The following is a 288,358-nucleotide window of genomic DNA, read 5'->3' as shown; positions in this document are numbered from 1 at the left end:
CTAGAATGTGTTTAGCTCTGTATTTAGCTGCATCTCATTTTTATGCAGCATTTCTTTTTGCCTAAAACCTATATTAATTTTTATCAGCACCCTGCAAATATGGTGCACAAAATTAGTCATGGTCACAGAGTCCAGGCTTAGAAACATTTTGAAATAAAATCCATGCTGCTAAGTATAAATACTAGTAATAAAAGCTTCCGGGCAGAAGATACCATAGTGCTGCTATCATGACAAAGCAATGATTAAATGATTATTTTATAGCTGATCGAAGTACCGGTCATGCTGAAGAAGTTCCTGATTAAACAGAAAGTTGGCACACCCTCACCCCCATATCCTACTGTGTTGTCAAGTTTGTATCGCCATAAATAACACTCTTGGCAAACCATTTCATATTAATATTACTTTGTGCTTACACCAAGTATGGGAATGAAAGCAATGAATTAGGGGTACCTTTATTAATCAGTGCCAGAGGAATGCCTGACCACTTAGTGGTGAAGTACAGAATAATCAAGAAAAGAATCAAGAGAGAAGGAAAAAAAAATCTACAAACAAAGCTGAGAGGATACCTCAGCAGGAGAAAACATGCAGCAAACACAAAATTATTTATATGGATGAATCAGCAAGTTGTAAGCCAGAAAAAAACCTGCCCAACAGGCTTGACAAAAGAACTCATTGACCCAATGTCATTGCAAGGCCACTCTCAATAATCCTGAAAAGGTCATGAGAACTGGGAGAGGTTTCTGAGGACTGGAAGAAAGCAAGTCTTCATTTTTGAATGAAGTTGGGCAAGTTGGAGGATCCATGGAGCTACAGGTAAGTCAGCCTCCCTTTGATCCCTAGGAAGGTGATAGAGCAAATAATCCTGGAAAGCATTTCCAAACACATGAAGGATAAGAAGGTTATTGGGAGTAGTCATCAGAGTTTTATGGAGAGGAATTTATGCTTAACTGACCTGAGAGCCTTCCATGATGAGATGACTGGCTTGGTGGATGAGGGGAGCAGTGGATGTGGTTTGTCTTGGCTTTAGTAAGGCTTTTGATGTTGTCTCCCATAACCTGTAGGTAAGCTGATCAAGTGTGGGCTAGCTAAATGGAACAGGGAGGTGGATTGAAAACTAGCTGAATTGCTGCTCTGAATTGCTGTGGTCTGTTGAATGAAGTCCATCTCGAGGCCAATCATAAGTGTGTGGTGTACCCCAGGGTTCACCACTGGGGCCACTGCTGTTCATTAATGACCTGTATGACTGAACAGCAAGTTGGCAGATGATACAAAACCGAGGGGAGTGGCTGATACACCAGGGGCAACTTGACAAGCTGGAGAACTGGGACAAAACCTCACGAAGTTCAGCAAAGCAAAATGCAAAGTACTGTCCCTGGGAAAGAACAATCCATGCACTAGGACCTGCTGGGGGCGGACTGCCTGAAAAGCAACTTATCAGAGAAGGGCCTGGGCATGCTGGTGGACAAATTGACCATGAGCCAGCAAAGCAATCCTGCAGCAAAGGTGGTCAGCAGCATCCTGGGATGCATGAAGAGAAGCATTGTCAGCAGGTCAAGAGGGCTGATTGCTCTCTACTGAACACCGATGAGAACACATCTGGAGCGCTGTGTGCTGTCCCAGGCACCCCAGTACAGAGAGACAGGGACATACAGGAGTGAGTGCAGTGAAGGGCTACAAAGATGATTAAGGGACTGGAGCATCCAACATTGGAGGGGCTGAGACAGCTGGGACTGTTTAGCCTGGACAGAAGAAGGCTCAGGGGGATCATATCCATGTCTATAAATACCTGATGAGTGGGACTAAAGAATATGGAGCCAGAGTCTTCTCAGTGGTGCCTAGTGAAAGGACAAGAGGCAATGGGACAAGAGGAAATACAGGAAACTCCACTTGAACATAAGAAAATCTTTACTGTGAGGGTAGTTGAACCATGGAAGAGGTTTTTCAGGGTGGTTGTTGAGTGTTGTATTTCAGGATACTCAGAAGCCAACTGGACACAGTTCTGAATAAACTGGTTTAGTTGCCCCTGCTGGGGCGGGGGGGGGGGGGGGGGGGGGGGGGGCGGCAGGGGCACTGGATGAGGTGAGGTCCTTTCCCACCTCAGCTGTTCTGAGGTTCTGTGACTCAGCAACACCATGCAGTTTCTAAAGATCTCCAACGGTGAATTAATGCAATGGGCAGAGTATTCCCAACACTAAAACCGATATTCGAACTGGAGAAATAAACCAAAATAATTCAAGCAAAGAACTCATGAGTAATAGTATAGATGAAGGCATAAAAGGTGCTTGAAAGAAATAGTCTGGAAGACACTATAAGCTTTAAAAGGACTCTGAGGCCACGCCAAAGTTACCAAATAACTTGTAGCCCTAATGACAGAGTCTGAAAAGGGTTTTGATGGACATAAATTATCCTAAAAGACAGATTTAAGGAACACAGGGTTAACTGTATTCTCCTGCTAAAAGATTCTCACATGTTGAATAATAATAAGAACCACCATGCATCCTGTCTGTGAAATGCAACTCACTTTACGTATGTGGGGTTTGTATGCCTGTTTGGAAGGACAATGTAAGAGAAGAAGCTGTAGGGAATAAAGAACTGTAAATCAAAGAAAAAGTCCTAGGGAAATAAATAACTGTGACATGAAGCCCACAATAAACACAAATGGAGAACATACAAAATGGGTGCTTGTTGAAAATTTGATGCAATTGTAAATATTAAGTCAGAATATGTTAAAACACGACATAATATCTTCACACTGAGTTAATGTTCGGCCTGTTGAGTAGGCAATTCGTAGATACTCTTCATACTAAGGTTCTTAACAGAAACAGTTGAGGACTCTTATTTTGTACAAGAAGTATAAGCTGGAAATGAATAAAATGTAATTGCTATTGGCATGTTTGATGCAATTACAGGGGAAAACATGATTAATAGCGATGAAGCATATATGGTTTGATTAAAAATAAAATATAAAGCATAGAGAGGGACCACAGATGATACCAAATGCATTAATATGAAAATAGACATATGAAAGTAATCTGTAGCAGTGGAGAGCCCAAATATAGTTCCTTTTAATTGTGGAGTGATAAATATTATCTCTAAAATTGTGGGGAAAGAAAATCTTGTTTAAAAGAGAAAGAACATTTGTTGAATGCACAAAAGGAAAAATTGCTGTTAGAAATCTGTTTGTTTTACTACTGACTTAAAGAGTCATGTTCCTAGTGTACACACAAGAAGCATTTCAAGCAAATTGAGAGCCAGACATTGAATGTGGACTCAAGGCGAACTTCATGTAACTTTGCACTGTGTTCCTTGTATTGCCACCCAGCAGCTGGCCACCGCAACGGACTTTCTGAACACTTTGATTTGATGGAGCCAGAAGAGTGGGCTGCTACAGACTGCCCTGCGTCTTAAAGAATGGAGCTGTCATTTTCTTTTTGTACGTGCAAAGGAGCTTAGGGAGTCAAAACCATCACTGTCTTTAGACACCAGTGGAGGGAGAGTGTGAGATTTGCAAATTAGTTGTATTTACTTACAGAAAATCTGGGAATTCCTTACATCATTCAAGAGAGAAAAGGTATGAAGTATATATTTAAGCTGCATAATGAAACACGTAAGGGTCTTCTTCAAGCAACCTGTGAACCTGAAGTGCATGAAACAGACTTGATGATGGAGATAGTAAGTAAATGTAGATTGAGTATAGGCAATGGATTAAAATAATGCCCATAAATGCTGTGTGCAATTTAGTATGCCATAAATGCACATACACAACATCTGAACCTGGCTAAACAGAGTAAAGTAAAGGCAAGTCAGAAGTGTGGCCTGAGGCAAGCTGCTTGCTTTCATCTGCATTAGGAATGTCCCACCAAAGGAGACTATAGAAAGAGAGCTATAGCAACCAGGACACTAAAACTTTCCCTTGTTTACATCAGTTTATGTATCATTGCTACAGTTTTAAAAAAATAGTAATTCCTGATTTTGTTACCACTCCTGTGAACTTTTTTTTCCCTAAACAGATGAGGAACACTGTATCAAGGGTAAAACTAAACACTACATACACATCGCTGTAATGAAGCAATACAGGGCAAAGAGGAAAATGGAAGGAAGTTCAGCGTATCTTATATTCAGACCTCGTATAACAAGTGTAACTTCTTTGAAAAGACTGGAATTCTGTCAGAGCTAAGTTCAGTCCTCCAAGGTTACATGAAGACAAACATCTTGGTAGATTGTTTCTAGGATGAACCAAATATTATTTCCCCTGTTCAGGAAACATACACACAGATGGGAATTCACAAATACTTAATTTATAACCACCATTCCAGCTTACACAAATGAATACTTAATTACTTGTTTATGTATTTTGCATATCGCCACTCAATAATGTTTTATGCTCTTCTTTCAAACCAAATACCCAAGCAGAATGTAAATAAGTGGGGGGTGGGGGAGTGCTGTGGTTCAGATAGATAATATATACGCCATACACACCTCTAAATCCCATCGCGTTGTAATGAAGGAAATCAAAAGATGCTCTTTTCTTCTTGTTTGTTCTTTTCATTTTCTTTCATTGCACCTTTGTTAATGCTTAGTCAAAACCTTCTCGTATGGCATCTTTGGTACTTCCCTACAGATACATTTCAGTAAGTGTTATGGGCTTTAGGCTGAAGTTTGATTCCTTTCCCTTTTGTTGTTCATAACAGTTGATATCAAACTGAAAGATGGAAGAAGTTGTAGAAAAGGTTGTTTTCCCAATGTAAAACACATCAGTGTTTTACATTTTATATATGAATACAATTATTGTTCATCTCTTACTTGCACGTTACATCCTACATCTGGATTTTGGCAGGTAAAGTTATGTTACGGGGTGGCTAATGCTTTCTCCCACACCAAGCAGCACTGTAATCTCTGTTATTGTCCACTAGACACTTCCCCTCCCCCATATGCTACTTAAATCCTTTTTAAGATCAGTTTTCTGGAGTCCATCTGGCATTTTCAGACCGCTATTACAACCACGTTTTGCCGCTGCTCTGCTGGGATGTGCTGTAGCCTGTGCGAAGCCATAGCGCTTTGTTACATACATACAGCAACAGAAGTGCTTTGTGTTTATACTACTCCGCATGTTATCTATAATCTACTTTCAAGCATGTTAATGCTAAAATAAGACTTCCAACTACTGCTTCTATTTATATACTTAAAGCTTCCTCAATCCTAGCTTTATTGGCTAAAGAAGTTTATAAATGACATACCCTAGGCTAAGTTCTCTAATGCTTCATTTAAGAAACATTAGTAACTGTGATCCATGGAAATTAACTGAGATAAATCGTTGCTTTTTTAATATAGCTTCTTTGTATCCAATTTAGGTATCAAAGATTGAAACACTAGTAATATGTCTGAAGCACTTGAAGATGAAATATGAAACAACTGTTAAAAATGAGATTGAGTTTACATCATTTTAAGCCTGATCTATCCAGACTAATACATTAGACCCTAAGTTTTTGATACAAATACACAAGGATGGGGAAGCCAGTGCCATTGGTCACTTCATCTAACTCAGTTCCCCTCCATTTCCCTTTGTATAAACAGCCAAACATTCCCTGGCCTGGATTCCAACGCTTGCATGGTCCTCCCAAGCATCACTCCTGAGGCTGCTCGAGCATGAGTCTTCCTCCACGACCCTGTAACCTACTTGCATGCCCACTCACACCGGAGCAGCTCTCATGTGCTGTTTTAAGCATATGACATACAACCCAGTCTCACATTCTGGATGAAGGCCCTGAGCTGCTGGTCAGAAGTGGACAGTTTCTGCTCTGACAGTTTAATGAACCTGGTAATTTATTTTGTTGGTGAACTGAAAAACAGTTCCCAGCAAATCCTACTAGCAGTCAAAATGTACAACAGAATCACAGTCATTAGCACTGTCTTTAATGAAGGACAGGAGTTCAACCATAGCATCTGTGGCATCCAAAGAAAGGTAAAGTGTTAGATTTACTGAATCCTATCTTGGAAACCACTTTTGTAAATCTGGTCGTATATTTCATATACAGTTTGGAATTAGTAATTGTCATCTTCTCTGGCCTAGGGAATATAGCATTCTGGACAGTTTGCTCATCATCAGTTTAACAAGCTTTCCATGAGACCTAGGACAAACTAAATAGTTCGGCCTAATCCTCAGTTCTCTATTAATAAAAAATAATAGTGTTTATGGCAGGTGGTTTTAGTGATGATGAAGTATTCTGATTCTGTGTATCTAGTTTGAGTAGTGTCCTTTTGCTAAGCAGTAGCAAAATTCAGAGGTTTGAAGTTTTTTCATATGAAACAGAAATTAGTGACAAGTCAGTTATTTAACTAATGCAATGTGTGCTTTGAACAATAATGCAGAAGTTCTTTTTCTTTAAATAGAAGTAGGAACAAAGAGCAGAAGGGTAATTTCATTAGACACTTCTGTCCTGAAACCAACCATCACTCAAATAACGTTAAATTTTCCACAGCCTCTTTTCCTGTTCTTGAGACAAAGATGAGTGATGCCATGCCAAATTCAAAAATATCTATTGTGATTGGAAATGTTTGTGTCTCACCATCTTTCTGTTGAGGGTTACTTCCTCCTCAGCTGAGACAGATGAATCAGGTCGGGTAAATCACTACCTTGAACATTTCTGGATAAAACCAGCTGGGCTGTCCTAAATCCCAGCTGATGATAGTTCATGGCATCCAGGTGAACAGAATGGGAGGTGGCAAAAATTGTTTCACTAAATCAGCTGTATGGCCAATATTTTCCTATTGAAGAGCCATTAAAATATTCAAGGATAGAGGAAGAGGAGTGGGTGCTGTAGTTATTTCTGCAATTGCTTTTTTTCACAACTGGGGAACTCCTAACCAAAGGCTACACGTTGCTTGTCTAGAAAAAGCAGGTAAAACTGAACATCCATCTTCCTTTCTGTGTTTCCTTTCTCTTCACTGTGCTTTCTGCTGGACTTGTGTCATATAAGGGAACTTTAAGGCTTCAGATGCCACCCAGAAAGAAAAATGTAATTTTCTGGTCATAGCTAATTATTGACTGGCATAATACTCTTCAAAGGGTTATCCTGCTTGTTTACACATCTTTAACCTCCAGTGTACCTGAAACTCTTCTCTATAATAGCTTTAACTTCAGATTAGCATTCCTGCTTTTTTAGTTCAGAATAACTATTTTCATATATTTTTAATGACTATGCCAATATATCACATTGCATAATTAGTGCAAAAAAGTTAATTACACAATACACAGCATCTGTTTTGCTGTGTAAGTTCTTTTGTAGAATCAGATTACTGACCTTTTCCTCATTTCATACTGTTTTCAGTGCCTTCTTACAGTATTTGACAGTGGAACTTAGGAACTTTCTGAGAGCCTTATCGATTGTTTTCTTGTTCTTTTTCACCCAAAGTTCTTACCTTTGGGAAACAAAATCCAATGAAATCAAAATGATCTGAAACAAAAATCAAAAGTGACTGGGTTTATAGGCCCATTTTCCCACATTACTTCAGATGTTATCTGTTATGTTCATACCACAAATAATCAGGAGGAAAACACTTGGAGGGTCACGTAGGTCAATAAACATCTGGCTTATGAAGTGTTGCCCTGCTGCCTGTATTCTGTTGATAAAATTACTTTAGTCAGGAGGAAGAAATATAAAGTACAAAATGTAAGTGGTAAATTTTCCCATCTTGACATATGGAGGGTTTGGATGTGTAATTTACAGCAGCATAAATCTCAGTTTATCAAAATGAAATTTTGTCCAAAATTCAGAAAGAGAAAGAAACACAGTGTGTGTTTTTCGGTAGAGTATCTCCATCCCACTGTGGGTATAGAGTCCTTTGTGCATTGAGATGAGACCGTTCAAGAGTGCTTTATACTTCTTCGATCAAAACATATGAAGGCACTGGTTTTTTCCTGCTACAGAAACAATTTTAAGCTGCTCTAAATGCAAGTCAGCAGTGGAACTCCACAGCTATATGTATTCTTATAGTCATGGTCTTCCCAAATTCTTTGTGTTTATCTCTTGAGCTTTTGCAAATATTTGAAATTCCTGGAGAAAGCCGTCTTCACCTGCACCCACTAGCATATCCACTGAAAGAATATTTAATGAGAAAGTACTGTGTTGTGTATGTTGTCAGGAGCGGCATGCTTAGCTTCCTTTAATTCATGTGGCAGATAACTGCCTTTGTGATAAGTCAGTTTTCTTATTTTTACAGTTGTTTTTTTGCACAGCTTTTATGTTCTCTTGTGATGTTATTAAACATTGCGTTTGGATAAAGACTGAGCTGCTCGTTGGATTTTTGGAAACTTTCTGTATTAAAAAAAAAAATTGCTTTGGGCTAGATTTTTTTTTTTCTTTGAAGGAAAATTCCTATTGACTTCAAATAAAGGTTGCAGGGGTTAGCTGTCCAAAAAAAATGAATGTATGATCACAGGAAGAGATTTCTGACACTTTTCTTGGCTACGGGCATTCATTACATATTTGAATGGTGTGCTGCCTAGAATGGATCCAGGAAAATAGGTGTTAGTTTATGAACTCCAGTTATTGTGCAACCAAAGTGCAATAATGTTGTTCAGTACATTTAGGTGGCGATCTTTTGTCCATAGAAAAGAAAACAGAAATTAGTAGATGTGATGCAAACAAAAAGGATAGTTCTGCGTTTACTGGAGTGATTTGGTTGCAGTCACAAAATTAATCACAAGGCCTCTGCCACAGACATCTAATTCTAGTGGTTTGCTCCAAGAATATTTTTTTGTACACCTCGCAGGTTGGATCATTTTTCAAACAACTTTAATGGTCAACCTGAAATGAATCTTTCTAGAGCCTTGGTACTCACAGTGTAGGTAATGAAATATCCCCAGCAAGGCATTATATTCTGTGGCCATGCCATGTATCCTCCCAAACAGAAAAAAAACATCCACTGATCATTTAGTGTAGGCCTTGTGCAATTAGGCAGTGGATATTTATCATAAGAGGCAATAATATCCTGAAGAAGTAATCATATGGTGTTTGTTAGGTAGGTTAGCTTCCAGTGTAGCCAGTTGTGTCTGATCTGACCACTTCTCATCCTACATTCCAAATAAGTCACTTCATCCGTATTTATCTGGCCACTTTCTCGGTTTTCACAGAGTCAGCCACGCTCATAAAACTGTCCTAAACACCTCTTTCACATCCTCCAACTATTCCAAACAGGTGTGGTGATATATCAGAATTTCATCACTGTTGGCCATGGTGGATTTGCTCTGTGCTTCTTAAAGTACTTTTTTTTTTTTTTCCCTTTTCCCTTTTCCCTTTTCCCTTTTCCCTCTCCCAGTGATTCCCTAAAATGCTGCAGGTGTGTGCTATGTGCTAGCAGGGGCTCTCTCTATCTCTGGAGAAGAAAGGCCAAAACAGCTTTCTACTCTCATCTACTTTGAAATGTCAGAACCACCAAGGGTCAGGTCAGGTGGGTCCCGGTTGCTGCTCCACATGAAACAGTGACAGGCAAGTTTGGCATTTTTAATCTGCCCTTCAGGACGCAGGCATGGCTATGTGTGTTGGTTGAATCAGCTGATACAATACCTCCCAACGGTTCTCAGTGCCGTTATTTGCACTCTGCAAGTGACTGGTCTTAGTGATGAGTTCTGTGTGGTACGTGTGGTAAAATTAAGTTGTCCTCTTCAGTATCCCCTCCTCTTACATTAATGTTCACAGTGACAAACACTCAGCCTTATGCTTTTTTTCTTTTACTTTGTGCGTGTTAAAAGCTGTGATCAGACTTGAAAAGATGGAAGCTTTGAGGCTTCAGTAGAGACATCCATTTTCTACATGTTTGGAGGCCTCTTTTGTTCCCATTACAGTCATTGCAGCTATGTTTGCATGTCGTTATAGACTTAGCAAACCCTGTGAGTCCCAAAGGTGATTCTACAAACTGTGCCAACTGTCCACGATGCATACATCAACCACCCCAGCATCACTGGCCCACTGATAAGCCAGCATTCCTGGAACCAGCTGGAACTAATTTAAGTCTTATTTCTGACCCCTGTGTTTCTGAAGAGCTGTGCCTGCCTTAATGCTTTCAAAAAGGTATTTTATGAAGAATGGATGGCATGGACAGAATTACTCCGGGACACTGTCATCCTGGCTGATGTTATTATACATGATCTGCTTCAGAGTAATTTTTTACAATGGCTATGAAGATCAGAAGGCCTTAGGTTTATTTCCAAGCTTAGATCTTGTACAATATGTGAAAGTTGTACTGTATAAATTGAAAATTAAAACATAAACATATGTATCACTATTCCAAGTTAAGACTCTTTAATCTACCTTTAGGCACTGAAATAAATGGTCAGGTTTTTAGGTAATTAAGCACTTGCAGCTCCCATCCGGTTCAATAGAAAAGATGTAGCAAGGAACAGGCAACAGCTGCAAGATAGAAAATACAAAGAAAAACTTTTAACCAGTTGTAGCAACCTAAGGCATATCCAGAATGAAGATGTAGAAAATATACTCTTAACATGGATTCTGCTAATTGAGGGGCTGGCTGTTCATCTGTCCACTAGTTGGCAGGCATAGCAACGCAAGCAGATATCCTGTGAATGCATCCCTGGCTGCTACAGAATCTCCACTACAACTAAGATGTTCTAGCAACTGTGTGCCAGCACTGCGCTGTGCAAAAGCATAAGCATGAATAGGATCAATCAAACCTGCAGGGGAGTGTTCCAGCGGCTGGTGCATAAAGCATTTCACTGGAAGACAGTGAAACACCTGGTAAACTGGGAAACCAAGGTTAAGTATGAAGGTATTTGCAGGATAGTGGTTCTTTAAAAAAAAAAAAAAAAAAAAAAAAAAGGAACTAGAAATCACATTCTTGAATGCATAGCATAGAGATTTTCCCCTTTCCTTAACGACCCTGTTCCTGAAGATTATGCAACTGTACAATTGCCTGCAGCAGATGCTCAGAATATTCTTACTCCTCTGATGGATTAAATGGGTCACTTCAAATTTAGGGACAGTAAGGCCTTACAGATCAGGTTCACAGTATATTTAGTATTCCTGTTTTGATGGTGGCCAGTCCAAAATGTCAGCAAGAGTTGAACTAGCTGTAATGTAGAAGTGCACACTTCTTCCCCTCCCCCCGCTCCGCCCAGCCCCCTGCCCTGACACTGTGTTTTCAAAAAAATACCATTGTATATCAGCAATTTCAGTTGACTTAAAAGATAAGATTTATTTCTTCAATTTTTCATTTTGCTTTCTGCCTTTGCATCACCCATGTAACAAGCCCATAACATTTATTTTGGAGCAAACTTGTTGTTCAGTCTGCAAACCAAGAAATGAGTCACTCAGCTCCCATAAACCTTTAAGTCCATGTATATAGATTCATAATTTCATTTTCTGTCCTGTGTGCATTACTTGATACATTAACATGCTTTCCTAGTCTTCTCCTGCTCTTTCACTTTTCTGTAGCTGCTGGAGAGACTTTTGTTGGAGCTTTTTTTGTACTGAAGCAAAACCCTGTCAACAGAGCGCAAAAGCATGTTTAATGGTCTCTAGCTGGCTTCAGATACCCACATTTCTGAATAGTACTCAACATCAGAAAACTGAACGTACTATTAATTAAAGCTTTCTTTTCAAATGATGCCAAAATAGAATATTTTCTAGAAAGACTGTGCTTTTCCTCCAACATGAAGTAAGATGAAAGACATTTACTCTGTGATTTCATTTGCATTTGCTGAAGTGACTCTGTGAAATGTCCTTTGGTAATAAAGAAAGTACTTGTTGCTGAAAACCTAAAACAAAGTATTACTTGTCAGTGTCTATACAGTGTATCTGCAAATGTGAGTCTCGCATGTGAAAAATTAGTGGCAGTATAAAATAGGACATGTAAGGTCACACACTTACTAGTTAGAAGATCGTGAAAGGGAAATTTTTTCCAACCACATTAAATCATCCACACCAAATACCTATTTTAAGGTTATTATACAGTAATAGGTTAAGATTTATATTTGGCATGTGAAAGAGGTGTAGACAGTACTGAATAGAGTTACAGTGACTGGATTTTTTTTTCAGAGTTTAAAAAAAACTTTTTTGAGTTTTACAATGTGGCACTGAGTTTTACAGTACTTCATTTTGTACCCCTGCATCCCTGTAATGCTGCATGAAGATTACTCTCACATTTTCATTTCCTTTTATACGTATGTATGTACTTCAATGAGAAGAGGAAAAGAGTGTTTAAATAATGTAAATGACTAGTGAAATGTATTGGCATTGTTTATTGTCAGGGTAAGCAAATATATGCTTAGAGTTACGCAAGTGACATCTAAGCTGTGAGGAAAGCATGCTTGTCCCAGTTTGGCAAACTGGGAAGCAAGCTGGTAAGTGCCTTTCCCCTCACTTCCAGGCCATATAGCAGGCTTTCATTTCCACAAACAGCGCTGAAAGGAGAATAGGCAATGTGGTCTCAGCCTACACAGAGTTAGTATGTGACTGCAGCATAAGCTTGGACTCGCCAGCCAGGGAGACCACACAACATACATGCAGCGCTTAGGACTCCAGAAGCAGTTCAGGGCAAGAAGAAACATACTGTTGTGCTCCACTGGGAAAGCCCCTTCCAACTCCCGTGCAGTTCAGAAAAAGGGTAAACACCACTGTGCAGAAACTCAAAGATACGTTGGCTGGCATTCTGGCAAAGCTTTCTCCAGCCTTAATCTCTATCTGCCTGCTCTTGCCTGCCTGCATGAGGAGAATACATAATGAGTCAGTGGGATCCGCTTCTCCTCTCGTGCTGTGTTGTGAAGAGTACTGAGGAACATATGGGTACCTGGTACCTCTCTGTCCTCATTAAGTTACTATGTATTAGGACTTCCAGGGTACTAAGGGAATACTTTTCTGCCCAATATTCTGTCATATGTCTTATTTTAAATTATTAAGTCCTGTTGTTCTTGCTCAAGGACTTTTATAAGCTATAGGAAAATGCATAAAATCTTTCAACAAACCAAGTTTTTCTGGGACCATTCAAATTAATGAAGCTTGATTTGTGAAGAGTTGTGCAACTGCATCTTCAGGGATCTGACAGACTCTAAGCTTCTTCTATGGTAGCATTATTGATAATAGAACTCCCCCATTTCAATTTTTAATGCTTAAAAAGCTCATATCTATCCTTTGCCTTACTGGAAAAATATTTCCACAGGGACGATGGTGAAACACTGGAACAGGTTGCCCAGAGAAGCTGTGGCGTGTCAGTCCACAGAGATATTGTACTCTTGACTGGAAAAATTCCTGAGGAAACCTAGCTGGCTCATTTTGAGAAAGGAGTTTGACCAGGTGTTCTCCAGGGAGTCTAACACAAATTACTGCATGTTTCTGTATAAACAATGGAGACTTGTTTATACATTCCCATCTATTTTTGTGGCACTACTATGCTGCACCTACATGCCACTGAATTGGGTTGAAATTGGCAAAAGGACACCAAAAGTTACAAGAAGATGATATACATCATAATCACCTTATTTCCTTGCAAAGCTAGGCTGCACATGAAAAGAAAGAAAAGTGGTTTTGTCTGAATAACAGGTTCAAAAATCGCTGAGGTACAAAATGTTGTAACCTACAGATGCATTGCTAAAAAAAATTATTAGTATCAGTCTTTGAATGAAATTTGGTTTCTATACAGTTTTTTAATTACTAGATTAATTAATCTAGCATCTATATTAAGATATTAGCCCATATAAATTATTAGAGTGACAAAAAAATCAAATTCTCAGGCAAATTCTGACCTCTGCAACGCTGAAGTAAATTGCTGAAAATATTAAACTAAAGAGAGTAGGATTTATCCCACTGATTCAGAGGTTATTCTGAATGTTACCATACTTGACTGTTTCTATACAGTTTTATAAGAAAATTATTATCTTAAGAAATAAACTGTATCCATGCAGTGAAGAGGGAGGACTGCGCCTAAGAAGCCAGGAGAGAAACCAACCACAGCAGGTTTTTTTTTCATGTAGCCAAATAATGATGTGTGATATTTAGTAGACACTGCAACTGTATTCTGTTACTTTCTAGTTACTCTAATTTCATTCATGAGATACAGGATACACAAGATTAGAGAAGACTCTGGGGCACACAAAGGCTTATTCATTTGCTGAACATCATTGATGTCATGAACCACAGGAGTGAAGACTGAGGAAACTTGCGACATAAAATGTGATCATCCTGCGCAGGACAAAAAGATCTCAGGTGGAGATTTGTTTATAAAATCTAAAAAACCTACAAAATTGCATGAGGGTTTAGGTCTTCTAAATCACTGAGATCAGTAATAATGCAGAAATGAGAACACACATCCTTAATCTAACTCCAGAAATTAACTTAGTTGTAAAACAACACTTCTTTTGGAAAGATCTCAGTTCTTTCTAGAATAGCAACAACAGAACAACCCAGTCTCTGCTAGCATAGTGTGTGCTGCATTGGTGTCATCTGGTGGATGTTTGACATGGTATCCATGCTAAATAAAGCAGAAACCAGACAAAAATCATATTTTGGGGAGAGAAACATTACACCCTTTTCTTTACCTTTTCCTCCATCCTTGCAAAGGAAACACTGGAAATAAAGTTTTTCTAAATAAATCACCAAAGATCCCTTTCCTTGCTATTCTAAAGATTCTAATCTGTGATTCTGCTGAGACTTATTGAAATGTCACTCTTTCCAGATGAACTAAGCAAAACCACTTATTGTTTTTATAACTTTATACACACATTAGAGAAAAGCAAAGATTTTGGAAAAGCTCTTCAACTAGTGTAAACTGGTTTGCATCCCTTGGTTTCTGCATTTACACCCAGTGAAATTGTACACGAATTTGCTGCTATCAAGTAGCCCCACTGGCAGCAGCAGGATTACTATATAATACAGCACTGTGGCACACTCTGAAGGTGTCAGTGTCTGGCCTAAGCATCTATAGTTATGACAAAATAAACATGACTTCTGGGCCTGAAACATGGACCTAGCTTGTCTGTGCTTGCTGCAGCTCCCTATCAATAGAAGTAGATTTACGTTCTTTTGTAAAAACCTAGCTTTGGGAAAAGTTGGTAGGCTTGGTTCTTGTGACTGCTCTACTTTGAGCTGTTAACAGCACCCAACAAGATACTTGTCTCCCTGCCAGCAGTTGCAAGGCAGATGGTAAGGATGCAAAGAAACTGTCATTTGGCTAGTTACGCACCTTGAACGTTGTTTTTGCTCTGCTTCTGGCACAGAGTTTCTGAGCTGATGGCCAGGCTCCAAATCCTCAGACTTCAAGCCTATATGAAGTATACTGCAAGCAGAAATATTTATGTAGTGTCTTCCAGCATTGCTCAAGGTCACTCAGATTACCGTAAGGAGACTATTGTTGCTCATTTGCAGTGTTTCTATGCCTGTGCTAGGTGACAGCCCTCCTGCTATTTTGGCAATCTGCACGATTTTCATGTTCAAATGCCAGCCTCATATACATAATATGTAATAACCTGTTTCCACTAAAACAAGCAGTATTTGTCCAGCATTTATGGTGGTAGGTAGGTGTTGGGTTTTATATCTGGCTTTGCCTCTGTGTTTGGGAAAACCAAGTCACTGCTATACAGCAGGATGTATTAAACTCTTAAATGTGTCTAAATTTCTGGAGTGTCTCCCAACTACCACAAACTAGGGAGGAAGGATGGGAAAGAAAAGTCCTCAGGCACAACTGACTGAGTTGTTTGGCGAAAATAGTAATTTTTTTAATAAGAGAGATTCATTGGCATGAGACTATGGCTGAAGGACATGCCCTTTAAAAGGGTTCCTTGTTACACCAAAATTGCTGCAAAACTTGCTTGTTGGTCACGCATTCAACACAGGAACGCAGTGTCCTTCACCTCCAGGTGCAGCTGGTTAGAGGGTCGCTGGCTAACTGCTTGTGACGGATGAAATCCCAGAGTAGACGTGTGGGAGGCAAGAGGCTGGTGAGCATGTCCCATACCCAAAGCTTAAGTCTTCCTATTTCCACAGGCCAAACGGTAGTGTTGTGGAGCAATTCCCTTTAATAATTGTAGCGGTTCCACCCATATGGATGAGGAATGCAACTCTGTCTTCTGTCTTTAGCCAGAGAGGGAGTTTTATAGCTCTGTGAAAATCCCTGTTGTTGTAGCTACGCTAACTGCCTGCAGCTGCTTTGGGTGGTTGGAAAAAAACAGGTAACTCTACTTTGTACTGTACAGAGCAAGCTACCCTAAGTCTTATCTTTTGTAAAGAGTAAATAATAACATTCCCATTCCTTTGAAGCAAGTTTAAAATCTATAGGAAAAAAATAATAGAAATTAGTACTTTGGGGGTTGCATAATGCCTAGATGGTCCATGACTAAGGCACTCTATGACGAGACAAACAATTATGGTAATTCTGTTTTCTTCTTTACTTAAGGATTTACTCATAGGTATTACGAATCACCAAAATATATGATGGGTAATAAAGGAAATGTGTTGCCTGGCAGCCTTAGGATAAATTCACTGGCAAATAAGCATGCTATAAGTAAACATGTAGTCTGAAAAGCAAGATTCTGCTCCACTTACCTCCCTCCATGCTTGAAAACCTTATCCTTGATCTACTGCTCTTCCCTGGATCAAAAAACATAAAACAAAGCAAAATTCAGTGTCACAGAACAAAAAAAACGTTAGTTAAAGAAGTTGAAAATGGAAGTCAAAAGTAGGCCAACTTTAACCAACTGACTCAACTTCTAAGGTCAGGGAAAGCTTCAGTCATACTTTTTGTTCCTTTTCTAGGGAAATTATTACACAGTAATGTCTTGGGGCTGTGCGTTTGCTGGTGCTGCCAAGACAAGTCATTTCTGTGACTGCTGTGAGCAGCATTCCTTCTCTGTCATATGACTACGAGATGGACATAATGCATCGCATTTAACAGCACTGACTCACCCTGTAGTTTACGCCAACACTTAATGTCATTCATGCTTAATAAAACTGTAGGCTTCTGCTTTTCCACCCACTTTTTGAAAGCTACGACAGCACAAGAAGTTATGGCAGCTTGATATAAAATGCCTATTTTAAATTCTCCATTCATTTTTTTTTTTGATACATCGACAGTATACCTGAGGAAAGTTCCCTGAACAGCCACATGTAGGTGGCCAGCATATAGCTGAATGACTGCGGCATGCTTTTCAGAGAAATAAGTATCATTCGGTATTCTGACTGCCTTGTCTTTTTGTCTGATGCAAAGTTCATTTGTAAATCACGGATTCCTGCAAGCCAAAACCCCCCACAAAAATCCTCCTGTTCAGGTCAGCAAACTGACCCACTTCTGATCTCCTCAGCTTAGACCCACCTTTAATTTTTATACACTAGATGCACTGCTCCCTCTGAATGACTGGTATGAAGAGAATCTGTTAAATATTGCAGGTACCAACCTTATTAAAAAAATATTAAACCAAGCATGTTTTCCTGCAGCACTGTAAGCTCAAACACAACAGCAGCAGAATGGTAGCTAATGAGAAACTCAGAGTTGATGCCTCTCAATTCCAGCTCTGAGATGTGTGGGAAGAAGGAAATGCCACCTCTTAACGCCACATTAGACCTTGCCCTACAGACGTTTCCAGAAGGATTTCACTCAGTTGCCATTTTAAGCAACGAGCAGCTATAATTCCAGCTCTCTCCCTTCTAAGTAAAAACAAGGAGGAAAAGTGCTGGGCCTGAGGATGGCACAGCTCACAGGATGGTGAGGCTGGGAGGGGCTGTGGTGGCTTTCTGCATGCTGTGCTGCCAACACACCTGAACATCCATGGGAAGCCCAATGGTAAAACCCTGAAAATTGGAGCAGAGTGTGCAGTTCTCATGAACTACGTTAATCATGTGAGAATACAGTATCTAGTGAAATTAGAGGTGGTGTTCTGTGTTTGGGCTTTGTTGCAGGAGTGGAGTCAAAAAAATGGATTTTGCTCCTGTGTTCGGTTCCTGCCGTCTCCTGTCCCAGCAAGGATATTGGAAATACCTGAAATTTGGTGCTCTCTGCTTTCTCCCAAATGGAACAAAATTATCATTCAGAAATACCTGTAGCAATTCCAGGAATAAATTGTCTCTCTTATTGATTTAGCAATACCAAGGCAGTAGAAAATTCTCAGTTTATATATAGAAGGAATTGTCCCAGTTTTCATTGTAGCAATGGAACAACTGAAACACGCAGTTCCAGTAAAGTGTTACACTACTAAAAATGCTTTAATTGTACTTTAACTGTATCTGTGTTCTGTTCCTTCTCTTTTTCCCAGCCAAAAAAGTCCTATTTTTCAGTGATATTGTTATTCCAGTAAAATTAATAAACTGAGTTCTCTGTGTAGTATCAGTCTGATTAGCAGCTACCATACTCAAATGCATGACCTTCTCCTTGCTCAAGGAGCCGTTTAGGGACAGTATGAAGTGTGAATACAGATGTGACAGCAAGCGGGTGAGTCACACACTTTTGTGGCTGGTGTAACCTCAATAATATTCTTTTTCTTTTTTCATTTTTCCAATAAAAACCCTGAAAAACTTTAAACGACTAAGGATTTTTCATTGCTGGCTTTTAAGATATATAGAGGGTTCTGCCAGTATATATGATTGTTACAGAATATTCCCACAAGAAACAGGACAATGTTGCTCTAAAGCCTTCTATGTTTAATGTGTTTGGTTTGGGCTCTCCTGTGAAATCTATCAGAAGAAAAAGAAGAGACAGCATGTGTGTAATATATAGTTTGATCAGTCAAACACAGTGAGAAATATCTCTCTATGGATAGAAATGCGTTTTCAGCTAAAACAAACCTGTCTTCTGTTTTTTGTTTGATACAGAGAGGAGGAGTGCTGTTCTGATTAGGATAGAGTGCTAGAAATCAGGAAAGAGACTCTTCATGTCTCTGACAAGCATTTCTCTGCCTGAACAGGTCACTCAACCTTTATGTGCTTCAGTTTTATTACCTGTAAAACAATTCTTATTTCAGAAGGATACACTGAGACTAAATAAACTAGTTTTTTAAAAAGAACATTTAGATCCCCAGTAAAAATATTGTAAATATAGGAACACATTGTCTGTTTAGAAAAATAAGTTCAAATAAAAAGAAAGGAGGAAAAGTTTTTAATGGTATTGAATGTTAAATGTTTGCAAGATCTTTCTACTTATTCCTGGCTTAATTTTAACAGTAAATTCTGGTAATAAAAACCAAAGCAAAGTGATGCAGTAGGAAGGAATGACATGGGTTGTTTCCTCCCGCTCCTCACCCCCACCCCCACATCCCTCCTTACAGCTGGCATTGCTGACAGGTACCTTGGGGTTTTGGGACAGAAATTACCCAGAAATTCCAATATTGCACTAGGATTGCACTTGGCATTTGCTGTTCAGCTGTTCCCATGCAACAAGATGCTCTTCCAATGCCGTTTGAAGACCCACTGTCAACAACAGGGTCTGCAGTCCCTGTTTGGATTAAGTCCTGTCATTGGTCTTTGCTAACAAGGACAGAGGGGACAGCAGAAGAGAGAAGTCCTTGAGCTGCTCCACAAGGAATCAGGTGCCTTGGGTGGTGAGTGCTGTTGTATGTCTGAGACACAAACTGTCCTGGAGAGATTTAAAGCCCACGGTTTTGATTCAGATGGCCTACAGTGTAGGCTGTTTGGCTTCCCCTGACTAAATGGTATCTGAGCTAAATCATTTAGTTCTTTGCCTTAGGCTTCATGTCCTGACTATTACCATGAGCATTGTTGGGACCAGACTAGGATTACCCAGGCGAGTATCTACTTGCCCATGTGAGCTAAAGTATCATGTCTCCCTAAAATACTACTAATTTTTCTAGACTTGTTTTTGGCTCATAAAAACAAATAAACTGTTACCTTAAAGCAGGGAAAAAAAGAAAAAAGAAAAAAAAAAAACAAACCAAAAAACAAACCAGCACCACAATACCACACATTTTTGTATTAGCTTTAGATATTGTTTGTTCTAGTTATTATTAGGAGTCCATATTAGTATTTTAGGGAAAAGCTACATTGCGGCTACTGACTTCATACCTGAACTAGCTATATTGTGAATGGTGAGAAATTCCCGAGTGACCTGACCCAGCTTTTGTAACTGTGGCTGAGATCATCGATAGGACTGACAGCTAGATGAACCCACCAACAGCTGAAGCTCTCCTCACCTAGCCAGTAATTGCAACTGCTGTCTGAATAACCTCTTTTATTCTTTACTTGTATGTTAATCCCAGTCTGTATTCTTAATGAGTCATCTTGACTCCTCACAACATTGGGGTCTTACACAGATGACTTAGTAAAGAAAGGGGCAAAGAAATAGGCAGAGCTGAAAACCATGCCAAGCTCTTTGCTGTCATGTCAGACCAACTGATGTTATCGCAGACTTAACATATATCTAGCTGATTCCTATTTGCCACTGTAGGATTAGCAGAATATAGAGTTGCAATATGAGCAACATCAGTGTATTTGCAGATAATCTGAGACACTTGATGATACTGAATATCTCCTACATATTTATACACTGTCTAAAATAATAGATATCGCTACTTATATTGTTCAGTATATCTGCATACCTAAAATTATATAGGTGTACACACAGTGTTGTTCCACTGTGAAGTGAGAAGGAGCAGTTCATCATTCCTCCTGGGATCTGCTGAGCAGTTAATATGTTGTGGTAACATTCTGCATAGCAGAGGCCAAAGTACTTCATACAATACGCACCAAATACGTAATGTCTGTCTGAGTCGGCATGGGTTTTCGAGGAAGACCCAGTTCTGACTTTAGCCCTCTGTATACCAGTCATTTTAGCAATTAATTAACTTCAGCAGTCATAATTTTTGTTGTGTTTCTGGTGAGCATATATTTAGTGTCTGTTTACATGAACTGGAACTGATTTGCTGTTTCCTTGGTGGTTTTTTTTTCCTAAATTAGAAATTACCTTCAATCAAAAGATCCTTTACAGCACAGGAGCTGTTAAAAGTGTGTGCAATTCACCCCACAACCTTCTTCATGGCATTTGCTACAAAAGCAGGAAGAATTGTGGGTTGCTTTCTCTGTGCGGACCTAAGGGAAAGCTGACAGAGCTGGGGTGTGCAGGGCTGCCCTTAGCTGAAGCAGTGGGGACCGGCTGCCCGGAAAGACCCTAGTGATGCCACTTACCAAATACCTGGGGCTCCCCCCAACCCAGAAACATGAGTTTTGCACCAAAAAACAAGACAGGAGGGTCTGAGGCATGCATAGGTCTCACCACAGTATGGGGTCCATACTGTGTCAGGAGGCATACCTGGACCTAGAAGCTCAGAAACGGTAGAGCAGTTTAGACATACTCTTGGCTACTCATACACGTATTTCTAGGGAAGAGATATTGCCCTGCGTTGTACTGGTTTCACTCAGCTGGTCCTCAGGGGAGCACAAACAGCCATACTACATCTTCCTCCACAAGTCATGCAGTAGGACAAGGAGTTATCTTTTCCCTTTGACAAAAGATGAACAGAAGTGTGGAAACAAACAATTTTTATATATTCTTAATGTTGCTAAATACCTTCTCACCTACTGTGTATGTGTTCTGTTTACATATAAATAGATTAATTGTGATAGCAGGGTACAATCCCAGGTTTATTTGAGGGCAAGGTTTAGGAAAGCATGCCTCTTTTTCCCCTGGGTAAGGAGGAGCACTGTAACAGTCAAAAATTACCAGAGATAAAGCATCTTATCTCGTTTATCTAGAGCCTAATTCACCTGTACTTTTAAAGTCTAGGACACAAAGCACATACATTGTGGGCAAATTCCATAGCTTGGCTGTCATATGTGTTTCCTACATTTTGTGTAGCTCAAATGTATTTTTCAAAGAAAAAATGCCTTACGAAAAATGCCTTTCTGTATCTCTAGGTGAATTGTGTGGAATTCTTTAAGCTAAATTGCCCTCTAGATAGTTTTGACAATGGGAAAGAGTATACCTGCACTATTTACAGAAGTTGGGTCTGTGATTAAAGAACAAAAAGTGCACTATAATTAGACAGGTATTAAGCCACACTGCAATAGATGAAGAGTTCTGACAATAAGGTAGAGGTATCCCTATCCCTATTTTTATTCACTGACAGGTATTACGTAGGTGTGGAAACCAGGTATACATATCAGAAAACTGTTAGCCAAATCTTGTTATCCGTTGTACCATTGCAATTTCATGCTTCAAAGACTTTGGTTGGGCTGCTTGTAAATGTTTCTCCTGAACTTATTCTGCACTACACTCCTCTGAACAGTATTAATGATCCATTTTCAAGTCAAGTGAAACATCCCTCAGCTTACAAGACCTTTTCCTTCTTGAGAAAAGAATTTAGTCATGAAGAAAAAAGATAACTTTCCGAGGCTTGGTTTGTTTGTTATCTTTCTCAGTCTGGAAAAGCCAATCAAATAGGAAAAGAACTGTGGGAACTTAAGGATGTTATACAAAAAAGAATTTAGTACTTTATTACATATTTAGAGTCATCCATGTGTTGGTATCATGACAAATTTGATTTAATCTTTCTGAAGCTATCCCTGATAAGAAGACATCTGCTTCTTTTCACCACTCTGACATTTTGTCTTGAATATATCCATTCATGGTAGACATTTATGGTTTCACATCCCAGTAACGGTCACTAGAAATTCAAAGGAATGTCCTTGCTTGCCCAAAAGGCTGGATTTTGTAAAGAGCTACGAGGTGGATTAGAATTAACCACTCATTTTAGCCCTTTGACCTCAGTGGGCTGAGTCTGAAGCAAAGGCTATGCAGATTGATCTTCTTAACTCCTTTCTATTCATGGTTTTGTCAAAACTCCATTTTTTTTAAACCATGTAGAAACAAAAACAGAGGACTTAGTATAGAGATGCAGATGTAGAGGGAAGAAGTGAGCTCAAGTGTGGCAGAAGAGTAACAACCCTCAGAAAGGTGTACCTCAAGGAAGGTATCTCTCCCCTGACCAGGGAGGTGACATCTCAGAAAACACGTCTAGGAGATGAGGACCCTTAAGAAAGAGAGGTAGCTTAGCATTAGCCGCAAAATGTAAGTTGTCAAAAAATTTACTGGAGCTTACAGGAATCAGCATTTACCTCAAATAATTAAAACAGATGAGGTAAATCTTTAAAAAATAGACTCGGAGAAGAGGCCTTAGAAGGTAAGAAGAAGACGATCCCAGCATTATATGAAAGGTTCAGGACATTGAGTTACTGGCCTTTTTACCACATTGAGATAGAAAAAGCATTCTTCCCATACCCTGATTTTATCATCTTACTCATAAAATAATTTGAAAAATAACTCAGTAACTTGAATGGCCTGCCATTGAATACATTGGTATACAGTGAACTTAAAAGATAACTTTTCTTCAATTAAAAAATGAATATGTGATCATTGGTGGTCCTCCACCCCACACCTTGTTGTACATAATAACCAGTAGCCATGATTCCCAATTGCTGTTCTTCCAATAGGAAAACCCTGATATTGGAAATCACTACCAACATGAAAAAATAGATTGCACTGGGCTACCTTCAGTTCTGAGAAGTAACAACATCTGTCACTGCTTTTTACTTTTACAGCATCCAAATCTCCGCTTGAAACTCACTGAAAGGACTTTAAGAAAGGAGGTATGAAATAAAAAAATCTCATCCTGACCAAAAATTCTATTAAACAGCATTTTGAGCTCAGGGCTCAAGCTGCAGGTGGGGGACACATCATTTCCTTTGCTATAAATGAAAGCAGCTAGAGTCCAATCTTGCTTCCACTGAAGTCACAGACTTCATCATACAAAACAAGGAGAGAGAAATTCACTTTGTTTAATAGTTGTCATTTCAGTTCTTTCTGTTTCCTTAGAGACTTGTGAGCTTGTAGATAGGCATACGTTTTCTGATAAACACTCCTCATTGTACTTTATTTGCTTCTACAGGTTGAAGTTTAAAATGTGTTTATGCCTTCTTTCATCTTCTGTTTTCTCATATGTGCTAATAGAAACAGCAGGGTTGCTGCAATATCATATACAGGATAAAAATAATCAAACTCTGACTTGGGCCGTTCCTCACTAGTTATCTTGCCTAAATAAATGGATTGACTATGATTATAACAGATCAAAACAATTGTATCAGGAAACAAAATAAATTGTGTATGCTCAGCCTCTCCCAAAGACTGATCTTGTTGTCACAAGTATTACGGCACCGTGTTCTTTTCCTCTAGTCCCATATCCATGACAATTCATATCCAACAGACATTGCTAAACAAACATGGTATCTCTTCTATTTATGTGCTATGGTAAGATAACAAAGCTGATATCCTTGATCTGGTAGGTTGTGTTGAAAACCTGCAAGATCTATGTTTCTAGCATGTCTATATGAACCTATTATTGGATCATATAAAAATCTTCAATGAATTTAACCTCAAACAACCTCTGTGAAATAGGAAACTCTTATAATGACTGTGTTCTGTATTTGGGAAGCGAGCATCACAAAGAATAAGACCGAGATTATTAAAGCTATGTCCCTGCACTCATGAGCAAATAAGATGTCACTAGTTCAGCTGCTTAAGACTTCCTGGCGTTGCAGACCCCAATAACTACAGCACTGGTCTGATTCAACACAAAGTCTGGGCCACCAGCAAACCTAGGAATGATTCATAGTCACCAAACTATTGAATCCCAAGTCCGTCCTTCTGTGTCTGGTTACAATTGGAAAATATAAGAGTCTGTTCAAGGAAGGAAACGTTGCCATCCTTCTGGGAAATGCTGTTGATCTGATGAATCTGTTTTCTTTTTCATTGTTGAAACCAGTTTTGTCTAATAATTCCCAATGAGCTCTTGCTCTACAGCACATCAGCTACATTACTACAGGATAACAGGAACTGGCACCTGCTCAGAAAGCTGAATTGTTCTGAAGCAGATCTTTCTTTAGGTCTCTCTTTCATTAATGAACGTCAGAAGATCACATTATGGAAGTTCACTCTGACATCCTTTTTACATTTGGTAGCAACCTCAGACTAAAGTGATTTGTTAAAAAGTGTGCAGAATAGGAAAATAAATCAGCATTGGTGTCAGTTTGTTTTATTTCAATAATGGTCTCCATGGAAACATAGTCACTGACCTATTTCATTTCATACATATAAGTAAACACCAGGGTTTCCAGTTTTCATATCTACCATTTTTTGTACCAACCATTTACTTTACAGAATATCCATAATGTACTACTTACACTTTTTCCTTAAAGGACTATTTTTTAATTCTTTTTTTTGCCAATTTGCTTCACCATGGAGACAGTGACAACTCAGTACTGTCTTTATGATACCAGACCACTTCTATCTTCACTACACCTACCCTTGCACATAGATGCGGTGACTGTAAACGACAATCTAATAGCAGTATGATTAGATGTGCTTCAACTGCTGCTTCTAACTCGTCAGATTAATTTCAGATTACTTCATTCTGCATATTTTTAAAATATTGGTCAGTGTTACTATACCAAAAGAACATTTTCCTAATGACAAGCTAGCTGCTGTTGAGTGGACACCTCCTGCTTCCAGTGGAGGTGGCCTTTCTCCTCCCCAACATGGCACTCTAAACAATTTATGTCTGACCTCACTTGTGTCATGCTGTTTAGAACCTATGGATACATTCTTTGCTTGTTATATTTGCATTATTCACATTGATTCATATGCAGTTGGGTAAGCTGTGTCTTGAACCCATAGATAGTTTTAACCCGCTGACACCCAAAGTGAGTGTGAACATAAGCACAACATGTGCATACTCGCACAAAGAAGATAACAGACTTTGCAAGGAATACAGCAAAAGCAAGTTGGAGTGCCATTTCTCCTTTTAATATTGAGCACACAATACACCCTCTCCTTAACACTTTTATGGATTGACTATGTATGTCATGTACGTACAATATACTGTGGCCTCAAGGATAACCACCCACATGTGTGGGAAGAGAGACAAATCATATATGGAAATGTTTAAAAGTAAAAGAATATAGTATTTGCTATATTATGGCTTCTGAGATTATGCCCTGTGCTTGTCTCATCTCAGTAACAGTTAAATAATCTAGCATATTAGCTGCACATTCTAGGCCAAATGCACTGCTAGAGTAACTCTAGTGATGTAATACACATATTTTCCTCTCCTTTAAGCAATGTAAATCCATATAATACCATTGAATTTGATGGCATTTCTCCAAAACTAAAAAGATACTATGAACAGAATTATCTGACTGAACCAAGCTGTTCAGAAAGAAATCAAAGACTTGCCAGAAAATGCCTTTTATTTTACTGCTCTGTGGCAAGCCTGACTGCTCTGTCTTTCACAGGCATTTTAGGTTTAAGCTAAAGGCATATGAAAATAGTTGTTTTGAGTCAAGTTCATTTACATCACTGTTCATAGCAGTCAATATATGAATTTTAACTGATTTGGGAATGGAGTGTTGTCTAGGTAATTTCATACAAAGATTTGTTGGATTTTTTTTTTTTTCCCAGAAAGGATTATGCCTAAACTTTTGCTGCTATTATTTCTGCAATCTACTAGACAAATGTGGTTACAATTTCCTAACTCCCATTGCCCGAATTTACTTAAACTGCTTCATAAACAGAATTTAAACATGCTTTAGCTAGTGCTCGTGATAGATTAAACTTTTCCTCTAATACGCTTCCAAAACCTCTGTTCCAACTGAGGGCAGTGACCTTCCAAATAAATAAAACATGTTTTGTTTCCATGCTCTGTATCTGTCTCAATGGCCTGCAACCTTTCAAACTTTCCTTCCCCCTCCTTCTCTTGGGTTCTGCTGCCGTTTCCCACTGACGATATGGATATGCAACCTTCCTTATTGGGTAACGCTGGGCAAGTTTAACTGCTGCTGTCTGCCGAAGGAAGGTTTCTGTAACGACATCTGCCAGTTTTTACAACAGCAGCCTGGGGAGCCTGAACTCAGCAGTCAACAGCTTGTGGGATTAAACAGGAAGAGGAAAAATAATAATAAAAAAACCACCACCACCAACTGCTTCAGTCTTAATACACTCTGATGATTTTTCTTGCTTCCAGTCACTGGGATATAAAGTCAGAGGGCTCTCACCTCATTTTCTACCTTCTAATATTCCAGTGTTCAGTTCAGAGCTGCTGTCACTGTGATTTTATTTTTCAACATTATAATATTTTTTAAGGTTATTTGATATTTGTATCTTTCGATTAGTCAGGGATACAGTATGGGAGAATTGGTGTGGGGACATAAATGATGGTGACTCTTCAGTGCCAAGCAGAGCTCACCTGTAGGGTGTTGGCTGCGTAATGTCCCTGCATAGAGTAAAAATCCATCAAGAATACTGACTGTAAAAACAGTACTGTTTTACTTCGTGTCATCAATTCTTAATGTATTTAGGGTTATCTTTGTTTATTTCAATAACAAAAATTAATATATACTACATCAGGTTTGCATACTCCACTAATAGTCCTAGATCGATGGGACTATTAGTGATAGTTGCATAATAAGTGTTCTAAAGTAGAACCACCCTAAAAAGTGCATTGTGTTCCAGGCAACTGCGTGGAAGACCCAGAGTATTCTACACTCTCCCTCAGAACAAAGAGCTTAGCCAAATTTTAACTGTAGGAATTAGCTTCAGAAAGCATTTTTATTTCTTTGTCAAGCGGAGCATGCAAATGGATGTTAAACTAAATTAAAACAGGATAAAATAAAATACTCTTTCTTTAATCACTATGCTAAATTTGATACATCAACCACCCACATAAACACAGAATCTTAGTTTTAAAGAGTTAGAATTCTAAATATAGGCGCTGTTGAGAGAAGCCATTTCAAGAGAGAATGAAAGAAAAGTCCAGGTCAGAGACAGAGTATGTGTAGCAGTAATGTCTCTTTAGAAATATACTCTCCCTGTGGTTTTGGCCACCCTCCAAAGTTCTACTTCTGAGACATCCCAGGCAATGGAGATGTTATAACAAGAGCCCATGGAACAGTGTCCTGCGTCATGCTGATGGTTTGGAAAAGTGGTTTGTCTCAGCTAACCGTTCCACGTACATAAAATCAATGGTCTCGAAAGACAAGTAAATGCTTACTGCACATAACAAACACATTACACCTTGCCAGAATAAGCAGGCAGCCAGCAGGGTACTCCTGTGTGTAAGCTCAGACCTTGAAAGTCTTGATTCCTACAGGCAGATTCCTCACATCATACTTAAGGTGCTTAAATGAAAATGATCAGATTTTCAAAACTGTGAGAAATGCACAGTTGCCATGCACATTGAGGAGATCTGCAGCTTCTAGGCAAGCCAGGTACCTCCTCTTTGGGCACCTAACTATGATGGTGTAGCTCTGGCTGCTCAAACTTAAAAATCTTGGTGTAAGTCTGGATCTACAGGATTTTGTACTGCTTAGTTTTTTGATGTGATTAGTGATTTTTCTGTTAAAATTATTGAGATGATGTATGCCCAAACTTAGAAAATTGCCTGTTCATGCAAAAACTTCTTACCCTCTTGCTCTCTGAAAGCTTAAGCCATGCTAGTGTGAGTACTTTATACCTCCGCACTGGTAAATGGGCCAAAGGGTTTGCACTGAGCTGGGGGTTAAGTGGTAGAAGCTTGTGTTGGTGACTGGGGGGTGACGTGGGGAGTTGAGCAGCCCCAGCTCAGCTGCAAGGGGCACAGGTGATCTGAAGTTCTGCCTCCACTTCCCGGGGTGGCAACTTTTGTGAAGGCTGTGAAATAACTGTATTTTATTTGTGGTTTGGAGCTTTAGAACTTACTTTATTGATCAATCAGATGGACATAAATTAAAGAGCATGGTCTATTAAAACCTCTGTGTAGGTGAATGTTGATGCACCCCTCATCCCCCCTCCCCCGCAGGTGAGGACAGCCCAAGTGGCAGCTGGAGGCACCTGGCAGATCTCAGGAAGAGGGAGAAGAAGACAAAGTACGAAGCAAAATTCCTATGAAGCTGGGAATTTGGCAGTGAGAACTGGAGTATCCTGTCTTGACTTCAGGGCATTAAGAGATGACCTCTGCTGAAGCTCAGCCACTAGTCGATGTGCATGTCTGACACGGTCATCTCTTGTTCCTGAGTCATTGCTGGTTTCTGTTTTCTAGTCTGTCAGTTCAAATCGAAGACCATGTTTCATGAGTGTTTGCTTTCCTTAGCAGAGGATATGTATAGAAAGGTGCATGTGCATTACTAAATCAACCAAAACACATTGCACGCCTGTGACGGTGCGTCACAGAATGAGAGTGACCTCTCGTACCAGTGATTCACACATCAGTTTTGTCAAACCTAATCTCCCACTGAAACTTGGTGTATCTCAGGAAACTGAAAGGATGAACAATGGCTTTAGTTTATAAATCACGTCATGCTATATCTTGTTTGAAGACTGTTTACTTACTTTTTGATCCCATTATATAAAGTTGCTGGTATTTTCAGATGACATTTTTTGCAGGAAGAGATCCCACTTTGGTTCTTGTCCAAAGTTCCTCAGGTCTCTGGAAGAAATAGAAAGTGATAAAAAAAATTAAGATGATTAAGTGAGAAAAAATTAAGATGATTAAATCTAGTGTTTACCAGATGAAAGCAAATTGAATGTGCATAGAGTGTGTCATCCCTAATTATTTAAAACTAGATATTGTTCTACCTTTATGAAACAAAAGTTTTATGATTTTTGCAGGTATATTTGCTAGACATTTTATGACTGAACCCATGTTTACTCATGTTAGCTCACACGAAATAACTAGCTTGTTTTAAGGGCCAGTTCAAAGACAAAGGATTCATGCACCTATACAACTATTAATTCAAAATGCAAAAATATATTTATTTGTATCCATGGATTTTATTCCCTGTAATGCCTTTTGACAGGGGAAAGCTTAATGGTATGTTAGTAACAAGTAAAAAGCCTAAAGGTGATAAGAAGATGAGTCTGTTGTTTGACACATGCAAGCTGCAGTTTATAAGTTAAGGGAAAACATATCTTCCCTAGTACGTTAAAGAATTATATGGTGCTTTATGAAGGAAATGTCTGATGTTTTTCTTCTGCCTCTTGCACTTGTCCTATAGGACAAAATCGATACATGAGAGCAATGCCCTGGGCTGCGCTTAAGCACTCGTACCTTTGCATTAAAAGGTCACATCAGTGTATGCTAAGTTCCACCACTACTTTGTAACTGAGTAACATCATGTATTGATGGATCTTATGTTGTCATATTATTTGGCATGCATCCAAATCTTCCGATACACGAAGTGAACGATGATATTTTCAATGTAATTCGAGTTTTTCTGGCGTAAATTGTGGACACTTCAACAAATGTAGAAGCGGAGGGCAGTCCAAGCTACGCAGACCTTATCGTGGTGGTTATATAATGCCCTCCAAGAAGAGGCGAATAGAACGTTCAGGGGGTTTCAATACGAGGGGCTTGCAGTTTCTACTGTTCCCAGGAGATGGCATACATCTTTTGGAAAAAATGTCTGCTCGCTTCCTAAAGGGGCAGTGAGGTGTAGGAGGAAATACTTCAATGCACCATTCAGTCCCGCGATTTCCACTTGAAAAATTGAAAGTCAGTTGGCAAACCCCTTGGGATTTAGGAGAGATGGAATGGGGATTGCCATCCACCGAGGAGAGTTTGTATGAATAGCTCAGCAGGAGGAGGGTGAAGAATCCCCACCCAGCAACCGCATTTTCTTTGTGGCATAATATATGTAAGACTATAATACAATGCCCTCCTACTTTCATCTTTCTATATTGCCACTCATCAGCATTACAAAGAATGTAGCTATTAAAAGAACTGCCTCTTGGCACCCAAAAGCCATAGCACTGTATTTTCTACAACAAAAAACTCGAGCCTCTATTATTTGTTTTGCTACATTTGCAGCAGTCTCCCCATTAAGCTTGCTTCTCACAGCTCCCTGATCTCATTCCCTGTTGGATCTAGATCAGACACACAAGAGGTCAGGCTGACTTTCAAACCTGCTTGCGGGCTGGCAGGCATAGAAAAGTGTAACAGTAATAAGGATTAAAAAGTTCTCAGATGGGCCTACCAATGTGGAAAGCCCCTCCCTTCCCCAGACTTGCCACCCTCTGAAACCCTTGGCATAAACACCGGAGCCAGATTTATCTGGAGAGTGTCTATTAACCCCTGGTTATTCCAGCCAGGCCTTGCACACATGGGGACCTGTCCTGAAGCTCCTACAAAGATGCTGTTAAGCACTTCAGTGAGGTTTTCAAAGGTCCTGTAACTCCTGCTAATGGAGGAGAACTGCGACCAATTTCTTGAAGCAATCCCAAATTTTGGAAGTGCAATCTGAGGCAGCGAAGGGTCACTGGCCACTACGCTTGTTTCTGGCACACCAGTGTGTAGGTGTTTGTGGTAAATGGGAACTGGAATGTCGTGATTTGTGACACACTGCCTGCATGTTCAGATTTATACTGGGGGGGGGGGAGCAGGGGGGAAGATTAAAAAACTCTTGCTGAAAGTGAAGCTATGTGACCAGCAGCAACGGCTACAAGAACCAAAATCTAATCTATCAGCAGTCACCTTCCCACCTGCTAACAGCCAAGACTGAGGAGGCTGCAGTGGAGAAAGCAGTTCATTGTGTCAGTCACCGAAGGAAAACCAGAAATATTTAAGAATTGATTGCCCAGCTACTACAGCAACCAGAATCCTCACCACACATCGCTGTCAAGGGATTAGCTTGACTGCAAGCAGGTCAGGTCTAAATTTCATCAGGGGATGTGTGGGGTTCCATGCCTGCGTGTTTCAGAGCAACATGCTGGGTACAAGACTCCTGATTCATCAGGTCCAGACCGTTACATTGCAGGCAAGTTAGGCTCTAATTTGTGGGAGTATAGGGAGGGAGATGCATATTAAACAGGGCTATAAGCCTCAACAGTTGCTGCCAAGGATTGCATGTGCTCTTCATTATGGGATGGGTTGCATGGTTGTACCTCCGCATTGCTCCCATGAACACCAGAGCTGGAGCCATTCCCACAGCCATTATATAAAAGCCCCTAAAAAGGATGCTTAGCTCCAGATCTCGCTAGTTTGTTATTGCTGCCATTTACAGGGACCAACTTTTAGCTAAGGCCTTGCTGTTCAGAACAAGGCTCGCTTGTGTCACTGCTTGGATTGCCCGCCTCTTCCAGGTCTTCCTTCAGCTGTGAGCAGTGACTTTGGAGCCTGAACTTAAATGCACTAAGACTGCTACAGGCAACCTGTCTCAATTCCCCAAGGCAGTGAAACCCATAACTGGAGCTGCCAGTGCCTGTGACAGTGTGCTATTTGATCACCAATTTTGTATACGTAACTTGCCTGGAGAATGGCCCTTAGTGTGCATCATGGTCTCCCACCAGGTGTGTTGTGTGTTTGGCGTGTTTGGTGTACTCGGGTGCCCGGCCACCAGTTGTCAGAGATAACGTGGCTCCTCAAAGACACACAGGGAAATCTTAAAGCAACTTGACAGCAGGCTCCTTGCAGCCTGCCTTTTTCCACCGTGTTCACCACAACAGAGGTGGAGCTGGTTTCAGACTTGGGCGGGTCACAAAGGATTGAGACAAGCCTATGCCAGCTCCACTAAAATAAAAGTAAGCAAAACAGCTGGTAGCAGGTAAATGGGGTATGTTTGAAGTTCCTGGGGGATGTTTGAAATGCACTTATCTTAATGTTAGGAGATAGTTTTAAAAGAGCTCCCTGGATATGCTGTAGTCAGCTGTTTGCTTATTCTACCAAACAAATACAAGACAGTGCTCTTCAAGAAATGAGAGGTTAAATTTGGATGCTATCCACAGGAAATGGGAGTGTAAGGGTGAGTGTGTGTTTTGAAATACGGATGTTACAATTCCCATTCTAGCTTGCAAAACGGACCCCAAGCCTGTACCATGTCACTTTAATGATTTATAAGTACATCTTTAAGAAAATCACTTGTTCAGTTCCTCTTGGTGGCTCTCTGGTACATGTGAGGCTCAGCAGCCTGCTTTGTTTCTTATGCTGCAGAGATTATTGCTTTTACTGATGGCCAGGCTGTGGCTGCCCAGGAGCAGGTGTGTGTGTGTGAGGGGAGATGAGGAAGCTTTGTCTCCTTGGGCAGGTATTCAACAAGCAGCAATCACAGTCTTGCCAGTCACCAGTTCAAAAAACACAAATGAGCCACATCACCAGTTGTACCTGCATGGTTCAAATGGATTAAATGCATTTCCCTCTGACGTTGCCCACTGGGCTGGTTTGGAGATGTTTGTGCTGCATCTTGAGATGTGTTGGTGAGCTGCCCCAAGTGCTGGAGTAGTGTTCAGCAAAGAAAATCAGATGGCTCCTTGGACTTTCTGACCATCCTCCTTTATTCACAGGAAAGGGAATTCTGCATTTCAGCTAATCTGAAAGGGCTGGGTCTTTCAAGAGTTTGCAGTCTGTCCCATTGCTGAGGCCCTCTGGATCTTGATTTCAGAAGGGCTGGACACTGAGGACTGCACAGGGGCTACCAGGTCTTTGCTGCTCAGAAAACCAGGAAAGTGCACCTACAGGAATTTTGCCATCTAGTTAGGGAGAACAGGAACAGATCTACATACAGACAGACAGGCACATGCAGAAGCACGAGTGGAAGAAAAAGTGAAAACGAGATCAAGGACATACAGACATGGAATTATTAAAGCATTGATAAAACATTTAGGATTTACTCTGAACCTTACCAAAATGGAACAAACCAAAAGGAAGGTGTTTCTCAGTTTTGTTTGACTAACATAAAATCTGAACCATACTTAATATATCATTAGGTTTCTAATTATATACTTAACTGACAGCATACTGTCTATTTTTCCTGTGAGATTTATGGCTTTTCCGAGCTGAAAAGTGCAAAAGGGGACCTTTAGCTATTTATGATAAATGGTTTATTTCTGTTGACTTCACTGAAGCTATAGTATATTGGTCTGGTTTTCGACTATCAGACCTAAAAGACTAGAAAACCTTTGAGGAGACCGGCACTAAAACCTGCTTCTAAATGCAGGTACTGCAACAGTTTTTCTAAGACCTAAGAAATATTCAAGGCTGTAACTATGAAGTTTGCAAAATTATGATTTTTTGGATATTATGGATATTTCCAAAGACAGAATACACCATGGTTTTGCCTCTCAGACTGAAACTCTTCTCATTGAAATGCATGTATAGTTTTCATTAATTATGGCGATTCTTTTTTTTAAGGGAAAAGTTGCTCAGCTTATATGTTAAATGCTGATCTTTCCCTTTAACATTCTGTGTGGAATCATGTTACAGAGAATTAGAAACTTCCAGGCATGGAAAGGGCCTCAGCCCTCTCAGGACTGAATTGACAATGATTAACATCATCATTTCAATGATTGCCGCTTTACCCATCTCACAGATACCCTAAAGGTTTTCTTCCATCTCATAACCACAGCTGAACACTAAAAATGTTTTCCACTGTAGGAACAGCTATCTGAAGATCATTTTCATTTCTCCTTTTCACGTGCAACTGTTTACTCCATTCTCAGGGTAATGCTAAAAAAAAAAGGGTGGTAAAAGCAGAAATGAAAGCTGTTGCAAAAAAAAAAAAAAAAGCCATCTCAATTTGGTTAAAATTGAGCCTTTCAGGGTTAACTGGCTATGGAAAGCAGCAACAGTCAGTCTCAGGGGTAAAAAAGTGAACAAGAAGATGCACTGTGCTTGTCACCAGGAGAGTTACTGGCACTCAGAGGGAACATCTGCCAATACTTGAGCTGATCAGGATAGAGTTAGCCTGATAAAAAACCAATTCAATTCATCAGTTGTTAGGACCAGGCAGGGAAAAGTTACAATTTGGTCTCGCAACAGTCACTGCACCATAAAACTTCCTTGAGAATTGTTTTCTATTTCTTTCGCAGTCTAAATGTTTTGATTACCAAGGCAGTGTTTTCCCATGAGGCATATCTTAAAGAGATGTGGTGCCAGGACCAAGTGGGATGAGATTATAAAATATAAGAAGCTGGAACATGAGAAGTTTGAAACTCAGCTGTGAAAATGTTTATTGGATAAATGTTTACTCTACTGTGTGCTTGTATTTATTTTTCTTTCGAACCTTTGAGTCTCCTTACTGCTTCACTGAGACAATTAATTCTCTTTGGAAAACATGACATGGTTAATTAAACAGGTGAGAGAAACTAGTTTCTCAACTGTCTGGAGATTCAAAGATCCAATTGCAATTTACAAAGAATATATTACAGTTGTCAACATTATGTGAATCCTGGATTGTCTGAGAGTGATAAATACATGAATGCTTAGAAAATACCCTTTAGAAACCTGAGCTCTTACTCATCAGGGCCAGTCCTCTGCTGTTCCAGGTGGTCGCAGCAGCACACTGTGCTTTTCATGAATGGATTGTGCTTTGTCTTACAAATACCTAAGGTTTGTGCCCCATTTTTGCTTTCTAAAGGATGGATGCTTCAAAACCTCGCTATGCTGATGGTTGAGAAACTTATTCTATATCCCCTGGCTATTTCATAGCCATTTCTTCTTGTGCCAAAATTGTTCTTAGCTTTAGCATCCTGTCTTTGTCCCTGATGTTAGTCTTCATGATGTATTTATGAAGATATATTTATGTTCTCTTAAGTCTGCCTTGCTAGCCTGAGCAATGCAAATTTGGGGGGCACATCTTTGTGTAGAGGGCTGTGTGGTGGCTTTACACGTGTGAGCCAGCCCTGCTTGGCCCACGTGGCACTGCCACTGCATCTTCTCACTGGAGCCCACCCCAGCTCTGGTCCCACTCACTCACAGTTCCTACCCACCAGCAGGTACTAACAGGGGCTTGAAGATGTGCTGAAGGTGGTAGCTAAACCCAAGACCTCATAAAAATATTGCAAAAATAGCACTTTGACAATGAAATTGGGCCTGCATTATATAGAAGATAAATCTAGGAAATGGTACAGAAATTGCCCGAGGGGGCCATATAAATGAGTCTAAACTCTTTGAGGCAGAGACTGTTACTTCCCCTATTTTTGCCTTAAACCTAGAATGATGTGGCCTGGGTCAGAGGCTTCTCAGTGCTACTGTGATCTAAGCATTAATAGCTTCAAACAGTGGGGAGTTTTTACGCACACTATACTGTCTGTTGTACTAAGGAAGTCCTATGCAGTTAGCTCTATTTACGCCAGGAGGGACTTGATAAAAAAGGCGCTGGTCTGGGTGGGGAATGAGATGAGGATGCTCTGGCAGTGAACTTTCTCTTTACTACACCAAGTGGTAAGATGTTCTCTTCCCCTCTCATTAGTTACTGCAGACTTTTTTGATGATTTTCCACACAGAGAGATCGGGCAACTATGTGTAAATTCTTTACATTTGACTATTGTTTAATGCATGTTTTATTTTACTGGTTTTAATGTATTAGCTGTAAACAAGCACTAGTGTTTGGCCAACTGTTACATTTTGTTTAAGGTTACTTAAGTCTCAGTTATTTGTGGAATGCTCCTGTATCCATTTGGGCAGTTAGTGCATAACTCACAATTATCTGATTTATTGGAGGAAAAAATGTCTCAGATCACTTTTATGCATCTTTTACATAGCTCTTAAATATTATCAGACATACATATTCGCTTCAGCCCCATCACATCTGCAATTGTGGTTGAAAGTAAGAGGTTCTCTTTAAAGCAACCAGCACACATTCAGATTTTTTGTTTTAAAATACCAAGAGCCAGATTTTGCTCTCAGATCCTCAATAGTTTTGTTTCTTCTGGTTTGGTTTTTTTTTTTTCTTGAGAGTGAATAAAGTCCCAATATTTTTCCACTACATGTGTCTCAAGATCAATCTTATTTCTGCAACTTTCTGAACAAGTTTGCTGATTTTCCCCTCAATCCAAAATGTATTAATGGATCTTTAGAAAGAGATATGCTTTGAATGGATCTGGACAGAATTAATGATGATGAAATGTTTACTGCAGTAGATTCTTTCTGCAGAGCCTTTAGAACTAATTCCAAATGCATACACGACTGCAGACTTTTAATTGGATAATTCTTGCCTGTTGACTTTCAGCCAGCTTTATCCTGTAAGGCAATGTGTGTCGAGATTTCGGAGTCACTTGCATATCTGTATATCCCTATTTTTCATCCGTATGTGTAAACAACTATTTGCCCATGCAAAATGGGTCCTTAGATGTGCAAATACTTGATCTCCTTGCATAAATATTTTTTGCAAGCAGATCTGTTTACAAGGATGACTACATGAAATACAGATATGTTTGAAATGAAATTAAATACAATGAAATACAGATCTGTTTACATTAATGACTACATACACAAAAAGAGGGCCTTCAACTCTGAGATTGGGGACTTCTGTCTCCTATCACCTCTCAAGTTTATTGTATTTCTTTATGTCTGTGAAACTACCCCACTAATGAAGTAGTTTTAGCAGTGAACCTAGAAGATACACCAACAAAACATCTAAGCACATGGTTAATTTTAGTGGAGATCAAAACCCTAGTGAAAGTAAGCACATGCTTCAGTGCTTTTCTGAATTGGACCCATATTTAAATCCAGCGCTCTATGTTTTTCCAGGCTTCCCAATTTCCTACACTGCAAGAGAACCAAATTTCAATGGAAAGAGTTTATAGAGGATACAGCATTAGGTGTTGTCAGATATATTTTATAGCCAGATTCCTTTTGTAGCCAAAGTTGATCTGAGTAAGGGCTGAGAAATTCAAACACATGCTGTGCACTGTATCTAGCGTTTCCATAGTTGTTAAGGAAATGGTGGTCCGATTGATCTTCACATTACCTTGCAGTTCTCTAAAATGAAGACTGTGACATTTACTTCTCCAGAAAAATTTATGCATTGGCCTTTGAATGTTACTTGACAGCACAAATATTTATGTTTAATTAAAGGGACCAATCTATTAAGTGGAAATCACATTATTCACAAATAATCAATGTTTGACTGGTGGTCCAGGGTGCCAAGAGCTATTTCTGAAGAACATTACATTAGTCCTCATTTCAAAGTGGGACAGATAGTTATTGTAGAACAATATGACGGACAATCAGTTATGCAGTGTTGTTCTGTTAAAGGCCTAGCCCTGAGCAGGAGGCTGCAAGAAACCACATTTCCCTGGTGTTGACATGTTGGAAGGGAACTTGCACTCCTTGACAAATGGTCTTTCCTGTAGGTTATTAGTATACAAGACAATCGCTCCCTTCCAGAAATCTTTTGGGAAACAGAATGCCTGTGGTATGAGGGTGGGAGCATCCTTGAGTCCCTGTGACTGCTTCAGATGGCTCTCAGGTGTGGTATACAGAGGGGTAGGGCAAATCTCTGTCTTCTGTCATCCTCACTATGGTTTTCGAGAAAGCTTTTTGCTGCTATATCTATGCTTCCCATTCCCCACTCTCACTCATATTATCATTGCAAGATGAATGTGGAAATCCAAGACCTTGGTCCTGGGACCTGGAATTTGTTGGCTCTACAGAAGGGCTGAAGATATTTTGTAAACTTAGAAAGAACAACCAACATGTGATCAGCTTTATATTTTGTGATGGAGACTTTAATGACACTTAAAATAACAAATCAAGTCTCTTAACACTGTTATGTAAGAAACCCAGAATGCTTCTGGTTAGAAATATTTTGATTTTCCATTTACATGACAAGTTTGTAGCTATTTTTTTTACCAAGTTATTCTCCACCTTTGCTCCCCCCATCTTTTTGCTGAGTCATATGTGATTACTGCTAACTTAATACTAGAAAGATTACTTAATATGTACTGCTGATACAGTTTTCATCTACATGTTATAAATATGTACAGTAGGCTCAGCTTTTAAAAGTATAAACTTCCTTTTATAAGACTTCAATTAGATTTGGTCTTTTTTGCAAATATTTCTAATTTGTTTGAGTTTAGCTCTTACTTGGCAAAACATTTGTGCATTTGGCCCACTTTTTAAAAAATGTGCAAAATTTTTTGTGCTAAATAGTTTAATTCCCTGTACACTTCCAAAATGCCACTGAGTGAAAACTGACCACAAAGACAAACCCTGTTATTTAGCAGTCGCATTTAAGACAGCAAAGATCAGCTTCCATGCAGACGGGGCCTTCAGATCAAACAGGAGGAACGGGCTAGGAGATTGTATGACTGCGAACAGATGAAATCATGTGACGGGCTTTATTGCTGGTGAAATCTGTTTCCACTTGCTGCCACCCACTAATTTGACAATAGATTGCATCATGTGGTTGCAGCAACTGAGATGACTAGCAACCATTTTAAACTGCTTTCCTTAAAGGGGAAAACACCCTATAAAAGCACTGGAAAGAGAGACAGTGTTGTGAACATATTTTAAGTTTTAGATAAACACAGTAAGATATGCTGCAGTGTATTAACATAATCCAAGTATTCACGGAGGAGCTAAGGTATTAGCCCAAATTTGTTTGTTAAGAGATTATTCTTAGTGGACAAAGACAGCTAAGAGGTTTGTTAAGAGTAATTTACCTCATGTTAGAATTACAGTTACCACCTAAGTGCTGTATGGGAAATGCACAACATTTTTCAAAGCAGAAAAATAAATAATAATGAACCCTTAGCTTAAAAATGCAATTCTCTCCGTGTTCTTTTCTTGTAAAGAAAAATCTACATTTCAAAGGAATATTTTCTTACATATGGAAATGCTTATTTTCTAGCTACTGAAGATCTGCCAGGAAATATTAGAGAATATCATGTTCGGAGTTTTAGAAGGCAAATTGCTTCTGCATACGCTGTATCTAGCAGACAGCTTTATGGTGCTCTTTACCTGTCTGTCATAACATCATCAGTTTTTTCCAAAGTACCTGAAGCCTTTGAAAGTTAAGAATCGTAGCAGTATACCTTCACATGACACATATATTTAGCAATGCTAAGCTGATTAGCGAGTAAATATAAACAACAGATTTATGTGCTTTAAACCCAATTATTTAATGTTCCTTGATGGAGGAAAAAAACAACTTTGAAATTAAATCCTTGCATCAGCATAAGAAGATGGATTTTGAGGAGCACTTATCAAAGCACATATAACATGGCTGTGTACCTTTGAAAATGAGTTTCAGGTGGACTTTATTGTCTTAATTTATATCCCAGGGAAGCAGGGAGGGCCACCTTAGCCATGGAAGATCTGGCTTTTTAGATATAAACACTGACTTTAAAACATCTCAGCAGCATTTTCAGATTGTCAAGTGAGCAGAAACATCCATTTTGTTAGCCAGATGGGAAATTTCATATGCATTTCTTAAACCAGTTAATTTTCTTCTTCAGTGCAGAGAAGCCAAGAGCTAATGCTGAGGTCTGGGACATACTTTCAAATGCTTTTTGTGTCAAATTCCATGCACCCAGAAAGCCTTACTCATTTATTTGGTTGGTTTTATTTTAGAGAGAAAACAGTGCATTTCTGGCTGTTTATTCTTAATCTGGTTTAAACCATTCTGGTATTCTGACAGAAAAAAAAAAACATTTTTCTTTGAAACTGCCAGGATAAGTTGAAAAACTATTTCAGAAACAAAAACTAAGCTCTCCTTAGATTTCCTATTGAGACAAGCTTTAACTGGTTAGAAATGCCCCATGGCCATACCTTTGAGGAAGTTTTAAGCACCTCTGCATTTACCGCTGCTTTGGTCTCCCCCCATTTTCACATCACAAAAGAAAACGGTAGTGCGCCTGATGGCCAGCAGGGGGCGCGCCGCATCGCCGCCGGCCCGGGCACAGCTCCCGGAGCCTGGTCTCAGATCCTGGGGTCTGAAAATGACGCGCAGCGAGCTGCGTTCCGCGCAACCACGGCCATGCACTCGGTGCTCATGCCTGCACCTGTAAAGCAAGTTTTGACAAAGTTCAGAACACCGACACTTCCTCATACTTAATAGCTGTGAAAGCACATTTTTGGAAAATGACGACTGAGTTAGATTGTCGCTCGTTTGAAAATCAGAATTTTGAGAAATCCTTAAAAAACTTAAAAAAAGCTTAAGCTTTAGCTCTGAATCAATAAAACCAGAAATCCTGCCTGGATAAAGCCCACATATTTTGTATCTTAACAGACCACCCCCCACCCCCCCAAAATGCTTAAAAACCCTTTCCCAATTGCTGTTTCTACATGATCTTGTAAGGGGCTGTGAGCAGGTGAAACACAATTGGAAGTGGGTGGAAAACCAGGGTTTCCTACTCCACATGAAATTTCTTGTGTTCAAAAAGAGGAATCGTGGCCATCTTACAGAAATGTCACCACACCAAATGCCTTTAAGCACCGACTGACAGCTTGGTAGTATCTTTACCTGCGGCGTACCACATTGTGTGCTTCCACAATGCTACCAGTTTTGATGGTAATTTTTAGTACTCATATAATTCAAAGCAACACCAGTATTAACCATGCTCAGTTTGGCTATCAGACAATGCAGGAAAATAAGGTGTAATTTTCAGTTATGTGAAAAACTGGACGATAAAATGACATGCTAACTTCCCTTTAACGACTATAGTGTTCAAGTGACTAAGAAAGAAAGATTTTGCATACCCTATCATGAGATTGCTATGCACCAGGTTAAATGGCATAGTTGATCAAGAGATGACTATGACCCAGTTTTATTATGGGTAGGCTAACCTCAGAAGATTCAGCAGATCTTTTCCGTTCACAGAAGGACACAGTTACCTACATGTTTATGCAACCCTCAGTCAAGCTTCCTGCAAGCCAACAGAACTACTACTCATGCTTATAAAGCTAGCCATGTGCAGAAGGATTTTTAGGACCAGGACCAATTGTCCCAGTTCCTAAGCTGGAAATAACATGAATGCCATCCCAAGTAACTCCAGGATATAAGTGCTTTTGGGTCAAAAAAAAAAAAAACAAACATGAAAGAAAGGTGATTATGTCTTCAAATCACTACAAAAATTCTTGCAAGAGACATTTTGAAGATTCTTTTGCAGCATAAAAATTTGTTTCATTTATTCACTATCACTTGTCTTTTGTGATGAACACAGCCATGTGCACCTCATGCCTGTTTTTTTGCTTATTTTTTCATCCTTTGCAAGTCTTTATATTCCACAGTCCTAGGTAATTCAGCACTGTTGCTACAGTAGTTAAAGGATGTGTCTAGAGCTTGGAAATGTCCGCTTGGATCTCTGCTGAAATTTGTATTAGCCCTGCTGACTGTGTCTCTCTTGCAAGTTTCTTGATTTGCTAACTCTGCAGTTGTTTTGCTTGAGTTTTGCCTTTTTGGAGTGCACGTGATCCTTCTGACATGTCAGATAGGTACTCCAGCCTGCCCTCTCCCACTGTCTCTTCAGGGAGCCGTCATGAGGCTATCTCCGGGAAGTGTTGCTTTGCACTGTGAGGAAGCTTTGTTCCTCCCAAGAACTGCAGGGCCTTTCAGTCAGGTCCTACAATTCCTTTCATTCAGATTCCTAATTCAACCAGATCTTAAACACTGCCTACCATGAACTATACCACTGCTCAGCAGCTTGGATGGGAAAGGATTGGTGGAACCTTTTCAGTTTTGGAGACAAGACCCAGGTCCTGTTGCTCACATGGCTCTGACAAAAAAGAAGGTGATACAGGCAGGAACCGGCAGGCAGCAGCTACTGCAGGTATCCAGTGACCAGCACCTGTGGGAATGAGTGGCCCTTCTGGGCTGCTGAAAAGAGCCCCAAGCGGTCTGCGGTGCAGGTTTGGAGCCATCATCCAAGGGTGGGATTTTGAGCTGCGGAAAACAGCATTCCCAGGGCTGGGTCGACCCAGCCCAATGTCCTTGCCTAAAGGCAGCAGGACAAGACCCAGGTGGCATTGCAGGGGCAGTGGGGTGAGGAACGGAGGAAGGTTGCAACTCCTCTCACTTACTCTCTGCCAATCTGTTTGGTCTGAAGAGAAACTACAGAGAAAGTTGACATCACTGAGGTACCAAGACCTTTAAGACAGCTTTGCTTCAGGGAACTGAACAAACTGAAAGTCACTGACCAATTCAGTGAGCTGTCCTAAGATAAGAGTTTAGGAGATACTTTGATATTTATTTATTTATTTCACCTCCCGAGCACCTACACAGAAATGGCACTGGTGAATCATTAGGGTATGTCACTCATTAATCTGGGAAACAAAGCTGCAGGACTGAAAAGCCACAAAGAGACATTTTATCCCAGTCAGTGTATACAGATGTTTAGATGCTGTTGCAATGCTGACTGTGGTTCTTAAAAACTCAGCCTAACTTTTCAGTCCTCTGACTCATAAGGAACTGGACAGTAACAAAGAATGATTTAGCTATTCCCTGTGCCCGTGGGAGGTAGTAGGAGAAAGTATGGTGGTCAGACAAAAAAGGTGGTGGAAATTACTTATGATTAGGTTAGATGTTAGTGGGATCAAAACCTTAATCTTATGACTGCTGATTGTTGTTTAATAAAATGGTTATGAATGTTTATAAAGCAGAGAAATTCCATCAGGTAGAAGAAGATTGAGGAAATCTAAGTGCAAAGGTACTTGCCAAAACCTCTCCAGGTCCTGTGTGGCTGATGGCAGTGAGAAGAGCCGGACAGCAAGAAATGCTTTCCTAATGTGCAGTATGTGGCCCATAATAAGCGTTAAGAACTTTTATTAGTCATACTGAGGAGCTACATATTCATGGAACTGGTGCTTCTTGTTCATTTTATCTCTTACTTACTCACTATATCTCAATTTTAAGGGATAAAATTTTTGTCTACATACCACAATGAGACTCCATTCTTCAACAAACAAATGAAAAAACAAATGGCAAAATCCTGGTCGTTCTGATCATCAGCAATCATTGCAAGTACTGATAGTAATCCATATCATTCGCTAGTGATGCATGAAATGGACAGTTTCACTGTTCATGCCATCATTATCAGTAGAAAGTACAAGATACTGAAACCTGGAAGATACTAGGGACATTCTTTGCACACTTTTATTCGTATTATTTTGAAGAAGTTCAGCTTCCTATTGGAGCACATCTTATTTCACTTACTTCAAATTAATTTTATTTGCTTTTCTTCCCTTAAAATGTCATGAATTCTCTTGAAAACCCTGAGTACCTTGTGGCTTGAAAAGCACCATAATATACATTTGCAGTAGTAGTTCCACTGTCTGTTCCTCTTCTCCTTCCATATTTGCTTTGATATTTTCCAATGTATTTTTTTTAAGCATCTAGATATTGGTTTGTGTGGGTTTTATTTTACTGCTTCAGGAAAATACTCAAATTGAAGTTTCTTTGTGTGGATGACTACTCTGAACTCACAAAGTTGGAAAAAAAGCATTTCTGAACCACACTAGGGCTTTCAAAAGCCCAACTGATCATGACTGTAGTCCCAAACCTCCAAGCTGAAAAGTACAGCTAGTGAAATCCTGCAAAAGCAGTAGTGTAATTGTGGGATTGTGAATGAAAAACTGCTTGTAGAGAGACTGGTAACGTCTACACAGGAATGTCTACACAAGCCTGATAGCAGTGGACCTGTACTTTGCAGGCCTTGTGTTGCTGGAAGAACTGGTCTAACCTGACTAACAGAAGTTCAGGATTTTATCTGGCTTCTAGATTAAATGTGGATGCAGGCATGACCTATAAAATTTTGTAGTATAAACAAAAAAAATCTCGATTCTGTGTCTGCAAGATTGTGTGTTTCTAAAATAACGATGCTTACCTGTCTTGAAGATCACCACATTGGAAACAATGACTTGTTCAGAGAGCACCGTAATGCGGCGGGATAAGTACCATCCATAAACAGAGACTTACTTCTAGAAACATTTTTCTGCTGAGAAATAATGGCTGCTCAGTTTAGAGTTTCCAGCAGCTCCAAACAGCTGGCATTGCTACAATTATAGTGAGCAGCACTTCTTTCTCTTATGAGGCAAAGGAGCCACCATATTGTTCTGTAAAGAAAAAAAAAGGATGGACAGGCTATGATTATTATTATTTGCAAGATTGTGAGAGGGGCAAGTTACAAACCCTGAGATGCTACAGACCTTACTCTTACCATTTACAAGGCTGCCTGCACAAAGCCTTGCTCGAATCAATGAGATTGAAAAAGGAGTAAAATCACTGTGAGTCTGGTCACATTTTGGGCTCTGCTAATCAAACACTACATTACAGCCTCAAAGCTCAGGAGAACCACTAAGTCATCTTCCTACCTGTAGTTCCTAGGCTGCTTTGAACCCATGCATGCCCTGCTTACAATAATTAGAGTTGATAGGAATGACTGACCCAATTTATGAGGGATATGCAACCCACAACACAGAGGGTATCAAGTACTGCAACCATTCCCTCTTCTGTCCCAGTATGCCCCTTTTCCTTTCTGATGCCCTGGTCTGTTGAAACAGGAGATTCTACATCAGGTGTAAAGCCGGCTGAAAATGTGAGGTTTTGTGCAAAAGATGTGCACGTGAAGCATTTCTTTTTTTCTTCCTCTGACTGAGAGAATTGTCCCAGCTGCGATCTTCGCCTGCGAGCAACTCCTGTACTCCATTCAGGCAGCGTACAGAAGCCTTGTCTGGTCATACTATTTTGCCTATAAAATTGCATGCTTAACTATAAATAACGACAATAGGATGTCTGCATGTCATGATAACTATTGACCTACCAAAAGGAGGATTTCTTAATATTATATTGAAACCAAAACCATCATCAGGAATCAAGCTACAGTTTCATTGTGTTTACTTGAACTTTCCTTAATGTTTCATCTCAGCAGTGAGTTCTTCTGGTGAACAATAAATTAATCGCCATGTTACAAAAATAATACCATGAGAATTCCCACAGCAAGCGGAAAGCTTTCCTTGGGGAATGTTTTCCCTCTGACTCATAATAGCATTTTTTCTAATACATATCTGAAATTCAACACCTCTCGTTAAATACCTGAGAAGTGTATACCTTTTAAAGAAGATTGTCCCATTATTTACAAATTAAATGTGTATTAATTGAAAGCAGTGTCTGAGACCTAGAAATAACTTATGCACTGAAAATTTACAAGAGGTTATCTCAACACCTATTTTTCTGTTAGTAATAAAAAAAGTCTTGTTGTTACCATAGAAACTGTCATATCTCTACCTACACTTCTCAAAGACACACACCAATATACTCATTTGAGTGTGCGTGTATATCCCCCACCCAGTGCTTGAAGGTAATCCTGGATCCTGTTAACAAGTGCTGAAAAGAAATAAAGCAGCATTAAGCGACAGTTTATTGTCATTAAGCCTGAAAATCTGTAGTCAAACTAAGAGACAAACCTCACCAGTCAAAGTTGTTCTGAAGTTCAAACAAAGCTCCCTATCCTGCAAGCTACTTTGTGGTTCTCAAATCCCCCTGCACCCATGAAGCTACTTTTGGTTGGGATCAATTTATCCTTGCAATGAACATTTCAACAAGATAACTGGAAAGAAATGAAGACTTTTTTTTTTTTTTTCCCAGAAATGTTGTTTTGGAAGAAATTTATTGTTGCTATTAACAGGTGAGATCAATAATTCACATCACTGCTTTTAAATATTATGCTCAAACGTCACAGCAGTCAATTTTTCTTTATTTCCTTTCTTATATTGTTTCCACCTTCATTAGAGCAAAGCTGTCCCATCACAACCACTCTGTGCAGTGGAAGGAAATTATTTTAGCTGACACAAGTGAGACACTTAAATCAGATCCCTGTTATATTTTTATTAATTGTCTCGTTTCTTTTGTCACTTGGATACCATCTTGAAAGAAGGGGGAATGCTCAGGTTGTTGCTATGTAGAGTGTAAAGGAAGACATTTATACAGCAGAAACATCTAGTAAATAGATACAGTTACAGCCTTAAACATAAGGTTTTTTTCTTTTTGTGGCTCTTACTTTTAAAAAACACATATAGCCTCTATCTTTTCTGGCTATCCATGAATTATTTTTTATGATCCCTGGATTCTGTCCTATAAACTGCTGGATTGCTTATGTCAATTTAAACATTTTTTGAAGTGAGAAAAGGTAGAGAATTTTTATTGTGAGGACTTGCTTCTGCATATATTGAATCAGTGAGACACGATAATGGCTAGAGTTTGATTGTAGTCTAGACTCAGTAAACTTTAAGGGTTCTAAAAAGCTCTAACTTTCAAGGCTAACTAAAAATCACATACAGCATAAAAACCACTCAGCAACAAATCTAGCTGGGCATTACAAATGGATTTTTATGTATTAATGTACTTAAGCATATGAAATTCATAAATTTATCTTCCTCATTATTGTACAGAAGGATGGCACATTTTCATTTGCTAAGAAATGCAATATTGACTGTATATAAACTAAACTGCCAGAGGAGGAAAAATTATGATGTTTAAGTTATAAAGTTTGCAATTGGCATTTTGTTGGGGTGGACACCTGAAAGGAACCTTTTTCATCTCTACTCACAATAACAGAGGGAAAAAGATTTCTCTCAAACCCTGCCTGCACGACCTTGATCTGTCTATACTGAAAGCTTTCAAGGATATACAAGTAGGTGAATATCATAGAACTTTGCAACTAGGAAAATGGATTTATATGAAGTTACCAAGAAAATTCAGTGGAGTTCTGTAGCCCATATATTTTTGTTTGGTTTTCTTGCTAAGTCTTGCACTCCTTGAGAATCACGAGAAGGAGGAAAGGCTGCAATGTGGGTGAGACTACAGCTGCATGAGACTTACTAGTCTCCAAATGAGGGCTCTAGAAGACTTTTTGCTTAGAAGACAGAACAACCTGAGAGGCAAGGCCCAAACTATCAAAAGGTCCCAGTTACTTTACTACTACAGTAAGTGTTGCAGCACTTCATAGTGAGTGCTTCCCTAGGGTTCACAGCTGTGAATGAACTCCAGCTAGGGAGTGGAAAGGTTTTGCAAGGTTTTTATATTCCAGAGCTCTCTGAAATCTCAAATGCTGCCTCTTTCTTGGATTTAGGATGCAGCCTGCAGTGTGCAGCTTCACACTTCTGTACGAGTAGCAGTCAAAACTTGAACCTCTCCAAGGTTGATGGACCTGAAATCCAGAAGGAGACCATGGCAGTCTTCACTGTAAGGGACTACAGGACTTACTCAGGGAACAGGAAATTGGGTTTTAGGTTAGAAAGTGCTTGAACTCACAACTCTCTCCACAAGGAATGCCCCTTAACCATCAAACTGTAGACAACAAGATTGCTCTAGAGGGTTGGAACACCTCTCCTATGAAGACAGGCTGAAAGAGTTGGGGTTCTTCAGCCAGCAGAAGAGAAGGCTCTGGGGAGACCTTATAGCTGCCTTCCAGTACCTAAAGGGGGCCTGAAAGAAAGCTGGAGAGTGAGTCTTTGCAAGGACAAGGGAGAATGGCTTTAAACTGATAGAGGGTAGATTTAAATTAAATATTAGGAAGAAATTACTTTCTGTGAAGGTGGTGAGGCACTGGAGCAAGTTTCCAGAGGATGGATGCCCCATCCCTGGAAATGTTCAAGGCCAGACTGGATGGAGCTTTGAGCAAGCTGGTCTAGTGGAAGGTGTCCCTGCCTATGGAAGGCGGTTGGGACTAAGTGGTGTTTAAATTCCCTTTCAAAACAAACCATTCTATGATTCTATGATTGAGCTAGTTTCCATGTCACTATAATGCAAGGAATGCTAGACTCCACCCATCCAGAAAGAGTAAGCTTGACTTTTGTGCCGAGGACTCCTGGAGTTTCTTTAGGAGAGAGGATCCTGACTCCTGCCTGGACTTTGGTCAAGATAACTAGTAAGCAAACAAAGTTTAGGCCTTGTGAACTGTTTTGCTCAGTTCAAAATGTAAAAAGGCATTTGATTTCCATCCTCTCAGAAATTAATGACATTTGAGCAAGAAAATGCAAAACATTCCATTAAGAAACTGGTGAGACACTGCCTTTTACTTTTTTAATTTCTTTTAAATTAGTCAATTAAATAAAAGTGGTATGAGTATGTAAGTATTTTGATGTTACTGAGTTTGTAGCATTTTCAGAAAAGTGTTAATTACAATATTTTTTTTTCAAAGCCCTCATGCAAGTAAATGCTTTACAATTAAGCAATTTGGCTGAAATTCTGAACTCCAAAACTCTCCCAAGCTCAAACCTACACCCAGTGGAAACACTCAGGTTCCACCCTATTTCATGCTTCAACCATGCAAAACCATTAAATTTGCTATAGCATTTCAACACAAACCCATGAATCACCCTGAGAGTAGCTGAAAGGCCACAGAATTAGTGACCCTACTCTAAGTTTTGAATTCGAGGCAAAACAGCAAACCAAGTAGCTTTCATCTTAGACATATTGTGCAGGTTTCCTTAGACGCTGCCCATGGTCTTTTACTGACTCCTGGCATCTTCCAGTATTTAAGAGAAAAAGCTTTGAAAAAAAAAATGCCACAAATAGAAATTAGGCATACACTGTATGAAAAGGGCTGTTTGTAATCTGTCAGAAGGTGATTAATTTAAAAATACTTCCACATAGTACTCCCAGGCTTGCACTACAATTTATGACATCTCAGTATGAGAAACAAATGAACAACTTTGTAAAAAACGGTATTTTCTCTTTCAGAGAGCATCTGGAAAAACTGAATACAGGAGAAATAGAAACTTTCTGGAAACACCTTGGTCTGTTCCACCAGCAATGCCACAAAGCAGGCAGGACAGAGAACAGCTCACTTGGATGCAGAAGAACACACCTGTAGTCTGAGCAGCTGAAGATCTATTTCAGCATATTTGTCTCTGGGGATTGCATTTCTAGTACATTAAAATACGTTATTCTCTGTGTACGTGCAGTTTAAATATGAGTCATGTTTGTTTCAATACACGTATGCCATCTTCATGTAATGTGAGCATCAGCAAACAGGCAAAAAATGCATTTTTGAACATGCATGTGTTTGAACATTGTTTAGACACCTTCAGAAATGGAGTATAAAAGTCTCCAAAATATTCTGTTCTACCCCATGAGGAACAGATAAGAGTTGTTAACTGAATCTGCTCACAGTGAAAACACACAGCGTGGATGCCCACTTGTAAAGACAGAAAGCCTGGTTCATTCCTGTTAAAGACAGGAAGAAATCCATGTTGTTGTCCATGTGTAGACAGCAATCATTCACATGTCCTAGCCATCTTGTACTTTGACTGACAGAGATAATATATTTTAAGCACATTGTAATGGCAAGTTGTTGTGGTATAGTCAAGTCTCTAAATTTATATGCAAATTTGCTGAGCTGCAGGCAGAAGACCCTGGTTTTGCAGTATCCAAGTCAAACCAGGTAGGGAGAGATTCTTCCAGTCAAGTAGTATTTGACTTAATTAGGAAAAATTACTGTTTGTTTTATTTTGCTGTATTTAACCAAAGGCAAATTGTTGTTAACAGGTGCTGGCTGGCTGTAGGATGGCGGCTTGAGAATGTGTTAGCAAATATTCTTGACAACAAACTTTTAACATAGTCAAGAGAAGCCTTTAGTGCAGTCAAATATCTACCAAATTCACTTGATGTGCTCTGAGGTAAGTCATCATCTGTTTCTTTAAAAGCAAAGAAACCGCACAGTAAAAGAGCTAATCAAACAAAACTGCAAGAATCTTTCACAGTGTGCATTTGACTAAATAATGTGCTTTTCTTGATAAGGTTTAAGAGTGGAAAATTCTTGCATAAGGTTTCATCATTGCCATGTATTTCATACATTCAATATAGTTGCATAAGATGAAACAAACATTATCAGCGATTCCTGTTAAAATATAGTTACCAAAAATAAATGAACCTGGTATACTTTGGATGGAATACACTTGTCTTTTATATTGTACTGGTACCAGTGGCTTATCTGTGGAAATAAATTATTTGCAATTGGACACATAGTAAAAGTATCTGAATCATGTTCTACAGCCAGTATAAAACACTATGACCTTGATTTTGGGTCTGCACATCTGCTTAATCTTGGAAATAGTCCCATAGAAGCTGAAGAAAACATGAGAAAAGATAGGCAAGTCTGTACAGTGCCAATGTAAATGAAATGAATTTTTGCAGACTTGTGAGAAACTGATTTTCATAGCAATTAATTTAAACATTACCAACACTGTGCCTATGCATTTAGATATGCATTTAAAAGACTTTCTGGTAGCAGAATATTATATGTTTGCAATGTCTGTTCACTGGTGTCTTAGCTGGAGGTTTAAAACAATGCCACTGACTCTCCTTGAGACTTGCATTCCTAAATCCTTTCTGGTTTCAGGGTATAGACACTTGAAAATCGACACTGTACCTTTTAACTGAAGACAGAATTTAAAATATTCAGCTTACATACTTGATCCTAAACATGTGTCATGGAAGGTGCCTGTAACTTTTCCAAATTCAGTTGTGTAATCTAAAGTTTGTAGTCAAGTACCTTAAAAAAAAATATCTGTATCGCTAACACTTTTAGGACATGAAAACAGTGTCTGTAGTATTGTACAGAAGGCTACCTGATCAGCAGAGAGTTGAAAATATGTGCATTATGCTAAATTTCTCAGGAAGCCAATCCAAGGTAAAGGGAACAAATAGTGCAGTGTGATGACTCATTAACAAATGTTTTAGCAGAGGTGAAACTGCATTATGCCAGCACTTTGTTAGCAAGAGTGGTGCATCTTCATTTTGTGCTTATTCTGCAATGTTAGCGGAAAAATATTTCCACTACAGGGGCAGTGAGCATATGTAATGCAAACATTTTGACAGTGAATGTAAACAGCTTTCCTGCATTTTAAACCATTAAATCAAGGACACAAATTTCCATGGTTTTGCAGATTGCAATCTTCGCTGACTATAGAGAAGATGGTGTTGCATCTGTTTTGTGTTTATAATTGCATGCTATGTTGTGCCACTGCGACTGAATTTTAATAAACATGGGCTTTTTTAATTGTCATGGACGCTAGGGTCTCCCATATAACTACGGTGCAGAGATCCAATAATACATTCCAGAAAAATGTTTTTAAAGAAATAAGCAGTAATTGGGATGAGTCAAATATTGCTCTTGGTTGCTCATCTGATAGAAAAGTACAGCAGCCTGCCTCCCATTTGATTTGGGATTTCTAGCATTTCAGTTTTAGTCTGTTGGCTTAAGCTGTATATTTTTGGCTTGGTTTGTGAATGGGAGCCTCAGGGGAGTTGTCTCCATCAGACTGCTCTATCTGGTTGTCTGTCATTATTTCTGTCATTGTAGGACATGTAGGGTCTGTCCGAGAATGCTTCCCCAGCTCTCTTCTCCATCCCTCTGTCCTGTTCCAAAATAGTTTTGCAGGGAAAATGAAAGTCTTCTTGAGCAGGAACAGAAAGTGCATGTCAGGATGGGCCCCCATATGCCAGGGAATGGTGCCCCAGGGAAAGAAATAGCTGCAGCTTTGTGGGGCAGGCAGCTTTTTCATGGAGCAGGAAAAGCTAAAAAGTGAGTTACCAGCAACAGAGCAAATGATTTGTGAAAGAAGTAATATGAGTTTCTCAGCTTAAAGGAAAAGTTTTCTTTTCTAATAAATTATTTCTCCCCCTGCTTAGTAAATCATTTCCCCTTCCTAATACACTTAATTTGCTATTCCCTTTAATTATTGCTTGTCCAGGTGGATCTTAAAGGCTGCAACTTGAAAGGAATCTAACCTAAACCTGGCAAAAAGCCACGCCCTGCCACATCATTAACTGAAAGACAATCATACTCTGACTTGCCTTATAATAACACAGACAAGTGTTCAAAATGCTGCAGTAACTTTTTCTAAAGATCTTTCATTAATAGGAAGGACTATGGTATGGGTTGTATCAGGCCCATCAGACCCTTGAACGAGATGTCAATACATTAATAGGAGAGTTTGTGTCCCTTGGACAACGTAGTTTCACAGAGATGCAGGGGATTGTATTTTCTTAAGGGAAAATTGCTGTTGCATTGTCATTACCTGCCTGCAACTCTAACCCATTACAATATAGCACAGTTTATTCCCCACTTCCCATGGGAAGGAGCAACCTGGAAACAGTTTTTATGGGCAGAAAGAAGGGTGTTTTCCATCCTGTGCCTCAAAGTGCTGAGCTGTGTTTACCTTACAGCCCTGTTTCTATCTCACTACGGGGCTGGTTGACTTGTACATCGGGTTTTATTTCTAAATCAGCTACGTAGCCTGTCTACTGCATACATACACTCACAGCTGGCTTGTCCTGATATTTTAAACTCATTCCAGTAGCATACAATGTGTTCCTTGGATGTTTGCATCTTGGGGGAAGGAGCTGAGATGGGAGAGAAGGGGTGAAGGTGAAAAGGACAACCAGAGAGAAACAACTCTTACCTCTTTGTGAGATGTGGTTTGGAAATTGAGACACCCTACAGTCCCAGGGTTGCCTGATCCCTCTGCACTATGCCTTCCGCAAAAAAATCAGCTGGCTGTGTCTGCTGTTAAACACCTAATATGCCTACAGGTTTTATAACATGCTCCTCCTCAAAGCATTTAGTTTTCACAGGAAGACAGCTGTCCTGTTTCCCTTCTGTCCTGAAAATATATTTGGGGACTCCACTTTGAAAGAGCCTGGCAAGCCGATTCCAGAGACACGTAAAAGGATCAGCAGTGGACCAATGGAAGCTCCCAGCCAGGAGACTGCTCAGTACTCTAGGGCACAGACCACAACATGACTTTGCATTTTAAAAGGCCAATTATCAGTTGTCAGTAGAGGAAAAGGCATCTTGCAAGCTGCAGTCGGAGCCATTCTGCTTAGTCCAGTGCCTCAGGAGCCTGCACTGCAAACTAAAAACTTTTTAGACAGAGCAAGTAGCTGGTTAGTGTTTTGGAACAACATTGATCCACCACTAAAGAAGTGTGTGAGCAACTCAATGCCAGACTACCTCTGTGCCATGCTGGCCTTGTTGTGGCAGAGTGAGGGTGCTGCTGGGTGACATCAGTAAGGGTGAAACTCCTATTTATGCTGGATCTGTTTAGGATCAGTCTTAAGAAGTGCAAGGCTGCACTGTATCTACTACTCTATGTCCAAGCAGTCCTTAAATTTTTTGATTCTTCCAGAACTGGAAGAATATCACTAATTATTCACGATGCAAAGAATAGCTGTTTGAGCACATGCTCGAGTTAGAAAAAGAAACATGGGAAGCCTTCCTTTTATTCATGTTTATTAGGACCCTCTACTTTTCTTGCATTTAGGTACACAGTTTTGGAAGACCAGCCTTTTGGTCAATTGTTATTTTAAGGACATAATTTTGTCTGCCTATCCTTACTCATTAGGACTTCTTTGAAAAAGCCAGTTAACCAACTTGATGTTAGTCTCCTTAGTCACTACATTTAGTAATATTAAGCCTACCTTCTACCCCTTTTGTTTATTCCAGCTTTCAAATCTCTCATATGAATGAAATTTAAATTTGACTTAATGAAAAATTAATCTCTTGTGTTAACCAAATCTGTCTGAAAAATTTATAAAACGAAGTGCAATGATGCAAAGATTTCATGAAAATGGAAGTGAAAATCAATTCCTAAACATGACTAGGTTCAGTGGCAATAGTACCACTATAGATACATGTATATATAGGTACACCTATCATTACATCCACTTAATGGTCTAAGCTGAGGTGGTAAGACTATTTCCAGGTGGCTTTCATGTTCCAGCTATTAACAGCTGCAGAAATTGCTTTGGAAGGACCACTGCAGCCCGTGCAAGCAGCATTAATTGCCGACCAGTCCGGTGCCACATCAGACCCAGAGCCCAGAGCCCAGTACAGATGGCAGACACCTACCAGCCCTCACAGAAGTACAGAACTTGGGCCAAACTACTGTATTTCCACAGTTGCACTTCCAGGAAACAGGAGGGAAGACAAAAAGATAATAATGAATAATACATAATTATTTAAATAAAAATGTCCTTTACAGATTACTTACATTGGATTTAGCTAGGCTTGTTGGTCTACAGTTGGATCAGTGCATGGTTCTGCCTGTCACTGTTCACTGACTCACTGACTCCCAAAACTAAATAGACCTCCTCACTGGGACAGTGTTCACTGATTAAGAACTCATTATCAGATGCCATAAATGTGGCAGAATGCTGTCTGTCTGCAGAATATGCTTTTCCCTTCTGCTGCATAGGAGGTCCCTATTACCAAAAAATATGAGCATGTCACAATATTTAATGAATTTATCCTTAAAATGCCATGTATGAAATTAAGTCTTTCATTTTTATGTGGGAACCTGGTTCGTACTGTAAGGGGAATGTCCTGCTTGTGAGTCTTGAGATGGAAATGCCTGATCGATCCAGCACACTGCAGCCTCTTAAGGCATCTGCATAGCGTCCTAGTTGCATCCATTCTCCTTCAGATCTGCCATAAACACCACAGGCTCCTCCTGTCAAACTCCTGTCAGGACCCTTCCAGCATCTGCTCACCACAGTGCCTCTGTTTCACATGCATCCCACTTTCCTCTAGAAGGAAGTGTTACACCATTATCCACAAGGCCACAGATTAAAAGGAGAAAGAGAAAGCGATTACACAGGTCAGGGTTGGGAGTATGATCTGTTTGCCTTCTCCATTGCTCCCTCATCGGCTGATTGTGCTTGTATCTGGCAGCAGTGATAGAGCAAGACAGCAAGCATCTGGTATTGCAGGCTTGGCTATCTTGAAAGCAGAAAACCTGGCAGTCCCTGTGGGTTCTTTTTATTTCCCTGGGAAATAAACTGGAGGCCTGGACACCCTCTGGACAAAGCCTACAAGATTGGTATGGCTCACAACATCCAGGTATGGCACTACCTGTCAGGGAGAACCTTTCTGGTTTTCTCTGGTGCATGAGCAGGTGGCAGAGGTGCATCGAAGGCAGAACTTTGAGGCAGGGTCCTGCTCTCAGGGCACTTGGGCTCCTTCAGTCACCTTGAGGTGCACAGCATCAAAGGACACAGCATTAATCCCTGAGAGAACCAAACTGTCTTTGATCTCTTCACGTGGGCTGGGAAAATGGATGGGGACCACATAGACCAATGGCCCTTAGTGCGTCCGTGATCACCTGGAAGCCCTGGGAGCCCTACTGGGCAGAGAGGACTCCGCCTCCGGATCCATCTTGCTGCCAGACACCAAATACCAGGTGGGGGCCACATCGCAGGTGCCTCAAGAAAAAGCCAAAGAAGCCCCTACAGTCGTGACCCAGAGCAGAATAAGAGCATCTGGCTTCAAACAACCACCCAGAGGCCCACAGAGAAGTTCCTCACCTGTTTTCCTGCTCCCTTCCTGCAGCCTGAGCGGAGGGGAGCCTGGGGGCTCGGCGGAGTGGTGGGGAGCGGTGGGTGACCCCCAGCAAGCCGGCGGCTGGGTTCTAAGGGCCAGGGGCCAGGGAGGCAGGCGGCTCGGGGGGCAGGCCTGCCAGAGAAGGGCATGCCTCTCCCGCCCTGGCTTAGAGAAATTAACATCCAGCAGTGGGACAGCCTGGGTAAAATAACACGGACAAGCCGACCACCAAAATCAGTTTGCTTAATCCACAGCACAGCTGGGCACTGCCTTGCTCATGAGGGAGCTGCCACAGCTGCCTTTCTGAGGTGAAACGTCACAGATTTCGGCCCTTACTGAGTTCTGCCAAAATCCAGCCCTGCGCTGCCAGTCCTGTCCTTGCCTCTTACCTTTAAACTGCACCCGTACAAGGAAAAAGGGAAAAGTAAAAATACAGGCCAGCCTGCTATTAGGCTGTTTAGGGTATTTAAAGCTCACAGTTTCCTTGAGGGGAAAAATAGTTAACATGTCAAAAAATGCCAGGCCTCCTGACTTGGAGCAGGACTTACTGAGTTCACTTGCTAGCTGTTTCATGGTTTGTCTGCCAATTAAACCTCTCCTAATGAGAAATATAACATTCATTAACAGGTAAACATCTGCCTAGAATATGATGTCCTGCTTTATCCTAAAAAGCAGCATCACAGGAACAGCTATATCATTAATGCTGATGGTTTTTAGCTGCAATAAAAAGTCCTTCTTTTTACAGCATTTAGAAAGAATTGATGTTTGCATAACGAATTAAAGAACGTCGGACCGGGAATGCACACATCTGCAGGATGTCCTCGAGGCACTAACCTTACCCAAGAACACAAAGTCCTTGTTATGATATGCAAACTAATGAATCAGCTGAAGGAAGCATTTTTATTTTGACAGTGTTTTAACTTTCTGTGCCTCAAATTAGCTGTGACTGTGGCTGTGACTCTGTAAGATTCTGTGAACTTTCCAGCTAAAATTAGTCTTTCCACTGCTGGATGTTATCACAGAGAAAGTAATTTGCTGGAAAAGGAATAATTGATCTGAAACTACCCCTTGCACATTTTTATATTTGGAGAAAACAAGTTGCAGATCGTAACTGCCTTTTGCACTCTCGCCTGTGATACGTCTCGCCTGTACTGGTCTTAGCTGGTTTAAACATAAGCTAGGGTCAGGTAACAGCACCAACTGTGGATTTTTTTATATTATTCCATGAACACTTAAAAGAGCTTTAAACCTAAAAAATTCCACACACATATCTTGTTTATTACCTTTTATTAAAATAATGCACTGTTGGTTGACTTTGTTTTGTCAGAGTGAGCTTATAAGAGGCCTAAACATCAATTTATTGGCAATTTTGACTAACATTTATTAACCTCTGTCTTAGGTATTTTGTGCAGAGCTTCCTTAGCCACTAAAGTATCTTTAAATTTCCAGACTTGAAGGTCTTTCCGTCTTCTGCCTAGATAACTGCTGCAGAATTAGTTTGAAAAGCGTTTAAGTGACTATACATGACCGTCTTGGGTTTTTGTATTTTTTACATGACTTAGTCTTTGACATTGATTTGTTAAACCCAAATCTTTACTTCTGATCAGGTTGGAGGAAAGAAGTATTATGCAGTGCTCTTTGGCTTGCATCACATGGGGTTCAGACTTGAGCTCGTGCTGCAGTTGACCTGGATGTCTCCAACACGCAGAAATATTTGAGCTGCAGTATGCTGTGTGAAAACATGGCTTCAGCACATTCCCATATATAATTTTATTCCAGCTGCCTGAGATCTAAGTTTATTGCAGTATAGCATGCTTTGGTATGTATACTCTCCCTTTGGTATGTATACAATGACCCAAGAGCTGAACGTTGTACTGCAGTGAGGTAGCCTGAGTCAGTAGTGCTTGTTTGAATTGTAGCATGAGCGCAAGGGGCTTTAACACACACCATGGGATGAGGAACATGCCCTGGGCCCTTTACATGTTTTGCTATTGCAAAACTCTCATCTAGCCAACCTGGAGATATTATTTAAAAGAACAGTTTGTATTGTTATTCAAAGATTACACAAACACTGCTGACAAGCAAGGTCAGTGTCTAGAAGGATTAGCTGGCATGTAAAGGCTAACCACGTAAATAAAGATCCTCAGGAGTAGCATTAACTTGCTTAGTAGTACATATATTTATTTAGTAGCTTTCTTTATCTCTTGCTTTTAGTTTTTTCACTTTTTTCATTTTTTTTATGCTGACTCCTACTCCTTGTCTTTCTTCACCTTCCCTTTCTTTCCTTCTGTAGTGTGCTGGCAGGTCATGCTAAGGGATATTTCTTCCACCTTGTTCATATGTGCTTCTGTTACTCATTGCTTGAGCATATTGTAGAAAAAAAAATTGACCTTTTTTAAGTTTGCATATGCAATAACTGAGTTGTAGTACATTTGCAAAACACTGCCTAGAGATTAGATGATGAGCACCTTTACACACACGTGCACCCACATGCACACCCACTGTCCCTCCTTTACTTTTCTCTAATATAGTATGGAATTACTGCTGGGGATTCAAACACCTTCGATCAGGATATGACTATAATGCGAAGATATTCATCGGTCATTTCTTTGCTAAAATAGTTCAGCTCATAAAACCACAGCTCCAATCTCTGCAGTGGAATCCAATTCTCTGTGTGTGTGCATATATATCTATATATATTTATATAGATATGTATAAGTCACTTCTCATTCATGCTAAAGTTCTCTTTTCTCTGTTTTTCAACATTTTTTTTTCTAAGCTTGAGACTTTAAAAACACAGCAGCCAGACAGCTCTGTTGTTCCAGAGACAGAGATAAGAGCCTTCTCACGATTTTTCTCTGTGCACCACTTCACGCTTTCATAACTTTTCAGCTTTCTCTGTAAGTGCCAAACCATCTTTACTTAACAATTTTTTGTTTTGTCTAAGTTACCTCTGCACTTAGGGGTTTCTTCAGCTGCTGCTGCTGAGACACATCACTGTTCCCAGTTCTCCAATGCCACTGCTACTAGAAATTTCATTGCTACTAGCACTCTTTCTGCTCACTGGGGCTGGCCCCAGCTCTGGCACTGACTCCACTCCTCCAGTACTGCATTTCCTGCTGTTGCTTTGATTTGAAGTGTCCTTTGACAGTTTTCACAACCCTGAAGTGTCTTTCCTCCTCACCTGGTTGTTTCTGTTTTTCCTTCATTTGCTTCTGGGTAGCAGCCACAACTTGCTAGGTTTGTGACAAAGGGAAAGTCCCAGCCTCAGAGAACCTGGTATGTAATGTTATTCCTGTCTTCAATTCTTCTTTTATTACTCTAAATAATTGTATTCATCTCTCTTTCCAACCTCTGTTTCAATGTGTAACATACCCTGTGTCTTCTGTGGCTGTATTTGAAAGAGGATATGTCAAAAATCAATTGAACAACCCTCAGATTAATAAAACATACATTAAAAAACTATATAAAATGTCCATTCTTTCCCACCCTACTGAGTTATCCTAACTATAGCCAATATTTTCAGTTCAGTTGCCTTACATTGGTTCTTGAAACATATATTTAAGCATCTAAGTAAATAGTGTATCATGGAGTAAGCTCAATGTCTTGGGTATCTAGAACATCCACAGATCAAACCTTAGCAGTGGTACTTTTGACAAGATTTGCATGCCAGACTAGGCATTTCCAGCTCCAGCTGTCCAAAATCCATGAGTCAGCAAAATCTAGAGATTGGCTTAAGAATTTTGAGATTAAAACCAACTAGAACAAAAGCTAGTTCTGTTTTTCCATGATCTGTTTCCATGTTTTGTTTGCTGATGCTGCAGTCTTTAAAGTTCTATTTTAAGATTTTTTTCTTCACAATCAGGAGGGATAGCAATTGCTTTTATTGTCATCTGAGAGCTTGAGAGTGTCATGTGAATTCAAGAACTGTGGCTTTTATTATTTTATCATGCTTGTTTGCAATACTTAAGGCTCCTCCCAGAGCCTTGTTGGTAACAAGGGATTTAACTTTGAAAATTTTAGCATCTGTGTCTGATTACATCTTTGTAGGCCTTCTTATGGGCTTGATCTTTGAAATAGCTCCATATTAACTAGAACTATGAGTCTGCTGAAATAAGGCTTTAGGTTTAATCCTACTTGTACAACACAGGTCTTGTGTTTCACAAAAGCAGTGTCACGGAAATATGAGCTTTAAGGAGAGACTCTTGGCCCATAAATTAGGTTCTTGGCTATAGGATTTCATCTTTATCTTACTGGGTGAGAGTTATTTGGTGTCATGAAGAGTACTTTCATTAGTGCAGATTTGGTTCTTTTCTGTTTCCTGGTGGTATTATAATTTTTTACTTTATTCTCTGGTATGTGTGACGCACTGTAGCTGTGGTGCACAGTTTCAGCTGTTAAATCTGTGGAAATCAGCATGGACTAAAAGCTTGTCTTCCTCAGTACTTGAGACACGTTAGTGTTTAGTGTCATCTTCAGAGAAAGAAACTGCTGAAACTCTAAGCTGCTTTGCATTTATTTTGCATTAGGACATTACCTTATTCCTAGTCATGTAAATTCAGATGCTTTCTGAATAGCAGAAGTAGTTTAGATGCTTATGTTTCAGAAAGGATATTTCCTTTAAAGATAAACCCCAAAACTACCTCTTAGAAAATCTCAGGGTTTTGCTTCCCTCCCTGTCAGCTATTCTAGCTCCCCTGCGCCACAACTCTCCTGCCACTGTTCCCAGCAATATATTGCAAAGGTTGCAAAATGCAGGAATTCAGCCTGCACCCTCGAAATCAATATGAATTGTCATCAGTGGCTTTTATGAAGATTTATGTTTTACAAGTAATGCCAGCTTAGCCACTTTTCCCTTCCACATTGTTTGCTACAACCCAGAAAAGAAGTAATAATAAAGGTAGAAGTAGGTAAAATCTGTATACTTATTTATGATTGACTCACCTGTCATTTACTTGTATTTTATTCATCCATATTTATCTGTTTATTTACACAGATTTGTAACCTGGATCAGCTGGCTGATCTCAGTGACCACGCAGCTTGGCAAACTGAGGGGCAGCAAAGAGGCAGTAATTAACAGCTGGAAGTAGGTACTCTTTAACTTGGTACTGCTGCTGGAAGAGTAACAATGCAGCCGTGACTTCAGAGTGTGGTTCCATGTACATTTTATTTTATTGGGAAGGAGACTAAAGATGTTGCCAGTCCCAGTTTTCCCATAAGCTTCTGCTCTTGAATTGCAGTTTATCCTGTTCTGATGTGTGCCAATAAAACTGTAAGACTGCACTATAAAATGGTCAAGGAAATGAGAGAACCTGAGGTTTTTGGAGGCTAATTTTTAATGATGAGTTTACACTGCAGCCTCCCAGACAGTTGTATCAGCACAATTCAGGGTGACAGTGAACAGCTGCATGGGGGATACAAGAGTGTATGGGAGAGGATCTCGTAGGGCAGCTTTACAGCCAAAGAAAATGTACCCAGAACCACATCCTGTCTCCTGACCCAGGTGAATTTGCAGTGGTTCTCCTGGACCTTTAAAGTATGAAATTCACAGATATTAAAAAGCATCTGTTTCTGTAAAGAAGTTAATTAAACTAGTTTTATTTAACTGGTTATGTAAAATAGCTAACCCATAATTTAAACTTCTGGTCGCACATTAAAGGCACTCTTTTGTAGGAGACACATAAAATACACTTCAGTGGCACCACTCAGTATCGCTGATTTTTCACAAGCGACGGGGGGATTTTAGATGCAGAAGTCCCATTGATTTTCAATGGAACTTAGACCCCCGAGTCATGTAGACTCTTTCAAAGATTTTTACCCTTAATGATTTTCTTTGGGAAAGTTAAAAAGCCCACATACCACCAGCAGTTGTGTAAAGAGAACGCTTACTGTGTTGGGTGCTTAGTCATAAGGATTTAGCACTAGAAGTCTTCCTGTGTCTGTGTGTGTGTGTGTGGCTTTACCACACATAAATTATCCAGCTTTCCTTTTTCCTCCTACGTGCGGAAAAATATACGGACATTCAGAAGACGAGCGAATCATCTGAAACGCGAACCCATGCCTTTTATTCCCATTTTAGATTTAGGCTGGAAGATAGCTCCAGAACCAGTCCCAGTAAAAGAACTTCTTTATGCAAAGCAAAAGAAAAGCAGAGTAAAAACTATTGAGTTGTAAAAGCAGTGGAGCTGGAACTCTTTAGCATTCAAGCAACTATCTCTAGAAGGGAAGCAGATTATGCAGTATCATATTGCAAAAGGGCTGTTCAACCCTGTTGCTCTTACTCAGAGCTACATATTTACTTTTGTCACTGTATAGCAGCGATTGCATTATATCCTTCCTGCCAGGACACGAGGAGAAACAGAAGGTTGAGTGTAAATGGGGGAGGGGAAAAGGAGGGAGAAGCAGCAGGGAAAAGGCTAAAAAGGGAGAAAAGAACAGCTGAAGGGAAAAGAAAAAGTTCCTCACTGAGGCAGGAAAAGATACTAAAGAAACATGCAGAAACAGGAGATCAGGCACTGCACATATGGGATTACTAATGCAATTATATTTCATCCCTGATATGACTGAAACCAAGATTGTTTGGTCATAAGAAAATAGATGCATGTTATTAAGCGTACATAAAAGTGCACAGAGTCTGGCACCAGCATAGCCTGAAGGAATTTCCATGATTTGTGCCATGAATGCTGAATGGGAGACTTGTAAAAAGCACCTTTCTCTTACGGCTAGCTTGCTGGAATTTGTAAATATAGACAGAAAAAAAAACAACAACAAACCAACCCTGAAGTAGAGTAGTACAAAGTGATGAAAATACCAAAGGCCCATTCTCCAGATATGACAACCTGCGACCAGAGGCACTTACTTTTAGGGGGCTCAAGCAATCCAGAGGTCACATGGACTGAGATGAATCTGGAGTGATGGGTCTCAAGATGGCTGTGAATAACAGAAATGGCAAAAGGCAACAAGGTCTGGTTTCATAGCTCAGGGTTTCCTGAAATCAGGGGTTTGGGGGGGGTGGGGGGGTGGGGGATGTGTGTGTGATGGGGAACAGGCCTGACAGGAGGCATCCAAAGTGAGTCCCTTAACATCACTGACGCTTTTGCCAAGGCAGGTCATGGCAACTTCCTAGTAATTTTGGTGCCCATAGAATCAGCCACTGTTATCAGGTTTGACACCCAGACCCGTCATGTTGCATTCATTTTATGGAGAACCCGCTCATTTGGCATCTATCCTAATATCCCCTGACCATCATCCTCTTTCTGAGATGCTTTTACAGTGCTGTGGCTCAGCTTCTCCACATGTTCCAGCGAAAGTGGTTGGCCTAAATGCAGGAGAGGCTGTGGCCCTGCAGCTACTGTGGCCTCACATGTGGCAGGACCTCAGCCAGAGGTACCTGGCCCTGCTTCTATCCTCCTGTGAGGCTCAGCCACTGTCAAGCGCTCAGCCATGGCCCAGTGCACGGCCCAGCAGGCCAGAGGTACACTTCACCTCCATGCACAATCCCACAGGCCAGCCTTCTCACCTCTCCTATTGTGTGAGCCCATGCCATAGGTGTGGACAACTTAAAAACTATATTCCCTTTGCTGGAGAATGAGCTAGAAGAAATATCCAAGTCATTAACAGAGTGTCTTGGCTTTCTGTAGAAGTGGTATTTTTCTCAAAAATGTGTTAGCTCACTCACTTTAACTAGTCTATTATATATTCCACCACGGGCTGCGCAAGTAAAGTTTTAATATGTGTTAGGCAGCATACATGAGCCCTAGGAGTAAGCCAATTAAACCATATTAAAGTACAATTTCTCCTGTCAATAATGGGAGTCTAAAACCTGTTAGATATCACACGTGAGAAAAGAAAAACAAAACTCATTTTATTCCTATCCACCAGCATCCCTATCACTGAAGGAAGTTTGTGGATCTAAAGATGGTCTCAACATGAGAAACAGTGAGAGGCAGCCAAATGGGTACGTTAAGTTACAACTGTCTAAAAATACTGGTTTATAAAAGCACAGAAGCCTTGAGTCTGGCTCTGCCAAATTAGCTGTATGAAAGGATTAGGAATCTCTGCTAAGTAGATGGGACATACTTTTTAAAAAACCCTGGACTCTTGCTAGACTTTGTTGTGAAGTGTGAGTCCATAATAATTCAGAGGGTACTGAGCTGATGAGAAGGAGAGAGACAGCATGGTACTGCCTTGGCACTGTGAAAATAAGAGTAACTTCACTGAACACAGCCGGATTTAGTCTGGTGCAGCAGAGAAGAGTAGCATCCTGGAGCTGTAGCGTTATTATCCTTTGGATAATCAGATTTTCCACTGTCTCTGCAAGATAAATACTACCTGGAGAAACTCTCCCTGACTCTGTTGTGCTCTCATTTGCTGTGGGGATAGCATATTTGAGGAACCTTGCAGAGATGTAGATAGCTCTATCAGAAGCACAGCAGTCCCTGGGAATATAGTGTTACTGGCTCCAGTCCTCTGAACTGGTGTTCTTCCAAACTGAATTACTATTTTCCATCACACTGGGACAGCACCCACTATTCACCAGTGTAAACCTGGTCTATATATTTATATACCACAATAAACATGCACATCATTTTAAGCAACTAAAGGATCTTACAGCATAACTCAAGCTTAACATAGAAAAGGATCACAATAAACAATGGGAGGAAAGAGGAAGAACGAAGGGAAGAATGAGAAACCATGATGAAATATTCTATACACATCAACCTTTACTTCCTTTTATTATAAGTGCTTTATTTAAACAATAATCAAGTACTGAAGACTTAAAGTTTTATGAATGCTAACTTTGCCTATAGAACATCAGCAGACTAAGGAATTGTTCTAGGGCTGGATATGCAAAGCAACAGCAGGGTTCACTGAGAAAGCCTACCTGTTCTCTGGCTTGTAATTGTCACCTATAATAAAGTCATGTTGCTTGCCCCTCCTAAGCAGCAAACAAGCAGGGATTAAGTTCTTTGGCCTCATTCTTCATTGTTCTGCATCTCAGGTGCTTGTTTTTAAGTGGGTAAAACCCTACTAGATGCACCACATTTGTGTTGGCATAAAATGGTAGCAAATGATAGTGAGTTCCAGTAAGCAGCTGTCTTAATGCATCTTAAAGAAAGCAAATCCCTGGTCCCTTCTTTCTGCTTATGTCTGTGGCTAAAGCACAGCAAGTGAATGGAGACCTCAGGCACAAGTGAGAGAAAGGGTACAGGTAGTGCTGCTAGCAGGAGATCCCAAAAGGGAAGTTACCTAAAAAGCCAAGGAGGCATAGAAAAGATAGACATAGCACAGGGTCCAAATCTATAGCCAAGGGCAGGCACAAAGAGAAGAGGTCATGGAAAAATCAGACTAGGGAGAAAGTGTTGGAAATTGTTTATAAGGTATAGACAAAGACCCTGTTTGGAGGTTCCCAGACCCAAATCCTTTGCTTTCATGGCCAGATGCCGTGACCAGACTGACAAAAAGTGGCCCTTTAAGAATGAATGGTGTTATCAAGACCTTACACGTAATCCCAGCATTGCTAATGGGAAAGGGCGTGCAGGTCCTTTGCTGTTACTTCCTCCTCCTCCATCCCTGATTGATCAGAATTAACATACTCTGCAGTGCAGACCAGGCTGAAAAGCTCATGCAATACTATACACTAACATTTTCCCAGGAATTTATCTGAAGTGGGGAACTGTTCAGAAACTACTGCAGTACAGAACTACAACAAAGCAGAGAACAGAGGGGAGAGATGGATGACAGAGAGGAAAGTGGCAAGCATGCTGTATCAGGGGACTCCCCAGCAGCACAGCTGTAGGAAGGGGCAGGTACTCTGTTCTCATGACCTCAGCTGGATTTGCATCTGCTTTTCCTATTGACTCTGGTCCTGGAAAGCATAAATGTATTTGATTCGGTTTTTCTCATCACTCAGTATTAAGGATTGAAACCTAGTTTTCCCAGGCCATGGGATAGGGATATATGTTTAGTACTCCCTTAATGGGCAGAGGTTTGGCCCCTACAATTCCTGTTGGATATATGAAACAGTTGGCCAATAAATAGAGTGAGATTCCCTGTCTAGTCATCCCTGGCACATGTTATTGTCGTGTCCCATTGCCCAGTACTTGGTGCCGTTTAACCACTTGCGTAGTCAACAACTGCACTCATGGATCTTCCCATGCAAATGGATAATATTAGATTTATTAATTTATTATTTCTGTAGTGACTTGGTAAATGCACAGACTTCTACCAATCCCCTTGCTCCCTCGTACTCTCCAGGAAGCAGGGCTCCCGAGGAAGATTTATTCTGAAGAAATAAAGCCAAGGGTTACTGGTATCAGTGTATTGATGACTATACACAATAATGGTCACAGCAGAAATGTCCTAGGTAGCCATTGTAGTAGTGTCACCTCAGCAGTCAGCAATGTCCACTCTGGTACGCTACAACTTCCCTGGGTGCCGATATATTTACCTCCCAGTCAGCCCTCCCACCACAAGGTCCTGAGCTCACTTACCCCAAAGGATCCCAGAGAAACAGCAGGCTCAGACTGGCCCCCATCACATCTGATGTATGCTGCATATAGTGCGTGCCCAACTATCATAACAAGTGAGGCTGTTTCCATGCCTGATCTGGCTCTGGATGAACAGAAAGGCTTGGAGTTGCTTGGGTGGATAGTACTCAAGCCACAGGCAGAGTGACTCTGCAAGGACTCCTGCAGCCTCATCACCTTCACCGCTGAAGGTTGCTATACACATTAGGTCCTTCCAGAGGTAAGCAAATACCTGTGTATTGGCTTGGTTTTTTCTCTTTATCTAATTACCACCAAGCAGCTCATTCACTACAAGGAAAAAATAGTCTTATACTAATGGAGTCTTTTCTGAACAATATAAATTATCTTGCTCAGCTAGCCTTTCTTAAAATTTTGAAATGAAACCTTTTGTATAATACATTTTAATAAGTAACCCTCATTGTATTGTGTTAACAAAGCAATGACTGCTTGATAATATTTGATAAAGATATTAAAAGAAAGGAAAAAAATCTTTCTCCTGTTAAAAAATATTTTCAAATAATGTGGCCAGACTGAATGCATGTGAGGGGACAGCTGGCAATCTGTAAAAGAAGTCAGACTCAGTGATCTTCCACTACTGAAACTTCTGGCAAGTTATACAATTCTAAGTGTTTTATAAAACATTCTCTTTGTTAACTTGCTTTTGACTGTAAGCAAAATCTCTCAGTTGATTTAGCATCTAGTGTAGTAAAAATACATACTCAAACAGCGTGTCAGGTAATGCTGACTTTGGTGGACTTTAGTGCCCCTATCTAATATTGCAGAGGATACAGATCCTTAAAATCACTGTCTGTCACAAGAGAATTTGTTCTCGTGACAACTCTGTTATTATCAGCCAATACTGCATGAAAATGACCTAGATAATTACCAGGAGTCACAAACTTAGCTGTCACCAAGGTACCCTTAATGCAGCCGAGAGGGGATGGAACAGATAGCTTAAGTTCTCTTCTCCTACGCTTTGCATTCTCTGACTACTCAGGGGCTTTTTTTGTCCCTGCACAATTTAAAGCAGCCTCAGAGCATTCACATTCTTTTCCTTTGGGTCAGAAGTAAAGAGGAAATGGCTTGAAACTTCAGGAGCAAAATGTCTTTTGACCTCTGGTTGAACAGCCTTAAGGCACCTTAGTACACTGCGCCACACACTACAACACCTACAAAGGGAAACCTGGGCAATGTGTTTTACTACACACTGTCTTGTCAGGCTGGGAGAAACACAGTTATGTAGAAATGTTTTGCAGCTGCCTCATGACTATTGTAAGTAGTCATCAGTGTATACCACCTTGGCCTGAGTCATTCAAAATGCTACAAAATCCCACCTATGCCTAGGAGGGCTTATCCACTGAGCTCATCTCCAGAGGGTGGATGGGAGGATGAGGCCAGTGGCTTTCTTGCAGGTAGTGAAGCACAGCCTGTGGCTGGGGCCCTCATTCCCAGGACAGGGAGAAAATGGGAAGACCTATATGACTATCTCAGAAGACCCAGTTGTCCATTTCTCTCTGAGAGCCAGAGGATGGGTCTGGGTTGAGAGTGTGAGTGCAATGATATATGTGCTTCACAAAATGTTTTCTGTCAGTCAGAATGTGGAAAATACATAGGTTAGGACTTCAGACTAAGACTGAGAGGTGGGATCCTCTTTGGCTTCATTGCACTTCGGTCCTCAGAATGAGGCTCCAAGCCTGCCTAACAGGTACCAAGGAAATCACTTGAAGTTCGTGAAGTGTTTGGTCTGAATCATTCCTCTTTCACATGGCAAATGTAGACCTGGGGCCACCATCTTGCCATTGGCAATATTTCATTCTGAGTTCTGAATCAGCTGGATCCATATAGGTCAAACGTCAATGCATGAAACACAACTTCAAAAAACCTTGGTTTTGGAGACGCGGCACTGGCAGAAAAGTCCAAATCATTAACTTTGTCAGAGTCTGCAGCAGGGCTCCCAGGTCTCCTGACATTCAGTACTGGTTAAGCCCTCCTTCTGCAGGTCTGCAGCTTCTTCCCACGCAGGAGCTGCTGTTGTTGCTGTCATACCGTCTCTGTGAACATAGCACCCCAGAAGAATTACAGGCAATTAGGAAGTTTATCATCACATTTCCGTACAAGTGTAACTGTTTAGCTATAAAGCTTCATTATTCGAGCTGAAAGAATCAGACATAACAAAAGCGCTTTTTTCACTTTTTTTTTTTTTTTTTTTTTTTAATCCACAAAGCTTGCCTGGAAGATTGGTGGCTGTACTGGCAATTAGCACAGTTAACAGAAGTAAGTGGGAGTGATTTTTCTTCTATAATGCAGATGTATATGAGTTTTGTAGATGCTTCTTTTGCAAGTGGCATCGTCTGTTCTTGCAATATCCTCACTTAAAGAGAAAGCAACATCCTCAAGGCCACATTCAGGAAGATGTGTAGGTTGAATGTATCTTATAATAAGAAAATGACAGAATCACTTTGCTTCTAGCAAATTCTGTGGACAAAGAGACCCAAAGTCTTGCACTTTGAGGAGGGAAAATAGGTTTACAGTATTTCTACTGTCCTTGGTTTGACTAAATGCCATATGCCTCCAGTCACCGTGGGGATCATTAGAATGAGGATAAAAATCAAACCCAGAACTTAGTTGACTAAGCCACTCTCTTACTAGGAAGTTTCACTTCCAATAAAGCCTTAGGGGTTTTTTTTGTAATTCAGCATTACAGTCACAAACATTAGAAGTGGTAAACCAAGTTAAACAATTTTAACAAGAATGTTTTTTAAAAAACCCTGTGTAACTTCATATTTTTATGTTTAATCCTATTTTCCAGACACATGGGGAAGACACCAAGTAAAATCCTGGCCTTGAGTTGATTGCAAAGTTGACCTACAACTCAGCCTGAGGTTGTAATACTGGTTTATATCCTGCTTGATCCAATTCATCACCCCTTATTGTTAGAGCCAAATGATGGCCTTCTGGTTAAGGCACAGAACAGCAGCATCGAGATTTAGTTCTCTGCTTTGCCATGGTCCAGAGAAAGCCACATGGTTTGAAATCCTTTGAGGCATTTCACTCCTCTTTTGGTACACCTAACTGTCATTGATTTCTAAAATACAAGTCAGACATCTCAGAGGATTTCAATTTTGAGCTTTTAGCACCAGTTCATCCCTCTTAGAAGCAGGATTATAACTTCTCCCTCTCTCACAACAAGAAAAAGGAACACATTAATCTGTGGAACACTTAAGATTGCAGCGATGGGCTCAGGGTGATCGTTCTTCAGTTACAAAATTAGGCAGAAACTGGTACAAGTAAATAAAGTGGTTTCTTTGTGCAAAATGTTGTGGAAATATTGATTCCAAAACGGCACAGAGTAACTGCTCAGAGACTAATTTTGTCTTTAAGCAGCAAAGGTATTTATTTCGTGCAACGTTGGGGAGCTAGCCGATTCGCACCAGACAAACTAGCTCCAAAGTTTTCAGTGAAAAGTTAGGTATTTTATACAGTTTTTCATGAGAGGTTACAACATCTTTAGAACATCTTTACATACAAAATCATTTGATTTTGACACCCAATCATTCCATTCATAATAGGTGGGATCTACGTGGAATAGAGCTTTCCATTTTCTTTGTTCAACGATTTCCTGACTTGATGGTCTCCTTATCTCCTTCAGGTGCCCACCTTATCTTTTCTAATTATTCAGAGTACATTCCTTTCTCAACACAAACAGAGCATCACCCAGAGCATTGTACCAAACTCATCCTGACTAATCTTTTTTTAAGACCTTGTTCTGTTTCATTCTCCCCTTTTCTTAAGACTTACAATTTCTTTCATCAAGTTTCAAAGACAACGGGCTTTGGTAGACATGTATCATTGTCCATATTATTTGCGTTCTTTTAACTATGGCATTCAGTTTATACCACAGAATGACGTTCATGAAGAATAATAGGATCATTCCTCCCAACGTGATTAGTATGGGATGTATTAAATAGTGGAATACTTGTGTTGCTTTAGGGGAATGTCCTGCGAAGATGTCCCACCAATAATGTTCTCCTACTTGTTCTGCATTGGATAAGATAGATTTTGTATTTTCAGAGTCATGTTTTACCTGCCAAAGCATGCATTGGGCCATTCTGGTTACTTCTTGGACCAGTTTTTCTATGTCGTGGTGCCTGAGCATTGCTTTAAAGAGACTAATGTTCATGCCTATCTGTAATTTAGGTACATCGTGATACAAGGTATAATCAACTTCAATTAACTGTCTAGTAGTTACAGGAACAACATAATCAAAGTCACAGCCAACAATTCTAGTAAAATTACATACACAAAAATTGGTACCATACACTTTTTCACGACAATTATCAATAGTAATGTTAACACAAGAAGTTCTAACACATGCACATCCATTTCCTATGTAAAACACTTGTGATTTACTTCAATATGTGGAAACATTTCAGACATACCCTTTTTAATATCTAGACATAGATCTTCATTCTCTATTACTGCATTTTCACAGATGTATCCCAGTTGTTCTCTGGGGATACATGCCTCAATGCTAATACACTGACATTTGCCTTTGGTCTGATCATAACTTGCCCAGACGTTATGGTCCATGGGTCTGACAATGACTTTCTGGTGTATGGCTCCTAATGTCAATACAGGAAAGATTGTCTGTTCTTTTGCTGCACGAATTGTGAGCACATACCCTTCAATTTGTTCATGTTGTGCGTTGTAGGTGAAGTTTACTAGTTGCCACCAAGCCTGGTGATCTTTTTCAAACTGAGTGGTGAGGCTGATTTTGGCTATTATTTCCCTTATTTCTTGAGATAGTATTCCTGATGTTCCTTCCCTCAGTATTCCTGCGGCTATGGATTGTACCCACTGCTGAGTTTGGATACATTGGATGGCAAGTGCAACCTTTTGCTTCTTGGTCTATGGTATTTAACACACCCAGTCCTGTGCCAATCCATCCTTTAAGACTTTGTCATATATAGGGATGGCAATGCTTTTGTATGTGAGATGTATTTGTCTGGACATTTATCTGAACTCTTTTTAGTGAATAGGTAGGATCTAATAGTAGCTTTTGCTCATTTGATTGTCTAATTACATGATAAACGTTTCAGAAGCACCTCTGTCTTTGCTAGCCCATAAACACATAATTGAAACTGGTTGATCTAACAATAGTTTAAGGTAGCACTGGGCTTTGTTTCTTTTATCCTTTTTAACACTATCCTATAGGCAAGCAACTGGTCCTTTTTGGTTTTTTTTTCCTGGCCAAACATTATTGTCTATATCTTCCATACGATTAAATGTAAGTGACTGGTTTTTCATAGGTGTTATTAGCTTGACTTGTTTTGTCTCTTGTCCTATTATATTAACAGCTTTAATGAATTCCGAGTCTTATTCCAGTCTTGTTGCATATACGATTTGTTGTTAGATAAAACTTAAATGGCTAGACCTGGGTTAGGCTCTAGGTTCATCGAGAGCGGTGTGCCAACCCATGGAAGTGATTCGATAAATTGCGCATCAGACCATGGCCATTCTAAAATGGGAGCTTGAGATGAAGTTACACTGATCAAAAGTCCAAGAGTCAGCATTGAGAAGGCTTGAGAGCAGGTGCTCCTCCTCATTCGGAAGTCCATGGTTTCTCAGAGTTTTCTCAGGAGTTCTCTTGACTCGGGAGTAGTGAATCCAAGTGGGTTGCTCCTTTATCTGTACTGCTGTGAATGTAGTCAGTAACACCTGGAAGGGTCCGTCTCACTTTTCTTGCAGAGGGTTTCCTGAAAAATTCTTAACATATACCCAATCACAAGAACTAAATGGATGTAGTTTATAGTCAGGTTGCTTAGGCTGGTGTTCTAATGCTACTGTAGCATTTTTATTTAATTGTTTCCCTACAGTTACAACATAAATCATACACATACTGCTTACCTATTTGATCTAGAGCTTCACTATTTTATAATTTGTATCACATAGGGTCTGCCATACAAGATTTCAAATGGGCTCAGCTTCTCTTTTGGTCATGGTTTGACCCTCAGTCTGATTAGAGCAATAGGTAAAGCTTGCTACCAATATAAATTTGTTTCTTGGCATATTTTGGCAATTTAAAGTTTAATAAGATGGTTCATTTTTTCTACTTGCCCACTTGCTTGGGGTCTGTGGGGTGTATGCAGTTGCCAATTGATTTTTAATGTTTTGTTTATTGCTTGTACGACTTGTGCACAAAAGTGTGAGCCCCTGTCTGAAGAGATTACTGCTGGAACCCCAAATCTCGGTACTATTTCTTATAGTAGTACTTTGGTTACTTCGTTAGCTTTATTGGTTTGGCAAGGGAGTGCTTCAGGCCACCCTGAAAAGACATCTGTCATGACCAGCATGTATTGAAACTCCCCTTTTCTTGGGAGTTTTGAGAAATCATTTTGTCACTGTTGCCCTGGATAATTTCCTTTTCCAGCTGTCCCAGTTTGATTCATGTTCTCCTTACAGTTTTGTCAGTCTAAATATTTATACTATGAGTCAGTGCCCCAATGGGTCTTATTATGCTCTTCCTTCCTGGATGACCCTCTTATAACGGAGGGGGCCATTCCTCACATCAAGGTCTGGCATGGCATATGTGCCTACCGCTCAACGCCTACTGGGTTGCAGCCAGCAGCGGAGCTCAAGATTCTTCTTGGTGGCAAACACAGAGGCCAGCCCAGTCTTGCCCTTGATTGTGGTAGGAGGCACCTGACCAACCTTATTCCTTGTACTCTGTTGTCAATGCAGAGTTTCATCTGCACATCCCATAACAAGTCACTGTCATGGCAAAACACACAGATTAGTAGCAGAACTACTACAGAGTGTATTTTATTTCAGGTTTTGTGCCAATATCCCCCCCAGCCCTGCTGACCAAGGGATATTGTTTTATCCAAACTAGACAGGCCTCCCCCTTTTCATTTTTACTGTAACAGGCAAAGCATTTTTTGCCTTACCTGGAATTTATTCCCAGATATTCCTGGTTAAAGATTTCTTTCACTTCAGGGAGGTCCTCTTTTCCACTTTGATGAATTAAAGATAAGCTCAAGATTTCAATTCTTTTATCATTTTTAACTTTTAGTTTAATTTCTCCTTCTTTAAACATCTAGATGTTCTAATAAATCTCATCCCAACAAAGATTTTGGTGAATTTAGCATTCCTATTTGTTTTCTTAATTTGTACTTTAAAGGTTTCAGGATATTTTTTCCTGGTGGCCAGCAGCTCCCACAACTGTAACAAATTCTTTTCACTGGTTTAACACCAAATAAGTTGTTTTTGTATCCACTAAAAATTCCACCTTGATTTTCTCTAGTCCCTAGTTCACCAGAACCCCTTGCTGGTTCTTTAGCTTAGGGCAATCTCGCTTCCAGTGCCCACTTTCCCTACAATATGCACTTTGATCCGATCCCATAGTAGAGGGATTCACTCTTTCACTTCCGCCTGACATTCCTCCTCTGCCAGTTTAGCACGACACAGCTCTTCTCTATCAAGGTTCCCTGTTCCTTCTATCAACTTTTCTACATCAGGATTACCTAGTAACAATCAACTCGAACCTTTATCTAGTCCTATTTGATCATCCCGATAAGTCTTTCACAACCAACTTCCAAGCATCCAAATTTCCCCATCAGAGATTCACCTTTATTCTCCTCAGACCCGCTGCCTGCCCTAAAGGGGCCGTTACGGGTCCTGTTGTACTGCAAATGCTGCAGCAATTGGGGTGACATTGTCAGGTCCTTCTGCTCCATTGTCAGCAACAGCAACCCCCTCCTCCTCACCAGCAGAAGGATTGGAGCAGGAGAGAAGGACTGGGACAGGAGATGCTCTTCCTGCTCTGCAGGTTACACAAGCCTGCCTCTGCAACAGCACTTCTGCTTTAACTCTTACCCTGAATGCAAATCTGCTCCTTGCTGCTTTAAGTCTGTGTTCTTACGTATCATATCACGCCTTTGCAGGCAAACAGCAAACACCCTGCCATGCGTCCAGCAGGACTCAGCCGCACCTTCGGGCGGGTACGGGGGTTTGTACAAACTCACCCCAATACTCCAACACTTTCATAAGATCCTTGACTCCCCCCGCCCCGTTTCAGGTCCTACATTAGCGAAAGTTTTTATCTTACAATGTGCTTCATTCTGGTTGCTCCACAGGAGGAACCACAACCTGAGCTCTTTTTTTTTTTTTTTTTTTTTTTCCTAAATACATAGCAATCATATATTACACAAAAATTTCAACAAGAACATCTTTCTAGTTTAGGTCTCAGTTTTTCCCTATCCTTTTCTAGAGCCATAATCAAAGGATCGGGTGGTTTTAATCCTGCACTCCTTCTGCCACATAAACATATCTGCACACATTACTTCATCCCACTTTTGTTCTCTATGGAGAAACAGCATAAGCTGTAAAATTGTGTTGCAATGAAGACTTCCTTCAGGCGGCCATCTTTTTCACCATCACCTAATGTATACAGAGGACACCAGTTCTGACAATATTTTAAAAATTTCTTTTTCTTCAAATTTACACTGGGAATTCTGCCAAATTCTTTTCAATGCTTCAAAATACATCCCAGGGGTGTTTTGGTACATATTTCTTTGCTCGGTCCGCCCCCCATCTTCCTAATAAGTGTGATATATTTTGTCTACAATGTATTAGTTATTACTGGAGGCACCGTACTTATCTCAGAACATACACCACAGTTCAAGACCTCTATTTAGCCTTATTTCTTGGTCTTTTTTTTTTTTTTTTTTTTTTTTTTCGAGGAGATAATATATCTTAGACACTTGCCACCCTTTGCTCGAGTATACCAACAGCACCTACGACACTAAGGGCAGAGGCTAGTTCGTGCTTTTTCCAAATTATGTTAGTTCTAATGTTATGTCCACAGTCTCCTGCTCTAATTTCTAATAATTATGCATTCCAACATTTTATAAATTATTTTTCAATCGCTTCGTTCGTCGCTGGCCGGCCCCTCGTGGGGAGCACAGACACGCAGGTCGGGGCTCCCCACTCGCTTTGCAGTGACACCACGTCTCTCACACACATCACACTCTGCAGGCAGCCCTCAGTCACACAGTGTGTTACATGGTACCGTGCCCTTACGTACAGCTCTAGTAATGCTGACAGTTCTCGTTACCACACAAAAGTAAGCATTTCAATGTACAATTGCCAAAAACCAAATTCTAATTTTTTCTGGCCCTAAGCAGCATGTTAAGTTTTCAGCTATTTGTGTAGAATTACCAGAGTTACTTTTTTTTTTTTTTTTTTACATACGATTCATAACTATTTTTTAACATGTAACAAGACAACACATAAAAAAAGCAAGACACGGAGCGCTATTTCAGTTGTTAAATTCTAGGAATTCTCCAAATCTCAAGACACCCTAAAGGAAGTTTTCAGCTTCCCAAATCTTAAGACAATCAAATAGGGCTATTACCCTTTTCAAAAGGGCGTCCCTTCTCTCAACCCTGTGAGACCAAGACGGCATCCCGTCTTTCGTCTTATGGGGTAAAACCAAATCTTAAGACACCCTAAAGGAAGTTTTTAGCTTCCCAAATCTTAAGACAATTGAATATTCATAATGAAGAATAATTATAAATACTTTTTATGTGGTGCAGAAGTCCTTGTCCACCTGTGTGAGAAGCCGAGGGGTAGGGGGGTCTCGCAGACAGAAGATGCATTTGGGGGCCCCGAAGTTCCCCAGGACCCTGACCTCCAGCACCGGTGGAGAGTTCTCCTGCCTACCTTGCCAGATTGCTGCCAAAACGGCACAGAGTAACTGCTCAGAGACGAATTTTGTCTTTAAGCAGCAAAGGTATTTATTTCGTGCAACGTTGGGGAGCTAGCCGATTCGCACCAGACAAACTAGCTCCGAAGTTTTCAGTGAAAAGTTAGGTATTTTATACAGTTTTTCATGAGAAGTTACAACATCTTTACATACAAAATCATTTGATTTTGACACCCAATCATTCCATTCATAATAGGTGGGATCTACGTGGAATAGAGCTTTCCATTTTCTTTGTTCAACTGGCTTTGTTCCTGACTTGATGGTCTCCTTATCTCCTTCAGGTGCCCACCTTATCTTTTCTAATTATTCAGAGTACATTCCTTTCTCAACACAAACAGAGCATCACCCAGAGCATTGTACCAAACTCATCCTGACTGATCTTTTTTTTAAGACCTTGTTCTCTTTCAATATATATGAAATCTTAAAGACCTGTTCTGCATGCATTTGGAAAGACTCCATAGCAGCATTTTAGTAGTAAGTATTGCTTTAGTGCATGTGCAAAAAAATTCCCTCATCTGCAACAGCTTGTGGACATCTTAAAGGTCATTTCCAACCTAAATGATTCTATGATTCTATGATTTTTGCTTTTGTCATGTGGCTGCCCTAGAGGTAACGACATTTCAGTAGTGCTGAATGAGCAGTACAGGAGAAGCCCTCTGAGCCTGTCAGCCAACCCTTACACAATCACACAGCATCATAGCATATGAGATAGGTGTTTTCTATTTAAAACCTACAGATAATTGCCTATCCACTTACCTGGAGTCTACCAGTAGTAAGTATTTTCCATTCCTCAGGGTAAAACCATGGAGCAGGAATTCAAGCCTTAACCCAGCTCTTGTGGATAGTGCTCTAAGAATAGCAAAATGCAGGCCTCACCATGTTGCTGCTGCCAAGCAGGATCAGACATCACACAGAGTTCATTAGTCAGTTTAAAGACAAGTCTTCTAACCTGAAGTGTGGTTGAAAACTATTCCCTGGTGTTCTTGAGCTTTAGATTGAGATACTTAAAGAGTAGTAAAGACTGTACCATTTTCAAAAGAGCTTCACAGAAATATAGCATAATTGATCTGCAGGTATATATTTTCTAGTGTTTTAATGATGCATGCCTTTTAAATGCACAGAGATACAGACTCCCTCCACTAAGAAGCTATTGCATTCACTTAATGTATTTTTAGTGGTATTGGAAAATTATATTACTGCTGCTGTATAATATCATGATTAAAAAAAAAATCTCATAATAATTTCCTGATAACTAATTGCATATTGCTATCTGCTAACTGCCCTTCCACCTGTACATACATATTTGATATCACAGTAGAATATAATAATCACGTCTTTTCTGTGCTACTTTGATACAGAAAGTAGTCCTGAGCCCTGTGGGTTTCATTTTGAATAGCCATTTCAAAAAGAAAACCAATTCAGACTTCCTTTGGTGACATATTGCACAAGTTAGACATCAAGACTACAATTTTTCCCTGCCAATACATTTTCAATTTATAAAATTGATGAAGATACATAAGGGAAAGAAACAGAGAAGTAATTGCATGGTGTAACTTACTGTAAACAGTAAAATGAGCTTCTTATGTACAGCTTCCCATGGGACATAAGTATAGACAGGGAAGTCTTCTTGTTTCTAAGGAATTAAAAAAAGGAGGGATGGAGGGATTCTAATTACTAGTCTGCTGAGCAGCCATTAAGATAAAAGCAGATGGGGACCTGGCTCAGAGGACTGGCACTAGGATATGGTACCTCTTCCTTGCAGGTTACTGGCTTGAATCAAGTTCAGGCTGTTAGCTACTGAAAATCGTGGTATTACCACCCAATGTATGTTCAGTAGCATTTATAAAAAAGGGCTTTTGGTTGCAATCCAGTTTCTTGTAGTACCAGAACCAGTTAGGTGGCACCTTGGGGCTATGCAAGCAGAGACACTAAGCTTTGGGTACAAAGAACAAAATTCCCATCCAAATTAAATCCTGATCTCCCACCCACAGAAAGCTTGAGGAGGTGGGGCAGAGCTTCTACCATAGTGCTGACTTTGCTACACCTGTTTTCTGGCCAGACAGGAATTTGTTTTCAGTTACTGCCCTTCAATATCTTTTACTGACAGGTCTTCTACTGTAGCATCCTCTGATGAAAATGCATAATTTACCCCCTTCCTAATGTAAAAACTAGTTCCAGGGCATAGACATGTCCATTCCCTTTCTTCTAATTTCTTCCCAGTCTTTTACAACTTTTTCCCCATATTGCCCTGATTTATTGAGGCACTGTTTAATTAAAGATATGGATAGAGGATGAATTAACATCTCTGCTTCTGCCACTAAAACGATCTAGATTTTTTCTTGTGCACTGTGCTTTTTTGCTTCACTTCATCCTGCCATCTTTTCCCCTTTTGAACTTAGGGCTTTTAGGTTTCACCAGAAGGACTGTGGGCAGAGGTGGTGATGCTGAGGGTGCTGTGTTGTCTGCAGACCAGCAGGAGATGGGGCCTTCAATGGGGTAGGCGACCTACCAAACCCCAATGGGAGCCAGTACCTGTCTTGGGGACCATTACTGTCTAAAGTGGCATGCCTAAAACATGTGGAGGGAGAGAATTACTTTCCAGGGCTTTGGAATAAAGAAAGGGTACTCACCTCAGACCAGGCTGGGGTCTTAAGCCTGGTTAGTGACAAGTACCATAATCTCACCTCAAAGACCAGCATGCTGAGTAAGTCAAAGAAGGCACTCAAAACACTTGAGAAATAAATTGTACTTGTTGTCCTGTTCCACAAAGATGATTTTTTATTTCCTAAGTCACTCAGTCTTTTGAAGCGATATATTGTAAAAGCAGAGTAAAGGTAAAACTTTTCAGTGTCTTCTCAGTGATGAATCTGCCTGCCAAGATGCAGACTAGCTGGAAAAGCTGCAAAAACTGGATTTCTCACCACCAACAACTTTTTTATTTTTTAAAATAACTTTTCATTTTTAGGGTTGAAGAAAAAATGGTTTAATAGCCTGTTATTTCTCTCTCCCATCTCTCCTATCCAAATTTTTAAACATACTATAAAGTAATCCAAGAATCCAGTGATCTAATATCTTATGATAGCCACTAATAATTAAGAATATCCATTCTGTGTCTATTCAGGAATTTCATCTATTTATTTCAATAAGGACAGAGTGGGCAGAAGCTGAATAATACATAAAGTAAACAAAGAGTCAAGTCTGTTTAGGGAAGCAGGCATCAAGTTTCATTTTCCAAGGACATTACATTTGTAAAATTATCTCACAAATATTTTGAAATGTCTTCAAACTGGGAAACTAATATAAAAAATTACCTTTTTTTCATAATTTTTGGTAGAGTTAATACTTCTAGGAATGAATTGTTCAACATTTCTTTAATGCTTGAAAAGATAAAGAATATCCTTTTAGCTTTGCAGATATGGGACAGCAGAATATCTACTAGTATGGAAATAAAAAATGTACCTGCTTTCTTACTGTCTTCAAAATCTGTGCGATACCTGCACATCGGATAAAAATCCATTCAGATATCCATTTTAATATGCAAAGGTTGCTAATCCACTTTGTAGGAGATATTATATCATTATGCAGAATATAATAGAAAATAATAGACTTTCTACAGCATTTTACAACTAAATGGGAAATGTAATAGTGAACTTAAATAGAACTGCATATCAAATTATGTTTTTTTTTTCCAGAGATCGATTAAAATGCTAGGGAAAGGGTTTAATTTTTTATTGCTTGCTTTTGCTTTTTATAGTAATTTTCTGCTGAAGACTTGTTTACTGAGAGCTTATTTTTTAAGTTTATCTTGTGTCTTAATATTGATGCTAAATGTAAAACTAACCTAAAAACAGTTGCTTAATTTCTAATTATCATTACTTCAAACAGCGTGATGGTACAGATTTAGTACTTGTCCACTCTGGATTAAGTATGAAGACTTGGATCTCCAAGAATATGTGCAGCTGATAACATGGAATTAAGGAGGCAATATACTCTAAAGGATAATGCAAGAAACAGAAAGGGAACTGAATAATGACTGTGGTTTTACTTTGCAAAGATGTGTGCAAACAGTTGCTGTTGGCTTTTACTTTGAATACCTGTTGTGGGTGTGTTGGAAGCTCTGGACGTTTCTCTAAAAATCAAAGCAAAACAGAGTTTATATTGGTTGTAGTTGGGGTTTGGTCTCAGTTTCGTTGTGAAAAGCAAATTATCACACATTATGCATTATTTCAGTCTAGATATGTATTGGCTCAGATGAATTTGAGTGAATCTTTTTATATATCTAGTCTAAATTTCAAGGTTATAGTGAAGAAACAAACTAAGGTACTCTGGAACACTGTGACACCTCTGACCAAGGGATCTGCTTACCATTTACTCTGATGTGCCCTTATAATATATACAAGTTACGAATCTTACAAGTATGCAAATCTTTCTGAACATGTACAGTAGAGATACAGATAAATACAATACTCTCTGCTTCTTAGAGGCATGGACTTTACGTGAATGTGTATTGAGCTCTCCAGATGAAAGTCACTGAAGACACAAGGCACCAGAAGTCGTTGAACAGAGGGCAAGTAATACAGTTCTGAGCTTCTGCTGCCAGCTCAGTACCTGATCCACTTTCTGACCCCCAATTAGTCATTCTGCATCCTTAGATATTTTTATTAACTGTTAAATGAGCATTGCTCATATTTAACTACATATTTGAGGTAGCTCAATGTCACGGGACAGAAGCACTGAGTTTTATTTAAATTGCAGTTTATTAAATACCATGTATTTTCTTGACCACTAAAGTGTGCTCAGCCCTGGTACAGCAGGGCTAGCGAGCAAGTCAGGAATAGGACAACGTCAATACTAAGTAGATATTATGAGTTATGGGGAAATTTAGATTAAAACTGAGGTAGAGATGAAGGAAAACCATAGAAGAGACAGAGGAAAGGAACTGAAAAAAGGAGAAAGTGACAGGAGATAGGAATTAAGTCTGCAGAGATGGGAACACAAAATGAGAAAAATCTCATTCTTGCAAAGTGTAATCCTGTGCAGGGTAGTGTTACCAATACATAAGTTATTATCGTAGATTCACTGTTGGAAAGAAGGTAGTTCCTTATGGTAGGCACCTACCCAGAGAAAACCATGCGCACATCATCATCTTGCTGATGCTTTGCCATTAGCTTCAGCAGGTGAGACGCAGGCGAGACACTTCAGATCAGATGCTGATGGGCTTGAAGTCTTACTTGAAATAATGATGGGGCAACCAATATGAAAAACTTCACATTGGTATGACCTATTTCTGTGGATCACTAGAAGTTTGAGTTAGGAGTTTTTTAGGAATTGAATAATAAATATGGATTTCACAGTACAGTTTTGGGTAGTTTTAAACTTGCCTACTAGTTCATGCTACTGGTACAATTAGGCTCAGGTCCTTGACAATAGGTTACTATCCGTGTGAGTAAAATCAACAATAATTGATTAGAATATATATTAAAAAAATTATAAACTGAACCCAGAATTTGCTCCAGAGTGAAACAATGATGTACTTTGCTACAGTCTAAACCAGATTATTATTTCCTAATCCACAAAATTGTAAGGTTTATAGAGCTATTATTAAGATGGAGAAGTGTACATCAACATGTAAATTGCCTATCAAACACAGAATAAACCGTATTTTGCCTTCCAGTAAAAGCTTAAGCCTCAAACCATCCTATTAACACCAACAGGGAAAAATGTGAAGTTCTTGACAAGGTAGTAAAAGCATCTGGCAGAGGACAGAGATTTTTAATTTTTAATTTATAGACCAACTATCATTCTTACTAAAAATATCTTGAAACAATCAGGTGATCTTCAACACTCCAGATGGGTTAGCATTTTCCACTGAAAGCTTCTACCAGTCTGCAGTAATCTGTCATGACTCTGCTTAATATGAATAGTGTAGAAGAAAAATGTGTGCTTTATTGGTTCACATATAAAATGTGTAAATAAGGGAGCGGAGAGGAAGGTGTGCATATGTGTGTTTATGAGACTTTCCTTGTTCCATACAGAAACCTTATGGTCTCGAATAGGGCACGCAACCCTAGCAAAGTACAATAATGTCTAGGTTTCATTTCCTAGGAACCCGATGATTCACTTATTTCCTACCGTTGCCTATGTAGAGGCCAGTTCTGCCTCTTTATCAATTTAAGAAACACATTAAGAATAAGTGAATATTCAGTATTTCCAAAAATCTCAGATGAGGGAGAATGTCATTGCCTATATTGCTTTAATTGTATACAAGTCAAGATATCGTTTCATATAAATAACAGATTTTGTTATTGTTATGTAAATGTGACAGAAACAAGGCCTCAGTCATATTTTTCTCTTGGTCTCCAATTCCTTTCAATCCTCTTTTTCTATCCTGAGGTCAAATCTGTATGTCCATGAATACCTGAGAAACACTTTGGGTTTATCCTATCCATCTAGTCATAGTTTGTTTTCATAGTTTCAGACAAGTTTGAAGTCAGTGCTAGTCTCTGCATTACTTTTATTGACAAATCATTAAAATGACATGTGTTAATTGAAAAGGAATATGAACTAAGCGTATTTTAAACTTACTTTATACATCTAGAATGTGCTATACTAAGAAAGGTTTTTTTCAGATCTCAGAGAGAATTTTTAAACCTAGATTAGGTGCCAAAACCTGTATTTTGTTCCTGAAAGAAAGTGTGGAGGACCTATGTCTTCTGTGACTTCAGTTCAAGACACTGAGCTCTTCTGAGACCTAGGCTGACTATATTTGGATGTCCAGCCACTGGTGTAGGAGGTGAGCATTCAGCATCCTGGGCCAGTTGTGTTAGCAAGACCTGTAAGACAATTTAAGGAGCACTGTGGTTTCTCTTACAGCTTTAGGGGAAAGGTGGTACATCACACCCTGCAGCAGCCCATGGTGACAAGTAGACATTGCAGAACTGCACGTCAGTAGTAGAGGCTGAATTTTACCATGTCAGGGATGAAGGCAGTAAGTCTAGTGCAAATGCAAATTTTTGCTGGGTAAAAGGGATGATTTCTGCCTTAATGAGAGCACATCTTCATGATTATGAAGGGGTTATAAAGCCTTGATCCCAAGCTAACAAATCCCTTGTGAATCAGGTTTTTAGAGGAGAGAAATCTCTTCATCTGCCTAAATATTCCATTCAAAATCATGTGTTCTTAGGGGTGCTTGTTCCCTGCCCACTGCCTGCCAATTTCTTACTCTCCACAATCTATTTGAGCACAAGGTGTTTACACCACTTAGGTAGAGTAGGAGTTAAGCACTGCGGTATCTGCAAGAGCCTATCCTTCAGTCTCATGAGTTTCACAGGCGCTTGGCAAGCACTGTGCGTGTCCTTTACTGCTGCACAGGGTGCAATGCCAGGGAAGGCAGGAGGGATGCTGTGATGGTGATCTTCTCCCATGGACTTCACTGAAAGGCATCACACATCACACCGTTTCAGCAATGGGCAGGCTTTTCCTCCACATGAACCTTTGAACATCTAGTCTCCTCTTAACATTAAAGGACTAGTGCGGTTGGTTATCAAAGCACGGGGAAAGGAGTATGGCTAAGAGAAAGGTATTATTATGGCTCACTAGGATTTGAGATTTGAACTCTCTTAGGTTTATTTGAAAACCCAAGCCAAAGAGCATGGCAGAGAATGAAAGCAGGCTTGTATCTATAGCTGCTTGAAGAATGTACTAGAAAAATATCCCCCCAAAAGTCTTCCATTTCCTAGCTATGCCTTTCTGTGACCCTTACTAAGACCTGTTTGCAGTCCCCAGATCAGATCCTTTGCACTGACAGACAGACTTTGGTCGCGTACACCATGACCGACACCAGAGAGAAGAGGGAGAGAGAGACAGGAAAGCCTATAGTCACTGCCTGGATGCCCCGTCACTGCAGAAGAAATCTCCATATAAATTATGGCCATAACCTTAGGAAACTTTTGCTTTTGTTGTCCCAAAGAGTTTTGTATTCTGCTAAATAAGTACAAATTAAGCACTTGCATTTTTTAATACCCTAAGAATTCCACGCATATGCTGCAATGACATGCAAGTGGGAGTATTAAGAATTTTTATATGTTAGAATTCCACCTGTACACAGAACAATAGCAAGTCCAGATCCTCTAACATCTGCTCAGGACTTGGTGATGATGTTACGAATCATGATGAGTATCCAGTCCCTGTCTGCTGACTCACATTAAAATCCACTTCGTCCACAGTCTGAAAAGGTATGTAAAATAATGGGTTGTGTAATTTTTACTATTTCTTGCTTTCACGTGAGCTAGTATGCCTTTGGAGATCACCTTTGTTACACAATGTTCCAGTCATGATGTTGACCCTATTGTATCCTCAGCAAATATGAAATCAGAAGATATGGTTTCCTCCCTTTGAAGTTGTGTATTCAGCACTATAGCTCTTAGGGACAAGGTTTCCCTCTGTATTTTGTAAAGTGTCTTCTATAAAGAGGCTAGAGATTGCAGCTGCCAATTACAGATGCTGCCATAGTAGAAATAACTATACACAATTATTCATGAGAATTGTACTCAAAGAAGGACTGAAAATTAGTACTTTATTATCTAGACTGTGTTAATATTAAAAAGTTATGTATATTTTAGTAAACATAAATATCAGGACAATAATTTTGTCACCAGACAAAGCAATACATGTTTCTTCCTCTTTACTTTTCAGTGAATTTTTATGGAGATTATCAAGCGTGAGATCAAGTTTTGCACTCATTAAAAAAAAAGCAAAACAAAACAAGCTGCATGGGGTCAGTGAAGATTCCTCCACTTGCTCTACCCATTCTCTTCATCTTCAGTGGTATAACAGAGGGAGTCCTTTGGAATGCACTTTGTAAGTGTGATTTTTTTTCTAATAGTTAAGTTGGTGGAACTAGCTGAAAAGCATGAAATTCTACTGCATAAATTATCATTGACAGTGTGGTTTATTTTTGTTTGGCAGTTGAAATTTTAATGTAATGTTCTGCTGAAATTCTGAGATTCAGTCAAGTTTTAACAAGCTACAGCTAGAAGGAGATTGCATTATTTTTTATGTATTTGTTATTAAAATTCTTGATAAATGCTGCAAAGATTCTACCTGTGAGCTGGTTTTTACTCGCTAGCTGATATTAAATACTTGCCACCAGAGCTGCATTTTTGATGGTGATTTTTCACATGGTACTATTTCTGCTCCTACAGTGGACGAATGCAACCCTCATCAGGTTTCTTGTCTGAAGCCTCACAAGAAATACATTTCAAAATGAAAGCCTTCAGTATATATGTGCATAAAATTTTCCATAAAGATGTACTGGTACTATTTTCTTGCATGAATGTTTATGACAAGAGGACGTGAAGACTTTCAGCATGAGTGAAATGGATACATATTTTAATACCAAGCAAAATCTAATAGAAAAAGTTTGTGTTGTTCACCCAACTGTGTTTTGGTTTAGTCAGCATTTATACAGTAAGATTCCTGTGACCCACAGGGGCCTTTGGCGAAGCCGTCCAGCCTGGGAAGAGGGGAATGCTGGGTCTGTGGGTTGCTGCTTCTCAGAGCATATGAAGGTGCACTTTTAGATCTGAAGGGGAAAAAGCTGAATTTTCCTAACTTTTCTCTGATGTGCTTTCCAAAGTCTTAAGCTAATGGGATCCTAACTTCCTTGCAAGCCTGGTTATAGTTGCTCCTTAGGGGTTAAATGCACCGTGGTGAATTTCTTGCATGCAATGCTATCTGCTTTCTTTATAGCATCAAGTAGTCCTTCAAGAAGTCAGCATGTGCAGCCTGCACGTGTGCCAGCCTGGCCCCAGGCCCTCCAGCCAATTGCTATTATGGGAGATGGTCATACATTAGCAACTTTGTGCACCCAATTGTCCAAAAAGGTGGGTCAGTGATTCTGTCTGGACATGGGCCTGACCCATTTTCTCCTCTGGTTCCTGTGAGCATGATGCTTCCTCGAGCTTCTCTAGTGATTCTGTACAATCTTAGCCCACTGCTCTTAACCCTCAGCAAGGACTTGCAGGTGTGCATTGAATTGTTTGGTGGAGAAACTTGTAGGAAAGGACTGCCAAGAAAAGAAATTTCCCCAGCAGTTCTTCCCTGATCACATAAATGATCTCGCAAACTTTAACCATCCTGACAGCCTAGAGGGAATACGGTCAATGCTCTCCATGACCCCAGTCACCCTTTCACGCCATAGTTTCAATGAATAATCAACTCCTACCAAGATGGCTGTTCCCAGGATGGACTCCTGGGAGTGCAGTTCCCGTGAGTCATTTCTCCTGCCTGATCTGCCAGGTGGACCCAGGAGGTTTCTGTGTTATCCCCGGGGGGGGGGGGGGGTGGGGGGGGGTGGGGGGGGTGGCTGGCTAGGTGAGCCTGACTGACAGAGGAGGGTGGAGAAGCCTGCAGCATTCTTTCATGTGAGGATCTGCTGCTACTCTCTGACCCTTCCCTGTAAATTGTATTAATATCTGAACACAATTAAACCTTCAGCTATAGGTTTTGTCTATGTGGCAGCCATAAAAGGGTTGGATGTCAGGTTTGAGCTTGATTTGAGGGAGGAGTGGGATCTGAAAGCTATAGATGCTGGTTTAAAGCTTTTCTCCAGTAATGATGATAACGAATGACGTAAGCCATTCCTTAAGACTGATGATTAATCCTAATGAATATGTTCCATACATATGTTTCACAGCTGTCATTAAGCTTCCATTTTAACCACTCTTCCCCTTTCCCCACTCCCACCCATGCCTGCAATCTGCAAACTCTTATTCCCTGTAGGTACTTTGATAGAGAAACAGACAGGTAACGATCCCAATGTCAGACAGTAAGCCATGCAACTGTCAGTTCATATTGTGTCTGACAGTCATTGACAGCTTGCTTCTTCAATTTTACTAAGATTAATATGCTTCACATGTTTTATTTATATTTACTGATCTTGCTGCAGTGAACTTTTAAAGAGACATTTTCATCTTAAAATTCCCTGTTAAAAAAATCAAATCTGCATTTTCTTCAAAATTTAGATTTACATTTCATCAGTATTGCTTGTGGAATTTTTGCACATTGCTAATGGCCTGATCACATGCATGACCCTTTATTCATACAGTGATCAATAAGGCTTATCCTGATAAAACCCCAGGATCATCACCCTGGGAACCTCCTCATCCTTGGAAACACATCTACACATGGTTAACTTGACACAAGGCCGTAGTTTACAGAAGACTCTCAGATACATAAAGTTATTCACGTGTGCAAGCATTTAAAAGGTTCAATTTCTGTAAGAGTAATATTGTCACCAGAGTAATGCTATTGAGCTTGAAAGTATTCACATGAGTAAATGACCGCAAGATTAGACTTTGAACTCTCTGGTGAAACTCTTGTGCTGTTCCGTACACTTGGGCTGGCTCACCACTCATCATGCTTCTAGATGCTTGAATAGCAACACATCAGGATGTTGAAATTGTAAATACAAAAATTGGGGAAATTATACTTAAGCCAAAATAATTTTAAACACAAAAGATAGAAATAGCTGGAAATTTGGGAAAAAACCCTATTTTTATGACCATTTTTGTCTAAATAGCAAAAGGCTATTTAACTAATTTATATGAAAATACTGTTTGAAAAATGTAAAATTATATATCTATGCATATAAATATATATTTTTACATTATTTAAATAGAAAGACAAAAGCTCAATCTTAATTTCTGTGCTATGTCTGCTTTAAAAAGTGCTAGCCAAATCCCCCACTCCTTAGTCAAGGATTTTTATCATGTGTCCTGCCTGAGTGCAGGCTGACTTATTTGACCCAATTTAGGGAAATCCAGATCCTCATGTTGAACATCTTTGTATGTTTATGAATTGGAAATTTTCCACTTCAGGACTCCTTTTAACCTCTCTGATCTTTCAAATTGCATGTCTCTTAACATCACGGATAAATTATCCAATTCTGACCTCATCTAGCCTTGAGATGACAGTGGTGTTTTATCTCTTTTTTTCCTTCCTTCCTTTCTCTCCAAATCTGCATCATCATGTTTTTCCTATTGCCATGGCAATACAGCTAAGTACACAGAGAACTGGAACGAGCCAATTGCATGTGAAAAGTTTGTACAAAAGCAGAATTGCAAACTAAACAAGGGGCATTGCTGATACATAGCTCCTGCAGGGATATTGGGTGGGTGGGGGTGTGAATGGGTAGGTGGGGGCGTGAATGGGTGGGTGGGTGTCCCTTTTAATCTTACAGGTGAAAATGCAAACAGAGAGATGAAAGCTGACACATCAGGATTTCTAAACCAGTTATAGGAGGGGAAATCGGCATCAAGTAAGACTAGAGTAGCATGCCAGTGTGATGTTTCATTCAGATCATATGGAGCTCTGGCAGTCTCTAATGAAAATATGGGTGATTTAACACTTAGTTGAAAATAACCCTGCCCTGGACCTCAGAGAGGGGGCGTATTGTTAATGAAGAAACGGTGGTACAAACAATCAAGGACACAGAAAAACCAATGAATTGTTAAAAAGCCCCTCCATTTAGTCTAATAATACTCTCCATATTCTTAGGTGTGAAATGAATAATAATCTGCCCTTCAGTGACACTTCAAGACAGCTTCTTTTTTCCCCCCAAATAATAGTAATAAAGTAGCTAAAAGAGATCCCTCTGATTTTTCCTAAAGTAAGAGGAAACGGCAGATGAACAAGCTGTAGCTTTTTACTTTTCTGGCTTGGTTTCATTTACATTTAGTTCATTAATTATTTTTTAGGGAGAAAAGATTTGTCTTATTTTCAGTGAAAGGAATGCTGATTGTTCTGCTAGGGATATTATAAGAATGTCAAGGAAAGCCATAAATATTTTATAAAGACTGATAATAGTTTTCCATGCTAAGGAAAAGTCAATGATTTTTGAAAAAGGATATGTAATGATTTTCTGACTAACTGCAAAAATGAGACGGCAGTGATTTTAATATTAGTTAATAAATATTGACATTAGTATTTCAATGAGTGTAATCAGGCTTTGGTTGGATATTAGAAAGTCATGATTTGTTCAGCAGTATTATTATGAAAGCTTGACTATTTCCACTGAAGCTATTAAACAATCTTTGCAGGAAGCCTCAGTAACTTCTCTGAATAAATCCAGTAAGCCTATGGAAGAATTAACACGTGCTCTCTGCATCATATTGTGAGCTCATCTATTTTGCTGTCAGACTTAAAAACAACGTTGTGCAATAGGTTACGTGTTTATGACATCCTCATACAAAATCAGGCTGTATGCAAAACAATTTGGTTAAAATGACAGCATCGGGCATATAGGTAATCTGATGTCTTCAACATACTTTACCTTGTGTCTCACAGTTATTCAGAAACTTATTGGTTAGGAAAAAAAGGAGCTAGAAAATACCCAGCGGTCACCCTAAGTCTGAAATGTCAGCTGTTATTCACGGTGGTAGCCTATCATTGCAGAGACAGTCGGAGAGTCATTGTTCCATGATGACTTTCGAGTTTTCACCAGCTTTTAGCCACCAAGTTACCACCCCTCCACCAAAGCCAAAACTGGTTTCAGAACTGCTACATTTCTGGTGAAGGATACCCTTGGGATACCTGTGATTTGATGAATTAAAAATGACATCATTCTTGTTGGCTTTGGGGTTGATAATTGCTGTCTGCTGAGAACATGCAGCAGTGAATGTTGGGAGAGCAAATGGAGTGAGCTCAAACCTGGTTCTTTGGTTAGAAGGTCATTAATAGACATGTCTGCAACAAACAGACCAGATTTTAAAATTTCCTTTTTTTTCAATACAGAGCATTTTCAATATTCCTGAGCAGCAATACTGTTTCCTCACAAAACAGCCCCAGTTTCCAAGCAGTGTACTTTTTAGGGGGCAGCACACCCCTGTTCCTGGTTGCCCATTCTTGCTTCTGCTCTTCAAAAGCCTCTGCTATGCTGGCATGGATGCCCAGTGAGCTGGACTGGAGAACAGATCTGGCTGAAAAACAGCCTGTTTGAGATAATCTTTAGCTGGATTCATTTCCTGATCCAGGTGAAATTGTTCAAAATAAACCTTGAGAGTGGGAGAAACTGAAGCTGGCTAGTGTAAGAAGTGATGCTCACCGATGAGGAGCAATGACCCTTCTCAGTGACTGCTACCGGGCCAGCCTCACCTGGGACTTGGTGACGTATTCCCAGCCCCTGCCTTTTTGCTGCCCCTGGTACTCCCCTGACCTCTCTGTGACTCATTTTAAAGTCTCAAACCAGCTGAAAAGTAACCGAGGAAAAAAAAAATTAAGAAGAGGCTATTTGTTTAAATGGGCTCAATAAGGGGTCAGATAAGCAGTGGTGTTAATGCACTTCTGTGCATTAGTAGCATGTGGCGTGGCATGGCCCAGGGAACAGGGAGGACCCTCACTAGCTCTATCAGTTTAAACTGTCTTGAAACTGCTCCCCGGATGTCTTGCCAGGGGCTGCGTAAAAGAGGAGCAGTTTCCGTATTGTAGTGTTAAGTCCTCGCTAATTTTAAAACATAATGGAAAAAGGTTTCCTTTCTATAAAATTTGGGATTTGTGACCCTTTCTTTTATAAATATGTATGCACACAGAGTATAAATTCAGCTGGAAAATGTGTTGACTTATAAAGTGGAGGGGAGCAAAAGGGACAGGAAAACCAAACAATCTCTTTCAGTCTTGGTAATACCAAGAATGCCAAACCTGGCTTCCCCCTGCTTGGGGCTCGGAGGCTTTTAAGGGAGGGACTAGGACTTTATTATGAGCTTTTTCACAGTTTAGATGAACTGAAAGAGATACTAGAATCTTAAGAAAGGGGCTTTTTTTTCTCCTGTATGGTTTGCATGCTGAAGTTTAACAGCTGTTGCAAGCAAGAAGAAAAATATTTTCCCCACTACATCTTCTAATTCCACCAGACTAAATGAGTTTCTTTGGCATTACTTCTTTTTAAGAAAATACAAAAAACTAAGCAGTTAAATTTAACCCAGATATAGTTCTGCTGATTTAAAATTACATTAAAACAAAGGTTGGATTTGGCCAAACCTTTTAATTGCTCATGACCCCATTATTTTCTGCCCCCTTCCCCCCTCCCTTAACTAGTTGTCCCATTGTTTCACTAGGGATTGAAGTTAGATTTACTAGCTAGCAATTACAAGGATTGCTCTTTTGCCCTTTTCTCTGTTTTAAAAAATAACAGGCGAGGGGATGGGGAGAGAGAGAAGCCTCAGAGGAGTTTGGCTGTTTTTTTCTCAGTCTCCCTGTAGGTTGCTGGTGTTATATTGCGACTTTTTAGGAAAAGTGAGAATACAAGCCAATCAATTCCCTTCAGCTCCACAGGACTGAACTTTCCTGTGACAAGGCAAAGATCCAATTGCCCTGTGAACTGTCCCATCTGATTTGATTAGATTTGTTTTCTCCTATGCTATTGTTTATCACCACTTTTATACATATTTGCCCTTATGTTATATTTTTGCTGTCAGCTAGAGCAATAAATAAGCTTTTATTAGTCTGTGAGCCACATGCAGGGGAGCAGAAGTGGGCAGCACCTGGCATACTATCTCCCCTCCTGCATTACCAAGTCCCCCATGCCACAGTGGGATTCACTCCCTAAAAAGATAAAGGTCCCACTGGGTCCTCCTCCCCCTTCAGACGTTTCACTGGTATGTGTGCAGGCATTTGCTTTAGTTTATGGCCGTTTACAGAGACTGTGGGAGACGTGCTGGGTCAGCACGTCCTGTAACTCCTCCGGCTGGCAGAACCAATGTCGGGAGCTGCTGCCATCCCCAGGAGGTCCCCTTCTGCCACAAAGGGGATACAGTTGGTTTTGGTTGTGGTTAATTCCTCTACCAACAGATTTCCCACCTCAGAGGTCCCCTTTAGGGGTTTATATCATCATAAATTAGCACTGACTTGGATTGAATTTGACCCCATATTTATATTCAAACAGCACATAACCAGCAGTAAAACTGCAGACAAACATAAATAACACATGCTTGTACATCCTCTGCTGTGTAGTGATCCCAGTGATGCTGAAACTGGTATCTGAACACTTTGAAGCCTCTTTTTTAGAGAGTTTGAAATGCATTTATTAAATTGCAGCCTTTGCTGAACCTGCCAAGAAAGGTCTCTGCCCCAAATGGAAACTGTCCAAAAAATTATGCACAGCCATTTTAAAGTTATGCAAGGTCAGAAAATACAAACAAAACAGAACAACAAAACAAAACAAAAGCTGGGCAATAGAATGGCCGCAGGACCAAACTGAGCTAGGAGAGACCTTTCCCTTCAAGCATGCCCACTTTGCCACGTGAAATCAGGGCAGCCGTGAGTTGCACAGGGCTGGGGTGGGGGTCATCTTCCCCATGAGCCACAGAAGTTTATATTCCAGTTTTCTAAGTGTATTGAATCCTGAATTCCTTTTAGGCTAATAGCTGGGGTAAAAAAAAAAAAAAAAGCGTAATTGAATTGGGTGGGTATGTGAAACATTCCTTTATTTCCTAGTATGGCAAGAGTAAGCTCTGGGGAAAAGGGGGAGGACAGGTGGGGTTTCAAACCCATGGCTGGCTGGGATTCAGTGCTCACGTTAGTTCATGCTGCTGCCTGCGCTACCAGACAGATGTCCCAATATCAAAGGCCCATCCCTTTTTTTCCCCAAACATTAGCCACAATATGTGTGTTGAGGATGAAGTGAAACACTAAGAGTCCTCTGGTTCACAGGTGCTTTTTTTGGAGTTTGTTGCACTGATGAATGATGGGGGTGTCTGGGAAAGGGTTGTGATTCCTAGCTTTGCTGGATCTGTTTTCTGGAATACTTCAAATGGATGAGTCTCCAGAGCCATCAGCAGCTCCTTCTTCCTTGGAACCCCTCTTTCCCCACCCCAGTCCCCAAACCGGCCCTCTGACATACATTGCAGTTCCTGGCTTTCAGTGATTTTCCCCTTCATTACTTGAATTCTAAATTCAATCTCACTGGATTAGTAAAACTTTTTTGTCTTGTTGTGAGCTGCACTTTTTAAACTCCCAACAGGTAAGCTAGAAAGGAAATATTAAGGTTTACTGGCTGCTACTGTGAAACCAAATCAGCCATGAGTGACTTAATCAATGAAATTTGATAAATGCAAGGTCTAATTTTTCATTTAAGTGAATTCCAAAAGGGTTTTGCAGAAAATCTAAAAAAAAGCCATCTCTGTATATTAAAACGTAACTCCAGAGAAAATTCTCCCAAAATACAGAAAACAGTCAAATAATTTAGAACCTGTGGATTTAACTTCCACTGAGCGTGACAACCATTTTGTAAACTGAGGGCATTCTGGAGCCAGTGTAAATGAAAAACACCAGAATGCTGAAAATTAAAGATCCGAGCCAGAGTACAAACTGCCTCCCAGTGTATCTATTGCAGCACAACAATACCTTGTGTTCAGAAAACATCACCCCCCTCTGTCTGGGGAAGCCTGAGAGGCATAGCGGCAGCAAGACGTGAAAAGAGTGTAGTTTGAGACGTAGCTCTGTTGCTACCTTCCCGCCTCTCACGAAAGGCAGGTTGCTGGCCAGGATTTACAATACTCTGGTTTCTTCTGGCATAATTTGATGAACAACTTTTCAGGAAGGCTGTCAGGAACCTCCTCTTCCCCTTCCCCTGCCACTGCTTCATGCTGGCCTTGGCCTTGTACTGGTTTGTCCTGCCATGCAGTGAAATGGGTGAGGGAGCTGAATACCTTGGAAAATCACTGTTAATTTTTATATTTCATATTTATTCATCTATTTTATCCTTTCTGGGTGGTGTTTTGTTTGTTTGTTTGTTTTCCCCAGGGGATCAGGCCCACCATCCAGCCTACTGCACAACCAGGACAATACTGCAGGGGGACTTGGGAGGAATAAGTTGCTGGCAAGAACCAGTAATTGCGCAGGGCAGCTAAAGCACCCTCCGGCCCATCGAGTGCCAGATCACAGCTTTAGTTCATTTGGTGACCTTCTGCCTGCTATGGTTATTTTATATATATATATATATATATATATATATATATATTTACCAGCATGCCTGCAGCCACCAATTCTCTGCTGAACTGTCCCTAATTTACACCCAAGCAATGTGAATGCAGCAAGTCTGCAAAACCTTGCTACCTGACTGCTGTTTTTTACTTGCTTTGCACAGCTGTGAATACAAGGTAGAAGGCAATGGAAAATTAGGAACAGAATAGCTAGGGATATTATAAACAATATCTGTGAGGTTAATTTAAATGTAGCTTACATTTCTCAAGAGCATTAATGACAGATTGCTTTGCTTTCTTAGAAATGGAGGGGAGGAGAACGTCCAAGTAAATTGACACTGTTATCAAAACAACAAAATAAATCCCTGGAGGCCATTTAGGAGCTGTTGGAACCAGGTTTCCAAAATAATGTTAATTGTAATCTTCTCCATTGGTGTGTTAAAGCATGTATGCAAAGATATAAGCAATAATAAGAGAAGACACAAAGTCGGATGTATGTGAAGGGTTGCATACTCAACTTGCTCTTCCTCTTTCCTTCACTGCTTGGGGTACTCGTATCTGCCTGCTGCTCTGATGTTACTCCTTTCAAAGGAATAACTGCAGACAACAGACTTCACTCTGGTTTATTGGCAGTTTAAGGCACTCAAGCACTGCAAGGATTAAGTTTTATATCTTGAGGGACACCTTTCTGTTTCATGTTCTTGGGAAAGCTAGTGATTGTTAGAGATGTATGGGCAGGTGTGCAACTGGCTTAAATATGAAAGATTTTTCTGAATGACTCAGTGTTTATTTTATTTTTATATGTTTTTACTTTCATTTAACTTACCCTCAAATCCTTTTTCTTCCAGATAGTCTAAGAAAGGTGCAAGGTTCTCTAAATGTCACTTTAATCCAGTGTCTCCTCCCCATGCTCCACTCCTCGGACACAGTGCTGCTTATCACTGCAGAACATAATGGACAAATGCTTCTTATTATAACATAATTTAAAATGCATTTTCCAATTACACAAGGATATAACATTTTCTAAAATAGTCTAATTTTGTATATGTAGACAGCTTTTTAATAGCATGCTGCAACCGAAAATTACCATGAGATTCTTAAGGACCAGTATAGCAAACGTTATTAATCTCCAAATGAAAACATGTGAACTGCTCCATGCTTAGCTGTAAAAATCCCTTTCTTTTTTCTTTACTTTTTACTAAGTGCAGGTAGCAGATTGTTTTGGCCTATTGGAAACGATTAAATCAAAGTCTGTGGGGCTTTCTACAGCTGTATTTAATACAGAAGGGCAGACTCCTTCCTGCTGGTTAAATTGGCTGCCACGATGCACAGCTATTTTTATTTTTGTGTGAAAGTGAGGTTTTGAAACCTTAAAAATAAATTACGGACTTGGCAGAGGAAAAAATACTTGGTTATAAGTCAGCATGAATGTAGTGCCCTGTATTTACTTTGTGGTGTGTATCTAAATTTCTATTTTGATTCAGGAATTTATCCTGATAGATTAATCTATGTTTAGCGAGAGAAGCAACTCATGCTACCTGTTTCAACAGTGAATTTGCATTAAATAAGATGGGTAAGAGAAAAGCTGAATACCCCATTTGCACATTAAAAGCTGATCATTAATCCTATATTTTAACTCTACAACTGTCAGGAGCTATTATTTCCCAAAGAGCCTGACAGTTCAAGGGATAAACTGGAGTGGGTCCCATTATAAAGGTCTATGAATAGACGTCAGAATAGTTTGCGCATCAAACCCCAAAGGCTATTAAATGTGATACTTTAAGAATCAATTTGTAGCTAAATTAAAGTGAAGGGATGTGAATCCTAGGACAGATTTAAATAAAGCAGAAAATGTAACATATAGAGAGGCATTTTAAATACAATTAGACAGATGTAAAGATTTGAAAGAATATGTATTATCAAGAATAAAAAAAGCCCCATTGATTTTCAGCGTACCCTGGAAAACTGTGCCACTGTTTGCCACAGCAAAGAAATCAAACAAGGAGAGGTGCTGAAATGCTGCTTTCAAAATTATGTTTTCAAATGACTCTAGAGCAGATCAATAAGAGAGCTGATATCTTATGAACCTTTGAGAAAAGTCAACAAATGCAATGCAAGAAAAGAAGACCAAAGAGCTGTCTTTGCACAAAAAAAAAAAATTAGTTTCTAACAGGATATCCTGCTGAGTTTTATCTGAGTTCATTAGGCTTGGAGACTGAGATCTGCTAATTCCACATGAAAAGTTCCAGACATTTGCAAAACCAAATCAAACGTGATGCTGTACTTAAGCTTGTTAAGAAGTTGAAGTTAACACTAAAACCTGCTTAAATGGGCTATCAGGAAACAACACTGTACAAGTGGTACCATACTCACCCTTTCAACAAGCCAGTAAGCTCTGTGCAGTTATTGTGAGGTTTTTAAGCACCACACTAGACTGGTCCTCCAAAAAATAAATGTTGGGAAAAGAACATGATTCTCCACTACGTTACTTCTGTTTTCCCCCAAGAGGTCTCAAATGAAGTCAGGGAATCAACCCCGACATATATAATTACAAGGGCAGGAGTGCAGAAAGGCTGACAAGCTGACTGTACCAGCCACAATTTTGTTCTCTCTCATTTGTTTCTATGATTTCTCTTAAGTAGTTTATATCCTGGGTCCTTGAAACAGAGGATGTGACTTAAAAATTGTGTATCTTCCTCTGCACTCTGAAAGTTAATAGTTGTTTATTATTCAAAGTAGGCTACTGAAATTAGATCTCATAAAAATGAAATCACGGTTCATTTCCATAGCTGAAAATGGAGCTCCTTGCTTGCTGCAGCTGGAAGAGGTGAAGACAAAGAGGAGGTTATTGTAGACAGTTCGCCCTGGTTGTTCTGTTTAGAGCTAGCTGAGACATGAATGGAAACTCCAGAAAGCCCCTTGCTTTGTACTTCTCTGGTTATCACAGATTTTAATATTCGGGGGGGGGGGGGGGGGGGGGGCGGATAGCTGAAAGCTCTATGCTGTAGGTTGACCATACTGTCTAGTAAATAATTATCTCTGATAACTTGAAATTAGCTATTCCTGCCTTTTTTATATTGTCAAATGTAATTAACTATTAATCACTGCATGCTCCACCATTATTTGATTATTTCGAACTGGAGGCAAGCTCTCTTATAGGCATGTGAATGTATGAATGTATAAACACATTAAAGGCACTAGGTTCTTTACTGTGTTCTTAAGTCTTGTCTTAAGGCAAAATAATATAGAAAGTGCCAATACTGTGGGTGTCTGGTCACTCAACCCTTTGTATGTGTGCTTTATGCTATCACCTTTAGTTGCACAGCCACATACTAATTTTATTGCAAAGCATCATTTAAGTTTCAGAAATTAGCAGCAATTCCATATTTTGTTACTTTCAAAGCAGTTTGTCACCCCATGCCTTATTTACCGTATGCTATTTAAACGCTCCTCTCAAAAAGGAATAATTAAAATACTCATGAGATTTTCTGTGGTGACCAGTTCTGCAATATTTGAATGCTTCGTGATCACAAATTAATTTACCACCCTCTTAGCAGTTGCTGTTGGAACTCATCCCAACCTTACTGCTCTGAGTTCTTACTATAGTGAAATTTTGGCTTTGCCCCTGTAATCTATCTTAGAATAATATATTCGAGCATGGAATAGTGAGGACACTAGTCTATAACTGAGGATGTGGCATATGTGGTTCTGTTGGCGCTACCAGCTGTGAGAAACCTGAGCATCCTCAGTTACAGCAGAATCTTCCTAGAATTTAGCAACTCCAATAGAAGAGGTAGTGATGGAGCATGTGCAAACTGTGATTTTTCACAGACTTATAACACAGCCAAATGTATAACGAGAATAGCAAAAGGCAAAGCCCTAGTACAGGGAGCTTCTTCAGATCTTTCAGACTCTGGCTTCAAATTGTGGAGGTGCTAGAAAAATTCCCAGAGAGTATCCAGAATGTTTAATGATGGGCAAAACTGGTTTCTGTTAACCTCACATTCAGAAACAGCTAAACAGTTTTGGCTGAAGTTTTCATTAGAATTTGGGCCTGAATCAGACACCACATGCAAATTAGCAGACATAGCTAAACTCTGATAAAATGTAGCTGTCTGTGAAGACTGGTTTATGAAGGTAAAGTGTCAGGCAACTTTTTCTTTTCACACTGCACATACACACAAATGTAATAATCCCATTACACATAATGCTGTACATGTGATACAGACATGTATGTGCCATGCAGGTGCAAATGTGCTTGTGCAAATACATGCAAAGATCAAACGTCTTATCATGTTCAAGATTATCACCTATAGATAGTCACCGTGTGTAATTCGGGATGAGTTATGCAAGCCCATGAGCCTACTGCTCGTGAGCCACTGAGCAACAACGCTAACTGACTGCACTAAGAACAGGACAGTCAGGATTATAATCTTATTAAAGGAGAATAGATTCAGAAATCATGTCCTACTTTTGTTAAATGCAGCGCTGGTAGGTTACATGGATCGCTTACAGTTTGAAATGCTAGTTGTGTATCAGGTTTACAAAAATTATTTGATTAATTTGAGAAATTCTAAATATTACCATTAACAGAACTTTCTTTCTTGGGCCCATAATTCCAGGTGTATATATATGGAAAAAGGCTTGTGTTTATCATCTGTAAAGAAGTTCTTGTCCTTTATTGCAGAGAGCCAAGTGTAATCACCATGAGAGGAAACGATCCAGTTGAGCAGCAGCCTTAGCAGGAAAGCTGACTGCCAGGTGCGTGAAGTGTAAGGATATCTGTGCTAGCTATGCACACACCAGGGGTTTGATTTGCATTAAAACAGTGCTGAGATGGAGGGAAAAGAATGAGAGAGAAGATAGGTAGGCACCTACACCACCACCACGTCTCTGCCTGCTGAAAAGGTTTGGATTTCACGGTAGAAACACAAATACAGCGTGAAGCTAAATAATTAAAGCCTGGCATTACAGACCAAAGTAATTTCTTGTTATCGGGGAAGCATTTTTTTGGTGTGTGTAACAAACAAACCTTATTTTGAAAAATTTTAAATGCGTTTCTGAGAGAAAATATCTCTTCTAGCGTTTGCAAAATTTCTATTACCCCAGGAAAAAAAAATATCCGACACCACTGAGCACATGGGCTTATCTGCAACCTAATACTGTTATTGTAAGGGTTTGTATAGCTCACTTCCTGCCTTTAGGCTTACACAACAGGATATTTAAATTACAAAGACAATGAAGAAACGAGGCAAAACGCTCTTGATATTAAAAATATTCTAGTTGCTTTACTGCTCTAATTCCCCATGAAGTGACTTGCAGATTTAATGAGTAAACATAAGGTCACTCTTAGAGTCTCACTTGCTAAACAAACTACAGGCAAATTAAAGGCAGCCAGCAGGCAGGTTCGGGGGTTTATCAGTTGTCCACTATCCTGTCAAAAACGTGTTACTTACTGTTATAATGCAGCCACTACCCCTTACTGCTGTTAACAGTCTGCCACTGTTTCCATTGTTAACTTGGTCTTCGGGGTTTAATATCTCACCTGTATCAAATTGCATCAGGTCGAAACTTGGCACACAGGTGTGTCTGGATGGTACTTTTTTTTATTTTTTTTTTAAACAACAAAATTAAATTGCATCAATGGGGCTCAGGAATACTTTTTTTCTTTACTTTCAGGCACTGTTTATTCACTTCCCAAATCTGAATACAAACAAAAGTTTAACTTTTCACTGAAAAAGCCCCTAAGTGTAATTCGATTGAACCATTAAATCTTTTGGTTCTTACTCAGTTTGCATTGATGAGGCTATTTTTATCCTAGAGGTCTTTATCTCAGTGAGCACTTCTCAGCTTATGCTTTCCTGATCTGCCACCTTGGAGTACTGAAAGAAACTAAATTAACCCATATTCAATTGCGATTAGACCCTTTTTTTGACTCTGGCTTGTCTCGGGACAGACTTTCTGTTCTATTCAAAGTATATTTGTTCTTTTTTAGCTGTGTGACAGCCTCTCTCTGATTGCACAGCCAACTCAAGGAAGGTGCAAAAACACTTTGGCAGGGATTGTTGGATGGATATAACCCTTGCTATGTGCTGTGTTAGGTAAAAATGCCAAAACACAATTCCAAACACAGGTACCATTCATAACTTGTGCCATGGTTTGCTCTGCTGGGGTCAAAAAAGGTCTGAGTATTTCATTACGACAGCAGTGAGCGCAGTTTTCTAAATGTACTGGCCCATTTTGCAGCTACAAAAAAATGAGGCTCAGAGAGAAAAACTGGCTTATGCGAACGGGGGGTTCCCCTCAAACCCAGTATATACAGCTGCAACAGGGGTCAGACCCGGCACAGCGCTTAGCGAGCACTGCGAGATGCGCTATTCCCACTTCCCATGCTGCAGCAGGCTGCAGGCGGTGCCCGGGGAGAGGGAACGTGGCGCGCTGTACCGCAGGTGGGTAGGTGCAGATGCAGCTGCAGCCAGCCAGCAATCACCTTGGATCAAGATCAGCCATGTCAGCTCTGCTGGGTGGCATGGTCCTTCCTCTCTACTCAGTCATCTGCTCAGCAGCGGGCTCTTCCACCGGGCCTGCCCCTGCACCGGGGACCCAAGCTGCTCAGGGTGATAAGAGGATAAGTCTTACACACCCTTGGTAAAGATTTAGTATCCACTTGCAAGCAACCGACCAAAATTCAACCTAGATTAATAGTTGGAGTTCTAAACCCGTTTTGCATTAGCGATGAAAAAAATGCGCTAGTATGTGGATGAATGTAACTCATTCATGGGTTCATGGGCCCAAAGGTCAGGGAGAGGAGGGCTCCACAATAGCTTTGATGGTTACATTCTTCCATTATATCTCTGATTAAGTGTAAAACTCACGGAATTTCCCATTAACTGTACATCTGAAGAAGCTGCTGAACGCACTTATGCACGTCCAGAGAAGCAGAACTTTGTTTAACTTCAGCTTATACAAACTAGTCACACATCCCCTTGCTTTTGATAAAGCAGAACAAGGACAGTAGGATTGTATGTGTGCTAAATAAATGGCATTAGATGAAGTAATGCCTTTTTTGGACATTTTCCACTTTGCAGTTGGAAGTCAGCAGGATCTGGAAAACCACATTTTTTTTTAAAATATGGTGGAAAATTATTAAATAAGAATGTTGTTGTTGTCAGTCTCTTGCATGCAAATCTTTCAGGGTCTAGAAATCACCGGTGAACTTTAGAGAGGATTCTACCCTTAATATGGACTAAACACGTTTGGTAGTCAAGGAGAAAACACTTGGCTACCAACCAAGCAAATACTTCCTTTTAAAAATGTTCTAGTGAGCAAGTGAAAAATGAGGTCATTCATGCAAATATCCCATTCACCGGCACTTTTTTTATAACCAGATTATGGCTACTGTGCCTGCCCTACAGCAGCGTGGTGTGGACTCTGAGCAGAAAACTCTTGAAAGTAAGCTAAGCAATATAGTTATATACTCCTTGCAGAGGCGCTTGTCAATGAAACGAGGATTGTGCTGAGGTACTGTCAATGCTCTGCCACGTTGCCTCTCCAAGAGGCAGAGGTGGGAACAGAGCAGGCTTTAGGAGCAGATGTTGAGCTGGGCAGTGGGGCAGGGGTCTGCAAAACCAGCCAGCTTTGTTCTGGGTTCCGTGGCAGAGCAACTCCTTGTGTCATGGTCGTGGTTGAGATATCACCGGCCACCCATTGCCGGTGCTTACGGCTGAGGGCAGCGGGGGGAACATGAGCTCTTCACACCAGTTTCCAGTCACCAACCTCACAGGGACTTGGCACTGGGACCACCGTAACGGTGGTTGGGGTTACACAGCAAGACAGTGCTGCTAGAGGGCTCCTGGCCTCTCTTCAGAGCCCCTTGACCCCTTGTTCCCATTTATGCCTTATGCTGTCTCTCCTGTCTGGACTATGGAACTATAGATGCATGTTAGGTCAGTCGCCGAATGGTGAACCCAACTCTCTTTAATTCTGTCAAACAAACAAACAAACAAACAGAAACTTTAGCTTTAGTGACCAGGCAGACACACCAAATGGGGTTGCCAGTACACACTCGTATGCATCTTTCTCCTCTGGAGAGATGAAACATTGGCTTGGACAACACTGACAGCATCATTCTGCAAGCGTTTTTGGCAGTGTTGTTACCACGCTTATTTTGCAATGTATTATTTTTATTACACCAAGTCCCACCAAAATAAATAGGATCCTGGACTCCTTAGATGATAGACGGATTTGGCATGAGATGTTCTAATGTCTGGGGGAAAACATGTGGCATATTACATGGCAACATACTTCATAGCAATATAAGTGTATATATATATATAAAAGTATATACATATATCTATAAATAAAAATGACTAACGGTACATCTTGTATTATGAGAGCATTGTCATACTAGTGATGTGAAGAGCAGATCTACTGCATTTGACTTTATTAAGCGTAACCCTTTTTATATAAAGTCCCTAGGAGCAAACAGGATGCCTGCACCATTGATATTAATGGGATCCTTTGCAATAAAAACAATACTCGGGAATCTTTTGCACAGTAGAAGGAATCTAAGAGTTTCTGGCATATGTGATAACTGCTTTATTGAGTGCGTACATCTCTGCTTTTGTCAGAGAAGCAAATGAAAATGTAAATAGAAGGAAAAAAACGAGATGAGCTATTGCTCCACAAGAACATTCAAAACGAAGAAATATCTCCCAATAGCCTGTTCATCTCTTTAGGAAGCGAGATAAGTGTTTTAGAATAAATGTGCTGCTCATTCCTGAACAAGGCAGCCACGTAGGGAGCTGCTTTAGTTTGGTTATTCTGCAAACAATTCCGATAGTAAAAGCTATGCCAGCCAGCGTCATCAGAGAGGAGGGGGGAGGCGGTCTTCGCTACATTAGGAACCTTTTGTTGGTCTGATATGGCTATATTCCCCGCCACACTGGTGTTCGGCTGGGTTTCCGTGATAAAACAGAAATCCAAATACCCCTTTCTGTCTGCTTGAAAGTTTGTTCTGATTTGAACAGAATTTGTGTACTTACTGGACAATTAAATAGTGTAGTTTAACACTTGGCCTTTTCTGTGCTCGTTTTAAAACACAGAGGGGGAAAAGCAAAGGGGATTATACTGTAGGAAACAGAGAAGCAAAAGTGCATGTTCAAAGTATGCTGCATATGACTAAAATATCTTCAAATCCTTGCCACAGAAGTTTCTCAAAACCTCGCCGTCTCTAAGTAAGGCCTTTGTTGACATGAGTGCCTCACTTGTTACTGAATGCTCCGGGTTTATTAGCTTTGGAGTTTAACAGGGGAAAAAGGCAAATGCCTCACAAAGTCTGTAGTGGACCAACTTCTCTTAACTCACTTCTGTCTTTCAAACCCATTGGAAGCAACAAACTAGAAGCCTGCTGCAATTTTTTCCTAAAAGTTAGGACAATTTTATGCCAACAATTTTATGCTAATAAACCTGGGCATTTGCTTCCTCCTCTTTCTCTCAGTAGAACAAATTCACTCAGTTGATTTGTGGATCCAAATGTAGAAAAGGGAGCCATGAATTTTTTGTGATTTATGGGGAAATTAAAAAAGTAGCCAATTTGGCATAAAAATGGTCAGGGAAGAAAAATGGTCTATCAGCAATGAAAGAAATAGTGGGAAGTTTTTGGAAGAGTTCCTGTTCTCAAAATAATTTTCTCCAGAATTGTGCATCTTTATTATGACTTATAGTGTTGCAAACTGCTGCATCTTCAGACGTAATTATTGTACTTCTACTCATTTTTAATTTATGCCGTTCAGAAATACAGGCTGAAACACATAGTTTTACAAGTAAGCAGATACACAGCGACATCTTAGATACCCACCCTGATCTAGTATTTCATGATTTGACTTCAAGAGGTGGGCAGTAGTATGCTAAAAAACAGGCAAATGCCACACAGTTGTGGTTTGAAAAAAAGTTTGGGAGCTTCTAAACCCAAAGTTTTTGTCTGGCTCGCTGAAAGGTTAGACGGCACTGGCAAACTTTTTCTCCAGCCTGTGAATGGATCTGTGTGGCCGGACCTCAGTACAGGTTGTAGCATCTCTGCAGTGAGATAATAAAATCTGGGATTTAGACTCGAAAGCATCTCTATTTCTTATTTGCGAGTTCTCATGTGCTTTCAGCAAAATAAATAGCTGATGCTGTTTAAGTTTTTCTGTTTCTTCTGTTGGTCGTCGTTGCAGATCCACATCCTAGTGCTTATGGCATATTATGTTACAGCCAACCAACTAACTTCCTCTTAAACATGTTACTTCTGCTCTGTTGCTCATGATATTGATGGCTATTTTGACCTTTGCAGTTCTCTAATTACTGAAGCCTTAAAATAGTACATGTCAGGTAAAATATTCTCTTTTTGAAGTTCTTTTTTCCTCGCATGCCTGAGCTGAAAGACCATATAAACCAAGATTATTCAAACACTTACACCACTGCACAGAATGTCAAGGGAAATTTTGTTAGTGAGAACAAGTGACTGTTTTGTTCCACTTTTACTTTTGAGGTATTTTTTACTCAGCAGAAGATAGTAAGTACATCAACGCATTTGCCATGCTGGTACAGAAATTGTTTAAAGCCTTCCCCTTGCTAAAATCCAGAAATTAACATTTGTGAAACTATTTTTCCTGTTTTCCTTTATTTCAAATTTGTGAAACATCACCAAATAACACACTGTTTTAGCTAGCAACCAGTTTCCCCAGTTTTATCCAGCGGCGCATTCGCTGTATCATCGGAGGTAATTTTTAGCTGTTGTACCTCTTTGTCTGGTCCAGTTAGAAAAAGCGCACAAGCACTCCAGTACTATCAGTTATGCTTGGAGGAACATAAGAAGGGTGAGGGGGAGGGGAGGTGACACAAACTCAGAAATAGCCTGTTTCTTTGCTTCGAGAGAGCGCAGCCCGCTAACAGCCAGGTCCAGCCTGCCAGAAAATCAGCCTACTGCAGTATTATGATCGGTAGACAGCATGAAAAAAACCCAGGCCACAGAAATATGCCCTCCCCAAAATCTCTTATATATATAAAAAAAATCTTTAAAAAGTGGCATCCTTATTGAATTTGTCTTCCTTTAAATTTTAAATTCTACATTTTGGCCTACTTCTTTTTTATTTCTGAACCTATTATGGGCCACATCTGTGGAAGTCTGTATCAGCTATTCTGAAACCAGCTGCTGCTGAGATTCTTTCAGCTAAGCTGAAATTAAGAACAGGTTTGTGGGCTCCCTACCTGCTGTGAAGCCGTGATGTAGTTTATAAAATTACATATGGGTGAGAAAATCTGACTGCCAGGGCTGGAAAAGTTGGTACTATATAGAGCATTTAGCATGAACCTAAAATAACCATGTACACTGAGGCTGTACTTACTTTGCAATATTAACTTTTTCTGCTCTCTTCCTTGATGTCATTGTAAAAGTGATGTTGAATAACTTTATGTAAAAAAACATGTGGGTTTGAGAGGATCAAAGCACAAAAATCAAAATTACGGTATATGCTAGCAACTGTGTTGACGGTAGGGGCAAATATGAAAGACAGCAGAGTTAAACATGTTGATTCTTCAAGAAATGTCTCTGAATTATTTCTGCCATAAGGAAAATCTCATTACATGCCAGAAACGAGATGATGGAGACAAACACCTATCATCTTTTGTTATTAAAGCAATTCCATTAATAACAAGGGGACGACTTGTATGAGCAGAAGGCAAAGAGGATATGACCACATCCTGACACCCCATACGATTTGTCATCAGATATGCCCCAGTCGCTTATTGCAGTTACATGTTAATAGATTCATCAGATCCCAAAATATGTGCAGCTCTCTAAATGGCAAATTATTTTCAAATCCGTTCACTAGATTTACACCTGACTAAATTGACGGGGTGCAAGAGCTTGACCTCAATCCGTACAGACCCAGAATACAGTGGCATGCAAAACTTTTCTGGGTCATGGTGTGTTTTCGTAGTACAAACTTTGGAAGCAGCCGGACACCGCAGAGCTCCTGAGGCACTTTAAAGAAGACAGAAAGATTTTTGTGGTGCACATGAGCAGTAGGTGTATTTTATCTAGGAGTATATGCTTGTTATTGATTGAAACCATTTTGTTACAGAGTGAAATTTGTGCCACTCACATAAACTCTGAAAACACACCACTGTTAGAATGGCCCATTTTAACTGGCGTCAGAAATGTTAGTTTCTTATAGAACAGCATCACTGGGAACATTTCTGTGCAGTGATCTGCAGATGTACACGGGTATTAAGAGCTGCCAGTGCCTTCCAGTTCGTAACTTCTGCACGTGCTCTTTGCATTTCCAAACACACCAAGAAAAAGTCTGGTTTAGAATGCGAAGTCTAATACAGGATTATTTGTCATCAGACTTTGTGTGCTCTTTATTTCTGACCCAAGCATGCTTTGAAAGCAAAACCTCTGGTTTAGATAAAGATCGATACATATTGTTTTATTGGCAAGACTGGAGATCCAACTATAAAGCTAAGGGCCGTGTTTAGAAAGGGTCGCTGAGAGGCAATTATGACAGGAGACCCCAAGGAAAATACTAGTCGGTGTCTTGACATGGAGAGACAGATCCCTCAGAAAAACTGAGAGCCGCAAAACGTCCTGGATTAGCATTATTTAGGTACATTCTCTAAATTTCAGGTAGATTTGTAACAATGAAAAACAGTCATCGGCGCAAAACCTGAGTAAGCATACAGCGACAGCTGAAGTGACTGACTCCCCTAGATTACGTATCACTGAATATATCTGTGGATGTGACATGTATACACACACACACACACACTCTCTCTCACATATACATAAAACGTAATCCAAACTCGGCTTGTTTGCCTGCCTTGAAGCATTTATACATCCTTTCAGCTTTGCTTTTACAGAGACGGCTTTTTTTTCTTGCTATTCTACGATGGTGTTTCTCGGGAACCTTTTCTTATCTAAACTTCCACCAATCATTCCTAAGGCTAAGTTATGCAGACAAGTCACCACACAGATTTTCATCAAAATGCCATTTTCTTTAACTTGAGAAAGCCTGGTCCCAAATGCTGAACAAATAATTTATTAGACCATAGCAAAAGTAAATAAATGTTTTCCTGCTCCAAGTATTTCATTAGCCAGAATTATTATACATGTGAGTCTATAAATAGCAAAACATGTATTGAGCCATTAATATCACTGACATTCTCATACGAAATACTGTAATTTAAAGAATTTGAAATGGGAGGACATCTCCTGGAAGATTTCTGGCAAAGATGAAATGGGTAAACAGCATCTGCAAACAGATTAATCACCCACGGTAATGGTACGTTACTAACAATTTGAAAATTAAGAATATCTTTGCTATCTTTCGGACTTCAATGATATTATGCAAATGTATTTTGCATATCTTTTAAGTTTATAAATTCTTATATTGTTCTGGTTTTGCTTTCAAAACACAGAAGCGCTGGACTCAGCAGAAGAAATGTGAGAAAATCTCCTATTTAAAATTACATGGACAGAGGAACTCTGCTAGTGACTTTCCGTGAAATTAATATACCGCTTGATTGTTTTTAAAGTCTCTGCATCTTCTGAATTTTTAATTGCCTTTCCATTAAAGTGGAGTACCCCTTACTTACGAAGCTTGAGATGGGTTCTCCAGTCCTTCCACCCCCGTAGCCTCAGTATCCTATTTGGTTAATGGGAACAAGGAGTGCAAGACTGGGCCCTGTGGAAGCAAATATGGAAAATATTAAGCATTTTAAGCATTACTCTATCAAGCAATAGAGCAAGCCCTGTGTGGTGTGTGCTCACGTTTTACTGTCTAAGGAAAAGAATCTACACAGACCATGAGAGAAAAGGAGTCGGTCTTAAAAAATCGCATTTTTAGGTAGAGGAGTTGGGAAGTCACATGCACCTTTCATTGCTCTGACTTGTCAATTTTCACCATATGGAAATTATTAGCTTAATACTGTAGTTCTAAATACTGCCTAGGAATGCTGATTTATAATAGATTTCTTGCTCTTTGTGTAAAAAACTGCTAAACTACTATATAAACTGTGATTAGAGAATCTACACTCTTGTGCTGCAGGCGTGTGCCTGGGGTGAACTCTTCAAGCTCAGAGAGGTGACATCTGCTCCAGTCCACTCGCAGGTAAATCTGGCATCAGTGAACTTAGAATTCCCACAAAATGCTTCAAGTCTGGAGTCGTTGGGAACACAATTTGGCCTGTGATTGGAAAAGCGTGCAGGAAAGATGCTGATGCATAAGAAACAAAATCCAGACATTCCAGATACATTATTTACTATTGAGGCATTTAACAACACTGCCTCAATGTAATGAAGCTGCCTTTGAAGGACGGGCAAAGTGCGTTTTTTAAAGCGTGTCCTCTCCGTGTTTTGACCAGCTGCTGTGCACGTCCGATAATTTTTTTTTTCCCTGTGAATTAGAATTATATTTGATTGTCCCAAATACATCCCACTCAGGCATTCATGCTGAAAGCAGCAACAATTGTCAATGACCTTTAACACGCCTGCTATTCAAATTAGTGCAGATCATTAATCACACATAGCTTACATTTTATGATTCGTGTATCCTTCATTACCAACTTTCCCCCTCGCTCGCAGCCCCCCACCCCCGCCCCTTTCCTTTATTCCGAGGGTTCTGGTAATAAGCGCTGGAATGGGCAGGATTTAGAGCCTCCCGCCCCCCCGCCCCAATTTTGTTTTCTGCTCGTTGCCAGCGGTGCGGGAGCAGTTTGCGTCCCAAGTGCAAGGGGGAGCGGGAGGGCAGCGCGGGGGGGGGGCGGCCCCAGCGGGGGGGCTGGGAGCCGGGGGGCTCGGAGCCGGGGTGCCCGGGGGTGGGGGCGGCTCCACCGGCCCGCGGCGGCGGCGGCCCCAGGGCGCTCCGAGGCGTTGAGATAACACCGACCCTTCGTCAAAAGTCCTCCTTGTCAATTCTACGTCATCGCACATTACGAGACAAAGAAAGAAAGAGAAAAAAAAAAAAAAAAACCCGCCTCCACACCCTTGATGTCTAGTACCGAGCTTCGGCAGATTAAATTCGGCTTTCCAGCCGAGACTAAACATACTCCCCTCGCCCGTGGCACACATATTTGGCGTGATTAAACTGAGCTTCGCAAACACGCAGGAAAGCAAGGACTGAACTTTTCAGACGCAGGAGCGATGCTGCTTTTTTTGTTGTTTTTTTTTTTTTTTATTTATTATTTTTTTTATTTTAAAAGCCATATGGCACATTGATTTGTTCGGAGGTCTTTCAACTTCCCCGGCGTGGCTGTTGAACAGTATTCCTCTTTGATCTTGATTGAGGACTTTAATGTTGTTGTTTCTGTGCATTTCAATAGATCCATAAATACTTTACCAGCGGAATTTGTCACCCCCCAAAAAAAACAAAACAAAAAAAAGTTTCTAATAGAAATGCATCTGGGGCAACTCCAGCCCGCACCTTTCGCGGCGGAGGTACGTGGGAACCGGGCCGGCGGTGGGCAGGAACGCGACTCCGCGCCCGCACAACGCGGCGCCCGGCCTCCCCCCGCTCCCGCAGCGCCCGGCGGGGCCCCGGCGCCCCGCGCCCCAACTTTGCGCCGCGCAGACAATAGCGGCCGCCGTGCGGCCCCGCACCGGGCAGACCGCGGGCTGCGGCCGCCGGGGGACGCGCGGCGGCGGCGGGGCGGGCGGGGCGCGGCGGGCGCGGCGCGCGGGCGCGGCGGGCGGGGGCGGCGCGCGGGCGTGGGGCGCGGCGGGGGCCGGCGGGCCGCCCCCGCCCGCGCCAGTGGAGCCGCTCGGCGGATCATGTGCAGCGCTCCGCTCGCATGCGGCGCATGGTTTCACCTTCAGGGCGGCGGGTGGCTCGGCGCACCCTTCCCCGAGCGCGGCCGCCGGCAGCGGAGGAGGTGAGGGGCGGCGGGGCGGGGGGCTGGCCCGGCGGGCGGGGGTCCTCGGGCTGCGCCCCTGGGGGAAAAAAAACTTCGCGCCCCCCCCCCCCCCCCGCCTTCGGGAATGGGGACTGGCCCCCCCCGGTCATCGGAGCGGCCCCAAAATGGTAACTTTGCGCTGTTTCGCGAGGAGGAGGAGGAGGTCGAGGTCGGCTTTACTGCAGTGGTGGTGCCGGGGGGGCCGGCGGGCGCGGGGGGCCTTTTGGCTTTGTACGCTCCGTCAGGGGCGGGGGGGGGCGGACTGCGATATTAATCCATTAGGAAACAAAGAACAAATTGCCTCACTTTAAAGTAAAATGCTTCGGCTAATGAAGGTGGGTGCTGGGTCTTTGAGCCCCGAGTAGCCACTTAAATTATTAAGTGGGTTTTTTGCTCTCTACTCCCCCCCCCCCCCCGATAGCGTTGCTTCGGCGTCAGCGTGAAATGCGCGGTGTCCGTCCGTGTCCCCCCCCCCCCCTTGTTTTTGAGTTGCTCGCCGCTCCGCTGCTCGCCGATCGCTGCGTGATCCCCGTTACAGAAGTACACAGTTTATCAAAGGAAGTTGGGGGTGGGCGGGCAGAGAAAACAATTATGCCCATATAGACAGCGAGAAGGGCTCGAAGGACAATGTCTCCGGAGCGATTATTTCCAGAAGAGGAAAATAGCCCGTTTGATGCGGGTGGGGTGGGGAGAGAGGCAGGGAGTTTAATGTATATGTAAAAAAAAAAGGGGGGGGGGTATCGAGGGGAGGGAAGTGGAAGGAGGGAGGGGGAGAAAAGAAGAATAGAAATAATGCAGTTCCAGACATTTTGTGCTATAAAAGCTTTCCTCCTCCTCGTCCCTCCCTCCCTCCCCCCGCTACTATCTTCGGTGATAATTAGCATAGCGCCTAGTCGCGATCCTAATGCGAATTAAGTACTTGGGCAAGTTGAGGAAAGTTTGGATGGGTAAACTTTGCTATAAGGGAACAAGGTGGGGTGTTAAAATAGGCAGTACGTGTGGGGAGGCGTGCGGGGCATGACAGCCGGCCGTTGTTTTTCCCCTCAAACCAGCTAACCTCTGCAATTAACTGCTGGAGACAAACCCTGTGTTTTAAGCCGAAAAGTGTCGGTTTGGAGTCAGCACCATTTATTAGGAGCGTTAATAAGCTGCCAGCATCAGACAGGGATCTTCTGGGGAACGCGCATTGTGTGTGCCCACAGCTTATCCTTTACATTACCCCTATAGATACGGTGGCGCTCGGGCACTGGACGTGCAAATATAATTTCGCTCGGACTGCTTTCTAAACATTAATTCTGGTATTTATTTAATCCAGATGCAGGGTTCCCCTCCCCTCCCCCCCCCCCCATTTGCTGCCTTATTGTTGGTTTACATTTTCTGAAAAGGCGACTGGTGTAACCTGTGGAATTTGAAATGCAAATAAAAGCCTGTGGGAGTTGAGGCAGAACAAATCAGCATTTATAAAGTGAAAAAGATTTAATGTCTTTGAAACCATTGCGAGTTTTTTTTTTTTAAGACCTGGATCGTGACGTCAAGTCGTTTGGGAAAATTTTTAAAAAATATTATTTTTTTTAATGTCTGAAACGCGGGTATGCGAAGTGCTTACAGGAAAAACAGATTACAAGATTAACATCTGTTAACATGATCGTTTATCTCCAGCCAAAAATAGGTCAGTCCTTTCTTAAGGAAACACGATTGCTGGGCGCATGATTAAATAATGAAATTAGGCTGGTGAGTTCATAAATGAGACACTGTGCCGACGCGCGCTGGGATCCGACCTGTGACAAAAATACGTAATTCGGGGTCCGCGGGCGAGCGGTGCGAGGTCAAAGTCCCTTTCTGGGGAGAGGCGCAACTTCCCCCGCGCCCCCCCCCCGCCGGGCGTTCCTCGCCGCCCCCCGCTCGCCCCAGGCCACCGGCAGCGCCCGCCCGGCCGCGGAGCCCAACTCTTCCCCGGCGAGTGGAGAAGTTTCCGCGGCAGGGAGGGGCGCGGGGTGCCGCGGCCGGGGGGGCCGGGGCCGGCTCGGCGCGGAGCCCCCGCCCGCTGCTGGTGCGCGCCCCGCCCCGCAGGGGCGGCCCCGGCCCCGCCCCCCGCCGCCGCCCGGCCCGGCCCGGCCCCGCTCCGGGGTGTCGGGGCGCGGCGGGGTGGGACGAGGAGCTGCCGCGCCGCTGCCCGTAGCCTCTGCCCGGGGGGCGCACCCTCCGCCCCAGCCTCGCTGTTCGCATCCCCCCGCCGCTTCCCCCCGGGTGGTGGGGTTGGGTGAGTTGGGCTTTTCTTGGAAGTGGATGCAAAAGTGCTCTCACGAAAAATTTTCTCGGGATTTTCTTTTTTTTTTTTTTTTTTTTGAAGTTGGTTTGCTGATTCTGCGGGCAGGTCGCAGCTCTTCAAAACTATGGCCTGGCGGCTGTGCTCTGGCCTGGTTCCTTGGCGGCTGGGGAGAGGTCCCAGCAGCCTGCCCCGCAAAGGGCTGCTGCGCTTTGGCCCCGTGCCACGGACTTTATTTCATGCTTGCTGCACTAAATGAGTTAACAGCCAAAGGGTTTTTCATTAACTCGACTTGGCAACCGTGTATTTCGTTGGCTCCCCCCCGCACCCCCCCTCCCCCCAAAAAAGAAAAGAGGAAAGCATAATTTTAAACAGAAGTTGAACGGCATAAGGTGGATTGGTTTGGGGGTGTGTGTATGTTTCTCAGGATCTTGTCGGATTTCCTTTGTGCCCCCCTTCCCATCCGTGGCGTGTAGGTGGCGGGGTCTGCGTGCCTTGATGTGTGACCGTTGTTTTCCCACAGCGTGGTAAGGCCCTGTGCGGGAGGGGACCAAGCGGGAGGATGCTGACCCTGAGGGAGGGGCAGTGACCTGCAGCTGCTTCTCCTTTATCTGCCCCTCAGCCCTGCGGGGGTGTGTGTGTGCGCGTGTGGATGGGGCCCAAGGGTGTGTGTGGACATGCTGGGGGGCACGCTGTTGCACGTAGGGCAGGTGCATGTGGGGCTGGGAGGGGTGATGGTGGTGGTGCAAGCGGGACAGGTGTGTGTGCACGTGTGCAAGGCCAGGGATGGGGTATGTTGCATCGCTGCAGGTGAGCCAGATGTGTGTGCCTGCAGGTCCTGCTGGGTATGGCGGGGGCCAGGTACACATGTGCACGCCGGGATGGGGCTTCCCTGGCTGCAGGTGTGTATCCACTCGTACAGGAGCAGGGGGTGCTTTGTTGAGGCAGGTGCATACCTGTATTCATCAATGTGCCACATCAAGTGTGTGGTGCTGGGCCTGTGTCCCACGCATGGGTGTGGGTGGTAGTGGGCGCTGGATGCAGCTGCACGCCAGCTCCTCTGGTGTCGTCCCCCCCCCCGCCCCGCTTTTGTCCCCCAGGCTGGCTGCTGCTAGCAGGCCAAAAATAACTGTATTGCAAGAGGTGTTGGGTCTTCTGGGGGGAGAGTGGCACCTGGGAGGAGTGGTGGTGGTGATGGGAGCAAAAGTTTTACTGAGGCAGGGAGTATTTTGGGGAGGTTTGCTGCTGTAGTTTTGTCTGCGGCAGCTGGCCGGGACAAGTTGTCTCTCGGTGAGTGCTGCTGCTTGGTTTCCTGCTGGCATGTCCTTCACCTCTGTCACAGCAAACCCATGGCTGGCTGGCCTGGTCCTGTGCTGCTCTGTGCACCCACCATGGTTTTCGGAGCTTTCCCCCAGTAAAACTGGAAGCTGAAGTTGTGTCGGAGCACCTGTGGTGTGGTGGTTATTGCAGTGCAGTTACTCCAGGAGATGTCTTTAGTTTCACAGTAGAGTAGCTGCTATAGCCATTTTGAATGAGCTCTGTACAATAAAGTGATTTGTGTGGAGCTTTGTGTTACTGGTGCGGTGTGCACCTTTACTAGCTCCTGGCATAAAATATTTTTTAGATATCTCTAAAAATTCTTGCCTGGGATTTGTTTTCAGGCCTTCAGTTCCTGTAAGACTGAGTGGTGTTGAGGTGACGTGTAGTTAGTGATAAGTAACGGTGTGGTCTGTGTGGACAATAGGGCATTATAACCCCCTTCTACACTGTTAGTTTAATACACAGAGAGAATGCTTGCAAAAGAAGAAAAGAGAAAAAATTAACACCAGTGAGAATAACATTGTCTTAAGGAATGATCCAAAACATGTTTAAAGAGAGGAATGGTATTTGTTAGCGCTGCTCCTATCTGAGCTCAGCGCGACCTTCAAAATTGCTCTAGGCGACTAAAACAATATGCGTCAGGAGCTGCGTGCAGTCCACCACAACTACTCTCTGCACCATAGAAAATAAAACCGTTTACAGCACTAAGGTGAAAGTACCTATTGTTATTTGCAAGTGACCTCAGTGACGGTATGGCTGGCTGGAATGGAGCAACAGCAGTGACACTCGATTTCTGTAGATTAAAGTTTTTCCTGTGACAGTGACTAATGTCATTGCTTTAAAAATTAGGTTCATGGTATGTTTTTATAGTTGGTGATAGTACCGTGCTGTCACCAAGATTTAATAATAGCAATTCTCGGTACAGAAGTACTCAATGAAGGGGTTGAAAATGATTATGCCATCGCTCTGAATCTCTGCCTGTTGAACTGCCCATAAGTACAGCCATCCTTCATTTTATCAGAGGAAGATGTGTATGTCTTAACACTATAGATCTGCTTTGGAAGCAGGGACGTTTGCTTCAGTTGACTGACAAAAGGGTAAAATGCACCTTGCTGTGGGTGCTTGTGTAGCTGGTAGGGGAGGGGACAGGCTGGGAGTGTGTCAACCGATGAATGATGTAGTCACCAACTCTTGCAAACTTTAGGTAGTCTGTTTATTTGGGTATTTTTTTTAAGGTCTTTACATACAGGTGGCTACCAACAGAGTTATCTACAGTTATTTGTGATCTTAACTGCTGAATTTTATACTGAGGTTTTATCTAATGGAGGGCATCTGTATTCAGTGTGATCCAAAACCTGTTAACTTTGAAAGGCCTCACTTCTGTGAAGGCTTACATTCATGCCAAGTACTTCCAGGACTTCTCTAGAATTCCATAGACTATGCAAAATGAGCCAGTGCATAGGCTTTTGTGAGACCAGTGATGAAGGCTGTATGCGTGTACTCCAACTGGAAAGCTGGGTTTGACTATGTTGTTTCTTAAAGACATCAAAATAGAAAGCTGAAATACAGTGATTGTGTTTTGCAGGAAGCAACTTGTCTGAGCTTGCAGATTTTACAAGTAAAATGTGCCTGTTTTTGAGACACAAGTATGAATTTGCAGATACCCATTCAGGTTTAAAAGGTATGTATTAGCTTTCTGTGCAGAAAGGGGAAATGGACTATTACTGTTTTTCATAGCTGTGTGATGTTCCTCAGTTGGGCAAGAGCATGCACAAACATCCTATAAATTGCCTTGTTGCTTGTGAGCTCAGTGCTGTCCCCTAATAAGCACGCCTGCCACTCCCATTGACTGCTGGGAGGTACATGAGGTTGTCTCTGGGTGGAATTAAACTTTTGTAGGCGAGTCTGAAATCTTTAACAATATCGGCAGTTAATCAGCTAAAACTTATTACAGTGGTGGGTTTTTTTTTTGCTTTTTTCTGCAGCCATAGAATTATCCAGATAATTAATCACTGCATGGCCAAAAAAACCAAACACCAAACCCCCAGAAAAAAAGTCACGTTTATTTGATTAGATATCTGCAAAATAAATGTTTGAACCGTGGAGCAACATTGCTTTTTCAAAGCAGGCATCTTATGTGCTGCAGATGTTTATGCACTTCAGTGCTAGGATAAAACTGTTCTGACTCAGTCACTGAAGGTAAAATTCTATTTTTCAGTTACCCAGTGTAATTGCATAATAACTCTGGGCATCATCAGTACGATACTTGGGAGTTAGAAGGACTTAACAGCAGTATTTCTTGATTGACACGTCTGTGTTAAAAGTGAGACTTCCTTTCCTTTTCCAGCAGGAGCAGTCCTAGTAAATATTACGATAGTGAGCCCGCATCAAGACATGCTTGTGGATTATGGTCCAGGTAGTTAACATTGCCATGGCTTTCATTAGGATGATGACTTCATTGCAGATGTTTACTTTCATTACCTAACTGTTAGTCAGCAAATGCTTGGTCTCTTGATCTGCTGAACCTGCTTTGCTATTTGAAGCCAATGAGCTCTGGTTTTATGTTTTTGTTTTTTTTTTTTTTTTTTTTTTTTTTCCTGATGCGATGATTACTCAATCTTGATTATTCATTTTTTTGATGTTGTTTACATCTTGGTTATCTGTAGAGGCCCGTCAACGTTGTTACACACTTCATGTTAGCAGTTTCTCCTTGCGTTCCTGAAACTGCATTACAGCAACAGTACTTATGCAAACGGACTCGGGGCATTAAGCATATGTTCTGAGCTTAAATTAGTGTGTGGATTGACAATGCTTGCATCTCTTAAGTTGCTGCCAAACTATTTATTGCTTAATAAGTTCTAGCAGGTATTTTATAGCAGTAGCACACGGCTGCTGTAAGATAATTCGTTTGTTTACCGCTCCCAAGTTGTGAGCTAACATTGCAAATAGTGCCTGTTGCAGGGACACTGGGACGGTGGCTGTTGACGTGGTGTGTTGTTAATGAAGGCACTGGTCTAAACTGTTTAAAGTCAAATGTTGTGGAGGAAGAGAGGCTTTCTACTGTGGATTCAGAACTACTTATGTTCTGATGACTACTTAAAATCCATTTTTGCTAACCTTTCATTAAAGTGATTGCTTATGGAAAATAATTTAATTTGTATCGGCAGGATATTACGTAGCTTAACGCTTGTTCACCAAAATCCAGCTTTCCTTATGGCTGTTGCAGAAGCCATAGGCCTGGCGTTGCTGTTGTACAGTCGTGGTAAACCCAAGGTAACTTTAGCAGCGTGGCACTGTACTTACAAGGCTGTGTGTGGGGATGAATTTAGCACACAGCACTTAGCTCCTAATTAAAGCTTATAGTATTACATCCGTAATCAGGACACTCTTAGAATCTCTAAAGAAATTAGTTTTTTCTTTGTTTACTCTTCTCCCTTTTCTTTCTTGCCATCTTGCTGTATGGTGTCAGGAGCTTGCTCCTCTGTATTGCTGTCATGTTTACTCCCAAAGGAAATGTTTTCCAGCAGTGTACTCCAAATTGCAAAGTAGAATAATTTCGTGGCTCCCGAAATCTTTAAGGTCAGTTTCTGGAACCATCTAGCTTTTAATCTTCTTTTCAAAGTAAAACAGAAACTACAAAGCATATGTAATTACAATTTGTAGCTATTTTTAGATTCCTGACATGTTTCCTTTATAGTATAATGATAAAAACAAATACTCAGCACAGAGGCTAGACAGACAATTTTCAAACCAACAGCATCTGCTCCAGCTACCCTGCATGTATTTCGTACATATTTGCTTTGGTCCTTTTATTTTTTTATTGGTTTTGGTTTTTTTTGTTAGTGTACTGAAACTGTGTATTTCAGTATATGACTGGGGGTTGCAGAGAAAATGAGAGCTCTGTCTATCGGGCAGGTCCTGTTGGGAGTGTTTGCTGAAAATCGGGTCATGTATCAGTGAGTTTTAATGTATACACACGCGCATGCTTTGCCTTTCTGGCAGGTAAAATCAAGAATGGTGAGTTGGCTTGTCACTATTTTTACACTGCCTAGAAATGTTTGTATTGGCTTATTACAGGGACTTAATAGTAATTTTTCCTTGTCTTTTTAAAAAAGATAGTGAGCAGTGAAGTGGCATTAGTTTTCAGTAAAGAAAGAGAGGCTGGTGGAAATTGAGGTTTTCTGGTCACAATTGTAACCTTGTTTTAAAATAATCACATTTGTTTATGTAAAAATAGATTTGGGAAAGAAATTAGCCGTGTTCTTTGTTTTTAAAAGGGTAACGTGTGTGTACTCACCATATGGCAGCATTTAACCCATATTATATGAAATGACAACAAGTCACATTTATGCTCTGATTTATTTCAGTGATTCAGAATGTTCTTTTTCTGAAATGTACAATGAATGATGCATTTAAGGTTGTGCAATGTAACTGTGTCTTTAGCTGTTTTGCCTCATTGTTCTAATGATATTGGGTTCATGAGTAAGCAAAATTTTTTTTTTTTTCCTTCTGAAATAATTTCCTTAAGAAATAATTGGTCTCTGAATGCTGAAATAATTCGAGGGAAGAGTTACGAACAATAGCTGGTGACATGGTGCGTTGTATAAGATTGCAGGGCGAGGTGTTACGGTCTCTGCTGGCTGAAACTAGAGCTGCTCCTTTGATGGTTGAGGATGTGCTTGGGAAGACTTTCTCCCTTGCTCTTGCTCCAGTCTTTGCACAGAGGTTTCTTAGTTGTCTATTTTAATGGATGCATTCTGGCTTCCCTTGCGGTAGACTGAGAGGCACCTGTATTCATGAGCTGGTACCAGTATTGGCAGCCATAAGTATGATAAAACCATGAATCAGGCAGCTTAAGGTATTGACTTAAACTATGCAATTAGGGAAATAAGATCTCTTATTTTCTCTTCGGATTTGGAGCCCCTGGGAGTTGTATTTTTAGGCTCTCTTTCCCCTTGCCATCCTAGCCATGTGTATCTTTAGGGTTTTGGGAGGTGGGGCTCTACTCGGAACTCCCAAGGCGTGTGGTAAATAGGAGTTAGCCCCATACAGTGTGTCGCATGAGAACTTCCGAAAGTCGGTGGCACTCCTCGGGGAGGTACCAGTTGCTCACCATCTGTCTCTTAAAGTCATTTCTTTTAACCTTGGAATACAGAAATATTTCAACAAGGTTATTCACATGTCTGTGTGAAGTATCTATAAGCGTACCAGAAAACTGCTAAGCTTCTAATTTCAACGTGGTGTTTGAATACTAATGTATACCAATTAGGAATGGCTGATGTTGTAATTTGTAGAAGTTGAAAGGAGCATTAAACACCACCCTTCCAAAACTAAATACAGCTTTTCCTCCTGTGTGTAGCTGCTTACATGAAACCAAGGGTCTGTGTTCCAGATTGTTATGATGGCACGCTGATACATCCTTGAATAAACTACCAGTCTCACGTAGTATCACATCAGCCCCTTTGTAACAGCCTGTGTGTAACTGTACCTTTAGCTGATTAACACAATACTTTCTTGATACTGTTTTTATGACTCTGTGAATGCTTATTTGAAGACCATTTTTAGAGAAGGGTTTTCATCGCTACTGAGAAAAGCTGTACAAAATCTATAAATACTTTAATTAGATTTGCTCTCTTTTTTTTCTTTTCTTTCCCCCCAGATAAATTTTACTTCTGTAATTAATGCTGTGATCTTCAATGCATAATTTATATTGACATTAATAATGATACTTGGAGAATCAAGTTTGAGAAAACGTGACAATTCATGTTGATAACCCCGGTCCCATTAAATTTGAACAGATTTTAGTAGAGCGAGCCATGACTGTTAGTGGTATGATGAAATAACCTACTTCTCATTGTGGCAGGCCTATTGGAGAGTTCATCTTATTGTGAATGGTACATACCAGGTGTCAAGTGACATGCCAGACACACAGCTTTGCTTCTGAATGACTCCTTCCAATTAGAAAGTAATGGCTTTAACGGGATCAACACAGTAATCGGAGTCCCTCAGTTCTTCAGTGCCAGGCGGTGTGTATTTGCAAATGTTAGTTATTTATCTGCTTCTCATTTTGCTGCAAAATTATTGGTAACCTTGGGTAAATTGGGGGGTGGGGTGGGTGGGAATACTATGTGGAAATCGTGGGATTAATGGTTTAGCAGTCAGGATTAAAAATAGTCTCAGCAAATTACCCTGTTGATACTGGAGCCAGAATCTGTTAATGGGGTTACAAGCAGATTGGTTTATCAGTCATTTATTTTCTAGGTTGATTAGGGATTATAGGTTGCCATGTATTTGTATCACAAAAGTAAGCAGTGCAAAAAGCAAGGATTGCTAATATTTCACTTCAGTGTCATGCACTTAAAAGGAGTGTATCTGGAGCTCAGAACTATCTTCTAGGCTGTGGGCAGCCTTTTTCCTCAGATTTTGATGCTCTTGAGGTGGATGTCTAAGTAGCTTGGGTATTGTAAAGGGGTGGCTTGGCTTGTTAGAAGTCTGAAAAACAGTGAAAGCACCAAGGTAATCTGTGAAATTCATGCAGGCCACTAAGCACAAAACTTTAAATGCTTGTTACTGAACTGTCTGCTGTTTCATCTCCTATTTCAGTGCAAAAGCTACAGCATTTTTAAGTCACAATAATGTGTATGATGTGCAACCTGAGCAACAGGCTGATGACTTCTGTGTGTCCTGTTCTAACCTGCAAAGAAATTGTCTCTGTGTGTACCCCTGCATAGTGGAATCTTTCAACTGCCACCTGTATGTTGCAGGTCACACGTTTGTACCTAAGCTAGGCATAGCATTGCGAAGCAGGGTGTTCCCCTCTAGATGAGAGCCATGATGGAGATGGAGTCCTTCAGATATTACTCTTACCTTCTGCTGTCTAGCTCAGGAGACACTGTGATTTTCACACTCTTTCCTACCTTGTCCTGGTGTACAGCTTAAGATAATCTAGTGATATTTATTGGCTTTTCAGTACTTGCCAAGTGAAATGCAATGAAGTGGCAGGTGAAGATTTCTGCAACTTTTTAGCTAGATTTAGAGCACTGAAGAAGATTGATGGAGAGACTCGTAACTGTTTTTGCTTCCTTGGCTCTGACAGAAGAGAATGGGGAGAACAAGAAGTTTAAGAAGAGAAATGCCAACCTGGTTTGAGAGAGGAATGGATGGTACTAGCTAAAGAGGAACCCACTGGGGACCAGGTGGTCCCCAGTGGTATGGTAGGCAGAGGAAAGGGAAGGAAATGGGGTCCTTGAGATGTAAGTAATCAGGCTAATTCCTTACCCTTCTAAAGCCCAGGTCCTCTTCCCCCCTTTCAAAAATCTTGTCCAAGCCTCCTGCGGGCTCCAACGCTGGTGCCCAGGCATCAAGGCGTGTATCACTAGACTGAAGGGGAAGGCTGTCCTTTTAACATGGCTCTTTTGTATGTGAGTTTTGTGCTCCCAGAGCATGGGAGATGGGGGAGAGAGTGTAATGGACACGGTGAGGGATGAGCAGCCCAGGGCAGTGGCAGGATCAAGAAACTTGTCTGAGGTTTTGGTTTGAGTCCTCTCTCTTACAGGTTATTGTGCAGACCAGTGCAGGTTACTCTGCAGAGTGTAGGGACCCCTTCAACGGTCCTGCTGGCTCAGTAGGTTCGGGAACGCTGCCCTCTCAGTTGGTACTACCTCTGCACAGGGGAAAAAAAAAAAAACCAACATCACTCGGGAGAGTTTCTGTCCTCTGTTGTCCCCATGGGAGAGGACACATTCTTTCTTAAACTAAACTCTCTTCAACGTTTAAGAAAAAGGACAAGGTGATGAAAAGTGTGAGTGTGACAACTCAGATGATGCTAGATGTAAAAAAGATTTTTTCTGTTCTTACAAACCCAGTTTATTCTGCTTTGTTCAGTGTATTTTACACTTTGGAGAACAGAACAGTATTTGAAGGCCTGAAATCTCAGTTTCTCACTGTAATACAGAAAATGAAGTTTTCAGTTTGTGAATTTTTTCAGTAATTTCCTGAAAAAATGTCTGTGTAGGGGTATATGAATGTGGAAAAGATAGATGAAAAATGATTTTGCAGAGGAGCAATAAAAATGCTCTTCACACAGCTATCCCTTCTTTACTTCTGTGATGTTAAGGGTCTAGTAGATTTTGACTAGCCTAACTCATGAGTTTCCTCATGGAGTCTTACAGCAGCTCTGCCATAGTTCATTGAAGACCAGGTACCCAGAGTTACTCTGTGTAATTCTGCCCACTAGCTTACACCTTGTGTTTGGGATAGTGGAGCTGTGCAAAGACGAGCTCATTGACTTGTAAAGATCTCTCACGTTTCACAGGTGGCATCAGCGTTTACATGGGCAGAGGCAGTGAGGGAGATGGTACAGGCCGCAAAAGAGGAAGACACAGGGTATGAGGAGCTGAACACAGCCTTAAAGGAAGGGAGAATGTAACAAGACCGTGCAGAAATAAGGGAGGAGAAAATGGGTGTTTGGAGGAGCTGTGGAGGTCCATGAAGACTGTTGAAGGTGGAGAACTGGTTTCCCCTGTACCTAGGGACACTGGGTTTCGGTAGGTGAGTGTCTTTTGTTTCCTCAGGAATCTGTGGTTATCTGTGTAACTAGTAGAAGGGTTGTTGCCCCTTAGTACTATTTTTTCTTCGTGAGTGGTGAGATTGATGTGGCAGCTGGAGCTCCCCCAGTCCTTGTGTCCCTCTACAGTGTTGCTGGATGCCATTGTCTGGGATGGGTAACGTGGTCTAACTGGGATCTCATTTATTTCCCATGTCAGTGGCCTGCTGGGTGGTCTCTGCCATCCTGCAGCAGCACAAGGGGGAGACAGGAGTGTTCAGAGCTGTGTAGGAGCAAGATTTGGAGATACCTGGTGCCTAGCATGTGCAGTCCTGCTCCATCACCATGGGTACTGGGAAAAATTACAGTGCAGATAATGGTGGTGGTGGTTATGGAGACGAGATGTTAAGCAGAAGAAGAGGAGGTTGGCCAAGCACATGTGTTCGCATGTGTGTGAAGTAACTGATTTTTTTCTTTTGTGTAGTTACTTTAAGGGACTTAAGACTTGGTTCTCACTGTACAAATCACTGTTTATGGTAGCCCCTTCTTGCGCCTCTTGTCCCCCTGATCTACTTTGCTCTGCAGTCCCCGTTGCCTGGTTGTTGCACGCTTCTGAACTTGAGGTGGTGTCAACATTAAAAACCTGAAGGTGGTGGAGACCTGGGTTGGGTGGGTGGATGTGGCACGTTGAGCGTGAGAGTTTTTGAAGGAGAGATATGAAGTGAAGCAGGTTTGTGTTCAGGATGAAAATGGGAGCGATGTGAACATTGCAAAGGGCCCATGAGAAGCGTGTGGCTACGCTGAGAAACTGGGCTGTTTGCATAGGAGGGCTGGGAGGATGGCAGGCAGGATGCGGACAGCCACCTAAGGCTGATTATTTTTTAGCACTGGCAGCAACCTTCCTTAAAGAAGGAAACAAAGAAATTGCTGTGAATGAATAGAATTTGTTAGGGCCAGCTAGGTTTCTGAAAGGTGCGTCAGCAAAACCAGCCATTAAAAAAAAAAAAAAAAAAAAAAAAAAGCACTTGGGAAGTCTGTTGTTCATCCCCTGTCTTTTCTGTGGATAATCATGAATCTGTCCTGAAAGCACATTTTCAAGATGTGACTTTTACTGCTACGGCCTTCACTGATTACTTTCGCAAAGAATGTGCTGGGTATAATTTTTCTGGTCTCTTAAAAAGAAGTAATAACTTCATGTTTTAAGCATTATGAAGGAGATAAAATTAGGACATGCAGCAGTTCCTTTTTCCAAGCTTCTGTAGTTTTCATCAGTTCCTTTTGCTAACAGCCATCCTCTAAATCAAACCGCAACATGATGGTCAGGTAAGGGTATGTGGGAACACGGCAGGCATCTGTTTTTATCTGACACAAAGTCAGCGGTTTAGGTTTACAGAAGATTATGATTTATCAGGACAGTATAATTATAGCTGTTGTCATACAGTGGCACCCAGTAGTGATGATCTGTTGCTGTTGTTCTGGGATGTGTACAAAACATAGTAGGAAACAGTCCCAGGACTTGATTGTATCTTCTCTGTGTACATGTGGTTGTGTGAATCCATTAATGGGTCATTAAAATTCTTCAAAGCATATCTGCTGTCAAATTAAACGCTAATAAATGTCTGTTAATTATCATAGCCCTCTTCACAATAATAAGTTATTAGAATTTAATTTACTGTGCATTTTACTAGATTAGGGGGGAAGCCAACTTCAGCGTTTGATCCTCAGCTGGTGTTTGAATGTGTATCCACAACACAAGGCAAAAATTTGGTGACAGTCTTCCTAGTACCGAAGGCTGCCTGTGTGTTGATGCTGTGGAAGTGCTTCCTGCTATCCTTCAAACTTGTTCGATTTCTGTGCAGGGAACTGGTCCTGCCCCAGGCTTGCAGGACACTGTGGGGTTCCTCATCCTCATCATTCAGTGGGTGCCTAGAAATGTGGTCAATGCCAAGGTACGTGAGTCATCTCAGAAATTAACCTGTCAGCTGCCTGGAAAAATGAGGGTGGTTCATCTGTGTATCAGCCACCTTTGTATCTTTTACAGAGGGTTAGTAGTGAAAAGGTGACAGTGAAAAGTCACACAAGTGATGAGAGCAACCAAGGAAGAAAAAGTTTGACGTGCCGTGTAGCATGGGTGTATTCAGCTGAGTGCAGTGCTCATCTGTGGGGTAAAGTATTATTTAGGCAGTTTTTCTTCACTGCGAAGATACTCTGCTTTTGCAAACAGCAGTAACAACTTTCTTTGATTTTGGTAATTCAGCTTATTAGTAAGAGCTGTGTGGCATAGTAAATACGCACAGATACAAAGCTCACTTTTATATGTGTTTTCTGAGCAGCGCAGCTGGGAGTAAAGTGGTGCCGTATCCCGTGGACATGTAAATGGCTTTGTAATTTCTTCTAAATACTGGTCAGAAAATGATACAGATTCTGTAACTTGAGGACATACCAGCTTGACCCCAGAAACTAAGCTTTGCTCAGTTACTCTGCATTTCATTGGTGTTTCTTGACTGACTTCAGTCATATTAATTTAGGTTTACATCAGCATACATGAGACTAGAGGTTAGCGCTTGGCAAGCTGAATATGCACTGTGGCATAGAAAGTGAAGCAGGATGGCAGGGGACTGAGGGGCAGGAGAGATGCTCATGGCATGTGCCTTGTGCCTCTGCAGACTTCAGCCCTGTACTCCCCGAGTCATGTTTAGCCCTGGTGTAGGTAGGTACAGCCTATGCTGAGGATATTCCTACCTTGAGGTCATGGCATAGGGTCATTGATCTCACTTTCTGACTGCTTTTCTCTGTAACCCATACTGACTTGTATGTTGATGGTGAATTCATGGCTTTTAGGTAGTCATGTCTGCTCCTGTGCATGTGCACACACACACTCTACTACAAAATAAAACCTTCAAAGCCCTCACTGAGTAATCTTTACTGACATCAGTGAGCCCTTACTCATCAGAGGAGTCTTGCTGAGTTGAGAGGCACTTTCTTGTGAGTAAGAGTTGGCTGGTGCTAGCAATGGTTACCCAGCCTGGCCCCGTGGGGTGGTGTTATGACTCAATAATCCTAAGCTTGGCATTGTCTGGGTACACGCCCATACACACAAAGTGTCGTTATTACCAGACTGGGACTTGAAAAATGTGAAATTGTTAGTTTCACTTCTGTTGGTGGTGCTGGCCATCTGCTTAAAACCAGGCAAATAGAATACTTGCAGCCTCATAGGTTCAAGTGCCTCCTTGGCCGTGCATGGTGATGTACAACACTTTGTGTTTATGACAGCAGGCTGTGATGTGCTTCTGTCCCCTTGCCTCCTCTTTCGCATCACAGGCTGAATTTTTGACTCTTTGCCATCGCTACCCACTGACACGGAGATTTTGGGGTGCAGTCAGTCCAGGTTGGTCCTCTGTGTATACTGGGCATACACCTGCATGCTCTGTGAATTTGTTAAAAGTACAGGTCAGCTGTTAAGAGAAAACAGTACCAGACTTGTTAGGTAATGTGGAAAAAGAAGGCGGTATCATGATGATGGCTTTAGAAAACAGGGATTGTTTTCTGTAGTTCCCCAAATATGACAGAAGATGCCTAGCTAAGTATTGTTGAAAAATGTACTTGCTCACTAGAATGGCAGTAAGTGTATGATAAAGTTAATGCCAAAGGTAAGAATGCAGTTTAATGTAGTGACTTCAGAATCCTATACTCGTTCAGTATTTCTGCTTTTCTCATCTTGGTGAAGAGTGGAAGATTTCCTTTTTTTTTTCCTTCTTTTTTTTCCCCTCCCCTTCTCCTACTTCCAGTTTTGCAGAAGTAGCTGGTTTGTAGTTATCTGTAGTTTTGAGGTTATACATTAGCAAGCATTGTATTATTAACCCTTGGAAGTCAGTGTTGATTTTTTTGGTAGTATAAACGTAGTCTATGCCTATACATGTGGAAACAAGAGTCACAGATTTATTTTAAAGCTACAGAGGTGGATATGTGGTGTTGGCAAGATCCAGAGCGTACCCTAAGGCATCCTTACATTGCCAGTTAGGATGTGAGTCTTTATAAAAGTAAATTTTATTGTCTAGGTTAAAAGCCAAATTCACTGAACTAAATTAATCTCTGGTTCATTTCCAGTGTTGGCAGAGTTTAACCAGGGATGAATGTGGCTGTTTGGTTTAAACATTAAAGGATGCTACTGATGTGATATTTTTTAAACTAATACTAGAGAGAGCTCAGATAGGTTTTTGGAGTTTCTGCATGGAGTTCCTGTGCTACCAATAATAAAATGGATCTGTATTTATTTACTTATTTAATCAACATACGTGCCATGAGTACAAAGCTTGTAATTTAATACTTGGCCTTGGGCTGGCAAGCTTATCTGCGTAGGCAGATAGATACTAGTGGCCACTTGGAAACCTATTGAAGTGACTGCAAAGGTTTGCTCATGTGGGTCAGTCTGTACAGCTAGGGGTTTAGTTTCAGACACAATTAACAATTCACTGTTGCTTAATTTTAGAGCACAAATAATTGCTTTGCTTATTCAAGAGAATAAACTGCTTCGCTTTGAAACGTTCCTAACTAGGGTGTAAACCCAGGTAATTTATGTTACGTGGCAGGAGAAACAATTTGTCTACTGCATGAAACCCCTTTATATATCAGTGTAATCCATCCATTAGTTTATAGATTCAGAGTCCTCCTGGAAGTGTCACAAATCTGCAGTGCCCCTGAGCACCAGATTTAGCACTCAAATGTTCAGATGTAGTTTTCAGATCTATAAACTGTCTGGATCCTTACAGCTCCCCACTGGCTGTGTTTTTCAAGATGTTCAGGCTCAGCTGTAACTTACGCTTAATCAGAGGGGTCTCAGGCAGCCCAGACGGTAGCATTGCAGTTATCCAAAGGGACACTGTCATCTTTAAGATGACCTAAAAGCTTAGTTGGGTGTATAACATGATACCAGTGTGGAGGATAGCTCTGCAGCTGATGTCAGTTGGGGGCTTGGGTCCCGGCCGAGGCTTCCACCTGGATACCTGTAGGGTGGCAGAGCGTGTCTGCTGCAGGTGCAGGGTTGGGAAGTGAAGGAACAGCTGGGAATGTTTATTCCTGTAGGTTTTTCTGAAAGCGGTGAGGAGAAGGCAAAAGAAGGAAAGCTGAAGTGCCAGCCTGGGTAAATGAAACAGTAAGTGCGGTGCTGACATAGCATGGGGCAGATCATCTTGCCCCAGTGCTCTACGTGCCCTGTTGTGACAGTAGGAGCAGTTGAGCAGGGAAGCACATCGCTGCTCCCCTCCCTGAGTTTTCGTGCTGCAACTCCTATATGGAGTCTTTTGGCCAAAACTTCTCTCAGGCATCCCTTTAGGAAGCAGGTTTTGACACTGTCTGCTTGCATATGCACTTGGAGAGAGTCACTGCAGGTGTCACGGCAAAGATGACTCTTCTCTGGTGTGCGGTTGACTCCAAGGCAAAGAAGCCAGTGAGAATTACTTATTAAAAAAACTAACTATTCCTCCTGAAAACAGCATAAATGTTACAAAATTATGTATCAGCATTGGGTTTATCTTTGGAGGAGGTGATTAGTTTTCATAGGAAATGTTTGTTTTAGAAGGTTCTAGGTGAAGGACATCATATTGCAAGTTTAAAAGGTTTAGTGTAAACCAAAATGGTATTTTAACATTTTCAGGGAACTGCTGGCTGCAGTGTCAGGTGACCTCATTTTACCCTGGATTTGCTGCTTTTTCATAGACGAGCAGTTGTGTGGTCTCAGAAGGAAAATAACAGTGAGCAGTTACTCAGTTGTGTGGTCTCGGTAGCAATGTGCACATACTAAAGTTCATAAGCAAGACTGATGTATTCACTAAATTGTGTTGTCAGTATCTGGGGACATGTATGGACATGTAATCTTCCCCAGTGTGTGAAAGGAGAAAAACTTTCAGGCTTTGAAAGCAAAGTTCAACTCCAAGGTCATCTTCAGAGAATATAGCCTCTTGCCCAGCCAAAGGTAGAGTTGTGGGGGTGTGTTCTTTTTTTCATGCACAATGGTATATGTACTTGGGCATGGAGACGGCACTTCGCTGTGACTGCTGGTGAAGAGGTGACCTGAACAGAGGCCCTGGGCTGGGTCAGTTCCTCAGCCTGCTGTACCTCTTCTTTCAGAAAAGGATTGCTATGGACTGGCTGAGTGGATATGGAGAGGTGTGGGTGTGTTGGTTTTCTTTTTTTTTTTTTTTTTTGGTGTGTGTTTGACACTGATACATGTGAAAACCAGGTCTGCTGTGAGACATCATTAACGTGCTAGATGTCCTATGCAACTTTGCAAGGGTAAGGAGGAAGGGATTTGGCTGGGATGTAGCAGTTGGCAACTATGCTAAAACATGGTGAGGCCAAGTTGATGCAGTCACCAGGGTGCAGTCAGATTCAGTTGTCCTTAGTTACTCCTCAGTAACTAACTTCAGTGCTTAGTTACTCTTCCTGTGGTTACTGACAGGTGAGGCATCCCGTAGAGTAGCAGGCATCAGCATATTTGAGCTAGGTCATGCAGTACCTGATTTTACTGGTTTAATAATCTGGAGAAGTTTTACAACATAAAAAAAAGAGTTTGCATACTTCTTTAAATTAACAAGATCTGTCTCTTAAAGCAGGGAATTAAGATGTAATTATTCTGTATTTATGTAACAATCACTTGTAGTGGTGTGTGCTAGTATATAAACTTTTCTTTAGGATTTTTTTCTTGTGACTTCATTTTGTAAAGCTATTAGGTGAATGAGAAATAGATTTATGTTTTTAAAATAAAATTTGAAGATAAGATCAAGCTTTTTTTTTCCCCTCCCCCCTCTGCGCATAGGATGTAACCATTGCAGTAGTGCAAAATGAAGTGAAAGCATCATTTCCTTTATGGTGACCCACCAACATGGAAGTTGTGCCTCATGCTGTGTGGGTCTCTTATCCATCCTTTCAAGCCCAATGGGTCAGGCTTCTTCAGCAACCAAATCCCCTAGAAGAGCCCTTGTACCTTGTGGCATGGTGTCTTTGTTCGTTGCAGCTGTCATGCAGTGGTGGGCAGAGCCCTGGTGGAGGGGCAGAGGAGGGAGTGGTGGGAACATGAAGGTCTTCATCCTGCAGCTGTGGGAGGGCCAGGGATATGGCGTGGAGGTGGTGGCTCACCTCCACTGGAAGTGATGAGACGTTTTTGTTTGAAGTCCTCTAGTGGAAAGACTGTGTCCTCGCCCCCTGTCTTTGCTTTCAGGTGGGTAAGAGAAGTGTACGTTGAACTGTCGTGCTTTACAAGAAGAAAATGTTTCCTGTGGCAAACAGAAATTGCATACAGAAACCCGTATTTGATGTCTCAATTCTGCGTCTCTCTGTTCTTTCAGAAGAAAAGGCTTGATGCATTTCTTTTTGTTCTACTTGTTAAGTTTTAAAGGAAAATATTCAAATTGTACTATTCAAGACCATGTGAAATACTGAACTAATTATCTTGGCCAGCAGAGAAGACCCGAGGGAGTTGAGAGGTGGAAAGGAAGAGGAGGCAAAGATACCTGCCTAGTTAAAAACAGTGGTGTAGTGAAGTTAAGGACCCTTTAACATTTTTATGCTTGGACAGCAATTTCATTTCAACTGTTAATTGACACAATCATTGTCCCTGTTACAGCATGTAACTAACTATGAGGAAACACCTGAGTATCTTCTGATTGATGACATCTTGGTGACCTCATATGCAGTGATGTACCTGTTTTCTTTCATTGGGGCCTGAACTCAGCAGCTGCTTGTGCTTTCCTCCATCCACAGGTGGAGAGGAATGAGTGCTGGCTTGATCTCTGGGCTGCTGCCCATCCTCAATGAAAACTGTTACTGCCTCCTCTTGATGGATGGAAGTACATCTCTGGATGTCAAACTGTAGTGTCTTTGTCTTCAGTTAGGCATGTAGGCAGCCCTACCTACCTCGGGCTTGTAAAAATTGCTACGCCAGCAGGTTTTACTGAGTTCCCTTCTTCTGTTTCTGTTCATTCTTCAGCACTTGAAACTTGCCGCTCTTTGAATTTTCAGCGTGAAATTTCAGTTGCTAAATAAAACTTCAGTTATTCGTATAAATTACGAGGGAAGCAGTAACAGCTTCGTGTTTCTTATTGTTCTGGTTATGCCTGCTAGGAAACTTTAAGGAAATACATGGAGCTGTCAGGGATGTAAAAGCAAGAGACTCTTGTTCTTGAAGAGGAGAGACTTGGATGGCTGATGAAATCTCAGCCCTTGGGTGCTGCAGAGAAGTAAATTGAAGTCATTATGACATTATGGCAGAGAGTGCCTGATCTGCCAAACTGTCAGTGTTTGATGGACATGGTATCTACTGACATGATGTTGTGTGAGTGCCAGCCAGTTTCTCTTTCTGTCAGCGCAGTGTTGATACTGCCAAGTGCCTGTTATTCCCTCGAACTATTGCACGTGTAAAAAAAGCTGCTGATCAATACTAAAAATGGGCAATTTATGTTTGGTGATTATCAAACGTGTATTGATTTCTCCTTTGGTTATGGGTGTGTTACGTTAAGGAATCAGTGATTAAGAGGGTTGAAGTATTGGTAACAGATAATTTTTCTAAATTAAAACATAAACATTTGCAACACTTAATAACTTGCAAGAGATGAATAGTTTCCTGACAGCTTTTCAGCATCAGTTTCATGTGGGAGCTGACTCACTAGCACCCTAAAATTGAGGAGAAGAAAAATCAATGAAAGTATCATAGAATCATAGAACGATTTAGGTTGGAAAAGACCTGTGAGGTCATCAAGTCCAACTGTTAACCCAGGACTGCCAAGTCCATCACTAAACCATGTCACCAAGCACCGCATCTACACGACTCACATAAATGCCTCCAGGGGTGGTGATTCCAGCACCACCTCCCCGGGCAGCCTGTTCCAATGCTTGATCACCCTTTTGGTGAAGGAATTTTTCCTAATACCCAATCTAAACCTCCCCTGGTTTCCTCTTGTCCTGTTGCTTGTTACCTGGGAGAAGAGACTGACACCCACCCCTCTACACCCTCCTGTCAGGCAGTTGTAGAGAGCAATAAGGCCTCCCCTAAGCCTCCAGGCTGAACAACCTCGGTTCCCTCAGCTGCTCCATCTAAGACGTGTGCTCCAGACCCTTCACCAGCTTTGCTGCCCTTCTCTGGACACGCTCCGGCACCTCCATGTCCCTCCTGCAGTGAGGGACCCAGAACTGAACACGGGATTTGAGGTGGGGCCTCACCAGTGCCCAGTACAGGAGGACAATCACTGCCCTTGCCCTGCTGGCCACACTGTTTCAGATACAAGCCAGGATGCTGTTGGCCTTCTTGGCCCCCTGGGCACACTGCTGGCTCGTGTTCAGCCGGCTGTCCACCCCCACCCCAGGTCCTTTCCCCCCAGGCAGCTTTCCAGCCACCCTTCCCCAAGCCTGTAGCGTTGCGTGGGGTTGTTGTGACCCAGGTGCAGGACCCGGCACTTCTCCTTGTTGAACCTCACACAACTGGCCTTTGCCCATCGGTCCAGCCTGTCCAGATCCCTCTGCAGACCCTTCTGCCCTCCAGCAGATCAACAGTCTCTCCCTGAGTTGGTGTCATCTGCAAAGTGCGTTCAATCCTGATGTCCAGATCATCAATAAAGATATTGTACAGAACTGGCCCCAGTACTGCACCCTGGGGAACACCACTTGTGACTGGCCACCAGCTGGATGTAACTCCATTCACCACCACTCTTTGGGCTCGGCCAGCCAGTCAGATGTTTTACTCAGTGAGCAGCAGGACAGTTGTCCAAGCCATGAGCAGCCAGTTTCTCCAGGAGAATGCTGTGGGAAACAGCGTCACAAGCTTTACTAAAGATTAGGTAGACAACCTTTCCACTGCCTTTCCCTCATCCACTAGGTGGGTCACCTGGTTGTAGAAGGAAGTCAGGTTAGTCAAGCAGGACCTGCCTTTCATAACTCCATGCTGGCTGAGCCTGATTGCCTGGTTGTCCTGTACGTGCCTTAAGATGATCCATAACCTTCCCCAGCACCGCAGCCAGGATGTAGTTCCCCAGATCCTCCTTTTGGCCCATCTTGTAGATGGGTGTCACATTTGCTATCTTTCCCACTTAGCCAGGACTGTTGTAAAATGGCTCAGTGAGCGCTTCCCTCAGTGCCCTTGGGTGGATCTCGTGTGGCCCCATAGACCTATGTGTCTCTGTGTGGTGTAGCAGGTTGCTGATCATTTCTCCTTGGATTATGGGGGCTTTGTTCTGCAGCCTGTCCCTGTTGTCCAGTTCAGGAATGACTTTTTTATTTTTCGATGTTTGATGTGCTTTTTTTGTTTGTTTAACCCAGCACAAAGTGAGCATCCCAAAGAAATTATTTTATTATCTTGCTATGACTACATGCCTCCAAAATGAGTCTGGAAGCAGGCTCTGAGAGTGGATAAGCAGCAGAAATAAAGGCAAAGGTTGAAAGAGCAGACACTGATATTATGCAAGGTAGCAGGTGAGAAATGATTCAGTAATGGTCGCAAGCATTCATACAGGGGGACAACCCCCCCTAGATTCCACTTAACAGTATTGATTCTACATTTGAAAAATGAACTGCAGCTTATTGCATCCAAGTTGTAGAGAATGTAGTCTGCAGATACAGGGAGAGATGCGACAGGGAAGTTTTTGCTCTGTGCCTAGACAACAAAGTAATGCAGGAAGGATTAAAGGACTTCTCAGGTGAAGTCATCCTGTTTAATGCTTGTTGAGAAAGCACTGGCACCTTGTGTTGGCTGAATATATTTTGGAGGGTTAAGAATATTCTGCCACTATACGAATAATTTTTAAAAAGAAGATCAAAGTTTCAGTCTTCTGTTGGCATCCTGTTGTACAATTCTTTCAAAGGGAGTGTGCTTTTTATTGTGTCATAATTTCTAAGGTTTTGGGATTATTTTTTTGTGTGTGTGTGTCTGATAGTTTATCATCTCTAGAGCAATGCACAAATTAGTTATTCAGACAAAAACTGTAAAATCTGGATGTCCTAATTATAGATTTCTATAATTTGCACTCTTGTGTCCTGGTATTAAGTATTCCCATACTCTGAAGAGCTGAGTAATTAGGAATCCCATTGCAGTCAATGGGAATTGCAGTAATAAGCACTTTGAAGAGCAACTTCTCCTTGTTAAGTACTTAGGCATGATGGTTTATAGAGATACCTGAGACTTGAAGTGTTTGTCTAAATTAGTAACCTTATATCTCCAGAGCCAATTAACTGTTTGAAAAATATTTGCACATCATTTGGGAGATTTCAGGTTTAATTTTAAATATTGTGGGTTTTTCGCTTAGAGCAGATGAGTAGAATTTGACTGAGTGTTTGAAGTACTGCCTTTTTGGAAGAAACGTTAGAAGTTCCACATGGAAATCTCTGACTAAACTTTTTGTTAAATCTACTGTGACATGATTCTACTCACACTTAATAGGTATGGGTAGCTTTGAAAGTAAGAATAGCCCCACTGGATTTAATCAGATTTTTTATGTGTATGTAGTTCCTCAGTTGCATAAGTGTTTGCAGAATTGGGGCTTGTGTAAAGTTTCAGTTAATGACTTAAGTTTCTCTTTGTTCCGTTCTTAATAATGTCAGGTTTTTTTTGTTCTGTTTTGTTTTTTCTTTGAAATATCTGAAAAGCCTGTATTTACAGCACAGCCCACCCTCTGCATTTGGTTTCAGAAAGGGAAATCATTTTAGGTCAGCTTTTTTTCTTGTAGAAGGAAAAAAGGAACGTGGCAATGGAACAGGTTTTGGCTTTGTGCATGTTTCGTCAGTGATACAGTGGATTAATTCATAAACCTTTAGTAAGATCTATTTTGATACTTTTCCTTTCATTGTAAAATGTAGGTGCAAGTTTTCCTGGAGAATAACAACACAAAAGACTTAATTTAGAATTATGAGATGCTGACTTTATCATTTGGAGCAGTTTAATGGTTTTATGAGGAACAAGGAAACGAACGAGGCTTTCTCTAATGCAGGCCACTTTAGGACACTATAGATTAATGTGCATCAGGTATTTCTATTCAGGCAGTACAGAACAAAACATGAAAATGCTAAGACTACATCTTTTAGGAAACTATTTATAAACCAGCAATTTTAAATGCACCCTGTAATAGTGCCGTACAGTACGGACAAGGTGTGTGGCTCAGAACATCATGGATTTCCTCAGAGAATATGGAATAGTTCTTGTTACTAAATTTTAATAGGGCATTTACAAAGTAGCAATTAAAGCCTACTGAACCCCGCGCACTAAAGGGTAGACCAAAATACTTCCTACAAAAACTCACTCTGTAACCTTCATGCCTCTCTCTTGCCCCTCACCCCACGCAAGAGATATTTTTTTTTTTTTTTTTTTACAAAAAAAGCAAATGAGGAGGCTTGCAAAAAGCACAGATGAAGTTTTCAAAGGAACCTCCAAAATAACATGCCTGAGTCTCTTCGGCTACTTTGAAAGTGTCAATTTACACTTCTCTTTGGCTGTCTGTATTGTGTATCTGTGCACATGCAAGTATATAAAATTTACTCTATTGTAAAACTGGCTTAACATCGCTTTCAAGGTAAATGTAGTTATTGAGGAAAGGTTGTTTTAGGCTCAGGTTATTTTACCAGTATTTGACACTGAACCTACATTCCAAACCAATGTTGCCTGTAATAGTTTGTGGAGTTGAAGCAATGCTTGAGTGAAAGGAGATGTCTTCATGTGACTGGGTGCAAGAGTGAGCTGACCTCAAAGACATTTCATCTATGGAACTTGCTACACCAAGATGTTATCAGAGTGAAACAGTACAGTTCAGGCTAACTAATGGAGAGGTTGTGACATACGGCTTATGACATAAGAGGGCTGTTCAAAGCGTGGCCAGGAAAGACGCCTTTTCAAACAAGGGTGCCGTTGGCTGCTTCTGAGTCACTTTGTGTCTTCTGAAGTTGGGGCATTGGTCTACTCTCTTATGGCTATTCTTACGAGGAAGTGATGACGCTGGAAGTATTCTTTCCCCCTAAGAATCACTGTTGTAGTGGCTCAGATTTTAAGGAAATGTCCTCATCATTGTGCATGCTTTGTCATCTTGGTACCAAATATGAACAGTGTCCATTATAAAATGGCTTTTTCTTCCAATAAAATTGATTAAAAAAAATAGTGCAGCAGTTAAGCTTTAGGTCAGCCAAAGTTAAGCCACACAGTGCTTGCAATGTCAATGAAACTACAGTGACATACATGACAATGAGTGGTGACCTGGTGGCACTTGCACTTGATTGTCTTCAGGTTTTTTTTGTACAAGAGAGTCCAGTTTGTATTAGAAGCAAACCCTGTAGTATTAGGAAAGCAACATACTACTTTGCTCTGCAATTTACATCTCATGTACTTAATTGAAGAATAGCTTTATTAAACCAGACACTGCTTGCAGGTCTTCTCCAGCAAGACCAAATCTGAGGCTTGTTTAAAAATGTTTTTTTTTTTTTTCCTTTCCCTCGATGAAATAAGACAGAAGCAGGCAGACTCACTGCTTGTTGCTTCTCCATTCATGGAAAAGATGAATTCAAAACTATCAAACCAGTTTCCTGCTGCATTTTTTTGTTGCCCAGAACTGGAATTCAGATGAAGCAAGAACCAACTATTTCTTTCTGACCTTGACATGTGCTTGCTTCTCTTGGCCAGCTGAAAGAATGTTAGAACAAATTTCAGGGCAAGACACTAAGAGATTAATTAAATCCTTGCATGTAGTTTTTCAGTTATTGGTTGCATTTGTTTAGATCAGTGATTCAACTAATTGTAAATAAAAACAATTGTAATACTTCCAGGAAATCTTCCTGTGGACACTAAAATTGAAGGGTGAAGAACTGTGATTTTCTGCATGTTTGACGATTGATATTCGATCATTGTGGAGACTCTCCCTGGGAATATTTTATTGTGCTGAATGAATAAAACCAACTTTTGGCTTCAGCCTTTGTTCTGTAAGGTACTTTAAATGAAGATCACCTTCAGTGCTTGGCAGCTGCATTTCTTCCTTTAGGGCTTTCACCAGTGGAGAACAGGAACAATAATGTGGAGATAACTTAATTATAAAATGCATAGATGTTGTTTCACTTATTTGCTCAATAGGCCGGAGACATGGGAATAGGAACCAGTGAAGCCATAAGCATTCTTCTAATAAAGAAGCATTTACAAATTAAATAGCTTTTAAATTCAGTATTGTGTGCTGTGCTGAAGATATACTGTGGGTTTATGCCTTGGAGTTCAGTCGTTTGAGTATTTTTGGGTTGCAGATCCCTTACAAGGAAACGTAAGGTGATAAAAGCTGTTTGTTCAGTTGCACCTTCCAGTTATTTAATGCATAGGGAAACATAGCTCACTTTGGCTTTGTGAAAAACACCAATCTAATAATACCGGTACAAAATGTGAGTCTTTTCTCAAAAGCCTCACACTGTGCCCTTAAAACTAAGCTGGACTATAAATCGCTGTTTTTGCAGTATAAGTAGTGACACCGTATCTAGAGCCTAGCAACAGCTCGTGTCGCATAGCTCACTGCCGTAATGAGCTGCTGCCGCACAGGCGTGGCAGCCGAGGTACGAACTATTGCAAGCAGATCCCGCGATCCGCCTGTGTCGTTTTCATTTACAATGTTAATGTAGATGACAGACTTCATTAACGTAGTGCAATTAGTGTGCATCTATAGCTTTCTGACATCTCCGCAGCTTGTTTTATTCTGGGTTGCAGGAAGCATGATGAACTCTGGAAAAGCTGTAAAAAGAGGTTAATAGAAGTTACTGAAAACAATTTGAGATTTAAATGGGGAAAACCTTTAAAATTATTGCTCTTTCTCTTATTCAGATATTTACATACATTTCATGGTTTCTAAACTACTTTTTTGAGGGCTAATACAGATTCTGGGTTAGGAAATATTCTTTAAAATGACTGTTGGGATGAATGTTGGTAATTGATGGGACTGACTCTTTAATGATTTAAAGTTGTTTTTCAGTTATATTAGACCTTGCTGCACTGATACACATCTGGTCATTACTTTCTTTTGGCAGGATTTCCCTAACAGTTTGCCTTCATTAACAGCTACCAAGTGACTCTTAGAAAATAATTAAAATTTCATTTGATGGTATTTGTAATACGATGGCTGTATTGTTGCTGGAAAGTGAAATCAAATGCGCAAAATCTCTACAGATGAGTTTCACTGTTTCAAACAGAAACTGTTGGTCATACAGTGAAAGCTGTGAAGGCTGGTGTGAGTGCGTGCAAATACACTGGTGATATCCTCTCTTTCTTCATAGTAGCGTGCCATTCACTCAGATCTAATGGTGTTCAGGTACTGAAGGCCCTTTAAATCTTACGACATCTTTTAAAATGTCATTGCTTAAGAAAACAAAATCTCTGCAATTATATACGTACGTTTTTTCTCTTTGATTTCTGTTCCTCCCCTTTGGGTGCAAGACACTTGGCTTGAGTTGGTCACTTGAGTCAGTTCAGTGGAGGCACAAGGAGGACATCTCTGAAGCTCCTTGTAGGGATCCATGGCAGTGTCTGGTTTGCAGTAAGAAAAGCGTCCGTGTTCCTGACAGCCTCTGCAGCGGGAAGTTGTGACACAGAAACAGAGCAGGTAGCAGAGTGGGAGGCGATGTGTGTGTGGTTTTAGAGCTTTTTTTTATGTCCTGGGGAACCAGCACTGTTTGCCTTCCCAGCTTGAAAGTTGTGTTGTCAGCTTTTCTGGAGACTGTTGACCCCTGGCATATGTTCATAAAAAGGCAGGGAAGGGAGTCAGCTTTACCTTGGCGAGGCGTGTTCGCACCGCTTTGCCGGAGATGCTGGCGGTGCTGGCTGTTTTGCAACTTGCTATGAAAGATAAGGCTTGCCCTGAAATTCTGCGGTCACATAAAAGCAATTCCCCTCCCTTCAACTGGAGGTGGCTGGGCTGTACAGTCTGAGCATGGGGAGGCCTTCAGCCTTTTCTTGTACAGCAGCAGATGGCTTGAGATTTGTTATTAATAGTCATGGGAACATAAGAGGGTCTGAACTGGGTCAGGCTGAAGGTTCGTGTGCTCCGCTGTCTTTCCTCTGACAGCTCTTGGTGGTGGCTGCTTGAGGAAGGAGCATGAGAAGTGGGACAAGCCTTTGGTGGTACCTCCTCCTGGGGTACTCTCCTAGTTTGATGAGTTCGCAGCTCAATGAATTCCTAAGCCTAGAGGTCACGTCTTTGCAGGTTTCTTAGCCCTGGATAGGCTTTTCTTTCGTGAGTTTGTCCGTTTGCAAATGTGGCAGGGTTTAAAAAGAAGTCTGGTGGTACCAAGAGAAGTAACTGCAAGTGTATAAAGGAGTTAAATGGCAGCTTTGCACTTAAAAATGAAAACTGAAGAGCTGGTGTGGCCCTTCTGGTATGGGTGTGAATGTGCAGTGACTCCACTAAAGTTGATGTGGTAAGTCAGGATGGACACCTGTCTGACAGGTTAGAATTTTACTCACAGTTTGTAACCAAAAAAGCCTCGAGTGTGCCTGTGCATCATTGTGAGCTGGCAATCTCTCCACTAGCCCTGAGATGAGAGATTTTGTGGAGTAAAAGCACTATATAAAACTGCTGTAATGGGGTTCCCAAAGAGCAGTTGCCTGTGTAAGAAGTACCATGTTGCTCTGTGGTGGGGCCTCTTGGTGGCCAAACGCTGCTTCAGAGGCTGGATCAGCCTTGGTTGGTCCAGTCATCTGGAAGCCAGCATGAGGAGGCATCTAGGTACCAGCATGAGACCACCTTTGTACCTTTGGTTTATAGTCTGCAGCATATGGAGGAATGTTGTCTTTGCAAGTTTGAAGGTGAAGATACGCTAGAGAATATAATGATGAAGTAGATGCTAATCTAGACCTTTATGTTCCGACATCATTATCATTAGTGTGTCTCAAAGAGCTGGCCTGTTGACTTCTCTTTAATGGGATACCTGATAATTTGGGTCAAAACAACCCAGTCCTTTCCTCTGACGGGTTTTGGTGTTAGCAGCTGCTGCAGCTGCTTTAGCTGTTACCCAAGACATACTCAGTTTTGCAGATGACAAACCCAGTGAGACACAGTGGGGTTTGTCTGCTCCCTCAGAGCTGTCTTGTCTTACAATAGTGTTATCGCCATCTATTCTACTTATATTCAGGCTTATGTTTACTAGAAATATTCTGGCAGAAGATCAAGGTATTTTTAGTACCATTCAAGGTTTTGCAATGTTTGTGCCACATTTGCACTACAGGGCAGCTGGCAGATAAAACAAAAGACTAGTGTCCTGCAGGAGAAGTAGCTGGGACCAAGGACTATATGGCACTGGATGTCTGTCAGCGGGTACCTTGATCTTTTTATGGTTACACAGGCTCATCAAATTAAGATGTTTTTTAACACTGTATTTTATCTTTAGTGTTCTTAATTTTGTTAAGTCTAGTTGCAAGGATTAAGGAAAATATTTATGAACCTACATCTCAGACATTATATATCTGAATCTATTTTTCTGAACCAAATAAAGTAATTGGGTTTTTTTTTTGGCCTGATTTTCTTATTGCATGTAAGTGGGGGCTTTGCATGCTCTGTACATTTGGCCATCTACCAAATGAGTATGTTGAGGAATTATTCTGTCCTCTTGCATTAGATGCTTATAGGTAAGCTGCCATAGCCTTCTGAGGGGTGTTTCATGGGTGAGGTGGAAGAGGAAGGGAATGCCACTTCAGTTTGCTTCAGTTCTGGTGTTCCCACTTCATATGATTTTGTTAATGGAGAAGATTGGGATCATTTCCTGCAGCCCCTTTTTCTGCAGTTTGGTGGCTGCAAAACAGAAGGTGTAAGCCTCTGAAACCAGAAAGTTCCTTGGCTTTGCAGTTGTTGGAAGAATCCTGAGACATGACTGAGTGTACTGTGAAAGCTCAAAAGGCAAATAAGAGAATCCACAGCTAAGTTATGTTAAAAAACCTCTCCTAAGTGGAGGTATATTTGAGTGCTTGACCCATGAGGTTTGGTGCTCTGAGATGGCAGTACTATAAGCATTTTTACTGTGCTTTCCATGCAAGTTTTAACTATATCTGGTTTTGGATAGTGTGTTTAAATAACACCTTGACTTTATATGTTAATTGAATTAATCACACATAGGAAATTCAGGAGGTACTTGAAAGCCTATCAGTAGAGAAGTGTGATAGAATGAGGAATGATACACTTACCATTTAGTAGTAAAGCTGCATTTTAAGAGTTGCGATGTTGAAAGGAGTTGTCCTACTTGATTACAAGCCTGATACATGGGTTTTAGGAAGAAAGTTTCCTCATGTTTAGAAAATACATGATTATAGATAAGGTGCTGTGCTTGTGACCCCATACACAGTAGTAATAATGCTATGTGTGTTTTTCTTTACAGAATGTGTTTTTTACTGTTGGTCAAGTGGTGAGGCTGGGATTTTTATTTTTAATATGGAAAGTTTTTTCTTGTGATGAAATCTTCTCTTCAGATTATAAACAGTGACTTTGATAAATGTACCCATTATCTAAGGAAGTAAATATGGGTGTACTTACTAAACCTGTTACTTTAGAGGAATTTGGGGTTTATTTTTTTTGTATTAGCCAACATTGTAGTTGACTATTATAAATCTGCCAAAATTAATTACACCTGCCTAAAAATGTGCTTATAGTCAGGCATTTTTGATTAGTTTTGCTTGATATTTCTACTGAAATAAAAACCTTCTCAGTGTAGATTGCTTCTTTTAATTTGTATGCTCTGTGTTCAGCACTGTTAGTGGAGTAGCCATGGAGTACTGAAGATAATATATAGTTATATCTTATTTTGATAGTAAGAAATATCAAGTAACTATAGTGCAAGCAGTTTTTTGTATACTGAGCAAGTATAATACTGTGCTGTTACATCATGATTACTTAGCACTCCATGCTATAAAAATCTATTAAATAGGGAGTAGGTGAGTAATAAATAGGTGAGCTGCAGAAAAGTGAAAGTGATAAAAAAGATGTGTAATGAAAAATAGGAGAATCGTCTTTCATATATGTGGCTAAGACAAACAGCATTTCTCTGTTAGGAATAACATCACAAAACATCCCATAATGAACCAGCCACGCCATAATCCATGCTTATTTGTTGTGTAACAGGTTTAAGGACTTAGCAGTGTGGCTCATATTCTGCTTTTGGAGTTAGAGTCACAGTTACGTTGTACTTCTCCGATGGAAAATCTACTTGCTTCAGCATTGCCCTGAAAAGTAAAGGAGTGTATTTCTATTTGCAGAACAGTAGCGTGTGGTATAAAGCAGCATGCACGTGCTGGAGGAAGGTGAGTTTGGAAAGCTTTTAAATCAGAGTTACAGTCCCAGGTGTAGAAAAGCACTCACCCCTGTAAGAAGAATGCCTCACTTAAGTGAGACTCACCACTAGGGATCTTACACTTCAATTTGAAGTTCCTTATAGCCCACTTCTTTCCAGTTGCTTGTGAATTGAAGAACTGGAGAGGTAAGTGTTTCCTTTGGTGGCATGTGGCACCTACAATTTGTCATTAGGCTTCTTGCTTATTGTTATTAGTATCCTGTAAATGGATAAAACTGGCTGGAAACCTTTTTCAGAAAGGCAGAGAGGTGAGAGGTTAGTGACATGTGATTTATGCTTTGTTCATTTCCTTACTGTCAGGTGGTCCTTTTGGTTCAGTAAGGGATGAACTTTTGGTAGGCTGAAGAGGGGTTTAGTTTACTTTTGGTGCTCATGGGAAAGAATCTTGGTTTCTCAACTTCTGGCTGTGCCTCTGATGAAAAGAGGGACTGTGACTCTTTGAAAAGGTGAAGCTTGACTTCATAATAATAATTTACTCGTAGAAATTATTTGAAGTCGGAACATTTGGCACTGTATAAAAAGTGTATAAAAGATCTCAAGTCCCTGCCTTGAGGGTTATACATACCAATTAGAACATAGCAATATGTACTACACGTATTGTGCATTAGGGGAAAAAAACCCAACAAACTTAAGGGAGGGATTTAATTTTGGAAAATAATTTTGAACTTTTTGTGGAAAATACACTTCTAAGAATGAATAAAGCAATAAAAACCAAGTTCTAAATGCAGTGTCAAAACACGAGGTTGTAAGTGGGAAACTGATACAAAAAATGCATTAGGGAGAGTGAATCACTGCCCACACAAAAGAGAGCAGGGTGGCACTGTGGAGGTCCTTGAGAGAGAAGAATGGCACTTGAACCTAAGACGTGAGGCATTTGACCTGGCTGTTGGCATCCTTTGATTTTTGGGAGAGCATTGTGCTCTTAGCAGCATTTAATAGACCAGAGGGGAACAAGTTATGAACCTGGTGGCCAGAGATGACTCAGTAGTAACTGGAGATAGAAAAGCCAGAAGAATGGGCATCTTGTACGGAAGAGAACAGAAGGGGCAAGGAGGAGGCACTTGAGCTTGTGCTGAAATGTCCTGGCAAACAAGGGGCAGTGAGCTGGTACCAAAGCCGTGCAGGTGAGGGACAGCCTGAATGGAAGACCTAGTCATGAAGGGCCCAAACAGGTTTGAGAGGAAGACGCAGGCAGAGGTCCTTCTGGGAGAAGCAGAAGCGTTGGGGAGAGCTGAGAGAGCAGGGCTGAAGAGCGAGCAGACAGAAAGGGAGGAGTGGAGGAAAGAAGTGGCCTTTAAACTGTGTCCACGGGATGGCAGTGGCCAGGGAAAGGGACAACACACCTGGCAGCTGGCTGCAGGTGATCCAGAAGGGATCTGACAGGCAGGCGGTGTGTGCGGATAGCTGGGGCTTGGAGGCATGCTGGTGACGGAGGTGGGGTGGAGCAGGTAGGAGAGTGGAAGTAAGGAGGTCAGTGCTGCAGAAGTGGTGTGGGAGCGAGTGGGATGGACAGGGACGTGGGCTGCAGCAGAAGATGAAGTGATGCAGATACACTAATGACGGTGTCTTGAGTTCTCTGTTGCAGTGTGTGTGAGAGGGAAGGGTGTTGGTGTGTATGTGTGGTACATCGACACATTTCTTTGAAAGGAGAAAAAAAGTATTCAGTGATGCAAACAGATTTTTATGTTCTTAATGTGTGTAATTTGTGTTTGTCTTACCAGTTGATAGATTTGTCTTGCGAGTTTTAGTTCTAGTGTATGGAAAAATAAACAAAGTGGCAACAGCCTGTGTAGCAGATCTTCCTTTTTTGCAAACTTGCTTGCTTGCTATCCTATGAGTGATAATTTCAGGGGTTTTGTTCTGGTTTTAAGTAGTTGCTCAGCATTTGTGTGCTGAGGCTGTACAAGTGTTTCTGAACAGGGGTAGGGTGTTGTTCCTTTGCTTCCTTTCTGCTCTTAGCTCTACCTTCCAGTTTCCAAGGCTTACAGTTTGCTCAGGAATGTTTTTTGGAATGGATGTTCATCCAGGCCCTTCTCTTTCCTGGCAGATGTAACACAGAATAATTTTCTGCACTTGAGTAGATTTCTGCCCATCTTTGGATTTCTGGGGAGATGGCTTGCACACTGTAGGTGAGGGGATGGCCCAAAGATTCAAAGTCTTTGGTTAAATGGCAAGGGGAGGGGATGTATATGTACATGTTTATGTAAGGAAGGTGGAGTAATTCTCAACAGAGTTGTCAGGGTTTATCTTGTGATATCCAAAATGTCCTGACCTGCCAAAATCTGAAGCATGCCTTACGTTGTGCTGTAATGAGAGCAAAGTTAACAGGGTTGCTAAAATGTGCCTTGAAATTGTATTTATAAGCAGCGGATAGAATCTGTCTCTTCAAATGATACATTGCAGTGATGTTCCACAGAGATAATTCAGCACTTCATACCACAATAAGCCGGATCAACTGACAGCTGAAAGATTCAGTTTTGGGTTTAGTTTCTCTTCTCTTGGCTGGGAGCTTTGAAATCCAGAAAAAGACGTTTTGTGCTTTGTATTAATTCAATATACAAGACTATTGCTTTCTGCCCTTTGTGTTTAAAAAAGTAAAGAAATAAAAAAAAGGTAGTTACGCTACTGTGTAAGTCAACTCGTGCTTTATGGTAATGTCACTTCTGTTGTACTGACTACACCTGTTTGCTTTTCTGTGCTGCCTGTGATGGACCAGCACAAGATTCAGTATATTTTGAAGTTAGATTTACCACGTATGCATGGGAAATAGCTTTTAATGATGAAAACTAAAGTGAGTTAATGGAGTAGCGAAGCAACAGCAGACACCTTCTCATCTTTTAAAACGGCTGGTAAACTTAGAAACTAGTAATCCCTCTTTTGAACTACTACAAGTTACACTTGTGGATGAAATGATCTCCAGGGGTACTGTGTACCTTAGGTAAAAGGAGGTAAAATGAAGGTATTTCTGAGACACTGGCTATCCAACATTTGCCTTCAGCACTGTCCTCTGCCAGTTTGGGGCTGGTGTCACAGAGCCAGAGCTGCGTGTAGTTTAACACAGTGGATCCTGAGTCTCAGCTGGTCAAAGCAAGCTTCAGCTTGGCTGGTTTGGTATCTCTGAAGTCCAGAGTGTCTGCGCTCAGGCCTGGGCATACTCTGCATGCTTGACATTCAGAAATGCTGCAGAGAATGGAAAAACTGTGATTGAAAGTCTTAATTACCTGCTTAAGTTCTTATATGTTTAAGAAAGCTTCCTAAAATAGAGGTTGTCCATTGTAGTTTGTGATTTGCAAGAGCTTACAGGGAAATACTTTCTATATATATATATATAAATAAATAAATAAAAATAAGTAACCTAACAACTGAAAATGAGGTTCTGGCAGTGTGTGTTTTGTGAGTTTTGTGTTGCTTCTCAGTGCTAAACAGTGCTGTCTCAGAAGGTAATGTTTAACAGAATGCTTTTATGACTTATTGCATATGATTATTTCTTGTATTTCAGGGCACTGTTTCTCTCCCTTTCCCCTCTGCCCTTTTCTCCTTCTGTTCCTCCCCACCCCCCACCCCTGCAATCTTTTTACTCTGTAAAATGGGATTTTGGGAAGAGAGAAGTCTAGCCAAAAAGCTTGGTTCAGTGCTTTACAATTCCTTTATAATACTGGCGGGTGGGAAGTAAACAAACAACTTGCTGGTGTTACTTGGGAATAATTTTTTGTTACAGTAGGGCTTTAATAGTTAATCAAACAACACTGTTATAATTCTAAATCTGTTAACAGGTTAACGCTTGGCAACACTTCTATTTATAAGGTAATGATTTTACTGCAGGAATTGGAGCAGTACGATATATTAGGTATAAGAGAAACTAATTTATTACCTTGAATTTCTTAATTCTCCACACAGCTTATTTCATAGCAACGCACCCTAGAAATAATCTTTACCTTCCATTGACCTGCTGAACACATAGCTGGAGCTAGTAAATTTGCTTGGTGTTAAACATACAGGTTTTTAAGTTTGAGGTCTGCTATGGGCAAGTCATTACACTAGTGCTGTATGAATGTACTAAAACACTGAAGTTTGTTCCTTACTGGTGTATTTGTTAGTTTGTGACAGGGAGGAATTTGGGCACTTAGGGCAACATTGATTCATGTTAACTTTTGCTAGGGTAGGAAATCAACAATTCAAAATGTTTACTTTTAATTATGCTTATGTTTTTCTTGCATTCAGGTCTTGATTGAGACAGCACAAAGGCATTCTGGTTTTAGCTAGTGGTATAGCTTCTCATTTGATACAAATTGATTTCATGGCACTGTGTGCACTTACGGCAGCTGAGGATGTGGTTTGTGTGTAGCTTGCATTGATGGGGCAGATGAAAGGGGTAGCAAGAAGGGGTATGTGTGTATGTGTGTGCGATGTACTGTAGTCCTGCATTTTCTTCCAGCTGATGATCCAGTCCCTGTCCTTCTGCAGATAATGTAAAAATAAAACTAACTTTTTCCTTGTCATGATGCTGCAAATAAAACCAAGATACTTCCCCACCCCACCCCCCACCTTTTTACCATGCAAACTGAGCACGTAACAGAGTATACTGGCAGGAAAATACCTTGCCCATACAGTTTGAAATCAGCTGCCATGCTGAAGATTTAAAATGGCCATGTTACAAGTCTGGGTAGATTGCTTTGCAGTGGGAACCCTAACAAGATCATTAAATATAAAAGTGCTGTTGGACGCTGGGAAAATGCTGTGCTGCCCATGTATATGTGCATCTCTATAGACATGCATGAATAGACAGCATCAATGCCATTGATTTGAGTAAGGAGGTAATACACAGTATTGAGGTGACTTTGCTTGTATTTGTAACTGACATAGTTTGGTTTCCTACTATCAGAATTGTGGCTGTTTCAACTTTTATTTTACAGTACTTGAGAATATGAAGACATTAAAGTAACTCGCTCAGTGGGTGTGGCCAAATAGGAACACATTATTGTTACATTGAAGTAAAATGGAAAGCTTTTTTTGTTTGCTTTTTAAAAAGAATTTTTTGAATCTAAGATGATGCTTATATTCAGAATTAGTGATGCTGTTACAGCACGTCAAAATAAGAGCCTTTGACTTTCCAACATATATCATTAATGACCCTAGGAAAAAAAAAATCACATCTGCGCGAGTGCCGTTCTTGGCTTTTCTAGGGCTGATCAATAATCACATTGTGTATTCATTCCCCCTAGCCCCCCACCCTGTGAGGTCAACTTTAACTACTAGTCTTTATATTTCAGAAAAAGGACATAGACTGCCTTATGCATTAGTAATATTGACCTTAATGTTTCCTTTGGATGTAATTTACTGTTACCCATCAAAAAAAATCAGGGTGGTTGTTTTTTTTTGTTTGTTTGTTTGCTTTGGTGGTTTTTTTTTTGTGTTTGGGTTTTTTTGGGTTTTTTTTTGTTTTGTTTTTTAAAATTTAAATACTTCATCTGTCATTTTTCAGGACAGCTTTTCTCCTCTTCAGCCTTCTGGTGCTGTGTTGAGAGGTCTAGGTAGGAATTGGACTGAGGATGCTGAGTTTTGCTATGGTTGTGCTATTTAAATGCATCCTCTCTTGATTGTATTGAAGCATGTGACAGTGACAATGGGAGAACAATTTCAGGGCCCTGTGTCTGGATGGTAACACAGCTGCTGCAATAAAGTCTTGTTATGGTTGACCAATCACATTTGGACAGTTATTTTTAATTAGAAGTTTTTACCTTGCGTTAGAAAATAGTTTGCAGCAAACTGGTAGATACTTGGGTGAAGTTAGTTTTATCCTCTTGCCTTGAAAAATTAATGTTGCTTTTTTGTTTTGTCCTACAGCCAGAATAAATAGTCTTGAAAGAATTTTGTCTTTAAAATATGTTGGGGTTTTTTGGTTTTTGTTTGTGTAGTTTTTGTTTGGGGGGTGTGTGTGTGGGTTTTGGTTGTGTTTTTGTTTTTTTTTGTGTTTTTTTTTTTTTTTTTTTTAATTGTGGACTATAGTGTAGTGGTCTCCAGCAACTGCTGTAAAATAAAGGGTTATTGTGGGTAGGTCTTGTCAGTGTTAGACATCACCACTCATTTTAAGTCTTGTGATGGCATTTTGTGATTTCTGTATTGTTGTTTTTTTCCATGAAAGTACTAGTGATACTGGTTCCCTTTTATTCATTTCTTCATATTAGAGGGGAAATGTATTTTGCTCATAATGGATTATTGATTGGTCTGCGAACAGCAGAAGCCCCAAGGCCTTGTCATCAATGGTACTTACTCTCCCAATAGTGAATGCATCGCTTCATGCAGCTATTCGCAACCCTAGTCTGTAGAATATAAGCCCGTAATTGTTACTCTTGTGCAGCGCAGTTTTTAGGGAGAGGAACTCTTCATTGTCATTATGGGATTTTCCCCCTCAATTTGTTCAAAGAATAGTCCCGTTGTTTTGGTAGCAAGATAAAGCTTGTCCTGGATGTTAATGATATATTTCAATTCATTGCTTAGAATACTACAGTGTAACTAATAAAGTACATTTCTTTGTCTCCCAGAAGACAAACACGCACAGTATACTAAAACACAAAATATGTACTGAGTGGGTGACAGCCCTGTGTTTCTCAACATACCCTGTTGCAGTGCAAAAGCACTCACCCCTCTCGCTCCTCAGTTGCTTCTTGAGGAGCCACAAAAAATCTGGGTTGCAGAGGTTTTGCTGACTTTATTTTGAGAGAGATCACCTTGCTGCAAATGCCTACCTCCAGCTTTTCCAGCATTGATGTTTTTATCTTTATTTCAGTGTATTCTTTCCTCTGCTAAGGGTGTGGTGTTGGTTGAGAAAGGCCCGACTCTGCTTTTGCAGCCCTGGCTGCTGCTCTGAAGCCTGCTGCAAAATGTCATTAGCTCATGGAGGGAGAAAGACACAAAAACACATGATGTATTTAGTGAAGCTCAAAATAATATCTCAGGGTTCAGACAGCAAACTTCTCAAGTGGGAAGAGCTTCCCCAGCTGCAGGGGAAGGCTGATTTAAAATAATTAAAAAAGTATTGCAAAATGTTGCTGAAGGTTTTTATAAAGCCTAAGTGGAAATGGACTAATAGAAATTCCTTGTTTGTTTTTCCAGGAGCTTTTTATGTTTCCTTTCCAATCTTGTGTCAGTTTTGGCAAGCTTAAACAAACTTCAGGAGGTCTGTTGTCAAGATTGCTGCTCTTAATAATTGAAGAAATTTGAAAATTTGAGAGTCTTCTACAGCTGGCACAAGATTTTTGGATAGCTTTTTATTGGGTTAGTTTGGATTACTCTCAGAAAATCAATTCAGAGTATGCTGCCTTTTACCTAAGGGCAAGTTTAGTCTGTAGGTTGCAGAATGCCAGGATCTCCTGCAAATTCAGGTGTGGCTTACTATTTAAACGTATGCTCACTTTTCTACCCTCTGGTGTAGTCTGAAGGATGCTTGAGGCAGTAAAGGGTCTTCAGGCTAGTGACATGGTCTGTAAGAGGCATTTCAGTAGGACTGGTGCCTAAATGAGGATGGCAGGATGGAGCCTTTAATCAGGGTGGTGGACTGATGACCCTCATGGGATCTGGGTGTTCAGAAGAAGCCACGACCACAAAATGAGGGGGAGGGTGTTCAGGTAGTGCAAGGCTGATGTGTGTGAAGGACGGTGTTTCTGCAGCCTGGGGAGAAGACAGGGAGGGGGAGAAAGGTCTCTGTGGTCCAGTGAGCACGAAGGCTGGCGTCGCACTTGTAAAACATTCTGTCTTTCATCCACTCTTTCCCTGCACTTAACTCTCTTCTGGCCTCTTCACTCTGAACAGCAAAGTTTGGCTCTGGGGCAACCTGAGCCTTCTCAAATCAGGAGAGATCAGCTGTCCAGGCTGCTGTTCTTTGAAAGATACAACTTTCTCAAATTCACTGCGATGTTTACATGTTATGTCCTATCGTTTCATCATCTAGAAGGAATTTCAGTAAGATATTTTTTCCACAAGATCACGCCTCACAGTGTTGGTCTATTTTTTTTTTTTTAAAGTCATTGTTTCTTTTGGCACGGGAACACGGTGGAGTGATTGCAGTGTATATTTAAACATCTTGGAGATTAGAGGGGTGATATTTCTCTAGTGCATTTATCTTTCAGATGAGACTTGCAATACTCACACCCAAACTGAATGCAGTTTGTTTTAAAATATTCACTGTGCTGTTTGAATAGGTCTGTGTAGCTTCCCAGATTTTATGTTCTTATTTATTACTTACTGAAGAGTTTTCCTTTCTTGCCACTACAGCCCATGCAATATAATTTTTAAAGTTAGGTTTAATTGAGAATTTAAAAAAGAATGTATAGTCTTCTGTATGTTGGAACAGGAATTTTCTTTTATGTTTCCTCTGTCTGCACTTCACAGGTTATTTGTATGTAAGAAATGAACTTGCAATTACTTTTTCAGTATGGTATCTTGCATTCTGTTTTTCAATTTCCTTGTGTTGTTTATTTCCAATTTCTTTTTTCATTAATTGTTTTCCAAGAGGCATAAAAGGTCCCTAAAGGGGTCTGTCTTGCCCTGCGGGGAGTCCTCACAGTGTACCTGGTCCTTTTCCAGGATGTGCAGGTGGCATGAAGAGAATAGGTATTTCAGAGTGCTTCTGTTTCATTTAAAGTGATCTTCCTCTGTATTTTTGTGCATGCTTCGTTTCAAGACTATGTGAGAGTCTTGTAGGAGCTGTGAGGACGATGCAACTATGCACCAGTGTACCTGCCACTCTGCCAGCCGGGATGGACTACCATGGCCTTGCTGGGGAAGCCGTGGCTGATGCTCAAAAGTCACCCAGGCTCCCTAGTGAGAGCAGGTTGCTTTGGCCAAATGTATTTTCTCTCAAGCCAAGAACTCTCTGTGAGTTAGTTTTAGAGAAGTTTTGATGCCTAGACATTTGAAACAGAGTTGAGTCTGACAATACTTGGCTCAAGCTTGTAGGAAAACTTGTTTTCCCTTCAGAGGGTGGGAGGATAAAAAAAAAGTCTTATTTTTATTTGTTCCCATGTGGGTCAAGGCAGAGACTCTCTGTGAGGCAGTGGGTGCAGGAACAAGCCTTGTAACTAAAATATTTGGCTGAGCAAAAACGTTTCTGGCATGCCACAACCTCCTGTTGTTGGGTCTTTGTGTTTCTCTTCCACCTTGCTTTATATACCAAACCCGCATGTAAACAGGTGATGACGTTAAGTGCCTCGGTGTATTTTAAAGGGGCTGAAAATGCCTCCCTGACACTGGCCAGCCACTTCTTTTGTGGACTGCTGATCCCTAGTTCAACAAAAAGAAGTGAATCTAGTTTATATGCCCCTTAGAATATCAACCCCCAGCTCAAGGAGTTGTATGGCATTTGGCATGGGCTGCAATGCCATTAAAACACACAAAATATTTAAAAGACTCTATATGAATTTACAGTTCACATTCACTTGCATTTCCCTATGGCTTGCCTCTGTGCTAGTGGGGGATCTCCGTGCTGTGACAGTCTGGGCGAAATCTGTTGGCTGGATGTGGCTCCACTATGGATTCTGTGTGACAAGCCGGTGCTAAGGAACTGCAGGGTGAACTTGGACCAAAGCAATGCAAGGTTACTGGTTACTACCTGAAAACACTGAGAGTTGAAACATTTTTTAGTAGCCTTAGGGTAGCTGGAGGTGGCCATATTCCACGTGTGCTGAAAGAGAATTATTTCACAGCACTTTCAGGTTTTTAATTATTTCAGAATACAAATAATTGTTATCATTGCAGTCAGCTAGAAAGAAACAGAAATAGCTATGGCAAAATCTTACTGGCAGCAGAAGAGTGTTCAGTGTAATTTGATTTACCAGTTGATGCCTTTCATCCCCATGCCATCTTTGATGTTGAAATAATTGCTTAGTAATTAATGATAAGGTGGAAATTACTAAGCCATAATGTTATTTTCTATTGAGTAGGGTTCTTTACAAATGGTCTTTTCCTCTTTTTCTAAGTTCAGTCTTCTGACTTGAAGCTTTTTTTCCAAAGTTGTAGGTTTTATTTTGTTTTTTGCTCCTTCTTTCCAATGAATGCTGGCTTTGTTGTTCTGGAAAGAGCCCCTCTATAAGAATTCCTTTTAAGTGGTACTCAAATGATGTGAGAGGGGAATTGTAAGTTGTTTGTATATGTTTGTGTCCATCGATTTACCAAGGCCTAAAGGATAAAAAATCTCCACACAGTGCAACTTAGATTGGATGAACATCTGTCTTCCCCCTGGAATTTCTGTCTGTGGAAGATCAAGCTTGAAATTTTGTGACTTCTGTTAATGTGTATGAATTCAGATAATTAAAATGTAGGAATACTGTCTTTCAACTTTTAAAGTTATAAATTGCAGTTTATTGGCTAAGCTAAAGTAATGAAAATGAAACAATTTTCTGAGAATATTTTGGTTGATTTTTTGATATATTGAAGATGATAATGCTTCCATTAAGTATTTTAGAATAATAAAATAATCCCCCCACCACCACCACCACCCCCCATTTAATATAGGGTTAGAGGGATCTCCTGTGAGCTGTGAGTGGGCTAATATCCATCTTACAAGTAATGCCTTCTTCATATCCTCATTTTCATAGCTCAGTTTCATTAATGAAAATACTCTAAATAATTAAAGTGAAATATGTCAAGACTAGGTGCAGGGAAGCTGTGGCCAAGTAAACAGAGGGACTCTGAAGCTCTGGATTTACATGCCCCTGAACTGCTGCATACAGCATTCTTGTCTAAGTTTGGCTTTTGAAGCTCTTTTGAACTTTCAGACAGGAAACACTGTAGAAAGTTTGGTTAAAATGGCATCTACATTTAAAACAAACAAAAAAAAACAAACCCCAAACTAAGGTCACTAGTCAGAAACTCAGCCTACCAATAAGCAGTGTTGTCACTGGTATAAAGTATAGAAAATGCATGATGTAGAAAATATTGTATAAAATCCCTGGGAAAATCTGTCCCTGAAGCTTGCCATCTTTTTTTCTGCAGTGGTGCAGAACATTTCAGAAGAAGCTGTTGCTTGTTCAAGTTTGCAATCATGTTAAATTCAAGAAGTTAACCTGGTGTTTCTTTTCAGGATTTAGTGAGTTTTAGGTTAATTCTTTGATTATAAGACAATATGGCTTGTTACTTGGCAGATTTAGATTATGGGTCAGATAAGTAAGGTGTAACTCTGAATTGTTTCATCCATAAATTTGCTGTGTAAACTGCATTCTGCATTTGTATGTGCTGTTTGGCAGGTTCACCACAACTTCCAGTGGCTTTCATCCTTTATATACCCAGGGAGTTTCTTCTGAGGCTGCCCCTCAGTTTGGTTTTAAGTGGCTAATTTCAGAGATTAATTTAGATACACTTGCTTCTGAACCGCCTGCTCGTATGGACTTCCGAATTTGTGTGATCTGATCTGCTCTTTTTTTTTTTTTTTCCAGTCATAATAAATCATTCATATATAAAATTTCTTCATTTGGGAAATGAAATTGCATTTGTAACATGTCCCTTACTTACTACTGTCAGCTTTCTGAGGAAAAAGTAGTTTGGGTAGGTGCTGTTGATAACTCTTCACGCACTGAATAGATACTAGATACACAGAAAATCAAACTCAGAAACAAATGGTCTTGCAGCATATAAAAGGGCTAGATTAACTTAAACACAATGAAGTTACTCTATAATGTAACTGAGATCAGTATTGCGTCAGTTTTACCTTGCTTTTTGTTAGGCTCTTGCTGGTGATGGGGTTAGACTACTTACATATCGAAGAGGCTCAGAGGCGAATACAATGAGAAACTTTAAAATTTGCAGCTGTAGATCTGTAGCTCTTTATTGTCATACATGTCGAGTGATGGATGTGTGACTATAGAGTCCTTTTATTGCTCGGTGCATTTTTAGCGATGTTTTAAGAAACTGATGTTTTCTCAACGTAGTAATGGGTTGGTTCCCTATTTACTAGAGAATATAGTATCCTTTGATCTTAGCCATGTGGTGTTTGTAGTATTTAATGAGGATAGGAAGGGGGCAAGGTTTTTGTTTTACAGTGTGGTAATGGGAAATGAAGCAATCTATGGAGATCTTAACCATGGGTTCTTGCCATATACAAGGTAGAGAGTTGCTGGTGTGTTGCAGCTGGCATTGCTGAGGCAGATATTGATGCTTGCATTTAATCATGACAAGATACAAAAGCTTTTAGACTTCTGTTAATCTGTTTTGTTAATCAAAGCTGTTTCTTGTTTTGTTTGTTTGCTTATGGTTAAGATTCTGTTTCACTGAGGTGCTGTGGTCTCCTGTGTGTCTTGTTGACAAAAATTGTTCGCTTTTAAGATCATTTGATATATACACACATTATCAGTTTACTTTGTTAGATTGAGACTAAATATTACACTTTGAGGTGTTTTTTTTTTTCTTCATTGTCCATCAGGAAATAACTTAGTTTTTTCTGAATGTTTTGTCAGGCTCTGGATTCTTGTTTTCTCTCTAATCAAAGTACTGAGCGTCGTCAGCCTCTGCGCCTGCTCTGTGCATGCCACATCAGGCACAGCAGAGCTGTCTGAGACACAAAGTAATGCAGTTGCCAGCAGGAATATGATACTTGCTAAAGTCTCTAGAAAAGCCTTTTATCTTTGGCAAGTAAGTATTTTACATGAAATTACACATGATGGTAAAGCCACAGATTTAAAGTGTAATAACCCCCTCAAGAAATGTTTTCCTCATTTAAGGTGTATTTTTAGCCACTTCTGCCTGGTTTTAAAATAAAAAATATTTTTGGAGTTTGCCCTTTTTTAAAGACACTGTGATGTCAGTGTATGTAAATGAATGTTTGCTGTTTGCTCTTTTTTGGATTTTACTTGCTTATTAATGATGCTTGCTGTTGAAGTCTAGAATATCAGCAAAAGGAGAAGCTGCTGCTTTTTGGTGCAATAAATTGTAGTATTGCATGCTTCTGAATGTGGGGTGAGTGATAGAAGCTGTTCTATTAAAAATATGAAGAGGTTTAAACATATTTAAAGAACATGCTTATGCAATTTCTGTACCTTTGTCTGATTTTGTTCTTATTTCAGGTGATCTATGCCATCTGCTTACAGAGCACACAGAAATAAATTGGTGCTTCGGACTCCAGCAGCTGAAAGGAGAAACATTACTCTGAGAATGAAGCAATAAAACATCTCCCTGCAGAACCGTATGATTGAAAACGTGGTCCAGCCCTCCTCTGCTGCCGGACATGCTTTTGTCGTCCTGCCGCACTCACCTGATGTTGCAGTGATACAGATGTATCGTAGTAGAGGGGCAGAAATGGAGTTACGGAGATCCTCCAGCCCAGGCAAGCTAAGCAAGAATGACATGGATACTGATAAGACCATGTGCCACAGCTGCTGCATCTGCGGTAAAAGTTTCCCTTTTCAGAGCTCTTTATCACAGCACATGAGGAAGCACACGGGTGAGAAGCCCTACAAATGCCCATACTGTGATCACAGAGCTTCCCAAAAGGGCAACCTGAAGATCCACATCCGTAGTCACAGAACAGGCACTTTAAGTCAGGGGCACGAGGCAGAGATGGGAGAAGGGCAGCTGGGGGAGATGGGCGTTTCGGAGGGCCTCGGTGGGTGCACCAGCCCCACTAAAAGTACGTCCGCCTGCAACAAGATCTTGAATGGTACTGCTCAGGTAGATAGCAGCAAGATCTTGTTGAGAAGCAGCAAGAAGGAGGTCATAGAGGTGGCGCCAGCTGAGGAGGATGGCAAGCTGACCTCTTATCAATGCACCTTCTGCAAAAACAAATTTGAAAGGAAGAAGGACCTGGAGCAGCACCTGCACCAGGTCCACAAACCGTTCAAGTGCAGGTTGTGTAGCTACATGACCCTGAGGGAGGAGACGCTGTTAAACCACATAGAGAAGGACCATATAACAGCTCAGGTCCCAAATGGGGAGGCCTATGCCGAAAACTGCAAGAGTGAGCTGAGCACAGGCGAGTTTCCGTGTGAGGTCTGTGGTCAGACCTTTAGTCAAACCTGGTTCCTGAAAGCTCACATGAAAAAGCACAGGGGGTCATTTGATCATGGCTGCCACATTTGTGGCAGGAGATTCAAAGAACCCTGGTTTCTCAAAAACCATATGAAGTCGCATGGCCCCAAGACCGGGAGCAAAAACAAACCAAAAAATGATTTGGAGCTCATAGCCACTATCAATGATGTGATACAGGAGGAGATGATTGTGACCGGCCTGTCTCTGTACGAAGTTTGCACCAAGTGTGGAAATCTGTTTACAAATATGGAAAGCCTGAAAGCGCATAATGCTGTTCACTACCGGGCACAGCGGGGCAGTGCTGGGGATAAAGCCGAGGGCTTAATTGATGGGAGCCTAAGCTCTTCGGTAACGAAGCAGTTTTTCTTGCAGTGTCTCAGTCTAAGGCCATCTGTAGGGCTGGATAGAGTTACAAGAGAACAGCCTGGGAAAAGAGTAGCTGAGCTGGATCCGGTCAGTAGCTACCAAGCTTGGCAGCTGGCCACCAAAGGAAAAGTAGTAGAGCCCTCAGAGTATGTGAAGTATGTGGGATGGGATGAGGCCCTGGCGGATGCAGACGTGACTTATGACAAGGATAAGAGAGAGTATATCCTCGTCAACCAGGAGAAGCGCAAGCGAGACCAGGACTCGCCCAGCTCTTCCAGCAACCCTAAGAAGAAGAGCTGCACCAGTGGGCGCCTGGAGAAAGCTGGTGGTGCCCCGCCAGCGGAGAGCTGCCCTCTTGCCCAGGGGGACCTGGACTACCGCCCCGCCTCACGGCAGAGCCGGCGGGCCACTCAGAACAAGTCCACCGAGTGCTTCGAGTGTGGGAAGATCTTCCGCACCTACCACCAAATGGTGCTGCACTCCCGGGTGCACCGCAAGGAGCGAAGGAGCTGCAGCGAGGGCGGGACAGCCCCCCAGCCCGACCGCTACGGCTCCAGCAGCGAGGAAGGAGACTCGGGGTCTGTCAGCGGGCCCAGCACCCCTGGCTCTGCATCTGCCCCGGAGGACTCGGCCACCTCTGGCTTGGGGGAGGAGGGGGCTGAGGAGAGCTCGGAGGAGGGAGCAGCCAACCCTTCACTAGGTAAGATCACTCCCAGCCTTGTCCTGCTCACTGTCACTGGTCCCTGTGTCTCCCAGAGCGGGACATGGTGATGAGCAGAGGGAGAGATGCGTGAAAGCACATGAGAGGTTTAAAGGCAGTGCAGATGGGGTCCCGTGTCTGCTGAGCACTGCTGCTTGTCTCGACATGATGACTTTTTGTTTCTGGTGCAGGTAATAAAAGCAAGATCAGAGGACATCTTCATAAGGTGCAAGTGGACTTGTATTTTGGTGAATGACACCTGAGAAGGATTTTAGTTGCCTATAGCAACACTGTAGGGTAGGGTAATGTCTTCCCTGGATGTCTCTGGCTTTTTTTCCCCAGTTTCGGGGTGTCCTGTACACTGTTCTGCTTGTAGCGTGCAGGTGTAGTAGGGGCACAGACTGTGTGGTGCAGCCCTGAAGCATGTGAAGTTGTTAATTGCCAGCGTGAGAGGTGTCTCTCTCCTCTTCTCTGCTTCACTTTCCAAATTGTGTTTATAACTCCAAAGGCTATAATTAATCTCTCTGGATTAATGCAGTCCTTTGAGTCCAACACTACTAAATGGAACAAATTATTCTCCAAATAGCAGCAAAGTAAATATTTAAAAGAACACCATTAAGCACTTTTGTATCCTTTTTTTTTTATATTTTATTTTTGTTGTTCACCATTCTTTGTTTATAATACCCTTTTAGAAATGTGAGATTAACCATTCTTTCCTTACTAGCCTTGCACGGATTTTTTGTTTTCTGTTTGGTGAACAATAACATTGTCCTCTCATTTTCATTCCTTTTGTTGTGAAGAACATAGTTATCTGTAGAGTTAAACACATTTTCAAGACGGTCACAGATGAAGTAATCTGCACCATTCTGGAAGAGGGCGGGTTTATTCAATTAGCTGTGTTCTTTCAGGATTTTACATAATGTTGTGCTTTCTCCTGGCTACAGACCCCACAGCAGCAAAGCAACATTTTCCAGAATTGTGTATCGTTACATGTTTTTCATAAAGTTTTGAAGCAATGTTAGTTACATTTATTTTTTTTCTGTCATTGTACTTTTTTCTTGAAAGTCCCATGTCTTTAGGACAACTGAAGTTGGGGCCAACACTGCTTGGCAATATAACTTTCAAAATGTAAGGCATAGAGTGAAGTGAGCTCCAAAGGATTGAAATTGTAAAAAATTAACCCCATCTGTTTGTCCTTAAACTTACAAGAACGGTCCTAAACTTGATTTTGCTACAACTTGGATCAAGTCCCCAGTGGACAAATTGGGTGCACACTAGAACAGAAATGTAAATTAAACCAAGAACTCCCCTTTTTTTTTTTTAATACTTTCTTGCCCTTTCCATAAACCACAATTCCAAAAAGGCCTAGCGACAAGCTGACTTAAACATTTTCACTGTGATTACTTGCCCAATTAAAAGACTCAAAATGTGGCTTTCCCATCTGCTGTTGGATTTTGGGACACTTAAACAGAGTTCTTTATGGGAGCATACATACTTAACGTTGTGTGAAAATCCATCAGCTGCCGCCCGAAACACCTCGGTGTGGTTGACACAAGATGTAGTGATAAAACTGCAGATTTGTCTGGAGTTAAATGGGGCTGCCATGTTTTACCATTGTAATGTACAGAGCCCTTATAGAAACTGCTGTGATAGAAAACAGTCTTTCTGGAGACGGGCTGAAAACACAGAACTTTTTCGCTTGATGTTCAAATAGGAAAGCTGTTCTTACGCACTGTCTGTACTAAGCACTTTATTTCTAAGAAGAGGAGCCATCTCATCTCTTTACCCATCCTGCTTCTTGCCTCAACTCAAGCTTTGAGCTCTTGTTATAGGAGTGGAAGATGAGAGTTGAAAGTCACACAGCAGTTTCTCTTACAGGAATGAAGGTGACTGGGTTAGCCAGTGTCACTAGTCAACACCTGGAAACTTGTTTGTTTAGGTGCCAAATTGGTCCTTCTTTAACTGTAAAGCAGCAGCAGACTGATGGGCCTAAATAAAGGCATATCCTGGAAAAGGAGTGTGTTTGTATTGGTGGGCTTAGAGGGTGGCTGTTGCGTTTTATATTTGCTAACATCACAGCTGAAGAGCTCATCAAGTATTTAACTGGCTAATAAGCAACATTTTTACCTTACAACCAAGAGACATGTTACCCTTGCTTCTTAGAGTTTATTTAAGTAAAATCATTGTGTCAATGAAGTGAACGTTTTTTACACATGACAAAGATTTTTTGGATTCGAGAGAGTTGGCGTTGGTTGGCTTTTTTTTTTTTTTTTTAGGGACTTTCATAGGTCAATTTTCAAGACTTAAGTTTCTCAGTTTTCTCTTTTTGGTATGCAGATTTACTAACACTGCCTTTATATTGTCTTCTAAGGGACTGATATCCAGCAAGCTGTAGGATTAGTTTTACGCTTCTGTAGACTGCTGCTTTAACTTGAGAGGCTTTCTTTCCCTCCACTACAGACAGAAACTTAAGGTGTACAGAATGTAGGCCAGATTCTGCCCTCATGCACACCCCTGCTAAAATCAGGTGTTCTGGTATGGCTTTGAAGCACATTTTGTCCTAGAAGTGCTGTGGTTTGCTATCCTCTGCTGCAGCTTTTTGTAGATATTCTTGCAGGTGAAGCTTTTCCATCAAAAGCCATGCTCCAGCCCCACGGACAGCATACCTCTGCAGCAGAGGTGGGAAGCAGCCCTCTGTTCCTGTTCCTACGTGCCTTCTGTGGTATTGTTTTGACTCAGGTTACGGTCAGGAAAATCTTGTGCTGCTCGTAAGGTTATATAATATCTGAGTGAGTTTGTGGGTTTGTTTTCCCGCCCCCCCCCCCCCCCCTTCTTATTTTTACTGGTTTTCCCCTCATTGACACATTACTATGTTATGCCGGGTCAGAAAAGGGCCTTGAGACTACCAAGCATGGTTGACTGTTGTGGCCTTGACTCAGATGAAAGTACATTTTTGTGTGTTTAATTCGGAATAAACTGAGTAGTCCTGTTGATGCACAGTGTCTTGCAGCAGGGAAACTGGCAGTGCACCTCTGTAGTCACAGGGGGCCAACAGATGTTGGGGCTGAGGGTGAAAGGGTCTGGGTAGCACTGGTAGGGCTCATTTGAAGAAGAGCAAGAGTTGCACTTTACATGTGAAATGGGGTTGAGAGCCTCTAGGGTAGACACTTCTTTGCTCCTAACGCATAGGTAATTTGTCACTGCTGTCTATGTACAGTAACATGATTTCTCAGGCACGGGGGTAGTGTTTGCAAACCTTGCTTATGAGCTGCTAGGACGTAAGCTAGCTGGTTACAAAGTTCTTTCCATCTTGTTGGGAGGAGGGTAAAAATTAGTTTTCTAGAATCACACATGGTGTAATGTGTGATACCTTACATACAGAGATATATGTGTATGGTGTATGTGCTTTGTGTGACAGCCATGTGGGAAGTGGTAGCTCAGAGCACATTTGCTGTTAGGAGCAGAGTCTGAACATTCCTGAGGTGTTCCTGCCTCAGATGAATCTTCATTTTTATTTGGCATCAAGCCACTAGCAAACTGTACCTGGATTTCCACTGAGTTGCATCCAGCTCTGTTTGAAGCACCTGTGAGTTGTTGCTCAGCATTTCCCCAGCTTGAGGCTTTTTCTTGGGGTGTGTGTGATTCTCATTTTTAGCTAAAAAGTACCCTGGAAGTATGACTGAGGGAGTAGAGGTTGATAAAAGAGGGAGGGAAAACAGGATTGTGTTGTGTGTGGTTTTTTTTTTTTTTTGGTTTTTTGGTTTTTTTTTTTAAATCTTCCAGCTTCTCAACTAAAATTTAGTTTTAGGTACGCCAAAGTAATAATTCAGCCTGCATGCTGAATTTGGTGATGAGTATTTTTACGGCTTGGTGTGGGTCCCTTTCGTTGCCATGCTGTGTTTAGCAGTGATGGTGTTACAGTTTGTTGCATTAGGCACTATGAACTATTCCAGTCCTGAAATGAAAAAGGAAGTATAATTTTTGAGGCTGTAACTGCTGCTGGCAGGTGGGAAGATGAAGAAGTAAAAACGATTTAAGTACCACTTGGGGTATATCACAGGCCTTTGCTGAGCCCCATCAGTAAGGGAGTGCCATGAAGGTACTTCTCTTTGCATGTAAGCGCCAGATAGGGCAGAAAGTAAATGTTGAAAGTAATCTAGGCAGGGGAAGAAAAAGAAAAGGAGTGTTATATAGGAATAAAGGAGAGGAATGCTACTTCTAGCCTGACCTTGTCAGGGTAGCATGGCAGGGAAAGGAGAGGGTGCTGCACCTTGGAATGCCACTTCCAGTGAAAACCATCTTGCCCATTTTGTTTCCTGTATCTCTTGCCTCTTCTCTCCCTTTTCTTTTTTTTTTTTTTTTTCTTCATTCTGTTGGACTCCTGGATTTTTGAAATGCTTTAAGGAGGGACTGATTCACCCTTACTCAACACATGCTGTTTTTATTAGGCTGGCTAATGTGGGAAGGGGCTGATGGTGAGTGAGAAATGGCACACTAGGCCCCATACAGACATAGCTTTAGGCCCTGGGAGCTCATAGTCTGGCTAGATGAGGTTGGCACAAGAGGCAGGATTGCACAGAATACAAAAAAAAAACCTACAAACAACCCAAACAATGAATGCAAAACTGGTGTGTGGCTGCATTTGGTTTGTGTTGGTGGTGGTGTGGTGGGACTTGCTCAGGAGAAGATGAACTCCCTGAAGGGGCGAGACAAGAGATGGAGTAGGGTGCAGGGAGGAGAAAAAAGGGGAATAGAGGAGGACAGAGAGAAGGACCTTGGTGAGGGGAGCTGTGCTGTGCGATGAAGTTTCACAGAGGAGGGAAGGCTGACAAGAGCTGTGGGATGGTGTTGGGTTCCAACCCTCCAAGGCAGTGCCAGGGTGCTAGGTGTCCTGCACTGAAGCCGTGAGGCCTTGTGATGCCCCACACTCAGAGGCTGGTAACTCCAACAGGATTTCCATGTGAAAACCAAATCTGGAGTAGTCACACCAGTGGGAGACAGCAAAGGAGCTTGCATTGTCATTGTCCACACCAGCCAGGGGACCCGCTGGCTTGTTAGCAATCTGCTAATTGACCGAACTCCTAGATCCTTCCTTAGTTTTAAGTTAAGCCAAAAAAAAAAAAAAAAAAAAAAAAGGCAGTGCCTGTTTTTGGAGCTCTTTGTTTGCATTTGTTACATTTTAAAAACTCTTCAGAAATTCACAGCCAGACACTGATTTAGTGTCTTTATTAGTAAATTGAAGAAGAGACTGCTGCCTGTGAATTGCTTACACATTATACAAACAGGGGAACGTAACACATTCCATTTATCCTAGGCCTGTTAGAAGAAAATCCCATATGTAAATTGGAATGTTTGAACAGAAACGTAACAACATTAGGAAGTTTTGTGAAAGAAGAGTAGGAGGGGATTTATGAAGCATAACTTTGGACTTTGTTTTGCTCAGTTATAAATTACAACAAATCCAAGAGCTGGAACTTTAACAGAAAGTGCCTACTTTTGTAAGGCTTTTGATTTAAGATAAAAGTAAAAACTGTCCAGAGTTGCTTTAGGTTTCCAGTAAAATGGCAAGGCTGTAATTTGGGGGAGGAGTAGAACAGTAAGAGTAAAACAGTTAAGTAAGTGAAAATAGAAAAATAAAAACGTATAGTAACTCCAAAGAAGAGAAGAAGATAGTCCTAGTAAATGTTTTTTCTGCTGCCAAAGTGATTGCATGAAACATAGCTGCCAGTATCCAGTACCAGGATTTCATTGTTCTGTTTCATATGAAGAAATGGTTCCTCTGTGTGCAAGGCAAGTCCTCTCCACTATTTAAAAATCAAACATTCTTACTATATATCTTAATCAAATAACTACACTTTAGATGCTTCTCGTGCCAGACTCACTTTACTGTAAATCCCACAGTATCGTGCCACTGAAGGCAGTGCTGTTGGGGCATTTTACGTTAAATGAAGATCTTGTTCTGTATGCACAGTCTTAAGTATGTTGAAGTTACTTAGCATGTTTGTTTTGCAGAATAAGCATACAATAAATTGGAGAATGTCTGAGTGCTGGACAATTGGTAACTACTGCATCAAGCTTCCAAGAAATGAGGCAGTTTCAAGGAAGAACGATGTCTTGGTGGCTTCGATTAGATCCGTACCACAAAGATAAAAATGTTACACTGTGATTGCACACTTTACCAGTTAATTTTAGCATTGCCGAGGAGTGGCTGTTGGGATATAAAACCCCCTCAAATTTACTACCCAAACTAATTGTTTTGCTTGTTAACACCAGCGGGATTAATGCTGGACTTTAAAATACAGCAAGTTGATGATTCAGATCGTAGAAGTTAGGCAGAGGCAAGGACCCTGTACTTAAGATCCATTAGATCTTGTTTGGGACTTCAGAAAGTTCAAACTGTTCCTTAAACAAAATTTGGGGGATCAGGACTAGATCAATTACCTAGTTTGAACGCGTCTAATGATGCCATTCAGAAATTTCTCTTTTATATCTGCCTTGCTGTAAGGCATATAGACCAATCCTGATGTGGGTAGCAAAGCCACTTGTGATGTGGTATTTTCTCATGATCTGAAGTTTCTCTGCAAAGAACTGCAGGTTGGAGCATCGTTTTTGACCACAGTGGCACTTTGTTATCTTCCCTCCCCTTTGAACTCTTGTATGCTCCTCAGGACTGCAGAGGATCTCTCTCTTACATGTGAGTATATATATTCCTGTGGTGCTGCCATTAGCAATAGCTTTTTGCTTTTGTTTAACTGTGGGTTAACATGAATGGGAGGAAGAACTGAGGGAACAGAACAAAAGAGAAATTACACTGATGGTCCCGAGGAAATGGGTAACAAGAAAAATTCTGGCAGCTGGAATCACTGAAGTGTGTATCAAGGGGAGAGGAAGACAGAAGAGCCATAGAACATGGAACGGTGTGGTTAAAACTGCCCTTGGCACATGCACCTCACACGTGATGTTACTTGAGCCTTCTTTATTTCAGGCTGATAGTGGGAGCTGTGCTTCAGGAAGCTCATGCAAAAAGTATTTGACTGGAATAAGGCAGCAGTGCTTTGAGATAATGCGGTCTGTACCCTTTAATGCTGTATGTTACCCTGACATCATACCACCTAAGGAATGTTTAATGATTGCCCCGTAGGCACCTTGGGTAATTTCCACTCTGTTCCCGATTACCATGCTCTGCGTTACTAGGTCCTGTTTTACTCAGTCTCATGTAATGTGGGTGGCCAGCAAGAGTATTAAACAGTAATTCAAGTTCCTCTCTTAACGGGGCAGGGTGATGAGGAACAGATAACATGCAGTCAGCTCGAGTCAGAACTAAGGCTTGCTGGCTGAGCTTGAGGTACTTTAGTAGATGAATGACTTCTCACAACAGAGATGGCCTTTGTTGTTGCTCAAAGAGAAGTTATTTTGCAGCATTTTGAAGTTACTAATCCAGCTGTTGCACTGCTTTTATTCCTTGCAAACTTTTCAGTGGGGGTCTTGTTTACTTACTGAATAATTTTGTGCCAGGCGTTTTGATACAGTATGTCAAAGATACTTCTACTATGTTTAGCTTTAATTCTTAGTGTTCCTTTTTTGCAAGTTACTATATGCAATAACAGGAGACACAATTAGACAAAAGTATTGTTTAGACAGTTTATTGTAGCTGTAGGTCTGTGGTACAAGCAACCAAAGCAAAGCACGTCTCAGCTTGGAAGAAAGTCTGTACCAAGATGTTAAGGAAGAGATAAGTTTACCCAGCCTTTATTTTACCTGTTAGAAAGAAGGAAGTGGTTGTGTTTTCTTAGAGGTAGGTAATAGTAGGATGAGCTTTGCTGTGAAACGTATGTAAGCTGCCCAAAGCAAGATGTAGTTTTTCATACTTCTTCCACAGCATTTGGAAATGTTGTAACAGCTGCTTCTAAGGATTTTTTGTGTCTATGTTTAGTCCTTCCTGAATTGACAATCTCCATTCCATGCTTACCAAGCACAGGCATTTTAAAAAAAATATTTCCAAGGGGGTGGAAAGCTATTAGCCATCCTGGTTTCAGTTTGTGCATTCAAAAATACCCCTTTATGTTTAAGTCAGTTGTGCAGGGGTTCAGTTTTCATAGTAGGCTTTTAGCTCTTCAGCAAGTATTATAAACATCTGCATATAGGGGCATGCACTTGGGAATCCAGCTGCACAGTAACTCAGCTTTCTCAAAATCCTCACTTCTTGACACCTACCCTGGCCTTGCTGCCTTGTTAAAGCCAGTTTAGCAATTCTGGTATTTCTTAGTACTGGATGTTTCTATTACATCAGGCTATAGCGTGTGAAATACTGCTTTGTGACATTCACAGTCATAAGATCGTATTGTGTAGTGATTTTATTTTCTAGCAGTTTCTGATTAGTGATCAAGGACTCCCTTCCTCCCAGCTACTAAAATGAGTCAGGCAATGAAAATTGCAATGGTAGTGTTTTCAATCTGATTTCCAAATATTTCAGTAGTGCTGTGGCTGTGTTTAGTGGGATTCTACTGATCTGTAAATGACTGCTAACGAGGGGCTTGTGTAGATGTCTTTGATGTTAAATCTTTTTGCTGCTTTTAACATTATGGTTCACAGTTTGCCCTTCATCCATCTTAAATTGAGAGTCAGGTTTTCTTTGTTAAACAGGTTAGATTTGGCAGTAGATGCTCTCAGTGGATATGGTGGGATAAATTCTGTGGGACCTGAAACCTGGGGGAGTCCCAGGGCAGCACAGGGTATAAAAATAATGCGTGGTTTAGCCTAGTGTTGGCAGATAATTTGTTTTCTGCAGGTGCATTTTACAAATACAAGTTTTACTAGGTCTCACTTGACTTCACTTTATTACTTTTTAACCCAGTAGTCTCATGCCGGGCACTGGATTGCTTTAACTTGAATGGGCCTGACTGTGGTACCAGGCATACCAGTAAAAGTCAAGAGCAACTTGGCTGCATTCAAGGGAACCCTTTACAATGGAAGCATCAGTAAATTTTTTACTCTCAGTTTTCTTTTGATTGCCTACAAGATTTATGAGCAGCAAGCCTGGATTTTTAGGGAGATGAAAAGCATATAGTGAATTTTATGGAAACTGTGGAGGAAAACTTTTGAGTTTTTAATTATAATTTTTAATGCCCTAGTTCTTGAATTAGACTTTTGGATCCTTGTTGCAGTCGGTGTGTGACTGCTACTGTGCCATATTTTGTGACCCATCTCTAGACATGATTTTCAGTGGCTGGAATGGATTTGTAAATGTGTAGGCAACTTAACTTTCATGGTGAATTTGTTTTCCTTCTTTATAGACAGCATGGGTTTGAACTGGCAAATTGCTGAATGCTTTGGCCCTGATCCAGTGATACTCATAACTGCTGGCTTGATTTTAAGTATGTGAGCAGTCAGGTTGGAGACATTGTTAACTACTTTGTTGATCCACATGGCACCTAATGGCTTGAGGTTAGAGAAGAATAGAGAAATCTTTCTTCTCAGTAATTGATGCCAGTGTAAATTGCATATCCTGAAATGTTCTGTAGTATGCAAACTTTACACAGGATAAGACTAGGGGAGGAGCAAGTCTTAGAACTGTCTTTTGTGGATACTCTGTTAATGGATTTGGTTACGCTTCAGTAATGCTAAGGGCAAAAATCCAACACTATCCTTTTAAAGTGCAGAATCACTTTGAGAAAGTGTCCATGTGAAAGACAAAAGTACTCTCTCAATGGATGCTTATTGTAACTTGGATATGGGTGCTTGCCTAACATGGATTTTATAGTATGAGATACTCCTTGTGCATACAGAACCCATGGGGGAAGATTTGCCCTCCTACTTTTTAGAACTGTGTTTTCCAGTTTGGTAATCTCAAACTTCATTATCTCTGTTAGTTCAAATAACAGAAAAATACATAGCCACTAAAATGACTTTTTGGTCATACCACAGCTGTAATTTTATTCTTTTTTTTGCAAGCCGTAAGTTAGAGGTAGTTACTCCAAGTCAGATCTCTCTCTCGGATACAAAATCACTCATTTTTTTTTCCTCTTAAGACTAAATTTGGGTTTAGTTTGTAATATAAGACACACCCAAACCTTGTGTTTCTTTGAGATAACAAATTCATCAGGCAGTTCAAGGCATCAGCTACACCTAACAGCACTTCAGAGGTGTGTGTTATCTCAGGATAGCATATGTCTTATGATGTCTTACTGCTTTAATAGCATTTGAGGCAAGCTGTTGTCAGCAAAACCTAAATATTTGGGGGGGTGGGGCACAACCACAAGGGAAATATATGATTTCTTTCAGAAATGTGAACCTCAGGTCTAAATGGCTTTTTTCTTTATCCCCTCATTGAAACATTTTCTGTGTGTTTTAACAATAGAGGTTGCATGCCAGTGTTGTGATGGTGAAAGACTGAGTGCAATGAATCAGGATGATAGTGGGATGTGAAAGACTTCATCTCTTCCCATCTCTGCTGTACCCCAAGGTAGTGGAGCAGGTGCTGCATTTGGTCATTGCCTTTTCCATCTTTTGCTAGGTACGTAGCACCATTGTACCAAAGGTGTGTTCAGTTTTCTGTGATTTAGCCTTTATTCAGTAGGTAGCAAAGCCTTTTTTACTAGATAACGAAGCAAATAGATCCTTCTCTTCCCTTAAAAGAGAATTCAGGAAGTACAGCTTACACTGCACATGGAACACATTAATCGTAAACCCCTTATAATACTTTGCAGAAGTTTCTTGTCCTTGCACATGCCTGTATCCACATGCACAGCAATTTCCCAGAAACGTCTTAACCTTAAGTACTGTTGAAGCCTGGAGAAGCCTTAAAAAAAAGTGAAACACGGAATGGCAAGTAAAGTTGTAACAGGAAAAAATTAATCTTTACTTGGATTGTTTTGGGACAGAAAAATGGGTGCATGTAAGTGAGGATCAACTACTTCCTACTGTAGTGCTAAGTATGTTTGACAAGGAAGCCTCAGTTCAGTTATTTGTGTGGAAATGCAGAGTGTTGTTTTTTTCATACAGATGTGACATATTCTAATTCCAACATACTTACTTTATTTTGTAAGTGAAGTTGTTAGCTTTTTTTATTCCTGGTGTTATCAGCATGCAAGTGCCTAATATTAAGGCTTGTAATGGAAATGAAGTGTTATTAATGCATAATGAAATTTTATGTGCTAGTAACATTTTCTGCCAGATTGACCCTTCTTGGTCAGTTACATTAGTGCAAGATACATTTTTTTAAAAAACCCTCTTCGGATATATTTAGTAAGCTGAAATACTGAGTTCAGTCAACCAAGGCATCATGGAAAAAGTACTCTTTATACAGTATTTACTCAAATTCCAGTTTTGCAACTTTCTTTGAAGCCTTCAGAAGCCAAAAGGAAAGAAACATGATACCAAGGGAGGTGAAGGTTGGAATGGGCCAAAAGTGTAATTAAAAACTCCATCAAGCTGAAAAAGGTTTGAGAAAGGCAAGACAGAAATTCAGAAAGTGTGTGAGTGTATGTAACCACTATAGATTAATACATAAAAATGGGAAAGAGCTGATGTTTTATTATTAGAGATGCATCCAAATGATGTAAACAACTTCTTCCGGAAGCTCATTGATACTTCCAGGCAGTCGTCTGATGCTGACAGCTTTCCAGAGATCCCCACTGGAGTGGGGAGCAGGGGCATGCAAAAGCGCAAGCCAGAAATGTGGTCTTCTGAAAAAACTGCCCCGTCTGTGAATTTGCATTCTGATGTTGATTATGTTTGGTCTGATGCAGAGTATCAAAAGTATCACACAGCATATACATTGTAAGATAACTGCTCTAAATTTCTTTTGTTGAGGGTCTGAATTTAGAGTGAGACAAAGTGCCATTTCCCAGCGTACCTCAGCGGTGGTGTGGGCGAACCGGGCATTCAGGCTGGCCCTGCCGAGAGCTGGGGGCTGTGGGGTGGTAGGTGGGACCTGGCTGGGGGCATTGCCGTTTGATCCAGCTCATTGCAATGATCAGGCAGTTGTGCATCAGGGGAAGCAGTGGAAGAGTTTGTCTTGAAGGGTTTAGTCTGGATTCAGGCTCTTGAGGGCTGCAAACCATCAGTGGCTTATGTAGGAATGGTAGCAAATGGGAGCCTTAGGAGGAACAGCCTTGGAAAAAAGCTGAATCAATGGCATAAGGAAGTAAGCTGGAGGTAAGCGTGCTGTGTTTGCTTAAGTGGTGTCATGGTGTTAGCTTACTAGTGGGAGAAGGGCCAGCAGGACGGCTGAGGCCTGGAGCAGCCCGTGCCAGGGAGGGCTGGCATGCTGTGGGGAGTCAGCCTGTGCGGGTGCAGTTGGTGCTCGAAAAATGAGTATTGTTTCAAGGAAGGAAATGAGTGACCGCAGAGTGCATGTGGAGAGAAAGTGGAGCACTGAGGAAGGAGGTGCCGTAGCTGAGTGTCATCCTGTTTGGGCTGGGGTGTAAGAGTGCATCAGGGCAGGAGGTTACATGGTGCCCCTGCCACAACCCTGCATGAGCAGTCCCAGTGCTGAAAGCTGGGCATGGTGGCAAAGCAGGTGAAAGGAAAACGGGTAAAAGTTTCTTTTGGATCCTGAGAACATCAGAAACTGAAAAGGGAAGAAGGGGAAATGATAACAGTGAAGTGTACAAGTGAGCGATTCCGTTTTGATATGTTGCATGTCTTAATGTTTTACCTTGGATATCACAAGGATGACTGAATTATTCCTTTGTGCCTTTTCATCTGAGTGCTTGAGTGTTGGGAGAGAATTGATACATTGGGAGAAATACCTTGAAAGAAGGTATTTGCAATTCTTCTATGTCTGTTTCACTTTCCTGGTGTGTGGGGAAAAAGAATATATTTATTTTTATCGGAAGTGTCATTGAATGGGAAGATTCAAAATGATAAAGTGCTGGACTTCGAAAACATGACTGTTAAAACTGGTGTGGCTGGACCTCTTGGCTTAAACATAGCATGATGTTTCAAAGGCACTAAAGCTAGATACATAACTTGCCCCAGATGTTTAGGCTTAGTAGAGCAATCAGTAGTTCTGAACAAAGTTGCCTATACCCTAGTAATGGGTATTTTATGAATAATACTGTAATTCCAGACACCTTTTTTTGCTTATCTTTTTCACACAAATAAATTGACACCCATGGCAAGCACTGTTTGTCAAACCAGCTTCAAAATTTTAACGTGTTGTTTTTTGTTACAGATGCTTGAAAGTACTTGCTATGTTTCTTTCCTTTAATGAAATTAACAGCTTGTTGAGAGCTAAGGTTGCATGTTGGATTTATGATCAGTTTTGTGTATACAGAACATTTTTTTTCCTGCCTTTCTTTCATTTTGGGGACATTTATATAGTAACAGAACTTCCATTAACTCCTGCTGTTGATTCTTTACCCTTAAGCTATAGCCCTTTGTTGTGGCATCACAGTGTTGACCCTGGAACCAATTACTGTGCTTAACAACCAGAAGATGATGAAGCTTATTCTGTAGCTGTTGTTTTCCAGTAGTCCTGGTGTACATAAGTCTCTCGTACATGGAGCAGTAGGATGAATCTGTTTAAGAACTTTGTAACAATACCTGGCCAAAAAACAACAGTAAAAGCAATATGGGAAGAAATGGGCTCCTTTGCCGATCTCTTGTTTTACAGTCTCGGGACTGCAGCTGGGAAGGCTACAGCATTCTTCCCACATTCAGAGAGTTGGGATGTTCTCCATTAGTTTTGATGTCTGTCTCTTCCCTGGAAGTGAGTGCATGTGCAAATGTAATACAGATGTTCTATGAAAGCTTAATTACTCCTCTCTTTACTTTGTGGTGCTGTTCTGTTTTGACGCCCACCCCCACCCCAAAAGACTTTTCCTGAGAAGAAAAGGAAAACCATTTTCCCATTCTTCCCTTACTCAGGGGTTAATTATATTCTGTACTGTAACTACCTCAGCAAAAGCTGAACAGAAAACCAAGATTCTTTTAACAAAAAGGCGGAAGTTTTTAGGCTAGCTTTTCTGTTCTTTTTTAGGAATTGGAAGTCCTTACCAATTTCAGCCAAAAGAAGAAATCCCACCCTGAGGGTACATTTCATCCACGTGCTTTGCTTCTGAGAGAGCTTAAATCTCTGCTATTTCCTCACCTTTGGCTGCTGGTTGTTGACAGCCAACTCGGTTCAATTGTCACAGGTGCAACTGTAAGCAGCTAGCAGGAACTGAAGAAACGTGGGTAATCCCACTTAGGAAATCCCCTAGTAGCTTGGTGCTCACTTGAAGCAGAAGACCAGAAATAACGTTAGTGGCAGTTAGAAAAAAGGAAGAAAAAAATATCTTGGCTCATCACAATTAAAGGGATATTCTCTGCTTTAATTTCTGGGGTTAACATGTGTTATCACAGCTCTTCTCATAGAGTCTTCTGTATCTGGACTCCTGAAAACAATGAAGAAATCACTTGATTATGCTCTTAAACTAATACTGTACTCTGGTTATGGGGTGCCAGATAAGCAGTCAGATTGGATAAACATGTTTATTTTTATTTTACTGTATTTATTTCTGTGTATGCCTTTGTGCCCATTGACTTCTCATGCTTTCATGATCACCAGTATAACCTTTTTCCCCTTTATTTTTAAACACTCTCGCCAGTACAACAAAATGAAAAAAGCCATTCTTTCAAGATGTCCGAGACGTGACTTGTTTGTATGTTCAGATGAGAAGTAACACAGATAGTCTCATAATTTTCATGAACAAATGTAACATGGAATTTTTTTTTTAGTCACCCTGAATTATGAGGTGATGAGACTGTCGAAATCGGCTTCTAAGCTAACATGACTTGTAATTTACATTTGTGGAAGAAGATTAATTGAGCAGATTTGGGAGAATTTTGGTGTTTGTTGTGGTGTTTCTGTTGGTGTTCCACCCCAGAAGAGGAGCTTCCAGTCTTTTTCTGGAAAAATTGCCAGGGTTTTTTTGGGAGGGAGAAATAAGTGAAATGCATGTAATTTAAAAGAAAAAAAAACACCACAAACCCCAACCTTTTCTTGTCCATCAGCTCTTTTAATCAGTTGATTAAAAATACTGTTGGCTGGGCTTTTTTTTCCCCCTTTTTCCTTGGTTCTTTTAAGGAAACAGCTTCCATTTTCACAGAATTTTACATATACATATATATGATAAATGATTTTTTCTATTAGAAAGAAGGTGAGTGACAGTGTCACAAGATCGTTTTCAAGTGGAATGCTTGTTAAAGTCCCCAAGGGAAAACTAAAAGAAAAATTTAAATAGAGATCAAAAGAGAGAGATAAGGAGTAGATAATGGTGTATCTGAGAACTATGAAAGTGTTTATGACCAGAATCTTCCAGCAGGATTTCCCACTGCGTGTTACTATTTTCAGACATACAGCTGTGTCTTAATTACCTAAAGCTGATGTACAATGCAATTAATGTTATGCATCTGAACAGCCAGGTAAGGGCAGCTCAGCTGACCATGTATGCAAACAAATAAGCCCATGTGTATGCAGTCTGCATGTACAAATGCATGGGAAGCAGGTTCAGATGTTCACAAACCTTTGTAAGCCCAGCTTCTGGGCCAGTATCATCCGCTCAGTGTGGACACAGATACATAGAAGCTGAGAGAGAAAACAGAGAGAAAGCCAGTCAGTTGGAAGCATAGTGTTTAAAGTGCAGGAAAAGCATTTCTAAATTCAGTTTCAAACCATAAATAAAAACAGTCTGGCAAATAGTTACTGCAAAATTAGAGGCATTAAGACTTTTAAAAATTTCTGAACAGCTGATATTATGACCCTGTATGTTTTGTTATTTATGGAAATGTGTTGCTTGCCAGACTGTGAAAATGGCTTCTTGCTTGTATATGTATTATTTTTGAATCACTTATAATTCAGAAGCCACATTTTCACTAAAAGCTTAATAAAAATATAAAAAATTGAAAAGATAACATCTCTTTATTAGTACCTAGATATGAAATTCTTTAAATGCTTTAAACGTTCAGATCATTTGCATGGAACAAAAAAGGCTGGAAAAGCTTTCCCAAATAAATGACAATCATCAAAGCTTCTTTCCATATAAGGCTCATATTTCAGATCTAACCCTAACTAAAAAAACCCAGAAATACACGATCGTCACATATTACTAAATGACTGCCTTCTGATTATGCAGTAATTTTACTAGGCTTCATTTTAAGTGCAGTTAGTTTTTTCCAACGTTAGGAAGTTGATTTGGCCTTTAGATACTGCGTTTTGCTCAGATGTTGCAAGGCAAAGGCAATCTTCACAACTGATGCACTAGATGTTGCTGTTTGTATTTGCCTGTCCATGTCAAATATTGCATGGGCCTTTTGACTTTGTAACTAGCTGAGGAATTATGTGGAAGCAACAGAGTTAAGTTAGTGGTAAATCATTTGTGTGCGATCAAATCTGTTTCCCTTTCTGTCTTCCCTTCTCCCCACCCTGCCACCGTACCAAGGGCTCAGCCAATTCAGCTGTGAATTTCTTAGTGAAAACTGTTCAGTCTCTTCAACTATCCTGTCACCAAAGTGGTGTTTCAGACCGGGTTCATCCGCTTGCCTGGAATTCTGTATCCATAAGCCTCAGGACTGGAGTAGCTGAGAATCTGACCCATCAAAAGCAACCACCAACTGTACATGTGTAAGGTGTCTACATCCTGACCACTATATGCAAGCTGTTGTACAAGAACTTGGTGTGAGAAAAATGTTTTAAAGTGAAGATGGGAGTGGGATTGATTCTGCTATTTACAGGAAGCATGAAAGAGTGGGTGCTGCTGTCCTGTTCAGGCAGGATGTTAATTCATTTCTAGTCAAAAAGTGGCAGCATGGAATTGGTGTAAGTGATAAATGGGAGGTTGTAAGAAGTCAGGTACAAAACCAGTGTTACTGACCTTGGAGTCCACAAGACCAAAGTATGCAGGCTCCAAAACTCAGTCAAAATAAACAGAGTTTTATCTCTGGGTAGGAAAAAGTGGAGATTGGAACAAAGCCTTCTTCAGCCTGGTTTCCTAGCAGGGTGAGCTGGAGAGAGGATAGTTTTTGGCAAGGATGGTTTAAGTTTGTCAAAAAGACTGTAGCATTTTTTTGCTTGTCAGACATAAGCCTAAGAACTGTGCTGTCTACAGAATATATACTACTAATTTGCCAAAGCCCAAACAGGTTTTTTGACAATCCTCACGCTTCCAGTATACCCTGGCTTGCCTTATATGCAAAGAGAGCGCCTTAAGGCTGGTGTCTAGACAGGGCCTTGTGTTTCGGCAGTGGGAATGAAAAGCAGGCTCTGGTGTCCCTGAATTTTCATAGAAGTCTTTCTTTTGACTACTTGCCTCTCATTTAATGGAAAAATGTTACGTTTCTGTTGGGTCCTGGGGTCCTGCGATGTGTGAAGATAAGGAAGGTGTTTCAGGTGGTGCTTGTCAAAGGATGTAACTGTATTTTGGCTTGTTCCAATGCTTCTGCTGAGCTGCTGCTGTAAGGAGTAAACAGTGGGGCTGCTGTTTTTTAGACAATCCCATTCCGTGTCTCAGGCTCTACTATCATTGCAGTAAAGGATTGTTCTGACATTGTAAACCACACAGCGGCAGCTCAGTGAGCTTGACCTTAAATCTAAGATGAAATTTTAGCACCCTGCAGGATGGACTTGGAGAGTCCAAGATGGTGGTTCTTCAGTCACGGTGAACTGTAAATAAATTGCCCTATCTTACAAGGCTTAGTTAGCAGGACTTTTAGCAGGTAGTAGATTCTTATTTTGTGTATTAAACTTGCTCCAGATTTCAGAGGTATGCTGCCATTTGCTACGGTTGGAATTAATGCTGTCATGGAGAAAGTTACTTGGACAATGGCTATGTTAGGGTTAATACAGTGTGGGTTGTGCTGCAAGTCTTAGCTCCTCAGGTATCCACTGTGCTTTGTAAATATAGCTATTCCTGGTTTATTATTTACTTACTTTAAAAGTTACATCAAAACCTTGGTCTGTAACAGTAAGGCTCTTTATTCCTTGATTGTAGGTCAAAGTCATTTTATTAGTAAGATGCATACTAGATGCTCAATGCAAAATACATAAGGGAATGTGAGGCAAATGCGCTTCCCAGCCTTCAACTCAAACAACCAAGCTTTTAAGAGATTTAAAACTGAAACCTCAGGTTCAGATTTAGCTGGTGTATTTTATTATTGACAGCAAATTTTTGCAAAATAGGTAGACATGAAATGCTGTTTTGCTGCTTCACAAAGGGTAGTGCCTTCGGTTTCAGAAAAATTCAGCTTTTGTTTTCAGATAACCTGCATTCCCTCATCACTGCTTGCATCATTGAAAATAGTTCCCTATAGTGCCCCTCCATCCGTCATCTGCAGTGCTCTTTACTGTTGGTGAACGGCAGGATTAGAGTTTTGAATAATAGGCTGGGACTCAAATGGATAACCTCTATCAATTATTCATGATAGATCTGAGTAGCCAGTGTACAACACTGACAACATTCGTACCTTTCTACTGTAATATGAACTGTAAATGATACAGTGATTGATAGGCTACAGATGACCTTTGGTCATTTTTATTAATTCCTGTTGCTGAGTTCTATAACCTGGTTTTCATTGCATATGCCATGAAGCCACTGGGTTTTTAAAAACTCCAGCTGTCCAGAGCTGGGAGAGGCTCTGAATTTATTGCTTATTATCTGTTTATATTCTTTGGATCAGTTCTCCTTCCTTTGGGGTTAATAGTTGTATCATCAGTGACTTTAGTGGGATCATAACAAGCTTCTTACAGACATTTAGAGTAATATTAGGTGAATGAAATAAAATACGGTTGGGGAATTCTGTACTGTGGCTGGTGGTGAGTAGATGTGAGTAGAGCTGTGGGGGAGTTCTCAACAAAAGGAGAGAAAAAAAGGGGTGCTTGCCTTTTGCTCATTGCCTGTTTCTGTTTGCCTGGTTCATTAATACAAAAAACCCAGATTGAAACAATACGAGGGTTGAGGTGTTTTGCTTCCTGACTATATACATAAGGGAGTTCCATTGTATAATCTTATGTTGCGTATACTGGGCTGTGAAGAGCCTCAGATGCAAATTTAGCATTACAGAATAAGCTGGAGTTTAAAGAACATGTAAATCAGTTTACTCGGTGTCCTACTGGAGAAGTGTTTTCTGAAGTCCAAAATGAGAAAAGGCTCTTTAATTTTGTATTTGTTTTGCTTATGGAGTACGTTGCTTATAAGCACAGTAATTTGGGTTTTTGCTGATTTGAGAATGTGTTGTAGCTACAAATGTGCACAAATGTAGTTCTGCAGTTGAACATGCTGCTTACCAGTTCACATGAAGGACATATTAAGAAGGTAAGAATAAAATTCAGCCAGACTTTGGAGAAATCAACACTGGCCCCTGTACTGAAAGAAGGGGATGGAGGGGAGTCCTGATCTGTGACAACAGCCAAAAGTAACCTGAAATTGGAAGATGAGCAAGAAATATCTCTTCTGCAGGAGACCTAGATGCACTCTGTGTTGCAGGCTCTGCCAGCAGAATTGTCTGTGCTAGCTTTTATAGCAGTGTCATCAGCATAGGTCTAGTGGAAGGGACACCTGGTGCACATGCAACAGTGTCAGCCAAGTGGCACTTTGAACTGGGTTTTGTGTAGAGGAGGGAGGTTTTGGGTGTAACAACACAAACAGCAGCCTTGCCGGGATACCTGCATCCGTGCTGACAGTCCTGTGGGTGTCTGGTTTTGGCTTCTGGCACAGATGTAGCCTTGGAACTCTTGGTGTGAGGATTCTTGCAGTGACACTGTGGCTGCTCTCCCCATCAGACCTATGAGACAGGGCTTCTTGGTGAGGGGTGACAGGCATTGGCGGTGACTTGCGTTGTAGTAACAGCTATGCCACGACTCCATGGTGGGCAAGGGTGCTGTTTACTTGGCATTTGTGCAAGCAGGGAACAAAAAGTGTTTGGAAACCAGGCCACCTGTGCTCACAAGGTCACTTCAGTCACAGGCATTAAACCAGGAAATCTCTTTCCTTCAGCTTCATTCCAGGGAGGGAACTGTGGCAGCTTTTTGCCGTATATGCTGCAGGCATGGAGGAGACTGAACCTGATGTGTTAGGTTGCCATGCAGGCCTGCCAGCACACCTGAATCCTGATCCAGCTGCTGTGCTGTGCCTCCCCCGGCAGAAGTGGAGCACCAGGCGCCTCTCCCAGGACAGCACGAGTCCTTGTGCTCTGCTCCCTTGTATTCACCGTGGGTCTTCAGCATAGCTGAAAGTAGGGCTGTTCTCCACTCACCAGTCCACCTTAACAGAGCGTTACTGGACGACATATTTTGTTGATCAGTATGATTCCAACTCTGCAATAATATGTAGACTAACCAGATGGAGGCTTGTACCTCTTGTGATTGTAAAATTAACCAGAATCATTGATAGTTACGAGAGTGATGACGGAGACCCAGGCGCTGTCAGAACAATGTGCTTTGAGGCATGCTTAAATCTGTTAAGACAATATTTCGTGTTGCTGCGTGCTCAGTACACGATTCAACAGCATGGCAAAGCGCGGTACACCTCACTCTCAGCTGTGAAGGTGGATGAGGGATGAAGATTAATTGCTACTGTATTTGACTTGGCAAAGAAGGGGCAGGTCTCGCTGCATTAGAGGCAAATCCAAGAAATTTTATTCACAAGTTCAGGTGTCTGTATTTTCAGATTTTGTTTTATTTTGGTTTTTTTGGTAATAAGTCAAAATAGGTTTTTCTAACTTCCTGAATAAAAGAAAGTTCTTTAATTGGAACCTAGTGTGGGAACTTTCAGGCGATCAGTGAGAAATTTGTAAGAAACAGCTGGAAATAACAGTGGAGAAGGCAGTGCCATCTCTATTCTCTTCCTGCCACACAGCCCACAGATGTTCTGTAGATCCCTGTTCATTTACATCAGTGACTAAAGGACCTATTTAAATGAATGAACTTCATGAATTGGGGGGGGGGGGGGGGCGGGGGGAAGAGAGGGGACACCTGCATTACAAAAGGTACTTTGTTCTTGGGTGATGAGAGTAAGAGTTGGGTTTGATATTTCATAACATAACACTGACTGCTGTTTGCTGTATTTAATCATACACCCCTAGTAACATGAGATCACACCACAGATTCCTGCTATTAAATGGTTATTCAGATGTGTTGTGCTACCAGCAGCCTTTTGCTTGCATGTGAATTATTAGGTGTTTGAGTTAGCAAAATGTGGATTAGCAGAGTTTTTGCTTTACTAGTGGTACAGCAGACACTTTAGCCATTTGGTCGTCAGCTACAGTCATTCTGTGTTTGAGCTTCTCAAAATAATGCCTGCTAGTGCCTATAATTAAACATCTGTCAGGGTTTTCAGAATGCCCTGTGGGTTTTTTCTTTGGAGGGGGAACAAGGCCCTGCTTTTGGGGGAAGAATGGTGTGTGTAACAGCAAAATGTATTTCGGCCGTTTTTGCAGGAGGGCAAACTTAGGAGATCAGCAGCTTTCTTCGTTTTGGCTGATGTAAATAAGCAGTAAATTTATTGAGACATCCGGCACAAAACTGGTGTGAGAACAGAACTTTGGGCCTCATGTGGCAGCTTGAGCAGATGGGTGCTTCTTACTATTTCTTAAAAACTGAAATGACAGGGAGATTAGGGTTTAAAAATCACAGCTTCTGTCGCATGCATTAATTAAAGGGGTTTAGCATAATAATTTTATCTTATTGTTCTAAAGCGTACGGTCAGCTACTTTCAATTTTTATAAGTACTGAGCCCTTCTCTGGGAGCCATGGCTGTTTGTTCAGTTAAATTCTTTCTGATTAAAGCTCCCTGAATAGTCATTGCCTTCATATACCGAGACCAGCTCTGTTTTCTCTATGCTACACTGATAATGGGGTCACTGGGAGATTTCTGAATTACGAGTTCTAACTGGAGTTACAGTGCTTCAGGGATGCTTCGCTGCTCAGTACAGTCTGATGCGCCTCAAAGTACCACTGGAACACATGGGGCAGTGGCTCATACATTTCTATTCCTGACTTGTTTTGCTCACAAGAGAAGAACTGTAGCAATTTTGATTATTTGCTATCAGGTCCAAAATATCTTCATATTTTTTAATATGGAAAGAAGTTGGAACCAAATATCTGCAGTGATCTAGCAGTACTAGCACTTTTCAGGTTTTGTGTTTGGTTGGTTGTTTTTTTAGATATGCCTGCAATAGCCTGTTCTTTATTAGGTTTGTATTTTGCAGGGAAAAGGTAAAGATTTTTCAGATCTGAAAACGGCATGCAGGAGCGACGATTTAGCAACCTCGGGTAAGAGAGGTGGGCCGCCTCTGGGGTCTTAAACTGATGGGCTGTGACAAGGTCGCTTAAAGAAAAAGGCCCTTATTGTAACTATCATGCAAGTTTTATTTAAAAATGTCAGTCCTATGGGTACTGTGGATTTGTTACTGCTTTTGGTTCTTCCAGCAAAACTTGACATTCCCTGCAAGAGCAGATGTTCATGGAAAGAACTCCTTCTGGGGAATTAACTAATTAAGAAGGTCGAGCTTCTGCATTCTTCCAAACCGTGTATCCCGAGGCTGCAGTGTGGTGTCAGGGCTCTTCCTTGGCAGTGCTTGATAGGCACGTAGGTTAAGACTGGGTGAAGACCTGTAACAGTCTGCCAAGCTGGTGATCCGGTGCTGGAGTTCAGCAAGGGAAGGGGGAAGAGCTGCCAGTCCAACAGCTTTCCTATCTTCCCTTTAAACTGATGATCCGGAGATGCGGTGGAGATGGCATCTATTGCCAGCAATTAGTGAGTTCGGTGAGCAAGTAGGCAGAGGTGATTTATCCTTTCTATCTCTGGACAGCATCACCTAGTAAACGTGGGCTTTGCATCTGGGATGTGCAGTTACGGTCATCAGCTCTGAGGTTGACTTTGTGACGAGTAGTAAAATAGTGATGAGCACAAGTCGTATGTGTATTCGTTTCTTTCAGATTTATTTATTTTTATTCTACTTATTTATTTATTTCTTGGCCAGGCTGGGAATTGCCACTCCCAGCAGTTGGGAGCAGCACCTTGCAGGAGCTGAGTTGTTCTTTGCCTTATGTGCCACAGCTCCCTGTAACAGCTCTTAAGCTGTTAAAGCAGGCTGATCTATCTTTAGATTGTATTGACCCATTATCACCCCAAGTCTTCGTGTCTTAGAGGACAGGCCACACCAAATAAGGGATTTCTTAGATCCTCTTAGATGCAGGAAGGAGCTTGGTAGAGGAGGTAGGTTGGCACCCACCCTCAATAAGACAATCACAGTAAAAGAGGCTGTTGATAGTGAGTTTCTGGCCTTGGGGAAATGGAAAGCCTCCTCAGAGGGTGTTTCAAAGAGAGGTGAGACTTGTTCAGTGGTGGATCTCCATTTTGAGGGTGCAGCCGTCTCTCACAGAGGGGGTCTGCGGGATGGAGAAAACTAAATCAGGAAGGATTTGGGTTTGAGAAGACTGGCAGAGGGGTAGAGAAGTTCTTCACAACCCCTCCTGGTGCATTTCAGCTTGGATTGTATAACCCGTCAGTCTAGAACTTGAAAGCAACTTCAAGTGAGCTTATGATGATACATGAAAATTCTCATACTTAATTTCAAAGTGAAGGCTAGAAAAATTTCATGAAAGCTACTTAAAATGAGTGAAGATCCAAGTATGCATATTTTAGAAGTACTGTTTGTAGCAGTGTGATATTATAATGTTTAAATCACTGCTTTCCACAGAAAATAATTCATTTCTTGCGATTCAGTAATGTTGTTGTTAGACAAAGTATTGCTTTGTTTTTTGTGGGTTTTCAGCCTAGTAACAAGATGACTCAGATAGTAACCTGGCTAATTAGGTTACATAGAAACAGTTCCTATTAAAAGTGTAGTTTTATGTTCTTAACGTTACAGCTTAGATTTGCTACCAATAGCAGTGGATCAATTTTGAACCAAAATAGGGTACACATAAAGAATTCCGCTCCATTTTAAAGGCACTTCTCATTGTAAATACAGGAGTACAGCAGTGCAGTAAATGCATTTTTTAGGTAAACAGCATGAAGAGTTTTTTAGAAGAGCTGCTATGGTACTTGCACTTTTGATTTGTTTGAGAACAAGGTTTGTATTTTACCACAACATTAAAAGTACTCTGTACTCTTAAATGTTTTAAGTTGTTTCTGTTGAGAATATTTCTAGGGTAAAACTCTGCTTCACTTTGAAGTCCAGCACTAAGCAGCAAGAAGACATCTAGCACAATGCAAGTGCTGGTAATATACAGCTATATGAAATTCCTGGTAGTTTAATTAAAGTCTGAGTTTTATGTTCAGGATCAGGGAGCATGAATTTATTCAGCAAGAGTTACTGCCTAAAGGAGGTTTTTCGACTTTACATAACCACAGATATAACACACTGAAAGTGTAAAGAATGATGGGGAAAACTGAGTGGGGTTCAGAGGTATTAGGGGGAGGACAAGGGCAAAGAGAGTGTAAAGTGCTGTTTATTTTAAATTTACCTTTTATTTCATAATGGCTGGGACTTTTTTTTGCCTTACATAATTACTTAAGAGTTTCACTGCAACTGGGTAACTTCAGTGGAAAGAAGGAATAACCAGACTACAAACTCTAATTTAAATACGCAGTTGTACTAGATAACAAAGACTTGAGTTATGAACAGTATGGCTGTTCTCAGTGCGTTACATCTCCAAAAACTGGCAGTGCACCAGCTTATTAAGTTCCCTGTTCTGGCTAGGGCAGGTCATCAAGGGACCACAACTGAACAGAGACTCTTATGTGGAGAGTTGAGTCAGGTAGAGGACAAATCTCAGTTAGTTGGAACTAATAGACACTCGCTTCTAAGTAACAGTTCTCCTCTTCTAGAGGATAGACAGCTTTAATCTCAGAGGGATTCAACAACGTTCTCACAGTTTTTTATGGGACTAAACTATGTGGTAAAACCAAAAACTCTTAACTTGGAATGTCTTGGGATGCCTTTAACTACAAAACCACCCACCCTCTGAGATAATGTTTTTTTCTTGTGAAGCAGAGGATGCAGCAAGGCAAAAGGACAGAGAAAGAGTACTGATGAGTAGCAAGAAGGATGTGTTCTCAAGATGCTGAAAGGGTGTGGGGGAAAGGGCTCCAAGAGGCATATCTATGGTTTTGACTAAGGCAAAACTAGATACAATTAACTTTTTTGTAGGCTGGATAATACAGAAAGATAGGAGGATTCAAACAGGAAAGGCAAAGGAGGAAAGTGTTTGGGTAAAGTCCTTTTGTGGGAACCCAGCAGAGACTGAAAGATTGACTCAGCTTCTTGGTGAGCAGAAGGCACTTACTGCTGAGTTTTGCATGCTGCTGTGGAGGGTGGCTTTCACGCTTGTGACAGATCACTACAATCTAGAAACCATGCTAAGGATTCCCTTCTCATGGGAAGCCTGCCTGCAAACCCCAAACAAGATGAAAAGAGGTACCTCATAGCATAGAATTTCTTAATTATAGACAAAAGAAAACTTTAAAGGCTTTTTATTTTTTAAAAAAAAAAGGGGGGGAGGGGGAGATAATTGTCAACAGAGAGCTTGGGAAAGCCAGTATTTCATCAACAAATACACAAAATTAAGACAGAGCCTTGGAAAGTCCCTGGTAAGCTCTGTGCTCATTTATGATGATATTTTGCAGGGAACTTCCATTCTGAAATAATGGAAGTATTATTATGTGAATTAAACCTAAATCTTTAAACCAGGCAACTTTTTTTATAGTTTACTTTGGAAGCACTGCTTTTTGTTAAGCTTTCATAAAACATCCTTAAATTACATGTTCTGACTTTGCTAATGTTGCTCTCCATTCCCTAATAATCAGACAGAAAAGTGCGGCATCAGGGAAGAGTCAATGGTTTGCTCTTGTTCCTCAGTAGGCTGAAATGGAAAATAGATGCCAATCATAATACCAAATGCACCTGGGTACCTGGAGACAGGTTGTATTTCCACGTTTTGCAGAACATGATGAAATATACTTTCCTGCTGAAAGCTATGCCCAGTGAAGGAAAGCATATGAAGTATGTGCTAAAAAACAGGAGTACCCAAAATCCTTCATTGCTTTAACTAACCTAGGCCTTTGTATCGGAGACTCCTCCCCCAACCCCTTTTTTTTCTTTTTATTTTTTTTTTTCCTGATAGTAAAGGGTTGGCTTCGGTAAAGGGTTGGCTCCATTTATCTTACTCCTGGTCTTTGTCTTGGGCTTGAAATTGAATTTTCAGAACATAAAAATGTCCTTTTTTCTTTTTCTCACTACATTTGACAACATCTGAAGTTTTTTTGTTCACATGCTCTCGCCAAATATTTTAAATTTAATAATGTGTTGCTGCAGCATCTTAGCTTGTCTGTCTCAGACCATAAACCAGCAGTCCAGAGTAGTTAAAAACTGACCTGTTTGCAAATGTTGAATACCATCTCCACAGATAACAGTTTTCTTGTGCATGTTACTGCTCATTGATTTATTTTCTGATGAGTTGTATGAGTTCCACTCCTATAGAACTTTTTAAATCTGCAAGTATTTTCTCTCAGCACTCAGCAGGCAAAGGTTTTTGCGTTTGTGAGGCCTTTGTATTTTCTTCTGCCATGGTTCTGTGTTTCCCCCAGTGGCTGCGCTAGGAAGGTTGAGCCAATCCTTGCCTGCAGAGGTGCGTGTAGGCTAACCGCTTACCATGCATCGAGAAGGAGTCCCTGAAAAGAAAGGGGTTGGCATTACCTTATCCTGCTGCTGACTGCCCAAACTCTGACCTGTTTTGACAGAGATCTTTCTACATAGCAGGAGCACGGAACAAAAGACAAAACCTCTGTGTTGGAGATTTTGTTTTCCTCAAAATGGATGCTTTTCTACCATGTGCAAACATGGTGCTTCCTGTAAAGTAACCTGTATTAGCCTATTGGGGGCTATTCATTTCAAGGGAGTTTTTTGTTTGAAAAATAAAAAAGTAAAGAAAAAAGGTATAATACAGTACATTATGTAGAAGACCCCATCAAAATACCATGCTTTCTGTTTCTGTGCTGGGTGTTTCTGTAATTACACCCCAAATCACTGGACCAGACACAGCTTCAGCTGTGAGGAGGTTTTTACTTTCTCTGTTTTCTTGGTGGTCACAAACACGTTGACCTAGGGCGAGTGGTTTGTCATTGTTAAACGTGTTGGCACAGCTCAGTCCTGCAGGAAGCGTTTGCTGTTGGAGAGGATGGAGCTGCCCCCCACCCCGCAGCACTGGTAAGCTGGGTGACACTGGGTGACTTGCATCCCCCTCACACAGCAGCTAACAGCATGAATGGTTTTGGTTGTGGATGGCGGGGAGCTCAGCTCAGAGACTTCCCTGGAGGGGGGACCAGGTTTCCCAAGTTCAGTGATGGTGGTAAGTGTAATGGGAAGATCTGTGGGATGCTGGCTGCCCCTTCCTGGTCCCATGGCTAGTTCTCTTCCAGTGCTGCAAGGTGGTCCCATCCCTGTCCTTCGGAAGTGTGGTGGTAAGCATGGTGGTGAGCACTCACGTGTGTGACAGTGCCTTGGCACGGCTCATGTACCCCGCTCACGTTCAGTGCAGGAACGGGGCTGCCCGAGCAGGTGGTGGAGCAGGGAGGAATCCCCCTGGAGATGAGACCCGCTGCCTCTCCTGGGAGCTGTGTCCTGCAGTGGCACTGCTGTTGCCTGGGGACGCTTCTGTGGGGTAAGCCCTTATTTTTGGTTTGGTTGGTTTGTTCGATGGCTTTTTGTTTTGTTCTGTTTTACTTTATTCCCCCCGAGCTTTGGCAGCAGCCCCCGGTGTGCAGGGCCCAGCTGAGGCCCCGGGTGCTGGTGGCTTCGTGCGCACGGAGGGGAGGGAGGTTCCACCTGCTGCGTTAAACCGTGCCTGGGGCTGGTGGCCCTGGGCAGCCGCTGGTGGGGGCGCTGTCACCTGGGGGGGTATTTTGGTGTGCATTTTTTGTTCTTGTTGTTTTGTTTGGGGTTTTGTTAGTTTGGGGGTGCGTTTGCGCTGCGGGTAGGGTTTTGGAGCAAGAGGCCCGGACAACACCCGGAGTAGCCCAACGCAAAGGCGACAAGGCGGTTTTGCAAGGTGTGTGGCGGTGGCTTGGCGAGCGGCTCCAGCCCGCGGCGGCCCGGCCCCTGCGGCGGCAGCAGCGCCGGGGGGAGCGGGCGGCGGCGGCGGCTCATCCGCTGGGCGGCGGCGCCACCTGGCGGCGGCGGGCGGAGCGGCGGCGCCGGGTGCTCCCCCTTGCCCCTCCTCCTCCGCCTGCCCGCCAGCCCTGCAGTCCGCAGCTGCCCGGTGCCTGCTTGCTGCCGAGCCAGGGGCTGACACGCGCACGCAGGGAAAATAACAGCGCTCTCCGTGACGGTGAAAATACCGGTTTTCTCGTAGGCGATGTACTGCTGAAAATCTGGTTTAACTGTGCTCTTGGGGACACGACGGCAGGCAACGGTGTGTTCGTGGCAGGAAGATGTCAAATGTGCTGCACAGGGTGATAAATTTGTAGGGTGGGATTTTAACTGAAAGCATTACCTGTATGCAGGTGAAGGTGCCAAGGTGAAGTACGCCTTAGTAGTGCTGAGTGTATTCCTTAATTCATGGGGATAAGTGATTCCCTTAGCCCCGTAACCTCTCTTGTAACTGCTCGGAGTCACGTTGGAAGCTGTGTGTTTGTTTTGATGAAAGAATGAAAACTGAAATTGGCTTGATGCAGTGTCTGCGCAGTAAAGACTAATTATCACCTGGACTTTGTGTGTAGTCAGGTGTGCGAGTGGATTAAGTAATGGATTAAATGTGTCTTAGTGAATAGATTTAAAATGACTCTGACTTTGAAGAGGATTTTGAAAACACTTCTTTTTCCTGACGTTGGCCTAATCTCTTTGCCAGAGTAATTGTGGCAGTAAGTACTTTTGTGTGTGATGCTACTGGGGATACATGCATATGCACACGCCGTCTAATTGTTTATCTCTCTTTTTGGAAATACCTGCACAAACATCTGGTTTTCTGGTATGATTCTCAGCTATGTAAGAATCTGAATTAACGAGATTAATGTCTTAAACCCATTCTCCTTTAGGCAAGTTTTATTTTTGTCTGGAAGCAGTCTTAAGGAGTCAGCTGTGGTTGGGATGGTGGGTGTCCTGCCTTTTGTGGCAGGAGAGTGTGGAAAAATGGCGAGTAATTGATATAGGTGATCTGAGGGGCTCTGTCTTTATTGGTATCTTAATCCTCCTCCTTTTTTTGGTGTTTTTTTTTCCCCCCTTTTTTTTTTCTGTGGAGTTTGACATGCATAACAGACCCTGCAACTGATACAGGTCTCGGGCGGTGGGGTGGGGAGGTGCTTTGGTTATCTCAGTTCCCTTTATCCGTCCCCATTGCATTGTTTAGCCCTGCTGGAGTGGCTGTGACCAGACCTGTGTGTGCTGCTGGGAAAGCAGATGGCCTTCCTGAGTTTCCAGAAAATTGGGTCCCCATAGGACCTGACCGCTGGGGAATAATTAACACTTAAGCTCCTGAGGGGAGGTGTCAGTACTGCTTCCAGCAAAAATACACCAGGCCCCAGCCCTCACCCAAGAACTGATGCAGCTTGTTCCTGGTTCCCAGCAGTGTGCTCCTCCAGCCTGCCAGGTTTGTGTGTCTGAGCTTTGCACCGAAGCGGCAGGCATCTTTCTGTTTAAGGACACCTCATATAGATAGCCGATCACCGACACTTTAAAATCTTCCTTTGTTAATCCTGCGGCAGGCACAGGGATTTTTTATGCTGCTTTCTAGGGGCTTGCTCTCAATATGGAGGCAAGAGACGTCAGTGAAGTTCACTGAGCCTCTCGCCCAAAATGGTGTTTGCAGGCTGCTGCAGGTACACATGTAGAAGTTCTTATCCAGCAAACTCAAGTTTGTAAGTTGCCCTTAAGCATACTTTCCTCCTTGGTTGTAAGGTGCATAACAGAATGAGGGCTGGGGAAAGGAAAAAAAGCTGAAGTACTCTCCAGCCCTTCTGGATGTGTGTGTGTGTGTGTGTGTGTTTTAATCCTTTTGAAAAGGAGAAATTCCAAATTAAGCCAGCCTGTGGCAGTGTTTTTCAGCATTTCTTTTGCTTCTGTTGCATTTAAAGCTTAAGCCTTAGTGCTAATTGGAAAAGTTGGCAGGCTTGCCATGTGCTATATGCAATAGTTAATTTCAGTATTTAATAACGTTTTAGCATTAAAACAAAGCTCTTTATTTATTAAAATGAGTTTGTGATATAAATAATCAAGACTCACAGGTGCAGAATTAACTATTTTGTTGTTTATGAAGCTTATTTTAAGGTTGCTGTTGCCATTTTTCAAATGGATTTGATTTCTTCCCCCATCCTCCTTTAGCATAACAATGTTTGTATTATTTGAAAGATTCATTAAAACACATTTGCAGCTGGTTCTTCCTTTTTCAACACATTTTTGAGACATTCCCTTGTTTCCTGACCTTTCTGAGCTACATCGTGCACCGTGGGATGATTCTCATCTGACTTCCTTTCCAAACAGAAGGCTTCCTCTTTTATGAAATGGAAAGCCTATACACCAGTGATGAATAGATGCTGAAATTTATTTGTCTTTTAAATTACATCTTAAAAGTTGGGATTTTTTTCCCTTTACTTTTTTTCCAGATTAGTAAGACTTCAAAAAACAAGAATTTAAGTGAGCCCGGAACTTTGGTGCTCTTGTGAGCTCTCAAGTTTATCTCTCAGTATAAAAGGAAAAGTGTCACGAAAAATGCTTAAACTCCAAATCCCTTTTAGAGTGCATTTTGCCTGCAGGCAGCTGCCCTTTCTGCCGCCGTGCTGGTGGCAGTAGGTTCCAGCCTGCTTTGTCTGTTAGCTCTTCAAGGGGATTATGGAAGTTGCCAGTAAATGGCTGATGTCTTTAGTGATCTGCGTAAGGCTGTCACAGAGTTGTTTCAAGCCAGGTCTGAAAGGCCTTTTACTTTGCTGGAAGTGCCTCCCATAGTTATTGTTACCGTTTCCTCTGTTCCTACACAAAGGAGCAAGGGAGGACACAGGAAAGAAAAGGAAGGGGAAAGGAAAGGCTACTCACCTAGCAATTAGCCAACCTGCAAATACCCCTGCCATGCGTGGTCAGTAGGAGCCAGAGGCTGGGTGGAGGGGAGCTGGGTCTGGCAGGCAGGACCCCGAGTATCTTCTCTCGAGGCCTCTGGCTCAGGGCTGTAGGTTGTGTGGCGTGCACACAGCACGTTTAGTCCCATCCTTCCTGGGAGCTCCGGTTCCCTTTGGTCCATCCAGGGCAGAGCTGTTCAAATCAACCTTTGATCTATCAGTAGTTTAGAGCCTTCCTATACCTTGGGGAAACTCTGCATGTCCCACATCCTGCTGGGCTCAGCCCCTCATCTGCCCTGCCGCATCCTTGTGACACCACATAGTGGAGGCAACTATGATCCAGCAATGTCACCCCTCACCAAGGGCATCCAGTTTCCAGTGGTGATAGTTCAGTTTGTATAGCATATGTCTTAGATTTGATCTGACTTGCTTTTCCTATTCCAGCCCTATTTTCTTCCATTCTCTTTCCAAAGTCCTCTTTCCTCTGAAAGCCTGAAAAAAATTGCTAACACGAGGAAGTAGATTTTCTGTCCAAGTACAGTATAAGTACATACTTTACATACTTGAAATACTTATAATCTAAGTTCACCTTTCCATGATGTGCCACTGTATTTGATGTGACTGACATGCACAGTAGTGGTCCTTAACTGCCTTAAGCCTGTGAACTTAGTTGGTAGCGTGGCCTTCAGCAGGAGAAACAAGGTAAATTAGGTCATGCAGAGCTCCTTATTTCCATAACAGGGGTAGCACAGTTACCATGCTGGGCTTGCTGGCTGTAGCTCAGGTATTTCTGCAGAATGCTAGCCTACAGCACAGCTGTACCCTCTGTTTTTAGACTGAGCAGCTCTAGTAAAGAGCTTTATGATGTATGGCAATATGCTGCCCACACTTAACAAATGATAGGGGAAATGAAATACTGGATGAGGAATGTTAAGCTATATGGAGTGGCTGCCAGTCTGCAGTCCTGGCCTGGAAAGCCTCTTTCTCCTTGATGCATTTGAAGGAAGAGGAACAGGTGGTGGTCAAGAATACGCTCTGGAGCAGACATTGTGGCAAGTCCGACTGTTGGAACGAAAGGGAAAATCTCCAGGAAGATTTACAACTGTTTGGGTCTATGTTTGGAGTGGATGTACAGGCGGGCTGCCACTTGCTTTAAAAAAAAAAAAATAGTAGTATTTAAAAATCTGAGTCATAATTTTCCATCTCCTCTGCGAGTAGTTCTGATCGATCAAAACCAATTGCACTTACCTTTCTGTGCCTTAGACTAAAAAAAGAGGGGGGGGGGGGGGCGGGGAAAGTAAATAGAAGAATCAAAACCTAAGAAAACACAACAGCCTCTGCCCAGATCCAGCCCTCTCAAATTTTATTATGTATCCTGCTGTGTTAATGGTCTTGCACCCTTTCTTTTTCTTCCTTCTACCTGCACCAAACTTCACAGGCAGGGCCACACAGGGAGAAATGCCTAGCAGCTACAGAGCATACTGGATGTACTCCGCTTAGGTTTTGGACCAGTTCATACTGTATTGCTATTAACTCTGGAATTGTGACAAAGCTGTATTACGAGTCAAATTGCTATCATCTGGCCTAATCACTTCCTAATTTTGCAGAGCATTCCAGGGGTTTTATATCCCATAATTTTCTTTAAGTATATTATGAGCAGCAACATTTGAGGCAATGCCAAATTGTACAGTTTTTATTTTGGCAAGCAGTCCTTGCAAATGTTTTCATATTGGTCCTATGTATGTATTCATCTCTCCTTCTATTTTACCTGTAATTTATAGGTGAGTACTTTCCAGGATCCAGACAGTGATGTGGAGCTGTGAAGGTGCCTGTACATTTTAAGCTGATAATACTGCCTTTGCTCTGGTTTAGTCGGTCAGTGGGAGTGATGGACCCTTTCCTCTGCATCCGCTTACGCACTTTAGTGTTACGTTCCTGAAGAAAGAAAGGCAGGTTTGAAGTTCTGTGAGCTGGGGGCACAGTTGCAAAAAGCCATGTGTGATGTGGACAACTGACCTTGGTTTCTCGGCACCATGCTTTGCCCAGCTGTAGCTGGAGCAGCCCTATGTGAGGTGGGAAGCCATGGGGATGCTCTGGAAGCTCACAGGGCAAAGAGGGGCTGTGGGGTATGGCTGGGAAGACCAGTCCCAGAAGGGACCGTGCTGGGGATGCGAGCAGGATGTGTCAACAACATGGGGATCGGAAGCGTAGGTGCAGCCTTGCTGAGTGAGGCTGGACAGGCCGGTATCACCTCTTCTCAGGTCTTCAAAGCTTTCTTCTTAACCAGCAAAAGCCCCACTGAAGTCTTAACTATCCTTGAGTCAAGCTAGCGTGGGTGAAGGGTGAAAAAGGTACTTGGAAGCACTATTGATAACAGGAGCTACAGCTTCACCTGCAGATAAGTACACGTGATTTCATGGGGCTTTTCCCCTGCTGCTGGGCAGAGATTACTCTCATGGACCTCTGTGAGAAATACCGAGGTGAAAGGATTGGTAGGTTGTTGCTAGCTCTGCTGCTGTCCAGAATTCTGTGCACCATATATATAATACCTTACAAAAAAATCACACTGAGGAGGTGCAGAGAGATGTGAGGAACACTGGAAATGTCATGACAGTGGCACACTGCCAGCAGCAGCCATTTTACCCACACGTGCACTTTCACTTCGTTACGTGGTCTGCTCTGCTGTGGATGCTTTCCTTCCCTCACCTTCAAGTGTAGCCTGTGATTACTCTGGAAGGGTTGATACTGATAGCTGGGAGACAGATCCCAAAGCACCTGTCCCTAGAAGAGAGTTTGTGATTGGGCTGCAGCAGAAAGCTTTTTGCACTTGATGTGCACCTGTGTGAAGCTGAGGGTGATGAAAGGATACTATGTGAGGGGTGAATAATTTGCACATGGAGCTGCTCTGGCAGCCAGTGGGCCTTTGGAAGGCTTGTAGGATTGGTATCCTAGATAACAACAAAGCCAAATATCCTTCAAGGAGAAACTGCATGCAAGTAGCTGGAGTCGAAAAGTTCATTGTGAACTTTCAGACTTGTTTTTCCATCATGCCTCCAGTATCTAACAACGTGTACTTCAGCCTGACAGATTTTGGACCCGATACCCTTTCGCTACTAGTTCCCCAGTTACTTTGTTGGTGCCTATTTTCTGATTGTGCTTGAAATTCCAGTAACCTTGCTGACATGTGCATCTGTGGCTGTTCCAATGGGAGATGGTTTCAGGCCTCCCCTTTTTTTAAAAAAAAAAAAGTTTGTTTTTTTTTTTTTTAAAAAAGACCCTATTCCTTGAAGTGTGACATAACTCAAAAGCATTTCTGCTGTGTAAAGGAATTTGTAATTTTACTGAGCTAGGGGAATACCTTGCAGAAAGGGGTCTTTCATGTCCTATACCATAACTGTTGTCAGACACAGATTTCATTCATCTTAAAAGGTTAAGGTTCAAATTTAATCAGCTAAAATTTTTGCTTTTTCCCCAATCATGTCAGTGACCTTTCCAATTCTTTCCAAAATGCAAAATGAATGAAATCAATATCTCTGATGATAATAGAGATGATAATGTAAGAGCTCAGTGGGTTTTGTTTCCACAAGCAGCTGATGTCCTCCCAGACAGTACTGGAGAGATTAGTCAAATGGCGACCAGGGAGCATTAGGAGTGGTGGGCTTGGCTGGCCTGTCCCACTTTCATCCCCTGCGGTGTCCTCCAGTTCTGCAGAGGGAAGGGAGGCAAAAAATATAATGGGGCCCTTCAGCTGTTTGCACACTCATGGCATGGCAGTTGGATGTTCTAAGCATTCAGCAGTGAGGGTAAAAAATACCTTGCAGGTAAAGTTGGAAATTGCAGAGGGTAAAGTTAGTGAAATGAAGCAGACGCGACTTGGGAACAAATCCATATGTTGTCCCAGCAATAGAGGAAAGCCTGAAAACAAGTGTACAAGAGAAACAGCTGAAAAATAGCATGATCATAAAAAAGGTTGAATTGAGGGCTCCAAGCATTAGTCATTTAATCATTGTGGCTGCAGTGGTAGTACCATTTGGGAAGAAAAGTGTGGGGGGAAAAAAAAAGTGCTAAATTTCATTACTCTGGGGTGCCTAAAAGAATTAAAATTGCATTGGTCAGATAATAATTTCCCCTCCCTGGACCCACTCCCAAAACACAGAGATACAAAACTGCAGTTCTCTCTCTACTTGTGAGATCATGCTTCTTTGTAGTGAGCATCCTTTCCCAACAAGTACTTGGTTGAAAGCTGACAGTTGCTCTCTTGTGTCCTTGGCCTGGAATTGTTGGCTGTGAGTTTGAAAAGTCAATGAGAAGTCATTTTAGGAACTATAAGGTTTAGATGTAGAAAAGGAGAATGGAGACTATGAATGCAAACTAGACCACAGGGCTGCTAGTTCTGATTGGTAAGTCCATGATCTGGGTTTATTTCCTAAATGCATGGTCTGGGTTTATTTGCTAAGGATGAAAGTATAGTGTTGTTAAAAATGTATAGCTGTTTGATTGGAAGTGAAAAGGCAACTCCCCAACATCTAGCCACAACAAAAATAGAGGAAAAAAATGCTGGGAAGTAATAAGGAAAAGCAGTGTGGTGTAAAGAAGAAACATCTTGCTGATAATGTGGTGAAGGCAGGATTTCCTGGGGCTCCTGGGATTTGTTTTCTGTGTGCTCCCGGGCTGTGGTGCAGATGGCATCGCTTCCCTTTTGCCCTGGCATAGCCGAAGTGAAACCTCTGTGGGGAGGGCTGAGCAGGCTGACTGATGAACTGCCTGCATCGACCAGTGTCTCAAGGAGCTGTGTTGGGTTTCTGCCCTGTTAAAAACCTCAAACCTCAGGCAAAAATACCGTCAGTTCTAAAATTAGTCCAAGAGAAAGCAGGGGTATTAGTTGATCGTGTGCTTTCTACCCTTCAGTATCACCCTCTTACCTGCCAGTCTGACCTGTTCTGCAGTACTGAGTACTCCAGTCTAATCCTTGGTCATCTCTTTTTCGGAATTATTGGGGAGCTGCCGTAGCTGCCTCTAAAAACATCTAACAAAGTATAAAGATGCGGCACGTGGCCTTGGGCTGTAAGATGACCTAAGAGGGTTTGTAGAAGTTGTCTCTCACCTTACAGCCACTTTTGCCACCACGCTGGGGATCTGCCGAGTGATGCAGCCAGAGTGGAAAGCAGGGGAGATGGCAGATAGCATGTGGAGTATGAAAACTAGACATGCGGGCAGCTAGAACAGGGGCCATGGCTGGTGTAAGACAAATCATCCTCTGCAAAACAGATACTGGGTCTCTTTGGACAGCCTGACCTATGCTCAGATGATAAACCTGCTGCTAAGGAGAGTCACAGGCTCACCACTGAATGCTCCAGCAGTCCTTGCCTTAGCTAAGCACATAGGAAATGAGTACGAAAGGAAGTCTGGTTTTGGCATATGTCTACAATGCTGTTGTAACGTATGGATATCAGCTTATGAGGGGTTTTGGTTTGCTGTGCTGGTAGAGTGAAGGCAAGGAGTAAGTCATGCTTTCTGCCTCCCTGTGAAAAGAATGAATTTTTATCATGTGTTGATAATCCGTGTTTTGTCCATACAGGTTTTACAGTCCGAGTGCTGTTCCACTTCTGCCCTTGACATTTATTCCACAAGCTGCAAACACACATAATAGTGGGGTTTTTTTTCTGTTCATTGTGAGTTTTCTTATGTGCAATTATATCTGATTGTTGTGATAGACTCCAGTGCTCAGGATGACATAATTCTTTTTGGAGCTTGGCGCTCCTGAGGAGGCTGCAGGCATTGGCCTGTCACCCTCCTGTCTTCCCTCAGCCATGTCAGGGACATTTAACTCTTCATATTTATTTTCTGGCTGGTTACTTTTCTGTTGCAGTTCTCTGAACTCCTATCTGACTTGTCCATATTTGCAGATCTGCACACACATTCTGGGGACATGGAGTATTTTTCTTGGACTTTCCTTTCAAAGGATAAAATACCTTTATTTTTTCCCCCTGCCATACCCCGTTGTATTGTGCATACTCTGGGCTTTTACATACTGCCTGTTGCTATGGTATACGTATTTTGGTTTATATGTATCTATATATCTCTCTATATACGTAAAAAATAAAGTGACCAGCATGGCCATCATGTGTTGTCTTCTGAGGGATAGCTTTAATTTTATTTTTATAAATTGTACATTTATTTGTGAAAACTAAGCTGAAGAACCTCACGTAGTACACTCATATTTAACTTGCCATCTCTTGTAACATCTGTTATTTTCAACATTGCTGCTTCCCAGATTTCACCCTCCCCACTGCATGGGGTTTTTTGGATCATTTCCCTTCACTTGTCTTAGCCTGCTTTTTTTCCCGGAATGAATCTCATTTGATTATTTTCAGACTGCATTTCTATTCTCTCCAAGTCCCTGTGCATTATTTCGTTGTCCCGTTATTTTTGCAGCTCCTCCAAATGCAATGTTTCCTGGCGATTTAAGTTACCGTGCTGTCTAGAGTCTCTTCTGGATCATTAGAGAAAATACCAAGTGAAATAGGACCTAATACAGGTCTTTGCAACATTGCACCTTCCTTCATTGTTATCCTTTGCTTTTATCATGATTTATTTGCAGCCAGTTTTCAAATCGAGCTACAGCATTCATCTCAAAGTGCAAATCACTATCAAATGTTTACTAAGAATCAAACACATCACATCTGCTCCTTCCCTATCGACTCTTAGTGCTATTAATGCTAGCCAGAAAAGGGGCCAATTTCTAGCCAGTTCTACACTTCTGAATAGAAATCATGGTTTCATTGTCCTCAGGCTTGTAGCCTGGTTTACTTTATAGGAAGCCTCATGAAATAAAACAGCTGTGCAGCCCATTCTGAAATTTGGTTTTGTGGAAAAACAGATCTAGGGAGGAAACAAATGGAGTTTATGCATGTGAGGGGAGGAAAGAGAGCGAAGAGACAGGTGTGCATGGGGAAGGGGAGTCACTTCATCTGACTGTGTAAGATACGTAACTGAGTGATGGCAGTTACGTATATTTCTGAAGAACTGGTTGAATCCCTGAATGTTCCTGTGTTTCTAGACCATGGCTTCCCATATAGGTAAGGGTTCCACGCTGTCCAGCTTTGCTCTCCCATGGGCAATGCCATCAATATTTGAAGCTATGGCCAAACTGAAGGCACGAGATGGTGTCAGCAGTCACCACCTAGCTAGGCACCTTGTACAATTCCTCTGCTTCAGCTGTTGGCCAGGTATCCATGCCACAGAAAAACTGTAACACTTCAGGGATGAGGTAAAAGGACCTTTCTCACTCTCCAGTAAACAGGTAAATGGCTGTTTTGGGTAAGAAACAAAAGAATTGAGGCAAACATGAGGACTGTAGGATAAAAAATGAGAACATGCTTAGCCAAGAACTCTTTCAATGGGTAATGTGAGTTATAGTCCCTGGAGATCATGCAAAAGGCGTCCCATTCATGGCTTTTTGCTTTGACCTGGCCATAATAAAATCTTGAAAGTTTCTGGTGACAGTAATGCCTGCGTTGCACTGGTTAGAGCAATATTTTATACCACTGATTTAAAAGGATTGTTAGTACCCCTTTTCAGCTGGGGCAAGCGGCTGGGAGCATGCAGAAATAAATTTAACCTATTTTTCTAAAAAGGCGCTGCCTATATTATTGGGTTGCATACCATCTCCTCCTGCTCTTGCCTGCATCCCCTCTTCTTCCTTGGCTTTTGCTACCTGCTCGCAGCCCAGCCTGGACCACCACCCATGACAGGGAGGATGGCACGTGGTAGCGTTTCAGCTTGGGTGTTGATTGATATCTGGAGTGTCAGGTCCTGGGTGGAGGGCAGGATAGGGCTAGGGGAAAGCTTAAGCTGTGCTTTGTGCTGGTGAAGAAGTGTGAGTTGGCCTGCAGGTGAAAAGTCTGTCCAAATCTCGAGGGAAGGGGATAGGGGTATGGCTTTGGGTTTTTTTTTGTGTTTTGTTTAGTTTTTTTTTTTGGGGGGTGTGTATGTGTGTTTGTGTTTTTTTTTTTTTTTTTTTTTTTTTTTTTTTGCTAGAAGCGCAGCTTGAGCAGTTAATACAAATATTGCTATTGAGGCTTCTGATCTAAGCTTTTAAAATTATTCCTAGTATGTTCAATACTGTTTGTGTGAGACATCAGAGGAATTAAATACAGCAAGATGCTGCGAAGAGGTTTTAGAAGTTGTGTTTTGTAATAACCTTACAAATTTTCATACGCTGTACTGACTGTGTGCCTTCAGCACTGTGGCAACTGCAGGCCGAGATACACCTGAGAAATGTCTTCATTGTTTCCCTGCTCTGTGCTACACTTCCTGCCTGGAAAATCCCTTCTCCTTTGATGGCTGCACTAAAGCAATAGGGCTAAAAGACCTGTAGCCGCCGCGAGGTTTGCAGTCCCAGGCTTTATACTGGTGACTGCTGAGGACCGTGGTCTGACACTCTGCTTAGTCCTCCTCCCCCGCTTCCCAAGTCCAGACCTAAAGACCAAGCCCAGACCTAACCTGTGCCACCTCACAGGCTGTACGACTTTGTCCTCTTTGCTGTAACATTGCAGTATGAAAATTTTGACCAAGTCAGAAATCATCAAGGAGTGTCAGAAGTACGCAGCAACCTGGGATAACGGTGTCTGCTGATGCACCCCTTCATCACGGCTGTACAGATGGACTAAGGAGTGGCCGGAGCCTCGGGGCTCTGAGGGCCACAAAAGCGGGGCTGGTGGTGGTCCCCCACCTCCCTCCTCTGCCCGCTCTGCTCAGCGTAGCCTGTAGGTTGGTTCAGTCTCTGCCGAGTACTCCTACAACCAACTGATTTGTTTTTGCTTTGCTTTATTATTTACTGCAATGATCAAAGGAGCCACTCCTTGTGATCATAAAGAGAAGCCTGAAAATCTTATTTAAGAGCACAAATATTTGGGCTTTGACAGATGTGCTTTGAAAATAACACAGATGTGCAGTGTCAGATTTCACTGCTGCATGCAGTGTCTTTTGTTTCAAACTGTAAATTTGGCTAGTAGTGCTGGGCATGTGCTTTCCCAAAACCTTGCCTCCTGAAACACAGGAAAAACAAGTTTCTGGGTTGTGGGGGTTTCCCCCCCCGAATTTCCCCCCTTAGAGGGTTTGAAAGGAAAATGCTCTTAGCAGAGTGCGCACTCAGCTCTGCAAGGCTGCAAATCTACGGGGTTATTTTTAACCTAATTACCTCAAATTAAACAAAAGCTTAAGAATTTTTTGCTTGAAATGAAGGCGAGGCTAAGTAGACTTCATTTGCAGTGAAACTCCAGCTGAAGACATGCTTCTTCCATTGTGCCGTGCAGAATAATGCCTGTGGCACTACGCTGAGCTAACGAGAACGGCGCGTGATTTTCTGAAGCACTGGCTTTTATGAGTTGATGGAAGAGGATATGCAGCTCTAGAGCAGTTCACTCCTTTCCCATTCTCACCCCTCCTGCAGATGTGGTGATCACTTTCGACTGGTGACACTTTAGATGGAGCATAGTCTCCTTACACTTGCCTGGCAGTGGCTCATTAACTGCATGCTAATTGAAACTGAAAGTTTGTCAGATGATTCAATTCAGTTACATGTTAAATGGATTCAGTGCAGTAAGCATTACTGCTGTGATGAAAATCTCTGTGGAGTTGAGTTGTGAACTGATTTGGAGGGATTCAACGGCTTCATCAGTGGCTCTGAGAGATTGGCATCAGGAGAGCTGGCAGAAGTAGCCATGCTCCCAGCAAAGCAAATCCTACTGTTCTCCTCTTTCACCCTAACAGCCTTAATTACTGCCCAGTGTGTTCCCTTTCCAGAACATATGTTAAATAGATAAATTTACTCTGGAGAGCTGAGAAGCTCAGAAGAAAATGAGAAGATTCAAAAGTCTGGTTTGAATTCTGTAATCTAAATGGCTTGAGAATGTTTACTTTCTTATCTCTCAGTGAATCAAGTGGTCAAAATTTTCCTGAAGTTGGACTGAAATGTAAACGTATGTTAAAAACCAAGTATATCTGCTTTAAATTGATGGACAAAATTTTCAAAATTTGCATCCTCCGTAACTCATCTTTTATACTTGGCCACTGAAAAAGTCCCTCTTAAGTGAGCAATTTATTCAGTTTGCTGTACCTGCTTATGTGCTTGTTTTCTGCATGGAGCCAATTTTTATTGCTGAGTTATAAAACTCCTTGAAAATAGGGGTTTGTAATGGAAGCACTGACAGACCTTTAACTAGGTCAGTCTTATCTGCCTCCATTATCTTGGTCTATTTTCCTCACAGTCCCAGAATTTCAACGTGGGTATATTATTGAATTGTTCTTTCTTCAAAATGTCATGCATGTGCAGCATTAGAGAGTTTATCCAGATTTTGCAGTCATCTTTAAAAGTAAATTGAACTGTTATGTCGTATTTCAAGATTTTCTTGCTTATACAGTACATTTAGTCTGTAGCATGTCATTATGATACTAATACCAAAGTTTGTTTTTTCTCCTGCAAGTTTATTCTAATCTTGAATTCTGCTCTGTTTTTGGGGCTCCTTTTTGCATAAAATGACAAGGAATTTTTTTTTTTTTTGTTTGTCCCATTCAGATGAAAAGCCATACCACTGCAACTTCTCTGAAGAGGAGGCTCCAATGGTAACATCTCAGTTGGATGAATTCCCGAAGCTGGGAAGCCGCAATGCCAGAGAAAATGAAGCCAGGGAATCTAAACCAGAGGTCCCTGCCTTGGTGTCAGCACTGGAGAGTGTCATCAAGGAGCCCTTTCTGAAATACCAAGATCTGAAAGGTTCTGCTGACAGGAAGATGCCAGCATTTCACCACAGCCAAGGGCTTCCTTGCTCCAGTCGCATTGCTAGCTTTGCTTTGGGTGTGGGCCAGACATCTTCAAACATTGTCATGGACTTGAAAACATCACTTGAAGTGCAGGCTAGTCGTGCTAGAGAAAATTTGCTAGACTTGCACAGGGAACATCCTCTGATAGAAAAAGGTGCTGAAGCTCAAGAGGTAGCTCCACTCGATTTGAGTGAAAAATCAACAAGGGATAATTCATGCAATAAGAATTTGAACACATCTTTGCAGGCTGCTTTAATGGTCTACCCATGTCCTTTCTGCAGTCACAAGACCTACTACCCTGAAGTCTTATGGATGCACAAAAGAATTTTGCACAAAATCAGCTGTAACTCAATGGTACCCCCTTGGGTTCAACAGAATGGCTTCAAGAGTATTAAAAACAGCCTGGTCTTTCTGGCAAGGAGTGGGCGTACCGGCCCCCCTCCTGTTCTTGGTGGTAAGGAGTGCCAGCCTTTGCCCATTGCCAGATTTACGCGCACTCAAGTGCCAAGTGCATTGCCAGGGTCCAAAAGCAGCTCTCTTTCTGTTGGGATGACTGCCAAGTCTGGAAGTACACATCAGTCGAAGGACGGTCATGCCTTCAGCCACTGTGGTCCACGCTTACCAGGTCTGGATGGGTACAGACAGCCCAAGTTAAACCATTCCCAGGAGCAGTACAGCATAGCAGCACAACAAAAAAGTAAATATGAAGCAAATTCCAAACTTATGCAAATGGGAGCCTGTAGCAGAAGTGTAACACCTACTCAAACGGTCATATCCAGGCCTAGCACGCAGCCCACCAACAGTAAGCAAGTGGAGAAGTATGTGGTTCCCCAAGGAAGTACTAGTTTTGCCCCTCCAGGTAAGCACTGTGCGTCTGATTCCATGAAGGCCAAATTCAACCCACCACCGCAGTATCATCCTCTGTGTAAAAGTGAGCAGTACGCTAAACATGAAGAGCCACTGGTGCCTCAGAGGGAGTCTCACGTGAAGGCTGGGAGTGAGATGAGGACATTGGCAAACTGCACAGCAGTAGCACGAGCAAGTCCACTGCTGCAGCCCCAGCCTAGCACCGCGGGAGTTTCTCCGGCTTTACACTCCAGCAAACAGGATCTGGGATCAGATGGTCACGAGAAACGTTTGGACATTTTAAATATTTTTAAAACATACATTCCAAAGGACCTTGCTTCGTTGTACCAAACCTGCGGTGCCAACAGCCCTGTCCTGGATCACGCAGGTAAGATTTTCATAAGCCTCCATATCTGAGGACGCAGCTTGCTTGTTCCTGCTTTGTTCAGAGCCACAATACAGTTTCACAGTTTCTTCCTTCTCTCCCTTTAACAGTTGGGATTACAAGTTCATTGTTTTTATCATTTCTGGATAGGCTTGAATAGGTTTGTTTACTGATCTCTGACATTGCAGCATCCCCCCTTGTGCACTGTGTCACATTTCTGTTGCAGGTTAAATGTATCTGGTTCCACTTGGAGTATTACTGTTCCTTTGTCCCCTCGCTTCAAGCAGGCTAAAGTTACACAGATGTGCTGTCACACAAAGATCCCCCTGATATGCTGGTGCTGGCACACATCATCATCTTTTTGCTTCGGGCAAAGTAAACATCCTCTGGGGCTTATCTGTGATGTTATTTTGGAGGTTTTGTTCAATTTCATCTGCAAACAAATCTTCCAACAACAGCAAGAGATAATAATTTGTCAGTATCCTTTGTCTTTCATGACAAAAGTCTTAAGATCTTCCTTGTCCATATCAAAAAGAGCGCTGTCATATTTTTCAAATTATTCTTTTGAGCTTTTTGTATGTTTATAATTAAAAAGAGGTAGGGCCGAATATGTGCCTGCTAATTCACAGAAGCAGGAAAGGCAGTTGTGCAAATAGCCAGTTTAAACGTTCAGGGACTAAAGAAGTATCGGAGCTTTCTTTCTGTGTCTTGCCAGTCAACTGCCATGTAAAAAGAAAGAAAAAAAAGAAACCTATGTATTTGCATTTGAAACCATATTCTTCTGATCATTTGCCAGAAATAGTTTGTCTCAGTGGAAACTGAAAATCACACTAATCTATTGCTGTTGAGATGGGGCAGGGGTGTAGGGTGGGAGAATGGGAGCCACCTCCCACCATTTGTAAAGTATCCTGTTTATTTGTACGCGTCTTCGCTTTGTAGAAGTTGTGCAAGAACTGAACACCACGTGGAAAGAGCACGCATTCCAGACCAGCGTTGTAGTGTCCTCACCAAACATAATGCTCTCTGTTTTGTCACAAGCATGTGTGAAATGGAGCTTGTGACCCCATTTTGCAAGTGGGATGAAACCCAGGACATTGGGAAGCTGGTAGTCTAAGGACAGCTATGGTCTAGTGTCCGGGAGGTGTGTGCAAGTTGACTGCTCTGGCAGCTGTGAGGCAAGGAATAAGCCATAGCGTTTGGTCAGGTCTTGGTGAAAGACCTTAGGGAGAAAACAGGAAGGCAAGATCTGTCTGAAATAGTCCATGAAGTGTAACTTTCAGCCACTCCATTGTCAGTTTTGCTCAATCATTTAAAAAGTAATGCTGTGTAGGAGCTGACTTTTTTTATTGAGTTGATCGTTTCACAGGTGGTTAGAGGCTGCGTGACGATAGTAACTTAACATCAGGCTCCTGGTTTTTGTTACGAAGCTGAGGAGGACGTGCCTAGTTTCTGAAACTGCAGAGTCCGTGTTCCTCTTTTTGTTCAGCTGACTTGGCTTTTGCCATCCTGGTGCCTAGGAATGTTATCTAAAATCCCTGCCCACTTCCTGCTCTAAATACCAGTTGATTGTTCCACCGTTAACTTGGGGTACGTTCACATGGGTGCCCTCCTTGATGTTACTTAATAGTACACTGTGTTGGCCAGCTCAGAGAAATCTTACTGATCCAGTGGGCTGGAGGGAAGCAGTAAAAGCCAGGAACTAGATGCTGGCTTAGTGAATTCAGGCACCGGGAAAACCATGAGAAATGTTGGGGCAAAGTAAAGTAGGGGCAGGGTTTCCAAGGAGGTCTCTATTTGCTTGCTTTTTAAAAGAGGGATTTTATTGCCAAAATGCTTTTTCCAGGCAGTGATTTCCAGAGACACTTCAACTGGAAGTTATTTAGTGCCCATCTCTGCTTTGAAATCTCTTCTTTCATTCCAGGTGTTTTACAGCAATCAAATTTTCGGAATTTGAAACCTCTTTTTTAATGTAGCTTGTCTTCATTTTATATACAACTTCCAGGTTGTTGATGGTTCTCCAAACCAATTGGCGTGATGGCTCTTTTTCGTAGTACTAAAACAAAAACCTGCTGCAGGCAGAAGGAACGAGATCCTACCTACTGCAAACAGAGGAGGGTAAATGAACTTTGTCTGAAATAATGCAGCCCTAGACTGAGCCCTTTGCATCAGTATGCATCAAACAATTTGGTCTTAATATAACAGTCATGACATAAAGGACAAGCAAAAATCCCACTCCGGTGTACTATTTGTCACATTTGTTTTTTCCCAAAAGACTTGGGTGTTTGGTAAACAACCTCATCTTGGATCACATTAGAGTATTTTAGCGTGTGGTAGTGCAGTGTTCAACTTTAGAGAGACTGGATTTATTTCTGGGATCCTTCCTTTTACATTTGTGTTAGTTGTACGTACTACTGTCACGCAGCTGCAAACACAAAGCTTGCTACACTTAGGCTAGGTTTGGTTTACACTGCCCAGTCTTCTCAAATGCTCGTAGAGAGGATCTTACTGTTATATTTAATAGTGGTTATTTTATTCGTGATCGCCATATTAGGAAAGGATGGGTTATGGCAGCAGATGTACTCTTCCCCTGGGGCTTCTTTGAGACCAGCTTTGAGCATCACTTTTGCAGGAGCTCCCATACAGATAGTCACATTCATTTACCTGAATTTGCTAACACCTGTAGTCATCCACCCTCTTTTGCTCACATGTAGGATAACCTGAGAGATGACTCATAGGGTTATTGTCTTGCGGCAATGATGCCCATCACCGAAACCTCTGAACTATCAACAGCCTTATGGTGCTCCTTAGGAAATGCAACAATGGCAAATATACCTGGAAGCAATCCATTCCTCCCACCTGCTTTTTAAATAACTACTGTGAAGTGAGTGCCAGGCAGGGGTTAGATGAAAGTCTTAACCCGCTCACCTTTGGTGTTTGTACAGGGTATGTTGGCTTGCAACAGAATCCTAAACCTTCCCTCGTGCACAGCTCAAGTGGGAGCAGTGCTTCCATGAAGGCTGTCAGATCGGGCCCGTGATGACTGCTGAGACAAATGTATTTACCTTTCACAGGGAGAGACCTGGGGTCTAGAGAGGTTAAATGTCTTTCCAGAGGTGGCAGAAAAACCACCTGAGGAACCCAGGTCTCCTGGGCTCCATGGGAGCTGCACTGCGGGTAGCGGAGCTGTGCTCTGCCTGTCCCTGCATGTCCCAGCAGTTGGCATGGTGGTCCAGCAAAGGCTGTCTGGTCCGTCAACACGCTTCACGCAGCTTTGCTTTCAAGTTGGCAGGTGTAGTTCTGGCCAGTGAGGGGAAAATACTAGTAAAAGACCAGAAAATCTTCTTTAAACTTGACTGCCGTACAAGGCAAATCGGTGTCATTATAGTACGGTGAGGCTCTCATTGAAATTTATGTGATTTGGGGTGGGTGGGGTGGTGGTGTTCCTTTGAGGGGGGTGTATGCGTGATCTGGTTTTGTCCCTAAATCATGATCTTGTGTTTGACTGCCAGGAACTTAATTGCTGGGAGTGTGTTCAGCTGCATTATACAGACTGTGCTGCCATCTGCAGGAAGTGCTGTTATAAAAAGAGAAAATTTCGCTGCTTATAACATTTTGTGAGTGGGTTGGGGTTTTTTTGCAGCCAGTCATTCCAGTAGATGCTGTGGTGAAAATCATTGCAGGACACTGGGTGCCATACCAGCCGAGTAAACAGCAACTTGTCTTCTTTTCCATTCATTTTCAGGTACAGCATCTGTATTTCACATAAGGCCTCTGGCATCCAGCAGTTGATTTTTTTCAATTCTGGGGAGGTTTTTTGTTGCCACTTTTTTTTGTTCACAATTTTATTCTTTTTAAATGCTGTAATGGGGGGAAAAATGAAAGAAAAGCTGAAACTTCGCTTCCACTCACAACCATCTGAGAATTTCTTCAAAAGTCAAAGTATTCCACTGGCAAATGGAAACATCAACTCTTTGCTTCTGAGGAGGGCGTTTTACCAAAATAGAAAAGATGATGTTCAAACATACTTTATTTTTTTTTTTTTTAGTAATAAAAAAGCCCAATAAAAGTCAAATGTGTCTTTTTTGATCAGCAGCAAAAAGACAAAGACCAGCCCTTTAAGTCAGATGCTGTAAACTGACCTTTGGAGAAAAAGGAGAGGTTTGAGCGGTTTTCCACAAATGCTAATGGCCTAGAAAACATGTTTACCCAGGGCTGGGGGAAGGCTGCTGTGCTGCTATCAGCTCAAAATGTCCGGAATGACACTTTCATTCACAGATGTCTTTCGTCTGTGCCTCAGAGGTCTGGGGTCAAAGCAGCACCGGCAGGCAGGTAGGCAGGGGTGAAAGGTTTGATCAGTCTGCGATGGCTCCGCTCGCTCTGCATTTGTCTCTGAGGTATTGCCGCCTGGGGGGGACAGTCGGGCTCTGGTCCTACTCACTTCCTATTATCCATGTGACTTGTCTCCGCCACGCTGGAGTCACTTTGATTTGCCTGATGTACTGCTTGACAAAGCTGGGTGATGGCTGAGAAGTGGATCCAGCTGCTCTGAAAAGCGCACACCTGACATGCCAGTCCTGGTGTGGGCACATCATGGGGAGCATTTTTTAATTCAATGTAATTTATGCATTCTTGCAGTCCTGTGTGTGCCTGGCCTGTCAGCCAGTGCCTAGATGAAGGCTGACAGTTGTCATCCAGGGCCTGAAGGTAGCCTCACATAATGACACATTAGACATACTAATGATGTTTTCTTCTGGCATAATGTTTTCTTCTCAACTTTCCTCTCTCCTCTCCCCCCCACCCCCTCCTCCCTCCCTCCCTCCTGACTACAGGGATGCTCAGGACACAAACACGCCAAGGAGACTGCGTCTGCAGAGAATGTGGAAAATGCTTTACCCAACCCAGTCACCTCAGGACTCACCAGAGGTCCCACACAGGTACCTTTTCACGCTCGCTCTTGCTTTCTCCCTTTCCCACTTCCGTGCTTTCGGATCCGACTAACAAAGTGCCAAGAATTACATTTCACATACCATGTTACCCTAAGTAATTCCAGTTCCTAAATCTAATAGACAGGTTTTTTATTTTTACGACTATTGCTCTTGTTCTCCGGATATTGCTTACCTGATCCCCACCCGAACTCCATAAAATTGCAATGCATTTAAGATAAGTCTGTTTGCAAATGTTTTATTTTAATTAGAGAGTAGGGTACTCAGAAATGAATATGCTAATGAATTCTTTTGCCACCAGCACAAATTGAAATCAAAGTACCCTTTTCAGCACAACATAAGGCTTTGTTTTGCCTCATTGTTGCTGTTGACAGGAACATTTTTGCAGGAAACGAGATTTTTCCACAGACCGGTCAGCCCTAAAATGGGAAATCCCTACCAGCCATTTTTCACCTGGCGCGGTGTGTGGTTGAGACTGTAGGAGGCTAAAGCTAAAGCCACCAGTGTCGACAGACCTCCTGAGCATTGCATGAGACAGTGAGGCTAGTGGGTTCCTCCTGAAAAGTGTGAATGATGCATACATAAGCCAGTCTGATGCAAAATGACAGAGGCCAAATGGTAAGTAATGCAAGAAGAGGGTCCCTTTACACATACACTGATAATTAATGTTGTCAGTGATTGCTTTCTTCAGTGCTGAAGTCTGAATTAAAAAGGGCAGTGGCCCTAGGCTGCCATTAGCACACTCTCTTACACTAAGTGTTACAGTAAATTGGTATTTTCCGGCCACAGGCTAGTAGCTGGTGTCTTTTTTTTGAACGTGGTTAATCTGTAATGGTCTCAAATAATGTACACACACTAACGAAGCTTGAATGTTCATCTGTTAACAAGCCCCCTTGTTCCCACAGTGGTATTTGAGTCTAATGGACTCCGAGGTACTGAAGTTCACACCACCTCCACAGACGCCCCAAAACAAGTATGTTTTACAATTAATTGGATGTTTGGTTTTTAATGTGGTAGCTGGGAAAAAGTTGCACAGTAGTACTCATCACTAAAGCACGGACCGTTTTATAACACGCATAAATTATAGTGGTGTTGCTTGATTTTTAGCTCTTAAATTTTTTAAGTGTTTTATCAAAGTCTCTTGTATAGAGAGTCAGTTAATTGTAAGGCAGGTAGTTAGTGTTTAAATAAACATGTTACTGTCTTACTGGGGACTGGGAGGGATAGGTAACTCTGTAACGCGCAGTGATAATGTAATAGTGAGGTAGTACATGAAGAATTCCTAGAAATAATTTGCTTTTACATCTAAGGTGTTTTCTGCTGTAACAATACAATTAATGTTTAGTCTGTCTTTTTCTGAAGAGTATTTGTACCCTGATACCCAGTATCTGCCCTTTGAAAAGCTCTCATCCTCCAGTTCTGTGGACTCTGTGTGACGGTGCGCTTTTCCTGTTTCTAGTGTACAGTTTCCTGTCTTAACAAATGCTTCTCAGCACTCTGAATTATACATGACAAAGATGTTACATAGAAAACCATTAAAGTGAGTTTGTTTCGTGTATCTTCTATCTTTGGAGACCCGTGTCATAACCCGGACCTTCCCACTCCATCTTCCAGTTTGGCAAGTGGGTTTCAGGGCACACTTTCTCATGGGCGTTTTCCTTTTATTGTGAAACTGCCTCCAGCGTCACTGACTTTTCCTTTCATCCACATCTTTAGTTTAATTTTGACTGCAGCACTTTCCCTGTCCTGTCTTTTACTGCACGATGGTGTGTGGTTTCAGCCATGCTTAAAGAATGCATCCCAATGTTAGTCCCGCCTTTGTGAAGTTTAGGAGTTGGTTTCTACTTGCTCAGTAAACATCCTCACCAGGCACCACCACATCGCAGAGTTCATGTGCAGCTCCCTTCGTGGGGACTCTTAGCACTTTCTTTGTTGCACTTGCGTCTTTCTGGCCCAAAGTCTACATGGGGAACCCAGCTGCTGCCACAGGAGTGTGTCTGAGTTGCTGTCAGACCATAGGAGTGGCCAACAACTCTCCTCATAAAGTTTTCAAGATGGCATAACACTTCAGTAGTTGCAGGCAATGTTTGCTTTGCTTTTGTGGGACAGTAGCAGCAAAGTTACGCTAAGGTTGGAGAACTAGAAGAAAGCGCTGTCCTTATGATGCTTATCGAATAAAACTGTGCAAAGACATACTTCTGAGTAGAAGTATGTTACAGTGAAACGCTGCAGCTCTGCAAACTAGCTCAACTAATGTTTAGTTCTCATCAGTTTAGTAATGTAGGTTTAAGAAGCCTAAGCACCTTTAAAATGCTCTTCCATCTTTTCATGCTCATGATTTAGTCTCATGTAGTTGAGATTGGATTCTGAAGGCATCTGTGCTTTTTTTCCTCGAAAAGACAATGTAAGGTTAAAGTTGGAAGTACCTTTCAAAAAATTCTGAAATGCCTGTACCTATCCAGAAAGAGATGTGGCAGCTCAGTCCACATCTGGACTAATTTTGTAATTCCAGTTATATTACTGCACAATAAATTTTCTTATAATCTTGTCTTTGTGAACTATTGCCGTGCAAGATTTTATTGGCTAACTTCTTGGATGGCAATTGTACCTTGCTCTTGCAGTGTCAGTGCATGTCAGTCTGTCTTGAAAGTAGTTAATGAAGTTACAGCATCTCGTAATACAGCAGAATACTGGATAGGGGTTAGCTTCATGAATCATTTCATCCCTTGCCAGTTAGTATTTCTTCCACAGAAGCTGTGGTGTGATCACTTCTCCAGGAGATGGTTCCCTTCCTTTTGTCTTATTTGCTCTTCAGTATCAGCCTTTGTCTCAGGTTGTCAGCATCTGTGTCGGATAGGATTATTCAGTTGTCTGCTGTTCTGCTTGTTCCCATCACAAGTAGGCTTTGCGTTCCCCCGGAAGACTCCACCTGCACAGTCCCTGGGTGTTGGAGAGGGAATGTGCTCATTTCTACCTGCAGCTGTAGGGGCCTTTAGCAGCACTGAAACGAGCTTGCACTGAGAACGATGCCTGCAGCATTCTGGTAACATTATGATTTCCCACTTTAAGCATTGTCACTCGTGTCTTCATTTCGTTTCTTAATTGGGGACAGATCTATTCATGGAAGTTTATGGTGTACAGTCAGTTCAAGTTACAGAAGTGCCATGCACATGCTCCGAGCAAGAAACAATAGTTGCGAATGTACAGTAGCTTGAGAATGGAAGATGGTTTTTTTTTTAAATGTTAAGTGATTCATTTTACATGACGTTTCTTCCTCACAGGTAAAATATCTTCCCCGGAGTAGTCTGCTAAAGAATAAAAATATTAACATTAGTATTTCACAGTTCCCCCATTGCCTTCTGTAGTCAACCAGAAGATCATCTCTAAAGGTTTTCTCTATGAACAAATGTTAGGTAGGGCTTTTAAAGTCCCCCAGCACAGTAGCTTACAACAGTGCTACATTATAAAGTAGTTTTCTCACAGAATAATTCTAATTCCACATGTTAAAAATAGGGTCTGCATCCAGACTTTTTCAAAAATGAGCCAGCTAAATCTATATTTAGGTGTCTAAATAGGAAACCTACTTTAGGGTAGTGAACCACCAACAGGAGATGCAGGTGTTCAGCGTCACTGAAAAATAGGCCACCTATAGGGGTGTGTAAAGAAGATCATACACCCCCAGTTTTGATAATATTGGCACTGGGCTGTGTTTCATGCTTTGTTGTCAGCACCAATGGAATATAAACAAATCGTAGGGAATAAGATGTTCATTTCCTTCATAACATTATTTATTGTGGTTTCTTACTTCTACCTGAATGCTTTTTTTAAAAAAAGGAGGATGTTTTTACATCAAATGAATTTCCCATGAACTTTGGAATATTTCCTACTCTTCTTTGTGTAAAGGACAAAAAATGCTCATTACATACCCCAAGTCAATACAATCTGTGCGAAGTCACGTAGAGTCTCTTGAAATGCTGCCATGTTAAACTTACTGAATATTCTGAATATTCTTATAAATGCTAAATATCCCAATATATACATAATTAAGCTTGCTTATCCAAAATGAATATGTATCTTAATTTGGAATACACTAAGCAGCATCCAAAGACCTGATTTAGTAGGCATGAATTCGGGGAGTGTACTCTGGTTGCTTATACATGGCAAGACAAAAGCTGTCTCCCCTTCAGAGGGGTCCCTGCAACTGGGTGTATCTCCAAGCTGCTGCAGCTCTCAAAGCAAAGTTTTCCTAAAGCAAAGGGTCACTGCAGGGACACTGCCTCCTGATGCTGCAGCATTGCAGCCGGAAGGCCAATTCCCAAGCGTGTTCAGTAGCCCAGGAGTCAGTCTGTAGCCTGCTTTTGCAAAATGGTGACAGCAGTGGTAGCGATCTCTAGTACATATGCCTTGCATTTAACTTCTGCTGCTGCATTTTTAAAAACATAAAAACTTGGCCCGATTTAGGAATATAGTTTATCTTCTATCTGTGCTGTGTCAAATGTTATGCTCTAGAAATTTTAAGGGGCAAGTAATTGGGTGTTCAAAAGGTATGATTTAGTGGTCAGCAATGAAGGAGGAGTTCCGTCTAATTGCAAGTTTATGTGTGTGAAGCATATTTTCAGTGCTGGAGGCAGAGACACCAAGTTCTCTGCCTTTTGTGCAAGTGAAACAAGTGAAACCTCCAAACTCCAACCTTTTCCTTCTCTGGAAAAACACCCTTTTACTCACAGAAAATAAATTAAAAGTTACAGTCCAGAAAAAAAATGGAACTGTTGGTATCGTGGGTATCTCTGGCTGAAGCTTTCCCTGTGCCAGAAGGCAGCGATGGTCTTTTCTGTGAAGGACCTGTGGACACCACAGTTCTTAGGCTTCATTCACTGGAAAGAGAGGTGTGCAGTGTAGCTCCTGCGTGACAGGGGTAAAACTCTTTCATAAGCCTTAATTTTCTCCACTGTAAGTATTTTAAAATATTTCTTGCAATGTTCAATACTTGAGGTAGCGCAAATGTGAATAGTCAGAATTTGGGGGATAGACAGATTGGAAAAGAGCCATCAAGAAACACTGTTATATATATACACATACATACACACACATGCGCGTGTATAATGTAAAGGAGCTTGGGGGAAAGGCTGAGGGCAACTTTGGAGAGAAGGGAGGAGCGCAAAAAACCCCAACAAACCAACCAGGTTAAAAGTTTATTTAAACCATTGGTTTCTGAGTTCAGTTGGTTTATTTTTGGTTTTGGGGTTGTTTTTTTTTTTACTTGAAATTTTAGCACTGTCTGTTAGAAGTCCTAATTATGACATTTGTTCGTATGAAATGTCTTGCCCCAGTTCCTTGCAGAGTTTCTTCTTAAGATCATGATTAATAGTTCAGTCCTCATTATTGCAAACGTTATTTTTAAATAGTTATTCTGAGAACAAGAATTCCATTAATCAAAATAATAGATAATGAACAAATAAATGGCAACCTAATTTATCTCGTTCATACATATGGAGATTATAATGCAAACAATCAAGGAACCACAGAGGCTGCTATATTGGCATCTGAGTAATGCACATGTACTGTATGTCCGTTAGTTTGAGCATTATAGATAGGATTAGCAGCTGTAGTTCTTGTCCCAACACTTTCCCCTTGCCAGCAAACCGGAGCAGTATCTGTGCTCCAAACTGGTCGTTGCAATTTATTTCAACATCATGCAGTAATCTGTCTGCAATATATTAACATGCACATAAACTGATTTTTTTTCCTGTTAAGTGGTGAAAAGCCCTAGAAGTTGGTATGAAAGCAGCTTTTGGCATGGAAGCTATAGGTTTCACTTAAAGATCTGCTGGTTTTCCCCTTTAAAATGCTGGGAGTGAAGAAAACCTGCTTTTTAAAATGGTAAAGGTTTCGCTTTAGGAAGGATTCAATCCAGCTACGTATCAGCTGGTTCAGAATCTGACTGCCCCTTGAGCTGGTGTGAGTACAAGGGGGTGAGCTACTGGCTGGGCTTTGGCGCATGTGGAGCTTAGGTGCTGTTTCCCAGTGAAACTGGGAGGACAGCCATGGATCAGAGAGGGTTCCACCCACCACCACCAGCCACCCATCTCTGCCTTCCTGCCAGGCAGGAGGATGGTTTAGCTGTTTTACAGGTCCCTTGTGCTGCATGGTTCATGGGCCGGTGGTGCCCAGACTCACAGGGCATCCCTCCACTGCCCAGGCTATCCATCCCCCGAAAGTCCTGCTCTTTACACCCCTTTCTTCAGTTCTTACCCAGGGAAACCGGTCCAAGGCGCCTGCCATCCCCTCCCCTCCCTCCCTCCTGCCCTGGCTCGGCAAAACCCTGCTGCACTCCCTCGTGTATGTAGAGCTGGTTCGATACGAGACGTTTTAATGATGAATGCCTCCTCCTGGAATTGTGGCTCTGTCTCTCAGGCATGATGCAGCCGTGCAAAAATGTAAAGCATCTTTCTTGGTTTACTGCAGGAAATTCAGCATCCAACTAAGGAAGTTTTATCACATCTCTCATTCAGTTACTGTTTCCTACATTTCAAATATACTGTGGTCTGTACAGCAGCTTTTTTTTCTTTAATTTTGTTGCAAATCTTTCCGACTTAAAGCAAACTTTGACTGGTAAATGTCATGAATCTTGGGCCAGGTTTAATTAGGAATTTTCTAAATCTATTAACAAAAGAGATGCACTTAATACATTATGTCAACCAGAGCTGGGCTTTCTTTAGCTATTTCGAGGGCTGCCATAGGCACAGCTTGAAACTTGCTTGGATTTTACATGGGTGCCGTATTTTATGTTGCATTAATTTAAAATGGTCTGTTTCACTTCATCAAGACTTTAGCTTAAGGATAATGCATTTATGTAAGATTAATCTTGCCATGTTGTTTTAGGATCAGGATTGTAAACTGCATTGTTCTGACAGTGATGTTCTAAATGTCATTTTAAAGCTTTTCTTGGGAGCTGCAGGCTCCAACTTATTAATGATGTTATCTTTAATTTCACTTGATTTTAGAATATCCCTGCTTTTTTGTTCAACGTGGTAATTATTCATGAAAATTGGCTAAAAAAATAAAAAGGAAGATGACAAGGCGGGGGGTGGGGGGAAAGCTGCCTTAGCATTTGGCAGACCTGCACAAGAATTCAGTTTTTCTTCTTTTAGCTGCCTCTGTGACCTCAAGCTTCAGCTTTTTTAAAATGCTGATCTAGTTAGGAATCCCTTTTGGCTACCACAAAATTCTGCTTTTTGGGGGAGTCTTCTTCCCCTCCTTGTTCTCAACCTTTTTTGCACTGCTCCGTCAGACGCTGTTACTTGCTCTTCTAGTCCATCAGGGACTTTATGTGGGCCTGACACACTTTCCTCTTGCTGGAGATGCTTACAAAAAATCCCCAAACTTCTGATGTGGTGGGCCAAAATTAATGTATGTCATGCTAATAAAGGGTAACGAACGCCAGCAGGACTTGCTGGAGGGTTTGCGCATGGGAGCAGAGGGAATGAGCTTTTCCTTGTCATGCTTCTTGCAGGGGGGCGACCACGGTGTTGCGGAGGTCACCCACATGCTGCATCTCCGGAAGGGAACCTAGAGCCCCGGCAAAGGAGCCCCCGCGCCAGTGGCCCCCACCCCGACGGACAGCACCAGCAGTCCCCCGCGCAGCCACCCCCTGCTCCGGCGGCTGTGGAGCAGCCTCCCCGCCAGCCATCGCCTCACCCGGAGCTGCTGCGCGAGACTGAAACCAGCGCTGTGCAAGGAGGGGGGTGCCTCTGCGCTGTTAATCATTTTAAAATAAATGAAGATGCTACACAAGATATATATAAATTGACGTACTAATCAGTCCCATGGTTCCTTATTTCCTTTATAATAAACAGTGGAGTTGGCAAGCACTGTGGCAGCACAAGGCATCTATATTAATCAAGAAGAAGTTTGAGACACTGGAAAAATTAAACTTTATGTGATTTGGACAGCATGAAGAAGTTAAGCACTGTAACAAAAACCTCCCTGATGCTCACAGTGACTATTTGATACATTTGAAAAACAGCAGAGGATTTGAGAGCTGAAGAAGTATTAATTAATGAAACTGCCACTGCCTGTCATGCTGAAAAGCAAATTAGAAAAAAACAAAACCAGAGAGAGGAAGAATGGGGGGTGCAGGAAAAAGGTGGCATTCGGTGCTGAGAAAGCAATGCTTGATGAAGGATTAAAGGGACTGAAGAGAAAGACCGTCATTCTGCAATGGTTTGTTTCATTACAGTTTGGGGACCACTTGCATTTCTAGTGCTCTTGCTCTTGACTGCGCACCATTAATAGTATGTGAATATGGAAATTGAAACACTTCCAGAGAAAAGCTTCTATTCTGCTTTGGAAAAGAAAAGCTAGTCGAACACTAAGAAAAAATCAGGCTTCTGTGTTTTACTCTCAGGACCTTTTTTTGTAACAGGGCTACTTTCTTCAACCTGATCACAAAGGAAGTCTTCACGTTTCAAAAAAAAAAAAAAAGAAAAAAAAAAAAGAAAAAAAAGAAAATGCTCAGCTGTCTTAATGCCGCTGATCTGTATGTTTAGAAGAGAAACAGTGTCACTGAACAAGTTCAGGGAGCTCTGGGCCCGTAAGGTACTCTCTGCTCCTGTGTTTGGTTCAGCAAGCCAGCTACTGCTCCTCCTTGAGCCCAGTGACGTTTTGGAAAGACAAGGAACTTCTTTTGTGGTGGCAGGTTAATGTTCATATAAATGTGTCGTGTCTTGTACTTGGTGATCACTGGTGGTGTTAGGAAAAAAAAGAAAAAAAAAAGCTTTATATACCTCTTCTACAGTAACTCTTTAACTGCAAGTTTTCAAGGTGGGGTTGTGGCACATAACAGGTTCTTAAACCATGCAGTGCAAGCAATTAAAAATGTATTCCACAGATATAAATATTTTCTTTTCTTATTGCTGTGACACTATGTGTGATGGTAATATTTCTGAGAGTTTCAGATTTTGCACATATAATTTTATGCATTATCAAAAGTTACTGCTGCCTTGAAAGAAAATGTTCTGTGAAAATTTTTGCAAAAGCTTTACTAGTTTGTTTTTTTTTTTTTTTTTAAATTGTAACATTTTGTAAAGGCAGGAAATGGATTAAAAAAAAACCTAGCATGCTAAATATATTTTTCAAAAAAGCAATAATTTTACATGTACAGAAATGATGCTAACCTTTAATACAGGTGAGAGCAACAGTTTACTTAATACAATAATGGAATAGTGCTGTTTTTGTAGAAATGGGCTTCTGACACAAAGATTTGTTTAAAAAAAAAAAAAGCAGAAAAAACCTTGAAGCGTGATCTTTCTGTTCTAACAGTTTTGGTGGGTGGGGGGGTTGCTTTTTTTAAAAATCTAGTCAGTAATTGGTTCTGGATACTAGTTACTTGTTTTAAATACTTGACAGGTTTTGTTACTTTGCAACACTTGCAACAATGCAAATTAACTTTCTTATGTATTTTTTTTTAAACTAGTTTTTTCCTTATGCTATTACACCAGATGTATACCTGAAATCTCTGTAAGTCTCGGTGTAGTTAGGAATGTCTGTGCAAGTACTTAAAAGTGACTGTAATTAACTGTTCTGTGAAGTTATCTTGAGGGAGGTCGCATAGACACATTCCATTGTACACCAAAAAAAAAAAAAAGAAAAAAAAGAAAAAAGGAGAAAAAAAGAAAAAATGAAATATTTTGCTGTGTTGCTTAATGATTATTATTTTGGGTTTGCACTAGCTTTCTTGGTTTGTTTGTTTTGTTTTGTTTTTTTGTTTCACTTTTGTTTTGTTGATTTTCTGAGTCATATTTTCCATGAGTGAAAGTAATGGTGACAGTTCAGGAATGCACAAAAGCTAGTTGCTTAGCCTACTTGTTTGTGTTTTAGTTATTAAAAACTCCTATGTACCCAAAATGGCACGAAAGTGTAGTGTACATTTGTAATTTCTTTTTTTTTTTTTTAATTGTATTTTTTTGGGAAGCTGATCTAGAAAGTCTGAGTTAATATTTAGAGCCAAAAGCTTCTTTCTGGAACTTTTCTTCCAGAATCTCCTGACAGAGAAGCTAGTGCTGTCACTGCCATTACCAGGGTACTAATCAGCAAAGTTTACAATCATAATTTAGGTCCATGAAGAACAACAGTAGGGGAAATCAGTTTAAGTAATTATATGCTGCGTATAGCACAGAAATGAGGTTTTCAATTAAACAAGAAATAAGAGTGGGTGGGGGAAAGCCAACCTTAAAGACCATTTCAGAAGCGAATCCCATGATTTCTGTTTTCTTCTTTATCATTGTATTGTATTGATTTGTTATTTTAGTTAGGCCATAGTATTTAAAATGAGTTGTGTTCCTTATTTATTTAGTCAGTGGGCTTTGATCAGCTCTTTTAAGCAATGTGATAACTTTTTTTGGCATGACACGCTCCTGTAAAGCCCTTTTATGACTGTTACAGGGACTTTCTACTACCTCTACCAATCTACTGTTTCTTCTTCTTAACAGGTTTTTATGGTGTTGCAAGTCTAATGTAACTTAGACAATAAAGGGTTTGATTATCTACGCTGCAGATTCTCAGTGTATCTGCCATCTCTCTCTGTCTTTCTCTCTCCCTCTCTCTGGTTTTTGTGTGGTTTATTATAGCTGGAGTGTAGAAGATCTTCTTTATTATAGCTAAAGTGAAAGAAAGACTTCCTTGCCAGAGTGGTTTTTTATCCTGAATGGTGTGCACTGACCGAAAGTCGAACTTGGAGAAACTTTTTCCATGGAGCTAATCAGCTACTACATTGCCATCGTGCTGTTGGAATTCTTGAAATTCCTTCTGTCAGAAATGCTATGAATAAATCAGTACGTACTGCAAAATGGAAAGCAAATTAGAAAGCCAAAACAGTTTTTAGTTTTGTATTTCAAAACCACTTAAAGTCCTTACTGAAAAGCCTTAGTGCAAATTGCAGCCCCCATCCTATGGAAGACTCTGCTTGTATGAGAACTACTAGTTAAGAAAATTATCCTTTGGGAAATGGCATCTTCTTGTTGGTGCAAAAATGTGTTCCGCTATTAACTGACTGTCAGATAAAAAATCTGTCACTGGAGGGATTTTCAGGTGTTGGCATCATGCATGTTTTGTGGTAATCCCTGTAGATGTGTTGCTGCCTTCTAGTGCTTTGGGGTACTGCATGTGGTGGAGGCCATATATATGTTTGTCGTGCCCAGCACATCAGAGCGTGCGTGACGTTTTGAGCCATTGTACAAAATTGTGTACAAAACTAGTGGGAGTGGATCCCCCTGTTTCCTTGTTTTCATGCTCAAAAGGTTTGTGACCAGGCCTGTGTTCGGTTTTGTTTTCCTTCCTTGCAGTATTCCGATGCTGGGCTACTTAAACTGTATGTATCTCGGGCAGCTCCAACAGGATTGCTAGAATTCATTGATATATTTGGGGCTTTCCCAAAAAAGCAATCTTGTTGAAAGAAGAGTTGGAACAAAGCAAGAGGTAACTTTTTTATTAAGTTCTTGCTACGTAAAATGTGTTGGGTTAAAAGTAGGAAAGGTTGCATTTTATGTCAAGTCAAATTTCCCGCTCCCGCTGCAAGCCAGTATTTTTAAGCCAGCAGTTCTGTGGAGAGCAGTGAACTGCGTAGAGTCCATTTCCCTTGTGCTCTCTCCTTTCTATTTCACTGTGTTCGACAGCCCCATACTTCAGGGCAGTCCAATGTTCAGAGGCAAATCTCATGGGGATTCACTGGGAGCTTGTAGGTAAGGAAAGCCTGCTTGATCCCAATATTTAGAGAGTAGCTCAAATGAAATAGAATATGTTAATATATATAAAAATTCTTTCCACTTCAGTTTTTCATTATAAATTATGAAGTGATCGTTTCTGGAGCAGCTGGGGTTGTAAAACAGTTGAAGATCAGTGAAAGCATAGACATACTCCCCTATTAGCTGCTTTCTGTGGGGCGGGCTGCATGTGTGCTAGCGTTCTCGAGAGGAACTACAACCATGTGTTGATGTCCTTAGCTGTCAAGGTAGACAGTAGCTGTTGAAAAATTTGTTTATATCTATATTTTTTTCTTCAACTTCATTAGCACTGCCTTTGAGAGAAAGGAAGAAAGACCAAAAGAACAAAAAACAACCCTAAACCCCAGAAAAAAATTGCCCTTAATTTGAGGCTGGTGGACAAAGGGCAATCTGTAGATGGGAAGAAAAAAAAATATCCCTGTGTGTTGGGTATAAACAAGTATTTCCAAACTGGTTACCTGTTACTAGTCAAAATGAGGGACTCTTGCTATTGAGAGAGAAAAAGATGATGTGTTGGGATTAGGAAGCAGGCGCAGAATGGGCGAATGTTTCATTGTGCCTTGGGTAGAGGGATCAAGAGCATTAACATGACCCAGCTGTATAGGTTTGAATACTGAAGTGGATGTTGCCCATAGGGCCAAAAGAAAAGGAGATGGAGAAAGCACGTGAAAGATCAGTAAGAGGCTGTTTTGACCCTCTGAAATTCAAGTAAGGAGACAGAAGGCAGTGTCTGAGAAAGGCCACAGCTGAGGCCAGGACCGGAGCGAGAAGTTTAGAGGAGACTTGCCAGAGTGGAAACATTGCCAAAATGTGCAAAGTCAACAGTGTGAGAGATCAGAAGGATGTGGAGATGGAGCAGAAACTCTGAAACCTAACCAAAAGAGGTCTGTGCCCGTTGCAAAGGGCTTCCATTTGGATGAAGGGGAGGGGAGGAATACGGAGGCAGTGTCTGGGGAGATGGATTGGAAACATCAGTAAATAAGCACAGAATTTAAACTCAGCGGATCATCTTTTGCTGCAAAAATGTCCTTTTGTGGTATAAGCCTGAATGATGTTCTGACAGAAAATACGGGAATGCCCTTTTGGATCTTTACTCTCTTGACTGATGGATGAACCAGAGATAGGACTATAATTGTGAGTCCAGCTGAGGCTGGACTGAAGGGTCTCTCCAATACCCAGGGCATTTTGAAAAACATACTGCTCTTTTCAAGAAACAAGCAGACTGATCAGCCCCAAGCAGGAGGGAAAAAGGGAAAAACCACAAGGCAGGCAAGAAGGCGCAGTGTTTTAAGCAGATGCTGAACTGGAGCAATCCTTTGAGGATGCTAGAGGGTACATTCAGATAGCGTTCTCTAATACAGAATATTTTAAGATGCCTCATAGTATATTGCATAAAAGAGCTGGGGATGCTCAAAGCTGTTAAGAAAAAATGTCCGGTATTAAAATGGCTTCAGACACTTGGCTGTCTCCTTTGTGAAATCCTTTGTGTCTCAAATCTAAGTTGGGGTTCATGTAAGATCAGTGCAGATGGCTGGATTTGTTTGTTCCTGTGTCATCAGTGTTACCTACAAAGGTGAGTTACTTGTCAAGAGTTTAGAAAATGTGAGGTACCCATGTTCCTGTTCTGTAAGTGAAAATCTTTGCATGTCATACTTCATCATCATCAACCGAAGTACCACAGGAATCTTAGAAGATTTTTCAAGGCAGAGAAAAATGACTATTTATTTTCTAAATATTTCTTGTTCTGGTATGACATAAAATAAAAGGGACGCTGGCCCTCCAGTTGATCTTACTTCCAGAATGCAACTTACTTTTCTGGGAAAGGGCAGTGTTGTGCCTTGCTTGAGACAATTAACGAGCCACTAGTGGTTTCTGAAACCTACGGCTTGCCACGGAGCACTGGAGCAGTGCTCTGATAAACCTGCTTCTGCTAGGGACCGCCCTTGAAGGTAGATTGAGAACTGAACCATTTCTGGCTTTTACCACAAGCTTTCATGAGTCATGCTGGTGGTGCAGGGACGCTGGGTCTGGGTCTGTTCTTCCAGATGGGAGCCAGTGGTGGGACGTCAGTGAGGTCAGCTCACCCATGGAGGACCGTGGACTTAAACGGTAACCAGTCTGCTGTCTACTGCTTTCTCAAACTTTTCTTCTTCATGTGTTCCTCTCCATCCTTAGAGAACACAGATGCGGGTGGATGCTTGCATCATGGAGTAGGTGACATCTCCAGAGCAGTGGTGGGAAGAGTTTCTGCCAGTAAGAAGTCCACATCAAGTGTTTGCCAAGAATCCTGTCCCCTCTTGCTGGGGTTTCTTCGTTGCCTCTCCTGTCAGATGGCAAATCAGTTGTTGGGTGGCCATGCTCCCAGAAATGCACAGAAGCTTGCTGTGGATATGGGAATGATTGCTTTTTCTCACTTTTTTTTCTTTTTCAAATACTGACAGAGTACAGAGCATCCCTGGACTGCATTGTTAGAGAGACAGTCTGGAGGAAGCCTAGTGCAGATGCAGTATTAAGTGCATTTTGTACCTGCAGGAATAGTAGATCTACTGGCAGGCTCTAGGTCAGGGGTCCTCAAACTTTAAACAGGGGGCCGGCGCGTGGATGCAGTGGCCGGCAGCTATCTGCGGCTGCTTGGTTTCCCCCCTCAACCCCGGCCGGGGGGGTTGGGTGGGGGTGGGTGTTCTGTAAATACCGGGGGCTGGATTGAGGACCCTGGGGGGCCATAGTTTGAGGACCCCTGCTCTAGGGGCTTTTTGCAGTGGCAGATTTGTGGCAATTGAAGGTGGAATGAAGTGGAAATTTGCTCAGGTGCTCGGTCTCTTGTTGCTCACCATCCCTGCCTTGAGGGCACAAGGCAGCCTGCTGCCACTGGCCCTGCGCTGGTGCTGGGGTGGTGCTGGGGACCGTGCACTTGCTGCTTCTCCAGCAGAGACACGTGGGCATGGGTCTTGCTTGGGCTCCCTTCCCTGACCCGCTTGCTTTCCCAGCTCACAGCCAGCAAGCAGAGGGAAGCTCAGCTCGCTCATGTCCGATGAGCTGCATCCACAAGACAGAGCCCTGAAAGGGATCGGGACTAGTTGGAGCCCTGGCATTGAGGAGGGTGTCTCTGCTTTGCCACAGCTACATTTTGGTTTTCTGTGTTTTGTGCCAACCATACAATGGGAGCAGCCCAGGAGCGGCCCCAAGCTTCTTTACCTGGGGAAGTGTTCCAGGCCTCACTGGGGGACCCTGCGCGTGATGAGCAACTGAAGCTCTGGGCAGTGACTTCTGGAAAGGCTCACTGCAGCTCTTGCCTTCGCCCGGGGCAAGTAAGGGCTCCCTGACACTGGCCAGGGGTCATCGATGGGCAGAAGTGGCCTGCAGGGAACCTGTGGGAGCTTCCTGGGCTAGGCTGAGTGCAGCGCTAGGGTTAAATCAAGCAGACCCAAATGAAATTCCAGTGGATTCACCATTTGTTATTGCTGAAGATAGCCTGATGGATGATTTTAGAGACCTAGTTCTTTGCCCAGTGTTGTATGTGATGTTTGACAAAGCAATTTGCCAGTTAGTGTTGAGGGTAGGGGAAGGACAGGTAGTGAGCGAGTGTCAGAAATGACATAGGCTTTTCACTCTCTGCTGGCGAGGCTGACACACTGTTTATGGGCTGCTCCATTTCCTGCACTGCCCCTGGAAGTTTTAGCACTTTCAGGGTTAGAAATGTCTAAGGAATTCCCTGCAAAGTTACTTAAGTTATTTTCATTTTGTCTCCTCTGACAGCACATGATAGGAGAAATTACTTGTCTTTTAAGGTGAGGCAAGTAGAAGGGGGAATAGTCCAAGCGGCAGCAGTGTTGCTGTCTTAAACCACTATTTTTCAGAGCATGACTTTAAATTATTGGGTAACTGAGTATGTTCTCCTTTGCATTGGTTCTGTTAAATTAACAGTGACTTTAAAATGGGGCACAGCTGGAGGCGCCATTAAACCCACCTTAATTTTGTTTCTCAAGTTGTATTTTCTGAGTATTTTGCAGAAAATGAGTCTTTGAGAGTTTTTAGAAAAGAAAAAAAACAAGCTCTTGGGGTGAGAGAAATGATTTTGACTGTAGCCAGAGTAAAGCGCTTCAGGAATTTAAACTTGCAAGAAACAGGTGAGCACTGAGGTGGCAGGGGAAGAAGCACCAAGTCTGTAAACCTGGCTGGGTGTTGACTCGGCCATGTTATGGCTGGTTTGGTAAATGTGGCTCCAGGGTGTACAGGTGGCTTGTAGGGCCTCTGATATTTTTTCATACTGCTTTTGGAAGATTTTTTTTTGTAAGATTACAGTTTCCTTTATTATATAAAGGGCCTCTTAGGTAGGTGTCTGTCGGTGCTTGGTGCGTTATGGTAAGAGGTATTTTGCAATGCAGAAGCTGCAGTGGGTTGCCATGCAGAAGTGACTCTGAGCTGGGCTTGAGGGCAAATTCACTCTCTGCTCACCTCATTTAACTGGTTGAATGCCTTTATGCCGCCTGGCAAACGAATTGCTGCTTTGAGAAGTGAGGTGCAATGCACAGGGGACACACACAGTGCTCTAAAGTCATTACCTGCCACGGGGATGGGCCCAGGCGCTCTTGGGTTTTAGTCAATCTGCCCTGAACTTCTGCTCTTACTGCAACCAAGATACGAAACAAACGGTGCTGGCTAGGTGGTGGACATTGCTTGCCACAAGGGCAGGTAGGATGTGTAGGCAGTCTGGCTTCAGGCTGAGCCTAGGCCGCCTACCAGGGCAAGTTAGATGTGAGAGAGCAGGATTTCACAGCCCAGTTAAACACATAGGTGTGTGGGAAGCTATGGAGGAGCCTCAGCCCGCACAGCTCCGCGTAGTGCGGCGTGCTGGGCCACAGCAGTGCGTGAGGGGTGCGGTGACAATCTCTCCACTGGGCTGGTACAAAGGAAGAGTAGCTGCTCACTGCCCTACAGGCACTTGTAAGTTGTGTCCTTTGTATCCTTCCAAAAGATGCTCTAACAGGAGGATGTTGAGCTGAGTGGGGGTCTGTGGAGGCACAAGAACTTGACAATCTTAACTGGCCCGGGTAAATGTGGAAAGTTTGATACTTTGCTGTTTCTATAGAGCCTTTAATGGTAGTTTTTAATTATTCTTGTCTATCCGTGAGTCCATATCACTTCTGTACTGTTGGAAGGGTGCAAGCTGTTTCTGGGAAGAGACTGAAAGCCTTTGGAGTTCTCCATCCTTTGCAAAAAGGGCAAACTATCTTCTCCCCACCTGCATGTATTTGAAGCAACAGCATTAACTTCAAGGGGATGTTTGCATAGATGCATGGCTGATTGTGAGGACACATTTGTTTTCCAGTCTATGATGCACTGCACGGAAATTTGATATAGGCCTATTTACATAGTTATTTTATGAAGGGAAGGGGTTAGAACAGGGACTGCAGGACGATTGCAAAACGGTCCTGCTCCCTACCCACATCTGGGGAAACTGACACCGGTCCTAAAGCCAGGCTTTAGCTAAATGAAGAGATTAGTGTGAAGCTGATGTCATACATGAGCTCATAATGTTTTTAACTGAAGTTACTTGTTTTGGCAAAAAATCCCCCATCTTATTAAAAAAATAAAAAAAACACCAAAAAACCCCCAACAAAAAACTTGCAATAAAGCAGTCTCAGAAGATGGAGGTAAACAGGTGTAGTTGTCCAAGTAAATCAATTGCAAAGAAGCAGTGAAAATGATACTTAATATACTTTAAATGATTTGGCTTTAGTATGGAAATGATACCAGTTGAAGTGAAAGCAATACTATCTACGTGGGAAAGTGGCATTGAAATATTCTTTCTTTCTGTCGCCTTTTGTCAATAGGAGAGGCTTGAATTATGCATTAGCAGGCTGTAGTTATGGAAGATAATACAGCAAGGTTATGAACCCAGAACAAAAGAAGGGGAAACTAGGTTCAACTTGGTAATATATCACTTGGAACATATATAAATGGTTATAATGCTTTGCACATTATAAAGGCAGTAGTCACATATTTAAATGAGAACAGAGCCATTGCTTCAAGATTTTCTTCAAATATTAATTTGGGCATTGTAATTAGTTCTTCTTGGGAAGCCTTGCAATGTTCAGTATGTTTAGAGTTTTTTGAAATATTCTAGGAAATTACTTTTAAGTAGATGTACTTGAGATGTAGGATTTTACATAGATACTGATTTGTAATCACATAAATGAAATTCTGAATTGCTGGCTGTGAACAGTCATCTCTTGAAATGGGTGTGATCTGTGGACAGAGATGGCCAAAGCAATATTAATTCTAAATACCAAATATTTGGAGGAGAAGCCGTAAGTGAAGAATTATTCACAGGATTTTTTTTTCACATCATTAATTTTTTTAATAATGTGCTTTGCTCCCTAAATTGACAAAGAGAAAGGGAAGCAAAAATCTGTCTGCTAATCAATTTGCTATCTGCTGGTAGTTACAAAACGGCGCATTTCTGCAAAGCCTTTCCCCTGAGTGACATCCAGCTGCTGTTGCCTGCTGGATGCTGGTGCTTCTCCCAACCTTGGGATCTGCCCCAGCCCACGAGGCCTTGTCCATCCCTGCCATTGCAGGGTGCTTGTCTGCAGCAGTGGGGGAAACGGAGAAACCTGCACTTAAGCCTGACTTCATCAGCCCTGGGCTTATGGGTTATGTTGTTTTGTATATATACGGGAGGTGCACCGTTGCCAGGTTGGTTTTCTTTGGATCTAGAGGGTTGCTTTCCAGTTCTCAATGATGGAGCTGCACAGGGTGGGGGGACATACAGGGGGACAAGAGCTGCTGTTGAAACATCGTGTTTCCCAGTGATAATTCCCAGGAATAATTCAGCTGGTGATCCTCTGGGCCCGGGGGGATGGGGTGACCCTGAGAGTTTCCACAATGCCCTTGGCTGCCCCACCATGAGTGGCGCTTGGGCAGAGCTGGGTCCACTCAGAGTCCTTCTTCTTACCCACATGGAGCAGATTCGCTTCACAGTTGACATGGAGCGGGGAGGCTGCTGTAAGCCCATGGAGATACGGCCTTTCCTTTTCTTGTTCAGCTTTGGAGGCAGGTTGGAGCCTGGCTTCCCTGGTCTTCCGTGCTGGGCTATGGGCACCGCCAGCCCTCGGTGTGCTGCTGCCCGCGGGCACCCACACAGCCACCTTCTGCGCCCAGGTGTGCTCTGCTGCTGAGGCTGTCTGCCCTCCTCCTGCAGCGCAGGGAGGAAGGATTGCATGGGTTTTGTGCTGTTGCTAATAATGTAGCCAAAATTTAATTATTTTTTTAAGTAGGATATTTGTGTTTGGTTTTTTTTTTAAAGAGAATTATGGACTTTGAAAACACAGTCTTCTGATGGCTGAAGCTGTTTACTAAATCAGTGAGAGACATCTGATGTGCACTCACAGTTCCCTGAGCTGTATCATTAAATAAGTATAAGTTAACCAACCTTCAGTCCACTGTTATTTGCTTTTAATCACAGCTGAGGAGCCGCTTAAGAAAACTCTTGGGAAAAGCAAACCGTTTCTTGAAGAGAGGAATAGGGAGTCCAAGGTAAGCATTTACCAGTTGCCAAGAATCTTTAGATCCATTTAGTGTCTCATTATTTGGTGAATAAACCACCTGGCATTGCTTAGAAAAACATCAGTATAATTCCTTTCCAAGACAGACCTAATTGTATAGCAGTGTGTGGCCATTATTTTCTTCCACACCCAATCTGAGACTGGGAGCGCATGCCATATAGTTTCATTCTCTTTTTGTTTCAAAAACAATGTCCTTAAAAATGAATAATTGTGGGGAAATGGTACTATGTTTGGCTACTCATGCTAACTGCCTTGCTTAAGAAAGGTGCCAGCTGAATCCTTACAAAAGAAGTAAAAATACACACACTTGCCCCAGCATTATTGTGCATTGCAATGAATGGTATGATGAGGAAAACAGAGGAGACTTTGGTTTTGTCCTTTGTGCAGTTACTTTTTGGGCTGATAGATGAGGGCTCCATCATCTTGAATTAGTCATAAAGAAGTGTCTCATTTTCTTCCTCCGTGGTACACAGTTATAGACTCCCATGCACATAATCATGAAGACATGCAGCTCTTGGTTATGAGAGGAGAGGTAGGTCCTGACATTTGATCGTTCTCACTACTTGCAAATTTTGGAAACCGATTCTGAAGAGCGTCTGGTGGGAGCTGGCTGGGATGTTGCAGGGATATATGTTCCTTGATTTTATTTAGTTGAGGGACTACTGCATATTGCACTAGGCATGGAGGCTTTTTAAATTTGGGATTCACTCCTGGCATATGGTGCACTGGCAGTAATTAAGCCTGACAATCATGGATGCAGAGATCACTTTGAGTAAGTGATTTCCACATGGAAGAAACAACATCTCAGAGCCACCTAGGGAAAGGGGTAAATGCATCTTTACCCTTATTGTATAGCCGATACCAGTAAAGAGCATAGCAGGGTTGAGTTCTCAGGCACTGATGTCCTGCAGGTGTGAAGGTCACAACTTCACCCTGCTGTTTGCTTTTGCCTGTGCCTATCTCCTTGTTGCAGAGGCGTAGCTCCCACCAGTTGTTTTTTTAGTGAGTTTCTGGTTTCAGGCATGCTCTGGGAGTGTTGGAAAATTGTGACCTGTGGAGGGTTGTTGGCTTTTTCCTGACTGTTGCAAGCTGCTGTGGTACACAACGTCCTTTGGAGCTCAGAATGGATGTGTAATAGAAAGCATGAGAACCTACAGCCTGTGCAACCTCAGGGTGCACCGTCTTTGGTGCTAGTGTCCATCCATGAGAGGCTGGTGCTAATTTGCTTGCTACACAGCCAGAATCATGTTACAATTTTCATAAGATTTTTAGAAATTTCAAACTCTTGGAAATCTGTCAATTTAACAGAAGTAGTGCTTGGTCCATAAAACATAACACAGCTTAAAAGGGAATAGTGAGGATACAGACATTTTCTGGGTGAAAAGTAATTCAGAGCTTGGGTGGTTTCAGACCAGTTTTGGGTCTCCTGTAGGCTAAGGAAAAAAGCTGCTGCTGCTTTCCATAAAAGTAGAAGCCTGTCCTTGCTTTTCATTTCCAGTACTTATTATTTTTACCACATTCATATTTTTATATTTTGCTTTTGGAAGACACAGGGATAGAATGATACTCCCTTCCCCCTGATCTGGCTGTGATTATCTAACATAAATCTCCCTTTATAATCTTATCACTGGGCAATTCAGTTATTTTAAATGTGAGCCTTCTTGCCCACTAATCAGTTCATCTTCAAGTTTTTAAAAGCGCTATTTCATAATTCTGCACATTCCAATTGCTTCTGAGTGTCCAGCCCAGCTCTGCCTTCACTTATTCCCTTCCCCTTCCTTTCTGACAAGGCAGACTCTCTCTCTCGCTCACAGTCTTTGCATTCCTTCCAAGTTGATGCACATAGTCATTTGTAATCAAGGCTGTAAATTGTATTTAAAGCTGTACTGCGCTATCCATGGATATCTGAATCATAAATGAGAGTATTGTCCTGCCTGTACTCTCACTTATTCTTTCAGCCGTAATGGATCCTTTCATTTGTGCTCAATTAGCTTTTCCACTCCCGCATTCAGACCCTGAAAGTTTCCACTCTTTTCTTCAGGTCTTGAATGCTGATGGTGTGGCCACGTTTGCCTCTACCACATAATTTGTTTAGCTCTTTTGTGCCACAGATTTCACTGAATATGGTTTGTTTGTTTTGACAAGTCCAAACACTGTGACTATATTGTGCCGTAATATAAAAATGTTCCCATTAATTACGGTTGGGGTGCTATGGCTCTCGGGTGGACCTCTAAGGTGCTTGGGCTTTTATGTCTCCAAGTTGAACGTAACCAGAATTTTTCTGGAAGAAAAGAACTTTTCTAGAAGACTGGTTTGGGGTTGTTGTTTTTTTTTTTTTTTTCTATTATTGTTGTTATTCTGATGGAACAGTGAGCCAAGTCACAGCAATCATGTGTCAGGAAGAGTCATTTTTAGAACAGCACCCCACAGTGTGCAAGCACACCAAGTCCTCTTCCTTTTGCTGCAGCCCCTGGCGCTGCAATGGCTCATCCTGCTGGTTGCCAGCCCCTTCCAGTGCCCGCTCTGCCCACCCCGTCCCAGGCACTAAACCTCGGGATGCCGGCTGCTCCCCTGGGACCTCAGCCCCATGCGCCATGCATATGGCTGCTGGGATCTGTAACGGTTTGTGCCACTGCCAGCGCGGCTTTTTATGTTTGCTGACATCTCCAAAGGTGGAATTAGAGAGAGTCTTCTTGTGAGAGAGTGTTTCCTTTTCCCTTCACGTTTCCACCCCCGCTTATTTTTCCTTTTCTTTTTTTTTTTTTCTGTCTTTGTTTTCTGGAAAGAAAAAAAAAAGCAAAACTCAGAGAAAATTAGCCAGCTTCACTTCCTTGCTTTGTACTACAAAATGAGCACATACTTTTTCAATGTGATCAGACAGGTTTTATTTCCTTTCTTGTTCCACAAATGTGGCCTGATTTTTTTTTTTTTTTAATTGATCTTAATTTCTGTTTTGAAAGTGATTTTAGGGGAATTATCTTTCACTCTGAACCAAACTGGCATGTTTAAATAAATGTTTCTCTTCTGTGCTGAGCCTTGCGATAATGTTGCAGGCAGGGTAACTGACATTTGTTTGAAACTAACATATCAGAAATTATTTTGAGATCATCTTCCCCTTGGAAGACAATCATGACTTTTTTTTCCAGGACTGTCCGTAGATGGAGAAGGAATCTATTTGGATTCTGTTTTGGATGAAGTTTGTCCTTAATATTTGTGAAGGTTACTGGTAGGTTTAAACTGAATATGATGGAGGAACTAACCTCTACTTTATTTCTCTTGCTATAGGTAGTCATCCCTGTAAAATTCCCTAAACTGTACTCTAAAGTTTTCCTATCCCAGGATACTCTAGAATTAAAAAATAAATTAAAAAAACAAAAACCAAAACACTCTATCTGACATTAAAATGAAGTGTGTTTCACTTTGTGTGTAAGTGCACAAAAGACAGGGAGGGAGCAGGACAAAGACAGTGGAGGTGTTAGGATATTCATCTGGGATGTGAATCTGGAAGCAGGCCAGGAAAATACACCAGCTAGTAAGACCTTTGTTGATTCGCATTTGGTGGGGAGGCTTTAGGGAAAACTCTGCCCCTCAGTCTCACCAGTAAGAGATGACCAATTTAAGCAATAAAATATCATGCTTGGGGCCCTACATCAAGGGCACCAGAGTTTGTTGGGCAGAACTTTCTAGAGCAGTCAACTTTAACATTAACACCTTCATGAACATCAAATGTAGTTATATTGTCTTTTCATATTTAGGGATATCCAAAGCATAGGCTTCAAGCCTTTTTTTTTTTTTTTTTCCTTTCTTGCTTTTCCCCCAGCTAGAATGGACTCAGAAACTCCCCCAGACCTCATTTATCCGACACTTTTCATTTTACAGCTCTGAAATGTTTAATTTTTGTGAATCCACAGTCTTTATAGATCCCCAAAGAGACCTATGTAACTAACGAAAACATAACACAGCTATTCAAATCCTTTATATATGTATGTATAAAAATCTCAGTTGCCATTCTTTTTTCTAGACACCTTTCTCGTTGTGGAACTCTACTCATCTATACAGAAAACCCAATTTGAAATCCTATCCTTTCCTCCTGAAAGGAGGGTCAATGTGTGCCTCTGCTGATACAGACTTTTTCCACATAAACTGACCTTGTGCAGCATTTCTACTTAGTGAATTAAAATCAGTGGAGAGAGCCAGCCATGTACAAGTCTCAGTGGCCTCATTTTATTATACGTACTTTAAGTATAGACTGTTAAGGAAGAACATGGCTTGAATGATGGTGAATAGTGATTCAGGCAGACAAAGCACAATGGAATCACTCGGTTCATCTCCTGATCTGCAGAATTCCATGGCTGCAGGTCCTGACCTATCCTTCCTCTTTGTGCATCTGTAGCCTGCACTTATGATTTACATCTACTCTCCAGAGTTACTGCCATTTGTGCATCGCATACTGCAGTCATAACATCTAATATTGCTATCAATGTATTGTTTTTCTTTGGTTTCCCTCTTCTCAGTCCAGAAGGTCACCGTCCTTCATCACAACAGATGTGTACCAATGTGGTAATCGTTGGTGACCTAACGCACTCCAGTGAGGCAGCTTGCTCTGAACACAGGTTTGGATTTCTACGTGTTTTTTATTCCTTTGTATCCCAAGTCTCCACAGTTTAAGGATGGGCTGAGAGGGAGGTAGATGGAGGTCAGGGGAAGAGAACAACGGAAGGAAAATGCGATGTAAATCAACAAGCATCGTTATCAGCAGCATGCCAGAAGTGCATTAGAGGCACTTGTTTGTAAGGAAGTCTGAACCTGGCTGGTGATATGGAAGAGAGGATCTTGGTTTTTTTGGGAAGTGGTCAGACACTGGAGGAAAACCAAAGTGATCCATTCCTGGCTGCACCTGTGCTGTTTGAAATCCCACTTGTGCCTGTTTCCTTTGGTGTACGTCCTTTGGGCACATACCAACCTGAAATTGTCTGGAAGCAAAGCAGAAGCTGTTGAGATATAAAAATGCCCATTTTGCACTTTCAAACTAACACTGCCAGTATGCTGTAAATGCTAGCTGTCCGTTAACCCCATGCACAGAGGTGCAGTGGCACATGCTGCACCCTGTGCTTCCATTGACCAGAGACCTCCAGGAGGTCTTGAACCAGAGATCATAGAATTATTTAGGTTGGAAAAGACCTTTAAGATCATCAAGGCACCATTAACCTAGCACTGCCAAGATGAGACGTTAAGGATGGATTTTCTTCTCCAAGAAGTGGTGAGACTCTTACTATTATTTTATCGTTCTGTTTTGGTATTTAATATACAAGGACTTGACAAAGTACTACTGTATAATCCTCTAACAATACCCATTTTGTCCCATAAAATTATTATATCCAGCCTTAAAATGTTAAATATGTCACCATTAGGGTAGAGTATCATAAAATTCAGTTTATAATATTAAAACTCAAAAATGACACAATGTTATCAATTACATTCCTTGGTAATCAACTATCTTCATTTTTCTTTAATTTTGCATTTTTGTATAACAAATTGAGATTAAAGCTGCAGCCTCCAGTCTCTTGGAGGTGAATGGCAGTAAAGTTTCAAGTAAAGTGATAAGAAAACAAATCATATGGAAATCTAATATTTAATAACATTTCAGACAGATCACAGAGATTTAAGACCCTGTGCTGTAACCAGCATTGGATCAGGGCAGATATGCTAGTAATTGCAGAGGGAAATTCTCTCATCTCCTTGAAATAAATGCAGATCATCAGTGGAAGGCTGGAAATATGCTGAACAGCTAGTATAAAGCTGAGATGTCTTTCTGGTAGGATTTTTTAAGATTTCTGTTATGCTCCCAGAACACAGACATTGGTGTTACATTGTTTGTTTTTAACTGAGGAATTTGTATATTCCCCGTTCCCATCCATTCCCCGTCACCTTTCCAGCTGGTGCTGTGGTATTGCACATCTTTCATCTGGACTTTTACATTTCTTGAACAAATGTAGGGAAAACTTCCCTAAAACTGAAAAAAAACCCAAACACCCACAAACCCACAAAAGACCTTTAAATGCTTTTATGCATTTCTACTTATTTTCTACCTTTTTATATATCTTTATCCTGTATTTTATTTTTATAATACCAGAATGTAACAAAATTGTATTTTTTTCAGCTCATAAAGGACAAGATCTCCTTTTGAAAATTTGTTCAACCGACAATGAGCTGATGGCCAAGTTGCACAATAATGCAAAAAAAAAAAAAAAAAAGTTACACTTGAGTTAGCGGGGCTTTCTTTGCACGTAATGTACATATCAATTACTTAGTGATGCATTATACGGTATAATCTAATTCAGCATGTCAAACTTTTCAACCCAATTTATAAATTCAGCTGCATCAGCCTCTGCATCATTTACACCAAGTAATTTTTAGCTTCTCTAGAAATCAGCTCCTATGGAAAAAAATGGCTAGATTTATTGTATGTGTTATACTCTGGGACCTAGTTTGCTCAGTGAGCAAAATGAATGCAGTGAGTTTCACACAGTAGAACTCAATATTGTATTTTGTATGCTGAGCCTTTTTCTTTCTTTTCTCTCTCCCTCTTTCTTTCTCTATTTTCCCCCCTCTCCAATAGAGCTATCCAGTCTTGAATATGTCAGTGTGCCTTGAATGTGCAGTCACATTCTGAGGTATGTCTTTGAACTCTTCAATGGTGCTTTGCATTTCTTTGAGAGCTTTTATGGGAAGGAAATAGAGAAATGTGGACTAAAATGCTGTGCAGTTGTCTCATTATTTCTCTTCCATTAAAAAAAAAAAAAAAAAAAGATTTAGTTTTTGTTAGACAGGGACACCTCCATTGCATAGTATATTCAGCATCCACTGTGCATGGCTCCATACTGATAACTTGCAGACAGCATGGGGTATGGCGTACCAATTTAGAAGGCCAAGACAATAGTCCTGTATCTGCTCCGAAGAAAGAAATTATCACCCCCAGCTAGCAATTACTTTGACAAAAGGATAAATTGATTTTCAACATATATTTCATTCTTGGCCATTATATGAAATTTTATTTTTTAAAATAGCAACCCCCCCAAAAAAAAAACTAGAGAAAGATGAAGACTAATGGCTAGTAATCAGAGGATAATAAAGTGTGACCAGAAAAATTAGAAGCTCCCCTGCAGCTCTAATTAAGCCAGTAGGACACATATCTGCGGAAGGATGGCAGAATGGGACCTGTACGTACATGCTCCTCTTTCGGGCAGGATTCTGTCACCCTTCCTCAGGCAGCGTAAGGGTTTGGTACCTCAGCGGTCACAAGCAGCAGGCAGTTGTGTGGGGTCATAGGGCGGCATTTGGCAAGTTCCAGCTGGAAAAGTGGGTGCCTCACCACCCGACACACAGCGCACAGGCTGCCCTCACCTGCCCCCGTACCGTGGGGGTGTTAAGTCTGGGTGCTACCAGCCAGAGAGAGATAAATTAAAGATATTTAAGGAGAGATTTCACAAAGGGTTATTCTGGTACATAAAAAGGGAAGCCAATAAAAGTGGTACAGAGGAGTACTCATAGAGATTGTACTAATATATTTTATGAGGTGTCTTTTAATTAAATTTACAGTTTAACAGATTTTATTTCTACATGTGTTCAGCATGAAGAGGAAAGGGGACAGTCTGAGATAGTTTTTCTAGAATTGAGGCAAATTTTTTCCTCGTAGTTGCAAATATATCCTTTGCTCAGTGATTATGTTTATCTTTTAAGTGGTGGGGAGTATGGGTTTACTATCTCAGTTAATTCTCTGCTCTAACACCCATAAAGTGTAATGCATTAAACAAGTTTCATTTTTAAAATCTGTTTTGCACATGCCCTTTTGACAGAGACATTCCACAAGCAGATATCTTTTTATACTGTACTTGGGGCACAGTGTCTGACAGATCACTGTATAACCTGAAGTAAAAGTATTGGTGTAAAATACAGGACTGTATACATGGGATTTAATCCAGAGCACTTAGCCAAAAGAAATACTGAACCACTGCTAAATCATCCTAATGAGTTAAGTATTGTGTGTGGTTTTGTTATTTTAAGCAAATGCACTCGTATTTGTTTCTGGAACTGTAAGGGATCAGTCAAGCAAATGTTTCCGTGAAAGGAAAAAAAAAATTGTTCGTAAAACTTACACTGCCTTACTTTCTTGGTGGCAAAGTATTTAAAATAATTGTTCAATGAAAGACTAAACATTTTCTTGGAAAAGTCATTTAACTCAAGAATTAGCCATATAGGGTGTCCACTTCACTGTGCAAAATAATAAACTCCATTCCTTCTTTTTCTGTTTTAGCTTTAATACATAGCCATCTTCATAAAATCCATATGTTACATATAACTAGGCATTTTCATTTGAAAAAAAACCCCAGCAACCCAAACCTACAAAGAATTAGGCTTGCAGGTCTAAGAAAAACATTTGCCTGGTGTCCAGTTTAAATTGAGGGTGAGGGGGTGGAGGAAGGGGCGAGGTAAGAAGGAAACGGTGCATTTCAGCCCAGGCTCACCGTTGGGTTGCCAAAACAGGGGCTTCCACTGGGAATAAACAGAACGGCCTCGGCCTTTACGCTCTTCTCCAGTTTTCTGTGGGTGTAGGGATTAAGTAACTACTGCAGTTCATACACGGTTTCCTTCCCTGATGTGAAACATCTCCCAGACAGCTTGGCTGGGAGGTTTGGAAACATCTGCTGCTCTCTCTTCTCCCATCCCCACCTCCCAGTCATCCAGATTGCGATGGGTATAATAATGGGAAACAAAAGGGGTAGTAATTCCTGGGTATTATCATTGTTTGCTTTTGAGGAGAAGTTTCTTTTCATGCTTTGCACTTGCTCCTGTGGGTAGTGAAACAAGGAGGCATAAACACAGCAGTGTTTAGCATGGGTAACTGGTGGGTAACACGCCTTCAAAATTACTCTGGTTGGTAGGAGGGCCTCCAGCCAAGGACCATTTGATGTGCAACCTGGGGCAGTGGGGGGGCACAGCAAAACCAACTTTGTTGTATTTTTTGAGGTCTCTCAAATCTTGGCTCACTCAAAAAAAGAGTTCATTACAGGTGTAATTTAGGGCAGTCACACGTGTGACCCAGTGACCCGGGGGTTCTCCCATCAGCCGTGTGTTGCTGGAGTCCATCAAGCTGGGACCGTGCCATCTCCGGGTTTTGAAATGCCACCCACAATCTCAACTGTCCGTTAATCAAGGATTGTCCTTTGGAAAAGCCTTCAGATGGTCATTTATGGCAATGTGTGAGACTCACAGGAACAGAAGAGAAGGACCCTCCCTACTGCAGGCTACAGCCTTTTCCTTAGTGGTCACCAGGCAGTCTCAGTCCCAGCAGCACTGGTTTGCGCATACACAGAATGTAAATACGTTGTTCTGGCTGGATTTCCTGAGTTCACATCCCTCCCCTCCAAAAAAAAAACCCTCAACCCAACCACTTTAGAGATATTTCACTGAGCAGCACCTATAAATAAATGATTTAAGGGATTTTCACTCTACAATACAGAAAGACCAAATCCACTATAGAACTGGTTTTTTTGCTTTTTCTTACAAATCTTTAGTATTTAAAAATTACAAAAAGGCACCATTCTGTTTACAGGATTTTATTTTTTTTTTAACATAATACTTCTCACCTCTTTGAGATAAAATACACTTCAGCTAAGTGTCTTATTGGTGTATTTTTTTCCAGCTGTAGCCATACAGCATAGCTGTAGCCATTTGGCATAGATGTCACCACTTCCAAAGAGTGGAGGCCTGTAAACACAGAGAGTGTGGTTTCAGTTTTATCATTACGGGCTAAGGCAGTGTGTCCATTACCAACAGCTGGAAAATGAGACAATGACTAAAAGTGGCATTATTGTGTTTCTCATGGATGTTTTACTAGGAAAGTTCAGAGAGGTGGAGACACTTGTGATAGAGACAGCTCAACAGAGATTTTTTGCTTGATGTCACATGATAGTTTTGAAAAAATTCTGCAAAGAGATGTCAGAGGTGAGCCGAACAGCTTGAATCTAGTGCAAAAATCAATGCACACAAATTGTTTAGGTCCCAGTTCTGCTCTACGATATGTGTGTATACCTACAAATTATAAATAAAACTGACAAATCGTGCCTTTGGCGTTTGTCACCTACTTTATCTCTGCCACAGGTTTCTGTCTTGAAGTGAGGTCAGTAGATGTTTGCATAGCTACCGTAACCTCCTCTTTGCAGGAGGGGACAGCAGAGCCCTGGCAGGACCCGGTGTTGCAGGCAGTTTAGAGAGGGTGATTGCCTCTCCCCTGTCTCTGTTTGTTCACCTATGCTACAGCCTGCTCTCCTGAGCAGCTTCGCTCTCAGCCTTCTGCTGAGTAAGGCTATTTCTACACAGCACCTTTTTCAGGCAGAAGCACCCACGCTGCCGTACGCTGGGCTGACCAAAAGCCTTGTGGCCACCACCAGCCTGAGCTCAGCCCTGCAGGCAGGTTGGCCGCTGTGTGCAGCCCTGATAAACCCGCCTGCAGGCTGGCCTGCCAGGAGGGACAGCAAGTCAAGCTGTGGCAGCTCAGGTAGAGGCAGAAAACGCTTGTGTAAGCCAGACAAACATCACAGAGGCTGTGTCTCGAGTCTGCTCCGGTTTCCACACTTTAACGCCTTCTTTAGTGTTATGGCTCTAAGTGAAAGTTAACGTTGATTATGCGGGCCAGGACATATTATGTTACTTGACTGTCGGGCGCTAAATGCGTTTGCAGTATGGTATTTGATTATAAAATGTTAACAGCATTTGTGGTATTGCTACAGATCCCAACTACTAACAAGGCTTTACTGTGCCAGTCATTTTACAAATCTGGAGTAAAAGACAGTCCTTGTCTCTGAGACTGTGAAGTTTAAAGCGAGACGTGTCTGAGTACTGAGCATACGCATAGAGAAACTCAGTAACTTGCCTGAAGTCTTAATAGCCAGTCAGTGCGAAAGCTAGGGATAAAAAACATGTTCCCTGGGCCCTGATCATGCTGTGCTCACTTGATCACTTCATTTTTAAATAAACCTCGTGTTTAAAGTGCTGTTTATGACTGTGGTTCCAAGGGAAGTTGATAAGGTCAATGCACAAGCACCTAAGACAGAAGAGAGTTATATTTGAAGGCGCCGTAGTGCACAGGCACTGCAAACATGGGCAGGGGTGGCGAATTTTGAAGAATGGTGGTATAATAAACTGAGTTAACCTGTGAAGTGGGGAAAATATCAGACCTTCTTGTCTGAGCAAGTGTCAGGATGTGGGGGAGTAATGAAGCAGAGGAGAGAAAAGCACAGGGGAGAACATATGGATGTGTCTTCTGCTCTCGCAGTCACAGGGGACAGGTCGCGGCATTCTGAAACACAGTGAAATGTGCTGCAGCTGGAAGGCAGACGATCAGAATAATCCACTAAAATCTATATGCGTATATGGAGATATAAGTGTCTGTATATACAAACACAAAACATTCATTTATGGTAGAAAGTTCATTAAAATTGTATTTAATTTTATGTCTTTATTTAGTTGAGAATATGTAATTCATGTTCAAGTTCCAACAGAAGCTAAAAATACCTCATCTAGCTAAATCACAGTGGGTGTCTGCTACTTCAAAACTGCATGAGTAACCGATGGGACATGGTAGCGATCTGGTGGCAGCTTTTCTCTGTTCTGACCCCAACAGTGGCTCCTCCTGTTCAGGATCAGGGACGGACCAGCACTTGAATTTATTTATCACCTTCAGTTTTAACATTTACAATATATCAAATATTTTCCTGAATATTGTACTTTTATGTAACAAGGTTTTGAGGAAAATATTTAAAGGGTAGAGGATTTACTCAAGGAAGAGATAACAAATATGGTATTTATCTTAACAAAATTATTTCTAAATTAAATTCATTTTCTTCGTATTGTTTGTAACCATGCAACATGGGATTAAGTCTTCTGTTGCTGAAGTGGGTCAAAAAGCATTCCCTGACTTCTATGTAAACAAATGGTTTCCTTTGGTCTCATTTTAGCAAAACATTTTTGTTCCAGCTTAACTAAAGGTGGGCTAGAGGCCTGTTGGTGTTCCACAGTCTGAAGTTGGTGTAAAAGCTTTGATGAATGCAGATTAACTGCTTAACTAGTAGAAGAAAGCAGATTCTCTTACAAATTGTTTGAGTTGGTCACCTTTTCCATCACTGGCCCGTGTGGAACAGAGTTTGTGGTGTCAGTCCAGTTCTCTTTCTTTGTGTTATCAAAGCAATCTCCGTTTTGGAGTGTTGCTCCCTTGAATTTTGAATAAATGTACATACCACAGGCAGCCAGAAGTCGTCAGGCTCAAGGGTATGCCTTCCTACTTGTGCTGACAAACAGCTAGAATAAGTGAAGGGGTGCCCATATGCCACCTGTTCTTTTCAACCAACCATGTGAGAAAGTTTGCTTTCAACACGGTTTTACTGCTTTGATCCCATTCCTTCATGTCTTTTACTGCTTCTTACTTTCTATTCTCTATTACTTGTCATTGTTTCCCATTATTAATCCTTCCTTACCCTTGATATGTCCCCCAGGGCTCTTATTCTGTGGGTGGTGAGCACTGTCCCATGCATGAAACTTCTTTTGTCGTCAGGGGATGACTTTTTTTCTGAAATCCCATGAAAGCTCAGAAAACTAGCTCTCATCTGTGTCCCTGTAGAGCAACCCTGACACTTACTAGTGTGCTTTTTATGTGTTTACTCTAGGTATTAAAGTGCGCTGTGGCATGCTGGGGCAGTGCCGCATCTGGATGAGAGTGGCAGAGATCCTTTCTTGTGCATTTCAGGCTCCCTCTGTGTAGGCCAGGTGTACCAGATACTCTGTTCACCTGGCAGTGTCCTGCCCCCTACAACCTGACTACAATGTTGGAAAATTGGTAGCATTTCAGGCTTTCAAAACATGAACAGGGGGCATGGCTAGACCTGTGATGTTATTTTCAGCCTGTCCTGCAGCTGATCATTCTCCACCTCAGATTCCCATAGAAAATGTCCTTAGCTTTGCTTCTGAGCTCATGTGATTGTTGGCTCTGCGTCATACCCTTTTCCAGTCCTGCAGAATGGAAAAATGGTATCTGCCTTTCCTTTGGTTCTGCTGTGCATTTGGATACGTGGAAAGTAAAATAAGACGAGGCACACGTGATTCCACCCCACGGAGTTTGGTATCCCTGGGGGCTTGTGAAGCCTGATCAATGAAGGTACCCATGCCAGAACCTGCTGTTGCAGGAAAATGACATTTCCTAGGTAGGTATTCCAGACAGACTTCTGCCTGTCACAGATAGGCTTTTTGATATCTCTTATGATGGAAAAGGTATTGCTCCTTTGTAGTAAGAAAGATGGAGCCAAAGGATCAGTTGTTCTTCTTGGAGTATGACTAGACCTGTGTTCTCAATTTCAGCTCCTAATGCCTTGAAATACTTTCTCAGATTTAAAAGAAACCAAGTTTACTATCACCTCAGATACAGTTCACATGTCAGTAGTCTCTCCCCATTGCTGCCCATCTGAAGGTGAGATTGTGTCCTTCTGCTCCCCTGGAGCGTGGGTTGGTTCCAAGCCATTGCAGCAAATCACCCCAATGTGGAGTCTCTCTGCTCTTTATGGCTGAGTTCAGTTTGAACCAGGAGATACATTTAAATGCTTGACCTCCTTCCTCCAGAACTGCAGCCTCCGGATGAAACAATGCACAGCTGTGACATCAAAATTCAAGTTTTATACTCGGGAGGCCAGGCCATTCAGACGTTTTCAACTTGTTGCAGACAGGTGAAAGAGTACCTATAGAACTGGGCAATCATTTGGTTATTAAGACATGTCATAGACCTGCAGAGGTGACGTCCTCTTTGTTGACTACGGATCAGTCTGCCAAAGCTCCGTCCATGCAGGGAGCATCCCTCCAGACTGTGTCTCTCATTGATATTCGCAGGACATCAAGAAATTCCTTTCACATCTGAGCTTATGAAACACTGAGACATCCAGAAATAATGCTGGATTTGGCAGGGAGGTGGCTGAAGTTGCTCTTTGAACAAAGAATTTTGAGACTGACTTCCAAGTGCCACCTCTCAATTGGATTGTAAATTGAAGGGAACTGGGGGCCAAAGGTGTCTACCAACCCATATGCATGGCCATATATTTATTTAGTGTAAGGAGGTAGACCCTAAATACTTGTTTTGGAAAATTTAGGGTGAAAATGTCTCCAGCTTTAGCTAGAGGGGACATAAACCCACTCGAAGTCAAAGTGTGTGTGTGGAAAGTGCCCCTGTCAAGTATTTTGGTTGCTGTGTATTCACTGGCACTCGCTGACATCTGAATTAACTACCTCAGCAGGAAGACCACAGGCTAAATGATCTTCCAGCTGCAATTTTATTTGACTCAGAGGTTGGGACATCCTGGTGAAGCTCTGTGATGGTATAGAGAAGCCCCCACCGCACCAGGCCACCCCTTTGGTTATTGCTATTAGAAATCACTTCCAGGTAAGAGAGTCATAACCGACCTGAATAAAATACAGATGGTCTCTCGCTGCGTATGACTTACAGAACTTCAGTTCAGTTGAGGTCCTTTCACACACACACGACTGAATCTAGTCGTGCACTGTGAATGTTATACCCTTTAAAAATGTTTTCCTTGAAATACATGAGAATGTAGAAGAGCACCCCAAGTACTCAAATATCTGGGAAACCAGCTTAGTATTGTTTGACAAATCCTCCCCGCTGAGCTAAATCAACCAATTAGTCATGCTAATGCTTGTTAATGACATTTCTGTTAGAAGAACAGTGCAATTTGGCTTTATTTCCAAATTCCGGCAACAAAAAAAAATACCGTGTATTGATCCTGTATTGCAAATGAATGATGTTTCTGCGCTACTGAAACTCAAAAAGTGCATGATTGGTTACACCTTGCCACCATCTGCCGAGGCAACGATGCAGTAGTATTCTCACACCTTCCAGTAAAATTTCATGATATGGATCCCAGCAGAGACCATTAAATCAAACTTGATACGGGCATGGCTACTTCTCTGAGAAAAGTATAACAGGCCTAAAGAAGCACTAACAGTTGGCTCACGTAATCTGAACCTATTAATTGCACAAGCGTCCACCTCCTCTTTGTGCTCAATTAGGAGTCCATTTTGAAAGGGCAGTTCGTCTGTAATGGGTTAACTGATGCCACAGTAATAGAGGAGCTATAACATGATAAACAAATATAGTTTAATGCACCCTGCTTTGAATGCAGAGTTCATATGTATTCCAGACAAAAGGCCAAACAAATTTACAACACTTCATGCATTTCTATAGCTGAGCATTTTTTACTGAAGGATATGTAAATCCTGCACTAATCAGAGGTTCTGGGATTCCAAATGCCACTAAAGGTTATGACCTGAAGCCCTGCTAATAGATGACTGAGGGCATAGACTAAGTAGTTCTGAATGACAGCAACCACAGGGTGTTTTGCATGAAAAGTAACCTCTAATAAATGACCTCTGCTTTTTTCCTTTCAAAGCTATGACAGTAATGAATATGAAAGGGGGAGCTTTGTACACACCGGGTGTTATTTACACCTAAATACTGCAAGAGTGTGGATGGTATGTGAGGGTTTCAGTTCTGCTGAAAAACGGAGGAAAGGGTGTTTTCGCTGCCTTAACAAACACTGCTGCACTTCTGCTGACTTCATTAATAACCCCTTTCTTAAACAGTGGTGCCAAACAACAAGGTCATGTTATTAAAGGAAAATTTTTCTCCTTCCTTATATGTGTGTGTATATAAATACCTGTATAGCTGAATGTATGTATGTATGTATGTATGTATATATGTTTACTGGATGGGTTACAGGCTTTATGTAAAATTTCTTGGATTGCTGATAGAAGCATTCAAATTTCTGCTGTTTTGTGACCTTTAGCTAGGCAGAACACTGTGTCTTTGGTGGTATGAACAAAACAAGGATGTTTTTAATGACAGAGAGTCTCTCCTTGTGGATGATATTTTCACTTGGTCTTCTTGCAGGAAAACAGTTCTGAGATTTTTTTTCTGAAATGCAAGCAGAACCAGAGCTCTGGGGGAAAAAAAAAAGAATTTTCTTTGAGTGATGGTGATCAATTGGTGAAACTTTTCACATCTTGCTGGAGATACTGGAGGGAGAATAAAGCAATTATGAGTGGACCATCTTGTCTGCTCTCCTACCACCTCAGGATTGTTCCCAGTCACATACATTGCTTTGCCTTAGCCCCCCTTCATGTAGATAACTTGCAATGTGTCCTTTATGGCTCTGGGGGCTCCTTTTCCCTTTCCCTTTCCCTTTCCCTTTCCCTTTTCCCTTTCCCTTTCCCTTTCCCTTTTCCTTTCCCTTTTCCCTTTCCCTTTCCCTTTTCCCTTTCCCTTTCCCTTTCCCTTTCCCTTTCGCTTTCCCTTCCCTCCCCTGCCCCTGCCATGTCCCTTTTCAGTGTGTAAGGGCAGACCGGATGGGGGAAGGCAGGCAGGCAGGAGGCTGCTGTCTCCTCTTTGAAGCTGGGAACAGCCATGTAGGTCCCTTTACGACCAGGCAGGCAGAGGGATCGTGTAGGGACACTGTCACTGCAGAGGAAACCAGTTGCATAGGGTGTACGTAACCAGACCCCCCAGGGTCACACCAGAGACCCCTGAGCCGGCACGCTGAGGCGCAGGCTGTGTGTTTGAGATGTGGGGTGCGGATGTGCCGGCCTGGGACCCAGCAGCGCAGGGCCAGCGCAGCAGCGGCGGGGATGGACGGGCCCTCGGCTTCCCTCGGCCAGCCGGCATGCTGGCACTGCAGCTTCCAGTTTGGGAGCCTGTGTGCCGAAACCCCATCGCAGGCTGCCTTGGCAGTCTGCCTGGCGGGGGTACAGAGGGCCCAGCACCTTCGGGATGCTCAGGTGCCATTCTTGCTGCTGGAAAGCTCAGCCCTGTATGGTGTCACCAGCACATGCTGCTGTGCACAGATGGCCTAAAGACACGTCATGCATGGCACTGGGGTGACTCTGACACTCCTCGTGCCCCCAAACCCCGTTAGCTACCCTGTGCAAAGCCTGTTTATTTGGGATTTGAGCACGCAGCGTGTGGCCTATGAAGAGAATCTTCTGCAGCCTAATGCGCTTCATACCCCAGGAATCCATCACCTGATGTTCAGCACAAGTCTTTCGCTTTTCTTAATATTATCCAAATATTTTTTCATTAGTTAATTTTTAATGCAGATTTTTTTATGTGTGGATCTTAGTTATGTTTGTTCAGGTATGACTGCCATTTTGTTAGGTGGCAATTTTGCCTGAGTAAGGAGGCCAAAGCAGGGCTTTAAAATGCACTCCTCATAAAAAATTAAAGAGCTATTCTTTATTTACATATTTACACAACACTCAATCCATCGTGTAAAGCTTTCTCTGCCTTAAACCCAAATCTCCGGGGTGTATTCTGTGCCTGGGGAAATTGGATGGCTCAGAGAAATGATAAAGAGATATCTGTCCATCCACCTATCTGTCATTTTTTATACCATACTCATTACCATGGTCTCTGAGCTACTATTACACGTATGGAGCCTTTCCCATTTCAGTACAGAGCTGGTCAGCAGAGACAGCAAAGCCATCATTATTTTCTGAAGAGCATAAGCCTGCAGAAGGACCGGCTCCTCAGCCTGCAGTGGCCGTTTAGCAGCAGCCAGTTTGTACAGAAGACAAATCCCTTTTATTAGCTGCCTGGGAAGTCTGGTTTGGCTTCTGGAAGATGCAGTTCAAATGGACTATGTGCAGAGAGTTAGCCTTAGGTATCAACATTGCTGTTCCCACATTCACTTCACGTCACCTCAAGAGAGAGTCTACCTCTTCCCTGCCTCCCTGACAGCTGCTTACCAGGAGGGGAACTTCAACTCTGAAAAAGCATCAAAAGACCTGGCAGCTTTAACTTGGACAGACTGTCCGAGGGAGTCTTCAAATTAACAGAAATAGCTGCATTTCTCATCCTCTTGCATGTAACTCTTTGGCCAGTTTCAGGCCATGTCATCACACATTTGTTTCATTCTTACCCTGGGGTCCACCTGTTTCTTTGCAGAATTCGCTTATTGTCTTTTGGCTTGTGCTTCAATTTCAAGCTCTGGAGGATGGTGGCTTTTTATTAGGTTGTATTCAGGGCCAGCCAGAGTGGGGGCCTGATCCTTGACAACGACCTGCAGGCATTCAGCAGACAAATATTAGTTAACACTGATCATTACTAAGCATAAAGTAACATCGCCACTCCACAGCTCGCTCCAAGGATGACTTTGTAACAGATGCTCTTGCCAGTGATCATACCAGCACTATTAGCCATCCTGTTGCCCATTTGTTTTAATCTTTTTTTCCTCCCGTGTTAAGAGGAGAAGTGTCAAATCCATCTTAGTGTGCCTACCGGTTCTGTCGCACACACGGCAGCAGCCTGGAGCCCCCTGTGCTCCCAGAAGGGCTGCTGCTGGGATGCGGCAGCATGACCTGGGCATAACACTGAGGTGTGGGCTCCAGGATCTATAGGATGGATGAATGCTGCAAATACCTTCTCCTCCGCATGTTCCTGTGTCATGGAGCAGCAGACAGAGGGATAATTTTGTTCTTCTTTTATTGGTAAAGGGCAGAGCGGTCTGTGCCAAATCACCAACCCGAGAACAAGTACAGAGCCTAAATCTCCAACTTGTCCCTCCTCTACCACAACCACCCTTCTCATTCAAGCACCCCTCTCACCCCAGCCTGGCTCAGGTACGCTGTAGTCTGCTCTCCACTTTAATTTAGAAATAGATGCAGCCTTCATCAGTCAGTCAGCAGGAGTGGCGTCCTGCATTCAGTTCATGAAATGTATCCAAGACTAAAAGAGGAGGAAGATTGTGGTTTTGAAATAAATGTAGGGAAAAAAATTGTAAATGGCAAATGAAGAGCTGGAACCCCCCTCAGGCCAGACTCCTACAGGGCTTCGCAGATCATCTGTATCTAAAATTGGAAGGTTTTGATTCAGGCTTTCCTGTTCTTCACTTATAAAAATCTTCTGGCACAACTACAGGTCAGCTGAGTAGAGCCAGGACAAAACTCAAAAAGGGACGATTAGTATAACTTGAAAGGCTTCATGGAAATGTTTCAAGCTTGACAGGTTTGTGGTGGAAGTCTGCCCTTTTTTCCTGGTCAGCTGTAGGGACCCTGGGCTTCTGGCCACAGATTTGGGATTCCTTTAATGCTGGAGTCCTTTGCAGCCTTGGAGGACCTTATTTTAGGACTGATGACTGACTGGTGCTCCAAACAGATACCATGGGACATAGTACAGTACTTTGAACTTTTTCTTTTCTCTTCCTGAACTTTTTCTTTTCTCTTCCTTTCTTATGGTTGTCTTATGGAGGCAACAAAAATTAATTTTCTAGTAATGTACAATAGAAATGCATTTTCTTTTGAAGATTACTGACCAGATTTTGAGCTCTTTCCAACCAGCCTAACTCAATTGATACTTCTGATTTATGCCAGCCTAAGGAAGAAATTAGGCAATTTACATTTTAACTTCCTCTCCTAGGAACAATCCTTTCATTTCTGAAATCTGCAGATGAAGAATGAAACTCTAAAAAACCTGCTCAGCCTGGCCATGGCTTGACTGCAGGACCCTGACGGCAGCAGTCTTGCACGGTGCAGTAAAGAGGCAATTAAAAGTTTTACTATCCGTTTTATCATCTCGGTTTTTACAATAAAGAGAGCTGTCATTGTTTTAGGATTATTTTACCTATGTCTATTCATTTTGTTTCATTGTCTTTACATGTCTTACTCCCATTTCGTGCTGCTTGGGTTCTGCCCTTTTCAACTCCTCATGGATGAGTGGGAAAGAAAGAGGACTGGCCAACAAATTGGGCAGGGAGAGAGTGTGAAAACTGAACTTCCATGCTGATCTCTTCCTCCACCTAGGAGGAATAAAAATACCTTAATTTTTCTTTCCCCCCCTCTATTTTCATGGTGCCTTTGCATCTTACAGATACGCTAGGCTATTGTTGCTTATGTGGTCAAACTGTACAACTATATCCATCACTGACTGCATGTATTTTAATGGTCTTGGAAATACAGGCAAAGGTATGATCAACGTGCTGAGATATAGGTGGGAAAAACAAAAGTGTTTTTGAGTCTGGCATTTGGAGGAAAGTAATCGAAGAAAGGCTGGCAATGGAGACAATGGGACAAGAGAAGACCAGAGATGGGAAGGCAGAAAGTAGACGTGCAAGACATTTCAAAAGGCACCTTTGGGGTATTTTAAGTTGTTTTGGTAGTTTTGAAAATCTCAGTAAGCAAATACTTGTACCAATAGATGCTTGAATTATCTCAAAATTGTGTGTATTGTAGCTTTAAACTTCATGCTTAAAAAATAGGGATAATCATGCTTGAACTCAGATGCTTTTCTTTCATACAGACAGGAAAAGTTCTTGAAATACTCAGTTTGGGGAGTCAGGACGGTATGTCTTCCAGGTGTCATGCAAGTTCAGAAGTCTTGCAATTTAAAAACACAGCTAAATACTGAAAATCTGTTCTGGGAATATTCATTCCAATTTATTAAAGAATTAGGGTCCAGCTGTGCTTACTTTCCACAATGGTTTGCTTTTGGGACATTTTTCATTTGCTTTTCCAGCAGTTTCTGTATCAGAAACATTGTTTTAAATGTCACAGTTGTCAAATCAATGAACTAAAACAGTATCACATGGCTTAATTTGAAAAAGTCATGCACTTGGAATTTCAGATTTGGAATAACAGGCTTCCTGATCTGTTCACTGTCCCTCAGCAGTTGAAAACAGAGAAATTGGAGTAAGGTTAGGCTATGCCCTATCCCACAGGGCTGCACAGAAGAAGGAGGCGGGGAGGACATCTGCTTATGGTGCGTTTAACCTGGAAGTACATATCTGTAATGAAAATTCAAATCCCAGCCAAAAAGTTGCTGTTATGTCTATATCTGTCTATCTATCTTTATTTAATTTTGTCTCTGAAGGGTTTACCCAAAGTCCATCTAAGTTTCAATAGACTTTGATTAGAGTTTAATGCAGTCCCTGTTGCTGCCTACTGAAAAAACACCAGGGAAAACTCCCTGATGTCAAGAGGAATAAGGTTCTTTGCTTTAGGCTGACGATCTGGTACCACTGTAGAAAAACCCTTTACCTGACACACGGTTTATTTAGGATACTAGGAAATGCCTCAAGATGGACATCTACAAGCTGAGGCACCCGTAACCATGTCTACATCTGAAATCTAGGTAACCAGAGTGGCAGTCATGGGTGAGGGTCATGGAGCAGTCTTTCTTTCTCCAATTTTTTCCTCCTAATCCAGTGGCTCGCTGTCCCCTGCTTTTTCTTCTTCCCGTATTCTTCACAGCCCTCCTACCTCCCAACACTTAGATGTTAGTATAGCCACAGAACTTTGCAGAGCACCAAAATTTATCAAGTCCCTCTCTAAGATGCTTTCTTCTCCTTGCTGAGCATGGCATGTCAGGGATGAACCAAAGAGGGGGAGCTCAGTGCATAAGGAAGTATGGGATGGTGAGATCCATGGGATGCTTTCAAAAAGGAATTTTGCTTCAGGTTTTTCTTCTGTGCTCTGGAGTATGGATTAAATAGGCAAAATATTAAAATGTCTGGAAAAATCAAACCACTGGATAGGATACATTTTCCAGTTAATTTCAAAGAATCACCTTTACCCATCCCTTTGTTTTAACCTTTACTGTATAAGGGAAATACCAGCAAAGAACTTGGCTGGTTTAACAGAAATGCCTACTTTCTAGCCTGCTTTTTTTTTTTATTTTTTTCCTGGTGAGTATAAAACTTTTGTCCTTCTAAAGAAGAATAAAAGGTCATGTGCTTTGTAGGTGTGTGCTTAGAGAAGAACAGTTATAAAAAAATGATTTGGATTAAGATGGTAAGGAGGAAGACATGCAAAAGATTACAGAAATGTTTTAAAAATTGCAAAGATTTGGATTTATTTTACTTATCTGCTGGCATCATAATCGTCAGTGTTCACGTTTTCAAGCTTTAGCTTGCAGTCATTATTAGAAATTTACGTTCAAAAAATAGCATGACTGACAGACATCCTTGCAGATATTTGCAAGTGGTGGTTTACAAAAAGGTAGTGGTATAATATGAAGTTTTGTTTAATTATGAGATGGTGGTGGGAGAGACTTCTTTCACTAGGCAATGTTGGGAGAACATATCTTGTTAGCAGTAACAAGCATTCTTGCTGCAGTCCCAAAGTTTCTCTGCCTCACCGTAGTCACAGGTTAGGTTCATCCACTCAGGTATGAGGTCTGTATCCCATGACATGAGAGAAGTAAATATAGCCATTCGTCATATCAAAATGCAATATTATTACTTTACCAGATTTTCTGGCTCTTGTCACCTGCTTACCCTGCTGTAGTTACTTGTTTATCATCATTAGTCCCTTAGCAGGCCCAGCGTACATTCAGGCTGGTGTAGCACTACTGTAGAAAGTCTCTTCTGAGCAGAAATGGTGTGGTGTGTTGACTTGTGCCATGACTCTGTTTTGCTGATACAGCTCCACTGAACAGGGGTGGGAGCTGCTTGAGGGTTCACCCAGCTTACAGGGAAACTGATCAAACAACTAAAAAGTGGTTTTGATACATAGGGTGATAAGGCAGTCTTCTGATTTTGCGTTAACAAACTCCTGAAGATTGGCCATCAACAGGGATAAACCACCCTTTATTTAAGTTGCATTTTAGATCCTGACTTAAATCTGTAAACTCAAAATCATGCTAAAGTGACAGTCCAGGCAACCCTGACTTTTCCCATCTCTCTCTGTCTGCAGTTTGAACATGCCTTTGATTTACAAAAACGTTTCTGCGAACTCTTCTTTTTTAAGCAAGCAGTGCAATTAAGGTTTGAAAGGTGGCTAATGTTCAATTAACTTTATTATATATACTTGCTGAATGGATGTATATACAAGTATATATACAATATATACTTGGAGAATGGATCACCTTACCAAAATGTGAACTGTTACGAATGTGTGTTTATGCACTGTGCATTCTTAGCCTGTCTTAAGGTAAAAGTCTTGAAAGGATTTTAGATTTCCTAAATACATGCCTAGTGATTAGATCACAGTAAGTCTGAAAGGATCGTAATATGCCTATTATAAATTATTTTGTTTCAAAGGAATTATTGTAGTTAGTGGGTAAATATGCACCAGTGCCTTAGGGAATAACAGAAATTAAACCATGAAATGTATATAACCTTGAAAGTCTGAGTAAAATTCAAAACGCCAAGAAAAGGCGGCTGAAAATTTGGTCTGACACCATCCTTCTGTTGCCCTATGCTTCCTTTACATGCCAAAGTGTGTGTGATAAAGCTTGGTGCATTTTAAGTGTTGCCTTTAATTTGGAGTTATGACGGCATGTGTTAAAAGACAAAACGTCAGCCAGATTGGATTTTCAGATTCAAACACACTTGAGGCTATGGTTTTAAGTCAGGGCTTAACTATCAATCTGACAAAGGACTTTTTATTTTTTTTCCCTGTTGGCATGTTTAATTACATGAACCTGAATGCTCAGATGAAGAAGAAGAACTGGTAAAACTTTTCTCAGCCATAGAACTAGGACTGCCTTTATATCTTGCTAAATTCTAGGCTGTGCCTACTCACAAAAGAATAACTGTGGTCAAGAATACTGGTCTCATTTGTACTGGCAAGACACGGTGTGTAATTTTTTCTTCCTGAGATGGCACAAATGTTCATGTTTTTGAGATTTTTGGAATATGGGGTATTTGAATTTGCAAGGGTAGTTCAGGTCAGTGTAGAGTACAAGGGGTAGTAAGCTGGTTGTTGGTAGTCCTGTGGTCTGAACTGGGATCCAGTAAGTCTTCAGTCACAGTCAGTGTGGTGGCTTTCACTGATGTGGTTCTCTGTAGCTGAGGGACTTAGCTGAGTGAGGTCTTCCTTACGTGAAGGTATCCATGGCGTACATTCAGAGTTGATAGTAGAGGTGCCACAGCTGAGGTTCCTTCTTTAGAAATGGGATACAAGTCCAGACTTGCCAGACTTCTGGAAGTATTCTTGCTCTGTAACATTTTATCCACTTTGGTTTACTAACTCTGACTTTACTAGCCTCCTGAAGCTCTCTTCCCACACTTAAGACAGGCAGCGCTCTCCTTTGATGGCTATCTAGATGTTTCTTAGCAATAGGATTGAAAGATCAATGTAAGCCATTTAGTGATGTAGCTGCACTGAGACAGTTTTGGATGCTATCAACTGTCTGCTTTGAGACACAGGTAAAGAGCAAATACCAAGGAGTTCCTTCACCACAAATCTATCAACAGGGAGCTCATTTCATCATTCAGACTGTCTGAAAAATCCCATACACAATGACATTACTTCAAGCCCAGAACATGAATACAGGTAGGCTAGGAGCGAGGAGAAGACCAGTTACTGAAATGAAAGGGTTATTCCAGCCCTCTGAAGGCACCAACCTCAACCAATTCCTCTGAGACCTTCTAGGTGAGTTGAAAAACCCCTACTTTTGCAAACCCTGTGTACAGGAGAGCATACAGTGGCCCTTCTTCCTACACTAGTCATTGAAATGGAGAATAACATGGAAAAGGTGAGGTACTGTTGCAGCACTCTCAAAACTATCAAGCTGCAACAAGGTCTTTTACCATCAGATACCAACATACTCTTCAGGCCAGTCCCTCTGATTCTCACTTCTGCTGCCTTCTCCTTATGTCTCCTCATCCAGGGCATTTTCTCACTCTTCTCCCTCCCTCCTCCCACTTCCTTGGCTGCCCAACCCCTTAACAGAACCAGCCACAGCTGCACCTTGTCCACATCAGCCAACCCACTGCCGCTGAAGCCAGCCCACAGCTGTATATTATCAGTGTTAGTTAACCCAGCTTCATTCCTCTACAACAGGGGTCCTCAAACTTTTTAACCAGGGCGCCGGTGCACGGATGCAGTGGCAGGCAGTCATCTGCGGCTGCTTGGTTCCCCCCCAACCCCTGGTGGGGGGGTGGGGGGGTTTCTGTAAATACCGGGGGCTGGATTGAGGACCCCTGTTCTATAAGGTACTGATATCACAGCCACCTCGTGACCCTGTCTGCCATAGCAAAGCTATTGAGTGCTGATACTACATCGGTATTTGTAGTACTTGTCTTTTTCCCTGGCCTTCACCAATCTCTTCCTAAAGAACTGGGGCGATCATAGCTCTGTGACTTTTCTGCTTTGGCAGAGAGGAGAAAAAGAAACGGATGAGCTTACTGTCTTCTTCCAGTTGGCAACATTCCTCTCCCTACCCAGGAGTACATCAAAGTAGACCAGTCTAGCATGGGGTCAGTGTCAGTGGGCTCCAGAAAGGGAGGGCAGAAGTACCACCGCAGGGGGACCGCCACTTTCCCAGGCCACACGCACCACACCCAGGTGCTTGTCCAGCAGAAGTCCTCCTGCAAGAACCCCAACGCCTGAATTACCAAAGTGCTGCAAAACACCACACAGAACAGACTTGTGCTCTTGATGGATCCATGCACCCTGATACCAAATCAACAACTCTATGGTATTTTTAGGTGCTGACGCTTGCTTCTCCTTTCATATCATAGCATAAACTGCAGGAATTCACCATTGTGCCAGAGAATAGAGAAGTCACCAGTTGGGGAAGGCAGTTTAAATTCAACTACAATAATAGAAGTTGTTATATTAGTCTTTCGTATTCTAACACTGTATTATATTGCATCATATTATATTATGTCCAAGGGACACAATGCAAGGCAAAAAGTGTCACGCTATATCTAGCCTTAGACAAAACATCATACATCTCCAATGGCTACTTCCAGAGTGCAGTCTTAGAAATGTAGCACAGGACAGAAGGCACCAGCTTTCAGAGATTAATGATAAATGTGCATTTAACACATGTATAGCAAGGGTATTTTAAAAGTCCCCCCAAACAAGCTGTGCTTAACATAAACGCATCTATACCCACCTTGGGCATTCAGAATACTTTTGTGTCGTGCTTGGCTTCTTTGTTATGCTGGAGGCAACCTGTTAACTATGGTGTTATCATTTAATGTTAAATTATATATGTATAGTTTGATATAATAATTATTTTTTAAGATTATGATTATGACGTATTGCAACTAGCAGAAAACGTGTTACCTAAATCAAATTCGTGAGGGAGGTTTGAGAATCTCCTTGCTCCATTTATGCCGCAGGAGGAGTGAACCAGATTTCAGGTGAAGCTGAACCACCACAGTAAGAAAGAAGCCTCTTTCCTCTGGGTGACAGAAATAAAGCTGTAGTTGCATTATTCCTGGCACCAGACATTTCTCGCTTTAAACAGAACCACAGGGAGGAGGAGGAGAAAGGTGCAATGGCTCCTAGTAGGCTCAAGAAGGGTCTCTTCTCTGTGTATCTGTCGATTTGAGTTCTCATTGGAGGTATTTCCTTAGATTAAGGGACGAGGCAGGAAGAAAGCCCTGTTTCTGAAGAAGATACTTCAATAATTTCTCTACGCTGATCCGAAGAGGAGATGACTTTCCCATTATACACCGAGACATTGTATCTTAAGAGAAAAGCTCCATTCTGAAAGGCCATACCTATAAATACTCTTCATTATTTTTCTGTTTTGTGACCTTGTTTCCTCTTCTGTGATCAGTCATCTCAACCTGCATTTTGCTGGAGTGAAAGTGACTTACTTTCTGTCCTTAACATTTGTCTCACAACAAAGAGCTAAACAGAGGGTTTGGGTGGACACTGGCTGCTTTGTTTGACCTGGTTAGAGCTGGAGGTGGACAATCTTCTGATGTCTGCCACTTGAGATGAGGTTTGGATGGACAGTAGCTGGGTATGCACCTTCCACCAAACTAATAAGGTCAGCTCAGGGTTAAGACAACAGGTTATAAACCTGGGGTGAAGGCTTCCCTGTCGCAGGCAAAATCTGTGCTAAAGTCTTGGAACATGAGCACAGAGGTGCAGCAACCACCACTGTAACCCTAGTGACTTCTTAGCCCATGCTGGTCCTCATACAAATACTACCTGATTCTTGGTGATCTTCCACCTTGATTCTTCTCAGCTGTGCACTGAGGATGTTTAAAAGGCCCCACCCAGACTTCTTGGGTGTCTGTACCTAACAGAGGTATGAGGCAAAAAGAGTTGGATGCTTGGGTGGAATAAAGTTGCCTAAACATGTGTTTCTAGTGCCATTTTAGATGTTCTTGACTATCCCACCTGGCAATCAGCCACTTCTCTGGAAAGATGCGGGTCTTCTGCAGCTCATATGTCATCTCTTTTGGGTCATGCAGTATATGGGAAAGCCCACAGCATCTGAAATCATGCTAGACATCTGTGTTCAGCAACCTGAAATTTTCCTGTGGTGATTAGCAGAGGGAAAAGCTGACGGGAGGCTCACCAGTAAGCACGGGATGTTTATATACTTCCAATTTAATATAACCTGAAGAGCACGAAGCATCTAGCCCCCTTTTCTACCTGTGAGGGCACCTACGCTACAAAGCTTTTTAATTTTTTTGTTTTGCTTATTTAAGACCTCTGGGGAGAGCAGGTGGCGGTACCGAACAGCTTCATAATCAGGAGGCCCATTAGCGAAGGCTGTGATGCCCAGCACGCCCTTTCCACCGCTGGCCGTTCTCTGTCGGCAGATCCAAGTTTACGGGCATTTTGGGGAGCAAGGATTGTTTTTTTCTTCACTGCCTCTGTCGCAGGGGCCTGTTGAAAGCTCATTCCTGACAGCAATTACAGCCGCCTTGGCCTTTTTGGCACCGGGATGTGCTGTCAGACGGGGCCTGAGTTTTGGATTCTCGTGCCTGTTCCTGAAAGAACAAAAAGCATGAGTGGAGACACTCAATCCGAACGACTTGGGGAAGCACCAAAATAAACAAAAATAATTGAGGACAGACTTGCAGAGGCCCCAGCCACATGCATTGTAATTCTGTTGGCCCGATGGACCATCTCTCATCATCACCTACTCTGTCTAAATGAAGCCATCTCCCCCCCGAGGACATCTGACCCAGAAACCGCCCGGGCACGGTCCGGCAGAGCGCGGCCACCTTGCTGTCCCCACGCTGGCAGCTGGGTTCCAAAGTGGGCAGCTGTGGGGGACGGGGGGTGCAGGGGGGCTGCTTCCCCTCCCCCTGCCTGGCCCAGCCCGCCGGCTTGCGGACAAAGGCAAGTGCCGCACTCCCGCACACCGCCCCCCCCGCTGCCCTGCCCGCAGCTGCCTGCAACGGAGCGGCACGGCAGGCGCGGCCGGCGGCTCCAGCGGCGCTGGCTCCCGGCAGCGCTCCGCCGGCAGCGCCCGTCCTGCCAGCGCCGCGGGCCCGCAAGGGGAAGGCGCGGCGCCCGCCCCCGGGAGAGCGCGGGAGAGGCTGCGCCGAGAGGGGGCGCCCGAGAGGCGGCAGGAGGCGCCCACCCGCGCTGCCGCCACCGGAATCCCCGCGGGCGCCCCGCGGGTACGGGCGGTGGGGGGTGCGCTCCCGCCTGCCGCCACACGGTGTCGCCCGCGCCGCTCGGCTGCGCGCTGCTCCTGCCGCCCCTGCGGGCCGGGCCCCTCCCGGCGGGGCTCCGGGGGTGCCGGGGCACGGCAGAAAACAGCCCTTCGTTTTACTGTGCGCTATTTATTTTCTTTTAACCTAGCCTTGCTTTTATGTTTAATTTGTTTTATTTTGTTGCCATTTGTTTTGTTTTCCTTTATTTTGTTTTGGGTTTTTTTTTGTCCTTTTGGGTTTTTTTGTGTTTGTTTTTTTTTTTTTTTTAAATTTTATTTTGTTTTCTTTTGTTTTTGGCTTGGCCCCAGTACATCTCAGTCAGTGCCAGAGCTTTCGGGGCTGGCTGCGTGCCCCAGGAAAGGTAAAGCAAGGGATAAACGTAGGGTAGGGGCGTCACCGCTTGTGGGACGGTCACGAGGGGTAAAAGACACAGGCTCCTGCTGGTTACTAAAGTTTATTCACAACCTTAATTCCAGTTTATTAACTTGAGGTATAACAAGTTGTGTGGCAATTGTGGTTATTAAGGGAGCACCGGGCAGTTTTTTCCTAGAGGGTATCGGATTCTGTGTTATTATTATACATGCACTAAATCTCCATTAAAAGGCTTTCTGTAAATGTTTCAAGGCTATGCCAGATAGAAGGGTACTTCATCTTGCTTTCCAGATGGGGTATTATCTGTTTTAAACACCCCGCAATAACAGTTGCCTTACTTGCCTCCCACCAAAAAATACGGCGGCTTACGAACGCCGTGTTTTTTCGGAAGAAAGATATAAATTGAACGTCTGTGACTGCTGTATCCGTCATGAGTAAACCTGGGTTCAAACGTGCGCTCTCCACAGAGCCCGGCCGTGGTCTCTCACAGTCTAGCAAAATAAGGAAACTACAGGGTGGAAACTCGGTGAGCCCAACTAATCTGCTTCCTTTTGTTTTTCTCTCCCCTTCAAATAAATCACACTCTTTTGAAGCCACTGTTTTTCTTTTGGGGGCGCAAACCCCTCGTGTTTTCAAGTCTGTCTTTCAAGCTAATTGTTTCAACAGGCCAACTTGCAAAAGACAGCTCCAGCCTATCTCGACATTGTCTCCCCAGGAATGTTTGGAAGAGAAATACACATTTACACAATAGATGCGACTATTCACGGGCTGGCTAGTGAAGGAGTATTTTTAACAAGATTAGTTAATGGGGTTGCTCAGCGCCTCGAAGGACATATTCAGTGCTTGCAGAGCAGAATTGCCGTGGCAGGGCCCGAAGCCAGCGGCAGGTATTGGATGGGCTCCCAAGGATTTCGGCGGCCTTTGAATGAAGGACTCGACGACAGAGAGAAGAATTTGAAAAGTGCAAGCGGCAGCACGGAGAAATAAAATGGAGAGTGGCAGGACAGATGCAAGCGAAGGGCAGTGATGTGTGAGCCTCCGGAGGTGCTGTTCATGTTTGTGAGGAAGGTCTGTGCTATTAAGTTTCAATTTGACAGTGCATTTTAACGAACATTTTAGAGAAAGATGTTTGCAGGAAGGATAGGAGATACCCAAATATTTGACTGCAGTGAAGCGTCAGGTGAACCTCAGCATCTTAGGGAGAGCTGGCAAACTTGAAATTAGGAAGAAAAAAAAATGATTGGGCAAGTTTTTGTGATTTTTGCAAAAGCAGTGGAGTAAATGATGTTGTTCTTGTGGAATTTCTGACCTATCTGAAACCGAGCCTACCTTAGCCTGATGTGTGTTCTTCAGCCCACTTTTTGGATCCCAGAAATTCACAATCCTTTTCAAAAAAAGCATGCATATTTTTATTTTTAATGATAACTCATCACTAGGCGGTTTAGGATCTGATCCCATCACTCTCCTGGCAGTGGTTTTTACTCCTGTTGTTGAGGCCAATGTTCTGCTTGTGCTCTGAAGCCAGTATGATTACTCACTCAAGTAGGACCTAGATATGTGAATCAGTATTGTAAAATGCAGCCCGGAGTCTGTAAATGGAAAACCTTAGCTCCAATAGGCAGGCCATGTGTCTGGTTTAGCTCTCAGCTCCATTAATATGTCCATTACTTAAATGAGTGAGATAGCAGGCCTGCCCTAGAGTAACAACTTCCCCACTATCCCATTACAGGAGGCTTCAACGTCTTGTTATTTCCCCCCCATTCAGCAGCCTGCACAATGTGGGATAAGGCTGCTGGTGACACAGCCACGACTTATTTCCGAGGAACAGGATTTTCTAAATGTGTCCACTAGATAGCACAATAAACTTCCTTCTCTTCCTGTTGAAAAACTTTCTCTCCCACCCAAAGAGCCATTAGCCCTTCAGTCTCAGAGTAATGGTGCTTCAGGAGGAGATCAAAGTTTCTCAGATAAGTGTTCCTTTACACAATGTTACCGACACTCTGCTTTGTAAACAGGCTTCTTTTTTATGGTTAAGAAGGACATATAAACATGCCAAGTGAGATGGATAGACTGTCAGTTTTTCTTTTTCTTTTTCTCTTTGTATGTGCCTGTGTGTTAACTGCTCAATGAGTATCGTGGTTGGGTTGCACTGATACCATTGAACGTGGTCTGTCTTTTGTGTAAACAGAGGAAGAAAAGAGAATGGCAAGAAGTAATCCCAAGTGCAGATTTCTTACTGGAATTACTGCAGCTCCAGTCCAACTTTCTGCTGCCTTTGATAAGAAAGCAATGATGCCCTTCTGAAAGAAGATGGTGACGTTGGCACTCAAATCCAAGTGCTTGGCTACCTGCTGGTATGGACACATTAGACCCAGGTTCTGCTTTAGGACCTAAGCTGAATACCATAAAACCTAAAAGTGAGGCCTCAGTTAAGGTTTCGATACTTGAAACATGCTTGAAACACAAAACTTGAAACAAAGAAGTCCTCTGGGAAAAGCTTAGGTCCTCCACCAAGGACCATATAGAGAGACTGGTCCAGGCTGTAGGGCAAGTCAGCAAGTCTCCATCCTGAAGGGAGAGCTGACTAGGAACAGCTGATAGGAAACCCAAGAGGTAGAGTGAAATGTTCCATCTGAAGCAGCATGAATACCTCCTGTGAAAGGTATTGTGGAGGACATCCTTTATTCAGCTGGAAAACCTGAACACAAATTTGCATTTTCAATCTATTTTAAATTAAGTGAAATTAGCAAATGAGATGCCCCCATTCTTGCTCCTCATGGAGACAGAAGTTTGCAAATGTAGATTTGACTCTTGCAGCTGGAGAAAAGCATGTGCTGTGGTCTCTGCTTGTGTCTTGTCGTCTAGGGAGCTAGTCAGTACCCTCTCTTATGGCTTGGTTAGTTGTGATGCTTCAAATAGTTCTGTTCTCTGTTATGCATTACCAAATGCTACATGTAAGGTAAGAAAAGAAGAAAATAATAAAAAAAAAAGCCCTCCTTTCAAGCTTCCCACTGAGTTTGTTGCCTTTCTACTCAGACTGTAAGCTCCTCAGGGCAAGGACCAGGGCTGTGCTCCAGCCCCAGGCAATGCCCTTGCAGTGTGATCCCCCAGTGCCTATAAGGAAAATGCAAAGTGTCTGTTTGCATCTCCCCTTTCAAACCAGGGGCCTGAGATTTCTGGATCCCTGACTTAAGAAGGTGATGACAAGTCGCATCTTGTCTTTCATGTTTCAGAGCTAACTATAGGAGTGTAATGTACCTCTTTAAAAACAGGTGACACAGGATTTTCCATGACAATCTTACAAACTAAAGCAGAAAACCTCTGTTTGCAGGTTGGAAATACTCCTAATAACAATGCACAGGCTCCCTCTGACGTGGATGTGCTACAGCTCTCCTGGTTAGAAATCCCGGAGGGTTATTGCTACTGTAGTGGCATGTAGAAACTGCAGCCATGGATTTGGACCTCAACCTTCTCTCCATTTCAGAAACACAGGCAAAACAGTGAATACAGACAGACTTTTTACCTTGCCTTACTTTGAGAAGCCCGAGGTAAAAGTGAGACGGCAATGGGCAGTGGGCTCGGCTGGGTGGTGGCTTAGTCACTGCTCTGGCCTGGCATCCACCCCAGCAAACAGCCTTGCAGAGGCATGTGAAGGGAAGCACTGGAGCTATCTGCAGGTGACTGTGGGGAAACCCACCCTGAAGGGCTGTGCAGGTGTTAATTCTGGTGCCTGTTTATAACACAGCTTCGCTTACTTTTCTGTGTTCTTTAAGGAGTTGCCTATTTCTTTTAAGCGAGAGGAACAGCCTAGCTAAAAGCCTCCTACAAACCTCTTTTCTCCTTTTTGCATCCATAGGCAAGACTACTTCAGACCTCATCTTTTAAGTGCTACAACCGATTCATTAAATAGCTTCTCATGGACATTTTTTTCAGCTCCAAGGAGTAGAGTTGCTGAGTGAGAAAGGCATGAGGCGGGCTCTTGCTGCTGGGACTTCCTCCAGACCAGCTTGCAGTCCTAAGAAAAATGAGTTGGATGGTCTCAGCTCTGTCCCCAATGAGCAGCAGCAGTAGATCACTTTGCAAAAATGAGCCACGCATAATTTGGCACCATTGACAGAAGACCCACTCGCAGCAGCTCGGGGCCTTGCAGGCTTGAGATAATGTGCTGCTAAAATCACCTCTTGACCCTAACCCAGGAGGTTCCTCCGGGTCACAGGCGGAGAGGGGGGTAGCAGGCCACTGTGAGATACCTTGATAAATGTACAAGCCCCTACGAGTCAGCCTGGCACGCCTGCACCACTGTGAGCTGCTCTGTTTATTGCAGTCAGAAGAATATGTTTTCGGAGTTGTGTTAGAGGACTCCAGACTTCTCATTTAAGCTGCCTCCTCCTTTTTCCCCTCCGGTGCAGCGAGCCCACTGTAGTGAACCGGTGGCCCTGATGGAGCGCAGAGGCAGGCTGTGTGCATCTCCTTGTGATGGAGCTGGCAGGGAAAATCGGACACTGGGACAAACAACCATAAATCAGGACTGTCCTGATTAAATCAGGCATGGCTGGCAAGTAAGTTATTAGCCGCCTGTGAAACTAATTGTGATACTGATACACTCAATTTTGCTGTGTCTTTCAAACACCGGTTGTGATGGGAAACAGCTGTTAGACCCCCCCCCCCAAAAAAAAAAATAAAAAGAAAGGGAGAGAGAGAAAGAAAAAAAAAAACCAAGAGAGCGCACTTACTATTCAGAATCATAATAAAGTCTGTCTTCTCTATTCCCTTGCACAAAAGCTCTTAGATTCTTCTATTCTCCTCTAGACAATTACTCCCAGCAGGCAGGGTCACTCAGGATGAGCACACTATTGCATTTAAAGTTCATCTACTGAAGGTGGGGGGAAAAAGGCAGAGAAAGGAGGGGGGAAAAATCTTCCCATTACTGTGTGAAAAAATGGGAGGTTTAAAATGGGTTAGAAATACAGGTTAAAGCAAAAAAAAAATAAATTGTTACACGACATCAGTAGGAGAAAAGATTTTGTTCAGCGGTATTGTTTGACTGAACACTTCCTTCACAATAACACCAGTGCTGGGATATAAAAGCCAGTGTTTATTTGATGCCTGGGCCAGGCAACTGTTCTAAGCGGTTAGCACAGAAAAAAGGGGGATGTTTTGAAATATGTCAGAAGGAGAAAGCGCCTGATCCTGCTCTGCTGGAAGCTGGTGGCTAGCCCTGCCCCGGCTGCCGTGTTGGCTGGCAGGCCATGCTTGGCTGGCCCGGGGGGCTGCGCTGGAGCCGGCGGTGTGACCCCCTGTGCAGGCTGCGGTGAGGAGAGAGTGCAGTTCAGCCACTGAAAACCTACTGCTGTCAGGAATTTGCTTCACTCGGGCCAAGGGCAGTAAGTTAGTGGCGCTGTGGTAGTTGTAATGTCTTAAGGGTAGCAGTCGAGCAGGTTTGCGAAGAGATAGTTACTGGACTGAGAAACATAGCTCAAAACCCAGACAGGATTTTGAGCACATGGGCACTTCTTCAGGTCTGAAAAATAAGCAGCAAAGCCTAGCTTGAAGTTTCTTGCTCGTCTCAGCCCTAAAGAAGAATGCTGAGCCCCAAACCCTGCTTTTTCCAGAAATGCTTAGGCTAATGTAAACCGTTGCCTCTCTTTGTACAAATCTGATTGCCAAGATGATGACACATATCTGAAAACCCTTCCCTGACATGGTGCAGAACATACCTGCATATGCGATATGGAATTTGTAGGTGTCTCCCCACGGGAATATTTATTCTTGGTTATTTTGTGCCTTCTGCTGAAGTCACTGCAGTGGGCCGCTGCTGGAGGTTAGACTCTTCCCACACTTGGTTTGTATCCCTGTGGCTCCAAATACTTTATACCTCCCATTTCATCTTTTTGCCACTTTTCCTTAGCTTGTATCTATCTAGTCTGTCTTTCTGTTGCTGTTCTTTTTTTTTCTTTTTTTTTTTTTTTTCTAATTATATTTTAGCTATAAGGGTGGTGAGAAAATGACATGCATTAGCTAGTAACAATATGACTACACCACGAGTTTGGGAGAGATGGAAGGAAAAAACAAATCACTCACGTTTCAAGAATCTAACCCCATCCTCTCAGCTTCCACAGTAATATCTCTGGCTTCCTGTTTGCAAACCAGAAATGTTTATTTACAATGTCTTTCAAGACAGCTTTTCAATGTATAATGCTCGTGTCATTACATAATGGGTCATAAATGATGTTGGTTGTCATAGAAAAACACAAAGTCATCAAATATTTTCTTGTTTTTTGTTTGCCTTTTGTGGCAGGATTCAGAGTCGGCTGCAGTTGGGAAGTCTGGAGGTAAATCATCATCTTTCCAGTAATTCCAGCTCCAGTGTGTTCAGTCTGTCAGGAGTTTATGAGTGAGGTGATCCTGATGCTGAATATTTTGGTTGTATTTTTTCTCAGTGGCTCTGCTGTTTCAGGCAGCTCATCAGCTGTGTGCCCTGAGAGAGCCAGGCAAAGGCTTGCTTGTCCATGGTTTTGTGAACAGAAGTGGAACATTACAATGTAAATATAAAAATCCAGACTGTGAGCATTTGTTTTTTTGCATATATAAGGCTATGCACTGAACCAGAAGGGTGTCAGATCCTGGTAGTTTCTATTACAACCCTGAAAAACTGCGACAGTGGTGAGTGCAGGTTTTTCTGGGATTTTTCTGATCTGAACTGTAGCAGTGGGGGAATATGAGTGGGGCGTACGAGTGCAGTTTTTTATAGTGTTGAGATGAAGCTGCCTAGTCTAGTCAACCTTTCCTGTAGCTAACATGGGGACCAGTAAGATGTACATAACATGCCCAGGAGGTGCAGTCCTTATTCCTGACTTAAACTGAGACCTGGCTGTCATAGACTTCGAGCTCTGCTGGATCCCCTTGCTCTCTCCTTGGAGTGGATTCATTTGGGAAAGTTATGAATTGTCCCTTGTCTCAGAAATGCTGGAGAAGAAGGAAAGCAGCCCTTAAGCCAGGATACTGGGTCGAAATTTTGCCTGTGCTTACACCAGTGTGTATCGGGTATAACTCCCCTGAAGCTGGTGGTGAAGCTGCTATTCTTACCTCTGAACAAATCAATTGCTAGCTCTAAAAATAAGTGAATTAGAAAAGAGGTAAAGCTAGCATTTATAAAAGAAACGTGTTTATTTGGTAAGCATTGTACCCTGTGTATGAACTTCATCGATATCAGGTCTACCTAAATTCTTCTTAATCTTATTAGGGAAAAAGGCAAAATGATTTTGCATACTTTTACTAAATCGGGAGACCTTTTTATTCTCTTTGTCAGAATAATGCCAAATAAACAACTGTCAGGATAAAAAGCAAATGACGAAATGTGTCCGTGCAAAAGACAGACAAAACCTTCTATTTTCTTCATTTGAGAGGGCACTGAGAGTCATTTCTGGGCTGCCCAAAATAAATAAGCCTCCTGGATTACTAATGTAATTCCACTAAGGTCAGAGAAGCCCCGTCTCCCATATATACCACTTAGTGAGCTTATGGGTACCTATGCAGGAAGACAAGGGTCTCATGCCTAATTCTTATATGCACCAGAGGTTATTTGCTGTGGTCCTCTGACACTAACGCACAGCAGGTTGTTGGTGAGCACCCGATAAAATTTCCAGCTGCACACAAGGAAATGCTGGACTAATAAAATGTTCGTTTAGTGAATTGCATAGACCAAAGGCTTTGTCTTCCCCTCCAAGGAAATAAACAGCTGTCACAAGTAATATCGATGAGAAAGTTTTCAGTTACTATGCAAGGTCAGATTACCAGCATCTTTCATTATCTAGGTGGGTGATGAAAAGTTGTTGAGATCTATCAAAAGTGAGGCCTCAATTTAGCAAGGTGGCTAAGCAGGTAGCTGACTTTTTTCTGGGACTCTTTGTGTGCATTAAGCCAGCCAAGTGGTTTTAGAAGGCCGCTGAATTGGAAACTAAATTTCATGAGGAGTTCTTGAATGGCATCTTGGAAATCAGATATCTACTCTTGCAATTGGAAATTGTAAATTATGCCAATATTATGCACGAGTGGTGTGTGTGAAAAGAGGAGAAAATGTGTGTGTAGAGGAACAGTAGGAGCAAATGCTTTTCTGCAGCACACCATGCATTTTGCATGTGTACATTGCATCTCTGTACTGTCTCCTTCCAAGATGTACATTGCATAAGCCCACTACCCATCCTTTATGCTGCATTTTTATTACATAACTCCTGCTGTGTTGGGGTGGTGGTGGTGGGGGAAGTCTACAAATACCAGCCCTGCTATGAGTTCCAAACATGGTTCTCATTTCAGGATTCTGGCATGCACTTGTAAAACATTTAAATACCTATTGGTGGATAAGAAAATCAATTTACTTGTGGGGTGACTAAGTAACAAAACATATTAGAATTGATGTTACAATGAGGAAAAAAAGAAATAAATTGTTTTTCTGCTCATTAATATTTGGATAAATATTTATGAATGTATAAGACAAGCAACCACTGCCAACACTAGATCTTTATTATGCCAGGCATAGGAATAATTCAAGCATATAGGCAGCTGCAGGTTGAACTTAGCCCCACTGGCTACTCAGCTGAATTCGATCTGGCCTCAAGAAGACTTTGCTTTGGAGGGGGTTCAGTTTATGCGGTTTCTGTGTGGTCTTTATTTGGGACTCACTGAAGAAAAGGAGTGAGACAGTCTGCAGGTAACACGCTCCTGACAACGAGCCATGTTGGCCTTGATGGATGTGTGCTGGGCAAAGTGATGCTCAGGGTGGACTTCACTGCTCCCCTATGGAGGGGTTAGCCAAACAGGAAGGATTTGCAGGAGTTTGGTTTGCAGAGTTGGCCAGGGGAAAGTTTCCAGCCTGGAAGCAGTAGTAGGCACTCCCTCAGGACTAGCTTTCCACTGGGGCCTCATTTTTTTCCCCTTCTGTTTCTCATTAAAGCCCTCACATCCAGGCACCTCAGAGCACGCGGGTGCGTATGACCCTTTTGCCTCTCATTGTATGCAAACCTGCTCACACCTTGTGCAGGTTGGTCATCTTATTGCAGAAAGCAAACCCTGCTCAGCCTTCCCCCTGCACAGGCAAGCCAGCCACCCTACTGTCCGGTAAGGTGGCTTTTATGGGCCATGAAAGGAGGAGGGGACATTTCCTTTACACTGCACTGTCCTATATGTGTGCAGCTGGGAGCAGAGAGGGGGTCATGAAGAAGAGCTGTGGTGGTCTGGCCACCCACAGCCATTTCTCTTTTCTTCCTGGCGAAGGGGAGCCTGATTTTCACTTTTTTTTTTTTTTTTTTTTAAAAGAAAAAAAGAGTAATGGCTTCATTATCTCCAGGCAATTTTTGTAGCCCTAGTCTCTAGTTCAGGATGTGAACCAGAACAATAGGTGTTTTAGAACCTGAGGAAAAAACAGCTGGCCGATGTGGCTCAAAATGTAATTTCATAGGAGCATGCATCAATAATGTGACTACCGCTCTGTACGGATATTACGCAGGCAGCCTTAATACGCTTGCATGGCATCCGGATTGACAAGACAGACCATGATGGCTCCAAAGGGTCAATAAAACATGCGCCATGAAGGACTTACACAATAGACAGTAATGGCTTCTTTGAAGCTGTTACGGTCTATCGGGTCAATAATAATCCACTTTTTAAAGAGTGCCAAAATATGAATTTACACAACAGGCCATAATGGCTCCTGATCTATCAGATAAATGATATGAATTATCAGCATTAGAACACACACTGCAATGCACGTTTACCTATTAGGGTGGGTAGAATAAATATTAGGTGCTTCAAAACATACTTTCATATTCAAAAGGCTGATTTGTAAAAACATCTGGGGGAAGAAAAAAAAAAAGAAGAATAGAAAAGTCCAAGCTGTCATTGTTAAGCCTGCAAAATAAATAGCATAGGACAGGAAATTTAAATCTGAGACTGCCTCTAGGAGGTTATTGTGAGTTTTCACTCTACATTATTTTTAATTAAATATTGCAGCAGCCTATATAATGTATTTTTGTAGTTTTTGTTTATTTTTCTAGCAAACTCAGGTCTGTGAAACAGGGGAGTGGAGTCCGTGAACATTTTCCCACATTGGTAACCTTTTCTATTCAATCGCATCTCTTCTCCTTTATTAAGAACTAGTTGTCTGAGTAATGGTTTGCAGGATCCAGATTGCATGTTATACAAACAAGCTTGGTCTGAATATATGCATTCAAGACCAAAAATCTGTTTAAATAACATATGCTCTGTTTGCGGCCACCTATCTGTCTCTATCAAGGAAGATAAAAGTCCTTGTCTACACTGTTTCAGCTGCACAATCAAGACAGAAACCCTCAACTGATGTTTGCCAGCAGGTGGTGACATACAGCAACAAGCTCCAATGGCAGCAACATTTTCCTGAAAAACTTGGAGAAAATCCAGGCTTCAGGAAAATGAAATATGCCTCCAGTTTGGGAAGAAATAATGATGAATGTCCATCAGCAACACATGTGATGATTTAGTCTCCTTGCATGGCAAGAAGAAGTATGTTCAGTCCACAGCAGGTCAGAAGTTTTCCTTGTTGTTTCTCTGCGTCTCCTTCTTGTTATTATAAAACATTTGGCTTGGCTGTGAAATATACTTTTAATTAAAAGATAGGAAAATCATAGTAAGACAGCAGCAGCAGAGAGCTGTTAGAAAGCCTGCTGTCTTAGCTCTCGTAATAAACGTAACGCGAAGGATAGGTGCACACAAAAACTGAAGTGCTGTGGTGAGAACATATATATATACTGACTTATCCAAGTCCTTTCAAACAGAAGTGTAAATAGCGCTTTCTGCTTGCCTGTGATTTCCTCATGCTTTTTCAAACTTCCTGGTTTGTTGTCTTTTTTTTTTTTTATTTTATTTTTTTTTTTTTTTATTTCTTGGTCTTACAGCCAGGTACGCTTGTTTAAAAGACCCACTGCTTGTACAAAACACCCCCATTCCGTTTGGAATAGGTTAGTGGGCGAATGATTCTTCCACAATAGGGAAAAAAAAAAAAAAAAAAAGAAAAAGGAGCTGTGGCAGGATCTGTCACCTTTGGTTTCTGTCATGTTGTGGTTTTCAGGCACTTAGAATTCCTTGCATTTCGTGCATACATTTTGTATACATGTTACTCCTACCTTAAACAACATGCCCTTTAAAAGAAATCTGGATGCTTGCAGCATCTGAAGTGTGATAACTTAACAGAGAAAAATACAAGTCTCGTCCTGCTTAGCAGGGAGCTGAAAACAGGATGAAAATATAAAAATACCGAGGATTTTTTCCTCCTTTGCAGTGTCTGTTTCCTGCAAGTATCTACCATCTACAATATTGACTGGTTTATCAGGCAGCAGGTATCTCTATCAGTCTATCTTGAATTGTCATCCAACAGGAGATTAAATGCTGCCTGCCTCCTTCTTGTGATTTTCAGTCTTCACATCGCAAAGTTTTCAATCAAATTTCAGCGGTGTACATTTAGCTTAGAGAACTCACAGTACTTATCTTCCCAAAGCAGGTGATTTAGACCGTGTTTACCTTGTACAGTTCCAAGATATCTCTCGGCAAACCTGTCCGCATCTCAGGCCTTGAAATGATTCCCAAGTTCATTTTTTTGTTTTTCTCTGTCTCCCTTTCCCAGCCAAGCTACCAGCCAAACAACAACAATAACAACGTGGGTCCTGAATAACACGCAAATGCCAGTTTTTGGAAGAGTTATATCGATGCGGCAGCCTTGCATGGTTAGCTTTTTTAAAATGAAAGCAACGTGACCGCTTACAGCCTTGTTCTAAGCAGCTTCCTCGTTAGTAATCTTTTCAGTGCACTTATTACAGTTGTGGCTTCAGCCCACGAATCAGCTCAGGCCCCGGAGGATGTCAGCTGGGTGCACTTCTCAGCTTGCATCGGATACCTGAGGAAGTTGTGGGCTGGAGGTATCCTGTAAAATAAACTGTGGCTCCATTTGTAAGGAATCCAGTGCAAGCAAGTTGACACTGAAAAAAAGGGCTTCTCTGCCAATTAGCATATTTTCTGCATAGGATTTTGATAAACAGACTAACTAGAATTTGAATAAGCATAAACTTGAGACTAAAAAATGCTGGAAAGGCAATTCAAAATAATCACAAAAGCCAGACTGGATTTTTGTGGTGCATTCTCCATACAAAAGAGTTAGAACATAATATAACTAAAAGTGATTTTGCTAAGGTAAAGGAATGGAGGAATTGGGAATTATAGTTAGAAACTCCTAATTAGTCCCTCACCATGAAATACTTTGAATAAACCCATGTACAGTAGTAGGGGCAAGGTCAGGGAGCAAGATTTGTGCCTCTGTTCTGGCCACTTAGAGCTGTATAAAAAGACTGTAGAGGGGTAAAATAGTCCATGGACCATTATAGACCATGGTTCTGGCTGAAAAAGCAATGGAGGGTGCAAGTATGGGGCCAGAGGGTCAGCGTTTGCCTTTTGAGGATTCCCTGCTCGGAGGGAGAGGGAGTATGGGCACATTTTTTTGGGATGAGGCAGCTCAGTGAGGTGCTCCCAGGCCCCCAGGCAGCACTGTGAGCCTGGGGCCACCAACTGGGAGGGATGAGTCTGTGCAGCGTGACATGGCCCAGCTCCATCCGAGCACTCACCCTAGGGGCGGGATGGGTAAAAGAAAGTGACTCTGGATACAGTTGTTACGCATGGGGCGGGAGTTTAATCCTGAACTCCTACTTATTCTAGAACACCCGAGAGGCTGTTAAAGTAATTTGATGCCAGCTGGGAAGAGGCAAACACCTCCCAAGTCAGTGCTTTGGCCAAAAGCCTGATGACAACAGAGGGTTCCCATCAGGCAAGAGAAATCTTCCAGAGGGTGATACCCACTAGAGATCATCTGCTGCGTGCTGTCAGGGCAGCGCGAAAGAGAGTGAAGTGACAGGTGAGTTGGCCCAGCTGCTTCTTCATGAATATCTGAGATTGTCGCATAGTGTAAGTGCAAACTATATGAACACATCAAAGAGGAAAAGACACTGAAAATTAAAAGGCAATACCTAGATGATTTTTAAAACAGTGAATTTGGCTCTATCTAATTCACTTCCTACATAGGCAAAGTGGAGAGTAGATTGAGGTGGCAGGAGTGAAACACAATTACCTTGTCGTTGAATGTGGAAATTAATTACTCCTTCCCCCGCTCCCCCCCCTTTGCCCACACTTTGTGCTTCTTCCTTCCTTTTGCACAAGTACAAGCAAGCGAAAGTGCCTGAGGCCAGGCTGCAAGGAGAGGTTTATGGCACAGTCCCACTCGGGCATCACCTTTGCTGAACCCTCTTCAGGAGTATCATGTTGGCAGGGATCCATGGATGGGGTGAATGAGTGTTAAATAAGCTGATAGCTCAAATGATCCCTGTGGTCCCTTCAGCTCAAAAAGGAGCACAAGGTATGAGCTGATACACAAAATGCAAATTACCATCACTTTTAGAAGTACTACCTTCCTCTTACCGGAGAGATTCGTTTTACTGAACTGAAGTCTTGCAGGCAGCTATTGCAATCACAGATTTTGGCAAGTGGTGCAGATGTTTTGGGTTCAAAAAGCCCAAAATATATAATTGTGGCAAAGTAAAACCCATTCTTTATCACTTGGTGCTCTCACCTGACAATGTCACAGAAGTGGAGCCCAGGGCAGCAGGGATGCTTCCTCTGTTGAATGGGGTGGACATGTTGGGCATGTCCCAGACAGAGCTCTCTGAGGCTTAGGTAGAAGATCAGCAAGGTCCAGATCACAGACTCAAGTCTTTCTCTTGAAATACCTGCAGGCTGGGGACACTGAAGAAAGGCTATTTTGAGGTATGGGGTCCAGATCTGCAAGGAGAATCTGGATCTGCTTTTGCTGGCTTGAACTACTTAGCTTCATTCTATGGTTCAGTCTTAGATATGTGATGCGTATGTGTGCAACATACTTCCTGTGTTTGAGCCCAGCCACTTTTGTCTCTGTATTCAAACTGGTTTTACTCTTCTGGCTCCAAGCCTTGTGTTGTCACGAACCCTTTTTGGTTTTAGTCCATATATTTGTAGTGCCCCAAACAGACTCTTCCTCTAGTGTGAGTTGCAGGGTTTGCTGTCCCGTTACTGACTAGGGTAATCATCTGCTTTCTAGGTGAGGCACATCCATGAACATGTACACAGTTACCCTGTAGAAACATGGTAAGGCTATTACAGCTGTGGGTCCGTTGTAAAGCTATGGTTAAGGCTGCTAAGTACGTTCACGTTATTTTAATGTGTTTTCAGTTGCTAAGCTTTAACATTCTGGACTAAATATTTCTAAAACAGGTCTTTGTCTCAGACCACATTTTTTAGGAAAGCAATGTGAAAAAATGGTTCAGGTACAGATGAAGTGAACTCTGAAAGTTTAAAACCCATGAGAATATCTGCCCATGTTTCACTGGGCTGTAATCTTCCATAAAAATCTTACTTCTACTCACATTTAGCAGAGATACAGTCAAGTTTGGCATCAGAGTCTGGCCTAGCCCTGGCAGAGCAGGACTTTCCTTAAGCTGCTTCTGGCTATTATAGTTACAGTAATGTACCTGTGGTGTGCTTCAGCCACAGGACAGAAAATGAGAAGGGTTGTCCCTTGTTCCCTCAGTGCAGCTGCCTGAAAAGCTGAGGAGTGAGATGACGGGAGGCAGGAGGGATGTGGGATGCAGGGACAAGATGTGCAGAAGAAGCTGCAGGAAGAGAGAGGCAGGGGAAACACTGAGGCACAGGGGAGGGCAGAGAGGGCTGGGAGCTGCAATGAGGAGGGAGAAGGTTCTGGGAGTGAGGAGAGGTCTGCTAATGGGCTGGCACAAAAGAAAAAGGTGACAGATACCAGGAGTGGAGTAATAGTGTTTGATACACGTGAGAGAGGCAATTTTGGACATTTCTGAGTGGTGGCTGTGTAACCTTGGCTACTTCTAATGTTTGTGTATGGGATGAAGAGAAATAAAAATTGTTATGTAGGTTGGTATTCTAGCATTTAACATATCACTGAGATAAGGGAATACTGTATATGTAACCCCTTTAATATGATTAGGCTGGGACATGAGCACTTTTTCTGTTGTTAGGATGGGGTCTGAGAGTAAAAAATTGAAGATATCCGTGATTTGGGCTACTGGGTTTTTTTCTGTTTGTTCTCTATGTTAAAGTAAACAGGACATTTCTGCTATAAACAGAGATTCTTGTGGTTTCCAATTTAGCTCTCATGGTAGCGCTTTCAGCGAGGCTTTCGAGCTCAGACCCTGGAAACCCCAGGATGATTTCCATTGCCGTCCGATCAAAATACTAACAGCCACGTCCCCCAGCACCTGCCGCACCGAGCGCACTGAGCAGCTGGGGAACACAGAGGTCACACTGGCTCCTTGGAGTTACAGACCCTCAGCTCGGATGCAAGCACCAAAAAATAATAGCTGAGAGAGGGAGAGAGGAAGGGAGGGCGGGCATAAGCCCTAATCTGCAAAGTCTGCTGTAGGGGCCTTTTTTTTAGCAGCTTTCCTAAATCTTGAATGGAAGGAACATATTTTACAGCATATGTTTTGTTAGTGTTGATTCCTGCACTCAGCTCTTCTGGTGCTTCAGAAAATGTGTTTGAAGGTGGCTGAGGTATTTCAGTTTGACAAATAAACTAAGCTGTGGTTACTTTCTCAGTATGTTTTGTGTCATGGTGCTAATTTCCCATTCACTTGATTGGGATGCAATGATTTCACGACAATGTCAGTGCAGGTCTATGGAAAAGACATTATGGTGTCAAAATGAAATGAAACAATGTTAATTTGTCTATGGAAACGGTGTTACACTGCCAAATTGAAACATAACCCTCAGCTCAGCCACCTTGAGACTTGGCGCTGCCGTGCTATCGAAGGACCCCGCCACACGGGGTGATTTTACAGCGGCACACTGGGAAACTACAAATCTGGATTAAATATTAGAGGAGGTAAGACTATTTGTTTTGTTCTACGAAATCGCAACTGTATAGCATTTCCTAGTGTTATAGGGGCCTTCCACATGTGCTGCAATACCTAAAGCCCAGGGAAAAGGTGGGAACCAAGGGGAGAAAAAGCACTTTGGCAACATTTACTCAGATTTCTTTTGGCTTCCATTGGCTCTCAGCACGTCACATTCCTAGCATTATATTAATGGATCTTTTTTAGGTGAGAAACATTATTAGATTTTGCAGTGTTCGCAGCACCTAACCAACATCTGGGACACTGGAGCTCAAATTAAGCAGTGGTCTAAATCCAATTTGGATTTTAATTCCACCAGGATGTAGCATTTCTAGTAAAACAAGAACTTGAACATAAACCAGAATCCAAAGTGTGGGGAATACAGTAATGAAAAAGAATAATAAGCAAGCTGAAATCAAAAGACAAGCGCTGAGGGAGAGAAGCAGCAATATATAAAGGGATATATAAAAATATAAATAAATATTTTCTCTGTTGTTAGGGGTCTATGGAGTGATAGAATCTACTTATCAATCACTGTTTGCCTTTTATTTTGTTTTATGTTCCTGGACAGTACGACCACCTTTGAAAAAGGGTAATCTTTGATCTCCTGCCCTGAGGCGAGCACCAGCAGATGTTTCTTTTGTTCTTCTCTCCGCATTCAGTGTCCCTCACCTCCTAAAGCCAAAGCGTGCTCCCCAAAACTGACAGGTGTTTCTCTGTTTGATTGCAAAGAGATGGATTTAGGCTAAATGTGACCTGAAACCTTCAAAGTGGAAGGGCCTCCCAGCATGCTCACAAACTGGTGGGAGGGCAGGCTGTTGTAACATCTGCACTTCTGGGAATATTAGCAAATCGCATACAGATGTCAAGAAGAAGAAGGCTCGGCCAGCCTGTTAGGAGGGACTCTAGCACCTTCTTTCATCCTGGGTGAACTTCTGGGCTGAGTCTGTCTGCTGAGTTTCTCAGTGATTTTTTTTTCCTTATTTGTGAAATGGGTGTAATGGGACTTCCCTGCCTCTTATAGACGTGAGGGGGAAGAAATAAATTACAGGTTTTGTGGTGTCTGGGCAGTACTTTAAGACAGTCATGTCAGTACCTGTGGCCTGGTCACTGGTAGCTGGGGTGGGTGGAAAGGCTAATCACATCAGCACTATATCTTAAGCAAGCCTTTCTTTACATTTGCCTCAGTTGGCATTAAAATCTGACACTGGTTAATGAAAACAATAAAACTATCCGATCTTATTGATGGCTATGTAGATTTCTTGGACACGAGGAGCTCTGTGTTCCCCTTTTGTGTATTGATCAAAATGTGTCTGGGCTGTGCACAGTGTTTCTAGGCATCCACTGAAGTCTCAGAGCTAAAGGTCCTCCTGAGAGTCTGATTACTGCTTCTCTCTTACTATGTGAGTGGTGCATGTTTCTTTTTTTGCATAAAGCTCCTTCTGCCTTCCTTCCTTCCTTCCTCAGGTGGGAAGCATGCATTTGTTGAATCTGATGGGTGCAGGCATGCTGGTCATTCCCTGGAAGATGCTAAGTACTCTTCTCAGCTTCCCCAGGCAGAATGAGCATGGACATTAGCGCTCACAAAAAAATTTAACCCCCAGGGCCTTACGAAGGCTTTCATGCACCATTGTATGACTGGTATTGCTGTCCCAGGAGAGGAAAGCACAAGGATCTTCTCCCCAGCACATCCTTTGGACCCTCTTCTCCTTCCAAGTGATATCCATCAAATCACCATTGAGAGAGCTCTGTAATTTCTCCATGAGCCACATGCATGCTGCTCCAGCCGTAGCTCTTCATAGATATTCCCAGGCTATCTGAATGCCGAGAGGGAAGCTTTTGGCTCTTCAGGCACCATTTACATGTTGGTTTGAAGTAGCTCATGTTGCACTAGTTATAGTTCTTAAGATGTGCAATCCACAGCTGAAATGTGAAATACAACTTAGAGGGAGGAACTGCAACGTGAGATATTGCAGACCTCCCAGCTTGTTGCAAACAGCTAAGATAAGTCATTGGATTGAAATTTTAATGAAATAGGATTAAAATATAGGAATCGTTGTGCTAGACGAGGAAGGCAAATTCAATGTATTTTAAGTGTGTTTTATTCAATGTGAGGAAGAGTCTCAAAACTAAATGTTATTATTAAAAGACTTTATAAAAAGATTATTAAAAGTAATATTCCTTTCCAGGGTTCTCTCTCATACATACACACACGCATACATGCAGACACACACACAAGCACATGCTTTTTCTTTCTCTGGGTGTGAAGCATGGTGGACATCTGGTTGCCAGGCTCAGTCTTCTCCCCCACAGGCATAGAACAACATCATTGTTTGAATATGTTCTTTAGAGACTGATATTTGGGGAATTCATCTGCTCTTCTCCAATAAGTGAGGACATTCCAATAATTTTATGCAATGTGTAAACCACAGATTAATTGCAAAAATTATATAAATTACCCTAAAACTTTTGGGTAACGTTTGCCATGTCAACACTGTAATTGAGCTGACTGGGCATGCAGAAAGCCTGCATGTGGCAAGTGACAGTCCACGATGCAGATGGAGAGGAGATTTGGATCTACTCTGCTGAGCATAAGTACTGCAAGGACTCGTAACGTGACACTTCCATCAAAACAAAAAAAAGCAATGGGCTATGGTCTTCCAAATTACTGCCTAATATGGAGGGGTCTGTAGCCCTCTCTCAAACACCAGGTGAACATTCAGTGTGTGTGTCTGGGGCGGGGGGGGGGGGGGGGGGGGGAAATGAAAGCTACAGGCTTAACTGTTTTAAAAAAAAAAAAAAAAAAGGTCTTCATTGCTTGTGAAATCAACCACGGTAGGGGGAAAAAAATAGCTTTTAACTGATTTGTGTCCACATCAGCTGAACTTTACTCTTTGTGTTTTGGATTGAGTGGTGACTCCTCACAGGAAGAGTCCCACAGGTCATGTCAAATTTGCCTTGTCATTTCAGAAGATGTGTTAGTGTAATATCTGGATTTGTGATAGAAGAGAACAGAGCAATGACCCAGAGTGTGCCTTTCCATCAACAAACACAAGCAACATATTTGTAACAGAGCATATAACAGTGGAGTAACCTCTTAGAGGTTATGTTTAAAGTGCTGAGGACTCCAAATGTTTCAGGATTCACAAGCAATTGCATCCCTCCTCCTTACAGTGGAATGGAAACCAGAACAGGGGATGGAGAAGTACCCCCTGAGGAAAGACAGGCTCAAGGCAAGCTGGCACTTGGTCAGAGGCTAGGTCAGAGGCTGAGCTCCCAAGGAAGCTTCAGCTCTTGTTTCTCACATAAGCAGTGTGTGGCATCGTGTTAGCTATCTCTACTTGCTTTGAAGTAATGGCAAATCCAGCCACTAAGGCTGGCCTAACCATAAAATGGGCCATCATTGTTTTATTTTTTACATTTTTCCATTCAGAAGACCCCTAAAAGACTACTGTTTCCAGCAAGACTTGACATTTGGACAAGGGGTTTGTAATGGGGAGTGATCTGCTGGACCTCCAAAAATTTCATTCAGCCTGTCCCAAGTTTGTATAAATGCTCTCAGAGTGAGTGGAAGAGGCTTCTTACCAGTGGTAGAGGGGTCTCTGTAGTTATTCACTGCAGACTGTATCAATTAGGCATTCAGTAAATGAGTGCAATCTCTGACCCGTGGGGGAATTTCCTTCTGTGAGATACTTGAGTAGTGAAGAGCTCAAGCTTAGAGCTCTGGAAGACATAGGAGAAGAGTGCAGGGCAGGAAAGGAATGAGAACGTTTAAATCAGACAAGATTTGTTTCTAAAGAATAAATTGCACTGCGCCTCCACATGCTTTTAAAGTGAGGGGCAAGTGAAAACCTGATTTTGTTACAGTGAAAGGAAAAATTCCTATTGCATTCAACAGTGCTAGGATTTCATCCAAGAGCTCCACATCATTCTAAGACACTCATGTAGCCCTCATTTCATATTTTACAAAGAGTATTCTTTTTTCCAGAAATTATCAATGTTTTCGAATTTTCTGACTTCATTATCTGCAATGCCCCTGATGTGACTTCTTTTTATACAACACTTATTTTTTTTTCAGCCTTGTATTACTATCACTATGCCCCCAAAGATCAAAGAATCATAGCATAAGGTAAAAATATCTTATTGCAAAAACTGAAGACATCCTTTTTTATAATCTTTATTTTTACTTTAGCACTTAATAAAGTAAAATACCTGGATAAAATCTGGCAGTTGAAGAAATGTAAGATATGTTCCTGATTTGACTGGGGACAAGATTTCACCCCACATTTTTATGGGAAATATTTAGCATACAGACATTCCAGCCCCCTGCATCCCCACCCCCATATATTTCAAAGCAAGAACAGAAGGCAACGCAAAAGTAGCTGCCACCATCCACCAGATAATTCTTTCAAACATCTCTCAGCGTTCTAAACCATAATCTAAACTTATGTCCACATAACAAATAACAGCCCTTTGAAATGAACTGAGAAACTGTAAAGCCATTAAGAAAATGTGCCATTAAGGAAAAGATTTCAGCATTTCCTATGAAAAAGGTTCACAATGTATGTATTTCCACATGTTCAGAGAAATGATTAAAGTGTTTATAGCTTTTGTAATTGGTCTCTCTCAATTTAAAAATATAGGCTTTTTTCTAAAGTTACAATTCTCTGCCGCTTTGTCTAGAATAACATTAATGAAGTCCCATTTTCTCAGTTGCTGAAGGTAGAAAATAGGGAAGCGATGTGTTTAAGAGAATGCATTCTTGAAACATGCCGTCTGTCTGCCCATATCCCAGCAAACGTGGCCTCTCGCTAACGTGTCCATTAGACGCAACGTGCTCCTGCAGGGTCTGGGGCTGCCATGGTTCACGTGGTGCTGGAGCATATACAGCAGCAGGGGAGCGGGCTCATCACTGTCCCTTTCAGGGCACCCTTCTGCATGCCCCTGGCCGTGCTGGTGCAAAGAATTTGAAGGATAACATGTAATGTTTTTTTCTACCCTGTTTGGGTTCAGTCGAGGACGGTCAGCATAGCGAGAAAGCCAAACTCCATCATTAAATCCCTAAAAGACGAGAAAAGAAGGAGAGAACTGGTAAAGAACTCCCTTTCCAAAGCATACCCAGCCCTTTCTAGGACAGCTTGTGCTCTGCTCCATTAAATGCTATAAACATACCAGCTGCACTGATAAAAACCACATGGCCTCGTGTTCACTGAGCGAGTGAATCAGGAACGGCTTGGTCCTGGGGGCCAAAGCCACTTTCTTCACCTGCAGATCATGGCCTTTGGAGCGGTTCGTGGCACATCTAGGTCAGTCAGGAAGAGAGGGAGGAAGATTTTCACCCAGTTTCCAGATGAATAAATTTGTTTTATAGGTAAGAATATATACACAGATATATAACTTTTTTTTTTTTTTTGAGCAACTGTCAATCAGGTCTCATTAATTTTTTTCATTCTATTATTTTCTTTTATGCTGTTAAGCTAAAGCTTTAGGTTTTATTCTAATTGTAAAAGCATATATCAAATGTTGCATTATTTCTTTTCATAATACCCTGAGAGAGGGTGTTTTACCTTTCCTTTTGTAAATTAGCTTAAGTAGAAATTGTCAATCTGGAATTGACAGGTATTTGTTACAGACAACAAGGCATTGTTCCCACTTTGCTTCATCCACCAACACAGGCGCTGCTGTCACATGTCACAACAATGGGGAAACTTATTAAACTATAAAGAGTAATAATACTATAATATAAAGGCACGAGGGTAAAAAATCTGAAAGTGTGTTTGCTGGATGGAGGCAGGAAATCCTGTCCTTTAGCGTAGTTGATCTGACAGCTCTCTGCCTCTCCCATGAACCTCTTTTTTCCTGGCTCCTTCTTCGAGGATTGCCTTTATAAACCACTGACACCCCCTATCCCCTGCCAAAGCTATCAGATAGCAGTGGGACAGGGGCATAACTCGATCTGTGAGGTTGCTCCTCACCTGCTGAGTTGCTCAAGGAGAAAGGCCATGGATTCTGGAGGAGCTGGGATTCCTCTGGTCTAATTACAGAAAGGCTGGGCCAGTTGCTGGATTATGTTGCGTAGTGTGTTGTGACGATGCAAATACCCACAGGCATTTCTTCTGTCAAAGGCTGGCCTAGATACAGGGAATTTCCTAAGTAACTTACTAAAGAGCTCCTGTTTTGTGAACTTGTCAAAGGAGGCGACAGTGGTCTTTTGCTGAGCTGGTGGTGCTACCCACCCTGGGCTCTGGCACTGTTGGCTGGAGAGAGATGTACTCTAGAAACGGGCCTGAGCTGCAGAATCTGGGACAGGATTCAACTCACATCACCCAAATTTGGGGCTGAATGTGAGCAAATTAGAGCATTGCCATCCTCTGACTGGCAGCAGACCAGATGGGTTCATTGGGCTTTTTCCCTTCACCACAAAGAACAACAAGAGCAACAAAAGCTGGGAGAGGAGAGAGAGAAGTGACATCATCTGCAGCAAAGTTTTCCCTTTTTCTGCCTGAAGGACTGTTTTGATTTCCAGCTGCATTTCAGGTAAGCACGAAACATGATATTGGACTGAACGTGCCAGCTGCTTGTAAATGGAAATACTTGCGGTTGAGCAGAGGAAGAGACAATACCATGCTGTCTTTTTTATATCTTTTCAGGTATTTGTAGAGCTCAAACAGCTCCTGGCCTAGCTTCAAATAGCTGAGACATTGGTCAAGTAATTTTAGATGCCTCAGTCTCAGTGGGAGTGTGGCAGTGGCTGGGGTTATATGCGATACTTTGCAGTCTCCTGCTATTCCCACCCCTCTGTACTCTAGCCCTTCCCCTAAACCCCATCTTTCCTCTTCTGTGGTATGGGAGAGCTGGTGATTTGAAGCCAGCTACATATGCTTTATGTTTCCTGAAGATTAAAACCCATGTGTAATACTCCATTGCCTGTCAACAGCCAGCTTGGGAAAGAGACCAAAGACCAGAGAGCCAAAACCAGACTGTTAGATCAATCAAGGCCAAGATGTGCTTCTCACTTATAAAAGCTAAAAGAAAACTGGCCAGGCAAGAAGTTTGTCCCTTGCAATGCTGGAAGACTGCTGCCCCCCATCCTGTGTCTGATTCCTTGTGAGTCAGACTATATACAAATCTGCAAGAGAAGATATTGCTTGTGTGTTTAAAATACTTCTGCCATCAGACAGGGAGAAGACTGCTGTCTACAGTAAGTATCAAGCCTCGGGATAAGTAGCCAATGATTTGTGTTCCCTTTGCTTTTTTTCTTTTTTTCTTAGGGTACTATTAAATAGTTGTCTGAAACTATCTGCTTGTGCAGGGCTGAACAAAGTGGTATGTGTTCCCAAACACTAAAAACAAGTTGTCAAGACACATCCTCAGAGACAGAGGGTCTTTTTTGTTATTGTCCAAGAATGTCTTATTTAAAATGGCATTCCTTGAAAAGATGCAAATGCTATTTCTTTTAAAATGTACCAGTACTGAGAATAAAGCAAGCAAAAGAGGAAATTAAAAAAGTGACAAGGGAGGGAGGTCTGGCAAGTTGGCTTTCAACCAAATGACCTCTTGATAGATCAGCTGGGAGCCAGGAATGCATGAGATTACCAAGAACTAGAGAGATTTATAGTTCTTTGTTTGGTCTCTTGTTAAGTTTCCATTATAGTCAGCTACATGATGGGCAATGACAAGGGATAATGGGCAAAAGTAATCCAGAACCCCAAATATCTATTGTGATTACATAAACAAACATTGAAAGAAGGAGTTATTTAAAGAGTCAAAGCATTTGTTTATTTCAATTTAACAATAAACACCCTTACTGAGAAGAAATTTTGCAGAGTCCCCAAAATCTTGCTTTCTTAGGAGAAGCTATTTGTATGCCACAAATACAGCTCCAATTGAATTAGGCATGTGAAAGCGACATGAGAAGCTCTGTGTCATGGGAATGGGTGTCTGGGTTTCTGTAATCACTACACAGCCTTCCCCTGAGCTGGCCACTTGCAGGGAGAACATCCCTCCGTGGACTGCGCTAGCTAAACACATCCACAGGTTGTGCCAGAGCTCTTCAGAAATGTGTAACTCTTGCGGTTTAATCTCCAAAACTTCGAATGACTATTTCTATTTTCTAATCATCCAGGTGATGAGGAACATTTGAGCATTTGTAGTTTATGTTATCCAGATTAAATATTAATATTATGGTGCCTTAGATGACAAGGACATCAAAATGCAAAAGCAAACAGATTTCAAAATGTACTTTATGAAGCTGTCCCAGCTTAATAAGTAGTGTCATCAACTGGTTCATCAGTGTACTGGTATACCCAGGTGTATCCTGAAAGTCTGACCAGTATGGTGAATCTAGGAAGATGGGATGGTCCCAGGGCCCTTAGAATCTGTAAACCCTGTTAGATAACAAAGCACACAATTTTCCATTGGGTTGCAAACACTTTTTAGAAATAATGGGACCCTGGAATTTTGAGAAAGAAAAATCTTTAAGCATGAGTAACAAGGAGACCTTTAGACAAAGCAGAGCTTCTAGCAACAGTTTGGTTTTAAAATACAATTATTTGCTTCTTTCCCATATGTAGTGTATATGCCATATAGGCATATGGTACGTTCACTACAGTAGTTCATTACTACTGCTTATTTAGTTCTTTTTAACTGGTGAAGCTGTGCTTGGCTCTGTACTAGGTGAAAATAAATAAATAAATGATCTTATGCTCCAGGACAGTATCATCCATAATACCGTAATGATGATGTTTGTAATGCATCATTTACTATTGTTTTTACATACTAACTTATTCTCCCTTTATTTTAAACCAATGAATTATATTCTCTTAGTAGTGTATTCACTTGTCAAAACTGAATGTTAAGAAGCCCTAAGGTCTGCCTTAAACTTATAATAAAGGGCAAGTATTCAAAATTCAGCTTCAAGATTTGGACCTTTTGTACAGCCTTACAAGTGCTTTCTGAGTGTTACCATTTTGTCAGTATGATTCTGCCCTGATTTGCATTCCTCACGTTTCTCTCTTTAACAGGCTTGAGTTTGCACATTAAATTACCAGTTACTGCAAGCAACAGTTGATTTGAAGCTACCTTGCAAATGCAAAATAGATACCTTTTGGTGAAAATTCAGTTTTAAAACATGAGGAATACCAGTAAGGCAGAAAAGGTTTGCAAACAGAAATGTCTGTTTCCCTGGCTCAAAAAACCACCACTCATTTCTGATATTGTAGGTTGTTGAACATCCTAATTGTGGTGTGGAGATCCTAAATTTTAAAAAAATATAGAGGACCCCAAAAGGAGAGTGTGCTTTGAAAATATTATGTGGGCACTGGATGGCCTGATGATTGGGGCAAGTCTAGATGGTCACAGATTTCTTGAGACTTCTGGCTAACATGAAGGGAACCACCCATTTCTAAGGAATTTGGAAAAAAGAAATGAAAAGTTCAGAGGATAGTGAAGGCCTTTCCACTTGGGAGAATGCGGCCATAAATCTTCTTTGTGAATAGGAAGCTCGTCCTAAAGCTCATTAAATAATTCAGAGACAGAAAGAAAACTAACTTCTGTTTTTTCCAGGCTGATATAGTGTACAACAGCATACTATATTTTTATCTAGCAAGAAGGAGTCCATCAAATACAAATGTAACATGTACGACGATCCTTCATTCTAGCTCTAACACTGATGGTTATCCCTATAACAAATAAATAGGCAAGCTCAGAATCAAGAAAGGATAAGAAAAATGATAACCAAAAGAAAAAAAGAAAAAAGGGCCCAGTGCAGATGATCTTGTGAGACACTACTTGATCCAACTCTCCTTAAGACCTCATATCTCAAAATCACAGTGGTATAGCAGAGCCTAGGAGCACTTACAGGGGAATACAAATACGGATAACTGCAACTCAAAACTACCTGGTAAACACACAGTCATATAGTATTCTGTCAGGAAGGTTCAGGGCAGTTTGGAGCATTTTGCTCTGTAATAAACTCCGTTTCCTCTGGAGCTCTCCAAGTCCATCTCTTTTGGGTTCCTTCCAAACTTGGGCACTCCTGAGCATTTTTATTTTTTTTTTAAATATTCTTACTTGCTATGGTAATGTCTGTGCTTAGGAATAAAACTAACTTGAAGAAGAACAAGCTCCCTCATTTTTATAAACTTGGATGTTATACTTGGGTGTTTGTTTTCCTTCTCCACTGAAACATTTCTGCAAGGTAGTTTTATGTTGGACCTGCCAATGCTGGCAAGCTTGCACTGATGATACAGCATGGAGGATGCCAAAATTAAAGTCTATACTCTGTCATTGTTACTTCACGTGCCTAATTTTTCTTCCCCAGTCATCACATGACTTCTTAGGGGTCATATCCCTAAAATCTTTAGTGTTTATTCCTCCTGGTCCATGAATGTTGTAAGGGAGGAAAATGAAATTAAGATATTGACATCCTTGGGGATTTTGTTGGGGGAATCAGACAAATGTAAAGGAATGCTGCATGAGAAGTCCTTGCTTCTAAGTCAGGTCTGTAAGCTCACAGATTCACCGCAATCCCTTCCTTGAATCCAAAGTATTTGAAGAAAATCCAGAAACGTTGTCAGCTCCTACAGATTATCACAGTGGGCTGCAAGACGGGTGCATAGTTAAAGTATTTCTTGAGCTTCTGGAGAAGCCGGTCCTGTCCTTTGTTGCCAACTTGTGGGGTGCCCTTACATAGGTTATTTAAAAGATAGTTTTCAAAGGCTTGCCTGGAAATGTGATAAGTGACAGAGAAAGGTATTCATCCGGGAACGCTTAGAATAAGTCAACTGGAGTCAGGATTATTAAATTCTCCCGCTGTCAGTGACTTGCAATGCATAACTTGTACTGAATTGAGTAAGCCGCTTCATTGTGGCCTCTGTTTATATTCTGGTCTTCCGAACCTTTAAGACTTTTATTAGGCAAGTTTCATAACATTTAAAAAGTAAATTAGTGATAAATATATCCACACTTAATAACATTGAAGTAATGTCTTCACCAAGCTGCAAAGATTGCATGGATAATTCAATCTATAGATTTTAAAATAATTTATTCAGTTATTATTTTAACTGGTTTTGCTGTATGAATGAATTAAACAGCTGGCAGCTTGCCTGTCTGTTCATTGCTCTGCTCCTTTCTCTCCCGTTTCTAACCCAGCTATTTTTGCTCTTGCCATGGCTGCAAATATGGCATCCTTTTTACTTCACAAACATCCTCTCCAAACAAGTTAGACAAGGGAGACGCTGGAGTGTGAGGTGATCTTTCAGGGCGATTCAAAGATGTGTTTTCTTATATGATTTACTAAGTGTTCTCAGAAATATTGTTTCATTTCATAACATCTCCAGGTTGTTTTTTTTTTTTTTTGGCAATCTTCTTCTCTAGTACAGTGGAGCAGATTTCTGAATGAGGCTGATGAGATTTGTAATATACCCTGAGTTAATTTAGACAGCAGGTTAGTCCCCTCAACAAAACTGTGGCCCATATACAAGTCAAATCTGCTTTTTTCCTTGGGCAATGATTTATTCCCCTCTTAAATTGGCTGGACCAGTTAGTTTTTTATTTTTATTAAGTCACACTATTCTTAAATGAAACTATTGATTTAAAGTCAGCTTAGTGAGGATTTAATTTGTTTTCAGGGGATTAGAGCAGGTAACATGGGATAATTTTACAATAAAGTGGAATAGAAGCATTCCTTCACATTACCCTCACCTTTTTTTCTTGCCAGGCTGCACAGACATTACAAATTTTCAAGTGAATTGTGGAAATACATTCATAAATCAGGCCTAATTCTTCTGCCTGCTTAAGGGCTACTCTAAAGAATATTTTTCTTTGACCTTGTCCATGATTGTCCTTCCATGGACAGATGCATCTGATAATTCCACACAAACACAGATTCACACAAAATATCTCTGTGTCCACAGTAGGAATTGTAAACAGGGGCATTTGCTGAAAAATACAAGACCAGTCATGTCTTTTAATACAGTGGCTACAGAGCACTTTTCAGAGAGTTTTTAAATAGCACTGTATTGCTCACAAACAGAGGGATAGTTGTAGTTATTTTTGGCATGCCTTTATAGCATAGATGGTGGATATGTTGTTTTTTTAATATAGTATGGTGTTTTTAATCTGTGCTCCATGTAACTTCATGAAACCTCTTCCCTCTTTGTCATTCTGTCTTTCAACCACATCTAACACACCCTGCAACCATTTCTGGGATGTTACTTGATGTTGTGCAGCCTGCTTTTGCAGCTATTGCACTCAGTGACTTGAGTGGGGGTAGATTCTACAGCCCTGAGTAACATTACTCCAAAATCAGGCATCCCCCTTTTGACAGTTTACTGTTTTTGGTTGCCTTACTCGTTTTCCTTTGCAGTCCTCTGCTTTTGACGCCATATCTTCCCTAGGAAAGATTCAAAAGCTTATCCTACATAGCATCATTCCTGTTGCTCACACACATGGACCATGCTCTTCCTGACTGTTTTTAACTTACGTGCAGCACATATGTGCTCCACCAAGTTGTGTGAAAACATGGTGAGACCAGCCCTCGCTGCTGCACCAAGTGTCACATCCCTGCCTGGGCTCCGGCACTTCTGCTCTGCCTCAGCTTCCCAAACCCCAGCATGCCAAAGGCAGCAGCAGGGTAGCTCTGCTGACTGCACATCTTCCTCTTTCATGCTTTTCCATTGTCCCTGTCTCTCCATCTCTGTCTTGTGGGGTGTGAGGAATATTCCTCCCTGGTACTACTGAGTGTAGTAGGGAAAAGGCTCAGATTTTGTCCTTATGTCCTTACTGAGCAGGAACTGTCCCACAGTTACTTGGCTGCTAGGAACAGAGAATTTTTTTTCCCTCTCCCTAGACTCCTGACAGACATGGAGATGGATGTAGATGGACTTATCTCAAATATCTATAAGGGCAAAAGAGAAGAGGAAGGCCAACTGGATGAACCAGCCCAGATACCCAGTTATGAGAGGGCAGGAGCCCTCCCTTCCCCAAGGCAAGACAGGCCCAGGATGGGAAACACCTGCCCTGCTGATGACACCATGTGGTTTCCAGGTCTCTCAGGGCTTATTTTAGAGTGGGATATCTCTTCTCCTTTCCTCTCCTTTTATTTGTTATGCCATGTCCTCCTGCAGGAGAAGGCTTCTTTTGCTCTATTCTGGCTACAGTCCTGTCGACTGCCTGGCTTTTGAGGGTATTTTTCAGTCTCTGTTGCTTAACACAGTTGGCTTCTGATTAGACTTTCTATTGTAGGTGTTGCTGATAAAATTTCAGCAGGCACACATGGACTTACCTCTACATATATTTTAAACCAGATGCAGCTGACTGGCTGTTTTTTTTGTGTTTTTTTTTTTGTTGTTTTGTTTTGTTCCCCTTGCTATATAAATGTGAGATCATAAGTAGTAGAGAAAGAAGAAGGAGCTGTTTCTTGGAAGACAGAGAAAAAAACAAGCACACATTCTCCATTGTACTGCTTATAAGGACTGTGTTTTATTATTATTATTTATTTAATGGGCAAAAAGAAAAAAAAAAGAAGCTTTGCACACACCACACACTACAGTTTTATGAGATCCACATCTGGAATCCAGAGCATCTCAGGAATCAATCTATCAGACCCTAGTCAATTGTAATAGTGCACCTGGGGTGAAATTCTGGCTCCATTAAAGTCAGCTGGAATTTTGCCATTGCAATGCAAAAAGTGATGGCTGATGTAGGCTACTCCACGTTAACTCTTGGGCAGAGTAAGATGGCCTGTAAGTCGCCAATATTTCCAGATTTGGCTTAACATTCAGGAAAAAAGCACCCTCAATCCCATATCTCTATACACAGTGAGAAAAACTAAGAGTTATAATGAGGTCATAGCGATTGTACATTTGGCTTTTACTGGAATAAATGATCTAAGTGCTCATGAATTTTTTTTTCTTTGGTAGAGGCTTTTAGGATTTAACAGAAATATTGTTTGTTGTACCTCAGGGTGAACACATATATTTGTGTGTGTGTGTGTGTGTGTGTATGTATGCATGTAAGCCATCCCAAATCCTGCTTATAAATATCTATTTTGCTGTGCTTTTTCAAAACCTTCCATGGGAAATGCGTTTCCCACTGTAAATAGCATATCCCCATTACCTACCCATCAGTCAAATCAACTAATTTCTGAAATTCAATTAAAAGGGTCTCATTGCCATAAATCGAAAAAGATATTTTATTGTTACTTTGTAATTTGGAAGAACGAAAATTAAAACAGTGGCTCTGATGGAAAGAAATGGCTACTAAAGCATAATGATATTTTGCAGTTTATCTGCTCGTTGTCATTTTATTTCAGCTATTTCAGAATGGAAGGACGATGAAGTGACTTGCACACTCTCTACTAGTTTTATTTATTTTTTTGGCTACTCCAAGCACTTGTCTAAATCTTTTTTATGATTGTTTATCTAAGTTTCTCCCAAATGTTTCATCAATTGCTATCCTTGTTCTTTTATTCCATATGTTAACAGCTTCCTGTGTATAAAAGACAGTTTGCTTAAATTCCTTTGGCTCTTGACCTACTCTTACCCTTGGCAGAGATGCTCTGTAATTTTGGGATTTTTTTTTTTTATGCGGAGCATCAATTGAATTGTCTTAGTGTCAGATAAAACGAACACAAAGGCCACATATGTGTCATTTAACTTGTGAACTTGGATAAAGATACAATAGATTTCATGAAATGGGTGTGAGGTGGGGGACAACCAGAGGTTGAAATTGAAGTTCCCATCCTCTGACTACTGATGAAAATTGAAAAGAATAAGCATTCTAAGAGGCATTTATTATCAGCCACAGTGACTAGTAGTAAATAATAAAAATACTGCTGCTCTGAGGAAAACACAACGTCAAATCTATGACCCATCTTTCAGATTTAGCAGGAGTTTTACTAGGGAAAAAAAAAAAAAGATCTATTTCAGTTATATGTTGCTTCTGTATAGAGTTTACAAGGGGCCAAACTCATTCTGTCTCACTCCCCCACTCAAAAGCCATAATGCTGAAAGTTTTACTTCAGCTGAACTGTTATGCATTCTGCTTAGAAATGTCTGTGGAGAAAGAAGAAAAGAACCACTGGAAACCCAGAGTAAAAATGATTTTACTAGCCGGTAGAGTGAAAAGCCACACATACCAAGGAGATTTTGTGCAAGAAGAGATGAGAGCAGGGCATATCTAATAAAAAAATCCACCACCATGTATGTGCCATATACAATATATATAGAAGGACTTCAGCGTGTTCAGTAGATGTTAGCCAGAATACTATATGTAATTAAGTTTTTATTTCAGTTGAACACAAACATTTGCAAGCATACACATATGTATAGCATCTCTACGCAATAAAAACATGGTTTTAAATTTAACCTGGAAGAAAAAATTATGCAGCCAGCTCTTTTTGGTAAAAATGGTAGAGACCCACATAACAACTACCGTAAAATTTAGTTATCTCTAGTTACCACACCCCTTGGAAAGCAAATTTCTTTGGGGGTCAAACAGAGCCTGTAAAGCCTTTTTGCTGGGTTTCACATGGCAGGACAATTCCTGCTGGTTTTAATGGAAGCTGTTCCTAAATAAGGGCTATTACCTAGCCCCCAAGGAGGAGAGCGGTGTAACGTGGATTGTTCGCAGTGCTCAGCACCGCAGCTGAAGTCAATGTTTCCCTTCCCTTCAAAGGTCCCTGCAGCACGTGAGGCTTTTTCCCTTCCCTTGCTTCAAAGATTAAACACAACAAAAGATGTTTTCTGTAAAGTGAGGTACACAGTGCAGTTTTGCCTTCTCTCTAGTTGATGTACTAATGTGTAACTGTAGGGTTTGATTTTACTTTACATTAATCAAAGAACAATGAAGGCCATAAAAACCCCACTAAGAAGCATTTCAAGTTAAGATCCAAAGCTAAATGCCATGGGATTTTGCCTATTGTCTTGTTTAGTCCCCCTGTAAAAAAAGCTAGATAGCACCAGAAAGAAAAATTGAGCCTGTGTTTTTTGCATAGAGATGGAGAAAACACATAATAAATTAGGAGGAGAGAGGAGTGAAATAAAGGCCAGAGGTAAACAACGTTTAATTGTGTGAGCTGCTCTTCCTCTTGTGGTTCCTGCCAGCTGCTGCTGCTATTGCTACCTTCCTGTTTTAAGATGAAAGCAATGATGGTAGACACGTGCAGACACACAAAAGAACCTATTTGGACTGGTGTGTCAGCTCATCTTTATCAAATGTTGCACAGGTATATTTTGTTGCCATGCTTCATTACCCCAGAATGGCGTGCCTGAAATGTTTGCCTCTTCTATAAACCCAATAGCTTTCCCAGGGAGTCACATTTGACAGAGCAATAGACAGGTATTCACTTGCTGGCATCCATTTGTAAAGCCCAGGCAATTATATATATATTATCCACATATACATACATATATATATATATACATGGGATTATATACACACACATACATATACATATATATGTATATAAACACAAAGAACACAAGAGGGATGTGTATTATTATTATATTATTTGTATATATAGAGAGACTAGGTGTGTATGTATGCACAGGGTAGTCAGTATAAAAATACATGCATACTTGTACAAAAATTAACATATACACTTGAACAAAATTACTAAAAGAAAGTAGGATTTTAACGCAAATTTCTTGATGAAATAACAAAAAAAACTTTAGTCAAGAATACAACATTGGAAAAGACAGGTGGAAATTCTCTCATGAATATTTCATTTGTAGGGTTTTAAACTGGGGAAAAAACCCCCAAATATAAGACACATCATTTTAGTCTGGAACTAGTGTTAACAGTAGCCCTGTTCAATAGAAGGAGGAAATGAAAGTAAGAGGAAGAATTAAGTGGATTTTTTTCCTAGAGAAAAAGACTATTTGGAGGAAAAAGCTATGAGGGGAGAAACCAGCCCCAGCATGTGCTGCAGGGCCCTTCTGCACAAACAGCCAGCCACGAAGGATTTGCAGACACATCTGCAGAGTGAGAAGAAGATTCAATAACAGTGTGGCCACCTTCATTAGTTTTAAACTAATTCACATGCTAGTGCTTGCTGTATTACTTAAATATATCAAATTGTTCACCTGTAACACGATGATAAGATTTTTCTCCTTCAGAAGAGAGTGAATCTGAAAGCTTGCGTGCTTCTCCCTGACGAGCTCCTGCTCTAGCTGCACTGAAGTTGCACACACACCAAAATGCACGTGTGCTGATAGCAGAGGAGAGAGGAAAAATTACGCTGCCAAATATGCTTTTAGATAGAAAAAAAAGCTGCAACCCTGGGAATTGTGAGGTGGGTGCTGTTTGCCCTGCCGTCCAGGGTGGAGGGCTAATGGCATGGAGGTGGATGGAGCCCGGGTGTAACCACACAGGACTTGCAGGCTGGTTACAGCCTGGCATGGTAACAGCGCTGAAATTACTTGATGGATACTATTTTCATTATTATTACTTTAATGCACCATTGTGAACGTACCGTTCTGTACTGTAAAAAAGTAACACAAGCAAAAGACAGGCCTTATATTTTGAGCCTGCAGCTCAAAAAGAAGACAATTAGCAGAGTGCATTCCTCAGAAAGCCATCCATGCAGGTCACAGTTCAGGAGCAACGTTTCCTTTCTCCACTCTCCTCCCAGAAAACTAGACATTAGCAGCATCAAATCATCCACAGAGCACTCTAACTAAAAGGAGAACATCATGGGTAAGTAACAGGCAATGTAACTGCCTAAACAAACAGAGTTTAGACAGAAAGACTGTGACCCTAGTGTTTCTAATATGTGGTTGTGTTTGGCCATTTGGTTTGTTTTTCAGGGTTTTTTTTGTCTGTCTTGTTGGATATTTTGGTAAGTTTTGCTGTGGGTTCTTTTTGTTGTTATTTTGCTGGTTTCTAATGCTATGAAACCCTGTAATACAGAGAATGCTGCCTTGATTTGTGATCAAAATTAAAATATGAATTTGCACCTTTTAGTAAAAGTATAATGCATGCCTGCTAACAAGAAAGTGAGAAGAAAAAATGATCCCAAATTTGAAGTGATATTTTTTTTTTGAGTATTGAAAGCATTTGTGGAGTTAGCTTTTTCTGCATTTTAGTATGTGCTACTAATGCCCAACTGGAACTGGAATTGGCAACAGCCTGTGAGATGCTGTCCTTGCTGTAGGAGTGGAAAGGAGGTGAGAAATATCGGTGCTTCTGTGACACTGCTGAATTTCCAGGCCATTTGAGCAGACAGACTTAGTTTGGATGGGATTTGGCTCAATATTTTTGGGGCACTCGGAGTTAGTGATTCATCCCTCCTCTCCAACTGCTGTATTGCAGCTCTCCTCCAGAAGCATGTGGACAAGGCACTACCTGTTACTAAGGACTGCTAAGCAGCTGGCTGCCTTTCATTTCTTAGTCTGCTCACCAGGGGCTGGCTGGTGTGATGAAGGTGACTTGTCCACAGTTGGGGCTGGTACAGGGCACCCAGAACAGCTTGGGGTAGATCCCCCTTATACAAGCACGTCCAGTATAGTGCGCTCTCATACCATATGGTATATATGGTATACTATTCAACGGACATAGTAGCTCTCATGTAAGGTTGGCAGCAAACTTTAAAAAAAAACAACCTTAAAAAACACATTGCTTGCTGTGCTTGGAAGTTCACTCCGCCACATTTCTCGTGTCCATTTTCACTGCAAGCTTTTCACAATGCATAGTTAGCCCCAGCCAGCTTGCTCCCAGCACCAAGGCTTCTGATCTTGGTTCACGCTGAAGTTTGCCATACTTTATACGGTTAGTAGCAGTCTAATGTTGCTGAGAAACTTGAGCCCCACCTTGACTACTGTGCTGTTTGGTGTCACTTCAGGAACAACTTAACACCAGTTCTAGGTTCAAGAGAGGTGCTACAACTTCCACTGCAGAGAAGCCACAGTCCTTCAGGACCCCTGCGATGTGTAAGCTCATCCTCAAACAACCTGCATGAAATCAGAAGCAGGGGGGTTACAGGAATAGCGGGGAGAAGACCATGGGCTGAAGGGTTGGGAGAGCTGCTGAGAAGGTTATGTGGAGCTGTAGGGCGGGTAGGAACTTTGGGTTGAAATTATAGTGCCCATTGTGCTTATAACCAACACCATGGGCATTTTCTTTAATGAAAAGCTATATAGGTCCCCAGTTTTTGCTTTGAGGAGATTTTAAAGAGAGAACAGTGATTGAAGCACTTGGAATCAAAGGCAAGGGAGCGAGAAATCTGTAGGTGCCTTGGAGCTTGTTGGTCTAGTGTATAATACTGAATACAAGTGGTGGGGTGCATTTTGGTTTATATTACCTGTATATTACCTTCCCCTTAATGATACCTCCTGTGGCCAGATTTTCAAGGAGGCTGATGGAA

General features: G+C 41.7%; 1 protein-coding gene across 6 annotated transcripts; it reads left to right on the top strand.

Moving 5' to 3' along the window:
• The first annotated feature begins 102,317 nt into the window (after positions 1 to 102,317).
• On the top strand, positions 102,318 to 271,722 carry ZNF516 (zinc finger protein 516). 6 transcript variants are annotated; one of them, XM_080378488.1, is made up of 9 exons: positions 102,318 to 110,255; positions 154,786 to 156,812; positions 198,420 to 199,898; positions 204,725 to 204,829; positions 205,744 to 205,811; positions 224,087 to 224,157; positions 228,701 to 228,799; positions 259,323 to 259,356; positions 263,345 to 271,722. In XM_080378488.1, the coding sequence occupies exons 2-9, from the start codon at positions 154,907 to 154,909 to the stop codon at positions 263,393 to 263,395; spliced, it is 3,813 nt and encodes a 1,270-aa protein (XP_080234614.1). In that variant the 5' UTR covers positions 102,318 to 110,255; positions 154,786 to 154,906; the 3' UTR covers positions 263,396 to 271,722. The 6 variants fall into 6 exon arrangements, with proteins under 6 accessions (XP_080234614.1, XP_080234617.1, XP_080234618.1 ...); XM_080378491.1 differs by lacking the exons at positions 259,323 to 259,356; positions 263,345 to 271,722 and adding an exon at positions 227,333 to 227,412 and having other exon boundaries at positions 109,168 to 110,255; positions 228,208 to 228,829; XM_080378492.1 differs by lacking the exons at positions 228,701 to 228,799; positions 263,345 to 271,722 and having other exon boundaries at positions 109,168 to 110,255; positions 255,213 to 259,417.
• Positions 271,723 to 288,358: the final 16,636 nt, after the last annotated feature.

Source organism: Falco punctatus (genome assembly GCF_963210335.1).
Source record: "Falco punctatus genome assembly, chromosome: 3".
Taxonomy (NCBI): domain Eukaryota; kingdom Metazoa; phylum Chordata; class Aves; order Falconiformes; family Falconidae; genus Falco; species Falco punctatus.
This window is presented reverse-complemented; position numbering and strand designations above follow the sequence as displayed.

Bases quoted from the DNA above. Each gene is read 5' to 3' on its own strand.
- ZNF516 (XM_080378488.1), top strand. From the start codon at position 154,907: ATGATTGAAAACGTGGTCCAGCCCTCCTCTGCTGCCGGACATGCTTTT. The intron at 228,800-259,322 runs GTTTGGATTTCT...CTTTTGTGGCAG, and splicing joins GCAGCTTGCTCTGAACACAG to GATTCAGAGTCGGCTGCAGT. The intron at 259,357-263,344 runs GTAAATCATCAT...ACACTGTTTCAG, and splicing joins TGCAGTTGGGAAGTCTGGAG to CTGCACAATCAAGACAGAAA.